The 246,960-nt window shown below is 37.9% G+C and overlaps 1 protein-coding gene across 4 annotated transcripts; it reads right to left on the reverse strand.

Moving 5' to 3' along the window:
- Positions 1 to 23,782: 23,782 nt before the first annotated feature.
- Positions 23,783 to 226,132, reverse strand: LOC128667058 (major histocompatibility complex class I-related gene protein). 4 transcript variants are annotated; one of them, XM_053721940.1, is made up of 16 exons: positions 225,945 to 226,132; positions 167,380 to 167,437; positions 158,037 to 158,099; positions 153,004 to 153,126; positions 122,717 to 122,839; positions 121,223 to 121,393; positions 120,416 to 120,550; positions 103,511 to 103,774; positions 100,049 to 100,318; positions 98,189 to 98,461; positions 77,292 to 77,387; positions 69,433 to 69,456; positions 66,211 to 66,234; positions 65,193 to 65,216; positions 51,796 to 51,819; positions 23,783 to 24,126 (listed from the first exon to the last, which is right to left on the reverse strand). In XM_053721940.1, exons 2-16 carry the CDS (start codon positions 167,426 to 167,428, stop codon positions 24,095 to 24,097), a joined length of 1,695 nt encoding a protein of 564 aa, XP_053577915.1. In that variant the 5' UTR covers positions 167,429 to 167,437; positions 225,945 to 226,132; the 3' UTR covers positions 23,783 to 24,094. The 4 variants fall into 4 exon arrangements, with proteins under 4 accessions (XP_053577915.1, XP_053577917.1, XP_053577918.1 ...); XM_053721942.1 differs by lacking the exon at positions 65,193 to 65,216; XM_053721943.1 differs by lacking the exon at positions 51,796 to 51,819.
- Positions 226,133 to 246,960: the final 20,828 nt, after the last annotated feature.

Consider the following 246,960-nt stretch of genomic DNA (forward strand, 5'->3'; position numbering starts at 1 on the left):
ATCTTATATTTTTCTGGCAGCACTCTTTTTCTCTGTGTAAATATTTATGTGTGTACAATGACACTGACAAGGCAAACGAGCAGCAAGCTGACCAAGTGTTGAGTGAAAGAAAACTGAGGGGCAGGGACTGTTAACCCCTTTTTAAACCATATGCAAATGGAGTTAGCATTGGTCAAAAACAAAAGTGAAACTTCACATACTAATTGTCTGATATGGAATCAATCCACTGACAACAACATTACTGAATAGTTATTGGATAGTAAAGCTTTCCCATGTGTTATGGTAATAGGTGGTGACTCCTGGCTTAGGCTAGGCTCATAATGTGCTTCCTCATGCTCCAGGCTAAATTTCTAGATCTATAAGCAGTTCAGCAGATGTGGGGTTAGACTAGCGTCCTCTGAAATTTCAGTCAGTGGGGATATATATTTTGTCTCCTTCTTCCTCTCTTGTAGCACTGTTAATAGCTGCTTCTTTCCTAGACAAATGGTTCTTGGGATAAGAACCACCACTAAATAAGAGGGTTGTGTCTTATGGTCTTGGTGTAATTTCCAGTTGAGACAGTAGTGTCATAGTTGGTGCTGGTTGTGGGGACAGGATTTGCAGAGGTGGCACTTGATGAATTGGATGTTGAGGCAGGCGTGACAGAAGTGGGGCTTGTGGCACTGGCTGCTGGAACAGAATTATCAGAGGTGGCAATAGATGCACTGTCAGTTGGGGCTGCTCCTGGGTTGCTTTAAGGTTTGCTGCCAAGAAATTAAAATGACCCTCCAGACTCTTCCTTGAACCATACCACAATTGTAAGGCAAAACACCTTTGTTCTTCTTTGGCTGCCTTCCTCTTTAGAGGTGGACTGCCCATCATGCAACAAATGTTACCAGGGTGCATGTGCTCTATGCTACTGCAGCCAGAGCCTGATAGGAATAAGGAAGGGGTAGATTTATTTTAAGTAGCTACTTTTCCTTTTATTTTCTATCAGACCTTTTCTGCATACTCTGACATATATTTTAGCCAAGAGAACTATTAAGAAAATAAAAATATTACAGATACAACTTTTTAGATATATATATTGGCAGGTTGGCACAGGTACAACTGGACCTTTAACAGTGGCCAGTCACACAATTGGAAAGGATACACATCTAGACATTGTTGGCACTTAGACAGTCATAAGGAAACTGTTAGATAGGTCAATCACATTCAATTAGCCTTGGTATTACTTGCAAGTAAGTACTAGAAAAATAATATTAAAGCTAAAAGTAGAAAAGAAGATTGTAGCTTTCCACAATAGGACCTGATGAGCTTGGTGTTGGCTGCATTATTGGTAGCGAACTTGGACATTGTATAGTCACAATACTAGGACAGTGGACACAGACGACTGGTTAGTCAAGTGTTACACTCACTTAGCCAACCTGTGTATGCTTTAAGTAAAAGTAAAAGTCAAGGGAAAGCAGTAAGTGAACTAGTGCTACTACTGTTACGCCAGTAGCAGCAGAAAAATAGCAGCAGAACTTCCCTCAGTAATTAATCTTCCCAGTTCTAAACACCTTTATGTGGATGGCTAATATTTGTATGTCTCAGCCCATTGAAGAATGCGGGATATCTCCAGCATAGCCAGAGAGTTGCACATTCCACCCTGATGGTTGACATGAGACATGGCTGTGATTTAGTCTAATTGGAATTTAATATAGTGGACGAAACAAAGTTGGGCCACGACAGAAGAGCATTAAAATATGCCCTTAATTCCAGAATGTTTATCAGAAGAGTCCCTTCCTCTGGACGGCCAGGTTCCGGCAAGCTCTCATAGATCCCCACACAGCACCCCACCCTGAAAAATTTGCATTTTGCTGTGATAATCACCCAGGATGGGTGGCAGATTCACATACCCTGAAGAATGGGATTCTGTTGATCTTGAGATATTATCTTGACACAGGTCGGAATGATCTCAAAACAATTGGCCTGAGCATACATAACTGTAGAGGTCTCAGAATAAAGCAAGCAAATGGAATAGCATCCAAAGCCGCAACCATAAGACCTACCACCTCCATGCATTGGGGCCACCAATGGCGAACAGAGGGACTGAAGCAGACAGGCTGCCTGAAGTGTCTCCATGCATTGATGTGTGAGATAAATATGCATGCTGATGAAATCTATGATGTTCCCTAGGAAGTTCACCCTCATGCTGGGAACAAGAGATCTTTTCTCCAGAATTAATTTCCAGCCATTCGTCTGAAGATACCAAAGTAACTTTCCTGTGTGAGATCTTACTAAAGGTAAAGAAAGCTCCTGGACCAAGATGTCGTCCAAGTACGGCGCTTCTGCAATGCCCTAAAGTAGACTGCAGCCAGTAGAGCTCCCAGCACCTTTGTAAAAATTCTGGGAGCCGTCGCTAGGTTGAATGGGAGAGCTATGAATTGGTAATGTTGGTCTAGGAAGGCAAACCGAAGATACTGGTAGTGATCTCGGTGTATTGTTATATGAAGCTGCGCGTCCTTCAGATCTGTGGTAGAGATGAATTGACCCTCTTGAACAAGAGGGTAGAATGGACCTTATAGTTTCCATTTACAAATTTTTCTTAACAATTTTTGTTGAGACACTTCAAGTCCAGGATGGAACAAAATGTGCCCTCTTTCTTGGGAATGATGAAGAGGTTTAAGTAGAAACCTCTTCCCCTCTCTTACAGATATATAGGGATCAACACTCCCATGGCTACCAGATTGTCTACGGCGAGCATTCTTCTCCTTGATAGGAGGACCTTGCCCCATGGAGGGTGGATTGAAAACTTGTCTTGTATACCTGAGAAATAATGTCCATAACCCAAGGGAGTCCTGGACCCAACTGAGCACAAACCTTCTGAAACTGAGGATAACCTGCCCGCCCCCAACACACACACAACCTATGCCCAGGTCAGGGAGGAACATGCTGACTTGTTTGTTTGGGTGTTGATTTCTTGGCTGTTTATTTTTGTTCCACACTTGGTTAGGCTTTCAGGTACTACTCGGAGGACTCTGCTTTTGTCAGCACAGTAAACCTCTGAGCTTGATCGGAAGAAAGGAACGAAAATGTCCATCAGTACGTCTTTTAGCTTTAGCTTTTTTATCCTGGGGTAGAAAGGCACCCTTTCCCCCAGTGACAGTTACAATGATAGAATCCTGGTCTGGGTCAAAAAGGGGGACTTACCCTTAAAGGCCAACAATAGTATCTAGACTTGGACACCATGGCCTCTAGTTAACAAGCGCATCAACCTCAAATATGCTGGAAATTCTGCAGCGTATTTGTGGCAAGGCTGATTCGCCTCAGTATCAAGCCCTAGCACACCGGCAAAAGTAGAATTTAGTGACGTAAGCTTCGATCCGCCGGACTCAGTCCGACACAGATGGATTTTTACATCACTCCAGATGTTCTCGAACACAAGTTCGGCACAATCTGACTATTTTTGCTAGTTATCAAATTATCTAGCAGGTACGCTCGGCACTTTTCCGGCCCAGCGTACCTGGTTTTCAATCGCCGCCCCTGGAGGCGGGCAGATCCCATAGGAATCAATGGGAGTCTGACCATAGCGAAAGTTCATGTTCGCTGCTGCCGACATCCATTGATTCCTTATGGAGCTGTCTACACCTAACACCCTAACATGTACCCCCGAGTCTAAACACCCCTATCTGTCCCCCCTACACCGCCGAAACTAAATAAATGTATTACCCCCTAAACCACCGCTCCCTGAGCCCACCGCCACTCTAATAAACTGATTAACCCCTAAACTGCCACTCCCGGACCCCTCCACCACCATAATAATTATGTTAACCCCTAAACCGCCACTCCTGGACCCTGCTGCATCTATAATAAATATGTTAACCCCTAAACTGCCACTCCTGGACCCCGCCGCAACTATAATAAATATGTTAACCCCTAAACCGCCGCTTCCGGACCCCGCCACAACTATAATAAATATGTTAACCCCTAAACCGCCACTCCCGGACCCCACCACCACCTAAATAATACCTATTAACCCGAATCTTGGCCCCTACAACCGCCGCCACTATAATAAATTTAGTTAACCCCTAATCCTGCCCCTCCTACACCTTCGCCACCTATAATACATTTATTAACCCCTATCCTGCCCCTCCCTACACCGCCGCCACTATAATAAAATTATTAACCCCTAAACCTAAGTCTAACCCTAAACCTAACACCCCCGTAACTTAAATATTAATTAAATACATCTAAATATTATAACTCTTATTAACGAATTAATCCTATTTAAAACTAAATACTTACCTTTAAAATAAACCCTAATATAGCTACAATATAAATAATAATTATATTGTAGCTATCTTAGGATTTATTTTTATTTTACAGTCAACTTTCAATTTATTTTAACTAGGTACAATAGCTATTAAATAGTTATTAACTATTTAATAGCTACCTAGTTAAAATAAAGACACATTTATCTGTAAAATAAAAACTAACCTAAGTCACAATTACACCTAACACTACACTAAACTTAAATAAATTATTCCTATTTAAAAACTAAATACTTACCTGTAAAATAACCCTAAGATAGCTACAATGTAATTAAGAAATTACATTGTAGCTATTTTAGGATTTATATTTATTTTACAGGTAACTTTGTATTTTATTTGTAGCTAGTTAGAATAGTTATTAAATAGTTATTAACTATTAATAAATACCTAGCTAAAATAATTACAAATTACCTGTAAAATAAATCCTAACCTAAGTTACAATTAAACCTAACACTACACTATCATTAAATACTTAAATAAATTAGCTACAAATAACTACAATTAAATACAATTAAATAAACTAACTGAAGTACAAAAAATAAAAAAAACTAAGTTACAAAAAATAAAAAAAACTAAGTTACAAACATTTCAAAAATATTACAACAATTTTAAGCTACTTACACCTAATCTAAGCCACCTAATAAAATAACAAAGCCCCCCAAAATAAATAAATGCCCTACCCTATTCTATATTAAAAAGTTAACAGCTCTATTACCTTACCAGCCCTTAAAAGGGCCTTTTGCAGGGCATGCCCCAAAGAAATCAGCTCTTTTGCCTGTAAAATAAAAATAATAATATTAAAGCTAAAAGTAGAAAAGAAGATTGTAGCTTTCCACAATAGGACCTGTTGAGCTTGGTGTTGGCTGCATTATTGGTAGTGAACTTGGGCATTGTACAGTCACAATACTAGGACAGTGGACACAGTCAGACTGGTTAGTCAGTGTTACACTCACTTAGCCAACTGTGTAAGCTTTAAGTAAAAGTAAAGTCAAGGAAAGCAGTAATGAACTAGTGCTACTACTGTACGCCAGTAGCAGCAGAAAAATAGCAGCAGAACTTCCCTCAGTATTAATCTTCCCAGTTCTAAACACCTGTAATGAGGATGTCTAATATTTGTATGTCTCAGCCCATTGAAGAATGCGGGATATCTCCAGCATAGCCAGAGAGTTGCACATTCCACCCTGATGGTTGACATGAGACATGGTTGTGATGTTGTCTAATTGGAATTTAATATAGTGGACGAAACAAAGTTGGGCCACGACAGAAGAGCATTAAATATGGCCCTTAATTCCAGAATGTTTTCTGATAACATGTTTATCAGAAGAGTCACTTCCTCTGGACGCCAGGTTCCCAAAGCTCTCATAGAGCCCCACACAGCACCCCACCCTGAAAAATTTGCATTTGCTGTGATAATCACCCAGGATGGGTGCAGGATTCACATACCCTTAAGAATGGAATTCTGTTGATCTAGAGATATTATCTGACACAGGTCGGAATGATCTCAATACAATTGCCTGAGCATACATAACTGTAGATGTCTCAGATGAAAGCAAGCAAATGGAATAGCATCCAAAGCCGCAACCATAAGACCTACCACCTCCATGCATTGGGCCACCAATGGCGGAACAGAGGACTGAAGCAGACAGGCTGCCTGAAGTTTCTCCATGCATTGATGTGTGAGATAAATATGCATGCTGATGAAATCTATGATGTTCCCTAGGAAGTTCACCCTCATGCTGGGAACAAAAGATCTTTTCTCCAGAATTAATTTCCAGCCATTCGTCCGAAGATACCAAAGTAACTTTCCTGTGTGAGATCTTGCTAAAGGTAAAGAAAGCGCCTGGACCAAGATGTCGTCCAAGTACGGCGCTTCTGCAATGCCCTAAAGTAGACTGCAGCCAGTAGAGCTCCCAGCACCTTTGTAAAAATTCTGGGAGCCGTCGCTAGGTTGAATGGGAGAGCTATGAATTGGTAATGTTGGTCTAGGAAGGCAAACCGAAGATACTGGTAGTGATCTCGGTGTATTGTTATATGAAGCTGCGCGTCCTTCAGATCTGTGGTAGAGATGAATTGACCCTCTTGAACAAGAGGTAGAATGGACCTTATATTTTCCATTTTGAAAGAGGGCACCTTTACAAATTTGTTGAGACACTTCAAGTCCAGGATGGAACAAAATGTGCCCTCTTTCTTGGGAATGATGAAGAGGTTTAAGTAGAAACCTCTTCCCCTCTCTTACAGAGATATAGGGATCAACACTCCCATGGCTACCAGATTGTCTATGCAGCGTTCTTCTCCTTGATAGGAGGACCTTGCCCCATGGAGGGTGGGATTGAAAACTTGTCTTGTATACCTGAGAAATAATGTCCAAAACCAAAGGGTCCTGGACCAACTGAGCACAGACCTTCTGAAACTCAGATAACCTGCCCGCCCCCCCCCCCCCACACACACACAACCTATGCCCAGGTCAGGGAGGAACATGCTGACTTGTTGTTTGGGGTTGATTTCTTGGGCTGTTTATTTTTGTTCCACACTTGGTTAGGCTTTCAGGTACTACTGGAGGACTCTGCTTTTGTCAGCACGGTAAACCTCTGATCCTTGATCGGATGAAAGGAATGAAAATGTCCATCAGTACGTCTTTTAGCTTTAGCTTTTTTATCCTGGGGTAGAAAGGCACCCTTTCCCCCAGTGACAGTTACAATGATGGAATCTAGGTCTGGGTCAAAAAGGGACTTACCCTTAAAGGCCAACAATAGTATTCTAGACTTGGACACCATGGCCTCTAGTTATCAAGCCGTCAACCTCAAATACGCTGGAATTCCGCAGCGTATTTGTGGCAAGGCTGATTCGCCTCAGTTATCAAGCCCAACACACCGGCAAAAGTAGAATTTTGTGATGTAAGCTTCGATCCGCCGGACTCAGTCCGACACAGATCGATTCTTATGTCACTCCAGATGTTCTGAACACAAGTTCAGCACAATCTGACTAATTTTGCTAGTTATCAAATAACTAGCAGGTACGTTCGGCACTTTTCCGGCCCAGCGTACCTGGTTTTCAATCCGCCGCCCTGGAGGCGGCGGATCGCATAGGAATCATTGGGAGTCTGACCATAGAGAAAGTTCATGTTCGCTGCTGCAGACATCCCATTGATTCCTATGGGAGCTGTCTACACCTAACACCCTAACATGTACCCTGAGTCTAAACACCCCTAATCTGTCCCCCCCTACACCGCCACAACTAAATAAATGTATTACCCCCTAAACCACCGCCACTCTAATAAACTGATTAACCCCTAATCGCCGTTCCCGGACCCCGCCGCCACTATAATAAATATGTTAACCCCTAACCGCCGCTCCTGGACCCCGCCGCACCTATAATAAATATGTTAACCCCTAAACTGCCGCTCCTGGACCCCGCCGCAACTATAATAAATATGTTAACCCCTAAACCGCCGCTTCCGGACCCCGCCGCAACTATAATAAATATGTTAACCCGTAAACCGCCACTCCCGGACCCCGCCGCCACCTAAATAATACCTATTAACCCCAATCCTAGCCCCCCCTACACCGCCGCCACTATATAAATTTATAACCCCTATCCTGCCCATCCTACACCTTACACCACCTATAATACATTTATTAACCCCTATCCTGCCCCTCCCTACACCGCCGCCACTATAATAAATTAATAACCCCTAAACCTAAGTCTAACCCTAACCCTAACACCCCCCTAACTTAAATATTAATTAAATACATCTAAATATATAACCTCTTATTAACTAAATTAATCCTATTTAAAACTATATACTTACCTTTAAAATAAACCTTAATATAGCTACAATATAAATAATAATTATATTGTAGCTATCTTAGGATTTATTTTTATTTTACAGTCAACTTTCAATTTATTTTAACTAGGTACAATAGCATTTAAATAGTTATTAACTATTTAATAGCTACCTAGCTTAAAATAAAGACAAATTTATCTGTAAAATTAAAAACTAACCTAAGTCACAAATTACACCTAACACTACACTATACTTAAATAAATTATTCCTATTTAAAACTAAATACTTACCTGTAAAATAAACCCTATGATAGCTACAATGTAATTAATAATTACATTGTAGCTATTTTAGGATTTATATTTATTTTACAGGTAACTTTGTATTTATTTTAGCTAGTTAGAATAGTTATTAAATAGTTATTAACTATTTAATAACTACCTAGCTAAAATAATTACAAAATTACCTGTAAAATAAATCCTAACCTAAGTTACAATTAAACCTAACACTACACTATCATTAAATTAATTAAATAAATTAGCTACAAATAACTACAATTAAATACAATTATATAAACTAACTAAAGTACAAAAAATAAAAAAACTAAGTTACAAAAAAAAAAAAAAATAAGTTACAAACATTTCAAAAATATTACAACAATTTTAAGATACTTACACCTAATCTAAGCCACCTAATAAAATAACAAAGCACCCCAAAATAAATAAATGCCCTACCCTATTCTACATTAAAAAGTTAACAGCTCTATTACCTTACCAGCCCTTAAAAGGGCCTTTTGCAGGGCATGCCCCAAAGAAATCAGCTCTTTTGCCTGTAAAATAAAAATACAACCCCCCCAACATTACAATGCACCACCCACATACCCCTACTCTAACCCAAACCCCCTTAAATAAACCTAACACTACCCCCCTGAAGATCATCCTACCTTTAGCCTTCTTCCGCCAGCCGACCACCGATGGAACAGAAGAGGGACATCCGCAGAGGCCAAAAGTCTTCTTTCAAGGGGCGCTGAAGAAGTCTTCCATCCGATTGAAGTCATCATCCAGGCGGCATCTTCAATCTTCATCCCTCCGGAGCGGAGCCATCTTCAGACGAGCCGACGCGGAGCCATCCTCTTCTACCGACGGACTAACGATGAATGACGTTCCTTTAAGTGACGTCATCCAAGATGGCGTCCCTCGAATTCCGATTGGCTGATAGGATTCTATCAGCCAATCGGAATTAAAGTAGGAAAAATCTGATTGGCTGATTTAATCAGCCAATCAGATTGAAGTTCAATCCAATTGGCTGATCCAATCAGCCAATCAGATTGAGCTCGCATTCTATTGGCTGATCGAACAGCCAATAGAATGCGAGCTCAATCTGATTGGCTGATTAAATCAGCCAATCAGATTTTTCCTACCTTAATTCTAATTGGCTGATAGAATCCTATCAGCCAATCGGAATTCGAGGGACGCCATCTTGGATGACGTCACTTAAAGGAACCGTCATTCGTCGTTAGTCCGTCAATAGAAGAGGATGGCTCCGCGTCGGCTCGTCTGAAGATGGCTCCGCTCCGCTCTGGATGGATGAAGATTGAAGACGCCGTCTGGATGATGACACTTCAATCGGATGGAAGACATCTTCAGCGCCCCTTGGATGATGACTTCAATCGGATGGAAGACTTCCTTCAGCGCCCCTTGGATGAAGCATTTCGGCGCTGCGGATGTCCTCTTCTGTTCCATCGGTGGTCGGCTGGCTGAAGACGGCTAAATGTAGGATGATCTTCAGGGGGGTAGTGTAGGTTTTTTTTAAGGGGGTTTGGGTTAGAGTAGGGGTATGTAGGTGGTGCGTTGTAATGTTGGGGGGGTTGTATTTTTATTTTACAGGCAAAAGAGCCTGATTTCCTTTGGGGCATGCCCCGCAAAAGGCCCTTTTAAGGGCTGTGTAAGGTAATAGAGCTGTTACTATTTATTGTAGAATAGGGTAGGGTATTTTTTTTATTTTGGGGGGCTTTGTTATTTTATTAGGGGGCTTAGAGTAGCTTAAAATTGTTGTAATATTTTTTAAATGTTGTAACTTATTTTTCTTTATTTCTTTGTAACTTAGTTTTTTTATTTTTTGTACTTTAGTTAGTTTATTTAATAAATTGAATTAATTGTAGTTATTTGTAGCTAATTTATTTAATTAATTTAATGATAATGTAGTGTTAGGTTTAATTGTAAACTTAGGTTAGGATTTATTTTACAGGTAATTTATGTATTTTATTTTAGCTAGGTAAGTACTATCAAACTAGCTAAAATAAATGCAAAGTTACCTGTAAAATAAATATAAATCCTAAAATAGCTACAATGTAATTATTAATTACATTGTAGCTATCTTAGGTTTTATTTTACAGGTAAGTATTTAGTTTTAAATAGGAATAATTTATTTAAGTGTAGTGTAGTGTTAGGTGTAATTGTGACTTAGGTTAGTTTTTATTTTACAGATAAATTTGTCTTTATTTTAAACTAGGTCGCTATTAAATAGTTAATAACTATTTAATAGATAATTGTACATAGTAAAATAAATTGAAAGTTGCCTGTAAAATAAAATTAAATCCTAAAATAGCTACAATATAATTATTATTTATATTTGTAGCTATATTAGGGTTTATTTTAAAGGGTAAGTATTTAGGTTTTAAATAGGATTAATTTAGTTAATAAGAGTTATAATATTTAGATGTATTTAATTAATAAATTTAAGTTAGGGGGAGTGTTAGGGTTAGGGTTAGACTTAGGTTTAGGGGTTAATAATTTTATTATAGTGGCGGCGGTATTAAGGGGGGTCAGGATAGGGATTAATACTTTTTATAAGTGGCGACGGTGTAGTGTAGGGGAGATTAGGGGTTAATAAGTTTAATATAGGTGGCGGCGGGGTCCCGGGAGCGGCGGGTTTAGGGGTTAAACAATTTATTTAGTTGCGGCGGGGGTCCGGGGATGCGGGAGGATAGGGGTTAATAAATGTATTATAGGTGGGCAGGATAGGGGTAACTAGGTATAATGTAGCTGGCGGTGGGCTCCGGGAGCGGCGGTTTAGGGGTTAATAAATTTATTTAGTTGCGGGTGGCTGCAGGGGCGCCGGTATAGGGGGTAGAATAGTGTAGTTTAGGTGGGGTGCCTTAGTGACAGCTTGTCAATAAAGCTGTCAAAAAGCCAAAGAGCAGCGAGATCGGATGAGTGATAACTGTCACAGTCTGTTGCTCATCGACCCGTACTTGGTGTGCGGCTTTTTGACAGATTTATTGATAACTTTGGAGCGCGTATTCAGGTCCGCGGCGGCGATGGTAGGCGAGCTTAGGCGGGTGTATTGGGCCGGCGATGGCAGGTAAGTAGACACGTTGATAACTAGAGGCCCATGTCCGCTTACCATGATTTGAGCCATAGAGCTCATATGGCTAGTACAGCAAAGCTAGAATTCTTAGTTTTAATCCGAACAATTTGAAAAATCGCATCACAAATGAAGGCATGGCCATGTATGTAAGGCCTGTATGCATTCATGGCTTTCCTCCAGAGGGGATTCTCCAGCAATCAAATCCTATAAGGAGTCACACCAAAATGTGGCCGCCCCAGCTACCGCAGCAATCCCTAGAGCTGGCTGGAAAAGCAAGACTGACTAAAGGATGAGCTTCCTCAGATACCCCTCAAATTTCCTTTAAAGGATGTGTTATCATCCAGTGGGATAGTAGTCTGTTTCACCAGAGTGGAAATGACAACGTCAACCTTAGGCATGGTTTTCCACATTTCCTATATGACTTCGTTCAAGGGAAACATTCTCCTGAAAGTCGGTAGGGAGACAAACAGTGCACCAGACTTCAGTCTTTACTCTTGGTAATGTTTCCACCCAACACAGACAGTACCAGGAAAACATTGGGGGTCTATCAACTGAGGTCAAAAGACTGAATCAAGGCTTATGCACCTGATTCTCCTCAATCGGCTTAGACTCAGGTACACCCAGAGTACTTAAAACCTCCTTAAGCAAGTATCTTAAATGCTTAATTTTAAATTGAATTGTAATATTCCTCGGAGTCCCTTTCTGATTCTTTAGAGGAGTCCGAGGATTAAAGTTCTCCCTCAGAGCTAACTGAGGGATGTCGTCTATCATCAGAAGGTTGTGCATTCTTCTGACCTCGGCAACTGCAGCCGGACTGCCTAGTTCTAGATTCAGATGGGAAATGTTTAACCTTCCCTCTTCCCTGCAACTAGCATAGCACTCAGGGCAGCAGAAACTGCAGATTGTTACTGTGTTGCAAAATTTTGGAAAAAAGGGCTATCTCTGGCTGGAGTTTTAAAGTAGGCTCGCAGAGTACTGCATGTGCAGAAGTAGTAGTCTAGCACAACCCAAAACTCTACCCATAACAATTACATAGCTTACAACAACTCCATTGCTCCTCTCCTGCAGGGACCTATCCTTTAAGAGCCTAAAGCTCATAATCTCAGCAGAGCACCCTCTCTCTGCCTACCCTCCATGAAATGAGGCAAAGAAAACTGTTTTGGGTAAAGGAAGTGGGATGGATACTTCAATGCTCTGTCTTTGCCTCCTCCTGGTGGCCAGGTGAAGTATTTTCCATAGGTGTAATGTTTGTGCAATATTTCCTTATCAGACAAATCCTGGCCAGTAGTCTTGTTATCCCAGCATCAAGAGGAAAAATAAAGCAAAATCCCAGAAATAAGTTTAAAGGGTTGATGGAATGAGAATAGTGCAGGATATTAATACCATAAGCTGCAAAGGGTTAATGAGGACCCGGACACAGACCCAAGAAGAGTTCTGAATTAAAGGGACATGAAACCCAAAATATTTATTTTATGATTCAGATAGAGAATACAATTTTAAACAACATTCCAATTTACTTCTATTATTTAATTTTCTTCCTTTTCTTGTTATCCTTTGCTGAAAGATTTTATCTAGGCAAGCTCAAGGGCAGCAGAGAAACCTAGCATACTAGCTGTTGATTGGTGACCTGCATATATATATTGATTGTGATTGGCTCACACATTTGTTCAGTTAGAACGAAGCCATTAGTGCATTGCTTCCCCCAACAAATGATACCAAGAGAATGAAACAGATTAGATAATAGAAAGTAAATTAGAAAACTTGTTTAACATTGTATTCTCTATCTGAATCCTGAAACAATTTTTTTTTTTGTTTCATGTACCCTTTAAGCAATTAGTCTATGCCCTGAGAAACACAAAAATTAAAAGTAATGCTCACTAGGCAATGCAGGGTATGGTAACAAGCAGGCAAACAAATCTTTCTGGGTAACAATTGTTAAGCAGTAGAATAGTCAGTAGGCAATGCAGGGTCCAGTAACAAGCAAGCAGTCGAAACAGCACAATAGCAAATAGCAGTAAATAGCACCCAAGAGTACACAAAGGCAACCTATACTAGGGCACTGTACAAAAGAAGGACGTTACCTTAAAAAGGCAAAGACTCATACCAGGGAGGGTTCACAGGGGCACATTGAGGAACCACCGTGCGCCACACACCACAACTTCCAGGCAGCCATGGCAAATGGCCGGGAGGAGAGCTCGGTGGCAAGCACACAATAGGTTATGAATGTTGTTGTTGACTCTCACTACCATTTGTAGGAAATGTCCCTTATTGGTCACTTTCTTCCTGTTCTTATGTTATTCACTAGTCACTTTTTTGCTGTTAAAAGGAGAAGCATAGTAGTAAAAGGAAAAAATATATAAAATAGAAGTCTCTGGTCTTATAATAAAATGATATTATAATCTAGAAAATGCCTTACTATTTTCTTGAAAAATTGCTTACTTTGAGCATACAATATACTAAGTTTCAGATATATTTTCAGATAATTGGGCTGAAGTTATTCATTTATACTTGTGCTCTAAGCTCACAAATCAAGACATTCTGGCCTGTTAGGGGTCCCAAACACTGGAACTGAAAAACACTGATGTAGTACACACAGCCCACCCATCCAATCAGCACTTACATAACTGCATATAATTTTCATTTTTTCGTGTTTTTGTTTTGGTTCATTAGTATGTGTTGATTTTCGTGCATTCATTTAAAGTGTCCATGATATTCAAATGTTGAAACACTTGAAAGTGATGCAGCACAGCTGTAAAAAGCTGACTTAAAAATATCACCTGAACATCTCTATTTAAAAAAAAGGAGATTTTACCTCAAAATGTCCAAAAGTACTCACACACCCCCATTGGTAAAGAACTTTAAGCAGCAAATCAGTATGTCTGTCCCGGGACCTGCAAGGGACCAAGCCTCATGTTATTTCCCTATTCAGTTTAAGGAAGTTTACTATGAAATCTCATGAGAGTTAAGTGAAATCTTATGAGATCACAGTAAAAGAGTTCATGACTTCACGCAATGATAATGCTGATGGCTGCATGTTCATTTCTTTATTTATTTTTTTACCTGCAGTCTCTGGACAGTAACTGAAAGATAACTTTTTTTACACAGCACTTACTCTGGTGAGCTGAGGAAATTGTGAGGTAAAATATCTTCCTTTTTTTACATAGAGATGCTGATATTTTCCTATCAGCTTTTTACAGTTATACTGCATCACTTTAAAGTGATTTAGCATATGAGTATTATGTCCCTTTAAAGGGACACTGAACCCCAATTTTTTCATGATTCAGATAAAGCACAAAATCTTAAGCAACTTACTAATTTACTCCTATTATCAATTTTTCTTCGTTCTCTTGCCATCTTTATTTTAAAAGTAGGAATGTAAATCTTAGCAGCAAGCCCATTTTAGGTTCAGCACCATGGATAGTGCTTGCTTATTGGAGGCTTACATTTACAAACCAATAAGCAAGCATAACCCAGGTTCTCAACCAAAAATGGGCTGGCTCCTATGCATCACATTCCTGCTTTTTAAATAAAGATAGCAAGAGAACGACGGAAAAATGATAATCAGGAGTAAATTAGAAAGTTGCTTTAAAATTGCTGCTCTATCTGAATCATTAAAGAAAAAATGTGGGTTTAGTGGCCCCCTTTAAGTGTTTTTTTTACAATGTATATATTTCATTAGTTTATAATCAAAATGTTTTCTATTAGGATTTTTCACGAACCAGTTAATCTTTTTTTTTTTTATGTAGGATTAGTATAACATATCAATATGTGTTTTATATTTTTTTATGATTCATTTTTCACCATGCAGATAGAGCATGCCATTTTAAACAACCTTCTAATTTACTTCTACTGGTGCAAATCCATAAATCTGGAATTAAAAAAATCCTAACTTGTTCTGAAATCCAAACTTTTCAATTAATATATTTTAAAATATTTAATTATCAAACATTACACAGGGCAATAAAACACCTTAGAGACGGTAAAACACAAATGATAAATCTTATATATATAAAAAACCTCCGGGGGGGGGGCGGAGCCTGATCTCACTGCAGTAAGGACCGTTGTCTACATGAAGCTCCTGATACCTGATACATTTTTTGTTGTTTTATGGCAGAAAATCTACACTATTTTGTACATGTGTGCTCATTTGTTTAACTGAGATCCGACAGATGCTAAGAGTGGATATCCTGACCACGTATAAACCTATGCTCTCTGAGACAGCTGTGTGACACATGTCCCCTCAGGCCTAGAAGCCATTTTGCAACTGCTACGCTGGTGCTGCATGAGGATCTCAACAATAAAGGCCTGTACGGGAAGTGAAGCATAGGTCTGCCGCACAATTACCCCCCTCCCCCAAACTCTGGGGCTAAGATATCCTGTAATAGGATACAAATCTACATTTAAAATACTTACATACAAGATGATTACTTATAAGATGGAACCCACTGAGATTAATGTGTTGGCAGAGATCAGGGACATCCTGTTGGTGCATATGTCTAGATTGGAGCGACATTTACTTGCAGCGCGGGGTAATGTCAATGAGCATGATCAGCAGACTAATGTCATCACGGAGGTTGGTGGCAGCGACAACACTGGGGAAGCAGTATGTATGGGAAACACTTGTGCCCTTGTGGTAGCATCGGATGTAGTGGCCATGGGGTCTGAGGGGACACGGATCAAGGAGCTCTGATGTAAATAACTGTGAAGGGTGAACTTATGCAGACAACCGGCATATGATATAATGGAGCATTTTACTGCCCGGGCCGGCTGGCCTGATCCAAGAAAGAAAACAGTGACTATGGCAAAGCTGGAAAGTGATTTTGCATTAGTGACCGACACAGAAAACAAGCTCAAGCAAGACACTTTTGTTGCCATGGATAAATATGGCAGAGGAACAAGGATGCAGAGGCCTGTGCCATAGTGGCTTCTGCATCTCATGATATGCATCGGGCTGACGGCCTCAGGGCTAACCTGTGCTATCAGTTTGTGGCTGCCTACGGAGAGAACATATACCAGATCCATGACTCGAGGCAGATACTCCACTTGGCACTTATGAACTAGAAGTCGGGATTGGCTGAGTTTAAGCAGCTTTGTTTCTTTCTTCCTAAATAGGACACGAAGTCTGCACATTCCCAAATATTTTGTTACGATTATTATTTTCTGTTACCCAGCTTGGCGTTAACATTAACTGAAAAATGATTGGATAGCCAATTTGCTGTCTGTGTTTGGAGCAGACTGTTTAACATATTCTTATCCCCCACGCATGAGCTAGGCAACCCTTTTGCTTTATAGTTATAAACTGCAGTGTTTGCTTTTATGGTTATTTAAAAAGTTTTATACTCTATGTCTAGTATTGTATGCTCTCTTTTTACCTAATCAACTGCGGGCAATACCGTGAGCTACGGGTGTATTATCATGTGTAGAACCTACAATACATGAATCCCTTATGTAGCTTAATTATTACCAACAAGAGCCAGTGAAATTTGTAGAAAACCTATGTCTTAACCACTGTCAAAACCATTCTGGTTTAGTATTCTATATCTGAGTATATTCTGAAACAACTGATTTCTTATGGTGTTCATTTTGTCCCTTTAATGATGAGGTACAGTTCTTATGCTCCAGCATTATACTCTATTCCTTACATAGAGTTATATAACCTGGGCTGATACTAGACCACACAGCTATGCCTCCTGGACTAGATAAAATTTAGGACCATATATTATACTGCTATGTTATGAGGACACCTGGATAGTTTCTGTTCACATACACCTTTACACTAGTAGGGTATAATATCACTTCTTTAGTCTACGGGTACCATACCCTATATATAGTGTTAAGGCGGTATTGTTATTACATATATTGTGTCGTCTATACAACTTTAATACAAAGGCTTAGCAGCTGCAACCATTTAGTAGTCAATAAGATGAGGTATCACATAAGTTAAGAAAAGGTAGTGAGCTGGCTCACTCTTATTTAACGTTATTACATTCTATTTGTTCTCATTAATGGCTTACTTAATTCTTTTTTCTATCTAGATTATAGTCAACTGCCACCTAGCCCGAGCGGGCCGCGGTGGCGTGACTACTCTGGGTTAAGAAAGCTGTTGTATACAGACTACAGACTCTTTAGAACGTTAATATTCTTGGGATTGGTATTTTCCATATACTGTATGTCTCTAGATTTGTCAACCGAATAAGGAGTAGAGGCTATACTGGAATAGCATAAACATTACTCTGCTGATAAACCCTCTTCAAAGGTTTATAGTCCTTTATATACCTAAGAGCTAAGCAATTATATCCCTTACCTTTGATGTGACGCATGTGGGTTTAATATTGTTATTACTGTTGAAATGTACTCTGCTGTTTAGAGTTGCAATACTGTATTAGCCCCCCCTAGGTATAAGCACAAACACTTAGAGCCCCATGCTGACCCTGATTACTGTTTTTGCTAAATTGGGTCCCCCTTCTTTCTTTCTTCTTAAACTATATCGTTATTTTATAGTATCCATGCACTTTCACATTCTGTGAAATGCTATGTTTGCAACTACAATATGAGATGTGAAATCAGGAATTATATCATTTTCTTCCCCCTCCTGATCCTATCTAGTTCAAAGGGTCCAAGAGTGACTCATTGCAATGTTGAGGGTGACAAAACCACTGAGAACACATGAAAGGGTTGATACAACATAGAAGTCATCAAAACAATATTATAAACAAGGAAGCGACAAAGGAAGTACCCGAGGGTAAGTTGAGTACCGAGGGTAAGTTGAACGCGTTTCTATTGCATCCCTATCGATTTAAAAAAGTGTTAATCAGTGTGAATGAAAATGCTTTTAGGAGTCTCTTTATTGGGGGAACTTGTACAGGGTGAAGGGGTAATGAGTAGTTATCTCAGCAGTGGTTCACAGTAAAGACATTTTTTTTTGTAGATAGACCAATATGGTTAAAAAGTGGGCACGACCCAGGGAGTAGGAAAAAAAAAGGGGGGGGGAGACACCGAGTAAGGTTCTGGGGTAGGGGGGTCTAAGTGGGAGGGTTGGAAGTGATAGCAAGTCTCCAGTTTGGAAATTTGGAGAGCCAGGGAGAACAGATCTCACAGTAGGATTCTACCTTGTCTAGGACCTTGTAAGAATATTGTTCCATTTGCCCTATGAACTGGACTATGGAGATAACTTGGGATAGGGAAGGTGGTCTCTCGACCTTGTAAATGTAAATTGTAAGGGCTTCATTAGGCAAGTTAAGGCTAGTCATCTGCATATGAAGTAGAGATACTTCTGGGGTATACTGCGGGGTGATTCCTAAAGTGTGTAGTAAGTGTGTAGCACTCAGGGGATCGTATTTTATGAATCTTATGTAGGACAGTCAGCTCAAGATGACAGCGAACTAAAATTTTATAGTGTAGTTCCCATAGGGTAGCGCAGTGTAGTATTGTTTTGGTTGTCACTATCCTAGAGTGCCAGGTGTCAATGTCGGCAGTAAAGTTCAGGTCTCTCTCCCATGCACAGTGTTGTGATATTTTTTGTGGGGTGCGTGAGGTAAGCAGGAGATTATAATGAGGTTTCAGTTTAATTTATGAAGTACACTCATCATGATTATGCTTACTGTATTCTTTGAAAAATCTTCTAATACATGTGACTGTAACATTAAATTATTCCTTAGCAATGCCAGATTGTAAGCTAGTGAATATGTTTGTTTAAATATTTTTGTAACATATCTATTTACGTTTGTATATCCAATAACCTCAATAAAAAAACTAAAAAAAAACCCTCTGCAATATACTTTCATCATTTGTTTTTTCCCCTTTCCATGTAATTCTATTCTAAAATTGTGAGCATTTCAGTTCCTGGTAGAAATGGAAGTGCAGAACACTGTTATATTCCTCACAGTCATTAGCTGCCCACTCTAGTGACCTATCTATAACTGTCCCTAATTGGTCACAGCAGAGAAGGTAACCTAAGTTACAACATGGCAGCTCCCATTGTTTTATAGACACTAAAACTTTACACTTATTTTTTTACACTTATTTTGTCAATATTTAAACAACTAATTATAACTTTTAAAAATAAGTTACAACATGGCAGCTCCCATTGTTTTATAGACACTAAAACTTTACACTTATTTTTTTACACTTATTTTGTCAATATTTAAACAACTAATTATAACTTTTAAAAATGCATCTTTATGCTTTTCTCAGACTAATCTTGAGTGCTTCATTCTATCTAGTCATTATTTAGGGTTTAATGTCCCTTTAATATTTCTTCCTGCCTCTTTGCCTGTGACTTTGGTTTGTTTTTTGTATTCTAAAATGCAATAATAGTCTATAATTATTTAAAATATCAAATATTACCTTTCTAGTTACAGTACTGTACTATTTTTCTGAGGGTACTTTGTATACAAAAGTATTAAAAATGATATAAAACTACTTTTAGGTTGTGTGTATAATAGGGATGGGCGAATGTGCTGAAAGTACAATTTGTATGGTAGAACGAATAGTCCCGGGATATTCGTTTTGGACAATCTTATGCTGCTAAGGGGCCTATTTATCATATGTCTGTCGGACCTGATCTGACAGTGCGGATCAGGTCCGACAGACATCGCTGAATGCGGAGAGCAATACGCTCTCTGTATTCAGCATTGCACCAGCAGCTCTTCCGATCAGCCAATAGAATGCAAGCTCAATCTGATTGGCTGATCGGATCAGCCAATCGGATTGAACTTGATTCTGATTGGCTGATTCCATCAGCCAATCAGAATTTTCCTACCTTAATTCCGATTGGCTGATAGAATCCTATCAGCCAATCGGAATTCGAGGGACGCCATCTTGGATGACGTCCCTTAAAGGAACCGTCATTCTTTAGTTGGACGTCGGAGGAAGAAGATTGATCCGCGCTGGAGGTCTTCACGATGGAGCTGTTCCTCATCAGATGAAGATAGAAGATGCCGCTTGGATCAAGATGGTTGCCGGTCTGGATCGCCTCTTCTTCCCGGATAGGATGAAGACTTTGGAGCCTCTTCTGGACCTCTTCAGCCGCAGGATTATGGATCGCCAGCCCCCGCTTGGGTTGGATGAAGATTTCGGAGCCAGGACCGATCGGTGATACCCGGCGAGGTGAAGATAAGGTAGGAAGATCTTCAGGGGCTTAGTGTTAGGTTTATTTAAGGGGGGTTTGGGTTAGATTAGGGGTATGTTGGTGGTGGGTTGTAATGTGTGGGGGGGTATTGTATGTTTTTTTTTACAGGCAAAAGAGCTGAATTCTTTGGGGCATGCCCCGAAAAGGGCCCTTTTAAGGGCTGGTAAGGTAAAAGAGCTTTGAACTTTTGTCATTTAGAATAGGGTAGGGCATTTTTTTATTTTGGGGGTCTTTGTTATTTTATTAGGGGGCTTAGAGTAGGTGTAATTAGTTTAAAATTGTTGTAATATTTTCTAATGTTTGTAAATATTTTTTTATTTTTTGTAACTTAGTTCTTTTTTAGTTTTTGTACTTTAGTTTATTTAATTGTATTTATTTGTAGGTATTGTATTTAACGTATTTATTAATAGTGTATTGTTAGGTTTAATTGTAGATAACTGTAGGTATTTTATTTAATTAATTTATTGATATTGTAGTGTTAGGTTTAATTGTAACTTAGGTTAGGATTTATTTTACAGGTAATTTTGTAATTATTTTAACTAGGTAACTATTAAATAGTTATTAACTATTTAATAGCTATTGTACCTGGTTAAAATAAATACAAAGTTGCCTGTAAAATAAATATTAATTCTAAAATAGCTACAATATAATTATAATTTATATTGTAGCTATATTAGGGTTTATTTTACAGGTAAGTATTTAGCTTTAAATAGGAATAAGTTATTTAATAAGAGTTAATTTATTTCGTTAGAATAAAATTATATTTAACTTAGGGGGTGTTAGGGTTAGGATTAGCTTTAGGGGTTAAAAAATGTATTAGAGTAGCGGTGAGCTCCGATCGGCAGATTAGGGGTTAATACTTGAAGTTAGGTGTCGGCAATGTTAGGGAGGGCAGATTAGGGGTTAATACTATTTCTTATAGGGTTATTGAGGCGGGAGTGAGGCGGATTAGGGGTTAATACATTTATTATAGTAGCGCTCAGGTCCGGTCGGCAGATTAGGGGTTAATAAGTGTAGTTAGGTGGAGGCGACGTTGGGGGCGGCAGATTAGGGGTTAATAAATATAATATAGGGGTCGGCGATGTTAGGGCAGCAGATTAGGGGTACATATGGATAATGTAGGTGGCGGGGGTGTACGGAGCGGCAGATTAGGGGTTAATAAGTGTAAGGTTAGGGGTGTTTAGACTCAGGGTACATGTTAGAGTGTTAGGTGCAGACGTAGGAAGTGTTTCCCCATAGGAAACAATGGGGCTGCGTTAGGAGCTGAACGCGGCTCTTTTGCAGGTGTTAGGTTTTTGTTCAGCTCAAACAGCCCCATTGTTTCCTATGGGGCAATCGTGCACGAGCACGTTTTTGAGGCTGGCCGCGTCCGTAAGCACCGCTGGTATCGAGAGTTGCAGTGGCGTTAAAAATGCTCTACGCTCCCTTTTTGGAGCCTTACGCACTGAAAACCCTGCCATTCTGTGAACTCTAAATACCAGCAGTATTTAAAAGGTGCGGGGGGGGGGGGGGAAAAGCACGCGTAGCTAAAGCACCCCTTTGGCCGCAAAACTCTAAATCTAGGCCTTGGTATCTTTATTTAAAAACCAAGAATGTAAAACTTAAGCGCCAACCCATTTTTTGTTCAGCACCCTGGATAGCGCTTGCTTACTGGTGGCTACATTTAGCTACCGATAAGCAAGTGTAACCCAGGTTCTGAACCAAAAATGGGCCTACTCCTAAGCTCTACATTCCTACTCTTTAAATAAAGATACAGAGAGAACAAAGACAAATTGATAATAGGAGTAAATTAGAAAGTTGCTTAAAATGGCTGCTTTATCTGAATCACAAAAAAATAAAATAAAAATGAGTTTAGTGTCCCTTTAAAGTAGGTTTTACAAGGTATAATACTTACCTGTAGCTCAGTGTGGGGCTGCATTAATCCAACCTTTTTAACAAGGCGCTAACGACACACTTGCAACATTATCCAATTTGTTCTGCTTCCTGTCCCTCATGGACACACGGACCAATCAGATAATGCAATAATGTCTGAGGGCAGATACACTCTAGAGTGCTCTGTTCTAATGAGAGCCTCGGACGCTGCAACCACCTCTGGGAACCTAACCTTTGGTCCCATCCCCCACTACTGTGCTTTTGCAAGTTCTCGGACAGAATGCAGATAAAAGCACATTGTGGGGGGATAGGACCCATGGTTAGTTTCCCAGAGGTGGTTGCGGCGCCCCGAGGCTCTGATTTGAACAGAGCGCTCTGGAGCGTATCAGCCCTCGGCCATTTTCGCATTATCTGATTGGTCCGTGTGATTATGAGGGACAGGAAGCACGACCAATCAGATAATGTTGCAAGTGTGTCGCTAGTGCCTAGTTCTTTTTCACAGAGACCAGGACCCAAACTAATAGAAGGATTAGTGCATCTGGATTCAGGACCTTTCTCCTTTAGCACAGACTCTCCGATCCACCGCACTAATCCCCCTATTAGTGCAGCTATGGACTATGAAGAAGGGTTGATCAGGGTGGCCACCATGTGCTATAGGTAAGTATTTAACCTACAGGTGCCACCTGCAGCAAAGTAATATTTACATTTGTTTTAAGTAAACTATTACCGACTAGCGCAGCACACAAATATTCGTAAAAACTCATTTTTCGGAATATTCTTTCTGAATGTTTAGTCTGAAACAAATGATTCAGTGCTGCACATGTCTAATTTGTTACAAACACTGCAGCCATACAGGCCCATTTATCAAGCTCCGTACGGAGCTTGAAGGGCCGTGTTTCTGGCGAGTCTTCAGACTCGCCAGAAACACAAGTTATGAAGCAGCGGTCTATAGACCGCTGCTTCATAACCCTGTCCGCCTGCTCTGAGCAGGCGGACAGGAATCACCGGAAATCAACCCGATCGAATACGATCGGGTTGATTGACAGCTCCCTGCTGGCGGCCGATTGGCCGCGAGTCAGCAGGGGGCGGCGTTGCACCAGCAGCTCTTGTGAGCTGCTGGTGCAATGTTAAATGTGGAGAGCGTATTGCTCTCCGCATTTAGCGAGGTCTTGCGGACCTGATCCGCAGTGTCGGATCAGGTCCGCAAGCCCTTTGATAAATGGGCCTCATAGTTCTAAAAGAAACGTGCACACTCCTAAGGACCTATCAGCCTACCTTGGACAACAGAATTATATTGGAAAATTGTTTTAAATTGCATACTTTATCTGAAACATGAAAGTTTAATTTTGACTTTATTGCCCCTTTAATTTATAATATCACAGTTGATGGTGCAGAATTAACACTCAAATGCTATAACGTTGACAAGCAGTAAAAAAAATATATATATATATATTTTTTAATTCTGATTTAAAAAATTCCATTCACTCATAATCATTTCCTCTAGATAATAATAGATCTAGATCTATCAGCAATTCTGCTGTCCAGTAGATCATCAAGCTGTTCTGTGATTTCCCATTTTCCTGTATGTACTATAAACAGTGTGCACGGAAAGAGATATGACTTTCCACTAAAGCACTTAGGTTTCCGTCACCCTGCACCTCTGGGTATGGTTTGTGGACCTGAAATAAAGATAAAACAGAATTAATTAATATGTAGTAGACCATTCAATGAATTAGAGGCAGGATCTTTTTATTTAAGCTCAATGATTGTCTAAGTATGTGCAGGGGTATAAAGGGAGACACTAATGAAAAAGCTACTTCAGTCATGCACCAAATACAGTAACTATTCAAACAAGCACATGCTCCAGGGGGGTCCCCCTTCTGATCCAGATCCTGGGGACCCATGCAATGCAGATGGGGAAAGGGTCAATGTGTCTGTCTTGCAGGCCCTGTGATGTTACCACCAGCACCTGTGGTGAAGTCAACAAGGGGAGCAACTACCTGCTGAAGGAGGAAGTGTTAGAAAGTAAACCAGGGGGCTGGGGGAAAGGGCTTTGGCGATCACCTGCCCCACTAGAAACAAAGTGATTTCTATAGTTGGTGGATTAGATCGACTACAGAGTGCCAGTCTAGTCATCTAAATTAATAAGAGGGGAATAAGACCCCTCATGTGAAAGAGTGAGTTTACCTATTTCAAACAAAGGTTCACACCATGGTATTGGTGATCACCTTCCCCAGTAGACAGCCATAATGTGTTTGTGAAGGGGGAGCACTTTTAGAGCCCCATCCCCATAAAACACAAAGGGGTATGAAACCAGTGTGGGGACTCATACTCCTGCTATTAGTTGGTCAGGACCATCTTTAACACAGGGCAAAAGGGGCAGCTGCCCAGGGCCCAGTCTTTGTTATGGGGCCCAAGAGCCCTAAAAAAAAAAAAAAAAAAAAAAATTTTTTTTTTTTTTTTGGTTCATGCCAGACTGCTGATGTCAGTCCTAATACTGTCACAGTCAAAAGTTCTCTGCTTATATTTATTTGTGGGAAACTGTGCCAGACTGAGCTGGGATCATGTGACATGCCAAGCTAGTGCCATGTGCTGTTTTAGGTGTGCACTGTGCAGCACTGAATGCTAAGCCCTAACTCAGCATCCAACCAATCATACTGTATAAGAAAAGGTTCTGCTGAGGTTACCACTATTACCAGGTAACTGCTCTGGTGATGGGGATTGTTCAGGGTAGGGCTGACTGTAGGCGCATGCAGCAGAAAGCTGGAGCAGCAGGCACGTGAGGATTTGAACAGCTGTGCAGCTACAGACACTGCTCTCTTCCGTCTTGAGGCACACATACATTGTATTTTTAATATTGGATTATATATTGGAGTGTGTACATAAATTTGTGTGTGCTCTGTAGTGTGTGTGTGTGTGTACATGTATATGCGTATGCTCTGGAGAGTGTGTGTGTATATGGGTTAGGGGAGTTTGGTAGCATTCCCTTGGTATTCATGAAAGTGGTAATTTTGCTGTACAGTGGCTGTCTAAACAATAAATATGTAGTGAATATCCCAAAACTGATGAGATGCTTTTAGGGGGGCCCAACATTCTTGTACCAAGGCCCTGTAGACATTAGGTCCGACACTGATTTTTACTATGCAATGCTGTGCATTGCATTAAATATATAAATAAATAATAAATATATAAATAAATTAAAAACCAACATTTAATTAATTAGTAAATATTTTAAATTAATCCACAGTGGAGGAATTTATATATTTATTAACTTATTAGTACTGCTTAGGTCCAGTTTCACATATTGCAATTTATTTCATATTTTTTTGAACATGATTAGCCCAACAGTGGATGATCCACTGCTGGGCTAATCATTTTAAAAAAATAAAATAAAAAAAATTGATTTAGTTGTTTTTTGGGGTGTTGGGGTGGAGAGCGAAATTGCATGGGCGGGGGGCCCAAGGAAATGTTTGCCCAGGGCCCAGTCAGTATTAAAGACGGCCCTGTAGTTGGTGATCATCATTGTTATGCCAATCAGCTACCTAATGTATTTACTGTATTGAGGCAGTGGCCCCAAAGGTGTCCCTATCCCCTAAAAACAGTATACAACACACATACACCCAATAGGCTTTACATAAAAGAGGGCATTGCCCATAATTGATTGAGAGGTCTCATGCCCCTTAAAATAGTAGGTGATTGCCATAAAAATAAAACTCACTGCATACTTGGTCACTTTTGCAGTCCTCTGAGCTATTAAAGGTACACTAGCACCCCACAATATGTACTACCACAAAGCAAGTGAGGCCATTCATTTAAAGGAGGGGTCACAAGTCCAGGAGGTTATCTGCTGACCACTTTGATAACATCGATCTCCTATCAGAACCATAAGCAGATGAAACAATATCAGGGGGTGGGGCACCCCCTATGTTGTTCCCCACAACACAGAGATAATTTTGAGACCCCTTATTTGAAAGCAGAAATCCTGGTCTTTCGAACGAGTTGAACTGTGTCCATCAGTTGCCAGCTGAATATCATAAGAATGACAAATAGGCCTCAACCTTGGTTCTATTTTGTGGGCTCTGATGCTTTTTAAAAGGTCTTTATTGGTTTCTCACCATAATACTATGTCATAATACTAAATACATAATGTATTTAAAAGAGTAAGGTTTCACAATTCTAGTAAAGGGTTTCATATCCTTATAGCGATGAAGTGATTTCAACGAGTTTCATCTGACTGGCTGTCAGAACAAAATGCATTGAAAGCCGTTCTGTAAACTACTGAAATCTACGTGACTGACCCCGTTGACATCATCACCAACGTGACCTACCACCAAAGATCCTTGAGGTCTCGAAGAAAGACGCTGATCGGTTAGAGAACACTGAGGAGTTACAGTAGACTGTCATTGAAGATTGGGAGGACTAGCTATACCAAGAACTTCCCTCTCGAGTGGGATAAACTGATTTTCCCATAAATATGATTGTTCTTATTTTTCCTAAGTGAGTGCAATATTTTAGCATGTTTAAATTGAGAATAAAACTATTACTTTAAATTGTGGTTGCGCTATTGCTCTACAGTAAGATTAATAACCTGGCAGTAAACGCTAGTCAAATGTTTTGCACTGTTGATGTTAGCGCTCATAAATCGATGTTTGTCTGAAATAATAAAAAAAAGAAATTAAGAATAAAAATAAATGGGAGAACTGAAACAATGCAAAAATAGGTGATATTGTGGTGAAATTCTATATAGGATGACTTTTGATACAACTATTTTTAATATTTTTTTCCTATGATTTCAGACAGTGGTAAGATCCACTGGCAAATCAGAATTCCGTGTATATGTGTATGGGTAAATATTTTATACCTACTCATTTTCTGTATAAATTGCAAGATGGTGAGTAGTGACACACATAATCATCCTCTTTTCTGATTTATAATTGTTAATTTTAATTGAATCATAAAGTATAAAAATTATTTTTTTAGAAGGGGAATTGGTGCTAAATCTGGGACAATAAAATATGTGTTTGTAATACTTTAGGAATAATATTTACTATGTACACCACTTCAAATGACACAAAGGTGTATGGCATTGTCTCATAGTATGATATTTCTGCAAACTAAAGTTATTTCTAAAAATACTGGTTTTGCTAAGCTTAAATTAGGTAAAATTTATGTGGGTACCTGACAAAAAAAAAGTTAAAATTTAAAAGAGTAATCTAGTCATAATAAACGTTCATGATTTAGATACAGCAGCAATTTTTAGCAACTTTCTAATTTACTCCTCTTATCAATTTTTCTTTGTTCTCTTGGTATCTTTATTTGCTAAAGCAGGAATGCAAGCATAGGAGCCGGCCCATTTTTGGTTTAGCACCTGGTTAGCTCTTTCTGATTGGTGTCTAAATGTAGCCACCAATCAGCAAGCACTATTTAGGTGCTGAACCAAAAATGTGCCAGCTCCTAAGCTTACATTCAAATAAAGATACCAAGAGAATGAAGAAAAATTGATAAAATGAGAAAGTTGCTTAGAATTGCTGCTCCACGGGGGGGGAGGGGGGGGAGCCAGCCATCGACGGATATGGCTGCAAATTACTTAAGCTCCGTGGTCATAAGCGCTTCCTCAGCATGTCTTAGGAAAAAACTAAGTGCAGACAAATATACCAGAGTAGCATCCAAATCTGTACAACCCGGTGCACAAGAGGGTACAGCTCCGGTCTGTATGTGTTCAGTAGAAGCGGAGTTACGGCGAGAAATGTGAGCAGCAACACTAGGCCGCGGTTAGTGGCGCAAAAAGTAAATACAGAGGTGGAGAAGGCACAAGCAAATAACAGAGGCAAGTAAAATGTAGCGACAGCTCATACATATTATCACCGACTTACCCCATAACTCCATACACAACACCTCAAGCCGCTCTTAGTGGCATCAAGCATTCTTGGGGGTAAAGAGGAGAAGAATCTGATAAGGCAAATAGCACATTATATGCATCATACTAGTGATACTTAGAGGAAAGACTGACACAACAAATATACACTGCAGAACATTGCAGCATTTATAAAACACGCTGTCTAAGCACAGGAGATAATCTGCAGGCGTACATAGCTCAGTGAGGGGGAACTTAAAAAGAAAAGCAAAGGAAGAAAGGGGAAAAAACAAACAAAAAAGAGACATACAAAAGGTATTATCATAAGCATGTATGTACCTCACACAAGGCTACAACCAGGTGTTATAAATCCGGACTGTCAAATCTATAACTGCAGCAACAGTCAGATAACTGGTGAAAGATAGCCATCTGCTAAAGTTTTCAGGTGTATAAAGAGGCACTGGAAACACCTTTTTTTTACAGTTTTGAAGCCCCTTAATACAATCTACCCCACATACATAACAATATGACCTCTAAAAGGCTGTCTAAGCACGATAAACCTATTAAAAAACAGGTAACTTCAGCAGCCAAAATGAATAACTTTTTTAAAGTACTTGAAACTACAGAAACTACAATAACTCCTTCACAGGAGCCAGATAATACCCAATCAGACACAGAATCCTCAGATACAGGGCTATCAACAAAGGAACCGCTCACAAGAGCAGATATTGATAACCTTCCAACAAAAGCAGATTTTGCTTCCCTCATAACACAGGTTGGAAAAATGATTAAAGATGGCCTGAAAGAAGTCAAAAAAGATATCTGAACTGGGGGAGAGAGTGGTTCATCTGGAAGATGACTTGGAACATGTTCTACAAGATGCAGATTTACACAATAGAACCCTGGAAGCACAAGACTCAATAATTCAGCAAATGCAGCTTCAATTGGAAGACTTAGACAATTGAGGACGCCGCAATAATATTAGGATTCGGGGTGTCTCAGAAAAAAACAATACACAACAAACTCCACAATATCTGCAGAGTTTATTTCAGTTCCTTCTGCAAGCATCGGAACCACCTATCATGCACATTGAAAGAGCACACAGGGCCCTCAGGCCGAAACCTCCCGAGGGTAAGCCACCTAGAGACATTATACTAAAATTTCAGTCATTTAATGACAAAGAAAAAATAATGGAAGCATCTAGGAAACTATGACAAATTTCATATGAAGGAGACAACATACAAATATATGCCGACTTAAGCACTATCACCCTGAACAGAAGGAGGGAAGCTAGGTACCTGACATTACACCTACAGGACTTGAAAATACCATACAGATGGGGTTTCCCATTCTGCATAAAAGTAATACACGGCTCCTCCATAGCCGTATACAAAACTCCAGAGGATCTGAAAGAATTCTGTAAGCAGCTAAATATACCGGAGCCCTCCCTGCCCAGGCTAGATGGACCAACAGCACAGAAGTCGTCGAACACTACCATGGATCCAAAACCTCAAAGGAACTCCTGGAACAGAATCAACAGGAAAAGATCGCAACCAGCTCCCAGTGTCGCTGACACAGACTCTAACTTGACATGAATCTGGTCTGGGGCAGACGAGCCTGATGAGTTCATTTCCAGTTGGTAATCTTATGACAGGTATCTCCTGCTTGTAACTCTATCCAAGAGTATGTATCCCTTTAAAAGTCCTGGATGCGTGAGTATAATTCTTTGTGGCCTACATTCGGCTGCAGCACAGACCTTCCACTTGTTAAATATTTTCTCTTGCTTGCTCATTTTTTATAAATGTCAAAAAATTAAATATGCACTGTAATTACATTGTTACAGGAAGTTGCCGATACTCTCATGTTCGTAGTTTTAAGCTAAAAGGAAAGTATCCCCTACAAGTATATGTATTGTATATGTCTATATGCAATTGTTAAGTTTTTGTTTCATGTTCAATTGTTTACCACTGTTATGATTATCTTAGTAGAATTGCTAGTCTATAAGATTAACAGGTACATTGGAATATATCCAAAGCTGCATAGAGCAGTGCAGGAGTTGCTATGTGGGTCCTTTCACAACGCATCATACACTAGTGGCACATACAGACGACAATACAGTCCCAGATTGATACAATGATGGACACTAGGCATATTAACATCATAACCCAGAATGCCAAGGGCCTGAATTCCCCAATGAAAAGGTCAGTGGCTCTTAACTGGTTCGCTAAACATAAGGGGGAAATAGTGTTTGTCCAGGAGACCCACTTTAAACGTACGGCGGAACCTAAATTTTCATCCAAACAGTACCCCATAGGTCACTTCTGTTCACACACTCACAAGAAAAGAAATGGGGTGGGAATCCTTCTTCATAAAAATATACAACTACAAAATGTCAGCACATATTCCGACACAGAAGTGAGATACATAATACTAGTGGGTGACCTATATAACAGACTGATAACACTAGCAAATGCATATGCACCAAATAGAGGACAAGCAAATTTTTTAAAAAAAATCACAGGGAAACTTCTAGAAGTATCAAAGGGAACTACAATTTTGGCAGGCGATTTTAATGTAGCTTTAAACACCAAATTAGACTGCTCCCATGCCAAGAGTTACTTTGCACCATCAGAACAATAACTTGCTGTCTAAGATCCTCCTCATTACTAGATGTCTGGAGAGTGCAACATCCGACCCAAAAAACATATTCATTTTTCTCAAGCCCAAACAGATCGCACTCTAGATTGGACTATATTTGTATAGATCAGCTAGGTCTAACTTTAGCAAAAGATTCAGACATCGTACCAACGCCTTGGTCAGACCACTCAGCAGTTACATTAACCCTGGGATGGCCAAACAAGCCAATAAGGGACTTTTGTTGGAGGTTAGATAATACTTTACTACTACAAACCAATATCTCTAATAGAATATCGCAAACACTAACAGAATATTTTAGACATAATCAGACCCCACATTCCACCCCCACCATAATATGGGAAGCTCACAAAGCTGTTATTAGGGGGGAATTCATTAAACAGAAAGCTCTCCTTAATAAATTATATAACCAGGAATATATGCAGTTAACACAGCAACTCAATGAGGCTGAGAAATTTCATATGGATAACCCTGATACCCCGGACAGCTTTAACAACCTTATAATAGCAAGAAAGGAACTGAACAATTTAATAAACAGGGAAACACATAAACAAGCATATTACTTAAAAAAAAACTATATTTCACTGAAGGAAATAGAGCAGGTCCATTATTAGCTAGAGCCCTAAGGAAAAAAACATATGATAATTATATACACAAAATGCTAGATGGGACAAATAATGAAATTTATGACTGTAGGGGAATAGCGAATATCTTCAGTAAGTACTACAAAACATTATACAATATCCCATCAAGAGATAATTCGCGCTCGCAGACTTTGATAGAAGAATACATTAAAAAAGCACACATTCCTTTTATCCCAGAGATACTAGCTAAGTCCATTGAAGAGCCTATATTAGAACAAGAAGTAGCAGCAGCTGTAAAAAGTCTCCCCACCCTGAAAAGTCCAGGCCCAGATGGGCTTACAAACATGTATTATAAAAAATTTCAGCAATCTTTAATTCCACATTTAACAAAATTATTTAATTCACTAGATGAAGAGAACCATCTATCCCCCTTGCTTTTAGAAGCGCACATTACTGTCCTTCATAAAGAGGGCAAGCCCACGACAAATCCCAGCAGTTATAGGCCTATCTCATTACTCAATGGAGATATTAAAATCTACGCCAAAATACTGGCGAAAAGAATTAACTCTGTGTTACCGTCCATAATACATTTGGACCAGGCTGGCTTTGTTCCGCACAGGGAGACCAGGGACAACACAATTAGAACAGCACGATTAATAGATTATGCAACCACACATAACATCCCAATGGCCCTGGTTTCCACTGATGCGGAGAAAGCATTTGATAGGGTGGCTTGGCCCTTTCTCAGAAGAACTTTACAGGGATTTGGGTTTGGGAATACCATGATTACTAGAATATTTCAACTATACATGCTCCCGTCAGCTAGAGTAAAGGTTAACGGAGTCCTTTCTCAAGGATTTCCAATCAATAACGGTACGAGACAAGGGTGCCCACTCTCGCCAATTTTATTCGTATTGGTAATGGAAGTCTTAGCTTCTCAGATTCGCATAAACCCAAATATCACAGGCTTAAATATAGGGCCGAATCAATATAAACTATCGATGTTCGCGGACGATGTCCTACTAACTTAACTTCCCCTAAACGCTCACTCCCGGCCCTTATGAAGGAGTTTGATCAGTTTAGTGCCTTGTCCAATTTTTCAATCAATCAACAAAAATCAGAGATCATGAGCATGTCTATGACGCGGATAGAATCCCAAGCTCTCAAAACTGTTTGCCCATATAAAATACAACACTCACAGCTGAAGTTTCTGGGAGTGTATTTAACACCAAAAGTAACACACATATTCGACGCAAATTATAGGCCATTGCAGATGACCATATTACACACTCTTCAAAATTGGAGAGACAAATCATTATCGTGGTGGGGTAGAATCGAGGCAATAAAAATGACAATTCTCCCAAAAATACTATACATCATCCAAACGGTTCCTATCATTCTACCTAAATTATATCTCTCACACTTACAAAGAAGCATTCACTCATTCATTTGGGGTAACATAAAACCACATATTAATCCAGCTACACTGCACAGAACAGTTAGAGAGGGTGGCTTGGGTGTCCCGAAGGTGGAATCCTAGTATTACTCAACAGCATTGCAACACATATTTGACTGGCATTTGAAAAAAGATGCAAAGGCCTGGGTGTCCCTGGATTCTCAGATTCTTAGGGCCCCAAAGCCAGGCTCCATATGTTGGATTAGCAAAAGCCTTAGACCCACAGTCTGTCACACTTCCTCTCTCTATAAGCACATTTTTGAGACATGGATTATCTGGTCCAGATATACCCAAAGCTCTCCTCACCCCAGTCCCCACTTACCCCAATTTAGCCCAATATGGAACTCACGGGAGGTTATGAACCCCTACAGAATACTAGAGTCATGTGGGAACTACCAGAGTCGATACCAATTATTAACTTGTTAGATAACCGTGTACTCAAGTCTAGACAGAATATGATAAACATATTGAATGGTGCCTTTGCATCCTAACTTACCCATTTTCTACACAATAACCATTATAAAAAAGACTTAACAAGACCCCCTACCCCCTTTGAAAATGTATGCCTTACGGTCGCTCCCATTAAAGGTACCCTTTCTATTGCAAAAAAAGCACTGGAGAAGGCTATGCAATCTCCCCTCCCAGCATATACCTAACATTGGCAGCAAGATTTAGATATTCAGATAGATGAAGAAGCTTGGTGGAAAATTTTTAATAGAACTTATAAATCGTCTACATCCACCAGAATAATTGAAATTAATTTCAAAATTCTGATGCGTTGGTACCTGACCCCGCACATGCTTCATAGAATATACCCTGCTTCCACAGCATTGTCCTGGAGGGGATGTGGGGAAACGGGAACCATGGCACACATATGGTGGCGCTGCCCTAAAATTGCTCCCTTTTGGAAATCAGTTGAACAAACACTGCGGGTGTTAGGTGGCACAGAATTCACACTGACACCAATAGTGGCCCTATTAAACCACCCCTTGAGCTGTAGATGAAAAATTTGCCAAAATTTAATACAAATATGCCTGAATAGTGCCAAGTCATTAATAGCACTAAATTGGAAGTCAACTCAAATACCCACAACTCAGCAATGGATATCGAAAATTGCAGACACTATACCCTTAGAACAATACGGTTATTATAAGAGAAACCAATTAACTACGTTGTGACATGCTAAAAGAACTAAACTGGCTGTCGCTGGAATCCAGACACACCCTCCATCTTTCCTGCCTTGTCTTTAAGAGCCTTTCTGGGAAGCTCCCACCCTACCTGAGCAGAATGCTCTCCCCTGCTATTCCCACCTCCTATAACCTCCGATCCAGTACCAGCACATTATTTAGCTTGCCTCAATACAAAAAGAAAGCAGCTCGATCCTCCTTTTCCTACAGAGCGCCACAAATATGGAATGACCTCCCTCACACTTTAAAAACTTCCCCAAGCCTAATATCCTTTAAGAGATCCCTCTCTACATATCTCAAAACAGAACGCACCTGTCATGGTTGATTAAATATTTCGTACCTGCTCTATGTTAAATGTTTGCATATATTGTGTATTATTATTGTTTTTGTATTTTATTGTACCCTACTGTATCAATGCAATGTTTTGTGATCCCAGGACATACTTGAAAACGAGAGAAATCTCAATGTATCCTTCCTGGTAAAATATTTTATAAATAAATAAATAAATGTTCCTAGATATGAAATTATACTGGGAAACAATAATGAAATCGATAGATACAGCTGACATAAATCCTTAAAGATTAGGGAATACACGCATTCACTGACACAAACAGCTACAATAACCCGAAAGGGTAAGAGGACCCCCTATAATTATATTTCATACCTTATTCCAAATCCAACACACCACAATGCTATATACAGACTAGTTACACTAAGTTTCGCAATGTATTCTACTTGTTTTACCATTGTTATTGTTACTATTGTTATTGTTAAATTGTTTAATATGGTTTATTCAACTCATATGACAGATCTGTAACGATTGCAATAAATAGAAGTAACAACCTAAGTGCGTTCACTATTTCCTACAAAGAGCTCCTTAGAAATGGAAAAGACTTTGAGATTTTTGGAACTAAGGGCCATAAAGAGTATGATACGAACTTCATGGAAGTATTAACCGCATATTAATAAAGAAGCTTTTTGTTATAGAGAGATGACAAATGTAAAAAGAATCTATGCGTTTATTGTTAAACAATCTGTCAAATTCTAACGTGTTAACACTGTATTGAAAACCAATAAAAATTATTATACAAAAAAAAAAATTGCTGCTCCACCTGATTCATGGAAGTTTTAAATTGTAAATAGACTATCCCTTTAAGTGATAAAAGCAAACAACTAAAAAAACACCTCCAGAACAGGGGTGTAACAATGGCTCAGCAGCAAAAGAGTTAAACACTTCTTATTGTTGTGTAAACATTGTGTTTTGTCTTATTCTCCTTACAGATGCCAAAAAGCAAAAAATTCAGTGTTTTACCAAAGAAAAAATGTGCTCATCAAGAAGAGAAGAGTAATGTCCTTCCAGCTTCCTGCTTTCTCTCTGATTGGAATTCCTTATAGTTCTTCCTGAGATAGCTGGGGTGAGGCTTGCAAGGGAAATGCATGTGTACACACAAAGGAAAATAGTCCTTTGCATTAAAAGTGTTTGTGAAACATCTTGTTGTATAGGACCAATTACTGTAGGATACAGTAGGATAAGCCCGATTATACATAGTATAATAGTATGTGCAGTATGTTTATCTATGTTGGTGTCTGTATGTCTATCAATTTATGGTCAGCAAGACAGATTTTCTGCAGAATGTGGACATGTGCAAGATAATGAATTTGCTGCAGATTCAACCTTACCAGTTTCATCCCAAAGTAAAAGGTGACCTGTTTTGCTTTTAATGTTACTGTGCCCTCCTCATGTTTCCTGCTTCCTCTGCCAGTGTTACTTACTTTAATTCACATTATCATTGCTTTTTACTGTAGAGTGAGTACACACACAAACATTATCAAGATCATGATATCAGATGTTTACATTACAGATCATTACACATCCTGAGAGCCAGGGAGTAACATTTCCAAAATTTTACTATGGCTCTTAGCTTTTGTGGGTTATTCAACATCACCTATATACAAATGCCTCTTCATGTGTTCTAAAAAGTGTCTGTCCAGCTTATCAATATTCAGTATCAGTTGAATCCTAAATTACAAATAAAAATGTCACCCCTGCAATGTTAAAATTTAACCATGGGTGTCCATCCTCAGGCACAAAGGCAACCGTTCAGCCCTTTATTGGTTTTTATTTGCTTTCATTAACCAAAGTGTATAGATTATGCACTGTACATATAAATACAGTGTGTGTATAAAACAAAATATATTGTGATGAGGTGGAAGTCTTGGTGAGTTCCTACACTTTTTTTTTTGTAGGACCCCTGGACATGTTCCATCACTGTCCTTATAGTTAGTAGAGATAGGAATGTGATTAACAGAACACACTATAATTTGCTTGGGGTTGCCTCCAATAGAAAAAGTGTGGTCTTTAAACAGCAGCACGTGTTTGGAGTGATCTGAAGACAAGAAGACATTTACAGGTTTTTATTAGAAGGGCTTATGAAGTTTATGACATCTTCTTATACTGGATTTTACCAGTACTGAAACTGTAAAGAGCAAAACCACTCCCTCACAACATGGTATCTGCATAGTAGAGGTTAAAATAAGATTGTGCCTCCGTGACTGGGTTTTGGATTGGGTCCAAACATGTTCATGACAGTACATTTTACAGTGCTTGTACTGCATTATTGAACTCATATTCACAAAGGCGTGATCCAGTTTAGAAGTCTAATAGTATAGGCGCAAGCTCTGTAACATACACTGCTGTGAACGTGTATGGAGCGTGCATAAAGGTGCTATAAAACCAAGTAAAAAAAATACAATCTCTGTCGGCGAGAGCTAAACTATTTAACCCCTCAGAGTGAAGACAACAGCCACCATACAGAGTATGCCAGCTGTTAAGGGTCTGTGTGTTATTGACAGAGGCAATTTTGGAATTTTTGCTAAAAAAGATTTAAAATAGTATTTTGTGGGTAAGACACTGCTGCCGGTCAACTTATACCATGCAAGCATGACAGTGTATGTTCATAGAAGAATGTCATCAAAGACATGTGCTGCCCTTATCCTTAGCAGGGATATGAATGAGATCAATGGGACATGCTGTCCAAGCTATTGCTTGCCTGGGATTGCCTCCAAGGGTGTGGTCTTTAACCCCTTAACCAAAATGGACATAGTATATAAATATACGTCATGTGGTACAAAGCTCATTGTACCACATAACATATATATACATCCGAGCTGCAGGAAGCTCCAGCAGTCTTGGCTGTAAAGTTCCTGAACTCCAGGCATCTGCCTGCATATCGAACTGGAGCACGTTTGGTGCTCTGGTTCCATTAAAAGGCAAATGCCAGATAGGGTTACCAGGTGTCAGGTATTTGACCGGAACAGTCCGGTATTTTCGTTTACTGTCAGTTAAATCCATTAAAAAAATACATTTAAATGTCCGTTTTTGTTTTTTTGAAATCTTAAATTTTTTTTGTAGCAGCCAGTGCCCAGCACTTGACCTTATTTAACTCCATCCACCTCTTCTTGTTCCGTATTTACTTTATTCTATTATAGACAAACACAGTACACGCCACTTCCTATATCTACCCCTTTAATCTCATATCTAACCAATAGCGTGAGCAGAATTTCCACTGGAGAGCCAATCGTCATCTTGCTTTTGGAGGAAGTAGGCGTGTTCATAGAACTTAGACCTGATCTCAGAACTATAGGGTGATGTCCTCCAGTTGCAGCGGCTCTTTGCTCAGCTTTTGCTGCTGGACCAACACGCAGCATCCACTACCGACCTCACCAGTATCTTTGGATGGCACAGCATATGAGATTTTGTGCAGTTCAGACACACATTTCAACCACACGCACACAAAATACTGTGAACAAACCAATTGCTCTAAATATTCAGTAGTATGTCTGGTACGAACAGATAGGATACCATTTTCATTTTATTTAAGAAGAAGCTGTATTTATCCACTAATGTACAATAACACAATATATGAAATGTATAAATGTGCTATACAATGAGGCTGGATCAGTATGCTTGACATAAAAAATTGTAGTCCTTTTATCAATAGTATTTTAGTCAGGGGTTCTCTCTTTTAAAGTTGCATGCTGATTTACAGGGAATGAAAGGAGATATCCATAGAAAAGTACACTTTTGAGGCTATGTTTGACGCTTCATTCTCTTTGGATGGTGCATTAAGTAGATTGTGACTTATAAGTGGCAATTAAATACATTGGGGCCTATCTATCAAGCTCCGAATGGAGCTTGATGCCCCGTGTTTCTGGCGAGCATGCAGGCTCGCCAGAAACAGCAGTTATGAAGCAGCGGTCACAAAGACCGCTGCTCCATAACCTGTCCGCCTGCTCTGAGCAGGCAGACAGACATTGCCGCAATTCAACCAGATCGAGTACGATCGGGTTGATTGACACCCCCTACTGGCAGCTCATTGGCCGCAAGTCTGCAGGGGGCGGCGTTGCACCAGCAGCTCTTGTGAGCTGCTGGTGCAATCCTGAATACGGAGAGCGTATTGCTCTCCGTATTCAGCGAGGTCTGGCGGACCTGATCCGCACTGTCGGATCAGGTCCGCCAGACCTTGTTAAATAGAGGCCATTGCCTTCCTATCTGACAAGTATCTTACACAATTTACTTATCTCATTTTTTTTTTCTTTCTACACTTTATTCATCTTCAGTATCTCTGCTTATATTTCTTCTTTTTACCTTAGCACTCAAATTTGCTTCTTTATACTCCCTCCCTAATTCTCCTTTAGTATGTATTTTTTATCCTCATAGGAGACGGGTCAGCATGATGTGCAAAATCTGATCCTCCCCCCCTCCCCCTGGTTATCTGCTGGCTGTCCATTATTTGTCCAGGATATCATTTTTGCACACACTCCTGCTATGCAGTGCGCAAACGATGTGCATGAACCTAAACCTATTTAGATATGCTCTCATAGAATGGAACTAACATTAGCCAATGGTAAATTTGATAAAAAGTAAACTGTTCTTTTTTTTAAAAATGTACTCTGAAACATAAAACTTTAATTTTGACTTTGACATCCCTTTAAAGGGACATGAAAACCATTTTTTTTATTTCATTATTCAGACAGACTATACATTTTTAGCAACTTTTTAGTTTGCGTCTATTATATAATTTGCTTTGTTCTTTTTGGTATCCTTTGTTGAAAATCATACTTAGGTGGTCTCAGAAATAGCAATGCATAAGTGGGAATGAGCTGCTGAATGGTAGCTGTACATATTTGACTCTTTTCATTCTCTCACCTGATGTGTTCAGCTAGCTCCCACTAGTGAATTGCTGCTCCATTAACAAAGGATATGAAGAGAATGAAGCATATTTCATACTGTAAGTCAATTGTAAAATTGTTGCTATATTTGAATTAGACGTGCAATTTGTTTCATTCCGATTCAAAATTCGAACGATTCAGAGATTCGGGTGTATCACCCTAGTGATGAAAATAAACTAATCTAATCTAAATTAATTTTTAACCTAACATCCAAATTAGTTTGGATTAATTTGTTTTATTCGAATGGCCATGGCGCGATAGTCTGACTATCTGGACTAATCACAATTCCTTTGCCATTGCATATTTATTATCAAAAAACTATTAGAGATATATTACAATTAAATATGGTGAGATAGAATAGTGAAATAATTCCTTTTGTGTTGGTTGGAACCATCCAAATCAATGTAACATAACATAACGAATGAATCCAAACTTCCGAATGCATCCGAAACAAATGACTGCTATATAACGAATCAATCCAAATGCAACTAAACAAATAAATACAGAATCAATACGAAATGAAACTAAATTTTCAGACGTGCACATGTCTAATTTGAATCATGAAAGAAAATCTTAGGTTTTATGTCCCTTTAAATACAATTCACTTTTATAATACTTCTTTGCTGTTTAAAGAACCTTGATCAGGGTAAACACGCTTGCAAGGGTATACCAAAAGTTATGAATCACATTATTATCATGACCCTTAGCATAATATATTGATTACATAGAAAGAGCAAACATAAATTCACAAACTTACATTACAGTGATTGGGAGTAGCTGTGTTAAAACTACAGGCAACAACTCAAATAGAAAATATAATGGTCTTATACGTTAGAAGAAAAGTAACATCTCACTCATTTCTACTGACAACATACAATTCTAATGACAGAAAACACTATAAATGTTCCACAGTTGTAAATCCCAGTGCAGCAAACAAGATTGCTAATGCATTGAACACATTTCACAGTCACCAAGTATATTAAATTATTGCAAAACTGCAGAGTAATGTTGTAATTACAAGATATTTATTATGTCCCTTTAAATAACACGATGCTCTTGATATCATGTGATGCATAAGATGGTAATCGGTTAACTCACTAGATACTTTAAGGTTAAAAAATTGAGTGGGTGTTAAATAAATAATACATATATATGTGTTATTTTTATTATTGTGTTAGGTATATATATATATATATATATATATATATATATGTATATATATATATATATATATATATATATATATATATATATATATTATATTATATTATATATATATATATTATATTATATTATATTTTATGTATATATATATATATATATATATATATATATATATATATATTATATTATATTTTATATATATATATATATATTATATTATATTTTATATATATATATATATATATATATTATATTATATTATATTATATTATATTTTATATATATATATATATATATATATATATATATATATATATTATATTTTATTTATATATATATATATTATATTTTATATATATATATATATATATATATATATTATATTATATATATAAGGAAAGGAACATCCAACCATAATATGTCATGGAAGATTTTACCTATTTTGCACAAAAATATCTATTTTCAAAAGCCAACATTTTAAATATATTCTGAAATGTGATTTCTAAATTAAAGAAATAGTCTAATCAAAATTAAACTTTCATATTTCAGATACAGCATGCAATTTTAAGCAACTTTCTAATTTATTTATATTATCATTTTTTCTTCATTCTCTTGGTATCTTTATTTGAAAAATCAAGAATGTACTCATCGGAGCCGGCCCATCTTTGGTTCAGCACCTGGATAGGGCTTGCTGATTGATGTCTAAATGTAACCTCCAATCAGCAAGCACTACCCAGGTGCTAAACCAAAAATGGGCCAGCTTCTAAGTTTACATTCCTGCTTTTTCAAATAAAGATACCAAAGAAACAAAGACAAATTAATAATAGAAGTAAATTGGAAAGTTGTTTAAAAATGTATCATCTATCTGAATGAAAGAAAAATGTGAGGTTTTATGCCCCTTTAATATATCTGGAGAGCAGAATATACCGCTTGCATTTACAAGTCAATGGTTAATATATACTGTGAGCTAGATTATAAGTGGCGCAATAACTGTTGCATGCAAGCGATAAGAGGTTTATCAATGCTCTTTGCACAAATCGGAAGTAGCGTGCGGATAACAAGTTGAAAGCAAACACGTTTGTTTGAGCGCAATCAAATTTAACACGTGTCCGAACTCTGATTAACTGTAATGCAAGACAAAAATGTTGCACAAAAATATAGAAAATACATTTGAAAATACAGTAACACTCATAACACTGCGTAATAAAAATTATTTTAAAAAATATTGCATACAAAATGTTATAAGGGCTCAAAGATATATAAACACATACAAACATATGTACATATATATATATATATAAATAAATATGCATTTGAGCCCTTTGCAGTTAAGTAGCTGAAAACAATTAAATATGATTTTACATAAGTGTTTTACTGTGTTTGTTAAATAGATATTCATATATATATATATATATATATATATATATTTATATATATATATATGTTAACATCTATACCTAAAATATAATATATATATATGTGTATATATATATATATATATATATATATATATATATATATATATATATAGTATATATAAAATTATTTACATTTTTTTTTACCAAAAAACATCAGAAATATGTAGAAATGTGTATTTATGAATAAATAGAACATATTTTGCTATATGAATGAGCATTGGATTGCGAAATATTCATATTTCATGGTAGTTTAGCACACTTTGGTTAAAAGCAATCAGGTTTGCATCAAGCTCCGCCCACTTGTTGCCTGTATATTTTGGTATGTTGAGTTTCTCCAAACACGATTGACTCAAGTTTTTCTACTTGCACATGCGGATTTGTGCTTGTGAAATTTACAATAGCTAACTGCAAAATATTAAACGTGCGCTGCTAAACTAACATACAAGAAAACAACTAACTGGACAAGTAGAACGTTGTGGGCGGAGCTTGTTGGTCATTTTCAGCTGCTAACAAACGATTATTTACAGGTTTCATGTACGTCTTACAAGCTTATAGATGTGGAACCCATTGCAATATGCTTGTCTGCTATGTAACAATAACTAATAAAGAATAAGTATTAGGTCTATAGAACTCTTGGAAGTTTGGCTGCTGCTTCTAGAAAAATCTAGGGGGAAGGCAGTTGTGCTGACAGAGTGCTTGGTGGAGTTAAATTTGTAGCTTTTTATGGCAGCAAAAAAAAATAAACACCTCATAGTTTGGGGGCCTACTGCAGATGTATGTGGTTTTGCCTGACAGAGACAGATGGATCTTAACAGAAACTTATTTTTGGAGCTATTTCTGGTGGTTGATTGGTGGTTGCTTTACATATCTGGTTGTTATTTTGAAAAACAGGAAGGCTGCTTTTCTCTGATAAAATATTGGTTGTTATAGTCATTAATTATTTGTCAGCCAGTTGTCTCCCTGGGGCTAGCTAGTGGAGTGCTTGCAGTCTATGTGTTTTTTAAAGGGACATGTATGATGTAACCCAAAAATTTTCTTTCATTATTCTGATACATTATACATTTATAAACAACTTTCCAATTTCGGTTATCAAATTTGCTTTATTCTTTTTGTCTCTTTTATTGAAGAAGCAGCAGTGCACTGCTGGGAGCTAGCTGGACATGGGTAAGCCAATGAAAATGAGAATACAAGTTCAGCCACCATTCAGCAGCTAGCTCCAAGTTATTGAGCATATGTAAATATACTTTTCAACAAAGGATACCAAGAGAATTAAGCAAATTTGATAATAGAAGTAAATTGCAAAGTTGTTTAAAATTGTAGATTCTATCAGAATTATGAAAGAAAAATTTGGGGTTTCATATTTCTGGAGGCAAACAGGATAAGCATGGAATGTCCAGATGATCTGTGGCACTGAAGTAACCTTATTTGAAGGGCCATGATACCCAAATGTTGAAACACTTGAAAGTGATGCAGCATAGCTGTAAAAAGCTGACTAGAGAATATCACCTGAACATCTCTATGTAAAAAAGATATTTTAACTCAACATGTCATAAGTATTCATACCCTATTGTAAAGGACTTTAAAGTGAATGTAATTTTAGATGATAAAGTGCCCGGTTTTTAAAAATCTGATTAAAAACAGGGGCACTTTAATTCATCAAAAATTACATTTCACTTGTGTTGTGAAAATACTTACCTTTTAATCTTGACAGCCGCTGTATCGCTTCCCCCGCCTGTCGCAAAGTCTCTTCCCGGGTCTAAAATGAGGAATCTGGCTTCCTCCAATCAAGGCGTTGAATCAGACAATGATTCCCCCAGGGGGGAAAGCCATGATTGGAGGATGAGCAATCCTTCATTTCTGACGTATGAAGAGGCTTGCGACGTCCGGGGGAATCGCTGGAGAGGCTGTCAAGATTAAAAGGTAAGTATTTTCACAACACAAGTGAAATGTAAATTTTGATGAATTAAAGTACCCCTGTTTTAAATGGGATTTTTAAAAACCAGGCACTTTATCATCTAAATTTACATTTACTTTAAGCAGTCAGTATGCCTGTCCCGGGACACTCATGTTATTTAACTATTCAGTTTAAGGAAGTTTACTATGAAATCTCATGAGATCACAGTAAAACAGTTCATGACCTCAGCCCTGCTGATGCTGATTGGCTGCTGTTCAATTGTTCTTTTTTTTTTTTTTACCTGCTGCTGGGCAGTAACTGAAAGACAACTTTTTTACACAGAACTTACTACTGTAAGGTGAGGACATTCACCCAGATTACAAGTTTTGCGCTAAACAAGGTGCAAAACAAATGCAACAAAAGTTGCTTAATTTCACTCTTCATAGCGCTGCCATTACGAGTTACCTGAAAAGCCTCCTTGTGCGTGAGATATGGTGGCATTAAGCTCCATACCGCACAAAAGCCGAGGGCTGAGTTTACGTGCTCGTGCACACTTTCCCCCATAGACATTAATGGGGAGAGAGTGTTAGAAAAAAAACTAACACCTGAAGTGCAGAATGGCGGTCACTATAACGCAACCCCATTGATGTCTATAGGAAAAAAAAAGTTACATTTAAACCTAACACCCTAACATAAACCCCGAGTCTAAACACCCCTAATCTGCCGTCCCCAATATCGCTGACACCTAACTAAAGTTATTAACCCCTAGTCTGCCACTCCCGACATCGCCAACACTAATAAAAGTTATTAACCCCTATTCCACCGCTCCCCGACATTGACGCCACTATAATAAAGTTATTAATCCCTAAACCGCTGGCCCCCGACATCGCAGCTACTAAATAAACCTATTAACCCCTAAACCTCCGGCCCCCCACATCTCCCCAACTAAATAAACCTTTTAACCTCTAAACCACCAACCCCCGACATCGCGGCTACTAAATAAACCTATTAACCCCTAAACCTCCGGCCCCCCACATCTCTGCAACTAAATAAACCTATTAACCCCTAACCCACCAGACACCCCACATCGCAAAACACTAAATTAAACTATTAACCCATAAACCTAACACTCCCCTAACTTTAAATTAAAATTACAATATAACTATCTTAAAATAAATAAAAACTTACATGTGAAATAAAAATAAACCTAACATTAAACTATAAATTAACCTAACATAACTATTCTAATAAAATAAAAAATACTACCAATTACAAATTTAAAAAACTTACTACGAAAAAAAATAAAAAATTTAAAATTACAAAAAATAATAAACACTAAATTACGAAAAATAAAAAACTCTAAACCTAAAAATAAAGCCACCCAATAAACCCTTAAATAAACCTAACACTAATCCCCGACGATTCACTTACGGTTTTTGAAGACCGGACATCCATCCTCATCCAGACGGCATCTTCTATGTTCATCCATCTGGCACGGAGCAGCTCCATCTTCAAGACGAGGAGCATCCTGTTCTTACGATGGTCAACGAAGAATGAAGTTTCCCTTTAAGGTACGTCATCCAAGATGGCGTCCATTACATTCCAATTGGCTGATAGAATTCTATCAGCCAATAGGAATTTAAGGGGAAGAAATCCTATTGGCTCTTGCAATCAGCCAATAGGATTGAGCTTTCATCCTATTGGGTGATCGAATCAGCTAATAGAATGTGAGCTCAATCCTATTGGCTGATTGCAACAGCCAATTGGATTTTTTCCCTTTAAATTCCTATTGGCGGATAGAATTCTATCAGCCAATCGGAATGTAAGGGACGCCATTTTGGATGACGTACCTTAAAGGGAAACTTCATTCTTTGTTGACCATCGTAAGAAGCGGATGCTCCGCGCCGGATGTCTTGAAGATGGAGCTTCTCCGCGCCGGATAGATGAAGATAGAAGATGCCGTCTGGATGAAGACTTCTGCCCGCTACGATGAAGACTTCTGCCAGCTTCAATGAGGACTTCTGCTGCTTAGATGAGGATGGATGTCCGGTCTTCGAAAACTGTAAGTGGATCGTCGGGGGTTAGTGTTAGGTTTATTTAAGGTTTTTTTTGGGTGGGTTTTATTTTTAGAGTAGGGTCTGGGCAGTAAAAGAGCTAAATGTCCTTTTAAGGGCAATGCCCATACAAATGCCCTTTTCAGGGCAATGGGGAGCTTAGGTTTTTTAGATAGGGTTTTTATTTGGCGGGTTGGTTGTGTGGGTGGTGGGTTTTACTGTTTGGGGTGTTTGTATTTTTCTTTACAGGTAAAAGAGCTGATTTCTTGGGGGCAATGTCCCGCAAAAGGCCCTTTTAAGGGCCATTGGTAGTTTATTGTAGGCTAGGGTTTTTTTTATTTTGGGGGGGCTTTTTTATTTTGATAGGGCTATTAGATTAGGTGTAATTATTTTTTATTTTTGATACTGTGGTTTATTTTTTTTTGTAACTTAGTGTTTGTTTGTTTTTTTGTAACAGTGTTTTTTTTTTTTAAATAATTCAGTAATTTTTAATAGTAGATTGAAATAATTTGAGTAGGGTTAGGTTTTTCAATATGTAATATAGTTAATTTTATTGGTAGTTTTATGTAATTGCAGTAAAATAGTTAGGGTAGGTTAATTAATAGTTTAATATAGTTTAATGTAATTCTAAAGGTAAGTTTTAATTTATTATAAGATAGGGATGTTGTAATTTTAATGTAAAGTTAGCGGGTTGTTAGGTTTAGGGGTTAATAGCTTAATTTAGTTTATGGCAATGTGGGGGGCTGACGGCTTAGGGGTTAATAGGTTTAGTAAGTGGTAGTGATGTGGGAGTCCAGGGGTTTAGGGGTTAATACATTTATTTAGTTGCGGTGGGGTCCAGGAGCGGAGGAATAGGGGTTAATACATTTATTTAGGTGGCGGCGGGATAGGGGTTAACCATTTTAGTGAGCGGCGGGATAGGGGTTAAACATTTTAGTATAGTGGTGGTGTTTAGTGACAGGGTATAAATAAATTTGGTAAAAAGCCGAATAGCAGCAAGATCGATGACTGCTAGTTAACAACAGTCCATTGCTCATCGCCTCTTACTTGGTGTGTGGCTTTTTGCCGTTTTTTTTTTTATAAATATGGAGAGCATATTGAGATACGCGGCCGTGATGTTAGGCGAGCATATTGGTGCCGGAGAATGCAGCATAGTTGACGGCTTGATAAATAGGCCTCAAAGGCTAAAATGCTTGCGGTATAGCTATACCGACACGACCCTTAATATTTTTTCAGCATTAAAAGCCGCACCGCAACACTTGTAATCTAGCCGATTGTCAGGTAAAATATCTTCCTTTTTTACATAGAGATGTTCAGGTGATATTTTCTTGTCAGCTTTTAACAGCTATGCTGCATCATTTTAAAGTGATTTAGTGATTTATATACAGTGTATATATATATATATATATATATATTACTATATATACACATACATACACATTATATATAAATATATATATATATATATATATAAAGAGCCTTGTCTGGTTTGTTAAATCGCAAGTCTAACCTGAGTTGTGTAGGGGCGGGGGCACATTTATGTAAGGCAAAGTCCAATGGGGGGGGGGGTTATGATAAATTGCTTATCTTTTTTAAATTTTCTAATGTTACAACAGGGAATATGTATAATTTATTGGAATAGCAAAAGCCTTACCCAACTAGTGTAATTAGAAGAATATAACACTAGAAAACAAGCAAGTTACTTACTTTCACAAGTAGATGACCTCTTTATGACTAAAAACAAACAAGTATTGGTTCTGGATATATATATTTGTGCAAGGCATTTATATCCTGGTTCTAATCCTTCCTATATACCACTACAAGTGATACCTGTGCGAGGATCTATTCTGTATCTCATTATACATGTTACATTATAATAAGTCTTTATTAGGGGGTTGATCTCAATTATTTAAAAAAAAACGTATATATAGAGATAGAAGCACTCAACCAGGATTGATTAACAGTTTGTGCTTGGGTGAGTCATCACCTAGGAGCAGCTGCTTTTAGCCAAATTGTGCATTTCTAAGAGGATATCTTTCACTAAGTGTCTGATCCTGCCTAAAAAGGATAATCCAGCCCCAAAATACCAGGCAATCCTCCTCTGAATGCAGAACATGGCAAGTTCTTAACCGTGAAAGGCACAGTGGGGCTAAAAGAGGCTGCTCCGAGGTGGCAACCCGCCAAAAAAACAAGCTACTGAGTCTTTGCTCATTCCTGGTTGAGTGCTTCTCTTTCTGTATAGATACATATATATCTTTAGAAAAACTTATCTAATGGTTTGCAACAAATAATCACTATTAAAGTTTCTGGAGATTTTTGTAGATAAATAATTTTAACTTTTTTTCTAAAGGGTTGTAGTTGACCCCTTTATGTATGACTTAACTAATCCCTCCTGTATCTCATTAATGGGTCAATCACAATATTATTATTTTTTCTAGTTTTGAGGTTTCATTTACTTTAAATTTTTGTTTTAACTTTTTCGAAACATTTCAGAGTCTAATTTGGTTGGGGGACACAGATGGGATGATAGGGTTTGGAAATGTATGGTTGTGAAATTGAGTTCAGGGTTTGTTTCTGTTTGGTTGAGAAGGTCAAAGGCAGATCAGGATGATTAACTTGTTTGTGACTGAGAATTTTTGTTCCGTGAATTAACTGATGGTGTTGATGTGCTGGGCATTAATGCCTTAGAGATTGGGGTGCATTATTTCTGTACAGGAATGACAACCAAACCAAAGGCTTTACATTTTATTAAGGAGGAGGTTATGAAGACTTGGAAAGGAAAAGCAACCAGCGCCCAGGACTGATATCTGCTCACTATAAAGAAGACCCCCTAATAGGTCTAGAAACGGAACAATGGATCAAGATATATAGGAGCGCCAATGGCTTAGATATACCACAGGAAATAAAAATAGAAAGTCAAAAATGGTCTCCAATAATTTCTATGTTCCAAAGTCTACCAAATATTTAATATATAAATCCAATATAATTCTGATCTCCAGAATCATAAAGACACAAAATACAATAAAAACACAAAATACATATAGCGAAGCTTAAAATACAATGCAGTAAATGATTTAAAATACAACAAATAACAGATTGATTCTAATCCGGTTGGTTAAACTGGATAACCAATATCTAATGTCCCAGATTACGTGAGTCCTCTTAAAAACCTTCTAGTAAGTATATAATTTTGTTTATCAAATACACGTGCAAATAAACCTAGTGGTCCAATAAATGATATATAATAGCTCAATGGTTCTTATCAATGATAAGATCACTAATAAAGTGATCGAGACCCACTACATAGGTCAAACTGTGCATATAAATTTTGCAACATTTAAAACGTGTGAAAAATCAAAAGGAAAAAAGGGATACAATGTGTTGGGTTCCTTAATCTGTCAAATTAAACCATATTGTGGATTTGTAAAATATGACACACAATAAAAATAAGTAGTGAGTGTTGTTTTACCAAAAATAATAATATTAATATCAAATATAAGATAAAGTAATGAGAAAAATAATATATATAATAATACACAAAATTAAATGTGAGATCCTACCAATGGGATTATAAAACTAAACTGGTACCAGCTATTACCTCAATTCTCCTGATTAAATCCTGGGTGATGGACTCAATAGTCCGTTATTGCTTTATTATCTTAAAAACAGTAAACAATACCACAAAGCTGTATTAACTAACCACAAGCTATGTAATTAGGACAAACTGTTAAAATATAAAACAACAAATAAACAGAGAGTGTGTAGTAGTTTGGCCCAAAACTAGTCCACAAACTCCTAAAAGTGTGTTTCCACAGCTTTTAAATAACTTAAAATGATGATATAACAATAGTGTCCTTAAGAGTCTTTGGAAATCCTTAAAAGTCTGGTAAAAAATCCGGTGAGAGAGATCCTCAATGTATAGTGGAGTTCCAAAGTCCTAATCCCCTATGTTAAGAAAAATACCTGAAAGAAATAGAAAAAGTGCACTAAACAAACAGCGCTAACGGGTACGGGACTATTGGAAAATAGTCTTACCATTCAAATCCTGGTCCTGGATATAATGAGCCTCTCCAACTCTGGTTGTAAAGTATCGTCTACGCGTTTCGGCCCTCGTATCGGGCCCTTTTTCAAGACATCTATTATTTTTCTCATTACTTTATCTATATTTGATATATAATATTATTATTTTTGTAAAACAACAATCACTACTTATTTTTATTTGTGTCATATTTTTACAAATCCACCAATATGGTTTATTTGACAGGTTAAGGAACCCAACACATTGTATCCCTTTTTTCCTTTGATTTTTCACACGTTTTAAATGTTGCAAAATTTATATGCACAGTTGACCTATTAGTGGGTCTCGTATCACTTTATTAGTGATCTATCATTGATAAGAACCATTGAGCTATTATTATATCATTTATTGGACACTAGGTTTATTTGCACGTGTATTTGATAAACAAAATTATATACTTACTAGAAGGTTTTTAAGAGGACTCACGTAATCTGGGACATTAGATATTGGTTATCCAGTTTAACCAACCGGATTAGAATCAATCTGTTATTTGTTGTATTTTAAATCATTTACTGCATTGTATTTTAAGCTTCGCTATATGTATTTTGTGTTTTTATTGTATTTTGTGTCTTTATGATTCTGGAGATCAGAAATTATATTGGATTTATATATTAAATATTTGGTAGACTTTGGAACATAGAAATTATTGGAGACCATTTTTGACTTTCTATTTTTATTTACCTGTGTATATCTAAGCCATTGGCGCTCCTATATATCTTGATCCGAGGTTATGAAGACTGTAAGGTAGGTGTGTTACAAGTTTAAGTTGTATCTACAACATAATTTAGTTGTGTAGTTTCTTAAATTTTTCTTTCTTTGGTAGGTCAAGTTCATTGCTGGGTGGTTGGTTACTCTTACATATACTGGGCAAAGAAGAGAGACTAGAGTTAAAGAAAATGGGATAGAGATGTGGTTTGATTCAGAGTAGGTAAAAGTAAGGAGGACTTGGCATTTGTGGGGTGGATCAGGTAATTGTTAAGTCTGGTTCTGTCCTCATATGTAGGTTTTTCATGCAGTAGCAATAACCTATGGTCTATGTCCCAAAAATATTTGATTAAGTGGGACTTGAATATATGTGGTACCAGCTTTTACTTGGTTGGTTTCAGTGTGGTTTGAAATGAGTTAGTTTGTGGGGAACTTTAAGGCAATTGAGGAGCCCAGGAAGAGGTTAATATAATGTTGGGACATTGGTGGCTTAAGTAGACAGACATGTCTAGTTTGAAAGGGAAAAAGACAATTTTCCCTTGATTATTAGGATGAATTTAAATGAAATTGCTTTGAAACAGATCAATATTAACTAAGAGAAGAGGCTATGTAAGATCGTGGAGGTTTGGACAGTGTTTAACAATGGTGTAGAGCTGTGGATGGGGGTCTTGCCTGGCTTGACTGCTAATAGCTGATGACTAACTCCTGTAGGTATCGGCATAAACATATTGGTAACTGGCACATTTTACATGAGTTGTGCAGGGGGCACACTTAAGTATGTCAAGCTCCAGTATGAGGGGTATTTTATGATAAATTCGGTAACTGTTTTTTAAAGTGGTATTTAAACAAAATGTTCTGCAACCTTTATTTTACAATGGTGTCATTATTCATAAGAATGCATATTGTGGTGTTAATCGAATTGTAAATTCTTCAGGTTCATACAAAGTTTAAGGGAATATGTACAATCTACAGGAATAGAAAAAGCAATGACAAAACTGGTGAAAATTACATGAAAAAAAAAAAAACCATACTGTAACATTAAGTAGATAACAAACAAAATTACATACTTTTATAGTGAGACAACTTTTTGCCTAAACACAAACAAAAAATATTGGTTCAGAATTCCGACACACAAGGGATGATCATAATCTTACACTTGTGAAGCGAAGTTTAAAATCTTTTCCTCCTGGAAGCAATACAGAATTGTTACCTGTGTGATTAATCTTCCAATTTCATAATCCAAAAGCCAATTGTGTACAATTATGATAAAAAATTAGCAGACATTGAAGGTCTGTTTGTTGATACTGTGTAATCATGTGTAGTGATTAGGGATGGGCGAATGTTTCGCAACATTCGAAAAAACGGCATGAAATTTTAACACATTCGTTCGTTCGAATCGAATTTTATGATTACATTCGAAAATATTCTTTTTGAAAAATTCGAATTTATATTTGTAATAGTATTTCTAATGCTTTCTTTAAATGTAATATTTCGAATAATGCAATATTCTATATAGAAACATTCAAAATTTATATATTTGTATCTATTATGTATTAATTTACTAGATTCCTGCCCTACCACATGAACTATTGAACTTCTGAATAGTATTTTTTAAATAGAATGTTAAATTCGAAATTTCGAATGTGGACATTCGATATAATTATAAACATTCAAATTCGAAAGTGACATTCGAAACCTGTAAATAAAATTCGATTATCGAATTTTTAAGAATATTCGTTCTTATCGGCATTCGGATTTATAATTCGAATTTCGGTAATAACATTCGTTCTACATTCGAAATTTGAAAATTTACACATTCGCCCATTCCTAGTAGTGATACTAATTGGTGACTTGTGTGCAATAAACCTGTTCTACTACAAAACCATAAGTTAAGATTTGGCATTTTTAGTATAGTGAGCATGCATCATAGTTGAGTCATTGCCTTTTAGCTAATTTTTATTAGTATAAAGTGCTTCTTATTTATGGTGCTTCCCTAATATCATCCAAAATGGCAGGGTTTATTTAAATATGTTCTGCCCAGCCGCAAAACCAATGTTACATTACAAAACATTTTGGGTACTCACAAGTAAAAAAAAGATGTCTAGAGAGTAGTTACAGTTAAAGGGACAGTCTACTCTAGAATTTTTGTTGTTTAAAAAGATAGATAATCCCTTTATTACCCATTCCCCAGTTTTGCAACTAACACGGTTATATTAATATACATTTTACCTCTGTGATTTCCTTGTATCTAAGCCTCTGAAGACTGCCCCTTATTTCAGTTCCCTTTGACAGACTTGCATTTCAGCCACTCAGTGCTGACTCCTAATTAACTCCATGAGCATGAGCACAATTTTATCTATATGGCACACATGAACTAGCACTGTCTAGCTGTGAAAAACTGTCAAAATGCATTCAGAAAAGAAGCATCTTCAAAGGTTTAGATATTAGCATATGAGGATACCTAAGTTTAGCGTTCAGCAAAAAATACCCAGAGAACAAAGCAAATTTAATGATAAAAGTAAATTGAAACAGTTGCTTACAATTACTGTACATGCCCTACCTGAATCACGAAAGTTTAATTTTGACTAGACTGTCCCTTTAAAATAATTCTCTGTATTCAATCCTTGCTTTTTCCCCATCAATTTTTAATCTCTTTTCAAAGACTGGTACACTCAACTTAACCAATTTCTGGACAGAATTTGACTCAATGTCACAGTCTGCTTCAGTGGCTTTTAAGACCATAGGAGACTTGGAGAATTAAACTGATGGGCATTCACCTACAATATATGTACTCCTGTAATTCTCTGTGAAAATTTCAGTCACTATCTTATTAATATATTTTTTCTCCTGTTAAGTGTAGTCAGTCCACGGGTCATCCATTACTTATGGAATATTTCTCTTCCTAACAGGAAACTGCAAGAGAATTACCCAGCAGAGCTTTCTATATAGCTCCTCCCCTCACCTGTCATACTCTGTCATTCTCTTTGCAGCCTAACTAAAAAGGAAGCTGTGAGAGATCTGTGGTGTTTTTTTTAACTTAGTTTATTTCTACAATCAAAAGTTTGTTATTTTTAAATGGCACCCGGAGTGTGCTGTTTATTCTCAGGCAGCATTAGAAGAAGAATCTGCCTGGGTTCTTTCTATGGTCTTAGCAGACGTAACTAAGATCCACTGGCTGTTTCTCATCTGAGGAGTGAGGTAACTTCAGAGAAGGGGGAATAGCATGCAGGGCTCCCCTGCAAACAAATGAGGTATGTGCAGTAATTTATTTTCTGAGGAATGGAATTGGACTGAGAAAATACTGCTGATACCATTGTAAAGTAAGTTCAGCCTTAAATGCAGTGATAGCGACTGGTATCAGGTCTGATGTGTGTGTGTGTGTGCACTGAATGTAATTTTCTAAGGAATGGAATTGACTCTGAAAATACTGTAAATACTGAAAATAATGTATGAGCCTTAACTGCAGTAAAAGCGACTGGTAGCAGGCTTATTAATAATAATACATAACTTTTAAATGTATGTTTAAAACGTTTTACTGGCTTGTTAATCGTTTTTTGTGAGGTACTTGGTGATAAAACTTATTAGGGCATGATTTTTACCACATGGCCATTTTTGTTTTCTGCATAGAAACAGTTTCTGAGCTTCCCCACTGTTGTAATATGAGTGGGAGGGGCCTATTTTAGCGCTTTTTTACACAGTAAAAATCCAGTCACAATCTGTCTACTTCATCCTCCATGATCCAGATCTCAGTGGTCTTCAAATCCATTTTGAGGGAGGTAATCAGGCACAGCAGTCCTGTGATAGTGTATTTGACTGTGAGAAAAACGTTAATTATATAATTGTTATCCGTTTTTGGGTACTAAGGGGTTAATCATCCATTTGCTGGTGGGTGCCAATCCTTTGCTAACTTAATACATTTACTGTGAAAATTTGGTTGCTATAACTATTTTTGATCATTGTTATTTCAAACAGTGTTAAGTTTTTCTGTGCTTCTTAAAGGCACAGTAACGTTTTTTTATATTGCTTGTAAAATTAATTTTGAAAAGTATTTCCAAGTTTGCTAGTCTCATTGCTAGTTTGTTTAAACATGTCTGACTCAGATGAATCTCTTTGTTCACTATGTTTAAAGGCCAATGTGGAGCCCAATAGAAATTTGTGCACTCAATGTATAGATGTCACCTTTAAATAAAAGTCAAACTTTATATGTTAAGAAATTATCACCAGACAACGAGGGGGAAGTTATGCCGACTAACTCTCCTCACGTGTCAGTACCTTCGCCTCCCGCTCAGGAGGTGCGTGATATTGTGGCGCCAAGTACATCAGGGCGGCCCATACAAATCACTTTGGCAAGACATGGCTACTGTTATGACAGAAGTACTGTCTAAATTGCCAGAATTAAGAGGTAAGCGCGATCACTCTGGAGTTAGAACAGAGCGCGCTGATAATGGTAGAGCCATGTCTGATACTGCGTCACAATTTGCAGAACATGAGGACGGAGAGCTTCACTCTGTGGGTGACGGGTCTGATCCGGGGTAAACTGGATTCAGAGATTTCAAATTTTAAATTTAAGCTTGAGAACCTCCACGTATTGCTAGGGGAGGTATTAGCGGCTCTGAATGATTGTAACACGGTTGCAATTCCAGAGAAAGTATGTAGGCTGTATAATTATTTTGCGGCGGGTACCGGTGTGTACTGACGTTTTTCCTATACCTAAAAGGCTTACAGAAATTGTTAACAAGGAGTGGGATAGACCCGGTGTGCCCTTTTCTCCACCTCCTATATTTAGAAAAATGTTTCCAATAGACGCCACCACACGGGACTTATGGCAGACGGTCCCTAAGGTGGAGGGAGCAGTTTCTACTTTGGCTAAGCGCACCACTCTCCCGGTGGAGGATAGCTGTGCTTTTTCAGATCCAATGGATAAAAAGTTAGAGGGTTACCTTAAGAAAATGTTTGTTCAACAAGGTTTTATATTACAACCCCTTGCATGCATTGCGCCTGTTACTGCTGCGGCGGCATTCTGGTTTGAGTCTCTGGAAGAGACCATTCGCACAGCTCCATTGGATGAAATTATGAACAAGCTTAAAAACCCTTAAGCTAGCTAACTCATTTGTTTCTGATGCCGTCGTACACTTAACCAAACTTACGGCTAAGAACTCCGGATTCGCCATTCAAGCGCGCAGAGCGCTGTGGCTTAAATCCTGGTCAGCTGACGTGACTTCTAAATCCAAATTGCTTAATATCCTTTCAAAGGGCAGACCTTATTCAGGCCCGGCTTGAAAGAAATTATTGCTGACATTACGGGAGGTAAGGGCCATGCTCTACCTCAGGACAGGGCCAAATCAAAGGCCAAACAGTCTAATTTTCGTGCCTTTCGTAACTTCAAGGCAGGAGCAGCATCAACTTCCTCCGCTCCAAAACAGGAAGGAGCTGTTGCTCGTTACAGGCAGGGCTGGAAAGTTAACCAGTCCTGGAACAGGGGCAAGCAGGCCAAGAAACCTGCTGCTGCCCCCCAAGACAGCATGAAGAGAGGGCCCCCCCTATCCGGAAACGGATCTAGTGGGGGGCAGACTTTCTCTCTTCGCCCAGGCTTGGGCAAGAGATGTCCAGGATCCCTGGGCGTTGGAGATCATATCTCAGGGATATCTCCTGGACTTCAAAACTTCTCCTCCACGGGGGAGATTTCATCTTTCAAGGTTATCAGCAAAACCAAACAAAGAAGAGGTGTTTCTACGCTGTGTACAAGACCTCTTACTAATGGGGGTAATCCACCCAGTTCCGCGGACGGAACACGGGCAGGGATTCTATTTAAATCTATTTGTGGTTCCCAAAAAAGAGGGAACCTTCAGGCCAATCTTGGACTTAAAATCCTAAACAAATTTCTAAGAGTTCCATCATTCAAAATGGAAACTATTCGAACCATCCTTCCCATGATCCAAGAGGGTCAGTACATGACCACGGTGGACTTAAAGGATGCCTACCTTCACATACCGATTCACAAGGACCATTACCGGTATCTGAGATTTGCCTTCCTAGACAGGCATTACCAGTTTGTAGCTCTTCCTTTCGGATTAGCTACGGCCCCAAGAATCTTTACAAAAATTCTAGGATCACTTCTGGCGGTACTAAGACCGCGAGGCATAGCGGTGACTCCGTACCTAGACGACATTCTGATACAAGCGTCAAGTTTTCAAACTGCCAAGTCTCATACAGAGATAGTTCTGGCATTTCTGAGGTCGCATGGGTGGAAGGTTGAACGTGGAAAAGAGTTCTCTATTACCACTTACAAGAGTTCCCTTTCTAGGGACTCTTATAGATTCTGTAGAGATGAAAATTTACCTGACAGAGGCCAGGTTATTGAAACTTCTAAATGCTTGCCGTGTCCTTCACTCCATTCCACACCCGTCAGTAGCTCAGTGCATGGAAGTAATCGGCGTAATGGTAAGCGGCAATGGACATAGTACCATTTGCGCGCCTGCATCTCAGACCACTGCAATTGTGCATGCTAAGTCAGTGGAACGGGGATTACTCAGATTTGTCCCCCCTACTAAATCTGGATCAAAAGACCAGAGATTCTCTTCTATGGTGGCTCTCTCGGCCACATCTGTCCAAGGGGATGACCTTTCGCAGGCCAGATTGGACGATTGTAACAACAGACGCCAGCCTTCTAGGCTGGGGAGGCAGTCTGGAATTCCCTGAAAGCTCAGGGATTATGGACTCAGGAGGAGAAACTCCTCCCAATAAATATTCTGGAGTTAAGAGCAATATTCAATGCTCTCCTAGCTTGGCCTCAGTTAGCAACTCTGAGGTTCATCAGATTTCAGTCGGACAACATCACGACTGTGGCTTACATCAACCATCAAGGGGGAACCAGAAGTTCCCTAGCGATGTTGGAAGTCTCAAAGATAATTCGCTGGGCAGAGTCTCACTCTTGCCACCTGTCAGCGATCTACATCCCAGGCCGTGGAGAAATGGGAGGCGGATTTTCCTAAGTCGCCAGACTTTTCATCTGGGAGAGTGGGAGATCCATCCGGAGGTCTTTGCTCAACTGATTCGTCGTTGGGGCAAACCAGATCTGGATCTCATGGCGTCTCGTCAGAACGCCAAGCTTCCTTGTTACGGATCCAGGTCCAGGGACCTGGGAGCGGTGCTGATAGATGCTATGACAGCCCCTTGGGTCTTCAACATGGCTTATGTGTTTCCACCATTCCCAATGCTTCCTCGTTTGATTGCCAAAATCAAACAGGAGAGAGCTTCGGTGATTCTGATTCTGGCAACGCAGGACCTGGTATGCAGACCTAGTGGACATGTCGTCCTGTCCACCGTGGTCTCTGCCTCTGAGACAGGACCTTCTAATTCAGGGTCCTTTCAAACATCTAAATCTAATTTCTCTGAGGCTGACTGCATGGAGATTGAACGGCTTGATTCTATCAAAGCGTGGTTTCTCGGAGTCGGTTATTGATACCTTAATACAGGCTAGGAAGCCTGTTACCAGAAAAATTTACCATAAAATATGGCGTAAATATTTACGTTGGTGTGAATCCACAGAGTTACTCATGGAGTAAGGTTAGGATTCCTAGGATATTGTCCTTTCTACAAGTGGGTTTAGAAAAGAGCTTATCTACTAGTTCGTTAAAGGGACAGATTTCTGCTCTGTCTATTCTTCTACACAAACGTCTGGCTGAAGTTCCAGACGTTCAGGCTTTCTGTCAGGCTTTGACTGGATTAAGCCTTGTGTTTAAGTCTGTTGCTCCGCCGTGGAGCTTAAACTTAGTTCTTAATGTTCTTCAAGGCGTTCCATTTGAACCCCTTCATTCCATTGATATCAAGTTGTTATCTTGGAAAGTTCTGTTTTTGATGGCTATTTCCTCGGCTCGAAGAGTCTCTGAGTTATCTGCCTTACATTGTGATTCTCCTTATCTGATTTTTCATTCAGACAAGGTAGTCCTGCGTACTAAACCTGGGTTCTTACCTAAGGTAGTTACTAACAGGAATATCAATCAAGAGATTGTTGTTCCATCTCTGTGTCCTAACCCTTCTTCAAAGAAGGAACGACTTTTGCATAATCTGGACGTAGTCCGTGCCCTGAAATTCTATTTGCAGGCAACTAAGGATTTTCGTCAAACTTCTTGCCTGTTTGTCGTTTACTCTGGACAGAGGAGAGGTCAAAAGGCTTCGGCTACCTCTCTCTCTTTTTGGCTTCGTAGCATAATACGCTTAGCCTATGAGACTGCTGGACAGCAGCCTCCTGAAAGGATTACAGCTCATTCTACTAGAGTTGTGGCTTCCACCTGGGCCTTTAAAAATGAGGCCCTCTGTTGAACAGATTTGCAAGGCTGCGACTTGGTCTTCGCTTCACACTTTTTCAAAATTTTACAAATTTGACACTTTTGCTTCGTCGGAGGCTATTTTTGGGAGAAAGGGTACTTCAGGCAGTGGTTCCTTCTGTTTAATGTTCCTGCCTTGTCCCTCCCTTCATCCGTTGTACTTTAGCTTTGGTATTGGTATTCCATAAGTAATGGATGACCCGTGGACTGACTACACTTAACAGGAGAAAACATAAGTTATGCTTACCTGATAAATTCCTTTCTCCTGTAGTGTAGTCAGTCCACGGCCCCGCCCTGTTTTTACGGCAGGTCTAAATTTTAATTAAACTCCAGTCACCACTGTACCCTATGGTTCCTCCTTTCTCGTCTGCTTTGGTCGAATGACTGAGTATGATAGGTGAGGGGAGGAGCTATATAGCAAGCTCTGCTGGGTAATTCTCTTGCAGTTTCCTGTTAGGAAGAGAAATATTCCATAAGTAATGGATGACCCGTGGACTGACTACACTACAGGAGAAAGGAATTGTTACGGTACCAACAGGATACCAAGGGTTAATACCAGGGAACAACGTCCTGCATAGGGAATCAGCAATTCACAAACCAGCCAGTTTTCAGGTTTAAACAGAATATCTTTATTAAAGGCTGAATGCTTAGTATTTATACAGGTTTTGACCCCAGATGGGGGGGGGGTTGAATATAACCCTGGCTTCAGGTTACAGAGGGCATTGGTTAAACAGTAAAGCAAACATATGAACAATGCATCAAACCTCTAAGAATTGTCTATTCACAGGTAAAACAGATTAACATATTAAGTACTCAGACAATCTGATGTTGGGCAGTCTAGTTAACATAATCACACAAGGACACAATCAGTTTACCTAGACAGACTCCTGAGACACAATCAGATCTTAAACATACATAGAATACATCTTATTACAGAATATAGGAACAGTTCTTATTAGCTATAAAGTCTTTTATGCCCACTTGGCTTATAGAGTCACAATTGCTCCCACAAGGGGCACTCACACCCTGTACCCATCCTGTATTTATGGATACAGGGTGACATAGACATAAGACAGAGTTATGAAAGTACATGGGGTGTCCAGCATATAAAATTCCATATTTCCATGCAGTCTCCGGGTATCCTTAAGCCCATGTACCTCCAGCCCAAAGAATGTTCCATAACAGGCCCTCCAATGTACAGTGGCGAGATTGGTTTTGTCACATCTCTCCCCTTTTCCAAACAGGACTAACAGGGTATCTGACCTCCTGCCGGTCAGTGCCCTGGTTAGTCCAGCAACCCACCCATAAAACACAATTAGTAGTACAGCCCACCCACAATAAATGGTTTACTACACCTGAGTACGGGGAAAACTTGTCCATGTCCAGGTGCCTCACCACAGCTGTGTGGGGGACTGGTACGCTGAATTGGTGGGTTGCGAGGTGGGCAGAGACCAGCTGTACTCTGCCGGGGTGCCAGCACTACCATGGAAGTAGCCTGGTGGGAGCCTGGTTGCTGGAGGGGGGAGACCGACTGTCTCCCCTTTGGATAAATAGCTGTGCTGCTGGAGGGGGAGACCAATCGTCTCCCCTTTGGCTAAACAGCCCGTGTTGCTGGGGGACAGGACCAACTGTCCCTACCCCTTGTAACGCAGCCTGCCGCTGGGGAATGGAGTCTGGGCTCCCAAAGTCAGGCTCTGCAAAGGACTCCCATAACAAGCCAGGACCATCAAACTCCTCTCCCTCTGGTTTGTCATGCTCGGCTGTCCAGGGTATATACTGTGCCATATACCACCAGAGCGCCTGGTAGGCATGTCAGTTTGCTGGGACAATCCATCTGTATTCCCGTTATGAGAGAGAATTCCTGTCCATACAAACAAGGGTTCAAATTCCTCAGTGCCCAGACCAGGGCCAAACAGTCCTTCAAATCCCATCAGCTTCTTTACGAGTTTTCTGTACCTGCTCTTTATAGGTATCCACAATCCCTTCATACTGACATAGGGTGCCCTTGAGTTGCTGCACCTCACTATGAGCCAGCGTCAGCTTCTCCTCAAGTGTCGCTAAGTTTGTCTTTAATGTTTCATGTTCCACTCTCAAGCTGGTGTTTTCTGCAGTCTGTCGGTGCAGCTTGTCTAGCAGAGATTCACGTTCTAAACGTGCCTTTTCCTCTGCGCTCCTCTTCTCCTTCATCAGCGCATTGTAACGGGACTTCCACGTATCAATAGCGGATAGAGATTTGCTGAGCTCAGCGTTCTGGGGCTTAGCAGCAGGGGGGTCAGTCTCTGCTGCACGGATCTGAGCACGGGTAGTCACAGGGTTAACATCAGCGGGACCCATGGGAGCATAGGCAGAAACATGGGGGGCCAAGTCATTTCCAAGAAGAACATCAGCAGGTAAGTCCTTCTTGACCCCCACATTCACAGGTCTAGCGCCCACTCCCCAATCCAAATGTACCCTGGCAACAGGTAGGCTGAACACATCGCCCCCTGCTACCCTCACAGCCACAGTGTCTCCAGTGTACTGTTTCTCAGACACCAAGTTCTTTTGAAGCAAGGTCATGGTAGCACCAGTATCCCGTAGACCACTGACCTTCTTCCCATTCACTTTAACCAGTTGCCGGTTATTCCGGTGGGCAGCTTGCACAAGGTCTGCCTCATGTAGGATGCTCCAGCATTCTTGCCCCTCTACGTAGCGGGCCACAGGCTGAGGATTACGTGGGATTCCGCCGGCGGGTCTTCTCCAGGACTGAGCTTGGTTCGCTGCGTTTAGGGGACACTCTGGTCTTTTGTGCCCTAGTTGCTTACATCTAAAGCACCGAATAGGTTGTGAGTAGCACCGCAAATTGAACAGGGCTCTCTGAGGGTAGTTCGTGGCCGGAGGCCGTGTGGTATAGCGGTGCGCCGGGGTTTGGTAACTGGCAGCTGCTGGGGTGACTGGGGGTCTGTACTCCACTCTAGCAGGGGGCTTAGTGGTAGCAGTGTCCAGTTTGCGGGCATCCGTATACTCATCTGCCAAGCGAGCCGCTTCCTGCAGGGTGGAGGGTTTACGGTCCCGAACCCACTCTCGAACTCCTGCGGGTAACTTGTCGAAGCAATGTTCCAACAGGAATAGCTGCAGCACCTTTTCCCCAGATATGGCTTGGCACCCCGCTATCCAGTGAGCTGCTGTGCGGTGCACCTTACATGCCCACTCAAGGTAGGAATCTCCAGCTAATTTAACAGTGTCTCTGAACCGCCTCCGGTATGCCTCCGGTGTAACCGCATACCTGGAGAGCAGAGACTCTTTTACAGTATTATAATCCCTGACTTCCTCATCTGGAATGGCCCGAAAAGCCTCTCTGGCCCGGCCGGATAATTTTCCAGATAATATCGTGACCCAGTCCTCTGCGGGTACCTTGTGTAGTGCACATTGCCTCTCAAAATCCGCAAGGTACCCATCAATCTCTCCTTCTGTTTCCAGGAAGTTTTTAAAAGCTGCAAAATTTACTTTTCTCTTTTCCATCTTAGTCAGTATTGTAATAATCCCCCTCTTCCTGAGGTTACTGGCTTGTGTAGTTGCTCTTCTGGGCGATAAGGTTCATTCCGTCGCTTGCCACCAATTGTTACGGTACCAACAGGATACCAAGGGTTAATACCAGGGAACAACGTCCTGCATAGGGAATCAGCAATTCACAAACCAGCCAGTTTTCAGGTTTAAACAGAATATCTTTATTAAAGGCTGAATGCCTAGTATTTATACAGGTTTTGACCCCAGATGGGGGGGTTGAATATAACCCTGGCTTCAGGTTACAGAGGGCATTGGTTAAACAGTAAAGCAAACATATGAACAATGCATCAAACCTCTAAGAATTGTCTATTCACAGGTAAAACAGATTAACATATTAAGTACTCAGACAATCTGATGTTGGGCAGTCTAGTTAACATAATCACACAAGGACACAATCAGTTTACCTAGACAGACTCCTGAGACACAATCAGATCTTAAACATACATAGAATACATCTTATTACAGAATATAGGAACAGTTCTTATTAGCTATAAAGTATTTTATGCCCACTTGGCTTATAGAGTCACAATTGCTCCCACAAGGGGCACTCACACCCTGTACCCATCCTGTATTTATGGATACAGGGTGACATAGACATAAGACAGAGTTATGAAAGTACATGGGGTGTCCAGCATATAAAATTCCATATTTCCATGCAGTCTCTGGGTATCCTTAAGCCCATGTACCTCCAGCCCAAAGAATGTTCCATAACAGGCCCTCCAATGTACAGTGGCGAGATTGGTTTTGTCACAGGAATTTATCAGGTAAGCATAAATTATGTTTTTGTTTTGTTCTTTTTGCTCTTTATATAATAAAAAATACAATAAAAAAGAGAAAGGGATCTAATTTAGGTTTCATTTAGGGGAGATACAGATTAGGAGGGTTGGCATTAGTGGGATTAGGTGGGTTCAGGTAATAGTTCAGGTAGCGAATTATGCCAGGTTGCACTGTCTTCATCACTGGTGGTAATTCACGCAGGAGTAATGAACTACAGATTATGTCCCATAATAAATAGGATAAAAGGGACATGAAACCCAGAATTTTTCTTTCATGATTCAGATAGAGAATACATTTTTAAACAACATTCCAATTGACTTCTATTATCTAATTGGCTTCATTCTTTAAGTATCCTTTGTTGAAGAAATAGCAATGTACATGGGTGAGCCAATCACACGGGGCATCTAAGTGCAGCCACCAATCAGCAGCTACTGAGCCTATTTATATATGCTTATCAACAAAGGATATCAAGAGAATTAAGCAAATTAGAAAATAGAAGAAAAAAAGTAAGTTTCATGTCCATTTAAGTTGGTTTTGAGTAGGCTGGTACAGCTTTTAACTTAGCTGGTTTCATTGTGATTGGAAATTAATCTTAGAGTAGTTTGGAAAGGTAAACAGGATGTTCAGTGGTTGTGTTGGGAGCTTAGGTGACTTCATCAGGTGTTGAGTTTGGGGGGGAACAAGACTAATGTTTGTGCTTGATGGTTAGGATTAAATGAAGCTGTTTAATAACTGTTCGATAATAACCTTAAAGAAGAGTTTATGAAGGCCGCAGAGGTTTGGAGGTACTTGACAGAAAAGCACAGCAACCTCCAATATGGGGTTTATTATTACAAGTGGAGCACTAATGTTTGAGTGTGATTGATTTCTGGTTTTTGAGGTCGTTTATGCACAAGTTAAATTCAGGCCCTATTTGCAAATTAAAAGTAAATGTGAACTCTGTGAGCAAAATTGCGATTTACGCTAGAATGATTACCGCAGAGCTCTGGTTAACTGCTATGCGAGTCAAAAAAGTGTCACGAAACACATCAAAAATACATTTAAAGTACAGTTACACTCAGGGGCCAATTTATCAAGCTCCGAATGGAGCTTGATGTCCCTGTTTCCGCGCGAGCCTTCAGGCTAGCCGGAAACAGAAGTAATGAAGCAGCGGTCTAAAGAGGCAACGGACAGAAATCAACCCGATCGAATACGATCGAGTTGATTGACACCCCCTGCTAGCGGCTGATTGGCCGCAAATCTGCAGGGGGCGGCATTGCACAAGCAGTTTACCAGAACTGCTTGTGCAATGATAAATACAGACAGCGTATGCTGTCGGCATTTATCGATGTACGGCGGACATGATAAGCTATATCGTATCATGTCCTTCCGCACTATGATAAATTGGCCCCATAGTAAACACCATCTAATAAAAAATATTTAAAAACAAATTGCAGTAAAAAGTTATAAGGGCTAAAAGATATGAGGGAAAAAAAGGGCTAAAAGTGCTTTTACAAAGGGATCCATAGGAACACATGTATAAATACATACATATATCTCATAGCAATCATGCGCTCGTGCGCGAGCTGGCGGCTATATTTTTGTTTTGTTCAAAACAAAGCTCCATTAAAGTTTATGGGGGAATACGATCCTGCATTTAAAACGTTACAGTCTTTTTTTCTGCACAAGGATGCAACCGTAGGAGCGCAAAAGTTTTACTTGCGACAGTTAATATGTGCGCAACTGGGCACGCAATCGTAAAAAATGTTGAGTGCAGATTTTTGCTCCACACCTAATATAGCCCATAACGTTATGCAGATAACAAACAAGTCACTTACTGGTATAAAGATTTCTTTTTTTTCCTAAAAAGAAAAAAAAAGAAAAATGAATTATATATATATATATATATATATATATATATATATATATATACAGTATATATATATATATATATATACAGTATATATATAGTTGGGATATATCACAGCATAAATATTGCTTTTCTGCTTTTTCCTGTAAATGGAATAAGTGATATAAGCTGCAGCCTATAGCAGATGTAGTACAAGTGTTCAAGGTGGCAGTTGGAACAAATTTGCTGGCACTCCACTAACAGGCTACCGCCATACTACTTGTTATTACATTGTATGCAAATGGAGCACTTAATAAAGTTTTATTTTGAATCTTTTCTATATAATAGCAAATGAGTAATGTATTTTTTTTCATCATGGATTATTATCATGGGTGTTATTATATAATAAATTGGTTTACTGTTTTAAAGTTGTAAATGTTATTTCATTAATTAAAGAGACACTAAACCCATTTTTTTTCTTTCATGATTCAGATAGAGCAGCAATTTTAAGCAAACTTCTTATTTACCCCATTATCGATTTTTTCTTCATTCTCTTTCTATCTTTATTTTAATAATTAATTTAATGCTTGGGAGCCGAACCATTTTTGATTCAGACCTGGGTTGCACTTGGTGATTGGTGGCTAAATGTACCCACCAATAAGCAAGCATTATCCAGGGTGCTGAACCTAAAATAGGCCAGCTCCTAATCTTTACATTCCTGCTTTTCAAATAAAGATAGCAAGAGAACAAAGAAAAATGTATAATAGGAGTAGATTAGAAAGTTGCTTAACATTGTATGCTCTATCTGAATAATGAATATGAATATACCATAATGATGGTGTTATTATTTATCTAACAGTTACAGAATGGCTAACATTGCACCAAGTGTATGGTGAATTCCCCAGGCCATACAAAGAGAATATGTACAGTCTACCCCAATAGCAAAACCAGTGACAAACTAGCGTAATTACATGAAAAAAAAAAAAGATAACACACAAGTTACTTACTTTTATAAGGAGACCATTCTTTGCCTAAAACAATAAAAAATATATAGGTTCAGGATATATATATATATATATATATATATATATATATATATATATATATATATATATATATATACACACACAACACACACACATATACATATTATACACATACACATTTGAAGAATAAATTGTGTTAAAAGTACTGGTGAGTGCACTCTTTCTGGATATTGTGCATACTTTCTGTTGCACCCCAGCCAAATTGTCTACTGGATTCTGGATTGCTTGTTACACATCCCAAAGAAAAACAAAAAATACACGTCACAAGATCTCTTATTGACTGAAATGCATTATTTTGACTTTCTGTAAATGCAGCTTTGAAGTCCTTGAGGTTTGGCATTGCTCAGGCATAATGAAACATATTTGAAACATGGGGTGTGTAGCTATAAACAAGTAAAGGGCTTCCTTACTGTAAATGTTCTCTTTGTTAAGTCTTGCAACATGAAGGTTAAAGCTGTTTATATGCCTGGGAAAATGAATGTTCCTGCTGACATGCTTTCCTGTTTTCATTGTGAACAGGTTCAATCAGTGGCTTGAGTGACCTGATTTATAGGGACATAATATTCATATGCTAAATCACTTGAAAGGGATGCAGCACTACTGTAAAAAAGCTGACAGGAAATTATCACCTGAGTATCTCTATGTAAAAAAAGAAGATATTTTACCTCACAATTTCTTCAGCTCACCAGAGTAAGTGCTGTGTAAACAGTTATACATCAGCTGCTGTCTAGCTGCAGGTGAAAAAAAGGAAGAAATGAACAGCAGCCAATCAGCATCAGCAGTGCTGAGGTCATGAACTGTGATGTCATGACATTTCATAATAAATGTCCTTAAACTGAATAGGGAAATACAATGAGTGTGCATGAGGCATGCTCCCTTGCAGGTCATTGGACAGACATACTGTTTTGCTGCTTAAAGTCCTTTGCAATGGGGTTTAAATACTTAGGATATTTTGAGGTAAAATATCTTTATTTTTTACATAGAGATGTTAAGGTGATATTTTCTAGTTAGCTTTTTACAGCTATGCTGCATCACATTAAAGTGTTTCAACATTTGGGTATCATGTCCCTTTAATGGGTTTGCTGAGTTGAGCCCTATCTCTTTGTCAACATGGAAAGCTTATGTTCAGCTGTAGAGGTAGTTGTTGGTTTTCATGGAAGTTGGAGTGGATTTAGTGGTGAGATTCTGACATTTTAGCAACAGATTCTGATGGGATTACGAAGTGTTAGCAACAGGTTCTCTAATTCTCTATAATACAAAATCTTTACACTTTCTAAATTTTAGGAACAGGTTCTTTTTATTTGTATTAATAAGGAGACCATGGAATGTCTAGAGCTTTACCTTTTTTGTTTCATATACTGTATATGGTAAAGATAATTTACCAAGCTTTTTGTGGTAAGGGTGGCAATCAGAGAAGTACAGTAATAGTTAGGACCATGTTTTTTTCTGTTTTGTTATTTTATTGCAATTTTGATTTAGCTTGTTCAGTGTCTGAGTTGGTAGGGCTCTCTCTTTGGTTAAAAAGGTCAAAGACAGATCAGAACATTAGTTGTAGGGTGATTTACTTGTTTTAGATTGAGTATTTTTGTTTTGTTGTTGTGAATGCATTGATGGTGTTAATGTGGTTGAGCTTTAATGCCTTAGAGTTTAGGTTGCATGCTTTCTGCATTTGGGTGGAAACCGAAGCAAAGAGTTTAAGGGGCCCATTTATCAAGCTCCGGATGGAGCTTGAGGGCCCGTGTTTCTGGTGAGTCTTCAGACTTGCCAGAAACAGCAGTTATGAAGCAGCGGTCTAAAGATCGCTGCTCCATAACGCTGTTGCCGCAATGCAACCCGATTGAGTACAATCGGGTTGATTGACACCCCCTGCTTCTCTCCGCATTCAGTGAGGTATGTCGGACCTGATCCGCATTGTCGGATCAGGTCCAACAGACCTTTGATAAAAAGGACCCTTAGTTTGAATGTGGAGGAGGTTAAGAAGAATGGGAGGTGGAGATCTGAAAAGTTTGGTTTGTATGTGTAACCTGATTAAGTTGTGTAGTTTCTTAATTTCCTTTCTTTTGGCAGGGCAAGATCACTGCTGGGTGGTTGACTTTGCTCAAATGTACTGGTCAAGAAGAGTGCCCACAGTCTAGGTGTGATTCAAACAAGGTACAGATTAGATGTTTGGTATTAGTGTGATGAGGTGGGTCAGATGGTTGTTCATCATGACAAGTTGTTCTGTCTTCCTTACACACTAGGAGCAATGTCCTATGGCTTATGTCCCAAAAAAAAATTAATTGAGTAGGTTGGTACAGTTTTTAATTTGGTTGGGTTAAAGGGATACTAATTTCTAATTTACTCCTATTATCAAATTTTCTTCATTCTCATGCTATCTTGATTTGAAAAAGCTGGACTGTAATCATAAGTGCTGGCCCATTTTTGGGTCAGCACCTGGGTAGTGCTGCTTGCTGATTTGTGGCTAAATGTAGCAAATCAATCAGCAAGCGCTACCCAGGTGCTGAACTAAAAATGGGCTGGCTCCAAACCTTACATTACTGCTTTTTTCCAAAACAAAGACAATTTGATAATAGGAGTAAATTAGAAAGTTACTTAAAATTGCATGCTCTATCCGAATTACGAAAGAAAAAAAATTGTGTTTAGTTTCCCTTTAAGTGTGGTTGAAAATTAATCTTAGAGTAGTTTGGATAGTGATGTGGAACATTTAAAAGGATTGAGGTGTCCAGGAAGATGGTTAATAGGATGTTCAGTATTTTCATTGGGAGATGATGTTTTAGAATCAGGTAATGTCAAGTTTGAAAGGTAAGAAACATTTGTTTGATGCATTTAAATAAAGCTGTTCAATGTTGACCTTTAGATAATGGGTTATATAAATGGCCTGAGAACTTTGGGCTTTGCTTGACAGTAGTGTCAAACTGACAAGGGGCTTGTCTTGTTTGACTGTGAAGGATTAATAAATAACTCAAGTAAGTATGGCAGGAACATACTGTTAATTGGTTTATGTGTTACCTGAGTTGTGCAGAGGGCATATTTATGTATGGGAAGATCCAGCATGGGGGTTTTATGTATGTTACATTTGTTAACAGGAAATATATAGAAACTACTGGTACAGCAAAATTAGTAATGGACAAACAATTACACTAAATAATATAATGGTATGTATATAATAAACAAGTCACTTACCAGTATAGAGAATATTTTTGTTCCCTAAAAGCAAACAAAAAATATTGATTCAGGATATATACCACAGCATAAACATAGGCATACCTCGTTTTATTGTACGTCGTTTTATTGCGTTTCACAGATATTGCTCTTTTTACAAATTGAAGGTTTGTGGCAACTCTGTGTCAAGCAAGTCTATTTGTACAATTTTCTAACATATATACACATATGAACACATAAATACACACACACACATATATATATATATATATATATATATATATATATATATATATATAAACCACCAGCAAAAAGATTATAACTCACTGAAGGCTCAGATGATGTTTAGCATTTTTTAGCAATAAAGTATCTTTTAATTAAGGTATGTACAGGGGCAAAGAGGTCGCAATTGCGACTGGGCCCCCAAGGGTGGGGGCCCATTATTTTTTTTTTATGAAAAATCTTTACCTGCCACTGCCTGCACTGATATCATGTGAGTGTGACATGATGCTTCACTAGTGTCTCTGACTACAGGGGTTAGTCTTTCTGTTTTACCTATTGGTGTTTATGTGTATGTGACTGTGTGTGTATTTATGCATGTATGTATGTGTGTATGTTTGTGAAACCAGCAAATTACAGACCTTGTTACTACAGCATGGGGGGGGGGGGGGGGTAAACAGTGTCACTATACAGTACCACTATATACAGTATGGGGGGTGCTGGACTATGTCACACACTAATGTGGTCACTTTATAAAGTACTGGGGTGGGTAGGGTCAGGCCTGCTCTCTCACCGGCAGATTACAGACTGTGTCACTAACTCACTATATACAGTACTGGTGGGTTAAACAGTGTCACTATATACAGTACTGGTGGGTTAAACGGTGTCACTATATACAGTAATAGGGGGTCAGAACATCTCACAGACTGTGGGCACAGGGCACCTCCTTTTGCAGACATGTAATCTGATTCACATTTTTTTTCTGTGTTAAATGTTAAAAAAAGAAAAAAAAAAAGATATGTATCAAATTCACTTTTTTCTTTTTGTGGGGGCCCTTCTTAGATTCTTGCACCTGGGCCCTGTGGTTTCTAGTTACGCCTCTGGGTATGTACATTGTTTTTTAGCCATCATGCCGTTGAACATTTAATAGACTACAGTATAGTGTACATAAAACTTTTATATGCACTGGGAAACAAAAAAACTTTATTGCTATATTGGCTTTATTGGTATGGTCTGGAACCATACCCGCAATATCTCTGAGGTACGCCTGTATATGTCTGTGTGTGTTTACAATGATAAAACAGTTGGTATTTTATTTAAGTTCACAGCATAAATATACTGCCTGTAATATAAGTGAGATTAGATATGCTGCAAATTTAAGCATAAGTGCTCAATGTGGCATGCAAAACAAAGCTGTCGACTACCACTAGCCTAATGAAACAAATACATTTCGGCTAGATTTAGAGTTTTGTCGGTAACGACCCGCGTAGCTAACGCTGGCTTTTTTCTGGCCGCACCTTTAAAATAACTCTGGTATTGAGAGTCCACAGAATGGCTGCGTTAGGCTCCAAAAAAGGAGCGTAGAGCATATTTAACGCCACTGCATATGCGATACCAGAGTTGCTTACGGACGCGGCCAGCTTCAAAAACGTGCTCGTGCACGATTCCCCCATAGAAAACAATGGGGCTGTTTGAGCTGAAAAAAAACCTAACACCTGCAAAAAAGCCACGTTCAGCTCCTAACGCAGCCCCATTGTTTGCTATGGGGAAACACTTCCTACGTCTGCACCTAACACTCTAACATGTACCCCGAGTCTAAACACCCCTAACCTTACACTTATTAACCCCTATTCTGCCGACCCCGCTATCGCTGACCCCTGCATATTATTATTAACCCCTAATCTGCCGCTCCGTAAACCGCCGCTACTTACATTATCCCTATATACCCCTAATCTGCTGCCCTAACATCGCCGACCCCTATATTATATTTATTCACCCCTAATCTGCCCCCCACAACGTCGCCTCCACCTGCCTACACTTATTAACCCCTAATCTGCCGAGCGGACCGCTCCGCTATTATAATAAAGTTATTAACCCCTAATCGGCCTCACTAACCCTATAATAAATAGTATTAACCCCTAATCTGCCCTCCCTAACATCACCGACACCTAACTTCAAACATTAACCCCTAATCTGCCGACTGGAGCTCACCGCTATTCTAATAAATGTATTAACCCCTAAAGCTAAGTCTAACCCTAACACTAACACCCCCCTAAGTTAAATATAATTTAAATCTAACGAAATTAACTCTTATTAAATAAATTATTCCTATTTAAAGCTAAATACTTACCTGTAAAATAAATCGTAATATAGCTACAATATAAATTATAATTATATTATAGCTATTTTAGGATTTATATTTATTTTACAGGTAACTTTGTATTTATTTTAACCAGGTACAATAGCTATTAAATAGTTAAGAACTATTTAATAGCTAAAATAGTTAAAATAATTACAAAATTACCTGTAAAATAAATCCTAACCTAAGTTACAATTAAGCCTAACACTACACTATCAATAAATGAATTAAATAAAATACCAACAATTACCTACAATTAAACCTAACACTACACTATCAATAAATTATTTAAATACAATATATACAAATAAATACAATGAAATAAACTAACTAAAGTACAAAAAATAAAAAAGAACTGTTACAAAAAATAAAAAAATATTTACAAACATTAGAAAAATATTACAACAATTTTAAACTAATTACACCTACTCTAAGCCCCTAATAAAATAACAAAGCCCCCCAAAATAAAAAATGCCCTACCCTATTCTAAATTAAAAAAGTTTAAAGCTCTTTTACCTTACCAGCCCTGAACAGGGCCCTTTGCGGGGTATGCCCCAAGAAATTCAGCTCTTTTGCCTGTAAAAAAAAAAACATACAATACCCCCCCCCCAACATTACAACCCACCACCCACATACCCCTAATCTAACCCAAACCCCCCTTAAATAAACCTAACACTAAGCCCCTGAAGATCTTCCTACCTTATCTTCACCCTGCCAGGTTCACCGATCCGTCCTCGGAAGTCTTGATCCAAGCCTCGGAAGTGTTGATCCAAGCCCAAGCGGGGGGCTGAAGAGTGACGTCCATCCTCGGGCTGAAGTCTGGATCCAAGCGGCGACTGAAGAAATCCATCCTCGGGCTGAAGTCGGAAGTCCATCATCTGGATGAAGTCTTCTATCAAGCCGCATCCTCAATCTTCTTTCTTCTGGAGCGGAGCGGAACCATCTTCTTCCAAGCCGATGCGGAACATCCTCTTCAACCGACGACTAGACGACGAATGACGGTTCCTTTAAATGATGTCATCCAAGATGGCGTCCCTCGAATTCCGATTGGCTAATAGGATTCTATCAGCCAATCGGAATTAAGGTAGGAATATTCTGATTGGCTGATGGAATCAGCCAATCAGAATCAAGTTCAATCCGATTGGCTGATCTAATCAGCCAATCAGATTGAGCTTGCATTCTATTGGCTGTTCCAATCAGCCAATAGAATGCGAGCTCAATCTGAGTGGCTGATCGGATCAGCCAATCGGATTGAACTTGATTCTGATTGGCTGATTCCATCAGCCAATCCGAATTTTCCTACCTTAATTCTGATTGGCTGATAGAATCCTATCAGCCAATCGGAATTCGAGGGACGCCATCTTGGATGACGTCCCTTAAAGGAACCGTCATTCGTCGGGAAGTCTTCAAGATGGAGCCGGTCCTCATCGGATGAAGATAGAAGATGCTGCTTGGAAGAAGATGGTTGCCGGTCCGGATCTACTCTTCTTCCCAGATAGGATGAAGACTTTGGAGCCTCTTCTGGACTTCTTCAGCCGTCGGATGATTTATGTCTAGCCCCCGCTTGGGCTTAGATGAAGATATCGGAGCCAGGATGGATCGGTGTGATACCCGGTGAGGTGAAGACAAGGTAGGAAGATCTTCAGGGGCTTAGTGTTAGGTTTATTTAAGGGGGGTTTGGGTTAGATTAGGGGTATGTGGGTGGTGGGTTGTAATGTTGGGGGGGGGGTATTGCATGTGTTTTTTTACAGGAAAAAGAGCTGAATTTCTTGGGGCATGCCCCGCAAAGGGCCCTGTTCAGGGCTGGTAAGGTAAAAGAGCTTTGAACTTTTGTAATTTAGAATAGGGTAGGGCATTTTTTATTTTGGGGGGCTTTGTTATTTTATTAGGGGGCTTAGAGTAGGTGTAATTAGTTTAAAATTGTTGTAATATTTTTCTTATGTTTGTAAATATTTTTTTATTTTTTGTAACTTAGTTCTTTTTTATTTTTTGTACTTTAGTTAGTTTATTTCATTGTAGTTATTTGTAGGTATTGTATTTAATTAATTTATTGATAGTGTAGTGTTAGGTTTAATTGTAGGTAATTGTAGGTATTTTATTTAATTTATTTATTGATCGTGTAGTGTTAGGTTTAATTGTAACTTAGGTTAGGATTTATTTTACAGGTAATTTTGTAATTATTTAAACTATTTTAGCTATTAAATAGTTCTTAACTATTTAATAGCTATTGTACCTGGTTAAAATAAATACAAAGTTACCTGTAAAATAAATATAAATCCTAAAATAGCTATAATATAATTATAATTTATATTGTAGCTATATTAGGGTTTATTTTACAGGTAAGTATTTAGTTTTAAATAGGAATAATTTATTTAATAAGAGTTAATTTATTTTGTTAGATTTAAATTATATTTAACTTAGGGGGGTGTTAGTGTTAGGGTTAGACTTAGCTTTAGGGGTTAATACATTTATTAGAATAGCGGCGAGATTCGGTCGGCAGATTAGGGGTTAACAATTGAAGTTAGGTGTCAGCGATGTTAGGGAGGGCAGATTAGGGGTTAATAAATATAATATAGGGGTCGGTGGTGTTAGGGGCAGCAGATTAGGGGTACATAGCTATAATGTAGGTGGCGGCTCTTTGCGGTCGGCAGATTAGGGGTTAATTATTGTAGGTAGGTGGCGGCGACGTTGTGGGGGGCAGGTTAGGGGTTAATAAATTTATGGGTGTTAGTGTACTTTAGGGCACAGTAGTTAAGAGCTTTATGAACCGGCGTTAGCCCAGAAAGCTCTTAACTACTGACTTTTTTCTGCGGCTGGAGTTTTGTCGTTAGATTTCTAACGCTCACTTCAGACACGACTCTAAATACTGGAGTTAGAAAGATCCCATTGAAATGATAGGATACGCAATTGACGTAAGGGGATCTGCGGTATGGAAAAGTTGCGGCTGAAAAGTGAGCGTTAGACCCTTTTTTGACTGACTCCAAATACCGGCGGTAGCCTAAAACCAGCGTTAGGAGCCTCTAATGCTGGTTTTCACGGCTACCGCCAAACTCCAAATCTAGGCCTTTGTTTGCTCGTTTCGAATTTCTAATGTTTGTACAACATTCTAATATTCATTTAATGTAATAGTATTTCTAATAGTTTCTTTAAATGCAATATTCGATTAAAATTTTTCTAATAGTTAAATTTGAATTTTTCTAATAAGTTGATTCAAATTATGCAATGTTCAAATTAGAAAAATTTGAATTTATATATTTGTAATAGTATTTCTAATGATTTATTTAAAGGGACACTGAACCCAATTTTTTTCTTTCATGATTCAGATAGAGCATGCAAATTTTAAGCAACTTTCTAATTTACTCCTATTATCAATTTTTCTTGGAGGTTTCATATCCCTTTAATTAATGTTGCCTTAAAAAATACTGACTTAAATCTGACTTAAAGGGAGATGAAACAAAAAAAAATATTTTGTGATTCAGGCAGAGCATATAAATTAAAAAAAAATTGCAATTTACTTCTATTATCAAAATTGCTTAGTTCCCATGGTATTCTTTGTTGAAGAGATACCTATGTAGCTGTCTGTAGCCAGTGGCAGACTTAAAGGGACACTCCAGCCAAAATTAAAATCCACACCGGTGCATTTCAGTTTTGAATAGAAGCAATTTTGTAATATACATGTATTAGCAAAAATGCTTCTAATAAATTATATAGCTGTTTCAAAAGTGTATATAAGTATGCACCGTGCACCAGCATTTTAAACAAAGCACTTGCTTAGAGAGCCTGAGGTGCTTGTACCATCTGGTAATGACTCAATTTGTTAATTGCTGACATGATACAAGCCCCACTGGAGCTCTGAGTAGCTGCAGTATTTAAAATACTGCTGTACTGAGAATATCTAGCTATCATCATCTAACTTAGATTGGCTGGCTGCTGATTAAGGGCTTAGCAATAAATCATCCAGATGCACAGTGCCCACTCTAAACAACACATGACACTAGCTTTGCATGGTCCAGTACCGTTTCTCACATAAAAAAATAAATGTGACAGTTTTAGGACCCCCATGTAATGTGACATGAGCAGCCAGCTCGGACCTTCATGAACAAAAAAAAAAGTAAATATCAGAACACTTTTTTACTATTTTTTTTAGGACTCTGTGTGGGTCCCTACCAGCCCTCGGGCCCCGGTGCAGTGGCACCTGCTGCACCGCCTATAGGTCCGCACATGCCTGGAGCACTACAGGGCAGGAAAAAGTGCTGCCATCTAGTGCTCTGGAAAATGGATAACATTCTTGCATAACTGCTGCCATATAGTGCGTCAGACATGAGCAGCCTCCTGAGCTTAGCTTCCTGCTTTTCAACAAAAGATACCAAGAGAACAAAGTAAATTTGATAATAGAAGTCAATTCAAAAGTTATTTAAAATTGTATGTTCTATCTGAATCATGAAAGAAAAACTTTAGGCTTCATATCTCGCTTTAACTCTGTTGCACTTTACCTTTTAGCCATAATTCATGCTGCCCACAGAAGAGGGCAAATAAGGTGCCCGCTACCCGTCACAGAGGAACAGAGAGAAAGAGCAAAAAGGAAATGTCCTAGAATTTTTAGAATCAAAACTGAGTTAAAAGCTCTAAAAGGGGAGCTATACAGCATTTTAAATATGGATTTGCTATTGACTTTTTTTTTTGGCACAATAATTTTTCATAAATGAGAGATCTAATCTTCTTTTCTTTAAAACATTGTGGTCACCATCTAGATCATGGTAAACTTAAAGGGGCACTGAACCCAATTTTTTTCTTTTGTGATTCGGACAGAGCATGCAATTTTAAGCAACTTTCTAATTTACTCCTATTGTCAAATTTTCTTCATTCTCTTGGTATCTTTATTTGAAATGCAAGAATGTAAGTTTAGATGCCGGCCCATTTTTGGCGAATAACCTGGGTTATTCTTGCTGATTGGTGGATAAATTCATCCACCAATAAAAAAGTGCTGTCCAGAGTTCTAAACCAAAAAAAGAAGCTTAGATGCCTTCTTTTTCAAATAAAGATAGCAAGTGAACGAAGAAAAATTGATAATAGGAGTAAATTAGAAAGTTGCTTAAAATTGCATGCTCTATCTGAATCACAAAAGAAAAAATTTGGGTTCAGTGTCCCTTTAAGGGCTTTATCTTACAGTTTATTATGTATTTGAACCAATAGTGACATAGAACAAGAAGCTTATTATTACTTTGAGACAAAAAGCCATTATGTACCTTGGACACCCTATATTCAAAGCTGTTATCCGCTGAATGAAATGTTAATACACTGAGGTATCTGTGTTTTCTTTTTTTTTTTTTGTTTTCTCTTTTCTTAAAAGAAATGTATTATCTCTGTAATTGCCATGATGTAAATTGAGATGTATAATATCTATGCATATGAACTCTCTGTACACATAGTTGAAAATCCTTAATAAAAACAGTTGATTTAAAAAAGAAGCTTATTATTAACCCCTTTACCAACAGGGTGAATTTCTGGCCACTACACTTACTGTGTAAAATGTATAATATAGAACCAGCACAAGCAATCATCAATAAACCAACAGCAATAATGATGTACAGATGGGTTTGGAAATCTCTCTTGGGTTCTGAAAATGAAACATAAACACAAGAGCTGAGTTAGAGAAAAGTTAGTTAATCTTTAACCCATGAGAGTGTATAAAACTTGTCATGTGACATCAGTGTCACTCACTTCAGAATAAGGAAGTCATTTATATTTATGGGGAAATGTTATTTTAAAGCATTATATATTAAGGTTATATAAAGCAACCGTGCACACCATAGTAAAGACGACTATACATCTCATAATATAGAACAGGGTGAGTGTAATGTTATACAGTGCATTAAAAAATACAAACTCTCCTAACGTTTTCTGCAGACTTTCTGGGATGGGGAGGCTGGTAACTTAGTAGTCAGTGACATCCAGAGGCAGAGTCATAGACAACCAATAGCAGAATCATGTCACATTGCAGCCGGAGTTATGGGTAGTGGGCATGGCTGGAGGGGAGCTGGGTAGTGAATAACGAGCATTAGAGGCTTGGGTAGGAACTCCTCAGGAAATTATATTTTTTTAAACACCCTGAGAAGCTGGAAGATTGACACTGGGTGAATTTCCCAACCTGTGATAATCTTGTACAATATGGGGCAGTTGGGATCTATGCAAAGGTTACAGAGGTAACAATGCCCAAGTAAAAATATTGTTTATATGTATAAATAAAACCTGTACTCTTATAGTGATCAGCGCTCTATTAGTTACATTTTAGTTAAAAGGTCACTTTTACACTCTATTAAAGAGGCCACTGTTGCTCATATCCAGATGCCAAGTTTGATCCAAATGCCACCAAAACCATTATAAAACCATAAAGACACTAGAACAAACTGGACTCAAGGTAACAGTCAAAACAATAACAAATAAAACTCTATAAAAAATACAGTTATGAGGTGCACAGACCAGATGGTTTGTATAAAAAAAAACATAATTCCAATGTTAAAATAAACCACAGAATGCATTAAAGTGAAATTAAACTTCTATTATCTACTTTGTTTTGTTCTCTTGGTATCATTTGTTGAAGAGCATACACAGGTAGGCTCAGAAGTCGGCTGCTTGCTGCTGATTGATGGCTGCAAATATTTTCCTCTTGTCATTGGCTTTCCGATGTGTTTAGTTAGTGCCCAGTAGTGCATTGCTGCTCTTTAAATAAAGGATACCAAAAGACTGCTAAATTGGAAAGTTGTTTAAAAATGTATGCTCTCCCTTGATAATAAAATAAAAATTGTCGGTTGCATGTTCCTTTAACTTATCCAACATCACTCTGATATGGAAACTTGGGTTAATTTTCACTGGAAAGTGATTACTAACAGCAGTTCAAACACTGCTTAAAGGGACATGATATCCAAATGTTGGTGATGCAGCATAGCTGTAAAAAAACGACTAGAAAATATCACTTGGACATCTCTATGTAATAAAGATATTTAACTCAAATTTCTTAAGTAGTTAAACCTCACCGTAAAGAGAAATTAAGCAGCCAGTCAGGATGCTAGTTCCAGGACTCAGAGAGGAGTGTGCATCTGTCATATGCAGAGACAGTCATGTTATTTTCCTATTCAGTTTAAGTAAGTTCTATGAAATCTCATGAGAGCATTACCTCAGCACTGCTAATGCTGATTGGCTATTGTTTTTTTTTTGTTTGTTTGTTTTCTTTGTTTTTTTTCTTATCAACTGGCAGCTAGACAGCAGCTGAAGTATAACTGTTTACACAGCACTTACTCTGGTGAGCTGAAGGAATTTTGAGGTAAATAGCTTCCTTGTTTACATAGAGATGCTCAGGTGTTTTTTTCGTGTCAGCTTTTTTTCAGATTTGCTGCATCACTTTCAAGTGATTTACATGAGTGGTATATCCTTTTAACTATCAATAATGGATGCTGATCACAGAAAACTGAGAGGGGTTAAGGGAGTGCATGTGTGTATTTTGCTATAAGCCACAGTGGTATTTCTGATAATTGTTAACAATCTAAATGTCACAGCCATGATAGGTATACTAAACATGTTTTATTAAAGGGGCAGTAAACCTAGAAAATAATATTATATAATTATGCACATAGGGCAGAATTATATATCATTAGCTTAGCACCAGCTTTGTAAAGCAAAGGGTTAGATTGATATTTTACCATGAAAACAGAAGGCGGCTCTTGGCTCTACTAAACAGGTCTGTTTTCTTCTCCTAAGCGTATCGCGGCACGCTGTCTAATCACAGCTGGCCCGATCTTGCTATTAAACTCAATATAGACGAGAGCGAGCAACATTAAGTTTAATAGCACGATTGGGCCAGCTGTGACTAGACAGCATGCCGCGATACGCTTAGGAGAATAAAACAGACCTGCTCAGTAGTGCCAGGAGCGGCGTTCTGTTTTCGTTGTAAAATATATATCTAACCCTTTGCTTTACAATGCTGGCGTTAAGCTAATGTTTTATAATTCTGCATCTCAGTTTCAGCCTAGGCCATCTTTATGAAGAACAACAATCCTTTTTTTCCAGATCCTCAGAGTTCTTTGCCATGAGGTGCCATGTTGAACTTTCAGTGACCAGTATGAGAGAGTGTGAGAGCAATAACTCCAAATTTAACACACCTGTTCCCCATTCACACCCGAGACTAACGAGTCACATGACACCGGGGAGGGAAAATGGCTAATTGGGCCCAATTTGGACATTTCCACTTAGGGGTGTACTCACTTTTGTTGCCAACGGTTTAGACATTAATGGCTGTGTGTTGAGTTATTTTGAGGGGACAGCAAATTTACACTGTTATATATATATATATATATATATATATATATATATATATATATATATATATATATATACACTGTACACTGACTACTTTTGTAGCAAAGTGTCATTTCTTCAGTGTTGTCACATAAAAAGATATAATAAAATATTTACAAAAATGTGAGGGGTGTACACAATATATATATATATATATATATTTGACTACTAATATTAAAAATTAAAATAAAAGTGACAGTAAGGTGATAAACACTCATGGTTTTGACAGAACATGCAATTTAGTAGTCAAAACATTACATGCTCCAATTCATTAGAGCAGTGTTTTTCAACCAGTGTGCCGTGGCACATTAGTGTGCCGTGAGAGATCCTCAGGTGTGCCACGGCAGACTGACAACAGTGTGACATATTTTTTAAACTTTGCTTGTTTTTTACTCCCAGTGCAGGGGTAGTTTGTAGGAGGCATGGCATAACAGCGCAATACATACAGTATGTGTGTGTGTGTATATGTGTATATATATATGCTGTATTAGGCTACAATGTGTCATTTTTTAAAAATTTTGCGATGGTGGTGTGCCACAGGATTTTTTAATGTAAAAAAAGTTTGCCACGGCAAAAAAAAGGTTAAAAATCACTGCATTAGAGAATGTTATTTTAAGGCTTGTGACCCTACACTACTGTATGTTTATCCCCCACAAAGAGGTTAAAAAAGTAAAGTAAAAGTACTTCTGGTTCTCAGCAAAAAACAGCTGGTGCACCAATCAGACTATTGCTTAACAGGTCCCAAGCAATACTTCGACTGTGTGTTTAACACCTTTTAGGGGATTAAACACAAAAGGCTAGATTACAAATGGCGCAGTAATGTTAGCTTTCATGCAATATAGGAAAATTCAAAATAATCTATAGAAAATATATATATATATATATATATATATATATATATACATTATATATTTATTTTTTACAGTATCTATAATTTTTTAAAAATAATTATCAATATATTATCAGTATGTTGTTAAATATGTTTTCAAATGCGCTATCCCGACACCGTGTTAGACCTACATTGCGAAACCCGAATAGTGTTATGCATATTTTACATTCCTATGTTCTTCACATAGAAAAAAAACAAAATTTGTATATCTATCCGATAATGTTAATGTAAAATATCTATCTATACCTATATATTTATATGAATATATATAAATATATATATATATATAAATTTGTATTTACAATAACAATAACATATTCTTCTATGTGAAGAACATTGGACTGTGAAATATTAATAACTCCAGTTTGGTTAACGCGCAAGCAATAAGTGTTAGGTTTTTTTCTTCCACGCTCAACATTGAAATCTATTGGGTGAATGCATTAGCAAGGTAGCGATATCTGAAGTCCTCAAGTTAGCACGTGTCGGGTTTTGCTCTTGCGCAAACTTCATCTGTCAATATAATGTAATGTACTTGTAATGTTCGGATTAAAGCATATCCTTATTGACTATCATTATCCTTTCAAGCAAATTTCCATTTTATTTCTATTGACAAATTTGCCTTGCTTTCTTGGTATCTCTTGTTGAAGAGTGAATCTAGGTTCCTTCAAAGGAGTTTAGGAGCTAACATGTGTCTTTAGTACCAGAGTCATGTTACATCGTTGCCTATGGTGGTTTATTTCAACTCTCAAGCCTACTGTTTTTTTATTTTGTTTTCTTTTTTTTCATTAAGCTTTATTGATAAATTAAACCTACAGAACATTGAAGACATCAAAACATAAAAGTACATTTGAAGTTCAGAAAGCCATAGAACAATATAGGTTTCAGCACCTGATGGTCTTAAAAAAAATCAGTCCTACTGTTCTTGTTTGTTCTTGTAAGTGTATTTCTGGGGGCCAATTTATCAAGCTCTGAATAGAGCCTTCAGGCTCACCGGAAACAGAAGTTATGAAGCAGCGGTCTAAAGTCCACTGCTCCATAACTTGTCGCCTGCTCTGAGGTCACAGACAGAAATCAACCTGATCGAATACAATTGGGTTGATTGACACCCCCTGCTAGCAGCCGATTGGCGGTGAATCTGCAGGGGGCAGCATTGCACCAGAAGTTCACAAGATGCTGTCGGCATTTATATGTGCAGCGGACATGACACGCTACATCGTATCATGTCCGCTCGCACTATGATAAATTGGCCCCTTAGACTTGAGTTTCAACTGTTGCATTAAACTATTACCTTGAGTCCCATTTGAGCATGTATCTTTTATTAATTTAAAGGGACACTAAACCCAAATTTTTTTCTTTCATGATTCAGGTAGAGAATACAGTTTTAAACAACATTCCAATTTACTTCTATTATCGGATTTGCTTCATTCTTTAGATATCCTTTGTTGAAGAAATATCAATGCGCATGGGTGAGCCAATCATACAAGGCATCCAATCAGCAGCTACTGAGCCTATCTAGATTTGCTTTTCAGCAAAGCATATTAAGTGACTGAAACAAATTAGATAATAGAAGTCAAATAGAAAGTTGTTTAAAATTGCACGATCTTTCTAAATCATGAAAATAAACATTTGGGTTTTATATCCCTTTAAAGTATTACACCTAGATTTAGAGTTTTGTCGGTAAAAAGCCGCGTAGCTAACGCTGCTTTTTTCCCAACGCACCCTTCCAACAATGCTGGTATTTAGAGTTGTCTGAGGGGCTGCGTTTGGCTCAAAAAAGGGAGCGTTGAGCCTAATTTAGCGCCACTTCAACCCTCAATACCAGCGTTGCTTACGGTAGCGGTAAGCAGCTAAAAGGTGCTCGAGCACGATATCCCCATAGGAAAACACCTGCAAAAAAGCAGCATTCAGCTCCTAACGCAGCCCCATTGTTTCCTATGGGGAAACACTCTCTAAGTCTGCTCTTAACACCCTACGTTGATTCTTAAAATTCTTCAAGGACAATTTTATAAAATCCTTCTATTTATTCAAAATGTGTATGCTCGGTGTATTATCACTGTACCTTTAAATAAATTGATGTGCCTCTAAATAAAATTGATACACAAATTGTGCTTCAAAATGGATAGACAAACAAATCGTTATGAATTTGAAACGTGATGAATTTAAAACGTGATGAATTTAAATGAATAAACAAACAAATCGTGATGAAAAAAATGACTTAACTTCTAGATGAATAAACAAACAATTCGTGATAAATTTAAAAAACTTTACTAAGATAAAAAACAGTATAAGATCGTTTCAATCGTATTTTATGGTTATACCATACATTGAATCTGTTTAGAGCATGTGGGGGTACATCTTTATCGTAAAACAATGCTAAAAGTTCGGATTTTTAATCCTTATGGTGGAAGTTCGGATTTGTAATCCTTATGGTTTTCTTAAGTTGTGGCCACAACCAATTTTAAAACAGTTAAAATCCAAATGTAGTACTGTGCTGTTGTTAATTTTGCAGTTTATTCTCCCCCTAACCGGACCTCTGATATTCCTTACCTCCGTGTTTTCTTTGTATTACCTTGGGTTCTGGGAAGAGTGCTTTTTGTAAGTAGGTCGAGTTCTCCAAGCGGCTTTGCCGCTGTTTGAATTTCCTCCGCAACTACTTCCTACCCTGATGTGCGTGTGACGTTGACGTTGTACACGGAGGACCAATCAGGCAACCGGATCGTGGGGGGAGTGTTTCTTGTACTGGAGCCAATCTTTCCACACTCGATGTCAGGTTTTCTACGCGTTTCAGCGCCGTAACTTGCGCCTTTATCAAGACTGTATAATCTGGTGTGTCTTTTAGGCTCCTATATAGTCCTGTTGAGGTTAGGATACTCCCCCTAATTAATGCTCTAATATGTTCCGGTTTATAAATTATCATTTCTTAGCCTTATTCATTTTCTTTCAATGGCAGATTCTTTGTATACAACTAATGTTGTTAACACATTTATACTGAATTATATTTATTGAAAATAAAATAAATAAATAAATGAAATAAATAAAACATGTGAGTGAAAAGTGATGTTTAGTGAAAATGTGAAGGGAGACTGTGGTGTGTTAATTCAATTGTTGTCATATTCAAATAAGTATGAGGATATGTGCCATCAAATAATGGTTATTTTCTATCGGGTAATCAGTACACTATTGTACTTCTGTTATGGCAATACTGTTCACTGTTTTCGCTGCACTCACAAGAAAGGATTCAAGTTAAGCTCTGCATTGAGGCCATATGGTGTGAGAGTATTGAATTTGAATATGAGTTCAGCTTCCTTTAATAGTAACATATTTTCCATATTACCTCCTCTGTTATTATGTATCTTTTTTATACCCCAGTATGTGAATCCTATTGGTTTTTTTTTGATGTTTTTCTGTGAAATGTTTAGATAATAGATGTTTGCAATTACCTCTTTTAATGTTGGATAGATGTTCTCTTATTCTATCATGTAACGGTCTACTCGTTTGCCCTAAGTATTGTAATTTGCATTTGCATTGGATTAAATAAATTACATTTGTATCTGAACACCTAATGGTGTCTCTTATGGGGTATTTATAGTTGTTATTGGAGGATATTACTACTTTACTTTTTTTACCATATTTGCACGCTTTACAGCTTGTGCAAGGAAAAAAACCTTGCAGAGCATTTCCATATAGGTCTTGGTCTCTTGGTTTAGATGATTTGTTAAATTGACTGGGTGCCAGTATACTTCCCAGATTATTTGTCTTCCTGAATATTAGTGTAGGTCGTGATTTTACAATGTCAGTTAGTAGTGGATCTTTTCTAATTATGTGCCAGTGTTTATCTAGAATCTTTTTTATAATCTTATGATCTTCACTGTATTCTGTAATGAATGATATTTGGTTATGTGATAAGTTTTTGTTCTTATTTGTATATTTTAATAATTCTGTTCTATCTTTATTTATTGCTTGATTTTTGGCTTCTTGTATTATTTTATCTTTATATCCCTTCTCTTTAAATTTCCTTTCCAAAGTGTTCGCTTGTTTCTGAAATGTATTTTCATCTGTACAGTTTTTTCTTATCCTATAGAACTGGCCTTTAGGTGTATTGTTGATCCATCTTTCCAAATGACAGCTATCCGGATGTATGTAACTATTTGTATCTGTAGGTTTGAAATATGTTTCTGTTGTGATGGTGTTATTTATAATATTTATTTGAACATCTAAAAAATGTATATTTGTTTTACTATATTCATGGGTAAAACTTAAACCCCAAGTGTTATAATTTATGTCTTCTAGAAATAAATTGAGGAGTTCTTGGTCCCCTTTCCAGATCAGAAACATATCGTCTATGAATCTCCTATAGAGCACAAGGTTTGCACCCCATGGGGAGTGTAGGATATATTTATCCTCAAACCTCCCCATGAATAAGTTAGCGTAACTGGGTGCAAACCTTGTGCCCATAGCTGTTCCTTTTAATTGTAAATAAAATGTTTGATTGAAGTTGAAATAATTATTTTCTAATATGAATTGCATACAGTTTAAAATAAATTTAATCTGTGGATTTTTCATTTCATAATCTGTGTTCAAGTAGTATTCTGCGGCTTCTATTCCTAATTTGTGTTGTATGTTGGTGTATAATGAATTGACGTCGCATGTGACTAATGTGTAGTCCTCTTGCCATTTTATTGTTGTTAATGTATTTAAAAAATCTGTGGTGTCTTTTAAATGAGAAGGTAAGTTTTGTACGTATTTTTGTAGGAATGAATCCACATATTGTGACATATTAGAAGTAAGAGCATCAATTCCTGAGATTATTGGACGCCCTGGTGGGTGGTCTAGTGTTTTATGTATTTTAGGGAGGTAATATAATATTGGAGTTTTTGGATATTGTATATTTATGAATTGATACTCTTGATTATTTATTATTCCTGCTGTTTTGGCAATATTTAAAATTGTTTCGAAATTTTTTGTCTGTTTTTGAATAGGGTTAAATGATAATTTTCTGTAGGTTTCTGTGTCTCCCAGTATTCTATTGGCTTCCATAATGTAATCTTTAGTATTTAATACAACTAACCCTCCGCCTTTGTCTGCTTTTTTTATTGTGATGGTTGGGTCTTCTTTAAGTTCTTTTAAGATAGTTCTCTCTTTTTTAGTTAGATTAGATGGTTTTCTTTTATTGATTTCACAATTCTCTATTTCTTCTTTTATTAGTTTTTCAAACATTTCAATATGTGCTCCTTTGTCTTGTGTCGGATAGTATGATGATTTAGGTTTAAGTGATGTGTGAATGTATTCTGATTTTTTAGTTTGTATTTGATTCTCTTGGGGATTTTTCAAAAAATGTCTTTTTAAGGTGAGTTTGCGTATAAATTGGTTTGCATTTATTAGGGTGTTGAATTTGTTTAACCTAGTAGTTGGGGCAAATGATAATCCTTTAGCTAGGACATTTTCCTGTTCTCTATTTAGGGGTTTATCACTTAAATTAAAAATGCCCTTATTAATGTTGTTGCTTTCTGTTGTGTTTATCTCGTTTTTTTGTGCTTTCCTGGGCTCTCTGCCTCTTCTTCCTCTACTTCCTCTAATCTTCTTTTCTTTTGATTTTTTAATCTCTCTCTGTTTTCTTGTTGTATAGTGTTGGATGTGGATGGGTGTTCTTGTCTTATCCCTAAAAAATGTTGATTGTCATCATCTATGGTTTCCAATACATCATATCTATTATCAAGTTCTATCTTTCTTTGTGAGTCTCTGGTTTCTTTATTATTATTGTGATATCTGTTATAATTTGGTTCATATTCCCTATAATATTGTTGTTGTCTTGGGTGGTCATTATATGAGTTGTGTCTTCGTCTATCATGATTGGAATTAAGTTCTTCCTGATTGTGATATCTGTACTCTTCTCTTTCATGATAATTCATATTTGGATTGTGTGTGTTTCTTCTCCAATTTTGTCTGCTGCTCCAATCATTTGTGTAGTGATCTCTATTCTTCCAATTTTGTGTATAATTATTTCTATAGTCTCTATTTGAATATCTGTATTCCCGATTTTGTGTTGGGTTATGGTTGTAATTGTAGAATCCACCTCCATAGTTATTGGTTCTACTTCTGTGATAATTATCTGTATCTCTATAATTTTGCCCATAATCATTTCTATGGGTTCTAAAATATCTATTGGAATGATGTCTAGAATTATATTCTTCTCTGTGTCTATCTGGATATGTCCCTGTGTGTTGTTCATAATTATCTCTATATTCTTTTTTTACATTTTTAGTCCATTGTTCTCTATTCGTATGATCACTTTTTTTATTTGAATATTGTTGATTGTTTTTATTCGTTTTTTTAAAAAGTTCATTATTTCCTTTTTTATTTGTGTTGTTCTTATCTGTATCAATTGTTTCCATTTCTGTTTCTTCTATATCTGTGTCATTATTTTCACAGTAGTTTTTTGGTGAAATTCTTTTATTTTTATTTTGGTTATGATTATAGTCAGTTTCATCACTGACTATAATCATAACCAAAATAAAAATAAAAGAATTTCACCAAAAAACTACTGTGAAAATAATGACACAGATATAGAAGAAACAGAAATGGAAACAATTGATACAGATAAGAACAACACAAATAAAAAAGGAAATAATGAACTTTTTAAAAAAACGAATAAAAACAATCAACAATATTCAAATAAAAAAAGTGATCATACGAATAGAGAACAATGGACTAAAAATGTAAAAAAAGAATATAGAGATAATTATGAACAACACACAGGGACATATCCAGATAGACACAGAGAAGAATATAATTCTAGACATCATTCCAATAGATATTTTAGAACCCATAGAAATGATTATGGGCAAAATTATAGAGATACAGATAATTATCACAGAAGTAGAACCAATAACTATGGAGGTGGATTCTACAATTACAACCATAACCCAACACAAAATCGGGAATACAGATATTCAAATAGAGACTATAGAAATAATTATACACAAAATTGGAAGAATAGAGATCACTACACAAATGATTGGAGCAGCAGACAAAATTGGAGAAGAAACACACACAATCCAAATATGAATTATCATGAAAGAGAAGAGTACAGATATCACAATCAGGAAGAACTTAATTCCAATCATGATAGACGAAGACACAACTCATATAATGACCACCCAAGACAACAACAATATTATAGGGAATATGAACCAAATTATAACAGATATCACAATAATAATAAAGAAACCAGAGACTCACAAAGAAAGATAGAACTTGATAATAGATATGATGTATTGGAAACCATAGATGATGACAATCAACATTTTTTAGGGATAAGACAAGAACACCCATCCACATCCAACACTATACAACAAGAAAACAGAGAGAGATTAAAAAATCAAAAGAAAAGAAGATTAGAGGAAGTAGAGGAAGAAGAGGCAGAGAGCCCAGGAAAGCACAAAAAAACGAGATAAACACAACAGAAAGCAACAACATTAATAAGGGCATTTTTAATTTAAGTGATAAACCCCTAAATAGAGAACAGGAAAATGTCCTAGCTAAAGGATTATCATTTGCCCCAACTACTAGGTTAAACAAATTCAACACCCTAATAAATGCAAACCAATTTATACGCAAACTCACCTTAAAAAGACATTTTTTGAAAAATCCCCAAGAGAATCAAATACAAACTAAAAAATCAGAATACATTCACACATCACTTAAACCTAAATCATCATACTATCCGACACAAGACAAAGGAGCACATATTGAAATGTTTGAAAAACTAATAAAAGAAGAAATAGAGAATTGTGAAATCAATAAAAGAAAACCATCTAATCTAACTAAAAAAGAGAGAACTATCTTAAAAGAACTTAAAGAAGACCCAACCATCACAATAAAAAAAGCAGACAAAGGCGGAGGGTTAGTTGTATTAAATACTAAAGATTACATTATGGAAGCCAATAGAATACTGGGAGACACAGAAACCTACAGAAAATTATCATTTAACCCTATTCAAAAACAGACAAAAAATTTCGAAACAATTTTAAATATTGCCAAAACAGCAGGAATAATAAATAATCAAGAGTATCAATTCATAAATATACAATATCCAAAAACTCCAATATTCTATTACCTCCCTAAAATACATAAAACACTAGACCACCCACCAGGGCGTCCAATAATCTCAGGAATTGATGCTCTTACTTCTAATATGTCACAATATGTGGATTCATTCCTACAAAAATACGTACAAAACTTACCTTCTCATTTAAAAGACACCACAGATTTTTTAAATACATTAACAACAATAAAATGGCAAGAGGACTACACATTAGTCACATGCGACGTCAATTCATTATACACCAACATACAACACAAATTAGGAATAGAAGCCGCAGAATACTACTTGAACACAGATTATGAAATGAAAAATCCACAGATTAAATTTATTTTAAACTGTATGCAATTCATATTAGAAAATAATTATTTCAACTTCAATCAAACATTTTATTTACAATTAAAAGGAACAGCTATGGGCACAAGGTTTGCACCCAGTTACGCTAACTTATTCATGGGGAGGTTTGAGGATAAATATATCCTACACTCCCCATGGGGTGCAAACCTTGTGCTCTATAGGAGATTCATAGACGATATGTTTCTGATCTGGAAAGGGGACCAAGAACTCCTCAATTTATTTCTAGAAGACATAAATTATAACACTTGGGGTTTAAGTTTTACCCATGAATATAGTAAAACAAATATACATTTTTTAGATGTTCAAATAAATATTATAAATAACACCATCACAACAGAAACATATTTCAAACCTACAGATACAAATAGTTACATACATCCGGATAGCTGTCATTTGGAAAGATGGATCAACAATACACCTAAAGGCCAGTTCTATAGGATAAGAAAAAACTGTACAGATGAAAATACATTTCAGAAACAAGCGAACACTTTGGAAAGGAAATTTAAAGAGAAGGGATATAAAGATAAAATAATACAAGAAGCCAAAAATCAAGCAATAAATAAAGATAGAACAGAATTATTAAAATATACAAATAAGAACAAAAACTTATCACATAACCAAATATCATTCATTACAGAATACAGTGAAGATCATAAGATTATAAAAAAGATTCTAGATAAACACTGGCACATAATTAGAAAAGATCCACTACTAACTGACATTGTAAAATCACGACCTACACTAATATTCAGGAAGACAAATAATCTGGGAAGTATACTGGCACCCAGTCAATTTAACAAATCATCTAAACCAAGAGACCAAGACCTATATGGAAATGCTCTGCAAGGTTTTTTTCCTTGCACAAGCTGTAAAGCGTGCAAATATGGTAAAAAAAGTAAAGTAGTAATATCCTCCAATAACAACTATAAATACCCCATAAGAGACACCATTAGGTGTTCAGATACAAATGTAATTTATTTAATCCAATGCAAATGCAAATTACAATACTTAGGGCAAACGAGTAGACCGTTACATGATAGAATAAGAGAACATCTATCCAACATTAAAAGAGGTAATTGCAAACATCTATTATCTAAACATTTCACAGAAAAACATCAAAAAAAACCAATAGGATTCACATACTGGGGTATAAAAAAGATACATAATAACAGAGGAGGTAATATGGAAAATATGTTACTATTAAAGGAAGCTGAACTCATATTCAAATTCAATACTCTCACACCATATGGCCTCAATGCAGAGCTTAACTTGAATCCTTTCTTGTGAGTGCAGCGAAAACAGTGAACAGTATTGCCATAACAGAAGTACAATAGTGTACTGATTACCCGATAGAAAATAACCATTATTTGATGGCACATATCCTCATACTTATTTGAATATGACAACAATTGAATTAACACACCACAGTCTCCCTTCACATTTTCACTAAACATCACTTTTCACTCACATGTTTTATTTATTTCATTTATTTATTTATTTTATTTTCAATAAATATAATTCAGTATAAATGTGTTAACAACATTAGTTGTATACAAAGAATCTGCCATTGAAAGAAAATGAATAAGGCTAAGAAATGATAATTTATAAACCGGAACATATTAGAGCATTAATTAGGGGGAGTATCCTAACCTCAACAGGACTATATAGGAGCCTAAAAGACACACCAGATTATACAGTCTTGATAAAGGCGCAAGTTACGGCGCTGAAACGCGTAGAAAACCTGACATCGAGTGTGGAAAGATTGGCTCCAGTACAAGAAACACTCCCCCCACGATCCGGTTGCCTGATTGGTCCTCCGTGTACAACGTCAACGTCACACGCACATCAGGGTAGGAAGTAGTTGCGGAGGAAATTCAAACAGCGGCAAAGCCGCTTGGAGAACTCGACCTACTTACAAAAAGCACTCTTCCCAGAACCCAAGGTAATACAAAGAAAACACGGAGGTAAGGAATATCAGAGGTCCGGTTAGGGGGAGAATAAACTGCAAAATTAACAACAGCACAGTACTACATTTGGATTTTAACTGTTTTAAAATTGGTTGTGGCCACAACTTAAGAAAACCATAAGGATTACAAATCCGAACTTCCACCATAAGGATTAAAAATCCGAACTTTTAGCATTGTTTTACGATAAAGATGTACCCCCACATGCTCTAAACAGATTCAATGTATGGTATAACCATAAAATACGATTGAAACGATCTTATACTGTTTTTTATCTTAGTAAAGTTTTTTAAATTTATCACGAATTGTTTGTTTATTCATCTAGAAGTTAAGTCATTTTTTTCATCACGATTTGTTTGTTTATTCATTTAAATTCATCACGTTTTAAATTCATCACGTTTCAAATTCATAACGATTTGTTTGTCTATCCATTTTGAAGCACAATTTGTGTATCAATTTTATTTAGAGGCACATCAATTTATTTAAAGGTACAGTGATAATACACCGAGCATACACATTTTGAATAAATAGAAGGATTTTATAAAATTGTCCTTGAAGAATTTTAAGAATCAACGTTTTGTTTTTGTTTGTTTATTTGTTCACATTTTTTGGAGAGACACTACATAACACCAGAACCACACAAAATTTATGATTCAAAGTAATTATATTTATTCAAAGAAATTATATTTGGTAAATCCATACACATTCTATCACAGTGTATACACACTTCAAATCATAGTTTATACTCACAGCTCTTTTAGAGCGCTCCCCACACCCATCACTACTTGCACATTTCTATACATCTGATATTGGGAGCATATCAGATTTGGGGAAGCTAGTTGAGTCCTATCTACGTATCACTCCACACTTTCCTTTTCTTGCTCTTAACACCCTAACATGTACCCCGAGTCTAAACACCGCTAACCTTACACTTATTAACCCCTAATCTGCCGCCCCCGCTATCGCTGACACCTACATAATAATATTAACCCTTAATCTGCCGCTCCGGACACAGCCGCAACCTACATTATAGCTATGAACCCCTAATCTACTGCCCCTAACACCGCCGACCCCTATATTATATTTATTAACCCCTAATCTGCCCCCCCCAACGTCACCGCTACCTACCTACACTTATTAACCCCTAATCTGCCGACCGGACCTCGCCGCCACTATAATAAATGTATTAACCCCTAAACCGCCACACTCCCGCCTCGAAAACACTAGAATAAATAGTATTAACCCCTAATCTGCCCTCCCTAACATCGCCGCTACCTACCTACAATTATTAACCCCTAATCTCCCAGCCGCACCGTCGCCGCTACTATAATAAAGTTATTAACCCCTAAACCTAACTCTAACCCTAACCCTAACACCCCTCTAACATAAATATAATTTATATTAGATGAAACAATATTGCTAAAATTAACTAAATTATTCCTATTTAAAACTAAATACTTACCTATAAAATAAACCCTAATATAGCTACAATATAATTAATAATTACATTGTAGCTATTTTAGGATTTATATTTATTTTACAGTCAACTTTGTATTTATTTTAACTAGGTACAATAGATATTAAATAGTTATTAACTATTTAATAGCTACCTAGTTAAAATAAATACAAAATTACCTGTAAAATAAATCCTAACCTAAGTTACAATTAAACCTAACACTACACTATCATTAAATTCATTAAATAAATTACCTACAATTACCAAAAATAAAATACAATAAAATAAACTATTCTGTAATACAAAAAAACCCACTAAATTACAAAAAATAAAAAAGAACTACAAAAAATAAAAAAGAATTACAAAAAATAAAAAAGAATTACAAGCAGTTTAAACTAATTACACCTAATCTAAGCCCCCTAATAAAATAAAAAAGCCCCCCAAATTAAAAAATTCCCTACCCTATTCTAAAATACAAAACTAATCAGCTATTTTACCAACCCATAAAAGGGCTTTTTGCGGGGCCTTGCCCCAAAGTAATCAGCTCTTTTGCCTGAAAATAAAATACAATACCCCCCCCAACATTACAACCAACCACCCACATACCCCTACTCTAACTCACCCAAACCCCCCTTAAAAAAAACTATCACTAACCCCCTGAAGATCATCCTACCTTGAGTCGGCTTCACTCAGCCGAGCCGAATTCTTCATCCAAGGTGCGCAGAGGAGGTACATCATCCGGTAGAAGTCTTCATCCAAGCGGGGCAAGAAGAGGTCCTTCATCCGGTAGAAGTGTTCATCCAGGCGGCGTCTTCAATCTTCATCCATCCGGAGCCAAGCGGAGCCATCTTCAAAGGAGCCGACGCGGAGCCATCCTCTTCTACCAACGAACTAATGACGAATGAAGGTTCCTTTAAGGGACGTCATCCAAGATGGCGTCCCTTCAATTCCGATTGGCTGATAGAATTAAGGTAGAAAAAATCTGATTGGCTGATGCAATCAGCCAATCAGATTAAGTTCAATCCGATTTGCTGATTCAATCAGCCAATCGTATTGAACTCGCATTCTATTGGCTGATCGGAACAGCCAATAGAATGCGAGTTCAATACGATTGGCTGATTTAACAATATTGCTAAAATTAACTAAATTATTCCTATTTAAAACTAAATACTTACCTATAAAATAAACCCTAATATAGCTACAATATAATTAATAATTACATTGTAGCTATATTAGGATTTATATTTATTTTACAGTCAACTTTGTATTTATTTAACTAGGTACAATAGCTATTAAATAGTTATTAACTATTTAATAGCTACCTAGTTAAAATAAATACAAAATTACCTGTAAAATAAATCCTAACCTAAGTTACAATTAAACCTAACACTACACTATCATTAAATTCATTAAATAAATTACCTACAATTACCTAAAATAAAATACAATAAAATAAAATATTCTATAATACAAAAAAACCCACTAAATTACAAAAAATAAAAAAGAATTACAAAAAATAAAAAAGAATTACAAGCAGTTTAAACTAATTACACCTAATCTAAGCCCCCTAATAAAATAAAAAAGCCCCCCAAAATAAAAAATTCCCTACCCTATTCTAAAATACAAAACTAATTAGCTATTTTACCAACCCATAAAAGGGCTTTTTGTGGGGCCTTGCCCCAAAGTAATCAGCTCTTTTGCCTGAAAATAAAATACAATACCCCCCCCAACATTACAACCAACAACCCACATACCCCTACTCTAACCCACCCAAACCCCCCTTAAAAAAAACTATCACTAACCCCCTGAAGATCATCCTACCTTGAGTCAGCTTCACTCAGCCGAGCCAAATTATTCATCCAAGGTGCGCAGAGGAGGTCCATCATCCGGTAGAAGTCTTCATCCAAGCGGGGCAAGAAGAGGTCCTTCATCCGGTAGAAGTGTTCATCCAGGCGGCGTCTTCAATCTTCATCCATCTGGAGCCGAGCGGAGCCATCTTCAAAGGAGCCGACGCGGAGCCATCCTCTTCTACTGACGTACTAACGACGAATGAAGGTTCCTTTAAGGGACGTCATCCAAGATGGCGTCCCTTCAATTCCGATTGGCTGATAGAATTAAGGTAGAAAAAATCTGATTGGCTGATGCAATCAGACAATCAGATTTAAGTTCAATCCGATTGGCTGATTCAATCAGCCAATCGTATTGAACTCGCATTCTATTGGCTGATCGGAACAGCCAATAGAATGCGAGTTCAATACGATTGGCTGATTGGATCAGCCAATCAGATTTAACTTCAATCTGATTGGCTGATTGCATCAGCCAATCAGATTTTTTCTACCTTAAATCCGATTGGCTGATAGAATTCTATCAGCCAATCGGAATTGAAGGGACGCCATCTTGGATGACGTCCCTTAAAGGAACCTTCATTCGTCGTTAGTCCGTCGGTAGAAGAGGATGGCTCCGCGTCGGCTCCTTTGAAGATGGCTCCGCTCGGCTCCGGAATGGATGAAGATTGAAGACGCCGCCTGGATGAACACTTCTACCGGTGGAAGGACCTCTTCTTGCCACGCTTGGATGAAGACTTCTACCGGATGATGGACCTCCTCTTCGTACCTTGGATGAAGAATTCGGCTCGGCTGAGTGAAGACGACTCAAGGTAGGATGATCTTCAGGGGGTTAGCGATAGGTTTTTTTAAGGGGGGTTTGGGTGGGTTAGAGTAGGGGTATGTGGGTGGTGGGTTGCAATGTTGGGGGGTGTATTGTATTTTATTTTCAGGCAAAATAGCTGATTACTTTGGGGCAAGGCCCCACAAAAAGCCTTTTAAGGGCTGGTAAAAGAGCTGATTACTTTTGTATTTTAGAATAGGGTAGGGGATTTTTTATTTTGGGGGGCTTTTTTATTTTATTAGGCGGCTTAGATTAGGTGTAATTAGTTTAAACTGCTTGTAATTCTTTTTTATTTTTGTAATTTAGTGTTTTTTTGTGTTATAGAATAGTTTATTTTATTGTATTTTATTTTAGGTAATTGTAGGTAATTTATTTAATGAATTTAATGATAGTGTAGTGTTAGGTTTAATTGTAACTTAGGTTAGGATTTATTTTACAGGTAATTTTGTAATTATTTTAACTAGGTAGCTATTAAATAGTTAATAACTATTTAATAGCTATTGTACCTAGTTAAAATAAATACAAAGTTGCCTGTAAAATAAATATAAGTCCTAAAATAGCTACAATGTAATTATTAATTATATTGTAGCTACATTAGAGTTTATTTTATAGGTAAGTATTTAGTTTTAAATATGAATAATTTAGTTAATTTTAGCAATATTATTATGTTTAATATAAATTATATTTATGTTAGAGGGTGTTAGGGTTAGAGTTAGGTTTAGGGGTTAATAACTTTATTATAGTAGCGGCGATGGTGCAGCCGGGAGATTAGGGGTTAATAATTGTAGGTAGGTGGCGGCGATGTTAGGGAGGGCAGATTAGGGGTATCCAAAATAAAACTAATACCCCTATAAAAAATCCCTATTAAAATAAAAATACCCCCTAATCTAATACTAAACTACCAATGGCCTTTTGTAGTGCATTGCCCTAAGTTAAACAGCTCTTTTACCTCTAAAAAATACTAAATCCCACCTAACAGTAAAAAACCCCCACCCACCAAACCCCCCAAAATAAAAAAACTAACACTTAAAAAAATTAAACTACCCACTGCCCCAAAAGGGGCCTTTCTTATGGGCATTTACTGCCCTTAAATGGACAATCAGCTCCTTTTCAAGCCCAAAAAAGCCCTAATCTTAAAAAAACCACCCCAAAAATTAAAATAAAAAAGCCTAAACCTAAGCCCCAAATAGGTACTCACTGTTTCAGAAGTCCGGCACAGAAGGTCTTCTTCCAGACAGATCCATCATCTTCTATCTTCATCCAGAGTTAAGGCGGAGCATTGGTGCGGAGCTGTGTTCCCGATGCGCTGGATCCTTAGATATGTTTCTATTCAAACATGTAATTCAACTATGTGCATTTACATTTTGACCAAATGTCCCTTTAACGGGACATGAAACACGATTTTTTTTCTTTAACAATTCAGATAGAGCATACCATTTTAAACAACTTTCGATTTTACAAACGTGCTTTGTTGTAAGAGCAGCCTAGTATTTATGAAAGCTAGCTGAACATATTGGATGAGCCAAAGGGGCAAATTTATCAAGCTCCGTATGGAGTTTGATTCCCCCGTGTTTCCAGTGAGCCTGAAGCAGAACAGAAGAACTGCTGGTGCATAGAGCGTATGCTGTTGGCATTTAACGATGTGCAGCGGGCATGATCCACTTTATCGGATCATCTTCGCTCGCACAATCATAAATATGCCCCAAAGATAGGAGACTTATATGTGCAGCTACCAATCAGAAGCTTGCTCCCAGTATTGTATTGCTACTCCTCAGACTACCTAGGCACGCTTTTCAACATAGAATACCAAAAGAACTAAATAAAATTAGATTATAGAAGTAAAGCAGTAGTTTAAAATTGCATTCAAGGGGGCCGATTAATCAAAGTCTGGCAGACATGATACGCTGCAGTGTATCATGTACGCCAGACATCGCTAAATGCTGTCGGTATTTAACATTGCACAAGAAATTCTAGTGAACTGCTTGTGCAATGCCACCCCCCTGCAGATTTGCGGCCACTAGCAGGGGTTTTCAATCAACCCGATCATATAGGATCGGGCAGAGTGATGTCCGCAGCCTTAGAGACAGCAGACCAGTTAAGGAGCAGCGGTCTTAAGACCGCTGCTTCATAACTGCTGTTTCCGGCGAGCCTGAAGGCTTGCGCGGAAACAGGGGCATCAGGGGCCATTCGGCCCTTGATAAATCGGCCCCTCTGCAAGTTTTATTTTGACTTTACTATCCTTTTATATATACATTTTATAATCATAGTAGAAGTTGTAGACAATCCTTATTTTTTCCATCCTATTATTATGTAGTGTAATTATATTTATTTTCATACAAGCTGTCTAAAATAAACACTAGAATCTGTAGTTAGTGGAAATAAGTCATAAGTACTAATCTATGTGTTTGATCAGCTGTAATAAAAGGTTAAGGAATCTAATTTACCCATCGCTGATGCTTCTAAGCTTCTGATTGGCTTAGGAAATGTATCCATCACTGATGCTTCTAAGCTTCTAATTGGCTGAGGAAATGTATCCATCACTGATGCTTCCAAGCTTCTGATTGGCTGACGAAATGTATCCATCACTGATGCTTCTAAGCTTCTCATTACTCCTGTTATTGGTAACACTCACCCCAAAGCACAGTAAGTGGCTCCTTCAGGCTGCTGTGATCCACATGACAGGAGAAACTGTCCCCATCCTTAGGTATCACCTCCACAGTGACCCTGAGCTGATAGGTCCCATCAGGGTTGGGGAGGACCTGTGCTGCTTCCTCTGGAATTAATTCAATTTCTCCGTTCTTCACCCACTTGATATCCACAGCTTTAGGGTAAAACCCATGCACCCGGCAGTGAAGCTTTGTCACAGTGTCTGATTGGTGACTGGAAACCTTCACTTGAGGGACAACTAATAAAGAGACAGAGAAAACACATTATTATTGTTTAATAACATACATAAAGGGCTAGATTACAAGTGGTGCGCAAAATAACGCTTTCACAAAAGCAGTATTTGTGCTACACTTAGTAACAAAAGCGTATGCAAATGTGCTCTGGTAATACATGCTGAGCGCAATGCAAATGCAACCTTACGTTTGCATGCAGGGATGCATCGCACTCATCAGAGAGCGCACTTCCATAGGTTCCAATGTCAGCCTCGTTCTCATTCCGTGAGACACGATATGAGAACCTAGCACAGCAAAGGGGGTAAGTTGTGCAGCGATGGCAGCACATTTAAATATGTATATGATTATGTACATATACATTTATGTGTTTATATGTGTATATAGACATTATAGCACATGCCTATATATGGATATAATTATGTACATATATATGTATGTGTTTATATGTGTATATAGACATCATAGCACATGCCTATATATGGATATGATTATATACATATATATGTATGTGTTTATATGTGTATATAGACATGATAGCACATACATATATATGGATATGATTATATACATATATATTTATTTGTTTATATGTGTATATAGACATAATAGCACATAAATATATATGTATATAAGCATATACATATATATTTACAGGGAGAACTCAGTTCCCATAGACCGCAATGTAAAGGCACACCCCACACTCCAATTTTAACCCCCAAAAATTGCCATAGATTTGTATTTTATACACATATTTACTATTTATATTGACTTATTACTGCTTTGATTGTTTTATTTTTTATCTTGCTTTTCCATAGTGCAATTTAAAAAGTATATCCGTACACAAGTACTCACATTGGAGGAGTGAGAAGTTTATTTAAACAGTAGTGTGCACAAAACAGATATTGAGATGTTTATATAAACTAAAGTGCACACTGTGCAGTTAGTGGGAACAATTATTTGAACCATAACTTTTAACATACATGTAATCAGACAGTTATTTCCTATAGTGCAAACTGTTCAGGTAGTGTGACTGTTGATTATACCATAGTGCATGGTTTGCAGAAAGTGGGAAGTAAATTTATTCAGTAAAAGGGATAATCAAGTCAAAACTAATAATTAATAATAATTCATAATTCAGATAGGGCATGCAATTATTAACTTTCTTTTTAGTTGTATTTACTCTTATATATGTAATGTTATATAGATACCATTGTGCTAACTCTTGTGGAGTTATTTATGAGTTAGCACTGATTCGCTAAAATGCATATCTGTCAAAAGAACTGATATAAGGGGGCAGTCTGCAGAGGATTAGATACAAGATAATCACAGAAGTAAAAAGTATATTAATATATTTATGTTGGTTATGCAAAACTGGGGATTTTGTAATAAAGGGATATCTATCTTTTAAACTATAAACATTTTCAAGTAGACTGTCCCTTTAAGTGTATGTTGCAGACGTATCCATATATGATATGGCAATGCAGCCATTGATAATGTATTTTCAAAACACACTACATTTTACAAGGTCTTGTAATTGTCTCTTTATATCACCTTTCACAATGTCTTTATATTTCCGATAGCTTAGTCATTACCTTTCCTCTTTTCCCCAGCAAGACTGATATAGTTCTTTAGAGCTTTAATACATCCATTTTTGAGATAGCTATGGACTCTGTTGGCGACATGCTGTTCCCTGTTCCATCTCTGAGTGCTTATTTCAGCCTCATGTGTGTAAGGCACCCACAACAGTTTATCCAGATCCAGATCAATAAAATTGCCACCGTCATAACCGTACTGGTAATGCCCCTCTGTATTTCCATCGTCATCCAGCCCACAGCCATACATCAGCTGAAATGTGTGGAGGCCTATAGGAAACACAAAACACAAGCTTAATGCTAGTCTGTGTAAATGCATATTTGTTTAGGCATTTGCCTGTATTTAATTCCCAGCATTTGTGGGATCATGGGAATATTTCATCTAGGCCTTTTTGTCCTGCCCAGTAATAAGTTATTTATTTATAAAGAACATCCTTGGTTGCTCTAAACTCTAGATCTGGTATATGTTTCTCTATTTTAACTCCACCACTTTCCAATCACTATTTCCTCATCTGAGTGCTCTCTCTCATCAGCTCTCTCTTCTTCTAAATTCTAGCTCTATGGTCTGTTATCTCGTTTCTTGGTCACCATCCTCTGACTTTTTTTTTCCGATTCTTTCTACTTTTATTCTCCCACCTCTCTTTCTCCATCTCTCATACTTTAATATTGTACTCCTTATAACTTGAACTTTCCACCCATTACACATTTGTTATGCTGCATACCCACCTGCAAACCTCACTCTTAGCTTTCATTCTATACACTTCAGTCCCATATTCTCCAGCCTCTACTATCTCCTGTCTCATATACTTTTCTATCTAAGTACTTGTCCTCCATATTCTTCTCAATCCAGTAGCTGGGGAGTTCTTAGATTCCAAAAACACCAAGATAAATAGACCAAAGCAACACCTAACCAGATCTCTTTCACTCCTGGTTATTCCACAGACACTGCACTTAATTAATCTTAAATCTTATCAATTTATGGCATGTAAACCAACATATACTGTATATGACTTATATATATTAAAGCTTGGTATAATCAGCAGTAACTGCCAAAGTTGGAAAGTGTTTATATGTGCCAATACAAAACAAATCTAACAATCTGTAGCGTAATCAAGGCCAGAGGACATGTTGATCTCTATACTCGTAGCTCCTCTTCCCTTAGTAATACTCCTGCTAAGTAATTCCTTTACTTTTTTTTATTTAGTAAACCCCAGGCTGACTGACATATTAAACCCACATTCTCTACATCTGTTCTTCACTGATCCTAGTCTCCACCATCGTTTTGCTTTACTCATGTTCCTCCTTCAATGTTTGCTTTTCTTTTATTCTTCATCCTATTCATCATCATCTTAGGCTCCTCCACTTGCTGTCTGAATTATTGCCAGCTTTATTTGATTTCTTATATTCAATGTTTTATACTCTCCCAATTCTCATTTAGGGCTCGATTTATCAATCCATGGTGGACAGGGGTGGACATATTCAACCCTGTCTGCCCGAGCTCTCCTCTGGCATTGCACGCAAGCGTTCCTTTGCACTTGCATGAAACCCTGCCCACACACAGCCAATCACAAGCGGGTAGGAGCTGTCAATCTGGAGATTAAAATTCTCCACCTAAGAGGTAGAGAACAGGGTCTGATGACCACAGCTTGATAAATCCTGACTGCAGCTTCTCCTGGTTGGACCCGCAATCATAGGGAGGAGAAGGCTTGATAAATCATGCCCTTTGTATTCATCTTATGTTGTCTTTTATTCTCCATCACCCTCTCTTCTACATCTTATATAGCTGCATTTATTTTATCTCATTCCCAGCACTCAAATTTAAATGGATATGAAAAACCAAATTTTTATTTTTGCTTTCTACCCTTGCCCTCACTTGATATTTCATCTTATTTTTTTATCATTGGCTCTTATTTATTTATTTTTTTACTACTAGTGAGATGTTCTCTCCTTAAAAAGACAATGAACCCAAATTTTTTCTTTAATGATTCAGATAGAGCATGAAATTTTAAGCAACTTTCTAATTTACTCCTAATATCAATTTTTCGTTGTTCTCTTGCTATCTTTATTTTAAAAGCAGGAATGTAAATCTTAGCAACCGGCCCATTTTAGGTTCAGCACCATGGATAGCGCTTGGTTATTGGAGTCTTACATTTACCCACCAATAAGCAAGCATAACCCAGGTTCTCAACCAAAAATGCATCACATTCCTGCTTTTTAAATAAAGTAACAAGAGAACAAAGAAAAATTTATAATAGGAGTAAATTTGAAAATGACTTAAAATTGCATGCTCTATCTGAATCATGCAATAAACAAACTGGGTTTAGTGTCTCTTTAAGGCTTCTAAAATATTGATCTGTGGCACCCATGTGTTAGGAAGTTGGCCTTCTTTACTGCAGATTATATGTGTTTTTAAATCAGTAAATCCCTTTGTCCTATTACTTCAGTGGTTGGTGTATGCACTGCTTTTTAGGAGATACATTGAGTGAAAGCTAGGCACCAAGTTCAAGAATTCTGTGATCCTGTGAATACCCAGGAATCCGGATTTAGCACTTTAAATATATATGCGATTAACCTGGTGAGTTGTGTACTTTTTTCTCAAGTGTCATACATGCTTCAGTTTGGTAAAGAGGTGAGACCTTTGCTGTGGAGAAGACTACATTTTCAATTTCTCTATCTGAAAACTGTTCTTATTGTTACATCCAATCTAACCTTACAATGCCCCACAATGCTCTGTATAATATATATTTATAGCTCCTTATATTATCCATATAAACTATTCCTATAACCCTTTGGATGTGATAAAGTGAGGGCGCTAGCAATAGCCGAAGGAATAAGTGTAGAAAAATGGTTATGTAAATTTCAAAGAATTAGAATAGTTCAATAAACATAGTATTAAGAATTCGAAAATTGTGAATATCTTTTGATTCAAATTGTAAGTGTAAAATCTTAAAAAGTATGTGATATAAGGTGAAAATTTGTGTGAAGTTGATGTTGGTTGCAGATATTTCTGCTGATTTTACAGATAGTGTGTATATAAATAAATAAAGATGTGTCCTAAGTGGAACCTTGAAAATTGTAGCTGTCAGTGGTTAATAAAAAATCTATTTTTTTAAGTTTTAGTAGATAATGTATTTATTGATATAAAGTGCGATATGCAAATAAGTGTTGAATATACTGATAAATTAACCTCCAGAACACCTACTATAAGCAGATTATAATAAAAGGATATTGAACACAATTTCTTTCTTTCATGATTCAGATAGAGCTTGCAATTTAAAGCATATTTCTAATTTACTCCTATTATCAATTTTTCATCGTTCTCTTGGTATTGATTTGAAAAAGCAGGAATGAAAGCTTACAAGCCAGCCTATCTTTGGATCAGCACCCTGGATAGCGCTTGCTGATTGGTGGGTAAATGTGGCTTATTTTCTTATGATATAAGTGTTCCCCTTTCCTACAAACCTTCAGTTTTATTGAAGCGACCATTTAGGATCATCAAATCTTCTTTGAACACCTCTTCCCATCCTCTGCGATAAGTCATTTGTCTTTTCCAATAAGAAACATCTGTATTATTTTTTATCCACTTAGTCACAGGTATGAGCTCCCTTGTATCACTGTTGTAACTGTCTATCTGTTCGTCATCCATATACCCAACTGCTAGAAATTGTGGTAGACCTGGGGTGCGCTCTGACACTCCAGAGTGGTAATAGCTCAGGCTGTGATAACCTAAAAAAATAATTAACAGTAACCTTGAGTATAAACAGTAGAAAAAATGAAAAGCAAAACTAAAGCTATCTATCTATATTTCTACCTATCTCTATCTATTTATCTATCTATCTATCAATTTATCTATCTCTATCTTACAAAACTTTACTTAGAATCTGAATGCAAAAAATACAATAATATGTCTAAATAGTGTTATTTTATATTCATGTTTAAGGGACACCAAAAGACAAAATTAAACTTCATGATTCAGTTAAAGCATGCAGTTTTAAAATATATTTATTTTCACTTCCGTTATCAAATTTTGCACAGTTTTTTATATACACATTTTTTGAGGCAGCCACTCCTACTGAGCATGTGCATGAGTTCAGAGTGTAGAGTTCAGAGTGTATACGTATTTGAGTCTGATTGGCAGGTGGCTGTCAAATGATAGAGGGAACTGGCAAATTTAAATACATTTTGAAATTTGACAGAAAAAATCTACTGCTCATTTGAAATTTAAAGTAAGTGCTATTACATTGTTTTCTTTCATGTAATTGGCAAGAGTCCATGAGCTAGTGACGTATGGGATATACAATCCTACCAGGAGGGGCAAAGTTTCCCAAACCTCAAAATGCCTATAAATACACCCCTCACCACACCCACAATTCAGTTTTTACAAAGTTTGCCTCCTATGGAGGTAGTGAAGTAAGTTTGTGCTAAGATTTCTACATTGACATGCGCTTCTCAGCCCGATTCCTCTCAGAGTACAGCAAATGTCAGAGGGCTGTGAAGGGAGTATCACCTATTGAATGCTATGGTTTTCCTCACGGGAGATCTATTTCATAGGTTCTCTGTTATCGGTCGTAGAGATTCATCTCCTACTTCCCTTTTCAGATTGACGACGATATACTCTCATATACCATTACCTCTACTGATAACTGTTTCAGTACTGGTTTGGCTATCTGCTATATGTGGATGGGTGTCTTTCGGTAAGTATGTTTTTTATTACTTAAGACACCCCAGCTATGGTTTGGCACTTTATGCATTTATATAAAGTTCTAAATATATGTATTTTACTTATATTTGCCATCAGTCAGGTTCATGTATTTCCTTGTGCAGACTGTCAGTTTCATATTTGGGGAAAATAATCATATTAAGAAATATTTTTTCTTTCCTGGGGTTTATTCTTTTTTTCAGATTGACTACATTTTTCTTGCAAATTGCAGGCAGTACTAGGCCCGCGGGTGCGCCAAATGCTAGACTTTATTGCGTCATTCTTAGCGCGAGAATTTTTTGGCACCAAAGTACGTCCGTTGACGCAAGTTTGTCATTTCCGGCGTCGTAGTTGACGCCGAGTCCTTACACAGGGTTGCGTTGTTAGTGACGCAAGTGTGTCATCTACGGGTGTGGGCACCAAAAAATTTTCAGTTACGTTGTGCGTCATACTTGGCGCCAAATTTTTTATTAATTTATTACCCCATTGCTATTTGCCTCTTGCCTTTTTCTATATCAGAGGGCTATGCTATTTGCATTTTTTTTCCCATTCCTGAAACTGTCATATAAGGAAATTGATAATTTTGCTTTATATGTTGTTTTTTCTTTTACATTTTGCAAGATGTCTCAATCTGATCCTGCCTCAGAAGTATCTGTTGGAACTTTGCTGCCTGACATCGGTTCCAAAGCTAAGTGCATTTGTTGTAAGAGTATGGAAATTATATCTCCGAATGTCATTTAATAGTTGTCATGATAAACTTTTACATGCAGATAATGTGTCCATCAGTAATAGTACATTGCCAGTTGCAGTTCCTTCAACTTCTAATGTACATGATATACCTATGATTTTTAAAGAATGTGTTACTGATTCTATTCAGAAGGCTTTGTCTGTATTTCCGCCTTCTAATAAACGTAAAAGGTGTTTTAAAACTTCTCATAAAGTTGATGAAATTTCAAATGACCGACAACATAATGATTTATCCTCCTCTGATGAGGATCTATCTGATTCAGAAGATCCTTCCTCAGATATTGACACTGACAAATCTACTTATTTATTTAAAATAGAGAATATTTGTTCTTTGTTAAAAGAAGTGTTAATTACTTTGGATATTGAGGAAGCCAAACCTCTTGACGTTAAGACTAGTAAACGTTTAAATGCTGTTTTTAAACTTCCTGTGGTTACTCCAGAGGTTTTCCTATTCCTGATGCCATTTCTGATATGATTTCAAAGGAATGGAATAAGACAGGTACTCCTTTTATTCCTTCTTCAAGGTTTAAAAAATTGTATCCTTTACCAGCAAATTCTATAAAGTTTTCGGAAAAGATCCCCAAAGTTGATGGGTCTATTTCTACTCTTGCTAAACGTACCACTATTCCTATGGAAGATAGTACTTCTTTTAAAGACCCTTTAGATAGGAAACTTGAATCTTATCTAAGGAAAGCCTATTTATATTCAGGTCATCTTCTTAGGCCTGCAATTTCTTTGGCTGATGTTGCGGCTGCATCAACTTTTTGGTTGGAGAATTTAGCGCAACAAGAATTGGATTCTGACATATCTAGCATTGTTCGCTTACTGCAACATGCTAATCATTTTATTTGTGATGCCATTTTTTATATTATCAAAATTGATATTAGATCCATGTCTTTAGCAATTTTAGCTAGAAGAGCTTTGTGGCTTAAATCTTGGAATGCTGATATGACATCTAAGTCTAGATTATTATCTCTTTCTTTCCAAGGTAATAATTTATTTGGTTCTCAGTACGATTCTATTATTTCAACTGTTACTGGAGGAAAGAGAGTTTTTATGCCTCAGGATAAAAAACCTAAGGGTAAATCTAAGGCTTCTAACCATTTTCATTCCTTTCGTCAAAATAAGGAACAAAAATCTAATCCTTCCCCCAAGGAATCTGTTTCCAATTGGAAGCCTTCCTCAAATTGGAATAAATCCAAGCCTTTTAAAAAACCAAAGTCAGCCCCTAAGTCCGCATGAAGGTACGGCCCTCATTCTAGCTCAGCTGGTAGGGGGCAGATTAGGGTTTTTCAAGGATATTTGTATACATTCGGTCCAAAATCAATGGATTCAGAGCATTGTCTCTCAAGGGTATCGAATAGGATTCAGAGTAAGACCTCCTATGAGAAGATTTTTTCTCTCACGTATCCCAGCAAATCCAGTAAAAGCTCAGGCTTTCCTGAAGTGTGCTTCAGACCTGGAGTCTTCAGGGGTAATCATGCCAGTTCCTTTTCAGGAACAAGGTCTGGGATTTTATTCAAATCTATTCATTGTCCCAAAGAACAAAAATTCATTCAGACCAGTTCTGGATCTGAAAATTTTGAATCGTTATGTAAAAGTACCAACTTTCAAGATGGTGACTATAAGGACTATTCTGCCTTTAGTTGAGCAAGGACATTATATGTCTTCAATAGACTTGCAGGATGCATACCTTCATATTCCAATTCATCCAGAACATTATCAGTTCCTGAGATTCTCTTTTCTAGACAAGCATTACCAATTTGTTGCTCTTCCATTTTGCCTAGCAACAGCTCCAAGAATCTTTTCAAATGTTCTAGGTGCCTTACTCTCTGTAATCAGAGAGCAGGGTATTACAGTGTTTCCTTATTTAGACAATATCTTGGTACTAGCTCAGTCTTTACGTTCTGCAGAATCTCACACAAATCAACTAGTGTTGTTTCTTCAAAGACATGGTTGGAGGATCAATTTACCAAAAAGTTTCTTGATTCCTCAGACAAGGGTCACCTTTTTAGGCTTCCAGATAGATTCAATATCCATGACTCTGTCTCTAACAGACAAGAGACATTTGAAATTGGTTGCAGCCTGTCGGCACCTTCAGTCTCAGTCATTCCCTTCAGTGGCTATGTGCATGGAAGTTTTAGGCCTCTTGACTGCAGCATCGGACGTGATTCTTTTTGCTTGTTTTTACATGAGACCTCTCCAGTTTTGTATGCTGAATCAATGGTGCAGGGATTATACAAATATATCACAATTAATATCCTTAAATCCCAATGTTCGACACTCTCTGACGTGGTGGTTAAATTACCAGCATCTAGTTCAAGGGGCATCCTTTGTTCGGCCAACCTAGACTGTGATCACTACAGATGCAAGTCTTTCAGGTTGGGGAGCTGTTTGGGGATCTCTGACAGCGCAAGGGGTTTGGAAATCTCAAGAGGCGAGATTACCAATCAATATTTTAGAACAATTTTCAGAGCTCTTCATTTTTGGCCTTTGTTGAAGAGAGAACCGTTCATTTGCTTTCAGACAGACAATATCACAACTGTGGCATATGTCAATCATCAGGGTGGGACTCACAGTCCCCAAGCTATGAAAGAAGTATCTCGGATACTTGCTTGGGCGGAATCCAGCTCCTGTCTAATCTCTGTGGTGCATATCCCAGGTGTAGACAATTGGGAGGTGGATTATCTCAGTCATCAGACTTTACATCCAGGGGAGTGGTCCCTCCATCCAGATGTGTTTTCTCAGATTGTTCAGATGTGGGGTCTTCCAGAGATAGATCTGATGGCCTCTCATCTAAACAATAAACTTCCCAGATACCTGTCCAGGTCCAGGGATGTTCAGGCGAAAGCAGTGGATGCGCTGACACTTCCTTGGTGTTATCATCCTGCTTACATTTTCCCGCCTCTAGTTCTTCTTCCATGAGTGATCTCCAAAATCATCATGGAACAATCGTTCGTGTTGCTGGTGGCTCCAGCATGGCCACACAGGTTTTGGTATGCGGATCTTGTTCGCATGTCCAGTTGCCAACCTTGGCCACTTCCGTTAAGGCTGGACCTACTGTCTCAAGGTCCATTTTTCCATCAAAATCTCAAATCATTAAATTTGAAGGTATGGAAATTGAACGCTTAGTGCTAAGTCATAGAGGTTTCTCTGACTCAGTGATTAATACTATGTTACAAGCTCGTAAATCTGTCTCTAGAAAGATTTGTTATCGAGTTTGGAAGACCTACATTTCATTGTGTTCTTCTCATAAATTCTCTTGGCATTCTTTTAGAATCCCTAGAATTTTACAGTTTCTTCAGGATGGTTTGGATAAGGGTTTGTCTGCAAGTTCCTTGAAGGGACAGATCTCTGCTTTTTCTGTTTTATTTCTCAGAAAGATTGCTAAACTTCCTGATCTTCACTGTTTTGTACAGGCTTTATTTCGTATTAAGCCCATCATTATATCAATTTCTCCTCCTTGGAGTCTTAATTTGGTTTTGAAGGCGTTACAGGCTCCTCCATTTGAGCCTATGCATTCTTTGGACATAAAACTTCTTTCTTGGAAAGTGTTGTTCCTTTTGGCTATCTCTTCTGCTAGAAGAATTTCTGAGCTATCTGCTCTTTCTTGTGAATCTCCTTTTCTGATTTTTCATCAGGATAAGGCGGTTTTGCAGACTTCATTTAAATTTTTACCTAAGGTTGTGAATTATAACAACATTAGTAGAGAAATTGTTGTCCCTTCCTTGTGTCCTAATCCTAAGAATTCTTTGGAAAGATCCTTACATTCTTTGGATGTGGTGAGAGCTTTTAAATATTATGTTGAAGCTACACAAGATTTCAGGAAGACTTCTAGTCTATTTGTTATATTTCCTGGTCCTTGGAAAGGTCAGAAGGCTTCTTGGTTAAAGCTTTTGATTCATCAAGCTTATTTGGAGTCGGGTCAGACCCCGCCTCAGGGAATTACAGCTCATTCTACTAGATCAGTCTCCACTTCGTGGGCTTTTAAGAATGAAGCTTCATTTGATCAGATTTGCAAAGCGGCAACTTGGTCCTCTTTGCATACATTAACTAAATTCTACCGTTTTGATGTAGTTGCTTCTTCAGAAGCAGTTTTTGGTAGAAACGTTCTTCAGGCAGCTGTTTCAGTTTGATTCTTCTGCTGATGTTTTAAGTTTTTCTTGTCATTAAAGAATAAACTTATAATTTGGGTTGTGGATTATTTTTTCAGTGGAATATGGCTGTTTATTTTTATCCCTCCCTCTCTAGTGACTCTTGCGTGGAGTTCCACATCTTGGGTATTGATATCCCATACGTCACTAGCTCATGGACTCTTGCCAATTACATGAAAGAAAACATAATTTATGTTAGAATTTACCTGATAAATTAATTTCTTTCATATTGGCAAGAGTCCATGAGGCCCATCCTTTTTTATGGTGGTTATGATTTTTTGTATAAAGCACAATTATTTCCAAATTCCTTTGTTGATGCTTTTTATTCCTTTCTTTATCACCCCACTATTTGTCTATTCATTAAACTGAATTGTGGGTGTGGTGAGGGGTGTATTTATAGGCATTTTGAGGTTTGGGAAATTTTGCCCCTCCTGGTAGTATTGTATATCCCATACGTCACTAGCTCATGGACTCTTGCCAATATGAAAGAAATTAATTTATCAGGTAAATTCTTACATAAATTATGTTTTATTATGTACTATTTCCTGTTGGTAATGCAATTCTTTTGTAGCTAATGGCTCTTTAAGGATAATGATTTTAAAGGGACATTATACACTCATTTTTTTCTTTTCATAAATGTTTTGTAGATGATTTATTTATATAGCCCATAAAGTTTTTTTTTTTTTTTTTTTTTTTTTTTAAAAATGATACTTTTGCTTATTTTTATGTAACATTGCTCTGATTTTCAGACTCCTAAATAAGCCCCAAAGTTTTAGGAATATACTGACGTATACCTACCCCAATTTGCTCCTGTTACTGTAAAGGGTCTTTTCATATTCAGAGGAAGGGGGAGGGGGAAGAGTCTGACATTTCCCACTTGCAGTGGGTGTTCCAGTAACCTTTTAAATAGTGCTAATTTGGAAGCTTCTAAGTTAGCTTTTAAACGGTTTTATACTGGATTTTTATATCAGTATCTGTGCATAGTATTCTTTATAGTAGTGTCTATTACATGCAGTTAAATGAAAATTGGTGTGTACTGTCCCTTTAAATGCCATTTTAAAACACCCATTTTATTTTACTTTTTAAAAGAGCAAGGTATTAAGTATCATGAGTGTTACTTTGTATGTGAGACACAACTAAGGAAATCTTGATTTACTTTGCATAACAGAATATTTATTTGCATCCATTTTTCAAATGAATTGCCCTGCTAATTAGGAACTGTACCATGAAACTTGCCCTCGACAGAATGCCACGCCCCCAACTCTCAGACTGAAGAAGGGTGAAGCAAAACCATCTGGAAACTAAAAGGAAAAATGATCTAAAATAATATTCAAATTAATTCTAAACCATTAGTGCCAATGTAACATTGCGCTTGATTTTACGTTTCATGTGAAGTCTTTATGTATTTCAGGATAGAATTCGACTTCAGAACTTCAGATAATGGGAAATGTAATAAATAATTGTAGACAAAGGGTCACAGTGTTCTCCACAGAAAAGTTTGCCAGCAGGGTGGCATTACGAAGAAGCCAGGTAGGGGCAATAATATTTTGCATTACAAGATTTTCTGTTATTTATAAATGTTACTTAAAGGGACAGTCTAGTCCAAAACAAACTTTCATTATTCAGCTAGGGCATGTAATATTAAAGAATTTTCAAATGTACCTTTATCACCAATTTTGCCTTGTTCTCTTGGTATTCTTAGTTGAAATCTTAACCTAGGAGGTTCATATGCTAATTTCTTAGACCTTGAAGGCCGCCTCTTAAGAATGCATTTTAACAGGTTTTTCACCACTAGAGGGTGTTAGTTCATGTGTTTCATATAGATAACACCGTGCTCATGCACGTGAAGTTACCTGGGAGCTATCACTGATTGGCTAAACTGCAAGTCTGTCAAAAGAACTGAAATAAAGGGGCAGTTTGCAGAGGCTTAGATACAAGATAATCACAGAGGTACAAAAATATATAAATATAACTGTGTTGGTTATGCAAAACTGGGGAATGGGTAAAAAAGGGATTATCTATCTTTTAAAACAATAAAAATTCTGGTATAGACTGTCCCTTTAAAACTATCCAAGGCACAAATGAATTGCATAATTTAACATAAATTCATTAAATGATCATTTGAGCAACACACATTGAAATCATTTAATATTAGCAAATTTTATCTTAATATTAAGATAATAATATAAGTGTTATTGAGAGGCATAGGGATGTATCACACTGTATATGAGATCACTTGGGTTAGTCCAAATTTTTTTCTCTAGAAAACAAAATCAATGTATTGCAAAGGAACACACAACTTGTTAAGCATCTGGAGTACTGTCTGATTTTCAGTGTTTTGATCAATTAGGGACAGGGACATACCAAACATTGGAAAAAGGGGGGGATCTAAAATGTATTATGACTGGGACCATAAATAACACCAAGCATTGTTTTATAATAAGCAAATATATTTACTTTAAAACCACAATGAAAAAAAGACATTATTAAATGATAAAATAAAAATCATACTTGTTTTAGAGATGTGGTAAGCTAAATATAAAGTTGGATAAAAAAAGCAGCACGTATAACTTCAGTCTGTCCATTCAGACTCAATTTCCAAACAACGCATTTCAAGGCCAAGTCTCTTCCTCGGGTGTTACTATGGCGATGTTTTTGGTCTGTTACATACCTAGGTTCATGGTTTAAAAGCCAATCCAGAAGTGTAAGATATTTATCTATAATCATAGCGTATTAGCCAAGATATTTTGTATAAATCCATGAATGACATTTATAAGGTCCAATTAAACCTCAAAGCATTATTTTAAAGGGACAGTCTACTCCAAAAAATGTCTTGTTTAAAAAGATAGATAATACCTTTATTTACCATTCCCCAGTTTTGCATAACCATCACTGTTATATTTATACACTTTTTACCTCTGTGATTACCTTGTATCTAAGCATCTTTTGACAGCCCCTGATCACATGACTTTATTTCTTATCTATTGACTTGGATTTTAACCAATTAGTACTCTGTTGTACACAACTCTATGGGCGTGAGCACAATGTTATCTATTTGGCTCACATGAACTAACATTCTCCTGTATGAACTAACATTCTCCTGTTGTGAAAACCTAATAAAAAGTATGTGATAAGAGGCTGTCTATAGTGGCTTACAAACAGGCAGAAATTTAGAGGTTTAAATGCTATAAAGTATATTAATATAACAATGTTGGTTGTGCAAAGCTGAGGAATGGGTAGTAATTGCATTATCTATCTTTTTAAACAATAACAATTTTAGTCTTGACTGTCCCTTTAAATAACTTTTAAAGCATTTTGCTCACCAATCTTAATATTACAACATTTTTGATTTTTAAAACAAAATGTTTATTTCCCTTTTCACATTGATGTCCTTAACAAAAGCTACATTTTAAAATAACATTTATAAAAAACAATCAGATTATATCTTATCTTGCTCAAACAGAATCCCAAGACAAACAGAACTGCTTTAGAGACCACCCCGGAGTCATTTGATGATCATTAAACTACTTTAGAAATAGGACTATTTGTTTTTATTGCAAGGCTGATTTTGGCCTCAATTTTAAATGTACGTATTAATGTTGTATTTTCACTTATTTTATGTTTACCTGTTTGTTTAAATTTATCGTGGACGTGGTCCCACTTCTCTGTTCCCGGATCTGGTATGGGTTTTATTCTTGCTGAGCAAATAGGTTGTGGGATGACTTATTAAGATAGGTTGGCGTTATATATTGTATGAATTTCCCTATGGGATTGGCTTACCCTGCCCATTATAGGTCTCTTTTCAGACTCATACCGGCATATGTACTAGATATATTTTATCACTGTGAGGTAGGGAGATGGGGTTTATTTTCAATTTTCTATTTTCAGTTTTTAACTTTTAACGATAGAAGTCGATTACTGCACGTTGAGGTTTTGAGGTTAGTCGCCTGCGTTGACTGTTTGACGCTATTTGCACAGTCCTGGATATGATCTATATAGCAATCTATATGAGTTTTTGGTTAACATAAGATTTTTAGTTATGCGTCCATCTTGGACTGATACGTTATAGTTAGCTTAGTTTTATGGGGATCGGTCATGTGTTATCTGTTGAGACCCATTATATATTATTTAATATGATGAATCAACATAATGAGAGGCGTTGATGGTGTTGGCTCGATATTTGGACGAGAGAGCTGTATGTTAAGCTGTGGCTCAGGTTGTTAATATACAAGGTTATTTGTAAGATTGGGTCTCGCCCTCCTCTGTCTCAGCGGAGATATATTGACACAGACAGGAGGGATGTTGTCATTCTAGGTTCACTGACCGTGTTGTTATTGGTGAGGTCAATACCTTCTCAACCTATTAGAATGGAAGTGTGACAACGATACACCTATCGCAACTGAGGGGGAGGTACCCCTGACACAGTCTGCGCGAGTGGATGCCCCATGTTTTGACGAGACAGCTGATCGCGCAACGGAATGACTGTTAGATTAGGTTTATCTGATTAGATCCACTGTGGTATACATCCGGGCAGGGTGATAAGAGGATGCATAGCCGCTACGTAGTAAGATCCTCCCGGGGACCGTAAGATTGTATATATATCGAGGTGGATGATTTCCGGTTGTGCCGATCTTGTTTTGTTTTTGTTTACAATAGTAACTATGACTCCCACTGGGGGTGAGGCGGTCTGTTTTAGCCAATATAGTGTGTTGTTGTGGACTGTTCCATTTTAATGATCCACTGGGGACCCTCTGATTTAGGGAGCAGGTAGTAAATGGGATCTCGCATCACGTCCTAATGGTACACATTGTTGTTTTTCAATATTTTACTTTATTCAATAGCATTATTGCTCATGTTAGTTTGGTACATATGTTTTGCTGAATCAAAGGGTTATGTTTCACATTTGGGCTATTTTATGGTATAGCCCCTTGTTGTTGTGCACATCATCTCCAGTGATTGGTGGCCGTAGTGGGGGAGGGTTTCACAGGCCTTTATAAGTCTGTATGTTTGGATACTCGGGTTGTCAGAAGAAGGGACGTTTGAGGTCCCGAAATGTCAAAAATAAATATTTTTGTACATAGTAATCTGAAGTCCAGTGAGTGCTTCATCTTATCTCTTTGCTTATATATATATATATATATATATATATATATATATATATACACAGAATCTAAGTGTGTATGCATTCCCACTGTCTTACGCCAACTGCCAGGGTGCTCTTGAAGAATAGTGGAAAGAGTAAAAATTAGCACTCCCTGGTCTTTCGATAGCAAAGTCAACAAATACTCTTTATTGCATGCTGTGATGTTTCAGGACCAAATACAGTCCCTTCCTCTGACGTCAGAGGAAGGGACTGTGTTTGGTCCCGAAACGTCACAGCATGCAATAAAGAGTTTTTGTTGACTTTGCTATCTAAAGACCAGTGAGTGCTAATTTTTACTCTTTGTATGTATATATATATATATATATATATATATATATATATATATATATACAGTATATACATACCAGGGACGTGCACTCATAGGAGGCAGGGGAGGCAGTGCCTACCCTGACATATGTGGCCAAAGCTTAATTAAATTTGAATTAAAACAAAAAAATAGTAAAAAAAATATATATATATTTTCCCCCCATGTAATGCTATGGAGAGGCAGGTACAGGAACGCTTCTCTCCTTTGCAGTACATGGGTCAAAGGAAAAGCTGTGCTGCAGTGCCACCTGTGTTCTGTCAATATATTAGCAGCACAAATTGGGACCAATAGGAGGCACCCCTCTTGATGCCTCCTAGCAAGTGAAGGATATATAGATTAATCAGCAGGAGGCTGCAGTGAGCAGGGTCATGTGACACAACTGGAAGCTGAGGTAACCTAAGAACAGATGACACCAAGCAGAAGAGTAAAGTAGTATTCTACATCTCTTGTGATTCACAAATTGTGTTCAGATACAGCTCATTAACAGGGGGGGGGGGGGGGGGAGCATAACCCAAAACTGACAGGAAGTCAAAGGGTCAATTCAAATTTAAATCCAAAATTTAAAACCCAGAGTTTGAAGTTAAGTGTGCAGTGTCCACATTATTTAAATTAAAGTTGTTGACATTGAATATGGCTAAGCCTCCCTTTCTCATGGTTATTTGATTTAATTAGGTACAAACTCCATATATGTTATGTCTGTTCAGTCAGAGGATGCAGTATCTATTTTTATTTTTCTCTGTGTCTCCATTTAGTTAAAGACTGCTGTTAACTTGTAATTCACAAATCAATTGAAAGCTGTTGCATTGTGTTTTTAATTTGTGCTGCTTTTATACAAGTTTATATTAATAAAAAGGAGATGAGTCTTTTAAAAAATATATGTAATTATTGCAGTTAAATGTTTTTAGAAATAATGCCACTGTAAAGTAACTAGTTAAACACATAGTCAAAGGGAGACATTTAAAATTAAACTTTCATGATTGAGGTAGAGCATGAAATTTTAACAGACTTTTCTAGTTATTTATATTTTGAGAATTAGCATCAACTGTTACTGGCCCCATTTCAGCAAATCAAATTATTTTTTGAAAGGCACATGAGTCATAATTACATTTCCATCGTTCAGATAGAAATTGCACACAAAAAAATATAAATAAATAAACGTTCTATTTTACTTTTATTATTATGTACTTAATTATTTTGGTATCCTTTGGTGTCCTCTGTTGAAGAGCATACCTAAGTGGGATGTGCACGTGCATTTCTTGAACACCATATTACAGCAGCTGTGTTGGCAGTATTGATAATCTTGTCCTTTGTGTAAAACTTTTTACAATACAGTAGTGAGTAGAGAAGAGATTGTGTATCATTCTAATTGCTTAGTAACTGGCACTGTGCCACAGAATTGTGTGAGTGTGTATGTGAGCAGAGTGTGTGTGGGTGTCGATGAGCAGAGTATGTGTGCTTTATTCTCCAGGTAATCAATACATTTCCGATGAGCTGGTGCTTTAGTGCAGTGTTTCTCAACAATGGTCCTCAAGTACCCCCAACAGGCCAGGTTTTCATTATAGCTGAATCAGTGCACAGGTGAAGTAATCAGCTGATCAGTAACTCAGTGGTTACTAACTTGCTCTCACCTGATTATATCACCTGTGCACTGGTTCAGCTATCATTTAAACCTGCCCTGTTGGGGGTACTTGCGGCCCTCTGTACATGTGTTTCTCCGGCGTATCATATCTAGTGCCTCACAAGCCTCTGACCTCACTGCACGTCACTGATACATACAGTATATATATATATATATATATATATATATATATATATAAAGAGAGATGGGGAAGCGGCACACACCATCATATCCATCCACCTGGTGCACTGCAAAAACATAAAATACAAATCCAATCCAGAACATACACCTGGCAGGGTGTATATAGAAAGTCCTTGGAAAAAAAACAGGCAGCACAGGAGATTTTGACAAAATGCCTTTTAATGCATCAAAGCAAAAACAAGAGGGCCTTAACCCATAACGTTTCGGTTCTCTCTAGAACCTTTCTCAAATGGAGCCCAAAGCGAGTTGGAATTATTCCAACTTCCTTTGCTACATTCTCATCATTGAGTAGAATTTTCCAATTCTTTTTAAGAATCTCTCTAATTCCACTCCAGTGGCAATTGTATTTTGTCACTAACCTGATAGTACTAGTATTTTCTTTTTCTCTATCTGTATTTCTTGCCTCATTGTTGTCACTCCTTAATATACGTTTTGGATAGCCCCTAGCTTTAAACCTTTCTATCATGAGGGTAGCATGTTTATCATATTTTGATTTTGAGGAACAGTTCCTGCGAAGACGCAGAAACTGTCCTTTAGGGATACCTTTTATTAGATGATTCGGATGATGACTCTTTGCTAGTAGAATATTATTTGTTGCAGTTTCCTTGCAAAAGTTTTCGGTCACTAGGACATCATTTTCAACCTTTATATCAATATCTAAAAATGGAAGGTTGACCTTACTAGAATTTACTGTGAGAACAATGTTTCTATTATTTAAATTCAGATCCTCAACAAAAGAGTTTAGTTCTATTTGAGTAACTTCCCAGATGACAAATATGTCGTACACATAGCGAAGCCATAGGTGGACTTTTTCATTAAAGGTTTTTTTCTGATATACTTCTTCCATTTCCCATGCTCCAAGATGGAGGCATGCATATGTGGGGGCACAAGTTGCCCCCATTGCAGTACCTCTAACTTGTCTGTATATCTTCTTGTCAAATGTGAAAACACAATTTGTAGCAGGTCAATCACAAAGTTAGTATGATTACTAAAGGCCATTCCTCTAGAGTCCAAAAAATGTTTTGCTGCCTCAATTCCTATATTATGTGGAATGGACGAATAGAGACCCTCCACATTTAATGAGACCAACAGTGCATTATGTGGTATGGAGAGACAATCAATTTTCCTCAATAAATCTGCAGTATCAATCAAAAAGAGCCCCAAATTTAAAAGACAAAATTGTGAGAAGTAGATTTATTACCCCACAAAAGAACTGGCTGTCAAGCCAAAAATTGATAGGAAACTTTCCATGTAAAAATTGTGTTGCTTGCAAATTCATGGTAAGAACTAGTCTTTTCGGCTTGTACTGAAAAGGTCTATAAATTGAGGTATTTCTTCAACTGTAATACAGAGGGAGTAGTCTATCTACTTAGTTGCAATTGTCCCAGTTTTTATGTTGGGAAAACTAAGAGATTGTTGAAAGACAGGATCCTTGAACACAGAGATGACATTAAGAATAAAATACAAAATAGCAGTGTGGCAAGACATTTTGAAAGTTGTCACAGTAGCAGCCCAGACTGCATGAGGGTGACAGGCATAAATAGAGGCAAAACAAATGGCAGAGGTGGCAATAATGATAAAGTCTTACTCCAGAAGGAGTGCAAATGGATATTTAGCCTTTCTACTATTGGTCCCAAAGGGATGAATGAGAGACTTGATATGACATGTTTTCTATAAAATATCTATTTGAAACTGACTTCAGCCATTTAAAACTTAAAGGTCATTATAAATTTGATATTTATTATCTGTATTTTATGGATGAATATTAGTTGATCGATAAATACTGTGTATTTCTATTGCAAAGCAAAATGTTTCAATCCAAGTTTGAAATTTCACCTCCCAGAAAGGCGGAGTCTGTATAGCTTAAAAATAGCCGAAGAAAACGTCACTTCACAAAGCCCTGAGGAAACCCCGTCTCCCTAGTGACGAGGGGGTGAAACGCGCGTCAGCAATTAGCTGGCCGCTCCATGTGACTCAACACGCTTGCTTGTGGATTGTGTGCATAAAAGTTTGTGTATACAACAAAACCTGTGAGTCTTAACGAGTCTATTCTCCCGGGTAGATGTCTCAAAGGATATGGACATTATTCTGATGATTCATGCAGCGGATTGTTTGCTCCAACAGCATAAGTTCATTCACACCAAGTGGAAAGAGGAGTGGGGAAGCCCGGCAAGCAATCAGTGTAGTCGACAGAAGGATACTGACACATACACGTTGTATCCTCCTGCATCTTTGCTTTTGTGCTAATACTGTGTTGACTAACTTTGCTTCTACTCCAATCTAAATAACTGTTGGGGACTTACACTAGACGGGTGCAGTTGACAGAGGGATACTTTAACTAATATAAGATATCCTCCTGCATCTTTGTTCGTGCTATTGCTAATTCTTCATGCTGCAATATTAACATCTATGCTTCATATGCTTAACCATCTGCTTCATATCCACGTATGCTTTTGATTTAAGATGTTCAACATAACCTACTACAAATTCTACTCTTGGTTATAAAGGACGTTTGATATCTACAAAGAGACTATTTAGTCTACCTGGTTCTCAAGTTTTGATATTATTATAATTGCTGTTTATGTTGGTCTTGATATAACTGAAAATACTCGCTTGTTCCGCTCTCCACATTATACCCTATATATGTCTAGATTCTTTGAATGTAGGCTATGTTACGTTAAGCCTTGATTGAATATACTAATGTATGGTATTTATTTTTACCCTCATTAAGGATATGGATGTCCATGCACATATGTATTATTTTACATGCTCAGTTGCATTAAAACCTGTTTAGGTCTGTGCATATTCTGTGAAATTACATTTGTGTGCTGGGACACCTTATGATCCACAATTCATCACCATATATTTGGGTACATCTACTACAATATACGTAAATGCATGTCTTTTCACATGGACCGGTCCTAATTTATTTTTGTTAATATGTATATATTGGATACTATATATTTCTTTATTTTAACATAGTATTTACAACATCCATATGATTTTGGATGCTGCCTCTTTATGGGCCTGAGCCTAGCACGGTGTGAGAATAAATCTTCTTGATTTATTGTTGATATATATATATATATATATATAATAAGGTCTTGTTTTTTGGTCTATCTTTAACATTATTTTATTTTTTATTTATATATATATTTATATTGCTATGTATTATTTTATACTGTATATTCACCGATTTGGCTACAATTCCTATTTCTTTTGGAGGAAAATAAAACTATTTCTGTTTTCACTGATTTCACTAAGCAGTATCTAGAAGAGGCCATGTTATGAATACCACAGAATAGACTCCATCTCCAGTCTCTATGTGAAGTGAAAGAACAGATTAAAATGTCAAGAAGAGCAGAAAAATATAGCTATTTAAAAGTGCATTCTAAACTTTTTTTTCAGTATTCATAATACTTTGTTAAAAAAATGTTTTACTGTCCCTTTAAGTAAATTGTACAACGGGGCACTTACCACAAGTGGATAAAGGGGCGCTAAGTAGAAAATGGAGATACAAAAATATCCATTTGAATTTTGTCCCATGTGTCTTTTTTTGCTGAAACAAATCAGTGCTTGAGCTTTTCTTAAATTCTTTGCATGATCTGTAGTCTATAAAAGAAAGAAGATATATAGATACCCAAGCGATATTTAGCGCTTCATTTGAAAACCAGCCCTTTAACTGCTGCACACTTATGATATTTTTAATTTTCCACAAGGAGATAGGGGCACTAAAATATAAAATGAAAATTCAGCCCAGCCACCCAGCCACCCAGCCACCTTGTCCCCTAAGCTAAAGAGATCTGAATCCCCCTTAAAGAGAGGTACATTATCTTGTTCAAATAAAGAATCATAGAGCCATCAATAAGGGAATATAAAAGTGTAATAAAAAAGTATTTTATTGTTAACTTAAAGAAAATAGAAAGGTCAAAACTCCCAAAACCAACTCCTCCTCTTGCCACCCCACCCAAAAATTACCGTTGGGCCATTGTCTACAAGCTTTTAACTTCCCAAATCCCTGAATTAATCCGGCAGGTGTTGGGACGTATGGAAGTAAAATTCAGACGTCACACACAGTCTACACTCAAACTACAAGTTACCCACACTACTCACACTAGTCATACTCCAAAATACACATATAAACATATAATATATTGTATGTGTGTAATTATATATATATAACATGTATTGTTCATTATGCAAATTGAATCTGCTTATATACATATGAGACTCAGTGAGTGAGTATTTTTTTCTTTTAGAAATATTTATAAATAATTAACCTACCCGCACTCTCTTCAGCTGAGTATTTTTTATTTGCGTTTCCTGTGTTTTGTTTATTCCATTTTTCATTGATTCCCGTTGAGTCTCCTGAAGAGTGGGGTTCGCCATCTTGACATTTTCGAAATAAATAGTTGTAGCAGATTTCAGAATAGCCCTTGGTACTTGTGCCTTTTACTGAAAATTAAAAACATGGCTAGTTATAGCAGATTGAAAAATAAAATACTTGAGCAAATATCTCCATTAACCTTGTCCTCTTAGGAGACATTAAATAAATGCTAGACAGATAAGTCTGAGAATAATATGCAGATGTTTTTTTTCTTTTTTCTTTAGTTGTTTACATTTTGTAGAAGTTAAAGAGACACTAAATCCTTTTTTTCTTTCTTTCATGGTTCAGATAGAGCAGCAATCTTAAAGGGATGGCCAAGTCCAAAAAAACTTTCATGATTTAAATAGGGTATGTAATTTGAAACAACTTCCCAATTTACTTTTATCACCAATTTTGCTTTGTTCGCTTGGTATTCTTAGTTGAAAGCTTAACCTAGGAGGTTCATATGCTAATTTCTTAGACCTTAATTCTGAATGCATTTTGACCACTAGAGGGCATTAGTTCACGTGTTTCATATAGATAACATTGAGCTCATGCACGTGAAGTAACCTAGGAGTGAGTACTGATTGGCTAAAATGCAAGTTTGTCAAAAGAACTGAAATAAGGGGGCAGTCAGCAGAAGTTTAGATACAAGATAATTGCAGAGGTAAAATCTGTATTATTATATCTGTGTTGGTTTTGCAAAACTGGGAAATGGGTAATAAAGAGATTATCTTTCTTTTTAAACAAAAAAAATTCTGGTGTTGACTGTCCCTTTAAGCAACTTTCTAATTTACTTCTATTATCAATTTGTCTTCCTTCTCTTGGTATCTTTATTTGCACCTGGGTAGCACTTGCTGATTGGTGGCTAAAGGTAGCATACAATCAGCAAGCTTCAATTAAGCTTTTTTACTTAAAAAAAAACAAACAAAAAAAAAAACTACACTTATTTCTGGCACACTGACTGGCTGCGTTTAACCAAGTCAGCTATACCAGAAGGTAGTTATGAATATTTTACATTCCAATGTTCTTTACATAGAAGAAAATATCCTATTCATTTTTAACCCGATATTTATTATGATGTTTTTTTTTTTAGGTACATACATATATATATATATATAGGAATATCTATTTTAAAATACTTAGAACATTTTCTATGTGAAGAACATTGGAATGCAAAATATTTACAGCAAATACACAGTAAAACACATGATTAGATATAATTTTTTTCTTATTATATATATGTGGAGATATATATATATATATATATATATGTATCCCTCTCTTATTTCCAGGGATATCCATATATGTTTAAGATAATAAATTAAATTAGTTTTGGACTATGTATAATTATTTTAAGCTATTTTAAGTGTATAAGTGAATGCTTTGTATAGATAAAATGTTTTACTTACCAGAAAGTATTGACCAAAGTTGGAGTTTTTTTATTTTTTCTGAAGCTTTGAATTCTTCAACATCACAATTTTCACTGTTTGCATTGTGAGTTTTAAAATCTGAAAATGCACCTTTTCCGTGTTCTACACAAATAAAAATATAAGCTTATTATTAACAATACAAATTTAATAGAAGTCTGTGTATATGTTTAATGTATTGTTTTATGATTTTTTTAAACCTTTCTATTTTATAATTTTCAACAAACTTGAAACTGTTCTTGCACGAGCGATCCGCAATAAAAGATAGCGTTGATTTATTAAACAAAAAGGGATCCCAACATTTTTCTTTCATGATTCAGATAGAGCTTACAATTTTAAACAATTTATATTATCAAATTTGCTTCATTCTCTTTGTATCCTTAAAGGAGCAACAACGCACTACTGGGAGCTAGCTGAACAAATTGGATGAGCCAATAAAAAGAAAGAAATATTTGCAGACACCAGTCACCATTACCTCCTAGCAATGCATTGCTACTTCTGAGCCTACCTAGTTATGCTTTTCAACAAAAAATATATAGATATAAAATGTAAATGGGAAAGTTGTTTAAAATTGCACGCTCTGGGGCCGATTTACTATATGGCGGACGGACATGATTTTCTCTAGCTGTTGGCATTTATCATTGCACAAGCATTTCTTGTGAAATGCTTGTGCAATGCTGCCCCCTGCACATTCGCGGACAATCATCCGCTAGCAGAGGGTGTAAATCATGCTGATCATATCTGACCGGGATGATTGCTGTGGTGGATGAGTTAAGGAGCAGAGGTCTTAAGACTGCTGCGTCTTAACTCCTGATTCTGGTGAGCCGGTAAGGCTCGCGCGGAATGAGCGCTATACGCTATCTGCTCCTCGTCTCAATCATGAAAAAGTTTATTTTGACTTTGCTGTCCCTATAAAATTGCACTTATTCTAAGATGTGGGGGGAGGATTATTTCATTATAGTCACTTATCCCTCCAGAAAAGGGGATTTCTGAGACTGTGCGTTCCCCGAGAGAGAGGCATTAAAGGGACATTTCTTTCTTGATTCAGACAGATTATATCAGATTATATGGGGGGATGGCGGATGCGTGTTTAAGTGTCACACAGTTTTTGGCGTACGTGACTGCACATGCTGTGTTGACTCTGGCTCTGCTCTAGTCTGAATGAGGCTGAACTCAGGAGTGAAAACAACTGCGTGCCGCACTAACTAGTGTTGTCTCGAGGAGGACCAGGTCAGACCAGCAGTGCTCTGCCTCTCTGTCTACTCAAGGAGTAACTGTGCGCAGTGCTGAGTGAGGATGTCACGCCGGTCAGGACCACTCACAGTCTGGCCACGGGTAAGTCTAGATGATGACTGCGCTGGGGAAGCGGCGCTAGTCCTGGCTCCTATATACGTTATGTTTGATTTTAGGGTAGATGTTTTTTTCCTGCATATACCAGAATTATTTCACAGGGGAGGTGCTCTAACGTTATTTACAACATGGCATATTACCAGTAAGCAGGCCGGGTAGTCTTGAAATATTCACAAGATGTATAACACTGTCCTAAATAAATGTTTCTAGCAAGCTGCTCAAACTCATTAACAATACTGCCTGATCACACTTGCGCCTGTAACACTAACATAGCATAGGATGTGTAGTATTATGAGATATTATTGCCTGGGGTGTAATCAGCTTCATAAGACTCATTTATAAAATACTATTACTAAGGTTGTTTGTTTTCTTGGGTTAAAAATTACTTCATTGTCCCGATTTAGAGGAAATCACAGACAAGATAAATACTTTTACACAACTGTTGAATGTATGTGTGTAAATATGTGTGTGTAAATATGTGTATGTATAAGAGTGTGTGTGTGTATAACTGTGCATGTGGGTGTAAATATGTGTATAAATGTGTATAAGTGTGTGTGTATAACTGTGCGTCTGTGTGTGTGTAAATATGTGTATGTGTATATGTGTGTATAAATGTGTTTAAGTGTGTGTCTGTATAACTGTGTATGTGTGTGTGTAAATGTGTGTATAAGTGTGTGTGTGTGTATATGACTGTGCATGTGTGTGCGTGTAAATATGTGCATATGAGCATGTATGTATGTAGGTGTATAACTGTGTGTGTAAATATGTGTGTATGAGTATATTGGTGTGTATGAGGGTGTATGTGTGTGTGTATTTAAATAGGGGTTATTTGTGTTTGCGGGAGTGGATAACACGGCTAGTGGATAGGACTTCCGGTGGGCGGGCAGAGAGAGCGGTCGCAGGTAGAAGGAGCTCCGCGAACATAGACTGATAAACTCCTAAAACCTGCACCAAAGTTGCCCACAAAGCTTGCCAGCCTTGACAGGTGCTTTGTTAGACCTGTCTGGACACTTTTGCAGCACGGAGCCAAAGCCAACGCCTCCCCCACCGGAACGGCACACTGTTCACAGGAGAAATTGCGGCTGCGACGAAACAACCGCTTACCTCTCACTGCTGCTGAGATTTCACCTAACTTCAGCGGACTACTGGCCTTATAAACTACCAGGAGAACTTCCAATGAGTATGGAGGAGTAGCGAAGCGGGGAGACTTGAGAGCGACATAGAGGGGAACCGCCATCTTGGAAACTTTGCGGGTAAGAGACCTGTGTGATTATCCCGAAAACATACTTTAGGACGACAAACTGAACATTGCCAGATTTCTCTGATACTCAAATAAGCCCCGACACTGCTATCTCCTCAGATATAAGACAGATCAATTCTAATACTAAACACCTTTCAGTGAATTGTGTGCCACGTGGCAGGTGGGCCTGCGCTGAGAGCGGAGACATTTTAGACACCTTCAGCAGCCCGTTACTACTACGCACTTATAAAACAGAGGCCCTGACACTGAGGGGTGATAGGTGGGGGCAGAGCTCAAAGGCAAGCACCCTCAGACATAGAGACTTGTAATAGGCCAGCTTCATATTGACAACACGGCGGATAAAGAGAGAAGAAGGCTAGCTATGCTGCCCTTTTATGCAGCTTTGAATGACATTGAGAGAAATGGACAGCTTCTGGGTATGAGTTAGACCTTTCACGCTGCGCTGCACTCCCCACAATTCACACTTTCCCCGTGTACTGCACCTAAGGACACATATAACATAACCTACAAGGGTGCAGGCTGTCTCCTCCATCTTAATTACTGGATTTGAAATTTCCCTTGAGCGGAAACATAGTGCATGCAGAGGTATTACTCCAGCTTTGTGAAGACCACTGGTACAATGTCGAGCAGACAGAAACACCAAGACAAAAAAACCAAAGCTGTGGCAGAAATTCATGCTGCCGAGGTTATGGCCACAGATGCTGCAGACGAAGGGACATTGGAAACTCACCCTATAGTATCCCAAATATCGGCCCTGTTCTTGCCCAAAATAGAACAACTGCAAACGGGGATGGATGCTCTGTCATCTGACTTTAAATCATTCTCCTCAAGGCTCCAGCATGTAGAACAAAGGGTGGGGGATGGAGAAATTAGACAACGTGAAAATTCCAGTAAAATAACAGCGCTGGAGGCCCAAAATAAGTTGTTAACTGACAAAATTGACGACCTAGAAAACCGCTCACGGCGGAACAACCTGCGCATTGTAGGACTGCCAGAATCTGTTTTAAGCACTGATCTACTGGAATTTGCAGAAAAAACCTTGCCCACTCTCTTGCAACTGCAACCTGGGGATATACCGTGTGTGGCTGAGAGAGCCCACAGAATAGGGACCATCAATCAAGACCCAAAGACAACTAGGGGACCCAGACAAGTGATGATACGTTATCTTAATTTCAAAGATAAAATCATGATTCTGAGAGCCTATCGCCAATGTTCTCCATTGTTATTGGAAGGGAAGAAAATCCTCATCTTTCAAGATTACTCTGCTGAGATCTCTAGGAGAAGGAGGGAGTTCTCTCCCTATTGCAAATCACTGATAGAGGCAGGACGCTCTGTGTCTCTGCTGTTCCCAGCTAAGCTTAAGCTCCAGACCCAACAGGGGATTAAGTTTTTTGATGACCCTAAACATCTGCGAAAGTTCCTGAGACTTGAACAAGAACTAGCTGATAAGGAAACCTGAATGGGTGGAGAATGCAGCCCGAGGAACTGGTAATATGCTAAGATCATTGATGTCCATGTGGACAATTGACTAATGGGGTCTCCACAACCATATGAGTCTGACTACCTGGTAGACTCTGTGTAAGGGGACATACCTCACACTCATTTTATCACTAGTTATGGTTGTCTTCCAATTGTTATTACTGTGATATGAATGCCTTTGGGAGTCTGTTTGTTCATTTGATTGTTCTGTTTTGCACTGCAAATGCACCTTTTAGCTCCTAACTTTAGGGGACAGTTGTTGGAGGGGTAATAGAGGTTACCAAAAGACATAGCTGATCAGTTGGCTCTGTCTCCTAGCTCCCCCCATTGTGAAAGTCATACCTACCAGAAGTGAGGGTACCCCCTCACCCATTGTTAGAACCCGTGCTCCTCTATAGTATATTCGCTTCTCATGCTGATCCCCGCTGGTTGGCGGGCGGAGAGAGCCACACCCTAGGATTTATAAACTGCCTTCTAACAGTATAGATTGAATATAAGGGAGAAACGCAATTAGAGGAGGAATGATCCTCTCTGACCCTAGATAGTGGAGGTTAACGGATACACGAAGGTAGCCCCGATTACATCACTAAAAGTAGAGGACTGGCCTCAGTAACAAAGGGAAAGTCAATTCCAACATACCAATCTAAGGCAAATATAGGGGATGAAGTGCAGCATAGTAATGAGTGAGTTTCTAATCAGTTATTGATTTAGACGCTGAGTGATTATTACTTTAATGAAAAGAAACGAACTGGTTCTGTTTTCTGGAATCTATCTGTTAAACTGCTTGTTAATTTTTTCTTTAATGTTGCTAACCGTGTTGTTTTTGTTTTTAGTTAGCTGGCATGACGCTCTCCTCCCTCCCCGGGACTCTTTGACAAAGGGAAAGGTTTTTATTCTAGAACCTGGTGGTAAGATACAAACAGGACACCCAAAATGCTCCACACATATTTTTTTTTTTTTTAAATAATCATTTTATTGAGAATCCAGAAAAAACAAATATTTGTCATTTTGTGGACAAAAATGTTGAAAAAATACAAATAAAACAAATGATCACATCATATATAATTTCCAGATACATTCTCAAAAATGGGTATAACTAATACCTCTATACTGACTTGTATCTTATTTAACTGTACATAACGATAGGATAACAAACATAATCTTCCCATTCGTTTTATCCTAAATACTGAATTCTATTTATTCCTCTATTCACCTTTTAAATGTACCTAAAAAAAATAAGACAAAAAAAAAAAAAAAAAAAAAGGGGGGGAAAGGGGCAGGAAAAGAAAAAGAATAAACCAACCGTGGCAAGCCTCTTCCTCACTCCTTAAATATTTATTTTTACATCCACTGTTGAGGGAGTACCTCCTCCACGACCAACATAATCAAAAAGAGCGAGCTCCTTAAAGGAGCAATGAACTGAGTCTGAATTTCTAGAGGCCATGACAAGATTATATTCTTCCATTTATCAAAGAACAGTCTAAACTGTTTTTCTGCCACTCGAGTTAAGCCTTGTCTTTCTACTATCATTTGTAGTTTCATGTTGTTTATAAATTCTGCTATCCTGAGGGAATCAGGGGATCTCCACTTCTGACATATTAAATTGCGTGCGGCCAAAATGGCCATATTCACAAGCAATCTATCACCTCTTTGTCTAAGTTCTTTTTCTAAAAAGAATACATTGCGCGGGGAAATTTCAACCCTCTCTTGCAAAAATCTGTTCAACCAGTATTGTATTTTACCCCAGAATTGTCTAATTTTTGGGCACCCCAAAAGGCAATGTTTCAAGTCTGCCAGTACTTGCCTACATTTTAAACATGTCACATTTTGCCCTCCCTGCCCCCATTTCCCTATCCTATGAGGTGTAAGATAGTAATTATTCATTAGTTTAAATTGCGCTTCTCTCCAAGTCACCTATAAAGTGGCTGCCCTTGCCCGCTCGAAACTCTTTGCAATTTCCTCTTTTTGAACTATTCCAAAATGTCTTAGAAGTGTCTCTTTCATCTTATTCAGATGATTTTCTCCTGACACGGCTTGTATCGCCTGATACCAGTAAGATAATGTGCGCTTTCCTGCTTTATATAGTTTGAGTCCTGACTCAATGCCTGGGTCCCAGACCATTCTATGCTTCTGTAACAATTCTGAGAGAAAACTTCTAGCTTGTAGATATGCGAAAAAATTATTTGACGGTAGATGGAAATTCCTTGCTATTTCCTCATATGTTTGTATTATCTCCCTATCCAGTTGCATTATCTGGGCAAAATATATTATCCCTTTTTGTTTCCAGGATCTGAAAACTGCATTATTTGACCCTGCTGAAAAGTCTGGGGTTCCTATAATTGGCAAATATTTTGATAATTGAAACTCTTGACCTCTAAGGGCACAATATTTTTGCCATGCAAGAACAACGTTAGCAAATGTAATTAAGTTGCCTATATTGCTTGGTAGTCTGCCGTGTGGGTGATGCAGAATTGCCTTAAGATCAAATGGCGCTACTAATGCAGACTCTATTGTATAATATGTAACATAGTTTGTCTCTAAGATCCAATCTATACCAAATTTGATAAGTGTTACAATATTATAGTGAGTGATATTAGGTAACGCCAGGCCACCATATTTTTTGCTCTGTGTAAGCTTATCTAACGCTAACCTAGGTCTCTTCTTCCCCCATATAAACCTAGTACATGCCTTTTTATATTTGCCCACATCCTGTTTGGAGATGAATAATGGTAAATTCTGCATCAAGAACAATAATTGGGGGAAAACTATTGTTTTTATCAGCATTATTTTTGCAGATAAGGATAGGTAGTGTATATTCCACCTTTCCAGTTTCTCCTGAAGATTATTAAAAAACTCACTATAATTTAAATAATACCAGTCCTTAGGATTTTTACTCAATTTGATACCTAAATAATTAATGTGGCTCACTTCTCTAAATATATGCTGAGTGCAGCTTCTCGCTGTTTTAGTAATCCATAATAGCTCCGATTTCTCGGAGTTGATTTTATATCCTGAAAATTGGCTGAAGCTCTTAATAATTTCTAGACATTTTGGAATACTTACATTGGTATCTTGTAAAAACAAAACAATGTCATCTGCATAGAGTGAGATGGTTACCTTCTGACCTCCCAACGGAATCCCTTGCATCTCCTGTCTTAGCAGTACTGCCAATGGTTCGAGCGCGATATCGAATAACAACGGTGATAACGGGCAGCCTTGTCTTGTCCCTCTTTGCAGTGTGATGTAATTTGATAATTCCTCATTTACTAAAAGTTGGGACCTGGGATTACTATATATCTTTTTTATTATCTTTACTAAATTTCCCTCTATTCCAAATTTATTTAGAGCAGTAAATAAGTGATCCCATGCAATCGAATCGAATGCCTTTTCTGCATCGATAGTTAGAAGGGCTAGATCCTTTACACTTTCTTTGCAGCCATCTTGATTTTTATTATAATAATAATCTAACATAACTAAGACCCGACGCATATTACGCACCGGATTTCTTCCAGGAATAAAACCTGTCTGATCCGTATGTATCAGGTCCCCTACTGCTCTTTTTAATCTGTCTGCTAAAATTGATGTAAAAATTTTGTAATCCAGATTCAGGAGAGAGATAGGGCGATATGATCCCATATCCTCCACGTTTCTGCCTTTTTTATGAATTAAAGATATTATTGAATCTGTAAAGTATGGGGAATCCAGTTTACCTTGCATGTAATAACTGTTGTATAATCTGACCAGTGTTCCCATTACTTCCTCGCTTATCATTTTATAAAATTCCGCTGGGAGGCCATCTGGCCCGGGCGCCTTGTTGACTTTGGTTCTTTCTATCGTGTACCTAATTTCCTCTTCCGTGATTTCTTTATTAATTAATTGAAGAGCTTCTCCAGATATTCTTGGGATATTAATATTTTTGCCAGAATTTATCTTTCTCCTTCTCACTAATTCCCTCCTTAGAATATAATTTTTGGTAAAACCTAAAGAAAGCCTCCCGTATTTCAGAAGATTGTGTGAATGTTTCGGTACCTTCCTTAATTATGGGAATCATATTCTTTTTTTTCCTAAATTTAACAATTTTAGCGAGGTGTTGGGCGGAGATCCCCTGATACCCCTGGCAATATGCCCTCGTCTTCATATCTTCCCGTGCCCAGGACTCTCTCAAATATGCCTCTCACTCATTTTTTGCTTTCATATACTTTTTCCATGTGTCTTGGTTGGGGTTACTGATATAGTTGCCATAGCTATTTTTAAGATAATTTGCTAATTGTATGTCTCTGGCCTTCCACTTACGTTTTCTTGTTATCATATATGATTTGATTTCCCCTCTCAGGACTGCCTTCCCAGCTTCCCAGAATATTTCTATTTTTGATATATGTGCTTTATTTAATTCATAATACTCTTTCCATTTCCTTGCGAGCCACTTATTAAATTCATCATCAAATATCATATACTTAGGGAAATAAAACGCGTTTATGTTATTAACACTCCTATTTATCCTCCCATCTACCTTTAAAGTAATTATTGCATGATCAGAGATTAATATTTCAGCTACTTTTGACTCTAGATTACTCGAGAGGATATTTTCCTCAACCAAAAACATGTCTATTCGTGAGAAATTTTTATGCCCTTTGGACTCGCATGAGAAACTACATTCGTCTGGATGCTGTAGACGCCATATATCTTTTAATTTAAGTTTTTTTGCAAATTCTCTGAGGACTCTTGCCACTCTCATATGTTGTTTATTGCCTATAAACCGAAATCTATCTAAATATGGCTGCATCATTGCATTTAGGTCCCCGGCCAAGATTATGTTTTGCCCCAAATAGGGTATTAATTTATTCGTCATTTTTGCCCAGAAATCTCTATCTAGTCCATTTGGACCATATATATTACACAATGTCCATAATCTATGTTTGATTTCTAATTGCAAAATAATAAATCTCCCTGCCGGGTCTAATTCCTGTTTATTAATTTTATATTCTAATTTCTTATTAATTAATATAGCCACACCGCATTTCCTACTATTGCAAGGGGTCGCAGAAATCTCCGCAATCCAGTTAAACTTTAATTTCACTAGCTCCGAATCCTTTAAGTGCAACTCTTGTAAAAAGATTATATCCGGATGGTGCCTTTTGAGCAGTTTAAAAACATTTTTTCTTTTAATGGGGGAGGTTATCCCTCCGACATTCCATGAGACGAAATTTAACATTTATTTTTAAAGAGTCATTTTATTAAAAAGTTTCTTTTCCCTTTCCTCTCATCCTGCCTTCCTACGCAAAGTGAGCCTACGGCCGCCCCAGGAGGAGGAAAGTAGGTGAAAAAAAAACCAAAAAAAAAAAACACAAAAACAACACAAAAAAAAAAAAAGGAGAAAGAATTAAAAGAAAAACAACTGTATCTCGCCATATTATTCCTGAGCAAAAAGTGTTGCAGGACCTTTATTCCTATCTTGTGTCTTTGGACACCTCTATACCTTTCTCTGCACAAAATCTTCCGGCTTCTTCAGCCGAGTTTAAAAAGATATTGTCACCTTCCGTATTTATGATTATAATTTTAGCCGGATACCTCATTGTTGCCTTTATTCCTGCTTTTATCAGATTTGTACAGAAAGGTGCCATTAGCTTTCTTTTGGAAGACGTTTCCACCCTTCCCAGCTTTGAATGACATTGAGAGAAATGGACAGCTTCTGGGTATGAGTTAGACCTTTCACGCTGCGCTGCACTCCCCACAATTCACACTTTCCCCGTGTACTGCACCTAAGGACACATATAACATAACCTACAAGGGTGCAGGCTGTCTCCTCCATCTTAATTACTGGATTTGAAATTTCCCCTGAGCGGAAACATAGTGCATGCAGAGGTATTACTCCAGCTTTGTGAAGACCACTGGTACAATGTCGAGCAGACAGAAACACCAAGACAAAAAAACCAAAGCTGTGGCAGAAATTCATGCTGCCGAGGTTATGGCCACAGATGCTGCAGACGAAGGGACATTGGAAACCCACCCTATAGTATCCCAAATATCGGCCCTGTTCTTGCCCAAAATAGAACAACTGCAAACGGGGATGGATGCTCTGTCATCTGACTTTAAATCATTCTCCTCAAGGCTCCAGCATGTAGAACAAAGGGTGGGGGATGGAGAAATTAGACAACGTGAAAATTCCAGTAAAATAACAGCGCTGGAGGCCCAAAATAAGTTGTTAACTGACAAAATTGACGACCTAGAAAACCGCTCACGGCGGAACAACCTGCGCATTGTAGGAATGCCAGAATCTGTTTTAAGCACTGATCTACTGGAATTTGCAGAAAAAACCTTGCCCACTCTCTTGCAACTGCAACCTGGGGATATACCGTGTGTGGCTGAGAGAGCCCACAGAATAGGGACCATCAATCAAGACCCAAAGACAACTAGGGGACCCAGACAAGTGATGATACGTTATCTTAATTTCAAAGATAAAATCATGATTCTGAGAGCCTATCGCCAATGTTCTCCATTGTTATTCGAAGGGAAGAAGATCCTCATCTTTCAAGATTACTCTGCTGAGATCTCTAGGAGAAGGAGGGAGTTCTCTCCCTATTGCAAATCACTGATAGAGGCAGGACGCTCTGTGTCTCTGCTGTTCCCAGATAAGCTTAAGCTCCAGACCCAACAGGGGATTAAGTTTTTTGATGACCCTAAACATCTGCGAAAGTTCCTGAGACTTGAACAAGAACTAGCTGATAAGGAAACCTGAATGGGTGGAGAATGCAGCCCGAGGAACTGGTAATATGCTAAGATCATTGATGTCCATGTGGACAATTGACTTATGGGGTCTCCACAACCATATGAGTCTGACTACCTGGTAGACTCTGTGGAAGGGGACATACCTCACACTCATTTTATCACTAGTTATGGTTGTCTTCCAATTGTTATTACTGTGATATGAATGCCTTTGGGAGTCTGTTTGTTCATTTGATTGTTCTGTTTTGCACTGCAAATGCACCTTTTAGCTCCTAACTTTAGGGGACAGTTGTTGGAGGGGTAATAGAGGTTACCAAAAGACATAGCTGATCAGTTGGCTCTGTCTCCTAGCTCCCCCATTGTGAAAGTCATACCTACCAGAAGTGAGGGTACCCCCTCACCCATTGTTAGAACCCGTGCTCCTCTATAGTATATTCGCTTCTCATGCTGATCCCCGCTGGTTGGCGGGCGGAGAGAGCCACACCCTAGGATTTATAAACTGCCTTCTAACAGTATAGATTGAATATAAGGGAGAAACGCAATTAGAGGAGGAATGATCCTCTCTGACCCTAGATAGTGGAGGTTAACGGATACACAAAGGTAGCCCCGATTACATCACTAAAAGTAGAGGACTGGCCTCAGTAACAAAGGGAAAGTCAATTCCAACATACCAATCTAAGGCAAATATAGGGGATGAAGTGCAGCATAGTAATGAGTGCGTTTCTAATCAGTTATTGATTTAGACGCTGAGTGATTATTACTTTAATGAAAAGAAACAAACTGGTTCTGTTTTCTGGAATCTATCTGTTAAACTGCTTGTTAATTTTTTCTTTAATGTTGCTAACCGTGTTGTTTTTGTTTTTAGTTAGCTGGCATGACGCTCTCCTCCCTCCCCGGGACTCTTTGACAAAGGGAAAGGTTTTTATTCTAGAACCTGGTGGTAAGATACAAACAGGACACCCAAAATGCTCCACACATATTAAGTTACCAAACTTACTTGTAGACAATTCTTCATTCTGCATCCCAACCACAGACCGAGTTACAGATGACACATAGTTTACATATTATGAGCTGGAATGTGGGAGGCATAACCTCTCAGCAAAAACGCAGATCTATCCTGCGCTATCTAAGCTCTAGAAGAGTTGACATAGCTGTGTTGGAAGAGACGCATTTGTCGAAGCTAGAACACCAAAAATTGAAACAGGGCTGGGTGGGAGAAGTTGTGTATACCCCATACGAACTGAGGTGAGCTAGAGGTGTGGCGGTGTTATTTAGGAAAAACCTGACGTACACTATCACTAAGACCGAAATAGATCAGGAAGGGAGATTTATAATGCTCCAATTAGAGGTCCTGGGAGTCCCCTTTGTTTTGGTTGGGGTATATGGGCCACAAAGACAGAAACAACACTTCTGGAGGGGGTTACAAGCTAAGATAATGCAATTTACCACATTACCCACTGTTGTTGGAGGAGATTTTAATATTGCTCCCCAGGTCCCTGCTGATAGATTCTATAACCCAAATAGGAAAGCCGCTACCCCTCAGAGCTTTAGAAACTCCAAAAAGGAATCCCTAATACTTCGCACCTTTAGAAAAACTTTAGGGCTACAGGATATCTGGAGAGCCAGATACCCGGAGCAGAGGGATTATACCTGCATGTCAATAGCAAAAGACACCATGGCTAGACTTGATTACTTTCTGATATCCGCAGAAACTAATAGATGGGTGTTCCCAACATATTTATGTAAAGATCCCAACTTCTATAGACACATCTTAGGGGAATGGCTGACGTACGTAGAGACCAATCAGGCACATGTAGGTGACCCTCTACTGTTCTGGGAAACAGCTAAGGCCGTTTTAAGGGGAGTCATTTCCGCTTATGCTGCAAACATAAAAAAAAAGAGCAAAGCACAATCAGAGCTTCTGCTAGCGCAGATTTTAAATGCTAGGAATAAGTATCTCAGAAACCCAACCAACATTAACAGACTCAAATACAAAGACATCAAGCGCACAAGAGATGACTATTTACTCCAACAAACTAGTAAGACTCACGCTAAAACACAGGCTAGGTACTACAGGTTTGGGGGCAAAACGGGGAAACTATTAGCGAGAATGACGAAACTGTTGACAAAAAGAAACCCTATACTGGCCATTAGGCAGGGAGATGTAGTTTTGAATAAGGAGGAAGACATTCAAAGGGTGTTTACTGACTTCTACAAAGACCTCTTCTCACCACAGGAAGTACTGCCAAGTGATATAGACAGATTCTGGGAACAGTTACAGATACCGATGGTTGACCGTACCCAACTTGACAGACTTAACAGCCCCGTTGCCTTGAATGAGATTCTGGCCACAATTAAAGATTTAGCATTAGAGAAAACTCCAGGGCCTGATGGCCTGCTGGCGGAGTTCTACAAGATAATGGGAACTGATATAAGTCCGACCTTGATGCAGTTGTTCAATGGTCTCCTTAGCGGTGAGGTTAGGCCCTCTCCCAGGTTTGCGGAAGCCAATATTAGTATTATTCCAAAGGAGGGTAGAGACCCCCTTTTAACACAGTCATACCGCCCCATCTCCTTACTTAACCAGGACTACAAGATCCTAACTAAACTCCTTGCAAACAGACTAGCTGATATTCTCCCGACATTAGTACACGGGGACCAGACGGGTTTTGTTAAGGAGAGATCCTCGGTACTTAACATTCGAAGGGTCCAAACAATTATTCAACATTACTGGAACATAGCACAACACAACCCGAACATAGCGACACACGACGAGGCAGCCCTGCTATTCTTAGATGCTGAAAAAGCCTTTGACAAGGTTTTGTGGGAGCATCTATATGCCACCATGAATAAAATGGGCATTGAAGGTGCATTTGTTAGAGCAGTTGAGAATCTTTATAGAGAACCGCAGGCGTCTCTCCTAATTAATGGCACGCCTACCAGACCTTTTACACTCCACAGAGGCACTAGACAGGGCTGCCCTCTCTCCCCACTCCTTTTCGATTTGGCTATAGAGCGCCTGGCAATAAAGATTAGGCAGACAATGCAGGGGATGCGCATAGGCGAATCGACTTTACATGTCTCGCTGTTTGCTGATGACATGGTGTTATACGTACAGGACCCCCAAAAGAATATTCCAAAACTGATGGGAATAATTGATGAATTTAGCCTAGTCTCGGGATACAAAGTCAATACCGACAAAACTGAACTACTCTGGTTACTGTCAAAAGGCAAAAAACAATTCCCGGATATGACTTTAGAATAGTGGAGGGTAACTTTAAATATTTAGGCATTACACTACATACGGATCCGCGTAGATGGTACTCTATTAACTATAGTCCCTTACTTAAAAGATTAGATAACTTGATTGGGGGGTGGATTTTGTTGCCCTTATCCTTATCGGGAAGGGTAGGACTTATAAAGATGATCTACCTAAGCTGCTTTATTTTTTCCAGACTCTGCCAGCAATACTGCGAAAATCAGACTTGAGTCACATTAAGGGGAGGGTGCTTAACTTTATTTGGAATAACAAGAAACATAGGATCAGTTATCTCAAGCTTACCGCCCCGAGAGAGGTGGGGGGATTAGCACTACCTAACTTTGAATTATACAACTGGGCGGCCCAATGTAAATTTGTTATTGACTGGATGACGGGACAGGGAAAGTTTACTGACCCCAGGCTGGAAGTGAACTTAGAGATGATCCCACACATGACTCAAACCCAAGCGACTAAACACTTAAAAGACATGGAGCTCCTAAGCCAACCCGCGAGAGCTTGGAGACAGTTTTGCAAGAAGCTGGGGGGCGACCATAGACTGACCATGTATCTGCCATGGTGTGGCAATCCTGAGTTCCCTGCGGGCATATCGACTAAAGCTTTACTTCAATGGAAAAGTCAGGGACTTTGTACAGTAGTTCAAACAATGATGAGGGAAGGGGGACTTATGCAGACTTTCGAGGCTTTAAGAACAACGTTCGACTTGCCCAGGACTCACCACTATGCCTATTTGCAGGCCAGACATTACTTTGACGCACTGCGTAAGGAAGGGAACAACAAAGATCAAACAGCTATAATACAAAGTATAGAATTAGCTCAACATGGCATCACCTCTATAGCACCACTGTACACAAAGATGAACAGACTAGCGGGGACCGCCTGCATAGATAAGATAGCCTCCATTTGGAGTGATAAACTTGCGAAAGCCGTGACAACGGAAGAAGTTGAGAAAAGCATAAGTAGAGTAAAACTGGCATCTCTCTCCTCAGAGGTGAGAGAATCCCACTTTAAGTTAATACACGATAGCTATGTCACCCCTGGAAAGTTTCAAAGATGGAAGGCAGATAGAGACAGTAAGTGTCCTAGATGCGGTCTGATAGACGCAGACATAGAACACATGGTGTGGAATTGTCCTAAATTAGTCAGATTCTGGAAGATGACAGAACACTGGGTAAAGACAAAAGTTCAGTGTCCCGGTGGTGATTGGACATTTCAGAATGTGGTGTTCCTTGACTTCCTAGGACTACCCAAACATATTAAACTGCTTATTTCTAATATAGTGTTGATGGCGAGATATCTGATTTTTCAAAATTGGCTCAAACGAAACCCACCCACTGTTACACAACTAAAGCAGATATTGTTAAAACAACTATTCATTGAGCAAGCAGACGGATTGGGAGACATGAATGCTAGAGTTCGGTCCTTCTTTAACAAATGGGGACCCTTTATTCGCACACTGCCAGACATCTCACGCACTATAATCATCGCACCATTCAGGAACACAGAATACATCTTGGAGGCAACACTGCGGGGAGACTGGTAGATTGCATCAGTGGAGTTCCCGGGGGAGGGGAGAGAGAGGAGGTTGTTCGAGAGTAAACCATGCCAGTAGAGAGTTAGGAGGTTGATATTGTTTATATTTAAGGTTTAAAGAAAATTGTGCACGATGGAGTTCCTTGTTTATTTCTTTTTCTCTTTTCAAGATTCAGGCTACAGAAATGACATGAAACCTGCTCTATAATTGAGGGTATCATTTGACTTGCAATCATGTCTTACTTGAATACTATTGAATGTAACTATTTCCATCTGTTTGTTGCACATGAAAAATAAAGATATTTAAAAAAAAACACGGCTAGTGGATAATGGATTGCACGGTTGATGAATACCGGAAGTGACAATAACTATTTGATGTCACTTACGTTACATGAGTTCCACTCATATCTGGTATATGTTAAACATGCGCTCCAAGTCTGTCATAGGATGTAGCTCATCAAGGGACGCATTTCTCTAATTTTTATGATTATGGAAATCAGCCAATAATGAATCATATATCCTTTATATAGACACCTCAATAGAACTGTTTATAGTCTTGAGAAAGGTTCATCTATGTACAATCCAGTTTTGACTGGAATATCCCTCTAAAAGAAATATATTATCTTTAAAATGTGATAAAGTGCCCAATTAGATAAGAAATTGTCAAATTGATATCAGACACGTGATACATAAAGGGACCATAAAATCAAAATTAAACTTTTCATGAACCATACAGCGCTGCAATGTTATACAAATTCCCAATTTCTCCAACATAGGTGTGTCCGGTCCACGGCGTCATCCTTACTTGTGGGATATTCTCTTCCCCAACAGGAAATGGCAAAGAGCCCAGCAAAGCTGGTCACATGATCCCTCCTAGGCTCCGCCTTCCCCAGTCATTCTCTTTGCCGTTGCACAGGCAACATCTCCACGGAGATGGTTAAGAGTTTTTTGGTGTTTATATGTAGTTTTATTCTTCAATCAAGAGTTTGTTATTTTAAAATAGTGCTGGTATGTACTATTTACTCTGAAACAGAAAATAGATGAAGATTTCTGTTTGTAAGAGGAAGATGATTTTAGCAACCGTTACTAAAATCGATGGCTGTTTCAACACAGGACTGTTGAGATGAAGTAACTTCAGTTGGGGGAAACAGTGTGCAGACTTTGCTGCTTGAAGTATGACACATTTCTAACAAGACTTGGTAATGCTGGAAGCTGTCATTTTCCCTATGGGATCCGGTAAGCCATTTTCTTAATAAGAATAAAGGGCTTCACAAGGGCTTTAAAGACTGGTAGACATTTTTCTGGGCTAAAACGATTACTTTATAAGCATTTTTAATAGATTATAGCTTTGAGGAGTTATTTTAATCTTGGGAATTATGTTAAAAAAACGGCAGGCACTGTATTGGACACCTTTTTCACTGGGGGCCTTTTCCAATCATAGGCAGAGCCTCATTTTCGCGCCACTAATGCGCAGTTGTTTTTGGGAAGCAAGGCATGCAGATGCATGTATGAGGAGCTCAGATACACAGAAAAAGCTTACTGAAGGCGTCATTTGGTATCGTATTCCCCTCTGGGCTTGGTTGGGTCTCAGCAAAGCAGATACCAGGGACTGTATAGGGGTTAAATGTAAAAACGGCTCCGGTTCCGTTATTTTAAGAGTTAAAGCTTTCAAATTTGGTGTGCAATACTTTTAAGGCTTTAAGACACTGTGGTGAAATTTTGGTGAATTTAGAACAATTCCTTCATACTTTTTCACATATTCAGTAATAAAGTGTGTTCAGTTTAAAATTTAAAGTGACAGTAACGGTTTTATTTTAAAACGTTTTTTGTACTTTGTTATCAAGTTTATGCCTGTTTAACATGTCTGAACTATCAGATAGACGATGTTCTGTATGTGAGGAAGCCAAGGTTCCTTCTCATTTAAATAGATGTGATGTATGTGACAAACAATTTAGGGAAAATGATGCCACTGATAATGATGTTGCCCAAGATGATTCCTCAAGTGAGGGGAGTAAGCATGGTACTGCATCATCCTCTCCTGTGTCTACGCCAGTCTTGCCCACACAAGAGGCCCCTAGTACATCTAGTGCGCCAATACTTCTTACTATGCAACAATTAACGGCTGTAATGGATAATTCTATTAAAAACATTTTAGCCAAAATGCCCACTTATCAGCGAAAGCGCGACTGCTCTGTTTTAGATACTGAAGAGCATGAGGACGCTGATGATAATGGTTCTGACATGCCCTTACACCAGTCTGAAGGGGCCAGGGAGGTTTTGTCTGAGGGAGAAATTTCAGATTCAGAAAAAATTTCTCAACAAGCTGAACCTGATGTTATTACATTCAAATTTAAATTGGAACATCTCCGCGCTCTGCTTAAGGAGGTGTTATCTACTCTGGATGATTGTGACAATTTGGTCATTCCAGAGAAATGATGTAAGATGGACAAGTTCCTAGAGGTCCCGGTGCCCCCCGAAGCTTTTCCTATACCCAAGCGGGTGGCGGACATTGTAAATAAAGAATGGGAAAGGCCCGGCATACCTTTTGTCCCTCCCCCTATATTTAAGAAATTATTTCCTATGGTCGACCCCAGAAAGGACTTATGGCAGACAGTCCCCAAGGTCGAGGGGGCGGTTTCTACTCTAAACAAACGCACTACTATCCCTATAGAAGATAGTTGTGCTTTCAAAGATGCTATGGATAAAAAATTAGAGGGTTTGCTTAAAAAGATGTTTGTTCAGCAAGGTTACCTTCTACAACCAATTTCATGCATTGTTCCTGTCACTACAGCAGCGTGTTTCTGGTTCGATGAACTAGAAAAGTCGCTCAATAAAGAATCTTCTTATGAGGAGGTTATGGACAGAGTTCAAGCTCTTAAATTGGCTAACTCTTTAACTTTAGACGCCACTTTGCAATTAGCTAGATTAGCGGCGAAAAATTCAGGTTTTGCTATTGTGGCGCGCAGAGCGCTTTGGCTAAAGTCTTGGTCAGCGGATGCGTCCTCCAAGAACAAATTGCTTAACATACCTTTCAAGGGGAAAACGCTGTTTGGCCCTGACTTGAAAGAGATTATTTCAGATATCACTGGGGGAAAGGGCCACGCCCTTCCTCAGGATAGGTCTTTTAAGGCTAAAAATAAACCAAATTTTCGTCCCTTTCGCAGAAACGGACCAGCCTCAAATTCTACATCCTCTAAGCAAGAGGGTAATACTTCTCAAACCAAGCCAGCCTGGAGGCCAATGCAAGGCTGGAACAAAGGTAAGCAGGCCAAGAAACCTGCCACTGCTACCAAGACAGCATGAGATGTTGGCCCCCGATCCGGGACCGGATCTGGTGGGGGGCAGACTTTCTCTCTTCGCTCAGGCTTGGGCAAGAGATGTTCTGGATCCTTGGGCGCTAGAAATAGTCTCCCAAGGTTATCTTCTGGAATTCAAGGAGCTACCCCCAAGGGGAAGGTTCCACAGGTCTCAATTGTCTTCAGACCACATAAAAAGACAGGCATTCTTACATTGTGTAGAAGACCTGTTAAAAATGGGAGTGATTCATCCTGTTCCATTAGGAGAACAAGGGATGGGATTCTACTCCAATCTGTTCATAGTTCCCAAAAAAGAGGGAACATTCAGACCAATCTTAGATCTCAAGATCCTAAACAAATTTCTCAGGGTTCCATCGTTCAAAATGGAAACCATTTGGACAATTCTTCCTACCATCCAGGAAGGTCAATTCATGACCACGGTGGATTTAAAGGATGCGTATCTACATATTCCTATCCACAAGGAACATCATCGGTTCCTAAGGTTCGCCTTTCTGGACAAGCATTACCAGTTCGTGGCACTTCCATTCGGATTAGCCACTGCTCCAAGAATTTTCACAAAGGTACTAGGGTCCCTTCTAGCGGTGCTAAGACCAAGGGGCATTGCAGTAGTACCTTACTTGGACGACATACTGATTCAAGCGTCGTCTCTGCCACAAGCAAAGGCTCATACGGACATTGTCCTAGCCTTTCTCAGATCTCACGGGTGGAAAGTGAACGTAGAAAAAAGTTCTCTATCCCCGTCAACAAGAGTTCCCTTCTTGGGAACAATAATAGACTCCTTAGAAATGAAGATTTTTCTGACAGAGGCCAGAAAATCAAAACTTCTAAGCTCTTGTCAAGTACTTCATTCTGTTCTTCTTCCTTCCATAGCGCAGTGCATGGAAGTAATAGGTTTGATAGTTGCGGCAATGGACATAGTTCCTTTTGCGCGAATTCATCTAAGACCATTACAACTGTGCATGCTCAGTCAGTGGAATGGGGATTATACAGACTTGTCTCCGACGATACAAGTAGATCAGAGGACCAGAGATTCACTCCGTTGGTGGCTGACCCTGGACAACCTGTCACAAGGGATGAGCTTCCGCAGACCAGAGTGGGTCATTGTCATGACCGACGCCAGTCTGGTGGGCTGGGGCGTGGTCTGGGAACCCCTGAAAGCTCAGGGTCTTTGGTCTCGGGAAGAATCTCTTCTCCCGATAAACATTCTGGAACTGAGAGCGATATTCAATACTCTCAAGGCTTGGCCTCAGCTAGCAAAGGCCAAATTCATTGCATATATCAACCATCAGGGGGGAACAAGGAGTTCCCTTGCGATGGAAGAAGTGACCAAAATAATTCAATGGGCGGAGAATCACTCCTGCCACTTGTCTGCAATCCACATCCCAGGAGTGGAAAATTGGGAAGCGGATTTTCTGAGTCGTCAGACATTTCATCCGGGGGAGTGGGAACTCCATCCGGAAATCTTTGCCCAAATAACTCAGTTATGGGGCATTCCAGACGTGGATCTGATGGCGTCTCGTCAGAACTTCAAGGTTCCTTGCTACGGGTCCAGATCCAGGGATCCCAAGGCGACTCTAGTGGATGCACTAGTAGCGCCTTGGACCTTCAACCTAGCTTATGTGTTCCCACCGTTTCCTCTCATTCCCAGGCTGGTAGCCAGGATCAAACAGGAGAGGGTATCGGTGATCTTGATAGCTCCTGCGTGGCCACGCAGGACTTGGTATGCAGACCTGGTGAATATGTCATCGGCTCCACCATGGAGGCTACCTTTGAGACAGGACCTTCTTGTTCAAGGTCCGTTCGAACATCCGAATCTGGCCTCACTCCAACTGACTGCTTGGAGATTGAACGCTTGATTTTATCAAAGCGTGGGTTCTCAGATTCTGTCATTGATACTCTTATTCAGGCTAGAAAGCCTGTAACTAGAAAAATCTACCATAAAATATGGAAAAAATATATCTGTTGGTGCGAATCTAAAGGATTCCCATGGAACAAGATAAAAATTCCTAAGATTCTATCCTTTCTACAAGAGGGTTTGGAGAAAGGATTATCTGCAAGTTCTTTGAAGGGACAGATTTCTGCTTTATCTGTTTTACTTCACAAAAAGCTGGCGGCTGTGCCAGATGTTCAAGCTTTTGTTCAGGCTCTGGTTAGAATCAAGCCTGTTTACAAACCTTTGACTCCTCCTTGGAGTCTCAATTTAGTTCTTTCAGTTCTTCAGGGGGTTCCGTTTGAACCCTTACATTCCATAGATATCAAGTTATTATCTTGGAAAGTTTTGTTTTTGGTTGCAATTTCTTCTGCAAGAAGAGTTTCAGAGTTATCTGCTCTGCAGTGTTCTCCTCCTTATCTGGTGTTCCATGCAGATAAGGTGGTTTTGCGTACTAAACCTGGTTTCTTCCGAAAGTTGTTTCTAACAAAAATATTAACCAGGAGATAGTTGTGCCTTCTTTGTGTCCGAATCCAGTTTCAAAGAAGGAACGTTTGTTGCACAATTTGGATGTAGTTCGTGCTCTAAAATTCTATTTAGAGGCTACAAAGGATTTCAGACAAACATCTTCCTTGTTTGTTGTTTATTCTGGTAAAAGGAGAGGTCAAAAAGCAACTTCTACCTCTCTCTCTTTTTGGCTTAAAAGCATCATCCGATTGGCTTATGAGACTGCCGGACGGCAGCCTCCTGAAAGAATCACAGCTCACTCCACTAGGGCTGTGGCTTCCACATGGGCCTTCAAGAACGAGGCTTCTGTTGATCAGATATGTAAGGCAGCGACTTGGTCTTCACTGCACACTTTTACCAAATTTTACAAATTTGATACTTTTGCTTCTTCGGAGGCTATTTTTGGGAGAAAGGTTTTGCAAGCCGTGGTGCCTTCCATCTAGGTGACCTGATTTGCTCCCTCCCATCATCCGTGTCCTAAAGCTTTGGTATTGGTTCCCACAAGTAAGGATGACGCCGTGGACCGGACACACCTATGTTGGAGAAAACAGAATTTATGCTTACCTGATAAATTACTTTCTCCAACGGTGTGTCCGGTCCATGGCCCGCCCTGGTTTTTTAATCAGGTCTGATGAATTATTTTCTCTAACTACAGTCACCACGGTATCATATGATTTCTCCTATGCATATTCCTCCTTTACGTCGGTCGAATGACTGGGGAAGGCGGAGCCTAGGAGGGATCATGTGACCAGCTTTGCTGGGCTCTTTGCCATTTCCTGTTGGGGAAGAGAATATCCCACAAGTAAGGATGACGCTGTGGACCGGACACACCGTTGGAGAAAGTAATTTATCAGGTAAGCATAAATTCTGTTTTACTTCTAATATTAAAATTTGCGTTTCCCCATTGATATCTTTAAAATCATACCTAGGTAGGCTCAGAAGCATCAATACAGTACTGAGAGCTAGCTGGTGATTGGTGGATACATATATATGTCTCTTGTCATTGTCTCAACCAATATGTTCAGCTAGCTCACAGCAGTGGATTGCTGCCCATAGCCTACCATGAGTTACTATTTAACAAAAGGATACCAACAAAATAAGCAAATTGAATAAGTAAATTGGCATATTGTATAAAATGACATGCACTATCTGTAATATGATAGTTTAATTTTCACCTTCTGTCTATTTAAAAGGCAATATAACTCCCTTATTAAACCCTTTGAGTGCTAATGACGGCTCTGAGCCGTCACAAAGTTTCTCACTCTGGTGCTAATGACGGCTCAGAGCCGTCTTGAGCACTCTCCCACCTTAAGGGACATCTGGGGGCTCCTAACCGCTACTACCCCGGTGATCGTGCCTGTAGAGTGACAGGCATTGCCAGTTTCATGTGATGCGCGGTGACGTCACGCGCAATTACGTGATGACGTCACAGCGCAATTTTATTTATACTTAACAATGTTAAGTATAGGAGGAGGGGGCATGCTGCTTAGAAGCCTGTATCTCAGGCAACTAAGCAGCTACAGACCCCCAAGACCCACTGTTGTGAAGGTAATCACCTAACCTTTCCAACAGTGTACGTATTGGGGGTCTGTAAAAAAAAAAAGAAAAAAAAGTTTAAATTTTTTTTCCAAAAATTAAAAAAAAAAAAAAAAAAACTTAGAAAATATTAGCATCCAGGTGGGAAAGTGCTTAGCACTCAAAGGGTTAAAATGTTCTTTTCAACCAAGCATCACATGACCCAGGGTAAGTTAAAGGTGTTTTTTTATTTTTATCCTCAAAACCAGACTCAAACTGTCCTACACCAATATACTGGACAAGCTGTGGTGGGCATAGTGATAGTTGGGTAACACAATGTCCCACCTAACAGCACTACCTTAGCCCCAATGTTAATCCAATTATGTATATTTTGATAACTAATCAGTAATTTTACCCCTTGGCTTCCATTAACATATTAATTGTAACCCCTTTTAACCCCTAACTACTTTCTGCTCCATACTGTAGTGCATATAGGCATGGGAATTTTTTTTTTTGCACAAGCACTTGTTAATTTACAATATTAAAGGCTAGATTATGAGTTTTGCGGTAATAGGGATGCGGTACTAACTTGCACGTTATTGTCACCGCTCACTTACCTACAGCGCTGGTATTACAGGTTTTCCTAAACGGATTGATCAGCCAATAGAATGCGAGCTCAATCTTATTGGCTGATTGGATCAGCCAATAGGATTGAAGTTCAATTCTATTGGCTGATTGCATCAGCCAATAGGATTTTTTCAACCTTAATTCAGATTGGCTGATAGAATTCTATCAGCCAATCGGAATCTAAGGGACGCCATCTTGTATGACGTCACTTAAAGGAACCTTCATTCGTCGGGAGTCGTCGTAAGAAGAGGATGTTCCGCGCCAGATGTCTTGAAGATGGACCCGCTCCTCGCCGGATGGATGAAGATAGAAGATGCCGTCTGGATGAAGACTTCTGCCCATCTGGAGGACCACTTCTCCCGGCTTGGATGAAGACTTCTCCCGGCTTCATTGAGGACTTCTTGCCACTTCATTGAGGACTTCTCCCGGCTTCGTTGACGATGGATGTCGGGTCTTCAAAACTGTAAGTGTATCTTCAGGGGTTAGTGTTAGAATTTTTTAAGGGTTTATTGGGTGGGTTTTAGTTTTAGATTAGGGTTTGGGCAGCAATAGAGCTAAATGCCCTTTTCAGGGCAATGGGGAGCTTAGGTTTTTTTACTTAGTGTTTTATTTGAGGGGTTGGTTGTGTGGGTGGTCGGTTTTACTGTTGGGGGGTTGTTTTTATTGTTTTTTATTACAAATAAAAGAGCTAAAAGTCCCTTTTAAGGGCTATTGGTAGTTTAGTTTAGGCAAGGGTTTTATTTTGGGGGGGCTTTTTTATTTTGATAGGGCTATTAGATTAGGTGTAATTAGTTTAAATATCTTGTAATTTGTTTTTTATTTTGTGTAATTTAGTATTTGTTTTTTTTGTAATTTAGGTATTTATATTTAATTTAGTTAATTGTATTTAATTTAGTTAATTTATTTAATTGTAGTGTAAGGTTAGGTGTTAGTGTAAGACAGGTAAGGTTTGAGTATAAAGGTAAATTTGTATTTATTTTAGCTAGGTAGTTAGTAAATAGTTAATAACTATGTAGTAACTATTCTACCTAGTTAAAATAAATACAAACTTACCTGTAAAATAAATATAAAACCTAAGCTAGAAACAATGTAACTATTAGTTATATTGTAGCTAGCTAGGGTTTATTTTATAAGTAAGTATTTAGTTTTAAATAGGAATTATTTAGTTATTAATAGTAGGTTTTATTTAAATTTATTTTAATTATATTTAAGTTAGTGAGTGTTAGGGTTAGGGTTAGACTTAGGTTTAGGGGTTAATAACTTTAGTATAGTGGCGGCAACGTTGGGGGTGGCAGATTAGGGGTTAATAACTGTAATGTAGGTTGCGGCAATGTTAGGGGTGGCAGATTAGGGGTTAATAATATTTAACTAGTGTTTGCGAGGCAGGAGTGCGGCGGTTTAGGGGTTAATAACTCTAGTGGAGTGGCGGCAACGTTGGGGACGGCAGATTAGCGGTTAATAAATTAAGGTAGGTGGCAGCGATGTTAGGGACGGCAGATTAGGGGTTAATAATATGTAACTAGTGTTTGCGATGCAGGAGTGCGGTGGTTTAGGGGTTAATATGTTTATTCTATTGGCGGTGATGTCCGTAGCGGCAGATTAGGGGTTAATAATTTTATTTTAGTGTTTGTGATGCGGGAGGGTCTCGGTTTAGGGGTTAATAGTTAGTTTATGGGTGTTAGTGTACTTTTTAACACTTTAGTTATGAGTTTTATGCCACAGCTTTGTAGTGTAAAACTCATAGATACTGACTTTAGAATGTGTTGCTGTACGGCTCACTTTTTGGCCTCCAAAAAAAAGCTTGTAATATCGGCGCTATGGAAGTCCCATTGAAAAAAGACTTTGCGCAAATTGCGTAAGTTAATTTGCGGTATGCCCAAAAAGGTGTGCGAGACAGCTGTACCTACAAGACTCGTAATAGCAACGGTAGTGAAAAAGCAGCATTATAAGCCTTAACGCTGCTTTTTTATTCATAATGCAAAACTCGTAATCTAGCAGTTAGTTCTTATTAAAAATATTTATGCAAAAAATTGTCTCTTTATATGGCAATTAAAAACATGATGGGGAGGGGCATATGAGGTGGGAGGGGCAAGAGATTTGGAGGGGCACTGGAGATGGGAGGGGCAATAGGGTAGAGGAGGGGGCAGAGAAAGTAGGTAGGTGGAGCAAAGAGGAGGTGGGGGGCCCTGTTTGGTCTCAGTCCGCTCTGATGGATGAGCTTGTGTCCTATTTTGCTTGGTCAGTTCTACAAGAGAGAGAGAGAGCTGTAAATATCTTACCTTTAATTTTTCCATTTTCATGGTCTACCATTTCATTTGCTCTTTCAAATGAATTAATATGTGGAAACATGTCATCATAAGTGCCGGTTTGCCCCTCTTGGAAATATCTGTAGTATGGCATTTCTGTAAGAAAAAATTAAATAAATAATAAAACAATGACATACAGTATATCAGTATATTGCAGTAAATAAAACCAAATTAGCTGACATCATGAGAAAAAGGTCAAAATACAACCGCTGCAGCTGTTGTTCTGCTAGGAAGAGCGGTGTCGCAGAACATTGACGTCATCAAAATGCAGCCACACAAATGAGCCTCCAATTCCAAGCAAGGTGCAAGGCCCAAGGGAGCAGGAATTATCCGCTAGAATCAGTACAAACAGGAAGAAGACTGCACAATGGGTCCGGATAAACAAAAACGGGTTTATTACAGCAATAAAACCATGACAGACATAGACAGGTAGGTAGTCTGAAGCGTTTTGCGCCCCTAGTGGCGCTTAATCATGGAGTTTATGATTAAGCACCACTAGGGGGCGCAAAACGCATCAGACTACCTACCTGTCTATGTCTCATGGTTTTATTGCTGTAATTAATCCGTTTTTGTTTATCCGGACCCGTTGTGCAGCCTTCTTCCTGTTTTTAGCTGACATCATGGTTTACTGTCTCAGTAACCCATGTAATCTGCCATAAGAGAATTATCTCAGAGGTTTTCCAGGATTTTGATAAATATAATTGTATATGTACTACAATTATAGCAATTAAAAGATCCTTGGAAATACAGAGCAGTTCAGGGATATACACTTTGAAGGCAATCTTGAGAATATTTACTTTATCTCTTTTGCGAAATAACCAACCACAGGCCTGTGAGAAAACAAAATGTATGCTTAACTGATAAATTAATGTATTTTGTGGTGGTCAGAGTCCATGAGCAATTATACCTGTGATTTAACTCCTGCCCACTAGGAGGAGGCAAAGATACCCAACAGACTTGGGGACAGATTTAATAAGTGCCGGGTGGACATGATTCACTGTATCGAATCATGTCCTCCCGACATTCTTAAATGCCGACAGCATACGCTGTTGGCATTTAACATTGCCCAAGCATTTCTAGTGAAATGCTTGTGCAATGCTGCCCTCTGCTAACCGGCGCAGGGGGTGTCAATCATCCCGATCGTATTGGATTGGGATTATTGCAGTCCGTCACCTAAAAGGTGGGAGACAAGTTAAGGAGCAGCAATCTTACGACCACTACTTCTTAACTTACGTTTCTGGCAAGCCGAAAACAATGGGCATAGAAAGCAGCATCCACTGCTTGTTAAATCTACCTCAAGAGCTTTTAATGTCTCCTAGACTCCTACCTCTCTGATATCTCAGTCTAATGCACTGGTTTTCAAACCTGTCCTCAGACCTCCCTAACAGGCTATATTTTAAGGATATCTGAACTGGAGCACAGATGAAACAATCAGCTGATTAGTAAACAGTTATTTTACCTGCTCTTATTCAAAGTAATTCTGAAAACCTTACCTGTTGGGGAGGCCTGAGGAAAGGTTTTTAGCTGACATCATGATTTACTGTCTCAATAACCCACGTAATCTGCCATAAGAGAATTATCTCAGAGGTTTTCCAGGATTTTGATAAATATAATTGTATATGAGAGAAATCCAAAAAATAGTGCGCTCCAACTCCCCCAAAAAAGGGGTCTATCCACAACGTGAGTAAATCTTCAACAAATTTATTAGATAGTTACAGGTAAAAACATAAGTCAATGGTGAAGTAAAAACAACACAGGTAAGTGTGGTTTTGTCAACGCAGACTAGTTTTGTGCACATACACGGAGACAAGTTAAGGAGCAGTGGTCTTACGAACACTGCTTCTTAACTTACGTTTCCGGCAAGCCGAAAACAATGGGCATAGAAAACAGCATCCACTGCTTGTTAAATCTACCCCAAGAGCTTTTAATGTCTCCTACCTCTCTGATATCTCAGTCTAATGCACTGGTTTTCAAACCTGTCCTCAGACATCCCTAACAGGCTATATTTTAAGGATATCTGAACTAGAGCAAAGGTGAAACAGTCAGCTGATTAGTAAACAAGGTTATTTTACCTGCTCTTCCCCAAAGGTAATCCTGAAAACCTTACCTGTTGGGGAGGCCTGAGAAAAGGTTTGAAAACCAGTGTTCTAATGTATAACCCAGAAAAGGAGAAAAACAGAAAAGGACAAAGCAGGGTAAATTAAGTGAAATCTAAAACTGCTGCCAATGGAAAGTATAAATGTGGGCATGTCTCGTGGACTCTCACCACTATAAAAATATATATTTTTATCAGGTAAGTATACATTTTGTTTTCTTTCATAAGGTGGTGAGAGTCCATGAGCCATCACACTTAGGGGCCGATTTATTATCTGTCGGACGGACATGATCCGCTGTAGCGGATCATGTCCGCCCGACATCGCTGAATGCCGACAACATACGTTGTCTGCATTTAACATTGCACAAGCAGTTTCTTGAAGGCCCGTGCGGAAACAGGTAGATTAAGGCCCCACGCTGTGGAGAACAAAAGAAAATGGGTGGAAAAATTAAAGGCAGGCACCTTATTTACCAGATACTGAACTCTATAAGGCTTTCCTGACAAAAATTGTCACAGAAGAAGCAAAAATATTAAAATGGTAAAATATTAAAGAAAGATTTAAAAATACCAGTTTGCTGCTTTAGAAAAGCTGTGCTGCAGAATCATCATTATCAAAAACCCAGTGGAAACCAGTCTGGAAAATGAGTTTTGAGCCAGCTCTGATTCGCTAAAATGGATGTCTGTCAAGAAAACTGAAATAAGGGGGCAGTTTGCAGAGGCTTAGATACAAGGTAATCACAGAGGTAATAGTGTATTTATATAACTGTGTTGGTTATGCAAAACTAGCGAATGGGTAATAAAGGGATTATCTATATTTTTAAACAATAACAATTCTGGTGTAGACTGTCCCTTTAATTCTGGCTTTTATACTGGTAAGAAGAATGAGTAAGCACATCTATAAATTGTGACTGAGGATCTCTGAATCATAGTTGATATATAAGGGATTCAGAGACATATCTGATTAAAGGGACATTCTGGACAAAATTTAAATGCAGAGAGATGAATCACACCTTTGAATAGAAACATATTTTCAATATAAATTTATTGGCAACAATGTTTCTAGTAAAAGTTATCACTGTTTTAGTGTTAACATTTGTGTCTGCACGTGCACATGAAGCATAACTAGATATTCCCAGTGCACCAGCATTTTGAATACTGCAGCTGTTCAGAACACCAGTGGGGTTTGTATCATGTCAGCAATTAACAAATTGAGTCATTACCAGATGGTACAAGCACCTTAGGCTGTCTGAGTAAGTGCCTCATTTAAAATGCTGGTGCACTGTGAATACATATATATTGCAAAACTGAAATAGGGTTGCAGAGGACATGTGTCCTGCGTCTGAACTTAAAGGTTGCATAAAGTGTATAAGGGGTATGCAGGGGGTCTGGATTGTGATATGGCATATATATAGGGTTTCCAGGTGTCCAGTATTTAACCGGACAGTCCAGTATTTTAACAGGCTATCCAGTAAAATATATATAAAAATACCGGACATTTAAATGTCCGATATTTTTAAAGTTCCCTAAGTGTCATGTAAATGCAAAGGGCCTCTTACAAATATGGCCAGAATAGTAACACTGTACATTTTTTATTATGTGTTACACACAGCCATGGGGATGTTAAATCAAGGATGTGCGTGCTCATGTGTTTCTGGCAACCAAGGGGATAAAATTAGCTCAGTTGTGAAAAAAAATCCCTTATTTAAAATGTTCTTTTCAAACAAGCATCACATGCCCCAGGGTAAGTTAAAGGTGTTTTTATTTTTATCCTCAAAACCAGACTCCAACTGTCCTACACCAATATACTGGACAATCTGTGGTGGGCACAGTGATAGTTGGGTAACACAATGTCCCACCTAACAGCACTACCTTAGCCCCAATGTTAATCCAATGATGTATATTTTTGATAACTAATCAGTAATTTTACCCCTTGGCTGCCATTAACATACAAATTAATGATTGTACCTCTTTAGCTGCCAGTAACAAGTAAAAAGAAGTGATTTTAACCCCTTTTAACCCCTCACTACTTTGTGTTCCATACTGTAGTGCATATGCACTTGTTAATTTACAATATTTAGTTCTTATTCAAAATATTTAAGGAAAAAATTGTCTCTTTATATGGCAATTAAAACCATGGTGGGGAGGGGCATATGAGGTGGGAGGGGCAAGAGATGTGGAGGGGCACTGGAGATGGGAGGGGCAATAGGGTAAAGGAGGGGGCAGAGAAAGTAGGTAGGTGGAGCAAAGAGGAGGTGGGGGGCCCTGTTTGGTCTCAGTCTGCCTTGATGGATGAGCTTGTGTCCTATTTTGCTTCGTTAGTTCTACAAGAGAAAGCTGTAAATATCTTACCTTTAATTTTTCCATTTTCATGGTCTACCATTTCATTTGCTCTTTCAAATGATTTAAAATGTGAAAACATGTCATCATAAGTGCCGGTTTGCACCTTTTGGAGATATCTGTAGTATGGCCTTTCTGTAAGAAAAAATTAAATAAATAATGAAACAATGACATACAGTATATCAGTATATTGCAGTAAATAAAACCAAATTAGCTGACATCATGAGAAAAAGGTCAAAATACAACCGCTGCAGCTGTTGGTCTGCTAGGAAGAGCGGTGTCGCAGAAGAGTGACATCATCAATATGCGGCCACACAAACAAGCCTCCAATTCCAAGCAAGGTGCAAGGCCCAAGGGAGTGGGAACCAACCGCTAGAATCAGTACAAACAGGAAAAAGACTGCACAACGGGTCCGGATAAACAAAAACGGGTTTATTACAGCAATAAAACCATGACAGACATAGACAGGTAGGTAGTCTGATGCGTTTTGCACCCCCTAGTGGCGCTTAATCATGGAGTTTATGGTTAAGCACCACTAGGGGGCGCGAAACGTGTCAGACTACCTACCTGTCTATGTCTCATGGTTTTATTGCTGTAATAAACATGTTTTTGTTTATCCAGACCCGTTGTGCAGCCTTCTTCTTGTTTTTAGCTGACATCATGTCTCAGTAACCCATGTAATCTTCCATAAGAGAATTATCTCAGAGGTTTTCCAGGATTTTGATAAATATAATTGTATATGAGAGAAATCCAAAACATAGTGCGCTCCAACTCCCCCAAAAAAGGGGTCTATCCACAACGTGAGTAAAAGTTCAACACATTTATTAGATAGTTACAGGTAAAAACATAAGTCAATGGTGAAGTAAAAACAACACAGGTAAGTGTGGTTTTGTCAACGCAGACTAGTTTTGTGCACATGCCTTTACTCACGTTGTGGATAGACCCCTTTTTTGGGGGAGCTGGAGCGCACTATTTTTTGGATTTCTTTTGTATCTTTTTGTGTGTCGAGTGGACACACTTGTTGCAGCAACAACCGACCAGTATTTGGGAATCCATTACCCACTCTCCATTTTGCCGTTTATTCTAGACTGCAAGAGTGCGCTTTTTCTCTATAGACTTTGTTGGAGGCAGTGCTGTTGTATCTATAATTGTATATGTACTACAATTAAAGCAATTAAAAGATCCTTGGAAATACAGAGCAGTTCAGGGATATACACTTTGAATGCAATCTTGAGAATATTTACTTTATCTCTTGTGCGATAACCAACCACAGACCTGTGAGAAAACAAAATGTATGCTTAACTGATAAATTAATGTATTTTGTCGGAGTCCATGAGCAATTATACCTGTGATTTAAATTCTGTCCAATAGGAGGAGGCAAAGATAGCCAACAGACTTGGGGAAGATTTAACAAGTGCCGGGCGGACATGATTCACTGTAACAAATCATGACCACCCGACATTGCTAAATGCCGACAGCATACGCTGTTGACATTTAACATTGCTCAAGCATTTCTAGTGAAATGCTTGTGCAATGCTGCCCTCTGCTAACCAGCGCAGGGGGTGTCAATCATCACGATCGTAATGGATTGGGATGATTGCAGTCCGCAACCTAAAAGGTGGTTGAAAAGTAAGGTGCAGCGGTCTTACGGCCACTGCTTCTTAACTTACGTTTCTGGCAAGCCAAAAACAATGGGCATAAAAATCAGCATCCACTGCTTGTTAAATCTACCCCAAGAGCTTTTAATGTCTCCTACCTCTCTGATATCTCATTCTAATGCACTGGTTTTTAAACCTGCCCTCAAACCTCCCTAACAGGCTATATTTTAAGGATATCTGAACTAGATCACAGGTGAAACAGTTAGCTGATTAGTAAACATGGTTATTTTACCTACTCTTATTCAAGGTAATTCTGAAAACCTTACCTGTTGGGGAGGCCTTAAGAAAGGTTTGAAAACCAGTGTTCTAATGTATAACCCAGAAAAGGAGAAAAACAGAAAAGGACAAAGCAGGGTAAATGAAGTGAAATCTAAAACTGCTGCCAATGGAAAGTATAAATGTGGGCATGTCTCGTGGACTCTCACCACTATAAAAATATATATTTTTATCAGGTAAGTATACATTTTGTTTTCTTTCATAAGGTGGTGAGAGTCCATGAGCCATCACACTTAGGGGCCGATTTATTATCTGTCGGACGGACATGATCCGCTGTAGCTCGTGCGGAAACAGGTAGATTAAGGGCCCACGCTGTGGAGAACAAAAGAAAATGGGTGGAAAAATTAAAGGCAGGCACCTTATTTACCAGATACTGCACTCTGTAGGGCTTTCCTGACAAAAAATGTCACAAAAGAAGCAAAAATATTTAAAATGGTAAAATATTAAAGAAAGATTTAAAAATACCAGTTTGCTGCTTTAGAAAAGCTGTGCTGCAGAATCATCATTATCAAAAACCCAAGTGGAAACTAGTCTGGAAAATGAGTTTTGGGTAGAGATTACCAAGCTCAAAGTTAGTCTTATGATGAAGTTCTCTAACCTTGAACGGTAATGTGGACCTAAAAGATGAACAAAGTAAAAAGCCCTGACCCATGTCTATATTGTATAAAAGTCTCTCCTTAGAATTTTTTTGGGTTTAGACACAAATAAAGAACAACTACTGTATCTCTTGATTAATAGTTTCAGGGGATAAAACATTGGGTGAAAAATGCCTTATCTTGATGAAAAATAAGATATGGAAACCTTCAGTAAACAGCAGACAATCCGAAAACTCTTCTAGCAGAAGAAACCATAAAACTAATAGAGCTTGTAGAACTCATACAACTAAAGTAAGGTTCCAAACAGGAGAAATTAGTTTAAAAGGATATTAAACCCACTTTTTTTTCATGATTCAGGTAGAAAATACAAATTTTAAACAACATTCCAACTTACTTCTATTATATAATTTGCTTAGTTCTTTAAATATCCTTTGTTGAAGAAATAGCAATGCACATAGGTTAGCCAATCACAAGAGTCATCTATGTGCAGCAACTAATCAGCAGCTACTACGCCTATCTAGATATGCTTTTCAGCAAGGGATATCAAAAGAATGAAGCAAATTAGATAATAGAAGTAAACTGTAAAGTTGTTTAAAATGACATGCTCTTTTTAAATCATGAAAGAAAAAAATTGGGTTTCATGACCCTTTAACTACAGGTTGGATTCAAAGAAGTGTCAGAACAAAAGACTGCCTGCCAGAAAGTTCATTTATTTTCTTGAGTTATAAATGAGAAAGAGCTAAAATGTGTCTTTCGAAACCTGTTTAACAGAAACGTAAACCTTACTGTATTTTACACAAAGTAGAAAACAAAAAGTAACGGAGTACATCTGAAATAGATCTACATACAAAATTCTGAGAGTCCATGATGGACTTTTTTTTAAATTCAGATAGAGAATGTAATTTTAAACAATTTTCCAATTTACTTTTATCACCAATTTTGCTTTGTTCTCTTGGTATTCTTAGTTGAAAGCTAAACCTAGGAGGTTCATATGCTAATTTCTAAGCCTTTGAAGGCTGCCTCTTCTCTCAGGGCATTTTGACAGTTTTTCACCACTAGAGGGTGTTAGTTCATGTGTGTCATATAGATAAAACTGTGCTCACGCACGTGGAGTTCGGGTGAGCCAGCTCTGATTAGCTAAAATGGATGTCTGTCAAGAGAACTGAAATAAGGGGGCAGTTTGCAGAGGCTTAGATACAAGGTAATCACAGAGGTAAAAAGTGTATTTATATAACTGTGTTGGTTATGCAAAACTAGGGAATGGGTAATAAAGGGATTATCTATATTTTTAAACAATAACAATTCTGGTGTAGACTGTCCCTTTAATTCTGGCTTTTATACTGGTAAGAGGAATGAGTAAGCACATCTATAAATTGTGACTGAGGATCTCTGAATCATAGTTGATATATAAGGGATTCAGAGACATATCTGATTAAAGGGACAGTCTTGACAAAATTTAAATGCAGAGAGATGAATCACACCTTTGAATAGAAACATATTTTCAATATAAATTTATTGGCAAAAATGTTTCTAGTAAAAGTTATCACTGTTTTAGTGTTAACATTTGTGTCTGCCCGTGCACATGAAGCATAGCTAGATATTCCCAGTGCACCAGCATTTTAAATACTGCAGCTGTTCAGAGCACCAGTGGGGTTTGTATCATGTCAGCAATTAACAAATTGAGTCATTACCAGATGGTACAAGCACCTTAGGCTGTCTGAGTAAGTGCCTCATTTAAAATGCTGGTGCACTGTGAATACATGTATATTGCAAAACTGAAATGCATCCATGTGGATTCCAATTGTGGCTGGAATGTTCCTTTAAGGGTCTGATCTGATCATAATTCTGGCATAGAAGGGTGCAAGGGGCATGCATTTGCTCTTTGTTATGATGTGAGCATAAACGTGCAATAGGGTTGCAGAGGACATGTGTCCTGTGTCTGAACTTAAAGGTTGCATAAAGTGTATAAGGGGCATTCAGGGGGCCTGGATTGTGATATGGCATATAGATAGGGTTTCCAGGTGTCCAGTATTTAACCGGACAGTCCAGTATTTTAACAGGCTATCCAGTAAAATCTATATAAAAATACTGGATATTTAAATATCCAGTATTTGTAAAGTTCCCTAAGTGGGTCTCTTACAATTATGGCCAGAATAGTAACACTGTACATTTTTTATTATGTGTTACACACAGCCATGGGGATGTTAAATTAAAGGCTGTGTGTGCTCATGTGTTTCTGGCAACCAAGGGGATACAATGACTGCTCAGTTGTGAAAAATATAGATGGTGGGATCAAGGATGAGGCCTAAGGTTGAGCTTTTAGGGGGGACATTGTGTTACCACCTGTTCCCAGTTATCTATAGGTTGTCTGGTATTTTTATGGATCTGGCAACCATACATACAGCAGAAAGAATTGGATGTGCTTCAGGAGGGGGGTATTGATCAGTGGGGGATCTTGTCACAGATTTTACCTTATGGATGAGTAAGTTTCATTTACACCTCTGAACTTACTCACTTATGATCGAATCAGCTGATTTTTTGATTGTATGCAAGGTCAGGACATGCGACCTGCGAATCTCTAGAAGGAAAGTAGGAAAAGATAAAAGATAATTAAACGGACAGTCTAGTCAAAATTAAACTTTCATGATTCAGATAGGGCATGCAATTTTAAACAACTTTCCAATTTACTTTTATCATCAAATTTACGTTGTTCTCTTGGTATTCGGCTCATATGCTAATTTCTATGCCCTTAAAGGCCACCTCTTATCTCAATGCAGTTTGACAGTTTTTCACAGTTAGACAGTGCTACTTCATGTGTGTCATATAGATAGCACTGTGCTCACCCCGTGGAGTTATTTATGAGTTAGCACTGATTGGCTAAAATGCAAGTCTGTCAAAAAACTGAAATAAGGAGGCAGTCTGCAGAGGCTTAGGAACAAGGTCACAGAGTACATCTGAACTAGGTCCGCATACAAAATTCTGAGAGTCTATGATGGATCAAACAGAATTACTAATGAGCGCTCCTGCTTAATTCTGGCTATTAATCTGGGAAGAAGAACAATTGGGGAAAATAAGCTTAATGAAAGTACAATGGAACCACTAGACATCTATAAATTGTGCCTGAGGATCTCTGGATTATAACTGATATATAAGGGATTCAGAGACATATCTGATTAAAGGGAGATTCTGGTCAAAATTTAAATGCACATAGAAGAATTACATCATTGAATAGAAACATATTTTCAATATAAATATATTAGCAAAAATGCTTCTAGTAAACGTTATCACTGTTTTAGTGTTAACATTTATGGCTGCAAGTGCACACGAAGCATAGCTAGATATTCTCAGTGCACCAGCATTTTAAATACTGTAGCTGTTCAGAGCACCAGTGAGGTTTGTATCATATCAGCAATTAACAAATTGAGTCATTACCAGATGGTATAAGCACCTTAAGCTCTCTGAGCAAGTGCTGTGTTTAAAATGCTGGTGCACGGTGCATACTTAAATACACTTTCTAACAGCTATAGCTTTTATTAGAAGCATTTTTGCTAATACATGTATATTGCAAAACTGAAATGCATCCATGTGGATTCCAATTGTGGCTGGAATGTTCCTTTAAGGGTCTGATCTGATCATAAATTTGGCATAGCAGGGTGCAAGGGGCATGCATTTGCTCTTTACTATGATGTGTGCATCTGAACTTAAAGGCTGCATAAATGGTATAAGGGGCATACATGTCTTTGTATTGTGACATGGCATATAGATAGGGTTTCCAGGTGTCCAGTATTTAACAGGACAATCTAGTATTTTAACAGGCTCTCCAGTAAAATCCATATAAAAATACTGGATGTGCTTCAGGAGAGGGATACTGATCAGTGGGGGATCCTGTCACAGATTTTACCTTGTGGATCAGTAGGTTTTATTTACACCTCTGAACTTACTATCTATGATCGATTCAACTGAAGGAGGTTTGGATTCTTTGGCCTCTATGTATCAAGCCGTCGACTTTCTTGCATTCAACGGCAGCACCAATACGCTCGCCTAAGTTCGCCTAACATCGCCGCCGCAGACCTGAATACGTTCTCCAAAATTTTAAAAAAGCTGTCAAAAAGCCGCGCACCAAGTACGGAGCGATGAGCAGTGGACTATTGTTAACTAACAGTCATCGATCTCGCTGCTCTTCGGCTTTTTTACAGCTTTTTTGGTACCCTGTCACTAAACACCGCCACTATACTATACTGTTTACCCCCTATACCGCAGCTCCCGGAGCCCACCGCAACTAAATAAAATGTTTAACCCCTAAACTGCCGCTCCCGGAGCCCACCAAAAGTATAATAAATGTATTAACCCCTAAACCGCCGCTCACGGAGCCCACCGCCACCTATATTATACATATTAACCCCTAATCTTCTGCCCCCTATACCGCCGCCACCTACATAAAGTTATTAACCCCTATCCTGCCGCTCCCGGAACCTGCCGCAACTAAATAAAGGGTTTAACCCCTAAACCGCCGCTACTGGACCCTGCCGCCACCTACATTATATTTATTAACCCCTAATCTGCCCCCCTACACCACCGCCACCTACATTATATTTATTAAACCCTAATCTGCCCCCTACACCGCCGCCACCTACATTATATTTATTAACCCCTAATCTGCCCCCCCACACCGCCGCCACTATATTAAATGTATTAACCCCTAAACCTAAGTCTAACACTAACCCTAACACCCCATAACTTAAATATAATTTAAATAAATCGAAATAAATTATTACTATCATTAAATAAATTATTCCTATTTAAAACTAAATACTTACCTATAAAATAAACCCTAAGATACTAATAGTTATATTGTAGCTATCTTAGGATTTATTTTTATTTTACAGGCAAGTTTGTATTTATTTTAACTAGGTACAATAGTTATTAAATAGTTATTAACTATTTAATAGCTACCTAGTTAAAATAAATACAAAAGTACCTGTAAAATAAAACCTAACCTAAGTTACAATTACAACTAACACTACACTATAATTAAATTAATTACCTACATTAACTACAATTAAATAACATTAAATAAAATTATCTAAAGTACGAAAAAAAACCCCCACTAAATTACAGAAAATAATAAAATAATTACAAGTTTTTTTAAACTAATTACACCTCATCTAATCCCCCTAATAAAATAAAAAAGCCCCCAAAATAATAAAAAGCCCTACCCTATACTAAATTACGAATAGCCCTTAAAAGGGCCTCTTGCGGGGAATTGCCCCAAAGTAATCAGCTCTTTTACCTGTAAAAAAAAGTACAATCCCCCCCTACCAACATTAAAACCCACCACCCACACACCAAAGCCTACTCTAAAACCCACCCAATCCTCCCTTAAAAAAACCTAACACTAACCCCTTGAAGATCACCCTACCTTGAGACGTCTTCACCCAACCGGGCCGAAGTCCTCCATGAAGCCGGCAGAAGTGGTCCTCCAGACGGGCAGAAGTCTTCATCCAAGCCGGCCAGAAGAGGTCCTCCAGACGGGCAAAAGTCTTCATCCAGGCGGCATCTTCTATCTTCATCCATCCGGCACGGAGCGGCTCCATCTTCAAGACATCCGACGCGGAGCATCCTCTTCTAACGACATCCGAAGACTGAATGAATGGTCCTTTAAATGACGTCATCCAAGATGGCGTCCCTTGAATTCCGATTGGCTCATAGAATTCTATCAGCCAATCGGAATTAAGGAAGGAAATATCCTATTGGCTGATGCAATCAGCCAATAGGATTGAACTTAAATCCTATTGGTTGATTCCCTCAGCCAATAGGATTTTTCCTACCTTGATTCCGATTGGCTGATAGAATTCTATCAGCCAATCTGAATTCAAGGGACGCCATCTTGGATGAAGTAATTTAAATGACCACTCATTCAGTCGTCGGATGTCGTTAGAAGAGGATGCTCCGCGTCGGATGTCTTGAAGATGGATCCGCTCCACGCCGGATGGATAAAGATAGAAGATGCCGCCTGGATGAAGACTCCTGCCCTTCTGGAGGACCACTTTTGCCGGCTTCGTGGAGGACTTCGGCCCGGTTGGGTGAAGACGCAAGGTAGGGTGATCTTCAAGGGGTTAGTGTTAGGTTTTTTTAAGGGGGTATTTGGTGGGTTTTAGAGTAGGGTTGGGTATGTGGGTGGTGGGTTTTAATGTTGGGGGGGTATTGTACTTTTTTTTACAGGTAATAGAGCTGATTACTTTGGGGCAATGCCCCGCAAAAGGCCCTTTTAAGGGCTATTCGTAATTTAGTTTAGGGTAGGGCTTTTTATTATTTTGGGGGGCTTTTTTATTTTATTAGGGGGATTAGATTAGGTGTAATTAGTTTACATTTTTTTTAATTATTTTATTATTTTTTGTAATTTAGTGTTTGGTTTTTTTGTACTTTAGATAATTGTTTTTAATTGTATTTAATTGTATTTAGTTTAGGGAATTTATTTAATTATAGTGTAGTTAGGTGTTATTGTAACTTAGGTTAGGTTTTATTTTACATTTAAATTTGTATTTATTTTAACTAGGAAGTTATTAAATAGTTAATAACTATTTAATAACTATTGTACCTAGTTAAAATAAATACAAAGTTGCCTGTAAAATAAAAATAAATCCTAAGCTAGCTAACATGTAACTATTAGTTATATTGTAGCTATCTTAGGGTTTATTTTACAGGTAAGTATTTAGTTTTAAATAGCAATAATTTATTTAATGACAGTAATTTTATTTAGATATATTTAAATGATATTTACGTTAGTGGGTGTTAGGGTTAGGGTTAGACTTAGGTTTAGGGGTTAATAAATTTAATATAGTGGCAGCAACAATGGGGGCGGCAGATTTGGGGTTAATAAATGTAGGTAGGTGGCGGCGGTGTAGGGGGCGGCATATTTGGGGTTAAACACTTTATTAGAGTTGTGGTGGTATGGGGGGGCATATTAGGGGTTAATAAGTATAATGTAGGTGATGGTGGGCTCCGGGAGCGGCGGTTTAGGGGTTAAACACTTTATTTAGTGGCGGCGGTGTGGGGGGGCAGATTAGGGGTGTTTAGACTCGGGGTACATGTTAGGGTGTTAGGTGTAGACATTTCCCATAGAAATCAATAGGATATCAGGCAGCAGCGAACATAAGCTTTCGCTGCTTTCAGACTCCCATTGATTCCTATGGTATCCGCCGCCTCTAGGGCGGCGGATTGAAAACCAGGTACGCTGGGCCGGAAAAGTGCCGAGCGTACCTGGTAGGAATTTGATAACTTCCAAAAGTAGTCAGATAGTGCCAAACTTGCGTTTGGAACATCTGTAGTGATGTAAGCATCGATCTGTGTCAGACTGAGTCCGGCGGATCGTATGTTATGTCACCAAATTCTACTTTTGCTGGTCTGTAGGGTTTGATAACTAAGGCGAATCAGGCTTGCCACAAATACGCTGCAAAATTCCAGCATATTTGCGGTTGACAGCTTGATAAATAGAGGCCTTTGTTTGCATGCAAGATCAGGTCATACCTGTTAATTACTAGAAGGAAAGTAAGAACAGATAAAAGATAATTAAAGGAACAGACTAGTAAAAATTAAACATTCATGATTCAGATAGGTGATGCAATTTTAAACAACTTTCCAATCTACTTTTATCATCAAATTTGCTTTGTTCTCTTGGTATTCTTTGTTGAAAGCTAAACGTAGGCTCGTATGCTCTGATTTGATAAAGCCCACGGGTGAAACATGTCAGGGGGAGTGGGAGGAGGAGTTTTTCTTTTTAACTAGCAATTAGTGCTATAATGATGCTGTAACATTGCTCTACTATACTTACGCATTATGCATGTGGTTATGGCAGACTAATTGTGTCGCCTGTAATTGAAGTAAGACGCAGATTTATTTAGGATTGCCTGGATGGGATTCCTGGTAAATATTTATATTTACCTAAGAGGAGCAACCCTCAAATATCCTAAGAACTCGCTATATATGCATCAAAAATTATACTAAATAGCCCTCCTACTTCAATTTAGATTTCCTACTCTAGTATTTAGATTGTACTATAAATTTGTTTCAGTACTATATTATGAGACATCTGCTGAGAATCAGCAATACTGATGTGCACAACATATCTCACTTATACTGAAGTGAGAGGCTGACTGGAATATCAATCTTGCAATAGTGTATATATCACAATTGTTTCAGTATAGTGTTGTCTTCACATCTGATACATTTCATTTTATTTCTCTAACAAAGTGAGAAAATAGTGACAAATAACAAGAGATATATGTCTGGTTTGTCCAATCACTTTTTGAAATAACCTCTTATGAATTGAAAAATATATTTTGGATAAAAACGGAGTGTATCCGTCAATTTGTAACTTCCAAGATTTCCCACAATTGTTTTATTATAGCGTAACCCCGCATTTGGCTCTCTTTACTTTATACAGTGTAAATAATAGCAATTTACAATCAGAGATATTTGTAAAGTCTGTGAAATCACTCTCACATTAACCTCTTATGATCCGAAAGATATTGTGGCCTAACAATGGAGTGTATCTATCACAATCTGTGACTTACTTTACAGTACTAACATTATAGTACTTATCACATTAACCCTATATGACTAGGGATCTATAATACTTTACTGCACTCGGGGAATAGTAGCCATACATTTTATTCAACTACTGCATCGTTGCAACTCCATTGTGTTTCTATGTGTGAAATTTTATTTTTTTATATATTAAAATTTAAGTTTTACCCCTTCTTTCGGGGAATGATATTCTTTTCCGTCAACTTTGTAATTTGAATCCAGTGTTGTTGAGTGCTAAATATGTACACACTTTACTGGGTTCTCGCTAAGGCTCATATGCTCATTTCTAAGCCTTTGAAGGCCGCCTCTTATCTCAGTGCATTTTGACAGTTTTTTTTACAGTTAGACACTGAAAGTTCATGTTTGTCATATAGATAACACTGTGCCCACTCCCATGGAGTTATTTATGAGTCAGCACCGATTGACTAAAATGCAAGTCTGTCAAAAGAACTGAAATAAGTTTGCAGAGGCTTAGATATATAGGTAATATAAGTAAATTGAAAGCTGTTTAACCCCTTAATGACAACTGACGTACCAGGTACGTCATGCATTAACAAGCAGTTAATGACAATGGACGTACCTGGTACGTCAGTTGTCTAACAGAGTGCTGGAAGTGATCACAATCACTTCCAGCAGCTCTGAGGGTATTGCAGTGATGCCTCGATATGGAGGCATCCTGCAATACCCCTTTACAAGACTCCGATGCAGAGAGAGCCACTCTGTGGCCCTCTCTGCACCGGTAGTGATGGTGCCGATGGTGCCTTTGGGAGGTGGGAGGAGGGAGCGTGTGCACGCGCGTGCACGATGCGCGCACACGTGCATGGGTGTGCGTGTGCACGTGGGCACGCGTGTGCACGTGGGCGCGCGTGCACGTGCACATGCGCACATTAGCCACACTGACACCAATGAAAAATGAAGGGGAAATTTTTTTTTTTTTTTACATTTAAAAGGATCTGGGAGGGGGAGGGGGTGGGGGGTATTGTGGGGGGCTGCTACACTACAGAAATAATTAAACATACAGATAAAAGTTAAAAATAAAATTAAAATAGTTTGGTTTGTGGGGTCAAACTGGGTACTGGCAGAAAGCTGCCAGTACCCAAGATGGCGGTAATTAGGTAGGGGAGAGGGTTAGAGAGCTGGAGGGGGGGGGATCAGGGAGGTTGGTGCTAAGGCAGGGGTCCATCACAAAAAAAAAAAAAAAAACTCTTTTATTTAGTACTGGCAGACTTTCTGCCAGTACTTAAGATGGCGGTAACAATTGTGGGGTGGGGGAGGGAAGAGAGCTGTTTGGGAGGGATCAGGGGGTGGGATGTGTCAGGTGGGAGGCTGATCTCTAAAATTAACCCTGCAAGCTCCCTACAAGCTACCTAATTTAACCCCTTCACTGCTGGGCATAATTCACGTGTGGTGCGCAGCAGCATTTAGCGGCCTTCTAATTACCAAAAAGCAACGCCAAAGCCATATAAATCTGCTATTTCTGAACAAAGGGGATCCCAGAGAAGCTTTTACAACAATTTCTGCCATAATAGCATAAGCTGTTTGTAAATAATTTCAGTGAGAAACCTAAAATTGTGAAAAAAGTTTTTTTTTTTATTTGCTCGCATTTGGCGGTGAAATGGTGGAATAAAATATACCAAAATGGGCCTAGATCAATACTTGGGGTTGTCTACTACACTACACTAAAGCTAAAATTAACCCTACAAGCTCCCTACAAGCTCCCAAATTAACCCCTTCACTCCTGGGCATAAAACATGTGTGGTGCGCAGAGGCATTTAGCGGCCTTCTAATTACCAAAAAGCAACCACAAAGCCATATAAGTCTGTTATTTCTGAAAAAGGGGATCCCAGAGAAGCATTTACAACCATTTGTGCCATAATTGCAGAAGCTGTTTGTAAATAATTTCAGTGGGAAACCTAAAGTTTGTGACAAAATTTGTGAAAAAGTGAACTTTTTTTTTTTTATCGCATTTGGCGGTGAAATGGTGGCATGAAATATACCAAAATGGGCCTAGATCAATACTTTGGGATGTCTTCTAAAACAAAATATATACATGTCAAGGGATATTCAGGTATTCCTGACAGATATCAGGGTTCCAAAGTAACTAGCGCTAATTTTGAAAAAAAGTGGTTTGGAAATAGCAAAGTGCTACTTGTATTTATTGCCCCATAAATTGCAAAAAAAAAGCAAAGAACTTGTAAACATTGGGTATTTCTAAACTCAGGACAAAATTTATAAGCTATTTAGCATGGGTGTTTTTTGGTGATTGTAGATGTGTAACAGATTTTGGGGGTCAAAGTTAGAAAAAGTGTGTTTTTTTCCATTTTTTCCTCATATTTTATCATTTTTTTTTAGTAAATTATAAGATATGATGAAAATAATGGTATCTTTAGAAAGTCCATTTAATGACGAGAAAAACAGTAAATAATATGTGTGGGTACAGTAAACGAGTAAGAGGAAAATTACAGCTAAACACAAACACTGCAGAAATGTAAAAATAGCCATTGTCATTAAGGGTAAGAAAATTGAAAAATGGTCCGGTCATTAAGGGGTTAAAATTGTATGCTCGCTCTGAATCATAAAAGAAAAACTTAAGGTTTCATGACCCTTTTAAAAAGTTTCTTTCATTGTTCCGACAGAGCAAGCGATTTGAAACAACTTTATAATGTACTTCTATTATCTAATTTGCTTCGTTCTCTTGGTATCCTTAGTTTAAAAGTATAGCTAGGTGCAGAAATGCATTACTGGAATTTAGCTGCTGATTGGTGACTGCACACAAGTGCCTCTTTTCATTGATTTACCAGATGTATTCAACTAGCTCCCAGTAGTGCATATCTGCTCCTTCAACAAAGGATACCAAGAGAATGAAGCACATTTGATAATATAAGTAAATAGGAAAGTTGTTTAAAGTCACATACTGTATCTGAAACATAAAATAAATTTGGTTTTATAACATGTGGTTTACAAGTACTAACACAGGAAGACACCACAGCGCTTTAGGTGCAGTCCTCATTGGCTGTGCTGGCTGCAGTCTAAAATATGAAAAAGGACAATCTGGGGGCAGCCATGGGAGCTTTAAAATACTGACTTGCTAAGGTACATAATTAATAATCAAGGCACCACACAATATCACTTTTACTTATGCATTTCAAGGCACAGTAAACCGTTTTGACCAAAAAAAAATATGGTTTACTGTCCCTTTAAACTAAAAATATTCTATCAAGTCCTAAATTATGCCTATGTCCCAGTGAGCTCTTTTTATTCTTAACACTTACCAATTAAAAGCGATTCCTTGGTCTTTTGATAAAATTCTTGTAAGCTCATCCTGAAATTCTAAATAGGAACAAAAAAGATAGATAAATAACTCATTATTTATTATATCAAACACAAAATCTTACCATTTTATGTTTAACAGCATAATTTCAATTGTAACTGGCTAGAAAAACACTGATGGATATTACCAAGTAAAGGTATTCTTACTGGAGTTATATTTTATGAACTTTACTAACCAAAGTGTCTTGTCTTGTGTTTGTGAATGGTGATGAATGAGTTTATGTGCATTAAATATGTAGCCAGGCCCCACAGTTTCTAGGAGGGTCGCCTGAGTAAAATTTGGACTGAAAAAGACGTGGGGGTCAATTTACTAAGTGCCGGAGGGACATGATTTGCTGTAGCGAATCATATATGCCCGAAAGCGCTAGTCAAAATTAAACTCTCATTATTCAGATATAGCAGCAATTTTAAGCAACTTTCTAATTTACTCCTATTATGATTTTTTTATTTGTTCTCTTGATATCTTTTTTTGAAAACGAAAGAACGTAAGTATAGGAGCCGACTAGGGTTGCCACCCGCCCCGGTTTCACCGGGACAGTCCCGGTCTGAGGCTCTGTGTCCCGTGTCCCGGAACTAGCCTCAAATGCCCCGGGCTAAACGCTCCCCTGGCGCAGAAAGCTGCAGTGAGCAGAGTGACTTTAAAAAAACTTTAGCTGGCCAGAGGAGCGCTTAGCCTGGGGTGACAAAAACGGGTAGGTGGAGTCTGCTTCCTGCAGGAGAGACGTTGATTAGTGTGGGACAGTGGGAGGGGGGAAGTCAGAGGATCGAGGAGGGGACTTGGAGTCTCATTCATCACATTCGGCTGCAGGTGTTAGAAGTGCGGTGGCTGCGCAGCGGGCTGTCTGCCTGCTGAAACATGGCCAGACCACGACCTCCATCGACTGTAGGTCCACTGCAGCAGCAGTCTTCCTGGAGCCCTTGCCCCGGCCGGCCCTAAGCCAACAAGAGCAGTGCAGCCAGTCACAGAGAAACTGTGAGTAATACTTGGCTGTGTCTGCTGTTTTTTTCTAACTGATATGGTCCTTTTTTTTGTGGGGGCTTATGTGTAAATATTATATTATATTATATTATATATATATATATATATATATATATATATATATATATATATATATATATAAAAAATAAATATATATATATATATATATAAAAATATATATATATATAAATAAAATATATATATATATATATAAATAAAATATATATAAATATATATATATATATATATATATATATATATATATATATATATATATATATAAAATATATATATATATATAAATAAAAAAAAAAAAAAATATATATATATATATAATATATATATATATATATATATATATATATATGTGTATATATATTTTATATAATAAAAATTAATTTCATAACGAATTTGAGGCCGCGAGAAGCCACGCCCCAAGCCATGCCCCAAGCCACACCCTCTCCACGCCCACTTAAAAAGTGTCCAGGAATTTTCTGGACAAAAGGTGGCAACCCTAGAGCCGACCCATGTTTGGTTCAGGACCCAGGTAGCACTTTTTGATTGGTTTCTACATGTAGCCACCAATCAAGCAAGTGCTACCCAGGTTCTGAACCAAAAATGGTTCTTCAACTTCTAAGTTAACATTCAAATAAAGATACCAAGAGAACAAAGACAAATTAGTAATAGGAGTAAATTAGAAAGTTGCTTACAATTGCATGCTCTATCTGAATCATGAAAGTTTAATTTTTACTAGACTTTTCCTTTAATACTGCTTGGTGCTAGGGTGTTTAGCTGTTTGTGCAAGGTGTGGTTCTGCATTCTAACTTATCTTAGTAAAATTTAGTCAGTGCGTCTCTTATCAGTGTAAGTGGGGAAACAGACTGTTGCCTCAGTTAACCCCAACATGCCAGTTGTACAACTGACAAATATGGTTTTGGTCATTTTATAAAAAATACATCATGAACTGAACATGTGCTGGTCAGCCCTTAGGAGATAGAAATCCACTAATTGTCATTGGTTTGTAACTTATAAGCATATCTATGATTATATCTAGTGAATAAGGAATGCCCTCCCTCAGATTCTATAATAACCCTGTTATAGCACTTGTAATAAACTATATTATTCACCTTACAGCCTCCTGGTTTTTACAAGGTTACCTGAAAGACCCGCAATAGATTACAAGTGGAGCACAATCAATATTACATGGTGTTCTTGCACTTAAAGGAACAGTCTTCTTTTTTTTTTTTACATTTTTATTGTTTCAAAAAAAATAGATAATCCCTTTATTACCCATTACCTAATTCTGCATAACAAACATTGTGATGGTAATACAAGTATTACCTCTGTGATTATCTTGTATCTAAGCCTCTGCAGACTGCCCCCTTATCTCAGTGCTTTTGACAGACATGCAGTTTAGCCAATCAGTGCTGACTCCTAAATAACTCCACAGGAGTGAGCACAGTATTATCTATATGACACACATGAAGTAGTACTGTCTAACTGTGATAAACTGCCAAAATTCACTGAGATAAGAGGCGGTTTTCACCAGTTTAGAAATCAGTTTGAGCCTACCTAGGTTAAGCTTTCAAAAAGAATACCAAGAGAACAAAGCAAATTTGCTGCTAAAAGTAAATTGGAAAGTTGTTTAAATCGCATGCCCTATGTGAATCGTGAAAGTTTAATTTTGACTAAACTGTCCCTTTAAAGGGACAGTCTAGACCCAATACTTATTCTTTATAACTTATTGTTATATTAGTAGTGAATGGATAATACTCAGATTGGACAAAGGTAATCAGTGTAGTCCTCCAGGGATCAGTGCTGGGCCCAGTTCTTAGTAATATTTTTATAAATGACTTGGTGCTAGGATTAAATAGCGACATCTCTATTTTTGCAGATGAAACTAAATTAAGTAAGGTCATTAGGTCAGAGCAGGATGAACTTTTGTTACAAAGGGATCTGCAAAAATTAGAAGCATGGGCAGGTAAATGGAAAATGAGATTTAATACGGGAAAATGCAAGGTTCTACATTTTGGAAGTAATAATAAGCAGGCAATGTATTATTTAAATGGGACAAGACTTAGCCAAACAGAGGCAGAAAGGGATTTGGGGGTAGTAATAGATAACAAGCTAAATAAGGGTGCACATTGCAGGGCAGTGGCTTCAAATGCTAATAAGATACTAGCATGTATTAAAAGAGGCATTGATTCAACGGAGGAAAACATAATTCTGTCACTTGATAATTCTCTGGTAAGACAAAGCTAATAAGGGGAATAGAGAATTTAAGCTATGAGGAGAGGCTAGCCAAACTGGATCTGTTTTCTCTAGAAAAAAGGCGCTTGAGAGATGACGTGATTACTTTATATAAATATATTCAAGGCCCATATACAGAGATGGCAGAAGCTCTGTTTATTCCAAGAAAAATGTTTGTGACAAGAGGTCACAATTTTAGGTTGAAGGAAAGGAGATTGAGTAATACAAATGTGGAACTCATTACCAAAGGAGGTAGTGAATGCCAGTACCCTAGATACATTTAAAATGGTTTAGATACATTTCTGGCTAGAAATAAAATTCATAGATATGATTGCTTATGTTAAATGGGTCACCTTTTAATGGGATTAATTTAAGCTGAACTGGAGCTTTTTGCAAATATATTAGATTTGTATAGGTTGAACTTGATGGACTTCTGTCTTTTTTCAACCTCATCTACTATGTTACATATCAGACAAGCATTCTGCAACATTTATAAGCTTGTAATAAGTACATGAAACTTTTAAATAATCGTTTGCTAGAAGGCGAAAAATGTCAGCCAAGCTCCGCCCATAGTTTTCTTAGTTGTCCAGTTAGCTATTTTCTTGTATGATAGTTTAGCAGTGCACATTTAATAGGTAATATTTATGTTAGCTATTTCAAACCTCTAAATGTATGCCTATTTCTAATTCACTACAGACAGTCTCTTATCTCATGCTTTTTAAAATGCTTTTCACAGCTAGACAGTGCTAATTTATGAGTGCCAAACAGATAATACTGTGCTCACTCCTGTGGAGTTATTTATGAGTCAGCACTGATTGGCTAAAATGCAAGCCTATAAATAGCACTGAGATAAGGAGGCAGTCTGCAGAGGCTTACATATAAGGTAATCACAGAGGTAAAAAGTGTATTAATATAACAGTGTTTGATATGCAAAACTGGGGAATGAGTAATAAAGGGATTATCAATCTTTTTTAAACATTAACATTTTTGGAGTAAACTGTTCCTTTAATAATTTTGAGGCGTTATTTTGTTTTTTGCTTTTTAGATTATTGCGATAAATAATTGGGAAGGAAATGAGCTTTCACAGCAGATAGAGGCTCTGATAAGTACAAAAGTCAGTGTTTAGGAATGTATTTATTTATCAGACTTATTTTATACTTCTGCAGAAGTGTATTTTGTAAAAACACAGCATAATAAACCTTACTATTTGAGGAACACTTGTTTACATTTATTTACACACTTTTGCCATCTGTTGTAGGCTTAAGTTTAACTCCTTAAAGGCACAGTCTGGTCAAAAATAAACTTTCATGATTCAGAAACTGCATGTAATTTTAAAAAACTTTTCAATTTACTTTTATCATCAATCTTTGTTCTTTTGGTATTCTTAGTTGAAAGCTAAACCTAGGTAGGCTCATATCCCAATTTCTTAGCCCTTGAAGGTTGGCTCTTATCTAAATGCATTTTGACAACTTTTCAAAACTAGAGGGCGTTAGTTCTTGTGTGCCATATAGATAACATAGCTAAAATGCAAGTCTGTCAAAAGAACTAAAAAAGGGGGCAGTCTGCAGAGGCTTAGATACAAGGTAATCACAGAGGTAAAAAGTGTATTAATATAACAGTGTTTGTTACGCAAAAGTAGGGAATGGGTAATAAAGGGATTGTCTATCTTTTTAAACAAAAAATTCTGGTGTAGACTGTCCCTTTAAAGAGAAATTAAACCCATTTGTTTTATACAATTATTCAGTTAGAGCATACAATTTTAAAATAAGATTCCAATTTACTTCTATTTTCAAATTTGCTTTGTTCTCATGTTATTCTTGTTGAAGATATATCACTACATGACAGGAAATAGCACTGCCATCTAGTGCTCTTGCTAATGTATAACATTAGCACTAAATGACAGGAAATAGTGCTGCCATCTAGTGCTCTTGCTAATGTATAACATTAGTACTACATGACAGGAAATAGTGCTGCCATCTAGTGCTCTTGCTAATGTATAACATTAGTACTACATGACAGGAAATAGTGCTGCCCTCTAGTGCTCTTGCTAATGTATAACATTAGTACTACATGACAGGAAATAGTGCTGCCATCTAGTGCTCTTGCTAATGTATAACATTAGTACTACATGACAGGAAATAGTGCTGCCATCTAGTGCTCTTGCTAAATGTATAACATTAGTACTACATGACAGGAGATAGTGCTACCATCTAGTGCTCTTGCTAATGTATAACATTAGTACTACATGACAGAAAATAGTGCTGCCATCTAGTGCTCTTGCTAATGTATAACATTAGTACTACATGACAGGAAATAGTGCTGCCATCTAGTGCTCTTGTTAATGTATAACATTAGTACTACATGACAAGAAATAGTGCTGCCATCTAGTGCTCTTGCTAATGTATAACATTAGTACTACATGACAGGAAATAGTGCTGCCATCTAGTGCCCTTGCTAATGTATAACATTAGTACTACATGGCAGGAAATAGTGCTGCCACCTAGTGCTCTTGCTAATCTATAACATTAGTACTACATGACAGGAAATAGTGCTGCCATCTAGTGCTCTTGCTAATGTATAACATTAGTACTACATGACAGGAAATAGCACTGCCATCTAGTGCTGTTGCTAATGTATAACATTAGCACTAAATGACAGGAAATAGTGCTGCCATCTAGTGCTCTTGCTAATGTATAACATTAGTACTACATGACAGGAAATAGTGCTGCCATCTAGTGATCTTGCTAATGTATAACATTAGTACTACATGACAGGAAATAGTGCTGGCCTCTAATGCTCTTGCTAATGTATAACATTAGTACTACATGACAGGAAATAGTGCTGCCATCTAGTGCTCTTGCTAATGTATAACATTAGTACTACATGACAGGAAATAGTGCTGCCATCTAGTGCTCTTGCTAATGTATAACATTAGTACTACATAGCAGGAAATAGTGCTGCCATCTAGTGCTCTTGCTAATGTATAACATTAGTAATACATGACAGGAAATAGTGCTGCCATCTAGTGATCTTGCTAATGTATAACATTAGTACTACATGACAGGAAATAGTGCTGCCATCTAGTGCTCTTGTTAATGTATAACATTAGTACTACATGACAGGAAATAGTGCTGCCATCTAGTGATCTTGCTAATGTATAACATTAGTACTACATAACAGGAAATAGTGCTGCCATCTAGTGCTCTTGCTAATGTATAACATAAGTACTACATGACAGGAAATAGTGCTGCCATCTATTGCTCTTGCCAATATATAACATTAGTACTACATGACAGGAAATAGTGCTGCCATCTAGTGCTCTTGCTAATGTATAACATTAGTACTACATGACAGAAAATAGTGCTGCCATCTAGTGCTCTTGCTAATGTATAACATTAGTACTACATGACAGAAAATAGTGCTGCCATCAAGTGCTCTTGCTAATGTATAAAATTAGTACTATATGACAGGAAATAGTGCTGCCATCTAGTGCTCTTGCTAATGTATAACATTAGTACTACATGACAGGAAATAGTGCTGCTATCTAGTGCTCTTGATAATGTATAACATTAGTACTACATGACAGGAAATAGTGCTGCCATCTAGTGCTCTTGTTAATGTATAACATTAGTACTACATGACAGGAAATAGTGCTGCCATCTAGTGCTCTTGCTAATGTATAACATTAGTACTACATGACAGGAAATAGTGCTGCCCTCTAGTGCTCTTGCAAATGTATAACATTAGTACTACATGACAGGAAATAGTGCTGCTATCTAGTGCTCTTGCTAATGTATAACATTAGTACTACATGACAGGAAATAGTGCTGCCATCTAGTGCTCTTGCTAATGTATAACATTAGTACTACATGATAGGAACTGGTGCTGCCATATAGTGCTCTTGATAATGTATAACATTAGTACTACATAAAAGGAAATAGTTCTGCCATCTAGTGCTCTTGATAATGTATAACATTAATACTACATGACAGGAACTAGTGCGGCCATCTAGTTCTCTTGCTAATGTATAACATTAGTACTACATGACAGGAAATAGTGCTGCCATCTAGTGCTCTTGCTAATGTATAACATTAGTACTACATGACAGGAAATAGTGCTGCCATCTAGTGCTCTTGCTAATGTATAACATTAGTACTACATGACAGGAAATAGTGCTGCTATCTAGTGCTCTTGCTAATGTATAACATTAGTACTACATGACAGGAAATAGTGCTGCCATCTAGTGCTCTTGATAATGTATAACATTAGTACTACATGGCAGGAACTAGTGTGACCATCTAGTGCTCTTGCTAATGTATAACATTAGTACTACATAACAGGAAATAGTGCTGCCCTCTAGTGCTCTTGCTAATGTATAACATTAGTACTACATGACAAGAAATAGTGCTGCCATCTAGTGCTCTTGCTAATGTATAACATTAGTACTACATGACAGTAAATAGTGCTGCCATCTAGTGCTCTTGATAATGTATAACATTAGTACTACATGACAGGAAATAGTGCTGCCATCTAGTGCTCTTGTTAATGTATAACATTAGTACTACATGACAGGAACTAGTGCTGCCATCTAGTGCTCTTGCTAATGTATAACATTAGTACCATATAACAGGAAATAGTGCTGCCATCTAGTGCTCTTGCTAATGTATAACATTAGCACTACATGACAGGAAATAGTGCTGCCATCTAGTGCTCTTTCTAATGTATAACATTAGTGCTACATAACAGGAAATAGTGCTGCCATCTAGTGCTCTTGCTAATGTATAACATTATTGCTACATGATAGGAAATAGTGCTACCATCTAGTGCTCTTGCTAATGTATAACATTAGTTCTACATAACAGGAAATAGTGCTGCCATCTAGTGCTCTTGCTAATGTATAACATTAGTTCTACATAACAGGAAATAGTGCTGCCATCTAGTGCTCTTGCTAATGTATAACATAAATACTACATGACAGGAAATAGTGCTGCCCTCTAGTGTTCTTGCTAATGTATAACATTAGTACTACATGACAGGAAATAGTGCTGCCCTCTAGTGTTCTTGCTAATGTATAACATTAGTACTACATAACAGGAACTAGTGCTGCCATCTAGTGCTCTTGTTAATGTATAACATTGTTGCAAAACTGCTGCCATATAGTGCTGCAAACAAGGGCACATGTCTGATTTTCAACAAAGAATAACAAGGAAACAAAGAAAATGTGATATTAGAAGTAAATTGGAAAGTTGTTTAAAATTGTATATTCTATTTGAATCACGAAAGAAAAAGTTGCGCCTAGATTTAGAGTTCTGCGTTAGCCGTCAAAACCAGTGTTAGAGGCTCCTAACGCTGGTTTTGGCCGCCCGCTGTTATTTAGAGTCGTGTAGGTAAGGGTCTAGTGCTCACTTTCCAGCCGTGACTTTTCCATACCGTATATCCCCCTACGCCAATTGCGTATCCTATCTTTTCAATGGGATCTTTCTAACGCCGGTATTTAGAGTCTTGGCTGAAGTGAGCGTTAGAAATCTAACGACAAAACTCCAGCCGCAGAAAAAAGCCAGGAGTTAAGTGCTTTCTGGGCTTTCTGGGCTAAAAATTATATTTAACTTAGGGGGGTGTTAGTGTTAGGGTTAGATTTAGCTTTAGGGGTTAATACATTTATTAGAGTAGCCGTGAGGTCCGGTCGGCAGATTAGGGGTTAATAATTGAAGTTAGGTGTCGGCGATGTTAGGGAGGGCAGATTAGGGGTTAATACTATTTATTATAGGGTTATTGAGGCGGGAGTGAGGCGGATTAGGGGTTAATAACTTTATTATAGTAGCGGTGAGGTCCGGTCGGCAGATTAGGGGTTAATTATTGTAGGTAGCTGGCGGCGACGTTGTGGGGGGCAGATTAGGGGTTAATAAATATAATATAGGGGTCGGCGGTGTTAGGGGCAGCAGATTAGGGGTACATAGGTATAATGTAGGTTGCGGCGGCGTACGGAGTGGCAGATTAGGGGTTAATAATATAATGCAGGGGTCAGCGATAGCGGGGGCGGCAGATTAGGGGTTAATAAGTGTAAGGTTAGGGGTGTTTAGGCTCGGGGTACATGTTAGGGTGTTAGGTGCAGACTTAGGAAGTGTTTCCCCATAGGAAACAATGGGGCTGCGTTAGGAGCTTTTTTTCCAGCTCAAACGGCCCCATTGTTTCCTATGGGGGAATCGTGCACGAGCACGTTTTTGAAGCTGGCCGCGTCCGTAAGCACCGCTGGTATTTAGAGTTGCAGTGGCGGTAAATTATGCTCTACGCTCCCTTTTTGGAGCCTAACGCAGCCATTCTGTGAACTCTAAATACCAGTGGTATTTAAAAGGTGCGGGGGAAAAAAAGCACGCGTAGCTAACGCAACCCTTTGGCCGCAGAACTCTAAATCTAGCCGTTGGGGTTTTATGTCCCTTTAATTCCTGTGCAATCAAATTTAACACTGCGGTAGTTGTACTAATCATAATCTTCTCTGCCACCGGCACCTGGAGGTTGTATTCGAAAAGGTCACACTAATTTTATTTCTTCTGCTAACAACAAACAAGACTACATTCTGTTAACAGAGCAAACGATCCTCTGAAAATATACCTATTTGTGATAAAGGCATCACCTGATAAGAAGCTCCTGATTAATTAATACCTTATTTAAATCAGATTTCATAATAAATACAATATAAGCCACAGTCTGCTCCATTTTAAAGTGATGGTAAACGTTCCCCTTTGTATAAACAGATGGAGTTTAATTTATTAGTTGTAAATAGTAGTTTTTTAAAAAAATAAGCAAAACAATAGATTGTTACAATCTATTGGCTATATAATTGGACCATCTACAAAAATCTGTGCAAAGAAAAATCACCATTGTGTCTGTTTAAAGCTGTTGTGATTGGGGGAGACAGTGACACTGCAGTCCTGCAGGGAAAAGGAAGCCAGGAATCTCCACTCTGATAATTTAGTGCACTTGCCAGAAAATGTAGCAGCTGGGGCTGGAAAGCTACAATTTAAAGGCACATTGTACACTAGATTTTTCTTTGCATAATTGCGCTGTAGATGATCCATTTACATAGCCCATCTGGTGGTGTTGTTGTAACAATGTACAATTTTGCTTATTTTTAAATAAATTTATACTAATTTTAAGACTCCAAGCCCCAAAGTTTCAGATGCATACTGAAGTATACAGACTTCAGATTTCTTCTGTTTGTATAATGGGTCTATTCATATAAAGGGGAGAGTCTGCTCTCAGTGGGCGTTCCTGACTAACTTTATCTACAGTACTAAACTGGGAACTTCTATGTAAGTTTTTAAAATGTTTTATATTGGGTATTGGATATATCAGTATATGTGCATATTCTTCTTTATCGTAGTGTCTATTACATGGAGTTAAATTCAAATTAGTGTATAATGTCCCTTTAAGGGAGTGATTAATGGATGCAATTGGGTTGTAGGGCGCCTATATAACCACAATCTGGCACTTTTTTTCAATACAAACTATCGGCTAGATTTAGGGTTTTGTCGGTAACGACCCGCGTAGCTACGCCGGCTTTTTTCTGGCCCCACCATAAAAATAACTCTGGTATTGAGAGTCCACAAAAATGCTGCATTAGGCTCCAAAAAAGGAGCGTAGAGCATTTTTAACGCAACTTCAACTCTCGATACAAGAGTTGCTTACGCAAGCGGCCAGCCTCAAAAACGTGCTCGTGCACGATTCCCCCATAGGAAACAATGGGGCTGTTTGAGCTGAAAAAAAACTAACACCTGCAAAAAAGCAGCGTTAAGCTCCTAACGCGGCCCCATTGTTTGCTATGGGGAAACACTTCCTACGTCTGCACCTAACACCCTAACATGTACCCCGAGTCTAAACACCCCTAACCTTACACTTATTAACCCCTAATCTGCCGCCCCCGCTATCGCTGACCCCTGTATATTATTTTTAACCCCTAATCTGCCGCTCCGTAAACCGCCGCTACTTACATTATCCCTATGTACCCCTAATCTGCTGCCCTAACATCGCCGACCCCTATATTATATTTATTAACCCCTAATCTGCCCCCCACAACGTCGCCGCTACCTACCTACACTTATTAACCCCTAATCTGCCGAGCGGAACGCACCGCTATTATAATAAAGTTATTAACCCCTAATCCGCATCACTAACCCTATAATAAATAGTATTAACCCCTAATCTGCCCTCCCTAACGTCGCCGACACCTAACTTCAATTATTAACCCCTAATCTGCCGACCGGAGCTCACCGCTACTATAATAAATGTATTAACCCCTAAAGCTAAGTCTAACCCTAACACTAACACCCCCCTAACTTAAATATAATTTAAATCTAACGAAATTAATTAACTATTATTAAATAACTTATTCCTATTTAAAGCTAAATACTTACCTGTAAAATAAATCCTAATATAGCTACAATATAAATTATAATTATATTGTAGCTATTTTAGGATTAATATTTATTTTACAGGCAACTTTGTAATTATTTTAACCAGGTACAATAGCTATTAAATAGTTAAGAACTATTTAATAGTTACCTAGTTAAAACTATAACAAAATCACCAGTAAAATAAATCCTAACCTAAGTTCTAATTAAACCTAACACTACACTATCAATAAATTAATTAAATAAAATACCTACAATTACCTACAATTAAACCTAACACTACACTAGCAAAACATTAATTAAATACAATATCTACAAATAACTACAATGAAATAAACTAACTAAAGTACAAAAAATAAAAAAGAACTAAGTTACAAAAAATAAAAAAATATTTACAAACATAAGAAAAATATTACAACAATTTTAAACTAATTACACCTACTCTAAGCCCCCTAATAAAATAACAAAAACCCCCAAAATAAAAATATGCCCTACCCTATTCTAAATTACTAAAGTTAAAAGCTCTTTTACCTTACCAGCCCTGAACAGGGCCCTTTGCGGGGCATGCCCCAAAGAATTCAGCTCTTTTGCCTGTAAAAAAAAACATACAATACCCCCCCCCAACATTACAACCCACCACCCACATACCCCTAATCTAACCCAAACCCCCCTTAAATAAACCTAACACTAAGCCCCTGAAGATCTTCCTACCTTGTCTTCACCTCACTAGGTATCACCGATCCGTCCTGGCTCCAAAATCTTCATCCAACCCAAGCGGGGGTTAGAAATCCATCATCCGACGGCTGAAGAAGTCCAGAAGAGGGTCCAAAGTCTTCATCCTATCCGGGAAGAAGAGTAGATCCGGACCGGCAACTATCTTCTTCCAAGCGGCATCTTCTATCTTCATCCGATGACGACCGGCTCCATCCTGAAGACCTCCAGCGCGGACCCATCTTCCTCCGGCGACGTCCAACTGAAGAATGACGGTTCCTTTAAGGGACGTTATCCAAGATGGCGTCCCTCGAATTCCGATTGGCTGATAGGATTCTATCAGCCAATCGGAATTAAGGTAGGAATATTCTGATTGGCTGATGGAATCAGCCAATCAGAATCAAGTTCAATCCGATTGGCTGATCCAATCAGCCAATCAGATTGAGCTTGCATTCTATAGGCTGATCGGAACAGCCAATAGAATGCGAGCTCAATCTGATTGGCTGATTGGATCAGCCAATCGGATTGAACTTGATTCTGATTGGCTGATTCCATCAGCCAATCAGAATATTCCTACCTTAATTCCGATTGGCTGATAGAATCCTATCAGCCAATCGGAATTTGAGGGACGCCATCTTGGATGACGTCCCTTAAAGGAACCGTCATTCTTCAGTTGGACGTCGCCGGAGGAAGATGGGTCCGCGCTGGAGGTCTTCAGGATGGAGCCGGTCGTCATCGGATGAAGATAGAAGATGCCGCTTGGAAGAAGATGGTTGCTGGTCCGGATCTACTCTTCTTCCCGGATAGGATGAAGACTTTGGACCCTCTTCTGGACTTCTTCAGCCGTCGGATGATGGATGTCTAGCCCCCGCTTGGGTTGGATGAAGATTTTGGAGCCAGGACGGATCGGTGATACCTGGTGAGGTGAAGACAAGGTAGGAAGATCTTCAGGGGCTTAGTGTTAGGTTTATTTAAGGGGGGTTTGGGTTAGATTAGGGGTATGTGGGTGGTGGGTTGTAATGTTGGGGTGGGTATTGCATGTTTTTTTTTACAGGCAAAAGAGCTGAATTCTTTGAGGCATGCCCCGCAAAGGGCCCTGTTCAGGGCTGGTAAGGTAAAAGAGCTTTTAACTTTAGTAATTTAGAATAGGGTAGGGCATTTTTTTATTTTGGGGGTCTTTGTTATTTTATTAGGGGGCTTAGAGTAGGTGTAATTAGTTTAAAATTATTGTAATATTTTTCTTATGTTTGTAAATATTTTTTTATTTTTTGTAACTTAGTTCTTTTTTACTTTTTGTACTTTAGTTAGTTTATTTCATTGTAGTTATTTGTAGACATTGTATTTAATTAATGTATTGCTAGTGTAGTGTTAGGTTTAATTGTAGGTAATTGTAGGTATTTTATTTAATTAATTTATTGATAGTGTAGTGTTAGGTTTAATTAGAACTTAGGTTAGGATTTATTTTACAGGTGATTTTGTTATTATTTTAACTAGGTAACTATTAAATAGTTCTTAACTATTTAATAGCTATTGTACCTGGTTAAAATAATTACAAAGTTGCCTGTAAAATAAATATTAATCCTAAAATAGCTACAATATAATTATAATTTATATTGTAGCTATATTAGGATTTATTTTACAGGTAAGTATTTAGCTTTAAATAGGAATAAGTTATTTAATAATAGTTAATTAATTTCGTTAGATTTAAATTATATTTAAGTTAGGGGGGTGTTAGTGTTAGGGTTAGACTTAGCTTTAGGGGTTAATACATTTATTATAGTAGCGGTGAGCTCCGGTCGGCAGATTAGGGGTTAATAATTGAAGTTAGGTGTCGGCGATGTTAGGGAGGGCAGATTAGGGGTTAATACTATTTATTATAGGGTTAGTGATGCGGATTAGGGGTTAATAACTTTATTATAGTAGCGGTGCGGTCCGCTCGGCAGATTAGGGGTTAATAAGTGTAGGCAGGTGGAGGCGACGTTGAGGGGGGCAGATTAGGGGTTAATAAATATAATATAGGGGTCGGCGGTGTTAGGGGCAGCAGATTAGGGGTACATAAGGATAACTTAAGTAGCGGCGCTTTGCGGTCGGCAGATTAGGGGTTAATTATTGTAGGTATCTGGCGGCGATGTTGTGGGGGGCAGGTTAGGGGTTAATAAATATAATATAGGGGTCGGCGGTGTTAGGGGCAGCAGATTAGGGGTACATAAGTATAACGTAGGTGGCGGTCGGCAGATTAGGGGTTAAAAAATTTAATCGAGTGGCGGCGATGTGGGGGGACCTCAGTTTAGGGGTACATAGGTAGTTTATGGGTGTTAGTGTACTTTAGGGCACAGTAGTTAAGAGCTTTATGAACCGGCGTTAGCCCAAAAAGCTCTTAACTCCTGTTTTTTTTCTGCGGCTGGAGTTTTGTCGTAAGAGCTCTAAATCTCACTCCAGCAACGACTCTAAATACCGGAGTTAGAAAGATCCCATTGAAAAGATAGGATACGCAATTGACGTAAGGGGATCTGCGGTATGGAAAAGTCGCGGCTGGAAAGTGAGCGTTAGACCCTTTTTTGAGTGACTCCAAATACCGGCGGTAGCCTAAAACCAGCGTTAGGAGCCTCTAACGCTGGTTTTCACGGCTACCGCCAAACTCTAAATCTAGGCCTAATATAATATAATTCTAAAAAAGAAATATTGGGGGAAGGAGTATCCCAGTAATCCTCTCTGAGAAAATGGGGCGTTCCCATTGTAATGACTCAATAGATAATAGGCTGTTCTACAAATTTTTTAAGACTGCTTTTAATTCCCAAACCAGCCCTGAACACAGTCTGTGCAGGATGTTGCTACTGTTTTGTGCAAAGATGAACAGGAGTGCGGCTAGGCAAAGCTTTCTTGCCTCTCCAAAAAATATATATAAATATAAGAGTTTCAGTGACAGAATTTAATAAGCCCTGTCACTCTGAGAAAGTGCACCATGATCCCCAATTCATTACTTACGCTTTGTTTGTTTGGAGCAGGAGCTGCTCTCTTGCCTCAATCTGACAATCTAAGTTCCCGCTTCAAACTGTTATAGTTGCCGCCCACTGACTGTCAGATAGTGAGATAGAGCCCTAGTAGCACACAATCGCCCTAGTAGCACACAGTCGCCCTAGTAGCACACAGTCGCTCTAGTAGCACAGAGTCACGCTAGTAGCACACAGTCACGCTAGTAGCACACAGTCACGCTAGTAGCACACAGTCGCCCAAGTAGCACAAAGTCACCCTAGTAGCACACAGTCGCTCTAGTAGCACCCAGTCACACTAGTAGCACAAAGTCGCTCTAGTAGCACACGGTCACCCTAGTAGCACACAGTAGCTCTAGTAGCACACAGTCACCCAAGTAGCACACAGTTGCTCTAGTAGCACACAGTTGCTCTAGTAGCACACAGAGTCACCCTAGTAGCACACAGTCACCCTAGTATCACACAGTCACCCTAGTAGCACACAGTCGCTCTAGTAGCACACAGAGTCACCCTAGTAGCACACAGTCACCCTTTTAGCACACAGTAACCCTAGTAGCACACAGTCGCTCTAGTAGCACACAGTCGCTCTAGTAGCACACAGTCACGCTAGTAGCACACAGTCACGCTAGTAGCACACAGTCACGCAAGTAGCACACAGTCACGCTAGTAGCACACAGTCACGCTAGTAGCACACAGTCACCCTAGTAGCACACAGTCGCCCTAGTAGCACACAGTCGCCCTAGTAGCACACAGTCGCCCTAGTATCACTCAGTCGCCCTAGTAGCACACAGTCACCCTAGTAGCACACATTGGCCCTAGTATCACAAAGTCACCCTAGTAGCACACAGTCGCTCTAGTAGCACACAGTCACCCTAGTAGCACAAAGTCGCTCTAGTAGCACACAGTCACCCTAGTAGCACACAGTAGCTCTAGTAGCACACAGTCACCCAAGTAGCACACAGTCGCTCTAGTAGCACACAGAGTCACCCTAGTAGCACACAGTCACCCTATTAGAACACAGTCACCCTAGTAGCACACAGTCGCTCTAGTAGCACACAGTCACCCAAGTAGCACACAGTCACCCTAGTAGCACACAGTCACGCTAGTAGCACACAGTCACCCTAGTAGCACACAGTCGCTCTAGTAGCACACAGTTGCCCTAGTAGCACATAGTTGCCCTAGTATCACACAGTCGCCCTAGTAGCACACAGTCACCCTAGTAGCACACAGTGGCCCTAGTAGCACACAGTCACCCTAGTAGCACACAGTCACCCTAGTAGCACACAGTCGCCCTAGTAGCACACAGTCACACTAGAAGCACACAGTCACGCTAGTAGCACACAGTCACCCTAGTAGCACACTATCGCCCTAGTAGCACACAGTCACCCTAGTAGCACACAGTCACCCTAGTAGCACACTATTGCCCTAGAAGCACACAGTCACGCTAGTAGCACACAGTCGCCCTAGAAGCACACAGTCACGCTAGTAGCACACAGTCACCCTAGTAGCACACAGTCACACTAGAAGCACACAGTCACGCTAGTAGCACACAGTCACGCTAGTAGCACACAGTCACCCTAGTAGAACACTATCGCCCTAGTAGCACACAGTCACCCTAGTAGCACACAGTCACCCTAGTAGCACACTATTGCCCTAGAAGCACACAGTCACGCTAGTAGCACACAGTCGCCCTAGTAGCACACAGTCACCCTAGTAGCACACAGTCGTACTAGAAGCACACAGTCGCACTAGAAGCACACAGTCACACTAGAAGCACACAGTCACGCTAGTAGCACACAGTCACCCTAGTAGCACACAGTCACCCTAGTAGCACACTATTACTCTAGTAGCACACAGTCACCCTAGTAGCACACAGTCACCCTAGTAGCACACAGTCACCCTAGTAGCACACTATTACCCTAGTAGCACACAGTCACGCTAGTAGCACACAGTCGCCCTAGTAGCACACAGTCACCCTAGTAGCACACTATCACTCTAGTAGCACACAGTCACCCTAGTAGCACACAGTCACCCTAGTAGCACACAGTCACCCTAGTAGCACACAGTCACCCTAGTAGCACACTATTACCCTAGTAGCACACAGTCACGCTAGTAGCACACAGTCGCCCTAGAAGCACACAGTCACGCTAGTAGCACACAGTCACCCTAGTAGCACACTGTCGCCCTAGTAGCACACAGTCGCCATAGTAGCACACACTCGCACTAGTAGAACACAGTCATGCTAGTAGCACACAGTCACCCTAGTAGCACACAGTCGCCCTAGTAGCACACAGTCGCCCTAGTAGCACAAAGTCGCCCAAGTAGCACACAGTCGCCCTAGTAGAACACAGTCGCCCTAGTAGCACACAGTCGCCCTAGTAGCACACAGTCGCCCTAGTAGCACACAGTCACCCTAGTAGCACACAGTCACGCTAGTGCACACAGTCACCCTAGAAGCACACAGTCACGCTAGTAGCACACAGTCACCCTAGTAGCACACTATCGGCCTCGTAGCACACTATCGCCCTAGTAGCACACAGTCACCCTAGTAGCACACAGTCACCCTAGTAGCACACTATTGCCCTAGTATCACACTATTGCCCTATTAGCACACAGTCACCCTAGTAGCAAACAGTCACCCTAGAAGCACACAGTCATGCTAGTAGCACACAGTCACCCTAGTAGCACACTATTGCCCTAGTAGCACACTATTGCCCTAGTAGCACACAGTCACCCTAGTAGCACACTATTGCCCTAGTAGCACACAGTCACCCTAGTAGCACACAGTCACCCTAGTAGCACACAGTCGCCTTACTATCGCACAGTCACCGTAGTAGCACACTATCGCCCTAGTAGCAAACTATCTCCCTAGTAGCACACAGTCACCCTAGTAGCACACAGTCGCCCTAGTAGCACACAGTCACCCTAGAAGCACACAGTCACCCTAGAAGCACACAGTCACGCTAGCAGCACACAGTCACCCTAGTAGCACACTATCGCCCTAGTAGCACACTATCGCCCTAGTAGCACACAGTCACCCTAGTAGCACACAGTCACCATAGTAGCACACTATTGCCCTAGTAGTACACAGTCACGCTAGTAGCACACAGTCCCCCTAGTAGCAAACAGTCGCCCTAGAAGCACACAGTCACGCTTGTAGCACACAGTCACCCTAGTAGCACACTATCGCCCTAGTAGCACAATATCGCCCTAGTAGCACACAGTCACCCTAGTAGCACACAGTCACCCAAGTAGCACACAGTCACACTAGTAGCACACAGTCACGCTAGTAGCACACAGTCACGCTAGTAGCACACAGTCACACTAGTAGCACACAGTAACGATAGTAGCACACAGTCACACTAGTAGCACACAGTCACCCTAGTAGCACACAGTCACGCTAGTAGCACACAGTCACCCTAGTAGCACACAGTCACCCTAGTAGCACACAGTCACTCTAGTAGCACACAGTCACCCTAGTAGCACACAGTCACCCAAGTAGCACACAGTCACACTAGTAGCACACAGTCACCCTAGTAGCACACAGTCACCCTAGTAGCACACAGTCACCCTAGTAGCACACAGTCACACTAGTAGCACACAGTCACCCTAGTAGCACACAGTCACACTAGTAGCACACAGTCACGATAGTAGCACACAGTCACACTAGTAGCACACAGTCACCCTAGTAGCACACAGTCAAGCTAGTAGCACACAGTCACACTAGTAGCACACAGTCACCCTAGTAGCACACAGTCAAGCTAGTAGCACACAGTCACACTAGTAGCACACAGTCACACTAGTAGCACACAGTCACCATAGTAGCACACTGTTTCTCCCTCTGACAGTCAGTGGTTGGGAACTATAACAATTTGAAGCGCCCTGTTTTTTTTTTCATGATTGCACCAACCAATCATGTAATTTGACAATTGTGAGCTCTCAATCCAGTTTCTGACTAGGGGTTGCACACCTTAATGTTGTTATAGCGCTGCGGAATCTGTTGGCGCTCTACAAATACCTGATAATAATAATAACAGAGCTCCGAAAATGTTGTGATTTAAAAAAAATATATATATTTTCTTTTTACATTTCGGGGTCATTTGCCGGGTGGACAAGCTCAACTTAGGTTATAAGTTGTGATTTTAAAACACAAAATCAGCTATTTCATATACACAAATAAACCTTAAAAAGCAAATTCTCATACATGGGGGCTGATTTATCACGGCCCGAATGGGGCTTCATACCCTTCAGGCTCGCCGGAAACAGGAGACCGCTGCTCCTTAACTCGGACAGCAATCCACCTGATCGCATACGATCGGGTTGATTGATACCCCCTGCTAGCGGCCGAATGGTTGCGAATGTGCTGGGGGCGGTATTGAACAAGCAGTTCGCCAGAACTGCTTGTGCAATGTTAAATGCCGACAACGATGTCGGGTGGGCATGATCCGCTACAGCGGATCATGTCCATCTGACAGTTGGTAAATCGGCCCCATGTTATACTCTGTAGCTGGTAAAAAAAAGTAATTGGAGACACAAGGGAAAAACTTTTTTACAGTATACTGTCGCTTTAAGTGCATACACATGAAGTCAGATGATCTAAAGCTTTCTGCTCTGGCAAGATTATCTAAACAGTCTTATCAGTATTACAAACGCCCTAACATAATCTTATAAAGTGAAAGTTTAGCTTGAGAGCCGTTTAACCCTCTAAACTGGTCTCTACATTTACTTTAGCCAGTGGCGTATTTAGGTTTTGTGCTGCCCTAGGCTCTCAAATTCTGGTTCCCCCCACCCCGCAGAATTAGGCCTTTTGTGGCTATAATATTTTTTGGTCAGGGTGTAAAGTACATTTTTTATTTCATGGCAATTTCCAAAGGAAATGTTCACAGAGGCTTGCAAAACACTTGTGTTGAATTAGCAGATGTGTACACAGTATACATGTGAGCAGTAATAATATTTATATTTGCAGTGTTTATATATTTATATATAAAATACAGTTGGCTATTGCCAGCTGCTATTCTCTACATATAAAATACAGTTGGCTATTGCTAGTTAAGTCAGCTGCTAGTCTCTACAAAGACTCAAAAAGTGCTGCCGCCCTAGGCAGGTGCCTTGTTTTCCTAGGCAAATATGCCCCTGCTTTAGCCTGATCTACAACTGTATCTGAACTAGGTGATGGAAATTGGCAGCTAAAGGTGTTAATAGGCATCAGACCTTACTGATCTGCACAGTTCCATACTGCCACCTAAAGTATTCTCTCTGTGACTTTTACCACCCGCCTGGAATCCAAATTGTAGCACAGCTTCCTTATGGTGATTGGCTGTCCAGGAAAAGGTGGCTAAATAAAAAAGTATTTTATGTTGTTTACATAATCAAATAGTCCATAGAAAATACTTATAAATGTCTGGTTTATTTCTTTTTTAATCAAGTGTCTACATCATTTATATTATGTTTGTTAATTTCTTGGTAAAAAAAAAGAAACAACAAAATTAATTGGCAAAATTGGAGTTCTGTTGTGTAGCAATTATTGCCTATACCTTATTATCATGTCATTGTAATTATTTATATGTTGTTTTTAGACACGCATATGTTAAATTTCAACAGGTTGTTCATTATTCGTGGTTCCCAATCCATTTTTTCTATCTAGAATGCTCAAGTTTTATTATCATGTTGTCAACAATATAGGCCAGATTACAAGTGGAGCGCAAAATATCCCTTTTGCAAGGGGGTGAAATTTGTGCTCCACTTTGTAATACCAAGCACACACTAACGTACTCTGGTATTGCAAGTTAGGTGCAATGTGAATGCAACCTCGCATTTGCATTGCTCTCAAGAGAACATGCTTCCATAGACATGAGAATCTAGCGCAGCAAAGGGGTTAATTCGCATCACAGCAATGGGTAGAAAATTTAAATATATATGTATATAAAGCATATACAGGTATATACAGTATATATATATATATATATATATATATATATATATATATATATTTACATGGATTACAAAGTCCCCGTAGACCGCAATGTAAAGGCACTTTTCAGTGCCATTTTTTTTTTATAATACCCACATACCCACACCCGCCAACTTTTACAAAAAAGATGCAAATATTTTTTATTTTAGTAAAGGCACTACACACTTTATTTTGGGGGCAATAGGGGAACATTTTAAAAATGAACCAGAGCTCTGACCTCTGGTTAATTTTTTGAGCACTATTTGCTACCGCGAGCTCGCGATGGCAATAACTAGCCACTTGGAATGGTAGGTTATTTATCACATAAATGGGCAAATTTGCATTATCAAATTATAGCTCCACTTGTAATCTAGTCAACCCTTGTAATTCAGGTTTATATATTTTATTACAAATACAAAAAGTATGACAAATAGAGACAGGGTATAACCATATTCTTTACACTTGTCTATCAGCATTTATTAATAATAATAAAAACAACACTTGGGTGTGTAGAATTGGTTTTTCATCACCTTTAAATTATACATGATTTTATTTGTAATTTCCAAGGCAAATTGGTAATCACTACAGAAATGGGAAATTATGTCAACACACTACAAATGAAATAAACTTTATGAACCAACAAGGAGAAGAGATCATGTGAGTCACTCAATGTAGAAGTCAGCCACTCTAGAGCAGCCATCTTGTATAAAGGAAAATACCATGTAATTCCACTGAATTTAAAGGGACATTAAACACTGAATTAAATGATGCATTCAAAGAAATTATTAGCCTGAGAACGCCATGTAGATGTATTTTTTAAAGTTTAATTAGTTGTTTAAATAGTGACAAAATAAGTGTAAAGTTTTAGTGTCTATAAAACAATGGGAGCTGCCATGTTGTAACTTAGGTTACCTTCTCTGCTGTGACCAATTAGGGACAGATATAAATAGGTTACTAGAGTGTGCAGCCAATGGCTGTGTGGAATATAATAGTGTTCTGCACTTCTATTTCTAACAGGAACTGAAAAGCTCACAGTTTCAAAATGGAATTACAGGAAAGGGGGACAAAATAAATAATGAAAGCATATTACAAAGTTGTTTTTATATATAAAATGTATAATTTTATATTACCATCTCAAAGTGTTTAATGTCCCTTTAAGTTAACATAAGTCTGTGAGTGACTGTGATAAGGTTTGTGAATATGTGATATTTCCTGTTTTTCTCAAAAATAGACACACAACAAAAACTCAAAACACAGCAATTTCAAATTTCCTGTCAAAACAAGCAATATAGTAAAGGAATAATCTAGTAAAAATTACTCCTATTATCAATTTTCCTTCGTTCTCTTGTTATCTTTATTCGAAAAGATGAATGTAAGCTTAGGAGCCAGCTAATTTTTGGTTCAGCACCCTGGGAAGCGCTTGAAAATAAGGTGTGTCTAACATAACATTGCCCTAATATGACTGAGATTGGTAAAAACTCGGAACTACGTGAGGAATGGAAAACTGAAATCTTCTGTTGGTTTATTTTAACAGGATTACACTATTGTCTTCCACTTTTTTTCTTTCCGAGGTGTTTTGTTGCAAACAAAGGAAGGATTTCAGGCTAAAGTCTGGGACATTGTATCCATCGATCTGTGATTCTTTATCACTGTAATTCACATAATTTTATTTTTATTTTTTAATCACATTTAGATAACATTGCTTCTACAACTGGTAGAAAATAGATTTATAAAACTGTTCTTCACAGTAGTTATAGAGAACTTTAATGCACGCATTTACAGGAGAACTGTCAGTCTGCTTAAAGGGATACTAAACCCAATTATTTTATTTCGTGATTCAGATAGAGCATGTAATTTAACAACATTCCAATTTATTTGTATTATCTAATTTATTTTGTTCCCTTGGTATCCTTTGTTGAAAAGCATACTTAGGTAGATGGTGGCTGTACATATATGCTGCTTGTCATTTGAACACTGGTGTGGTCAGTTAGCATCCAGTAGTTCATTGCTGCTTCTTCAACAAAGGATCCCAAATGAATGAAGCAAATTTGATAACAGAATAAATTGGTAAGATGTTTAAAATTTGATGTTCTGTCTAAATCATGAAAGAAAAAAAAATGGGTTGCATGTCCCTTTAAATTCAATGGAGATATTTGTAGATAAATCAGTGGATACGTTTTTCTAAAGGTTTGGGATCGACCCCTAAATATGTTACTGCATCATTTACCAAAATATGTCAACACTTTAGATAAAATAATGACTATTTTCTTTATTTGTACCAAAGCAATTCATTTCCTAATTCCTATACAGGGTCAGATTACAAGTTTCATGCTAACAGTTATATGTGAGTGAAAAGGGGTTTATAGTGAGTATTTGCGCTTGGTCTCGTCGGACCACAGGACAGGGTTCCAGTAATCCATGTCCTTAGTCTGCTTGTCTTCAGCAAACTGTTTGCGGGCTTTCTTGTGCATCATCTTTAGAAGAGGCTTCCTTCTGGGACGTCAGCCATGCAGAAAATTTGATGCAGTGTGCGGCGTATGGTCTGAGCAATGACACCTGCTCCCCATTCACACCTGAGTCCTTGTAACACTAACAAGTCACATGACACCGGGGAGGGAAAATGGCTAATTGGGCCCAATTTGGACATTTCCACTTAGGGGTGTACTCACTTTTGTTGCCAACGGTTTAGACATTAATGGCTGTATGTTGAGTTATTTTGAGGGGACAGCAAATTTACACTGTTATACAGGCTGTATACTCACTACTTTACTTTGTAGTAAAGTGTAATTTCTTCAGTGTTGTTACATGAAAAGATATAATAAAATATTTACAAAAATGTGAGGGGTGTACTCACTTATGTGAGATACTGTACATGTGCAAATGTTTTTATGTATTTATATGTGTATATATGTATTTACAGACACACAAAAGACATGTATAAGTGCATTGGAATCCTTTTTCTGTTAAGTAGATAAAAACATGTAAAATCATATTTATGCAATATTCATATTTAATAAAGTGTTTAACTATGTATTTACTCTAAATATTTCACATTACAATGTTCTGTATTAGCAGAATATGTTGTAAGTAGGGATGGGCGAATGTTTGTAAAAATTCTAAATTTAAAGCGAATTTTGATACATTCGTTCAAATCGAATTTCGAATGTTTATATAACATTCTAACATTCTATTTTCGAATTTTCATTTTCAAATTTTTCAATAAAATTTGAAAATATTCATTCGAATAATAGAATGTTTAGCTATCTATTCATTCAATTTCGAAATATAATATTCGAATTTGAATGTGACATTAGAATTTGAAATAGTATTTCTAGTCTAATACTGTGTTTTTTAAATGCAATATTCAAATTCGAATGTGATATTCGATTTGAATGTGACATTCAAATTCAAAATAGTATTTCTAGTCTAATACTGTGTTTTAAATGTAATATTTGAATTTGAATGTGACATTCGAATTCAAAATAGTATTTCTAGTCTAATACTGTGTTTTTTAAATGCAATATTCGAATTCGAATGTGATATTCGATTTGAATGTGATATTCAATTTGAATGTGACATTCAAATTCGAAATAGTGTTTCTAGTCTACAATTGTGTTTTATAAATGTAATATTTGAATTCGAAAGTGACAGTTGAAAACTGTAAACATTTGAAAATCGAATTTTTACAATAACATTTGTTCTAACATTCGAATTCAAATATAAACACATTCGCCCATCCCTAGTTGTAAGTATTTATAAATATATATTCCTATATATATCTGTATATCTCAATACCTAATGTATATATAATCATGTATACATGTATATATATATAGGTATAAATATATATTGTACCAAAATAACATCAAGTATATGTAGAAATATGTATTTATAACTAAATAGAACATATTCTTTGATATGAAGAACATTTAAAGGGATACTAAACCCAAATTTGTTCTTTCATGAGTCATGATACAACTTTAAGCAGCTTTCTAATTTACTCCTATTATCAAATTTTCTTCATTCTCTTGCTATCTTTATTTGAAAAAGCAAGAATCTAAGCTAAGGAGGCGGGCCATTTTTGGTTCAGCACCTTGGATAGTGCTAGCTGATTTGATGGTACATTTAACCAACAATCAGCAAGCCCAACCCAGGTGCTGAACCTAAGCTCCTTAGCTTAGATTCCTGCTTTTTAAAATAAAGATAACAAGAGAAGAAAGAAAAATTGATAAAAGAAGTAAATTAGAAAGTTGCTTAAAATTGCATGTTCTATCTGAATCATGAAAGAAAAATGTTGGGTTTAGTATCCCTTTAAATGTGAAATATTAATATTTTCATGCCAGGTTAGTGCACTTGAGAATATGTGATTGTGCTTGCACATGAGTAGGGTGTTAGTTTTTTTCCCCTCAATTGACTTCTATGGGGAATACGTTAACTCAATCGTGATATTCAAAGTTCGGCTTTTTCCACGCATTGCGTGCGAGTGAAAACTTTTATACTTTCAACTTGTAATACAAGCTCTACCCGTCACGCGAAAAAAATCTTAATTCTAGTGGAGTTAACTCTCAATCGGGAGCGTTAAATAGTGCTCCACTTGTAATCTGGCCCAAAATGTTTAGTGCTGAGATTCATATTGACAACAGATGTTTGCACTGAAACAATAATTATTTGAATAAATAAAAAAAAAAATCTTTGATATCCTGTTTTTGTGGTGTTCTATTTTGTTTGTGACAGCTGCATTGGGGAAGGACACAGCTGTGCAGAAATAGTTTTTTCCATCTGTTTTTTTCATTGAGGTAAAGATTAGTCATTTGGAATAATTGGAGAGATCCGTCTCTGGCAAGATCACTCTAATCTAGTGTAACTGAATTAACGGACAACATACATCTTGTATTATAAAAGGACAAGTATGTTTGTCTGATGCAGTCATGCGCAGTAGAGTCTGCGCCTGACACACATACCTGGCCCTAACCCCTTAATGACCAGTAGAGACTGCATGAGGACGGCGCTGGTCATTAAGCCTTTAAGGACTGCTGTCCTGGGCCTCTCTCTGCCGCAATCTCGCCATGAGTGGGGCAGTGCAGAAGTAGTCTTGCAGAGGTACTGAAGCAGAGAGGGACACTCTGTGTCCCCACTGCATTGGGCAGTGGTGGTGCCGATCGTTGGTGGTGTAGGAGGGTTAAAGAGGGAGGCGGGTGGAGGGAGTGGGTGGAACTGCTACACTACAGGGAATGAGGAAGAGGGGATCCGAGTGGATGGGGGATCAGAGAGTAGGGAAAGGTTCTTGGAGGGAGAGGTGGTTAAATGAGGGATAGGGGAGGGAGTTGGACACATTTGGCCTGTGTACACGGCCTTTAAGACTAGTATGATATATCTCAGCAATTAAATGCAGCGCTGCAAAGGATTTGCAAAAAAACAAACAAAATAAAAAAATACATTTAAAGGGACACTGAACCCAAAAAAATTTTCTTTCGTGGTTCAGATACAGCATGCAATTTTAAGCAACTTTATAATTTACTCCTATTATTAAGTTTTCTTCGTTCTCTTGCTATCTTTATTTCAAAATGAAGGCATCTAAGCTATTTTTATTAGTTCAGAACTCTGGACAGCACTTTTTTATTGGTGGATGAATTTATTCACCAATCAGCAAGAACAACCCAGGTTTTTCACCAAAAATGGGCCGGCATCTAAACTTACATTCTTGCATTTCAAATAAAGATACCAAGAGAATGAAGAAAATTTGATAATATGAGTAAATTAGAAAGTTGCTTAAAATTACATGATCTATCTGAATCAGGAAAGAAAACATTTGGGTTCAGTGTCCCTTTAAACCTATAATTTTGTTGGCACAATCTGAAGGGAAATGCTCCTTTAAAGAGACAAAAAAAACAAAAATTGTATTTTTATGATTCAGTTTGAGCATTCACTTTTAATCAACTTTCCAATTTACTTCTATTATCGAATTCCCTTTGTTTTCTTGGTAAGAGCACTATATGGCAGCACTATCTCTTCAACAAAGAATATCATGAGAGTCAAGCAAATTGGAAACATTTTAGTGTTGTCTGCTCTGTTGGGATCCTTTGCTGTAGGAGCAGCAATGCACTACTGGAAACTAGCTGAACACATCTGATAAGCCAATCACAAGAGACATATTTGTGTAGCACCAATCAGCAGCTAGCACCCAATTGTGCTTTGCTGCTCCAAAGCCTACATAGATTTATTCTATCAGAGTTATAAAAGTGTAATTCTATGTTTAATGTCTGTTTATTGGCAATCTGCTAACAAATTTATTCAAAATGGAGCAATAAGTAAATTATTACATATAAGGAAATTATTACATATATTATTCTTGGTAAGAGGTGGAGCTTAAAGGGACATGAAATACAATTTTTTTTCTTTCATGATTTAGAAAGAGCAGCAATTTTAAACAACATTGCTGTTTACTTCTATTACCTAATTTGCTTCATTTTCTTGATATACTTGGCTGAAAAGCATATTTAAATAGGCTCAGTAGCTGCTGATTGGTGGCTGCACATACTGTAGATGACTTGTGTGATTGGCTCACCTATGTGCATTGTTATATCTTCCACAAAGGATATCTGAAACATAAAGCAAATTAAACAATATAAGTAAATGGGAATATTTTTTAAAATTGTATTCTCTATCTGAATCATGAAAGACAATTTTTGGGGGGGTTTCATGTCCCTTTAAATGTTTTATGGCACAGTCTGGGACGTTTAAGATCACAATAATTTAAATTGGAGTTGAATTATTCTCAGAGCGCTTTAAGCACTTCTAGTTCTGCCTATAAAGAAAATTTCCTTTTTTAGTTTTTATTTGTGATATTCACCGGGCACAAACAGTGGTGGAAATACATTCTTTTTTGTGCACCACTATTAAGGCTTCATAATATTTATTTTCCTATATTGTGGTTCATTGTATTAAAGGAACACCAAACACAATTTTTTTCATTCATGATTCAGATAGAGCATGCAATTTTAAGAAACTTTCTAATTTACTCCTATTATCAATTTTCTTCGTTCTCTTGCTATCTTTATTTAAAAAAACAGGAATGTAAAGCTTAGGAGCCGGACAATTGTTGGTTTAGAACCTGGGTTATGCCTACTTATTGGTGGCTAAATGTAGACACCAATAAGCAAGCACTATCCAGGGTGCTGAACCAAAAATGGTTCTCTCCTAAGCTTTACATTCTTACTTTTTAAATAAAGAAAGGAAAAGAAAGAAATATAATATGTACATATTAATACTATTACATAGTTAAATTCAATTAACCACAATACATTGTTGCAATACATAATCTGATCAATGAAACATTTTTTAAAGGGACAGCCAAGACCCAATACTTATACTTTATTACTTTATGTTACATAGCAGACAAGCATCTTGCAATGGGTTCCCCATCTATAAGCTTTTAAGAAGTGCATGAAACTTTTAAATAATCGTTTGTTAGCTGTGAAAAAATTCTGCCAAGCTCCGCCCACAGGTTTCTTCTTGTCCAGTTAGCTGTTTTCTTGCATGACAGTTTAGCAGTGCACATTTAATATTTTTCAGTTATCTATTTCAAATCAAATTGAGCATGCATGAATCAGCATGTGAGAGTAGGAAAACTTATTTAAGAGTTGATCGTGATTGGAGAAACTTAACATTCCAAAATATACACAAAATAGGTGGGCGGAGCTTGACAGCCATACAAACTTGCCATTTTTAGGACCCCACCCCCCTTGCTCCAGAAACTCATATCTATAATATATATTATTAACCACTCTCTTATACATTGTTGGGCTCAATCACCCCCCCCCCCCCCATTTGGACATTTATTTATTTTAATGCATATTGTTTATATAACAAACCACTACTCCTGTACTGAAACGTAAAGCATAGGTGGAGAATTCAACAGCAAATTCAGCTGTTTCAACTGACCAAGTAAAGATAAAAAATAGATTTTTAAACAATTGAATACACTCCAGCAGGTAAAATGAATAATTGTAAACAGAGAAAACAGTACAGCAATTAGTATGTGTTTATTTACAGGGTCTGTGAGAGATGTAGTCATTTAAGCTACTGTAGCAATAGTTAATCATTTAGAATTTAAACAACTTAAATAGACATTAAACACTAAATAAATGCTAGATAGAATGATGCATTCAAAGGAAAGATTTGTCTCAGAATAACATGTAGAAGTATTTTTTAAAGTTCCATTTGCTGGCTAAATATTGATAAAATAAGTGTACATTTTAGTGTCTATAAAACAATGGGAGCTGCCATGTTGTAAATTAGGTTACCTTCTCTGCTGTGGCCAGTTAGGGACAGTTATAAATAGGTCACTAGAGTGTGGAGCCAAAGGCTGTGTGGAATAAAACTGGACTTCCATTTCTAACAGGAACTGAAAAGCTCACAATTTCTGATTGGAATTACAGGAAAAGGGGCAAAATAAATCATGAAAGTATAATGCAGATGTTTTATATATATATATATATGATTTATCATTTTATATTACCATCTCAAAGTGTTTAATGTCCCTTTAAAGTCATTAGAGCAATCCCTCCCCCCTTTTACCCTAATTGCCATTTCTGTTGTAAACTGTAAAGTCTTTGGATTTCACACCTTACAAGCAATATAGCAATATGTTATGTATCAGATACATCTATAATTATTTAAGGATAACGTCAAGTACTAACTATAGAGGTCCCACCAGAATGTTATATCCTTGAATGGATCTCGTCAACATTTTTATTTCATGATTCAGATAGGGCATGTCATTTTAAACAACTTTCCAATTTACTTTTGTCATCAAATTTGCTATGTTCTTTTGGTATTCTTTGTTAAATGTTAAACCTAGGTAGGCCATATGCTAATTTCTAAGCCCTTGAAGGCCACCGCTTATCTTAGTGCATTTCAGTTTTTTACAGTTAGACAGCACTAGCTCATGTGTGCCATATAGATAACTTTGTGATCACGCCCATGGAGTTATTTATGAGTGAGCAATGATTGGCTAAAATACAAGTCTGTCAGAAGAACTGAGATAAGGGAGCAGTCTGCAGAGGCTTAGTTACAAGGTAATCACAGAAGTAAAAAATGTATTAATATAACAGTGTTGGTTATGCAAAACTGGGGGGTGGGTAATAAAGGGATTATCTATTTTATTAAACAATCAAAAGGCTGGAGTAAACTGTCACCTTTAATTATAAAAAATAAACAGGCTGACATTTCACATGTTTTAAACACCATTGGAAGACTTTGTACTCATAGTCCACATTTCAAAATGCTCCTGTGTGTCTACAACTTTTGCTGATTTGTAACATTAATTTAAAGGGATTTTATAATGTAAAATGTTCTCCCCTTTAATTGGTTTATAATTATCCATTTAACCTGCTGGGGTGTATTACATTGTTTTCAAATAGCTCTTTGATCTTTATTTTGACATTTGAAATAGCTGATTTTTCCCTATAGAAAAGTTATGTAAACATAGCCAGCAGAAGAATTTTCCCTTCCAGTGTAGAATAGAAGAGATAAGTAATAAAATGTAAATTTTTAATTGTTCTCTTTAAATATTTGGCTTTGGTATATAGACAGAGATAAGATAAGTAAACATTTGTGTGTTTTCGAAAGTGATAAAATAAGGATATCTGATTTCCATACAAGCTGAGACCATTGTAATGGGTTGTGGTTTCAAGGGGCAAAGGCAGCTATTTCATTTACATAAATAAGCTTAAAAGAGCAGCACCTCATATTTTATACCATGCATCATTGGAAACACATTATGAAAAAGTTAATATCACTGTACACTGTCCCTTTAAGTATATGGTGTAACACCAGCGAGATTATATATCTACTTATGTAGTTCAATAAAGATTAGATTTTTCTTTGTCATGTTTTTACCATTGTTTGTAAATGTAATATATGTTAAGGGACATGAAACCCAAATTTTTTCTTTCATGATTCAGATAGAGAATACAATTTCCAACAACTTTCCAATTTACTTCTATTATTTAATTTGCTTCCTTCTCTTGTTATCCTTTGCTGAAATGTTCATCTAGGCAAGTTCAGGAGCAGCAGAGAACATATGTTCTAGCTGTTGATTGGTGGCTGCATAAATATATTTGATTGGCTCACCCATGTGTTCATTTAGAAACCAGTAGTGCATTGCTGCACCTTCAACAAATGATACCAAGAGAATAAAACAAATTAGATAATCGAAGTAAATAAGAAAGTTGTTTAAAATTGTATGCTCTATCTAAATAATGAAATATTTTTTTTGGGATTCATGTCCCTTTAAGGTTTTAAGTATTTAAATATTTTTTTAATACATTTTTATTAGGTTTTTCAAATAATAAAGAATAATCAAACAACATGGACTTTGTATCCTCAATAAACATATAGAATGTATGTAAACTGACATACTGCTTGAGCCCAACAGTTAGCATGAAATAAGGGAAAATTCACATTGTATAGCATATTTAAGAAAGCTCCAATGTCAATATATAAAAGAATATTGAGAAATATGCAAATATTATTATCCACCATCAGACTGAACATTTAATATACCAATATACAAAAAAAATCTGAGTAAATAATTTTAAAGCATATGCTGTAGTTAAGTATACTTAGGGAAAAAACAGCGGTATGATGAGAGGCTAACCGCAAAAGTAGCTACTGGAAAATCAGAGTACTTGAGGGTTTTTATGGGGGAGGGGGATGGGAAAGGGGGGAGCAGAAACCAAATTAATAACAGTGGAAAGTTCCATGTAATCTGCGTTACTTTGTTTAACCAGTAAACAAAACCTCAGGGAGGAAGTAGCTAAGATCAGAGGAGCTATAATCAAAGGGAGGTAGGACTATTGAAACAGGATGTATTCTAGCATGTATACGTTTTCTCTTTTACCAATAGAAATAAGTGCACATTATATCTCTGCATCTTGTCTCAAAGGCAATATATTAAGTCTATCATATTGTAAAGAGGTTATAATATAGTATGCCAGAGAACAGCAAGGTACATTCTAAGCTAAGTAGTTAAATTAGATCACTGAGAGCTAAAATTAGCACCACAACTATACTAAGCAAGCATTCATGTATACCGGGTCTGAGTACTGTTATGCACAACTGACTGCTCCCAGGTCAAAGGAGAACACCTCAGGACATGTCTACAACTAGGAAGTTACTGGGACCAGTAAACACTAAAATCTATTGAACTATATTGAACCACCTGTGTGACATATCCAGGCTAATTATATGGGTGTTATATAGAATAGCAGGTATTTAAAGCCATCTCGTATTTCATAGCTCTGCCACAAGGCAAGGGCCCTATACCCCACAACAGAGGATGGCTACTAGCAAGATAATTACAATGCATGTTGCAATATCTCTGCTTCTTGTATTGAGAAGCCTCAAATTTAAAGTAGTTATATAGCAGTTATGTCATTGACCATAAAACATTATAAAAGGATCCCGAAAAAACCCAAGGCTAACCACCTCTGTATGAAGGACTCAAAACTATTGGGGGGTAATTCCTAACTTAACATTAACTGGACTATCAAGCTTATATAAAACAACATAAAACTGGTAACATTAAGCAGACCATATAAACATGAAAAAAGCTGACTTAAAGGTGCCAATTAACTTCCATTTAAATCGGGCACGAGAAGAAGACCCAAGGTAACTGTCTCTGCCCAGTAAAGCTCAATGTCCTACCCCACACCAGCCTTTCTGATCGCCTGTCCAAAAAGGATGTGATAGGGATTGTTCCATATTTGTAGATCAGAAATATTAGCCTCCAGGGGACAGCTTTCAAGTGGCAAAGCCTGTTTGTCGTGGCACACCCCTTCAAGTAGGCACTTGGTGTTTACTTTCAATGTGGCTGAAAAAAAGAAGCGTGGGGCTGTAAGATAGGTAGCATACAAGATTCAGGGAGAACGTTTCCGATTTATGAAGGTTTTCTTCCATCTCTGTTTCCCGGTATATTTGGTAACCAGGTTCCCATCGTGCCGTTCTAATAGACACTGTAGAACCACAGCGGACAGTTCCGCCAGCCCCACGGGGATCAGCCGCTTCACCGCTTCTGCTTCTCATCCTCTATCTCATAAGGCACACCATGTGATGAGCCCATCTCTTTAGGGAAAGCGCACAGAGATTTATATTCTCCGTTGGCTACCGGATCAGTGGGTGTTAAAATAGACACCTTCTGTTGTCCAAATACAGAGTATCCCTCAGTGTTCTGCCCCATATCTTTTACAGACCCTGGATTCACAACTGTTCTATCATGGGGCATCAGCTTGTGTACGGTGTTCCATTCTGATGTGAGGCATTCTGAGAGGCGACTGAAATGAGCATGTAGCAGGTGCGAGATAGCGGTTACTAGCTCATCACCACAGATTGCCATGATATCACTGCGGTATTACTATGAACAATATCTAAAGTAGTGATACAGATCCTCTTTGGGTGGGTCAAACAATTATGACTTAAGTTAGGAAGTAATCATACCTCTTCTGTCTGGTTTCTATGGTCTAGCTTTTTGTGCCGAATGATCTCTAGCCTAGCTTCAGCGTTAGAGGGTTTCCATGTGACTGTAAAGATGGCCGCTCCTAGGTTGTCTGCACGTTAGTCGGCCCACAAAACAGTAACGTTTTCCTCCTTACAAGTACCATTCGGTGTCCTAGTTATCACTATCGTGGTCTCTGGTACTAGATGTACCTGTGATGTAAATTTAAGCTGGACCGAACAGTCTGATAAGTAAAATTATAAACCATTTCAGCGGAGCTGAAGTAACATGCGAATGTTCGGTTTCCAGGCTTACTCTGCCCCCCTTAAATAATTTACTTAAAGGGACATGAAACCCAATTTTTTTTTGTTCATGATTCAGAAAAATTATACAGTTTTAAACAACTTTCCAATTTACTTCTACTATCTAATTTGCTTAATTCTCTTGGTATTCTTTGTTAAAGGAGCAGTATGCACTTATAGGAGCTAGCTGAAAGCCAAAGACGAGGCATAAATGTGCAGCCATCAATCAGCAGCTTCTGAGCCTACCAAGGTATCCTTTTTAACAAAGGATATTAAGAGAACAAAACAAATTAGATAATATTAATTCATTTGAAAGTTATTTAAAATGACATGATCTATCTGATTCATGAAAGAAAACAATTGGGTTTCATGTCCCTTTAAGATCATAATGCATTTTTTTAACTAATTTCATTGATTTACTTCCACTAGATTTTATTCTAATTTTTCATATTTTTTTCTTAATACCTAGTATTCCCAACAAACTAATGATTTTATAGAGTGCAGCTATTTTTTTCATTTGATGTATGTGGTATACTGATAAGATATCAGAAGCTAAGTAATCATGTTTAAACTCTCTATTGCTTAAAGGACCAGCCAAGTCCAAATTAAATTTACATAATTCAGACAGAGCACATCATTTTAAACAACTTTACTATTCCCTTCCATTATCTAAATGTGCACATTATTTTTATACACACACTTTCTGAGGCAGCAGCTCCTACTGAGCATGTGCAAGATTCACAGGCTATAGGTATATGCGTTTTGTGATTGGCTGTTGGCTGTCACATGATGCATTAGGAATGAACATGTAACATTTGTCAAAAAAAATCTGCTGCTCATTTGAAATTAAAACTAAGTGTTTTTGCATTGTCTTTTTTTTTTACTATGCATTTATGGATTATGCTATTCTACTGAGTTGAGTGATCATTTATAACATTATTTTGCTGCCTGCCTGATTAGTAATACTACTCCTCCTTAGGGTTGCTTGAGATGTATTTACAAGAGATTTAAACCTGTCTCCAGGCCTCCCTAACAGGCCAGATTAAGAGGATATTGCAACTGGAGCACAGGTGAAATAATCAGATGATTAGTAAACATGGTTGATAACTTGCTCTCACACAAGGTAATCCTGAAAATATGTCCTGTTAGGGAAGACTGAGTACAGTTTTCAAAACCCCTGGATTAGAATAATCAGCAATAAAGGTGAGATTTGTGAAGTAGAGGCTAAATGCAAAGCAGTGGGCATAGATCTCTCATATGACTCAGGGAGAGATGTGAAATAACCTCATTTTTCCTTGGTACCAGAGATGGTTACCTACATATGGGTGAACTAAGGAAGTGCTGGTCTGTATGTGGGTGATCCTCTCATATGATTCACTGTGTAATTATCTATTCATTCTTTACCAGAGGTGGGTGGCCAAAGATAAGGCAGTGTTGGTGTTAAATTGACTCATTCATGTTTCTGTGACACAACAGTAGATCAGACAGTTTGGAAACGATAGGTGAGATTTCCATGATGCGTGGGTCCTCTGACAGAGCTTTGCTACAATGTATATGTTAATAATTGTTTGACATTAAAGTGTTCAGTTATCTACTTATGGCTCAACCTAATAATGTAACTTTTATATTGAAATCTATTGTTTTGTATCTGATTAATTGTTATTCTGCTTCTCTTGCAATCCAAAGAAGATACAGTTTACAGGGGTTTTTTTTTTTACACTTTCAAACCTCATGGTATTTTGCATCAGGACTACAACTTGGTGAATGTATTTGCATGTCTGAATCATATCAATTAATATTATTAATTTTATTTTGTGTGTAATATGTTTCTTTCAATTGTAATCACTAAAGACTTGGAAACAGGCCAGATATTAAAGGGATACTAAACCCATTTTTTTTTCTTTAATGATTCAGATAGAGCATACAAATTTAAGCAACTTTTACTCCTATTATCATTTTTTTCATGCTCTTGCTATCTTTATTTGAAAAGCAGGAATGTAAGCTTAGGAGCTGTCCCTAATTTGGTTCAGCTAAACTTCTCTTACCGATTAAGAACAGTGCAGGGCCCTCTGCCTCTTCTATAAATGTGTCCTTGCATATCATACTTATGATTATAGTGCCACGGAATCTATTGGCTCTCTACAAATAACAATCAGCTAGATTCCGAGTTTTGCGTTATGAGGGGTGCGGTGCTAATTTGCACGTTATTGTCATCGCTCACTTTCCTACAGCGATGGTATTACAGGTTTACAAAAACCCGGAGTTATCAGGCAAAAAGTGAGCGTAGAGCAAAATTGAGCTCCATACCGCACTCCAATACCAGCACTGCTGAAAGCTGCGGTGAGCTGGTTTTACGTGCTCGTGCACGATTTCCCCATAGACATCAATGGGGAGAGCCGGCTGAAAAACAGTCTAACACCTGCAATAAAGCAGCGTAAAGCTCCGTAACGCAGCCCCATTGATTCCAATGGGGAAACAAAATGTATGTTTACACCTAACACCCTAACATGAACCCAGAGTCTAAACACCCCTAATCTTACACTTATTAACCCCTAATATCGCCGACACCTACATTATACTTATTAACTCCTAATCTGCCGCTCCGGACATCGCCACCACTATAATAAACATATTAACCCCTAAACCGCCGCACTCCCGCATCACAAACACTAGTTAAATATTATTACCCCATAATCTGCTAAACTATGCTAAATTTATTAACCCCTAAACCTAAGTCTAACCCTTACACCCCCTAACTTAAATATAATTAAAATAAATCTAAATAAAACCTACTATCATTACCTAAATAATTCCTATTTAAAACTAAATACACACTTCCCTGTAAAATAAACCCTAAGCTACCTACAATATAACTAATATTTACATTGTATCTAGCTTAGGGTTTATTTTTATTTTACAGGCAAGTTTGTATTTATTTTAACTAGGTAGACTAGTTAGTAAATATTTATTAACTATTTACTAACTACCTTGCTAAAATAAACACAAATTTACCTGTAAAATAAAACCTAACCTGTGTTACACTAACATCTAACCTTAAACTACAATTAAATAAATTACATTTATTAAATACAATTACCTAAATTACAAAAAAAAACCCCACTAAATTACACAAAATAAAAAAAGTAATTATCAGATATTTAAACTAATTACACCTAATCTAATAGCCCTATCAAAATAAAAAAGCCCCCCAAAATAAAAAAAAAATCCTAGCCTAAACTAAACTACCAATAGCCCTTAAAAGGGCCTTTTGCGGGGCATTGCCCCAAAGAAATCAGCTATTTTACCTGTAAAAAAAATACAAACAACCCCCCAACAGTAAAACCCACCACCCACACAACCAACCCCCAAATAAAATCCTAACTAAAAAAACCTTAGCTCCCCATTGCCCTAAAAATGGCATTTGGATAAGCATTGCCCTTACAAGGGCATTTAGCTTTTTCTCAAGTGCCCAAACCCTAATCTAAAAATAAAACACTGCAGAATCTGTTGGCGCTCTACAAATACCTGATAATAATAATAATAAAATAATCAAGATTAATTGTCTTAATAGCCAGAAGTGATGCTTCATAAGTTGACCTGGATTCCTAATGACAGTCTGAGGGCAGAGGTGCAGGGGAGGAGCTAGGCTGCAGTGTGACAAATTCATATAAACAAGAGGAGAGACACTCATTGCAGCTGATATTACTGTGTGATTATGCACAGCACCAGACTGGGTGAGCTGTTGGGGGCAAATTGATTCTTGTATTACTTAGTCTGCCAGCAATTTTCAAATTTTTGTAGGAAGTGGTGTATGTTTAAAACTCATGCTAAAATCAGTAAGCTGCAGACTATACAGAGTGCTAAATTATGAAGATTACTGTCAGACTAAATAATGCAAAGATGCAAACAATAAATTATCTACATTAGTAATCAAGTGTTCCCCCTCTTTTACAACAAATCAGCACTGCTCCTTACCTAGTGTGGAGGAGTTGTTTGTAAGTGTTTCTTGTCTGATTTGTGAGTTTAAATATCAATCATTCAGGTGCAGAAAGGTGTCCTTGCCTAGACCTGCTCTGAGTGATCAAACTAAGTACTTACTGCACGCAGAGCCTCACCGGCAGCTCCTCCCATTAACTTGCGTCACACATGACCCAGCTCAGCTGCAGCCCTCCAAATCTCCTGGAGGGACATTTCTAGGGACAAAAAAAAAGGGACATGCAAACAAAATCCAGGGGACTGTCCCTAGAATTTGGGACTGTTGGCAACTTTGTCCCAGAAGTGAAGTGGTTTAAAAGATTGGTGTTGAAAAGGATGTAAATTATTTATAGAACATCAGCCTATGATTTATAAAGCAGGCACTAAGAATTCCACTAAGTTAAAAATAGGCATTGTATAATAATATTATGTCTAGAATATATGAGATCAGTAGCTATGTGCATCATTGATGTGTAAATGGAACAAAGTTAAATGTTATTGTTTAAAAATAGTGAAAACATTTCATTTTTCCACTTCCACTATAACCTGCCCTGATCTCGCAACAGCCCACTATAACAAAACGCTGTACTCTGCACTAGACACACTTGCACCTTCCCAGCTTTGCAAAACATCACCGCTGTCAGTTGCAGACCTGGCACTCTCAGCAAACATGCTATTTACAAAAATGCTCCCATACTACTGAGCGTGTCTGGAGGAAACCTCACTCTGAACCTGACTTCATACACTATAAGTTTATTCTTCGTTCATACACTTCTGCCCTTCACTTAGCCAAGCAAACCTACTTCTCTTCTCTTATATCTACTATTTCCTCAAACCCTAAACAACTCTTCTCCACCTTTAACTTTCTCCTCTACCTCCTGCTCCACACCCTCCATCTGTCTTTAGTGCTCAGACCTGGCAGACTACTTCTTAAACAAAACACGTACTATCCAAAGCAACATCCCAACACCAACCTGCAATATTCCATCAACAGGCCCAATTACTCCCTCTGCATCTTCCATCCAGCTACTGAGAATGAAGCTTCTTCTTTACTATCTTCCTCACTCCTCACTCCCTGCCCGCTCGACCCTATCCCTTCCATCTAATACCCTCCCCTATCTTCCACCCTCACTCCTGCTCTTACCCCACATCTTTAACCTATCTCTCTCTACTGGCTCATTCCCATCTTCTTTCAAACATGCAAAAGTCACTCCCATACTCAATAAACCCTCCCTCGACCCTAATTCTCCTGAAAGCTACCACCCATATAACTGCTTCCACTAACATCAAAACTCCTTGAAAAACTAGTTTACATTCGCCTAACCAATTCCTGTCCCACCAACTCCTTGCTTGATCCCCTGCAATCTGGATTCCGCCCCAAACACTCAGGCGAAACTGCCCTTACCATGGTTACTAACGATCTTCTCTCTGCTAAAAATATTGGCCACTACTCTTATACTCATCTTACTTGACCTCTCAGCTGCTTCAACACGTTGACCACCCCCTCCTCCTACAGACCCTTAGCTTCTTTTGGCCCTCTGTGACACTGGATTCACTCACAGGTCTTTTTCCTGTGGTCATTTGCCGGCGACTCCTCCTCTCCAATGGCTCTGTCTGTTGGAGTACCTCAGGGATCTTTCTGGGTCCTCTACTCTTCTCCATCTATACGTCTTTGCTGGGTAAACTTATCAACAGTTATGGCTTCAAATATTACCTCTATGCTGATGACACCCAGATCTACCTCTCCACCCCTGCTCTCTCTCCCTCTGTCCTTTCTCTATCAGTGACTGCCTATCTGGTATTTCTTCCTAGATGGCCTCTCACCACCTAAAGATTAACATGTCCAAGACTGAGCTCCTTCTTATCCCCCCCTCAAAGCTCTTACGCCGGCTTGTGACTTCTCTATCCTGTTGACGGCATCACCATTTCCCCATTGCCCCAAGTCCGCTGCCTCGGAGTTACACTTGACTCCAATCTATTCTTCACCCCCCATATCCAATCGTTCAACCTTTTCTGTGCGCTAACACCACAAAGCAAATATTCCACTCCCTTGTTATTTCCCGACTTGACTACTGCAATGCCCTACTTACTGGACTTCCTCTTTCCCGCCTCTCCCCCCCCCTTCAATCCATCCTAAATGCTCTCTGCCAGGCTGATCCACCTTTCCCATCGCTCTTTATCTGTTGCACCTCTCTGCGAGTCCCTTCTTGGCTCCCCATACACAGCAGAATTAAATTAAAAAATCTCACCTTTGCATACAAAGCGCTCACCAACACCGCTCCCCTCTACCTATCCTCTCTAATCAACAAGTAAGTCCAACCCGCCCACTAAGTTCCAACAATGACTGATTCTAGACCACTCGGAAGGTGTAGTTTTTATGGGCAGGAGATTTCATCTCGCATTAGAACCCAATTTAGATTCGTCAAGAGGAACTTCTAGCTTAGCAGCTAGAAAACTGAAGACTGTAAAAAAGATCTTCCACAATCTCACACTCCACGATATATGGAGGACTCTGCACCCATTAGATAGGGATTATACCTTTTACTCTAACCCCCATAAATGTTATACAAGGATTGACCATATATATACTGACTCACAGGGCCTTTCCATCACAGGAGACTGCAACATTGGCCCCATTACATGGTCTGACCATGCCCCAGTGACTTGCAGAATACTTTGGCCTGACATTTCCAATCTCCCACAAAAATATGGAGACTAGAGGACTCCTTACTAAACGATACAATATTTTTAGAACTAGTCCGAAAGGAAATTACTGACTACTTCACTCTAAACTTTCAAACATCTTCCTCTAGGCAGCTAGAATGGGAGACTCACACATCTGTGATTAGAGGCATATTAATAAAACAAAAATCTAAATTGAATCGAATATCTAGGGATAAAAACACTAAACTCTTACAAACGATTAGCTCTCTGGAAACAAACCCATAAACAAAACCCCCCCCCCCCAACGAGCAATTTTCACCGAACTTACAGATAATAGACTAATGCTCAAACAACATCTGACAGAAATATATCAGCGTAAGGCGTTATATCTTAAACAGTATTTTTATGAAGGGGGAAACAGACCAGGGCAAATTGCTAGCCAGAAATTTAAAAAGGAAACAATTAAACATCCATATGTACACTCTCTGGTAACATCAGACGGCCCAAAACAGTGAAAGATAGCCCTTGATCGCGGATACTTTCCGAAATTACTATAATAAACTCTATAACCTAGGAAGTCAGGCCCCCACAGGACAACCCCATATCCGAAAGTAGCCTAGACCAATACTTCCAAAATGTACAGCTCCCAACAGTAGATAAAACAAACCAGCTGACTCCGTCTGCAAATATAACTATAGTGGAACTCCAACAAGCCATAAAAGATATTCCCTCTGGAAAAGTCCTGGCCCAGATGGACTTACTTCCGTATATTTTAAGAAATGCCAAGGAGAGTGCTAGCACCACATATGCTACAGTTGTTTAATAAACTTAAAGAAGATCCTACATTGACCAGAACTCTATTAGAAGCACACATAACCAGTCTTAACCAAACAGGTAGACAGGTCACAAGCCCGGGTAATTACAGGCCCCATCTCATTAATCAATACAGTATGAAAATACTAGCCAAGATCTTAGCAAACAGACTAACAAAATTTTACAGAGATCTGATTGATAAGGACCAAGTTGGGTTTATCCCCGGCAGAGAAGCGAGAGACAACATCACTAGGTCATTCAATTAATCAATCATGCGAAGGTCACGGGTATTCCTTTGGTCTTGTTTTGCAACAGATGCGGAGAAGGCCTTTGATAGGGTGGGATGGCCTTTTTTGCAGAGGGCAATGAGCGAAATTGTATTCCACAAGCCTTTTTAAACATGACAATGGCGCTATACTCGGCCCTGAATGCGTAGGGTTCGTGTTAACGGGACGCTCTCTGACCACATTTTATATCAGCAATGGGACGAGGCAGGGACGTCCGCTATCACCCTTACTGTTTGCTATCTCTATAGAGGTCCTAGCTCAGAAAGTGAGGCTAAATGATAAAATTACAGGTATTAAGGTGGGTAGTCAGGAGAATAAACAAGCGCTATATGCGGACGACATGCTTTTCACATTAACCAACGCTGAAACCTCTGTACCGGAACTGTTGAAAGAAATGGATTCATACGGAGCCGTATCCAATTTCCTCCTCAATCTAAATAAATCTGAGCTAATGAACATCAACACCCTCCCACATCACATAACTTTTCTACACAATAAATATAATATACCGTTAGCTCATTAGAAACGTAAGTATTTAGGGATACATTTAACACCATGCATCCAAGACCTCTTTAAACATACTACATCCCTTAAAAATGATATTGTTAGGGATCTCTCTAGTTGGAAGAACAAGCCTCTTTCTTGGTTAGGGAGGATTGGAGTATTTAAAATGAATATTCTTCCTAGAATTCTTTACTTTCTTCAGGCGCTACCTATACCTCTACAGGGCAGGGTACATTAAACAATTGAAATCCATAATAGAGCATTACATTTGGGCAAAACACTAGACCTAGGGTTCCGAAGAAAACTATGTATATGTCAAGGGACAGAGGGGGGTTAGGCTACCAAACTTAGCTACATATAGAAGAGCGATTTTTCTACAAAGAGTAACAGAATGGTCACACAACAACACAGATAAGCCATGGATATGCCTAGACAGACAAATATTTGCATTAAACAACATAGGTACTCTGGCATGGATACCCCTGGCACATAGGCCACAAACACTTGCACAAGTACATTATCACAGCAGAAACACTAACAGAATGGGATTTAAAACACTGGCAACTAGCATTCATGTTTCATCTAGAAACTCACCTCTTACACCGATAATTGAAAACCCTGATCTCCCTTACTGGAAATTAGGCTTCCGCAATATCACACCTCACAGTCTCAGAGGTAGGATCGATGCAGTTCCTTAAAGAAAATAACATCATTAAAACATAAGCTCAACTAGCCGAGGACCCACAAGGAAATTTTTACTCCTTGGCTCAACTTTAAAACAATTGCTACCATATATATTCTCACCATAAAAATCGGGCCGAAATGGGCGTGGGCCCACGCCTTTTGAGGAACTTTGCATTCTTCCAAATTTACTCAGGCACCTCATATCCTCTTTATATTAAAATGATCTCCTCCGAGGACAAGGCATCCCTACCATCATATACTATCGCATGGAATAATGAGTTAGCTCAAGAATTAGGGTCAGACTCCTGGAATGAGGGCCTTTTGCAAATATTCAAGAAACACACTTTAAACTCATGAGTAGGTGGTACCTCACTCCCCGTTAGGCTCCACAAAATATTTCCCACTTTGAGTAACACTTGTTGGAGGGGTTGCGGAGAAGAGGGCTCTCTCTCCCACATATGGTGGTCATGCCCCAAACTAGGCTGCTACTGGGCAAACATCTTCTCCACCATATCAAGTTTACTGAACATTTACCTACCCAATTCCATGGGGAGCGTTCTGTTCTGCTCCCTACCTAAAATCAAAGATTCGGCCAAACTAGCTCTTTTGCTGATTATGATTACAGGAGCAAAAAAGCTTATACCTAAAAGATGGAAAACTCAAACAGCTCCAATGGTGGAGGAGTGGAGGAAAGAGGTCATGGAACTTATCACTCTCGAGAGATACCATTACCTTAAAACAGACAAACTAGAGGTACACAAGATGATCCTGGCAATGTGGAAAGGTACCATATAAAGTGTTCCCCCCCCCTTTTTTTTTTCTCTCTTCCCCCTCCTCCTCTTCTTCCCCTCCCACCCCATATTTCGCTAATCTTTTCTCAATCTCTTAAATCTCTCTACTCTTTTCTAATCGGTTCTTTCTGAGTATGCCAGCGGAGACTGTAGCCAAGTCAATATTGTGGTTATTACCAAATAATTTATCTATGAATACAATAGATTTTGAAGATTGGACTTTATTCGAAGGAAACAGTTAAAATTTGCATAAATCATAAAAGAAAAAGAGAGCATTGTAACATTGCATAAACAGGACTGCACATCTGTACAATAATTTTTGTAGCAGTGTTCGTTTTATTGTGATTATTGTGACCTGCTCCTTGCATCTGCGACTATAACCTCTTCTCATGCTAGACTGCAGGACTTCTGTCGTGCAGCACCTACCCTCTGGAACACTCTCCCTCGTGTTGTCAGGCTTTGCCCTAATCTTTCTTCCTTTAAATGCTCTCTGAAGACTTTTTGTTCAGAGAAGCCTACCATCCAACTCAATAATATTTCTCTTACCTAACAACATTTTCCTCCTCTAACTCTGCATTAACATCTTTCTCAATCTTGCAGACCTCACCTCCTGTTTCTCAACCCCCTACCCTTCTAGATTGTAAGTTAGCACGGGAATAGGGCCCTAAATTCCTCCTGTATGTGTTTGTAAATTTTGTCCTGTATCTTACAAGTCTTGTATTGTTTTATTTAAATGAATTGTATCCATGGACAGCGCTGCGGAATATGATGGCGCTTCATAAATAAAGTATAATAATAATAATAATAATAATAATTTTTGCATTACTGAATCTACACCAATAGTGTTAAGAGCATTGTGGCTATAGAGTGGTTTCATATATAGCTGCTATTTTGCTTTCAGCTCCGTAGAAAGATTTAAAGGGCTAGATAACAAGTGAGGCGCTAAGGGTTTTGCGCTAGTGCAATCGCCTTTTACACTTCAATCCTTACCGTGATCTCAGAGCTGTGGTTAACTGTTTTCCCAAAACTAAAAAGTTGCACAAAACACATCAAAAATACATTACAAAGTACACTTACACTCATAAATAAACTTTTAACCCATTAATCTCCATGCCCACACATTGCAAAGTAACTAAATAAACATTTAACCCCTAAACCGCCATTCCCCCATATCACAAACACTAAATGAAACTATTAACCCCTAAACCGCAATCCCCCACATCGCAAACTATCTAAATAAACTGTTAACCCCATAGACCGCCATCCCTGCATCACAAAGTAACTAATTAAATTATTAACCTCAAAACTGCCATCCCCCACATTGCAAAGTAACTAAAGTATTACCTCCTAAACCGCCATCCTCCCATAAACCTCCATGACCACACATCGCAAAGTAACTAAATAAACTTTTAACCCCCTAAACCGCCATCCCCCCATATCACAAACACTAAATGGAACTATTAACCCCTAAACCGCAATCCCCCACATCGCAAACTATCTAAATAAACTATTAACCCATAGACCGCCATCCCCACATTGCAAAGTAACTAAATAAATTATTAACTCCTAAACCACCACCCCCCACATCAGAAAGTAACTAGACTATTAACCCCTAAACCTCCATCCCCTGCATCGCAAAGTAACTAAATAAATCATTAACCCCTAAACTGCCATCCCCCCATATGACAAACACTAAATGGAACTATTAACCCATAAACCGCAATCCCCCACATCGCAAACTCTCTAAATAAACTATTAACCCCAAGAACGCCATCCCCCACATCCCAAGGTAACTAAACTATTAACCCCTAATGCTCCATCCCCTGCATCACAATGTAACTAAATAAACTATTAACCCCTAAACTGCTATCCCCCCACATTGCAAAGTCATAAACTATCATCTAAACTTCCTAACCTAACACCCCCTAACTTTACTCAAAATATAATGCCCAAAAATTACAAAATAAGTACTATCTACTATAAAAAAAAAAATAACTTATCAGTAAAAATAAATTAAACCTAATCTTACCTTTAAAAAACCATCAGACAATAGAATGAAAGCTTTTTCCTTTCATTCTATTGGCTGGTTTGAATTTAAAGAATCAAATCAGCCAATAGGAATGCAAGGGCACCTTCATATAAAAGGGGTACCCTCACATTCACTATTCAGTGTGCGTCTGGAGACCCGCATTAAGAGGAGCTCCATGTTGAAGTTTCTGAAGAGGAGGACAGACGTCGCCACAGCCACCACTGCCGGGATGAAGATAGAATATGGATCGTGGGAAGAAGATAAGAAGATGGATGAAGATGAACCACTGCCCGGGATGAAGATGGAGCGCCACTACCATCATCATCAGTGAGTACGAACTTTGGGGTTAGTGTTAGTTTTTTTTTGTGTTAGTTTTTTTTGTGTTTTTTTTTTTGCAGTGTTTTTTTATTATTGATTAGAGTTTGTTTTTTTTGGGCAGCAAAAGAGATGAATGACCTTTTAAAGTGATGGTAAAGTCCGTCTAATATAAATAGTTATTTCAATAGTATATGCTATTTCAATCTCACACACCAGATTTCATCTTATAAAGTATATTAAAATTTGTTACAAACCTTATTTATTTATTCTATTTCATAAGCTATCTGTCTCCAGCTTTTCTGCAGTCGCATGTTCAGAATGTTTCAGTAATGTCCCATGAGTAAGCCTGTTGTTATATAACATTTGCTATTTATTAGCAATTATAATAATTTTATATAAAATTTTATTTTAGTAGTGACAAAACATTTCTTACTAACGTTATCAAATAAAGTATCCCATTGATTGAAATAATTGTTTTAAAAACTTACTGCTTTCAATTAATTTACTTTGATTTTGCTCATTTTCTAGGGGACAGAACGCTCGCTTGATTTCATTACTTCTTTTTTGTAAACCAAGTAAACATTGAATCTCATGACTCAATGTTTACTTGGTAATACGTCATGTAGACCAGTGCGCATGCAGTATTTTGATCCATGTCGGGAGAGTGCAAATCTTCTGACGTGTGGAGCGGGAGGCACCACAATACATGTCACATAGATTTCAGTACTAAATCAAAGAGGGCAGGGCTAAGTGGTGCTCAAATGGAATTACAATAAGTATTACATATATTATAAAAACGATTAATAATTATTTTTGTTATAAGCGTGTTTAATGTTGATATAATGAGGATGACTAATCTGATGTGCACTCACAAGGGAGTTTACCATCACTTTAAGGGCAATGCAACATCCAAATGCTCTAAGTCTACCCCCCTTAACTTAAATATAATTTAAATAAAACAAATAAAATTACTACAATTAAATAAATTATTCCTATTTAAAACTAAATACTTACCTATAAAATAAACCCTAAGCTAGCTACAATATAACTAATAGTTACATTGTAGCTAGCTTAGGGTTTATATTTATTTCACAGGCAACTTTGTATTTATTTTAACTATGTACAATAGCTATTAAATAGTTATTAACTATTTAATAGCTACCTAGTTAAAATAAGTACAAATTTACCTGTAAAATTAAATCCTAACCTAAATTACAATTACACCTAATACTACACTATCATTAAATTAATTACATAAACTAACTACAATTAACTACAATTAAATTAAATAAACTACGAAAAACAACAAACACTAAATTACAGAAAATAACAAAATAATTACAATTTTTTTAAACTAATTACACCTAATCTAATCCCCCTAATAAAATAAAAAGCCCCAGAAAATAATAAAATTCCCTACCCTATACTAAATTACAAATAGCCCTTAAAAGGGCCTTTTGTGGGGCATTGCCCCAAAGTAATCGGCTCTTTTACCTGTAAAAAAAAAATACAATACCCCCCAACATTAAAACCCACCACCCACACACCCAACCCTACTCTAAAACCCACTCAATTCCCCCTTAAAAAAACCTAACACTACCCCCTTGAAGATCACCCTACCTTGAGACGTCTTCACCCAGCCGGGCACAAGTGGACCTCCAGAGGGGCAGAAGTCTTCATCTGATAAGGCCAGAAGAGGTCCTCCAAGCGGCAGAAGTCTTCATCAAGACGGCATCATCTATCTTCATCCATCCGGAGCGGAGCTGGTCCATCTTCAATACAGCCAACGCGGAGCATCCTCTTCAAACGAAGTCCGAGCAAAGAATGAAGGTTCATTTAAATGACGTCATCCAAGATGGTGTCCCTTGAATTCCGATTGGCTGATAGGATTCTATCAGCCAATCGGAATTAAGGTAGGAAAAATCCTATTGGCTGATGCAATCAGCCAATAGGATTGAGGTCGCATTCTATTGGCTGATTGGAACAGAAATAGAATGCAAGCTCAATCCTATTGGCTGATTGGATCAGCCAATAGGATTGAACTTCAATCCTATTGGCTGATTGGATCAGTCAATAGGATTTTTCCTACCTTAATTCTGATTGGCTGATAGAATCCTATCAGCCAATCAGAAGTCAAGGGACGCCATCTTGGATGACGTCATTTAAAGGAACCTTCATTCTTTGCTTGGACTTCGTTTGAAGAGGATGCTCCGCATCGGCTGGATTGAAGATAGACCTGCTCCGCTCCGGATGGATGAAGATAGAAGATGCCGTCTGGATGAAGACTTCTGCCGCTTGGAGGACCTCTTCTGGCCGGATCGGATGAAGAATTCTGCCCCTCTGGAGGTCTACTTTTGCCCGGCTGGCTGAAGACATCTCAAGGTAGGGTGATCTTCAAGGGGGTAGTGTTAGGTTTTTTTAAGGGGGGATTGGGTGGGTTTTAGAGTAGGGTTGGGTAGGTTGGTAGTGGGTTTTAATGTTGGGGGGTATTGTATTTTTTTTTACAGGTAAAAGAACTGATTACTTTAGGGCAATGCCCCGCAAAAGGCCCTTTTAAGGGCTATTTGTAATTTAGTATAGGATAGGGAATTTTATTATTTTGGGGGGCTTTTTTATTTTATTAGGGGGATTAGATTAGGTGTAATTAGTTTAAAAAAAAATTAATTATTTTTTTATTTTCTGTAATTTAGTGGGGTTTTTTCGTACTTTAGTTTATTTTATTTAATTGTAATTAATTGTAGTTAATTTATTTAATTTATTTAATTATAGTGTTGTGTTAGGTGTAATTGTAACTTAGGTTAGGGTTTATTTTACAGGTAAATTTGTACTTATTTTAACTAGGAAGTTATTAAATAGTTAATAACTATTTAATAACTATTGTACCTAGTTAAAATAAAAACAAAGTTGCCTGTAAAATAAAAATAAATCCTAAGCTAGCTACAATGTAACTATTAGTTATACTGTAGCTATCTTAGGGTTTATTTTATAGGTAAGTATTTAGTTTTAAATAGGAATAATGTATTTAATTGTAGTTATTTTATTTAGATTTATTTAAATTATATTTAAATTAGGGGGGGTGTTAGGGTTAGGGTTAGACTTAGGTTTAGGGGTTAATAACTTTATTATAGTGGCAGAGACATTGGCGGCAGCAGATTAGGGGTTAATAAGTGTAGGTAGGTTGCGGCGAAGTTGGGGGGCAGATTAGGGGTTAATAAATATAATGTAGGGTTCGACGATGTTGGGGGCAGCAGATTAGGGGTTAATAGGGATAATGTAGGTGGCGGCGGTGTCCGTTGCAGCAGAGTAGGGGTTAATAATTATAATGTAGGTGGCGACGATGTCGGGGACGGTAGATTAGGGGTTAATAAGTGTAAGATTAGGGGTGTTTAGACTCGGGGTTCATGTTAGGGTGTTAGGTGTAGACATAAAATTCCTTTCCCCATAGGAATCAATGGGGCTGCGTTAGGAGCTGAACGCTGCTTTTTTGCAGGTGTTAGTTTTTTTTTCAGCCGGCTCAGCCCCATTGTTTCCTATGGGGAAATCGTGCACGAGCACGTTTAGCCAGCTTACCGCTACCGTAAGCAACGCTGGTATTGAGGTGAGATGTGGAGCTAAATTTTGCTCTACACTCACCTTTTTGCGGCTAACGCCGGGTTTAAAAAAAAACGTAATACCAGCTTTGTCTTATGGGAGCGTTAAAAAAAAAAAAAAAGGCTCGTTAGCAACGCACCCCTGTTACTGCAAAACTCGTAATCTCGGTGAATCTTAGGTAGGCTCAGGAGCAGTAATGTGCTAATGATACAGTAGTGTAATATTGCCACTCTACAGCTCATTTTAGCTATGTCTTTAACCTTTTGTGTATATACACAGCATTTTATTATTGCACTGTTGCAACACATCTAATCATTTTTATTTTTGCACTTTTAGGTCCCTTTAAAAGGCCATTATAGTGATAAAATAACATTCTCTAATTTGTTATAGCATGCAATTGTATCACTAACACTGCAAATCTATGTGCTTAACCCCAACCAAGGGGTTAAACACATTGTTAAAGTATTGGTCAGGGCCCGCAGAACATTACAGGTCCTGAGTGGAAACTGCAGCTGATCCAATCAGCAGCAGTAGTTACACAGCTGAACATTCTACAATTTGCTTGAACTCCATTTCTTTTTTTTAAATTTATTTACTAGTCCTAAAGCCTGTTCACACTGGCTATTTTTTGCAGTACAGCGGTCCAATCCCTTGATTTCTCTCTCCACCTCTCTTTTGTGCTCTCTCCCCCTCTCTTTTGCGCTCTCTTTCGCTCCACCTCTCTTTTGCTCTCTCTCTCCCCCCTCTCTTTTGCTCTCTCTCTCCCCTCTCTTTTGCACTCTCTCCCCCTCTCTTTTGCGCTCTCTTTTGCTCCACCTCTCTTTTGCTCCCTCTCCCCCCTCTCTTTTGCTTTCTCTCCCACCTCTCTTTTTCTCTCTCTCCCCCTCTCTTTTATGCTCTCTCTCCCCCTCTCTTTTGCGCGCTCTCTCTCTTTTCAGCTCTCTCTCTTTTGCGCTCTCTCCCCCCCTCTTTTACGCTCTCTCTTTCCCCCTCACTTTTACGCTCTCTCTCTCTTCCCCTCTTTTGCATGCTCTCTCTTCCCCTCTTTTGCGCTCTCTCTCTCTCCCCCTCTTTTGCGCTCTCTCACCCCCTCTCTTTTGCACTCTCTCCCCCTTGCTTTTGCGCTCTCTCTCCCCCTCTTTTGCGCTCTCTCTCTCCCCCTCTTTTGTGCTCTCTCTCTCCCCCTCTCTTTTGCACGCTCTCTCTCCCCCTCTCTTTTGCGCTCTCTCTCTCCCCCTCTATTGCGTGCTCTCTCTCCATCTCTCTTTAGTGCTCTCTCTCCTCCTCTTTTGCGCTCTCTATCCCCCTCTCTTTTGTGCGCTCTCTCTCCCCCTCTTTTGGGCTCTCTCTCCCCCTCGCTCTCTCTCCCCCCTCTTTTGCGCTCTCTCTCTCCCCCTCTCTTTTGCGCTCTCTCTCCCTCTCTCTTTTGCTCTATCTCCCCCCCTCTATTTTGCACTCTCTCTCCCCCTCTTTTGTGCGCTCTCTCTCCCCCTCTCTTTTGCGTTCTCTCTCCCCCTTTCTTTTGCGCTCTCTCCTCCTCTCTTTTGCACTCTCTCCCCCTCTCTTTTGCTCTGTTTCTCCTTTTTTTTGCTCTCACACTCTCCATCCCTCTCTTTTGCACTCTCTCTCCCCCCTCTCTCACCTCTCTCCCCTCTCTGGAAATTAGAGGGATTATTTGGAGCTTGAGTATTTTATAGAATTCAATGGGTAGTCTGTTTGAGCCAGCTGCCCCCTCTCTTTTGTGCTCTCTCCCCCTCTCTTTTGCGCTTTCTCCCCCTCTCTTTTGCGCTTTCACTTGATCCACCTCTCTTTTGCTCTCTCTCTCTCCCCCTCTCTTTTGCGCTTTCTCCCCCTCTCTTTTGCACTCTCTATCCCCCTCTCTTTTGCGCTCTCTTTTGATCTCCCCCTCTCTTTTGCTCCCTCTCCCCACTCTCTTTTGCTCCCTCTCCCCCCTCTCTTTTGCTTTCTCTCCCCCCTCTCTTTTGCTCTCTCTCCCCCTCTCGTTTGTGCTCTCTCCCCCTCTCTTTTACGCTCTCTCTCTCTCTCCCCCTCTTTTGCAATCTCTCTCTCTCCCTCTCTTTTGCACGCTCTCTCTCCCCCTCTTTTGTGCTCTCTCACCCTCTCTTTTGCACGCTCTCTTCCCCTCTTTTGCGCGCTCTCTCTCCATCTCTCTTTTGCGCTCTCTCTCCCCCTCTTTTACTCTCTCTCTCCCCCTCTTTTGCACTCTCTCTCCCCCTCTCTCTTGTGCTCTCTCTCCCCCTCTTTTGCGCTCTCTCCCCCTCTTTTGCGCTCTCTCTCTCCCCCTCTTTTGCATGCTCTCTCTTCATCTCTCTTTTGCGCTCTCTCTCCCCCTCTTTTGCACTCTCTCTCCCCCTCTCTTTTGCGCTCTATCCCCCTCTTTTGCACTCTCTCACCCCCTCTCTTTTGCGCTCTCTCTCCCCCTCTTTTGTGCTCTCTCTCCCCCTCTTTTGCATTCTCTCTCTCCCCCTCTCTTTAGCGCTCTCTCTCTCCCCCTCTCTTTTGCGCTCTCTCCCCCTCTCTTTTGCGCTCTCTCTCCCCCTCTTTTGCGCTCTCTCTCTCTCCCCCTCTTTTGCACTCTCTCTCTCTCTCTCCCCCTCTCTTTTACACTCTCTCTCCCCCCTTTCTTTTGCACTCTCTCTCCCCCTCTCTTTTGCTCTGTCTCTCTCTCTCCTTTTTTTTGCTCTCACTCTCCATCCCTCTCTTTTGCTCTCCCCCCTCTCTCCCCTTTCTCCCCTCTCTGGAAATTAGAGGGATTATTTGGGGCTTGAGTATTTTATAGAATTCAATGGGAAGGCTTTTTGAGCAAACTGCCTTATCGTTTGCCAGTGAGGAAATAGTTTTTCCAATTTTCTCCAGTGTGATTTGGGGCATTTAAACTTTCTAGTTGTGAGATCTGTGGTAGCGTCAAGTTCTTCCAAAAATTGAATAATGATGCCGATGGAATAGTCTTTTGACTGGTATATAAATCAGAAAAATAACTGGCAAGTGCCTTTGCAATACATCAGGCATTTTATACCTATTACCCCTGTATCTAATGGCTGCTATATGTTTGCGAGATGATCGCATCTTGGCTAAGGAGGCCAATAGTTTGTCTGATCAAATCAATAGTGTCGGCTATCAGCTTTTTACTGTGAGTGGGTTGTTTGGTCTACCAGATGGGCGTCCAATCCTTCTTTACTTATCCAGTAAGCCTCTCGCATTGTTGCTGAGGGGTTTACACAATAAGAGTGATAAGCCGCAGCTATTTTTTCTTGAAATATTTGAAATTTCTGTCGCAATTTCCAACGTAGTTGGAATCATATGACATTATATAGCCGGAAAGTACCCCTTTAGCTGTTTCCCAAATTAATTCTGAGCTATCTACATGTCTCTCATTGTCAGTTAAATAATCATTCCATGAGTGTATGAAGTATTTTTGAAAATTTTCTGAGGAATATAACTAATAAGGAAAACACAAAGTATTCCTATTTCTAAAGGGTATCTTATCTAAGAAAGATAATTGTACTGGGGCATGATCTGAGATTACTACATCATGTATCTTGTCCTCAGTAACTCTGGGGATAAGTGAGTTAGTGAGTAAAAAAAGATCTATTCTGGAGAGAGTGGTGGTTGCTCTAGAAGTAAAGGTATAATCCCTACCATCTGGGTTGCGTAATCTCCAGATGTCTACTAATTGGAGGGATTCTTTTAGCTTTTAAAAGTTTTTCCTCTAACTTTCCATAATTGTGACATTGACTACTTGACGTTACACCCTCTTTCAATCGCATTCTATCACAAATAGAATCAGGGGCTAGATTAAAATCTCCTCCTCAAATCAAATCCATACCCTGGAACGGAGCTAGGGCCTGGATTAGACCAGTCCAAAATCTACTAGATTTTTCATTCGGAGCATAGATGTATGTTATGGATTTATTATTTTTTAGTAATGTTCAGGGTTTTTTTTAAAGGTAAGATTAGGTTTCATTTATTGTTACTGTTTTTTATTTTTTTATGGTAGTTAGGATTAATTTTGTAATTTTTGGGCATTATATTTTGGGTTAAGTTAGGGGGTGTTAGGTTAGGGGGTTTAGATGATAGTTAAAGGGACACTGTACCCAAAAATGTTCTTTTGTGATTCAGATTGAGCATGAAATTTTAAGCAACTTTCTAATTTATTCCTATTATCAAATTTTCTTTATTCTCTTGGTATCTTTATTTGAAATGCAAGAATGTAAGTTTAGATGCCGGCCCATTTTTGGTGAACAACCTGGGTTGTCCTTGCTGATTGGTGGATAAATTCATCCACCAATAAAAAACTGCTGTCCAGAGTACTGAAACCAAAAAAAATCTTAGATGCCTTCTTTTTCAAATAATGATAGCAAGAGAACGAAGAAAAATTGATAATAGGAGTAAATTAGAAAGTTGCTTAAAATTGCATGCTCTTTCTGAATTAGAAAAGAAAAAATTTGGGTTCAGTGTCCCTTTAATGACTCTGTGATGTGTGTGTGTGTGGGGGGTTTAGTTACTTAAACCACCAACCCTCCATATCACAAACACTAAATGGAACTATTAACCCCTAAACCGCCATTCCCCACATCACAAAGTAACTAAATAAACTATTAAACCCTAAACCGCGATCTCCCTACATCACAAAGTAAATAAATACATTATTATCCACTAAACCGCCATCCCCCCACATTGCAAAGTAACTAAATAAACTATTAACTCCTAAACCGCCTTCGCTTAAGTTAGGTTTTTCTCGCTATTCGGTTTAAAGCTATTCCAATTTTTTTTTTTTAATACCAGCGCAACTCAAATAGAGCAAAAAGCTTAATGCTAGCAGTGTTTTCACTTGCGCAAAAAAAAAACACGCTTGTAATCTAGCCCTAAGTTTTTGTATTTAACCCTTTTGTAGGAGTTATACACATCAATACACATTGTAAACTGGGTTTAATAACTTATAATTTCAGATATTAGGCCCTATTTCAAAGGGGCAGTAAACCTAAAAAATAATTACAGTGCGTCTGATTGCGCTATTGAACTGAATGTAGCGTGCTCCCGCTGTCAGACCAGAGCAAAGCACGCTACATTTAGTTCAATAGAGCTGTCTCTATTGAAAAAGAAGACCTAATCAGACGATCATGGAGAGCAGAACAGGTAAGTGGAACTTTGACACCTAAAATCTCTAAAATCCTTTGATTTTGAAAGCTGTCGCTAAGATAATGTTATATGACATTATTTTTTAGCTTTATTGTCCCTTTAAGGTTTGCTGGCAAGGAGGGAAATCCTGCTGACTCTCTCATAGGGAAGCACTCACTAAATTATTCAACAAAGGAGACTTAACACGGAAGTCTCAGTTAGCAAATACAACATGGAGCAGCTGAAACTAATAAAAACATTTTTTGAAAGCAAATACAAATCAAACCAAAGTGACCTTTACTTTAGATTTGCTTCTATTTTGGCATACACGCCTTTTTGCAATCAGATCAAGCATAACTCAGGTTCTGAACCTAAAATTGGCCAGCTCCTAAGCTTTAAATTTCAGTTTTTTAAATAAAGATCACAAGAGAACAAAGAAAAATTGATAAGAGGAGCAAAATAGAAAGTTACTTATAATTGCATGTTCTATGTGAATCATGAAAGAAAAATTGTGTTTAGTGTCCTTTTAAGCACAGAAGCTGGCTCAATGCAATTGTGTTGCTTGGGTCCAAGAATGAATTGATGTCCCCAAATCTCTGTCTACTACAATCTACCAAACTGTACTCAACAGTCTCAAAGATTAAAACTTAGTGTCACACAGGAGTATGCTGATACCCAGCTTATTTTCTCCAAATGGGAGTCATTTATCATAAAAACACAGCCAGAATATGATCTTCCTATGTGTCACTCCCGTCAATTGCTTCCTCTAGATAGAATTATAGAGCTTGTTCTGATTGAGCGCTATACTCTAGTGCCTAGTTTCTATGTGTATCCCTGGGAGTACTTGGGGTATTGGCAAGGGGTACTCCAGGGATTTGTCTTCATTATTTTTTATAGATGTAGCTATTGTAGAGGTGACATCAAAGAAAGCTGTGTTTCTCATTTCTACCCTTGAGCTCTCCTAACAGGGCAGAGTCGTGTGAGTATTTCCTTCCTTGGTTGGACAGCTGTCAATCACTGATTCACTTCAAATCGGTTAAACCTTAGAGTCTGGCGTGTTAGGGACATAGGAGTTGAGCTTCACTTATATGAACAGAAAAAGTGTATTGATGTAACCAAGTGTCCCCAAGACAAGTTGCAGATAAATGTGCCACTATGAAATAGGTAAAGTGCATTATACTGATGTGTGCCACAGTAAAACCCAACAGATAAACTGTGTATAAAATGGTTATTAAAAATAGAAAGATGGTACCATAAATACTTTTCTCATCATGCACAAGAGTTTTAATTTCTTCTTTTTTTTTTATGTAAGAAGCACATTAATTGGATATAATTATTAATATAAATAGACTATATATCTGTTTTATGTGTTTATTACTCTCTGATGTAATAGGCCAAATGTTAAATTCTGGAAAACATAAAATGAATATCAGATCGCTTGAGCATATTTACGATTTATGCTAGAATGATTACCGTGTCCTCAGAGCTCTGGTTGAATGGATATGGAACATAATTTTTTTTCTTTCATGATTCAATTTTAAGCAACTTTCTAATTTACTCCTATTATCACATTTTTTTCCATTCTCTAATTGGTATCTTTATTTGAAAAGCAGAAATGTAAGCTTAGGAGCCAGCCCATTTTTGGTTCAGAACCTGGGTAGCACTTGCTAACTAATGAAACAATTTTTTTTTTCATGATTCAGAGAGAACATACAATTTTAACTAACTTTCCAGTTTTCTTCTATTTTCACATTTGTTTGATTCTCTTTGTATCCTTTGTTGAAGGAGCAACAATGCACTACTGGGAGCTAGCTGAATCCATTGGGTGAGACAATGACAAGAGGCAATTATGTGCAGCTACCAAACAGCATCATTGCTGCACCTGAGCCTACCTAGGTATATTTTTCAATAAAGGATATTAAGAGCGGAAGTTATCCGTTTCCGCTGATGAAAATGTTCTATAGAGTTAACTGTTCATTTCCCATGTTATTAAAACAAACTCACAAAGATGTGGAAAGATCTTCTACACATTAGTGAATCTACAGAATAATTGAAGATATTTGTCTCACTGGGGAAGTGCCATCATACGTCTTTAATATAGGTCCATCCCACTCTAATTTAAAGGACCTTTAAAGTGCCATAAAACAGGTTGAGATCCGTGCATATCCTAAAAGGGCTAAATAAGTAAAAATAGTTTACATTAAAAACTTGTTTAAAAATTGCTGGCAAGTATTTTAACATTTTCAAAAATAAGCAAAAATACGTAATTAGCCATGCTGTCTGGAGCAGTCTATGCCACCCCCCTTATCAGTGTTTAGACACAGGAATTGTATTCAACTGAGTTCACAGTTTCTAGGTATGCTCCAGCAGATAATCCCTGTTCACTTTTGCATTCTACTAAAACAACAATAGATATACTGTAGATACAGCCATAGAAGGAAATGTGTGGGTTAGAGCTTTACAATTCAGAAACTTAGAAAGGATTAATGGTGGTGAGGCACTGCAGTATACATTTGCAGGTAAAGTAATTAAAGTACATATTATTATATTTTGTCTCTATCCCAAATTGTTTTATGTCCCTTTAAATACAGTAAACTTGCATAATGAATAAGTGCATAAAAAAGACTTTGCAATCACACATTCTCTAAATTTTAATAAACAGTAGATTTTTTTTTCTGACAAGTTTTCCACCTGTATAATGTGACAGTCATCAGCCAATCACAGATTAGTATACCCATACACTGTGAATGTGTGCACATGCTCTGTAGAAGTTGGTGTCTCAGAAAGTGTGTATATAAAAAGACTGCAAAACTTCTCAATAGAAGCCAATTAAAAGTCTCATAAAACTGCTTGTTCTGTCTAAATCTTGAAATTTTAATTTTGACTTTAGTGTCCCTTTAACTAAATTAATGAACAATTGCAACTGCAGAGGTGTTGTTTTTGTTAGCAGTTAACATATAAATTAGTTTGGGTCAAATTTGCCCGTTTACGGGCGCACGTTAAATAACCAGACATTACAAGTGGTTGGTTAATGCTCCTGCGAGCTCGCTGGAGCCCTTTGTGCTTAGCGCAATTAACAAGAGGTCCAAACCAAATTTATTCTTTCATGATTCAGATACAGCAGCAATTTTAATCAACTTTCTAATTTACTGCTATTATAAATTTTTCTTCGTTCTCTTATTATCATTATTTGAAAAAGCAAGTAGATAAGCTGAAAAGCATGAACGTTTATATTTGACTAGACTATCCCTTTAAATAAATTATGTAAATACCATAATATACTGAAGAGCTGGGAACTCTGCATTTTGGTTTTGATTTGAAACCATTCTTGTAATAGCTGTGTCTCATCAAAAGTACTTACTGTAAAAGTTTACTAAAAAAGTATTGCAAGTTTTATATATTGAGTCATATCTTTATATAGAGATCAGAGACATCAGATCATAACCAGCGCTCTGAGCACTTGCTTTTATAAGAGCATTTTTGCCAATATTTGTGTACTGCAAAACTGTTTTTAGAGGAACAATACTCATATGCTAAATCACATGACAATGATGTAGCATATATGTAAAAGTCTGACTAGAAAGCATTACATGAACACCTGTATGTAAAAAAAGAAAGATATTTACCTCAAAATGTCTTCAGTCCATCAGAGAAATTATTTGTTATTCAGAGCAATTCTTTTTATTGACATCTGCATGGTAAAAAAAGAAAAATCACATCAGCCAATCAGATTCCTCAGTGCTAAGTTTACCCTTTGCATTACTGTGAGCTCATGGGACTTCACTGAAATCTCACAAGACACAAGTGAGGATCTGCACATACCAGATCCTCACTCCCTTGCAAATGCAGCACACACTGTCAGCATTTATCAGTGCACAAGCATTTCTTGTGAACTGCTTGTGCAATGCCACCCCCTGCATATTTGCAGCCAATCGGTTGCTAGCAGGAGGTGTCAATTATCCATATCGGATTGGGATGATTGCAGTCCATCACCTAGAAGGTGTCGGACAAGTTAAGGTGCAACCGTCTGCTTCTTAACTGACGTTTCTGGCAAACCGGAAACTTCAGGTGTAGAAAGCATCATCTGCTGCTTGTTAAATCTACCACAAAGCATGCAATTTTATGCAACTTTCTAATTTATTCCTATTATCAATTTTTCTTCATTCTCTTGCTATCTTTATTTAAAAATAAGGAATGTAAAGTACATTTTTGGCCAATTTTAGGTTCAGCACCTTGGATAGCACTTGCTTATTGGTGGCTACTTTTAGCCACCAATAAGCAAGTGTAACCCAGGTTCTAAACCAAAAATGGTCCGGCTCCTAAGCTTTTAAAATAAAGATAGCAAGAGAATGAAGATAAATTGTTAATAGGAGTAAATTAGAAAGTTGCTTAAAATTGCATGCTCTATCTGAATCATTAAAGAAACAAATTGTGTTTCATCCAGTTAAATTCCCTTTACAACGAGATGTGGCTACTGAGGAAATTTTGAGTTAAAAGGTCATCTTCCTTTTTTTAGACAGAGATTGGCAGGTGATATCTTCTAGACAACTGTTTACAGATATGCTGCATCACTTCCAAGTGATTCAGCTGTTGGGTATCATGTCTCTTTAATTAAAACAGACAATTCTGTGTACATTTAACCTTGAAGAGATAGTTTTACTGGACACACGGTCAAATTATCTATTTTTTACATAAACAGTATCTCTCTGTTAAACATGATACATTCTTGTAACTAATTACAAACTTTAATACGTTTAATGTCAAAATAGTGGAGTCCCTCTTGATTCTTATTAGCTGTTGTGTAAGCTGTTTACTTATCACCAATGCTAAACTAAATAATCCACTGATTACAACAAACCAAAAGTGCATGACTATGTATTTATCATATAACTCCTCTAAACATAAATTCTTTATAAGTTCAGCAGAGTTCTATAGGGTTACTGAAAGTCATGCATTAAACCAAAAGAAAAGTTTAAAGGGACAGGCTACAATATATTTTTTATTGTCTTGAAAGATAGATAAATTACCAATTCCCTGTTTTGCATAACCACCACTGTTATATTAATACACTTTATCTCTGTGATTACCTTGTATCTAAGCATCTTCTGACAGCCCCCTGATCACATGACTGTGACTGTTTATTATCTATTGACTTGCATTTAGTACTGTGTTGTGCTAACTCTTAAATAACTCATTGGGTGTGAACACAATGTGATCTATATGGCCCACATGAACTAGCAGTCTCCTGTTGTGAAAAGCTAATAAAAAGCATGTGATAAGAGCCTGTCTATAGAGCCTTTGAAACAGGCAGATATTTAGAGGTTTGAATGTTATAAAGTATATTAATATAACAATGTTGGTTGTGCGAAGCTGGGGAATGGGTACTAAAGAAATTATCTATCTTTTTAAACAATAGCAATTTTAGTGTAGACTATCCCTTTAACAGTATATAGGTTTTAGAAATAATGATGTATTCAAAGAAAAGATTAATCTTATAATAACACTTAGCTGTATTTTCACCATTATATTGGTTCAAATATTGATGATTTAATGGGACTTGAAACCCAAAAATGTTTTTTCATGATTTAGGTAGAACATACAATTTTTATATAACTTTTTTTAAGCTTTTTATTAGAATACCAAACAAAATGAATACAATGGTCACAAAATTGCACGAAAAAAAATAAGTAAACCATATCTGACATGGATATATCAAAGAAAGAAAATCTGAATCCAGGAATGCCTCTTATTGTACGGAGAAACTGCAAAGTTAATAGTTAATAAATCACAGAATCTATGCCAAGCTATCAGAGAATCTTTAAAAAGTATGTTCCGTTTTATCATTTTGGGGAGCAGAACATCTTTTATTTATCTTTATCTTTATTATTTCTGGAATTATACTTTTTGTTAAAATGCTGTCTGTGCAGTAAAGGAAAAGATAATATGTCCTCTGTAGGTTTACCGCTCACTGCTGTTTACCTCAGGCATTGATGTGAGCAGTTAGTTACAAAGTGTGAATAAAAGCTTTATACAAGTTATATATAAATTTCTATACTAAGTTATAATTTTGTATCTTATTGTTTTTCAGACTACTTGTTCAATTATTTTTATCTTTGTTGAAACTGGTGTTAATTTTCTTAACGTGTTCCTTACATTGAATTTTAATTTTATTACATTATTAGTATTTTATTAATTCCTAGTATATTTTGCAATAATATAAGTATTTATTTATAATTTTGTTCATTCTCTATTATAAATATATATATATATATATATATATATATATATATATATATATATATATATATATATATATATATATATATATATATATATATATATATAATGTCTGATAACAACTAATCCCAATACTCAGAAAAATCTGTTAATTCTGTTAAAAAAATTAAAGATTCAATTCCCAGAAAACCTACCTGTAAAACTATACATCTATATGTCTTCTGCTAAATCTTATTCTCAAGAAAACCTTAAAGGGACACTGAACCCAATTTTTTTCTTTTGATATTCAGATAGAGCATGCAATTTTAAGCAACTTTCTAATTTACTCTTATTATCACACTTTCTTTATTCTCTTGGTATCTTTATTTGAAATGCAAGAATGTAAGTTTAGATGCCGGCCTATTTTTGGTGAACAACCTAGGTTGCATGCTCTATCTGAATCACAAAAGAAAGAAAATTGGGTTCAGTGTCCCTTTAAGAGAATTAAGTCACTTCAGTTCTATTCTTTTAAACGCAATAATGATATTTTCATTGACTCAGACAGTGAAGCTAATGTTTTTAAAAATAGACTTTCCAGGAAACGGACGTTCTTATTTATTCAGACTCCTCTGATGATTTAGATGCATCTAAAATGCAACTTGAAAAATATAAATTTGATTCTTATGAATTTTTTGGAGATGATTCATTTAATAATGACATTTCTTCTTCATCTGAAGACTCTCATAAACCGAAAACATCTATTATGCCTATTATCTTGTAAGCTTGTGTCAGAAATTAAAGCAATTGATTATAACTCTAAATCCTTTTCTCCTTGAGGAGTATTTTTTTCTATTACTCATAGAAGTAAGAACCTATTGTCTTCAATTTTCTATCCTTATTTTTATGGACATCCTAAACTTTGTGTAGTTCTTTGTCTGGCTTGATAGTGTGCCCTGATGATTGGAATTGAGAAATGTAATGAAAAAGACACGTCTCCGAAAAAGAAATTTGAATATTTTAGAAATAAGATTTCTAAAAATATTCTTATATTCTTTTGTGTGTTCTTTGGTTAAATGCAGGTGTTACAATTTCACTTATCATCTCAAAATGTTTAATGGGGCAGTCCCAGGAAACTACTGTGAAACAGACGATATGGGGGTAGATTAATCAAGCAGAAGATGCCACAATCTACCCCCAAAGTTTCAGGTCTGTCTGAAACTTAAAGTGATGGTAAACTCACTTAAGTTAATTTACATAGCATGAAAGCACTTTTAAATATATGCATATTGATGCTAGTATTTCTGTTTCACACACACACTATATCTATTGTTATACCCATGTTTATGCGCCTCTGTTCCCTGCTTCTATACTGCCTCCGTATCTGAAATTCTTATGCTTCAGTTTGACAGGCAGCTATTGCATCCAATAGGAGCTGCACCATACGCCCTATGTTACCTACTGCCAGGACGCTCCCGTGCTGCTAACTTGAAGCCGCATCTGCTTGAAGTAGAACTGCGCAAGTGCAGTTCACTAAGCTCTTTGCGCTGCTTAAACAGTGAATCTGCTTCACCGTAGAGATTCACTGTTTGCTGCAGGGACAACATCGGCACATGTGTTTGCTTTTTTTTTAGCGAGTAAGCAGCGCAAAGAGCGTAGCGAACTGCACTTGCGCAGTTCTACCTCAAACAGATGTGGCTTGAAATTACCAGCACGTCTTACACAAACTGGTCTTTAAAGACCAGCGACGTACCCTGTATGTCGTTAGGGGTTTAAAGCGGCTGGAAGCAATCCTGATAGTTTCCAGCCGCTTGGAAGGTATTGTCATGATGTTTCGATATTGAGGCATCACTGCAATACCTTTTTTTAAATACCGATGCAGAGAGAGCCACTCTGTGGCCCTCTCTGCATCGGCCAGCAATGGTGCGAACGTTTGTGGGTGGGAGCTGCTGCAGGGAGGCAGGTGGGTGGCCATCGATGGGATCAATGATGTCAGCGGGGGTGGGATCATGCGCGGGCATGCGCCGGGAGCACGCACGGGTCTGGGCATGCACATAATGGCGGAGGCGGGAGCTCGTGCAGGGCGGGAGCAGGTGGGAGCCCTAAACTATGAAACAGGAAAGGGAAGGAAAAATAAATAATCCAAAAATATATATATATTTTTTACATTTCTATGCAAACTGAGTACTGGCAGACAGCTGCCAGTACCCAAGATGGCGGACAATAAGGTTGATGGGGAGGGTTAGATTCGGGGGATCAGGGAGGTTGGAGGCTAAGGGGGGATTCTACACAGCAGAATATGTAAAAAAATAATAATAATAAAAAAAGCCTTTTATTTTAGTACTGGCAGACTTTCTGCCAGTACTTAAGATGGCAGGGACAATTGTGGGGTGGGGGAGGGAAGAGAGGGGTCATGGAGGGATCAGGGGTGGGATGTGTCAGGTGGGAGGTTGATCTCTACACTAAAGCTAAAATTAACCCTACAAGCTACCTAATTAACCCCTTCACTGCTGGGCATAATACATGTGTGATGCGCAGCGGCATTTAGCAGCCTTCTAATTACCAAAAAGCAATGCCAAAGCCATATATGTCTGCTATTTGTGAATAAAGGCAATCCCAGAGAAGCATTTACAACCATTTGTGCCATAATTGCACAAGCTGCTTGAAAATAATTTCAGTGAGAAACCTAAAGTTTGTGAACAAGTTTGTGAAAAAAAATTTGTTTTTTTATTTGATCGCATTTGGCGGTGAAATGATGGCATGAAATATACCAAAATGAGCCTAGATCAATACTTTGGGTTGTCTACTAAAAAAAATATATGCATGTCAAGGGATATTCAGGGATTCCTGAAAGATATCAGTGTTCCAATGTAACTAGCGCTAATTTTGAAAAAAAGTTGTTTGGAAATAGCAAAGTGCTACTTGTACTTATTGCCCTATAACTTGCAAAAAAAAGCAAAGAACATGTAAACATTGGGTATTTCTAAATTAAGGACAAAATTTTGAAACTATTTAGCATGGGTGTTTTTTTTTTTTTGTGGTTGTAGATGTGTAACAGATTTTGGGGGTCAAAGTTAGAAAAAGTGTGGGTTTTTTCCATTTTTTTCATTTCAAATTGAATTGAAATTACAATCCAACATTCCAGCTCACAAGTCATGTGACCACAGAACTATGCAAATTGTTTCACTACAAGAATTAGTTATTGCTGTCTTGTACAGCTTTGAATAGTTGGCTACATCATCTAGCAAATGTTTTTGAGTTTACTGTAATTTGCTGTATATCTTTGCATTTGTTTAATATATATATTCAACAGCAAAATAATAAAAAAAATATTTTAGTACCATAGTTTAAAGGGATAGGAAAGTCAAAGTTAAAATTGCATGATTCCGATAGAGCAGATCATTTTAAGACACTTTTAAATTCACTTTTTCCAAATGTGCTTCTTTCTTTTTGTATAGGGTAAGCGACTGCACGCTGGGCCTTTATTTCAAAAAGCACTACAGGTGGCACAGGCCCAACTTGTAACGGCTGCGGTTCCACAAATACACTATAAATTTACTCAAAGCTTACAGCTTATAGTCTATAATGGACATTACAGAAAATAAAGCAGATTGCATTAATATACCTTTCTTTTGATGCAGCCTTAAATACACTATATGAAATCCACCAAAGACATTCTTTATAAGCTATCACACTATTAAGGTATTTTTCTATAAACCAACTTCAATAAACACTTGTGGGAATTTCATTGAGCTCTGTCCCCAATATATATATATATATATATATATATATATTTTCAGCAAAAAGCTACACATCAAATAAAGACTCAATAAAAATTAATTGGCAAAAGTGTCTAATAAAGTCTACTACGCTGCATGGGCCCTTTCTACTCACTAACCACTCCCTATACACGTGAGTATCCTATTGAGCATTACTCTTCACCCAAACAGTGACTCCCCCCCCCCCATAACAATTAAAAGGGGCAACAATCTCATAGCCTGGGTTTTAAGCTAAGCCATTATTTACCGCCTATGCCTCTCATTCTTGAAGACTCCCATGTCGCTATGGCCTCTAAGAGATCACAAAGAACTGAAAATAAACTAAATCTACAACCCAAGCAGGTCAAAAGTTAACATGTATTTAAAAAATGTTAACTCTCCACTGCAAGATGAAGACACCTCCTCCTTATCACAAGATAGTATACAACCTACTTTTGCTTCTTTTCTACAGCAAGTCAGTAAAATGATTAAAGATGGACTTTCAGAAATAAAAAAAAAATGTGGCAAACCTGGGTGATAGAGTGGAATACCTTGAAGAGCAATCAGAATCACAGACGTCAGAGGTAGACATCCTCAAAAAAAAACTCAATGCACAAGAAACTCAGATCTCGCTCCTCAACGACAAACTTGAGGAACTAGATAATAGAGGAAGGAGGCAGAATATTCATATGAGTGGTATACCAGAAAAAGTCACACAGCAATGAATCCCCACTATCATTCTTACAGGATTTCTTTAAATTCCTGATAAATAACTCTCAACTACAAGAACTACAACTAGATAAGGCCCATAGGGCACTAAGACCGCCGCCTAAAGACTCTGAACCTTCCCGAGATGTCTTCCTCAGATTCCACAAATATACCGATAAGGAACAGATTGAAAAAGCTGCTAGACAGAAGCATCCTTTAATGTTTAACGAACTCCAACTTCAACTATATGCAGACCTTAGCCCCATTACATTAAAGAATCGTAGAGAATCTAGGTTCCTTACTCCAACAATAAGGGATACAATAAAGATGGGGATTCCCCTTCTGCATCAACGTGCATAAAAATAAAAAAAATAACCAGCTCAATACTTACCACACACCAGACGATCTAGAGAACTTTTGTCAGCAAATAGGTATACCACAACCGCCGTCCTTACATTCATTGTCAGGACAAAATACCCAACTTCATGAAGCATCGGATTCTAAACAACAACGGTCGTATTGGTCCAAAGTACAAAAGAAAAGATCCTGAGATTCGACACCCCTGGTATTCAAAAATCTACCTGAGACAGAACTAAACTTAAAACCTGTAAGAAATTTCCTTTCTTATCTGTCTCATCATGATCCAGGCTTCTTTATTTAAAAATGTGGCCACTTTGATTTCTCTAAAAATACTGCCTTGACATCACCCCTTGATATATCATGCCTTATACCCCTACCGCAATACAAGGTATCGCGTCCAGAATATATATAAAAAGCAGATTTTGAGCAGACCTTATTCCCTATTTTTAATGACCCATATACCCATATACTAACAAACCCCCAACATTCCATATTCTAACAAACCACCCCTGTAGTGCTCTGACCTATTTAGGTCTCTAAATTTCCCCCAATAGTTCCCATCATCGCCGTAGGTGTATCAAATGGCAAAGTCTAATGTTTGGTTATATTTGTTATTGTTAATAGTGTTACAATGTTTGTTTTGTTTTTTGTTTCGTTGGTCATTTACTAACTCTACTATACAATGTAAAGCTACTGTTATTTATGTATGGTCATGCCAAATTATCATGAGAGATTATGATTATTTTATGCAAATGTATGCTTATTTTTCTATCCTAGAACACCGGAGGCTCAATATCTACTACCCTTTTCCCTTATCTACCATCTATTACTCTCCTTTAAGCCTTTGAGTGCTAAGCAATTTCCCACCTGCGTGCTAAGCTGGATTTGAGGGTTTTTTTTTTTTTTTTTTTTAAATATATATATATATATTATTTTATTTTTCAGATCTCCAAGAAAGGTTAGGAGATTACCTTTCCAACAGTGGGTCTTGGGGGTCCGTAGCTGCTTAGATGTCTGAGATACATGCCCCCATTTCCCTATACTGTCCATTGTAATTTTTAAATAAAGTTGTGCAGTGACGTCATCACGTCAATGCGCGTGACGTCACCACACAAAACATGAAGCCCCGGCTATGCCTGTCACTATACAGGTCAGATCGCTGGGGTGGGAGTCAGTGGGAGCCCCCAGATTGCCCTCAAGGTGGGTGAGTGCTAGTGACGGCTCTGAGCCGTCAGCACCTGACTGGGACAATTTGCAAAGGCTCAGAGCCGTTGTTAGCACTCAAAGGGTTAAACGTTTTCTGGAAGGGGAAGGGACAAACTTCATCCACCCCCGTTAAAAAGACAGGTAAGAGCTACCTCACACCACTATAGCAAAAATGAACACTCAGAAAATTACACTCATATCACAAAACTGTAAAGGTTTAAACTCGCCAAATTGTTGAATAGCTACAAACTAGTTTCGTAAGCTAAAGGGTTGCATAGTGTTCCTACAAGAGACCCATTTTCCCAAAGATAAGGAGCTCCAAATTTATCCTAAAGATTTCACTCAACAATATTTTAATTCTTACATTAAAAAAAATTAACGAGGTTGGTATATTAATTCATAGAAACACTCCTTTTCAATTACTAGACCAACATAAGGATAGAAATGACAGATTCCTCATACTAGTGGGCTTACTATATAATCGCCCAATTACATTAATGGACTGATATGCCCCTAATGAAGGACAACACCAATTCAAGAATTCATAGCCACTGCCTTAAATAAATTGTTAGAAATACAAAAAGGTATAGTTGGAGGTGACCTCAATGTGACTTTAGACCCAATCTTAGACTGTTCCACGGGACACAGCTATATCCCCTATAAGCATAGAACTCATATATTGAACACACTGGAGACACTATACTTAATAGACATCTGGAGACTTCAACATCGAAGATCTAGTAATTACACATTTTACTCAAACCACAGATGCACCTACTATTGTATAGACCGCTGGTTTATTGACCATAACAGTCTCCAAGTAGCCTTAGATTCTAACATCCAACCTATAACATGGTCCGATTACTCGTCCATAACACTAGAGATTTCATGGCCTTCGGCCCCAATAAGACTATTTACATGGAGATTAGATGAGACTATTTTACACTAGCCTGACACTAAGGCACAAATAGAAAAATCTCTAAAGGAATTCTTTCAAATTAATATTTCTGCTGACAGAAATGACCAAACTAACTGGTTTGCACATAAAGCCTCGCTGAGAGGAGAATTCATCAAACACAGAGAACAGATTAAAAATAAATATATGGTGGAACACAAGACACTCTTATAAGACCTTAAAAGAATTGAATTAGAACATAAGAAACAACCCTAAAATACTGATACCACACAACAATTAACTGAGACCAGAGAAGCTTTAAACAACCACTTGAGAAAGGAAACTTTTAAGAAGGCCCTATATCTCAAAAAGGTCTACTTTCACCATAGCAATAAAGCAGGAACACTACTTGCTAGGGCGTTACAAAAACAAACCTCTTATAGTCATATACACCAGATAGACACATTATTAGGAAATAGGGTGACTGAACTGAAAGATATAGCAAATACATTCAAGGAATTCTATCACTGTTTATATAACCTTCCCACTCCAGAGGGAGTGTCTTTCTCACCAAAGCTAGAACATTAGCTCCAATCTATAAACCTCCTAAAAATGTCAAAACAAGAAGCTGAAGCTCTTGATTCCCCCATAACACTGAAAGAAGTTTTAGATGCTATTGACACCCTACTCGGTAATAAAAGCCCCGAACATGATGGTTTTTCAAACAAATATTATAAATCATACAAACATATACTAGTGCCACATATCCTATTGGCTTTTCAACACATAAATATCACCAAAGATTTCCCACCTGAAAGTTTATAGTGTAAAAGGCCTAGCACTAGTACCCAGGCAAATAGGTGCAAGCTGTAGGGACCCTGCACTAGTCCCTTGTAGAATCCAAAGAAGCAGAAAACAGCAGCACCTTGTAAATGCAAAAAAAATCTTCCTTTATTGGTTTAACATCATGGCAGACAAGAGATACAACGTTTCGGTCATACACTATGTATGGAAGAATTTTTTTGCATTTACAAGGTGCTGCTGTTTTTCTGCTTCTTTGGATTCCACCTGAAAGTTTGACAGCACATGTTTCCATGATACCCAAGCCAGATAAGCCAATAATATGGGGAGCTATAGGCCTATATCTTTATTAAACACGGATGCCAAGTTATTTGCTAAAATAATAGCAGATCGAATTAGTACATTTCTACCATATAATGTATAAAAGTATTTTTTATAAGAAAAAACTAAGGGGACGCGCTGTAGTGTTGATAAAAAAGTGTGTTGATGTGAATGAAACTCCCTCTGGTAATGTGTGAGTTGAACCGTGACAGATAAGTATGTGAGAGTAGAGGTGTATATGTGTATAAGATTGGGTGAAATCTTGTTAATCAAAGGAGAATGTGTGACTTGTTACAAACCGTAAGACTTGAAACAATTGTGATACATAAGCAAAGAATCATGAAACAATTGTGATACCTAAAACAAAAAATCAATTTGAATATTGCAAAAACCTAAAGACTTGCAACAAAATATGTGAACAGTTGAATTTGATTAAACTCAAAAGACTGAAAAGTCCAATATGTGATAAGTGTTCAGAGATAAAAAGTCCAAATTCAATGTGAAGGATATATAAAGAACAAAAGTTCAAAGGATCAAAACAAATGGCTTGCTCTGCTTGAATCCAAGGTGTGATGAATCAGGAAATCTGGAAGGATAGAAAAACAAGGGGCGCCAACATAGTGTGAATCAGTTTGGAACACTGGAAAGCAGTAGTTATAATAAAATCTACTCACAAGTGGAGTGGCACCTAGAACCAACTGGGTGCATACAGGCAGGCTGACATTCAGGACCAGCAGTCAGTACGCTGGGGGTCTCACCCGGGAGACCTGTGGGTGGGTCAGATGAGGTAGATGGAGTCGGCTGTGAGTCGTCTGGTGAGCCAGATCGCCACTATGGAAGTCCAAAGGGCTGTGTTGTTTATCCCAAAAGGTAGCTGCTCACACGATCAGCCTTGTTTCCAAACGAGTTTCCAATGTCAGTGTATGGAACAAACGGATAAAAACCAAACTAGGTATAACCACTGCAAACAGTAGTAATATTAAAAAGGCACAGAAAACCGGGTCTGTCTAAAAACAAGTATTTAATTGCTACGCGTTTCTCAGTCTGTAAAGGACAGTTTCCTCAGGCATATACAAAGGTGTTCAACAGGCTACCATTTATACCTGACAGTGACCCGGAATCTAATGTGGAGGTCATCTCCAAAGACTTGACAATAAAATGTTAAAAAACAAAAATACAATAAAAAATTGAACATGTATCGAAATTGTGTTTGAGCAGCAATCAGATAATATATTCATATCATGCAAAAAACAAAAAACAAAAAGAACAAACATAAAAACAACATGTATTTGCATTGATGGGTAACACCTCTGATAGTGTTTCTGAAAAAGTGCTAAACCTGTGTATGTATCCTATCCTATAGATAAACATGTTGTCACCTCATAAGACTATTGGGTTATATGAAAATAAAATCCCAATGGTGACTGTTGTTTGGTGTGCAAAACAAATCTGTATATAATCAATAAAGAATATGTAAAAGCTAGAAAAAATATATATATATATGTTTTCCTCTGGGTTGGGCTCGAACCCTTGACCTTATGTATGCTAGGCTTTTACTGATCTAAAAGAGCTATTCAGATATGACAACAAATGGGATTGATATCACTCGTAATATACCAAATAATAGTAGATAATATGGATGTATTAGAAATATGAGTTTGCAGAAAACATTGTTCTTGTAAAGAGCCCTCATATCTTATATTCTAGAAACAAAAATAAGATGGTTATGATCGATAGTTTCTAGATAGAACAAGAAAAATGGTCTTTTATGTGTCTAGACAATGATTTAAGGAACGCTATCTAAAACTGGCGGTCCCAAATATAAATTGAATGTCTATGTAAATGTTGAAGGTGTTGGATGAAGATTAATGAAAGAATATAGCAATCCTTGTTTGGAGAAATATAATCACGCTATATGCTAGCTGTTGTAATACTGGTAAAAAAGTGATGTAAAAATGGTAAAAAAATTGTTCATGAAAAAAACCTATTGAGAAATATTAGAAAAATATATATATATTAAAAAATAAAATAATGAATTTCTAATTTCTAATTTCTAATACATCCATATTATCTACTATTGTTTGGTATATTACGAGTGATATCAATCTCATTTGTTGTCATATCTGAATAGCTCTTTTAGATCAGTAAAAGCCTAGCATACATAAGGTCAAGGGTTCGAGCCCAACCCAGAGGAAAACACATATATATATATATATATATATATATATATATATATATATATATATTTTGTCTAGCTTTTATATATTCTTTATTGATTATATACAGATTTGTTTTGCACACCAAACAACAGTCACCATTGGGATTTTATTTTCATATAACCCAATAGTCTTATGAGGTGACAACATGTTTATTTATAGGATAGGATACATACACAGGTTTAGCACTTTTTCAGAAACACTATCACAGGTGTTACCCATCAATGCAAATACATGTTGTTTTTATGTTTGTTCTTTTTGTTTTTTGTTTTTTGCATGATATGAATATATTATCTGATTGCTGCTCAAACACAATTTCGATACATGTTCAATTTTTTATTGTATTTTTGTTTTTTAACATTTTATTGTCAAGTCTTTGGAGATGACCTCCACATTAGATTCCGGGTCACTGTCAGGTATAAATGGTAGCCTGTTAACACCTTTGTATATGCCTGAGGAAACGGTCCTTTACGGACTGAGAAACGCGTAGCAATTAAATACTTGTTTTTAGACAGACCCGGTTTTCTGTGCCTTTTTAATATTACTACTGTTTGCAGTGGTTATACCTAGTTTGGTTTTTATCCGTTTGTTCCATACACTGACATTGGAAACTCGTTTGGAAACAAGGCTGATCGTGTGAGCAGCTACCTTTTGGGATAAACAACACAGCCCTTTGGACTTCCATAGTGGCGATCCGGCTCACCAGACGACTCACAGCCGACTCCATCTACCTCATCTGACCCACCCACAGGTCTTCCGAGTGAGACCCCCAGCGTACTGACTGCTGGTCCTGAATGTCAGCCTGCCTGTATGCACCCAGTTGGTTATAGGTGCCACTCCACTTGTGAGTAGATTTTATTATAACTACTGCTTTCCAGTGTTCCAAACTGATTCACACTATGTTGGCGCCCCTTGTTTTTCTATCCTTCTGCATTTCTACCATATATTATACACTCGGATCAAGCCAGTTTCGTAACTGGTAGAGAAGCAAGATATAACACCATTAGAACACTCCAATTGATAGACCACGCCAAACTTAACAAGACAGACATGGTTGTTGTCTCTGCTAATGTTGAAAAAGCGCTTGATCGCATAAATTGGGATTTTCTATATGCCACTCTTAGTAAAATCAGAATGGGCAAAATTACACTACAACAAATTAAAAGTTTATATAACTCCCCCACAGCACAAGTAAAAAGTAATGGTCTTCTTTCAGACCCCTTTCCCATCAATAATGGGACAAGACAGGGTTGGCAACCCTCCCCACTCCTTTTTGTAATAAGTATTGAGGTATTAGCACAGAAAATTAGGCAAATCCCACTTATAACTAGAATAACTATCGGCCCTCACAACTATACAGTCTCCATACCTGCAGCATTAAAAGACCTCAAAGAATTCGGAAAATATTCTAATTTCCATATAAACAATCAAAAATCAGTAATATTAAACATAACTTTACCCCCAAAAGTATACCCTACCTTACTGGAATCTTGCCCCTTTAAACCCCAATGTAAAGCTTTAAAATATTTGGGCATATATTTATCTCCTAAGCATACATATACCCTTAAAATGAACTACACCACCAAGGCATGTCCTGGCAGCGGCCATGATCGGCTGCATAATTGGGAGGCTTTGCATTTTAGTCAGATAATATGACAAATATCTAACACTGATGCAGGAATAAATCAAAATAAACGCCAAATAAATTAGTCTGAACTATCATAGCGTGGGAAGTCATCTTCAAAAATTAGTTGCACCTAAGCTGGAACCCTATTCTGGACTGTTAAACGCCGTGGCGGTGGCCTGGTCTCACTGACATCATGGAGTTTGCGGAAGTATGGGAGGCAAACCTTAAGTCAATAATAGTGGAGCACTAATGTGGCCTAGAGAAACAACTGTCTGCTGCAATGGCCCAGATTATACCAACAAATGGCCAAATTATTCCCTTTAGCAGGGAGCTAGTAGAGGAGAAGACGTCATACTTGGAAGGTGTATTTATACGGGAGAGTGCTACATCATTTCCTCAGGCAAACCAACCTTTGGGAGCTATGAAGAATGTTTGTATGGTCTCACTATGTGACCCAAGATTTACAGCAACTATGAGAGGCACTAGCGACATGAAAAGGGCATGGAGGAAGTCGGCTAACGGTGCTGGTCAACATAAATGAGGGTAAAGTGGCGGTGAGCAAAAAGCTGATAATAATCCAATGCTACCTTCATAGAAAATGAATGTGCTACAAGATACTCAGAAGAAAAAATCGGCTCCAAGCAAGCAGAGTCATTGTCGATGGGTAAGATTCCTGGACTATAGCTACCTTCCTTTTTGTCAAGCGGTCCGATCCCTGTTTCTTGTATTGTTATATTGTTGGGGACATGTTTGAGGCTTCTCCTGATATAACTAGCAAGCAGATGTCCCTCATCAGGCAGGAAATCGGTGGAGAATAAATGGACTCTCATTAATGGTCAGACGCCTGTTAATGAGCTGTGTATGGCTTGACTTTGTTCCCTGGCTGAGAGAGTTTATTCTTGTATTGCTTTATACTCTTTTTTATTAGGTATTAATCGGTTCTTATGTATTGTTTGTTATGCTTTCCATGTTCCACAAATTTTAGGAAGCTTCCCACATACAAATCTGCAAACATACTCCTGTTTATAGGTAATACATTGGTGTTTAATATATTTTTATATGCTTTAGCACAATACTTGCTAGATGGTTCTTTACTTATTTCAGTATACTCATGTCATGATTCATGATAGTATGGTACAACGTAGTTGATACTACCTCCCATATTACTTGAGCCATATTTATGTAGAAGGGGGAGAGAATATTTATATGTATTTATATTATATGTGTTTGACTATTTTAGATTATGGTGTATATGCTCAGGATACCTATGCCCACTAATTACTCATTGTGCCTGGCTGTTCAACATGCTATATTTCAAGGGTTATCTCTCTATGGTGGTTGGGCTAGTATGTTACTTGACCTATACACTGCTGGCATAAGTGCATATGAGGGACGTCCTTTTACATATGATCCTGTTTAGAGTTTAAATAGTGGAGTATGGAACCAGAAAAAAAGTCTAATAATACACACTCATTATAGATATATTATTTTTTTAATATACCTCTAGCTTAATATATTTTATTTAAATATCCTGAATGTCCGACTCAGTCCGAACAAGTCATATGCTGCCTTAATTTACAGTTTTCAATACGCAATAAGGCTGATATCTCCAGATAAGAGCGTAAACCTAGGTGACAACTTTTGCAGTACAGAGCTGATTATTTTGGCCCATTTTGAGTTATTATTATTGTTGGTTCAGCTGTAGCACATGGTCTATATAAGGGTTAGTTGTGGTCAAGAATATCATGGGATTCCTAATTATTTATGATGTTCGTAGTTCCCTCAGTTTTTACTGGCTCTTAATTGTAGTTGTTTAACTTAGCTCACCACAATGTTGAGAAATGCAACTAACCTCCATCACTGAGGAGTTAGCTTAACTATTTACAGTGACATTTACATGGATTACAATTCTACTGATATAGTGGACCTGTTTTTGGGTATAGGGCCCGTACCCAGAGGACAAAGTCTATATTTATAACAAGGAGATAAATGATTTCCCTAGATAACAAAATAGATGTCACTTTAGCTGAGTTTAGGGCCAACATCAGTCCCTTATTACCTCCTAGTTTTTAGAAGTTTATACAATTCTGGTCTCTTGTAATCCAAAATAGTGGTAACCCTATACTATGATGATACAGCTGGAACACAATGGTTTTATTCTCACCATATAGATTTTGGAATACAGTGGTAAATGACCATAATATAAATGAGTCTGTTGAACATATTTGCTTATGATGTCATATACAGGGCACATCTCCCCCCTTCCCCTTTTTATAGTGGTCTGGTATTTGTTATACTATCCAGACACTTCTTTGTGGTCACCCTCGTAATCACCGCTACTAATCCCACTTACTTTTAGAATTATTAGTTTGGTACTTTAAAACCCACTTATCTCACAATCATCCTTATTATGTGATACTCTCAATATTTTACTCGGATTAGTTGTTTTTTTTTTTTTTTAAATCACAGTAGGTATCTCACATTCTCCAGATATATTTATAGTTTTTCTGTGACAGGATTCACAGTTTATTTTTTCTCTATCTATTCTATAATTAGCTCATAAGAGACACCTCTTTACCATATTATCAATATTTTTTTCTTTGTATCTCTGGTATATACGCTATAGTAAGTATATAGATCTCTTGTGTGAGCCTTGTTTCAACTCAATCTAACCCTAAAGGAAACTTTACTAACCTTTTAATTGTATTCGTATTTTGAAAATGTGAGGTTCCTCTTTAAGTTGTTTAAACTATTCTGTGATGTAACAGATGTGATTGCATATTTTTTTATCAAGGCATTTGATATGACTCCTCTTTCTGTATCAGCACCTCATTTGAAGTATTGTTTATTTTCCCTCAATAAAAAAAATATTTAAAAAAAAATAAAAAATAAAAATAAAATGAACTACACCAGACTACTCTGGAATCTACAAAAAGATCTCCTATTGTGGACCGTCCTATCTCTTGGTGAGGTCGTATCCAAGCATTAAAAATGAATGCCTTACCCCGAGTGCTATATATCCTACAAGCGGTTCCAATAACATTATCCATCACATTCCGTAACACATTGCAGAAACTCTTTAGCTCTTACGTGTGGGGACATATTAAACCTAGAATCATTAAAGGAACAATGTATCACCCCATCCAGAAAGGGGGACTAGGCCTCCCCTGTATAGGCTCATACTATAAAGCGGTCTGTCTACAGAGAATTCTAGACTGGCAATTTAACACACATACCAAAGCATGGATACCCATAGAATCCCATATTTTAAAATCCCCCTCCCCCGGGGCCTTATGCCGGGAGGAACGGAATAGCCGTCCACCTTGGATAAAATCATACCCTCTACTGCATCATATATTCTCCATGTGGGATACTCTGATTAATTTAAACCCAAATATATCGACACTAAGATCACTCCTATCACCAGTATCTCATAATGCAAAACTGCATGGGGGACTAGAACACAAGCTACATACACTAACTGGGAACTTAGATATACCGCCCCAATAGCCAAATTACTATTGAACGTGAAGCCTTCAGTAAATGGCTCAAATATCATCAACTACACCATTTCCTTTCCTCTTCCCCACATAGGGACTCCCTCACTAGACCAGCCAGACCATTTGAACAGTTATGCCTTATAGCTTTACCACACAAGACATACATTATCTTGGGTGAAATGGATAGTCACTGACACCATCTATAATCCTCACCCAAATTATGTCCGACGTTGGCACACGGATTTAGGTAAAGAACTTAGCACCTTAGAATGGAATCTAATAATTAAACATACGAGAAAATCATCTCTGTCCATCAGGTTCCTAGAGACCAACTATAAGATTCTAACTCGATGGTACCTCACTCCTACACGAATCAGGTGTATATTCCCAAGTGCATCTGATGTTTGTTGGAGGAAATGTGGTGAAAAAGGTTCAATGATCCATATCTGGTGGTCCTGTCCCAGATTAAAACCTTTTTGGTCTATGATTGATACTTATATTAACTAAATTTTGGACCAAGATCACACATTTCAACTCGAACCTTCAATCACATTACTAAACCTATTGCCTAAACACAATTGTAAAATCCAATTAAGACTAATACAGCTCACCCTCAACTCAGATAGATCCCTTATAGCTACTCTATGGAAAACACAGATGATTTCTAACCTTCTCACATGGAGAAAGCATATGGAGAACACTTTAAAACTAGAGGAATATGGTTACTTTCATTTGGCCGATGGACATTTGGCTGACGGACATTTGGCCGAAACACAAGTGGTTGTCAGATAACAGTCTGGCCACGAGATAGATAGATTTGATAGATAGATACATAGATTAGATAGATCAATAGATGCGATAGATAAATTTGATAGATACGATAGATAGATGATAGATATATTTGATAGATAGATAATTTCCCAGAAAGAGAATTACAAGACGTGTGGGCTGAGACCCATGGTAAGGTTCCCAGAGGCAGTTGCGGCACCTGAGGATCTGATTAGAACAGAGAACTCTGGAACGTATATATATATATATATATATATATATATATATATATATATATATATATATATATATATATATATATATATATGGAGAATGTTTATATAGGTATATATGTCTGTAATTAAATATATACACATATAAATACATATATACACATATAAATACATATGTACACACATATATACATATCTAAATACATATTTAGACAAATCCCCCTGATTGCTTAATGTGTAAACAGCATTAAAACATCAAGTGTTAATGGGTTTCTTCAGGCAATAAAACCAAAGGTTTATAATTATTGAGGTTAAAAAAGTCCAATAATATCGTTTTTTTGGTTATCAATATTTCCAAAGCAACATTATAGACACATCAAGATTTATATGCTCCCCCAGTGGTTGGTTTATGGGGGTGCAAAGTGACAACAATGTTTTCTTTTGCACCCCAAAATTGTGAACCACCAATGTTTCCTGTTTTTGCCCATGCTCCGTCTTCTAAATTATTTTGTTCTCTGTATATGTGTGTTACTTTATTTATCAGCATTATTGTGTAATGTATTTATTTTCCTTTGTATCCATATATACATTGTTCTACTGAAATTCATGCCAGCCAGGTGGTATTATAAAGTAGTCGGGTGGCTGAATTTTAATTTTAATGTAATACTTTATACTATATTATATTTTAATGTAATACTTTAAACTATATTAAATTTTCAGTTATTTATAAATATTACTTAAGCTATCCAAAGCACACATGAATTGTGTAATCTAGCATACATTCATTCAATGATATTTTGTGGTAAAAAAAAAAATTGAAGCAACATAATATAAACTCATTTTAGCTTATTATTTGCTTAAATGTTAGCCAGGTGGTCATTAAAATCCACTGAGTGGTGTGCCCAATAAATGGGTCCTAGAGATGTCCCTGCATAGATGTATATGTGTGTGACTTTATGTATAGGTATGACTGAGTAATGTATATGTGTGCATGTATGTGTGTTTATACATATGTGTGTTTTTCATGTGTATGTGAGGCTTTATATGTATGAATGTGTGTCTGTGTATGCATGTATATACATGTGTTTATATGCATGTGTGTGTTTATACATGTATGACTGTTTAATATTTATTTGTGGATGCATGTATATATGTTAGGGTGTATGTATGTAAGTGTGTATGTGATGGACTTGTGTGTACAATTAAGTGTGTGCATGTGTAATGTGTATGCGTGTATGTATATGTGTATGTATATGTGTGTGTATGTATATGTTTATGTTTGTATGTATATGTGTATGTGTGTGTATATGTGTGTATGTATATGTTTATGTTTGTATGTATATGTGTATGTGTGTGTATATGTGTGTGTATGTATATGTTTATGTGTGTATGTATATGTATATGTGTATGTGTATATGTGTATGTGTGTATGTATATGTATATGTGTATGTGTGTATGTATATGTATATGTGTATGTGTGTATGTGTATGTGTGTATGTATATGTATATGTGTATGTGTATGTGTATGTGTGTATGTATATGTATATATGTATGTGTGTATGTATATGTGTGTATGTATATGTGTATATGTGCATGTATATGTATATGTGTATGTATATGTGTATGTATATGTGTGTATGTATATTTGTATGTGTATGTGTGTATGTATATGTGTATGTGTATATGTGTATGTGTGTATGTATATGTGTATGTGTATATGTGTATATGTGTATGTGTGTATGTATATGTGTATGTGTATATGTGTATATGTGTATGTGTGTATGTATATGTGTATATGTGTATGTATATGTATATGTGTATGTGTGTATGTATATGTATATGTGTATGTGTGTATGTATATGTGTATATGTGTATGTGTATATGTGTATATGTGTATATGTGTATGTGTGTATGTATATGTGTATATATATGTATATGTATATGTGTATGTGTGTATGTATATGTATATGTGTATGTGTGTATATGTATATGTGTATGTGTGTATGTATATGTGTATGTGTGTATGTGTGTATGTA

This window comes from Bombina bombina, chromosome 7, assembly GCF_027579735.1.
Source record: "Bombina bombina isolate aBomBom1 chromosome 7, aBomBom1.pri, whole genome shotgun sequence".
Classification (NCBI taxonomy): Eukaryota; Metazoa; Chordata; class Amphibia; order Anura; family Bombinatoridae; genus Bombina; species Bombina bombina.

Coding starts and splice junctions, on each gene's coding strand:
- LOC128667058 (XM_053721940.1), bottom strand. CDS start 167,428: ATGAGCTTACAAGAATTTTATCAAAAGACCAAGGAATCGCTTTTAATT. Junction 121,394..122,716: donor ACTTTGGTCAATACTTTCTG/GTAAGTAAAACA, acceptor TTTAATTTTCAG/TAAAAGGCACAAGTACCAAG. Junction 65,217..66,210: donor AGAATGGTCTCCTTATAAAA/GTAAGTAACTTG, acceptor TTTTCTTTTTAG/GAAAAAAAAGAAATCTTTAT.